Genomic DNA, 202,675 nt, shown 5'->3' with positions numbered 1-202,675 from the left:
CATGTTGCCACCATAAATGATGGTATTTTATTCAGCTATGTGAAAGACTAACAAAACGTTCAGCATAATTGGAAAGTGGAAAATCTGAAAAATAGGGTCTTGTTTTCTATGATGGCGTTCAAAAAAAAAAAGAAAAAGAAAAAAAAAAAAAAAGAGTACATTTCTGCCAGAAGACTCTGACATTTTAAAGAAGGACAAGGACATTTCTGAGTTCGAAAAGTTGAAATGTTGCTAGAAAATAATTCAGAAAGTTTGAGATTAATCTAAACAGTTTTCTAGAGCAAAACTTGGAAATTTCTGAGTTTGAAAAGTCAGAATTTCTCCCATCCTCAAACTGAAAATGTCAAAAAGTCAAACATTTTTGACTTTTCAAACTCAGAAGTTTCCTTTTCTTTCTGGAAAAAGTTTGAGCCCAATCTCAAAAGTTGTTTGGATGGAATTTACAACTCTTTTTTTTTTTTCCTTTCCCTGATATTCCGTCGTAGCTTTGTGCCGGTCTATCACATGAAATCAGTAATCAGATTGATCGGTCACATCTGGTTGAGGTCTAAAGTGCTAAATAACTGCTGCCTTCCCAGTTATGAAACCAGTCAGAATTCCCCTTCAGATGCACAAAGTGGACAAAGAAATGTCAGATGAATGTCTCAATAAAAGAATAAAAACAAGTTTTAAACTATTGGAATGCTTTTCTCTGATTGTGCCGACAGCGATTTGTCACGGAAAACAAGAGAACAAGCGATCCTGTTTCCTCTGAACCGTTATCTGAGCGGCTCCAGGCCAAATCGGCTCAGCTTTTTAGATCAACAGCTAGAAGAGGAAAACTGTGGCTGCTTGCTAACGGGGCGTGATGAGCCCAGCTGCTGGAGCTGAGTCTCACATGATGCTCCTCTGATTCACTAATCAGAGCCTGTGTGTTAGCAAATAAAGTTAGTGGAGAGGCGCTGCAGGCCGAGACAACACAGGCCCGCTTTTATCCCCACCGCTGCCTCAAAGAACAGAGAAGCACGCAAAAGATTTCACATTTTGTAAGACACTACTTTGTGTTCAAATTATTCTAAAGGAAGTGGAGAAGGATGTACGCCGTTCAGCAGGACAGAGAGCTGTACGACGGTACATTAGAGCTGTTGTAGGAAAAAAAACAGGAGTAAATTTCTACCAAGTAACTCGGAAACTGTCTAGAAAACAGACAGGGAAGTTTCGAAGTTTGGAAAGTAGAAAATGTGATTGAAAAAACTCATTTTTTTTAGATGAATCTTAAAAAGAAAACATGGAAATGTCTGAGTTTGAACAGTTACAAATTCAAATGGTTGAAACCAGTAAAATGACAAGAACCTGAAGATTTCACAATGTGTCTTTAATCACAATACTGCAGTATTTTACATTCCACATGGAGACACACTCCTGCAGGGATTGTCATATCGTCCTCCACCTACGAGAGCTCCGAGGAGCGAGGTGGGCGTCTGGGTGCAGAACAGGCAGGAACAGAGAGACAGAGGTCAGGAGGTCAGGAGGACGGTGCCGGACAGACGCAGCTAGAGACAGAGCCGTTTCTCCTGGGTAAGTCAGGAGGAGAACGCCTCAGCTGTTACGGTTTGGTGCAGTGGCAGAGATTAGCAGATTCACAGTTTGGACGACTGTAAACACAAAGGGAGAGAAATCACAATTCTCCCTTTACAAAGTAAAAAAACAAAACAAACAAACACCTGATTTATTCTGCGGCTTCGATTCAAAGGTTGTAAAGTCGTCCTTGGGTTGGAGTGAATTATCTTTTTTTCTGTCAAATTCAAAACGGAGCCGCCAGAACGACTCCAGAGATCCTGGAGCAGATAAACGAGTGCCGCTGTGGTTTTCCTCCGCCGACCGTTTGGCGCTGCCAGCTCACATCTACATCACCGACGGGGAACGCTGACCCTCGACCTCAGCAAAAAGAACAGAAAAAAGAAAAAAACAGAGAGGAGAGAGCTGGCTTAACCTGCAGGCGAGCTCAAAGGCTGGAGGACTGAGAAGGTTGCTTGGTAACCGCCACGAGTCAAACAAGCAGCGTCATGTCAGCCGGAGAGAAACGCCGCTGATTTTCATCCAGATTCTGTCACCTGGTGAAATCATCTGAATGGGCCTGAGTGCACATATATATACTATATATATATATATATTTATATGTAGCTTTAAATATTTACAAATATTTATATGTATACTACATAAAGTCCACAGCAAAAGAATTCATACTTTTTATTTTTTTACTTTGTCCCATGTCGTCATATTGCAACCAAAAACGTCTAATGTACTTTACTGGGAGTTTATTGTCCAGACCAACACAAATGAAATGGTTCCGTGGTAAATAACGGTGGTGGCAGCATCATGCTGTGGGGATGTGTTTGTTTAGCGACAGACTGGCAGGTAATAGTGCATAGTTCATCATTTTTCTATATAATTTCTCTTGTAAATGCTTCTTTGTCTGCATTCCCACAGTATGATGCTACCACCACCATGTTTGTGGTCTGGTGTGAGCAAACTTTTTTTTTGGATCACACACTTCTGGTGTTCTGGACATTATTTAGGGGTGTCAAAGTAATCTTTTGAGTAGGTATGTACGATACATCAGCACTAAAATCAGTATTGGTATCGTATCGGTAGATACTGGTGATTTTTTAAAATCATGTTTTGGATAGATAAACAGATATTAACAACCAATATTTATTTCTATCTTGTTGCCGTTTATCTCTAGAGTGGGAGGGGTCGACGTTGCTGATGTAATGTTTGTCTGGTCCTGTGACAGTGATAGTGATGCAGCAAAGGACTGTGGGTAGTTTGGTGGTGAAGTCAGCTGTGTTTTTTTACGGTGTTGAAGGAGAAGTGAAACATGTAATACAGGTAAATATCAGCTACAACAGCAATATAAATACTGGATATTGGTATTTCCCTAAATTAATTAGGTGCAACTTTTACCTATTTTTCCAAAAAATTTAAAACTTTCACCTCCATCATGTGAAACTTGGTGCTGGTCACATGAAATCCCAGTGAAATAGATGAATGTTTGTGGTTGTAATGCAACAAAATCGTGAAAAAGTTAGATGTATGAATATTTCTGCAAGCACTACGAAGTGTAACGATACACCCATGTGAGGCACATGAACATATCAGAATGAGCGACAGGGCAGCTGTGTGTGTGTCTGTGGGCGTGTGTGTGTGTGTGTGACGGCGCTCACTCACAGTGATACCAAGGCAATGTGGGTCCGTACAACTCCATCATCCTTTATCATCATTTCGCTTTCTGTGTGTGTGTGTTTGTGAGTGCATGTTACATAATCCACATCATAGTTAAGTAACACCAGCTGCATTTCATTAACCGTAAAACTGCGCAAACTGAAATGACGTAAAACAATTAGCTTAATGTCACGACAGTTTTGGGAAAAAAAAGCACAAAAAAAAAACAACAACAAAAAACTCAACAGGGTAAGGTGATTTTTTTGACCGTATCAAACTTTGTGTATTCTGCAAAACTTCAATGGAAACTTTTTAGCAGAGTCGCACAAGTCACGTGATCAACAACCCGATACTACTGGCGAAAACGACGAAGAAGACAGGAAGTGGAAGGAGGATGATAGTTTCTTTTCCGCAAACCGCAGCATAGGTAGCCGCTCCAAAGTAGGCGGGGCTTGTTGCTCCAACGTCTGAATTAAAGATCAAGTCTCAGCGGATAGATGATGAGCGCTATAAATCCCATGTAGCTGTTTACATCCATTCTGACGTGATTTTTAATGATTTGTCACGTTTTAATTCAGTGAGATTTTAATGTCATTCCTTTTTTCATGGAAACACATCAATTTGCAAAATTGTGTTTTTTTCCCCTTTGACGTCAGCTGAATATCGACAATGGAAACGCAGCCAGTGAGTGGCGATCCCTACCGGCCGCGCGCTGAGCTTCACTTTCCGGAATCAACAGATGGAGCGAAAGACGAAAACAGCAGGAGGACGAGAAGGAGAGGAAAAGTGTCCAGACCGGTTCAGAATACAGACAGCGTGGTTTTAGTGCAAAAAAGAGAACCTGATAAGTCTATATTTTTTTTATTTTTATTTTTTTTGCAGTGGATGGCCGCTAGAGACGTGGTTGACAGAGTTTCTCTCTTTTCTGAGGCCCGGGTGTTCGTTTCCCCAGGGAGGAATTCAGTCCATCATGTGCTTTCCAAAACTGCTGAGTCACCCGCCAGAGTCCTGACCCGACCGGGGCCGAAACGGCTCCACCCGCTGGAGAACTGTCACGGTTTTACCGTCACTCCTTCACCCGCCGGCCCGCCGTCAAGCTCTGGTTCTGAAAGAAAAACCTGAACTCAGAGCGACTCTTGGTCCCACGTGGGCAGCTGGGAAAAACAAACCAGGTGAAAATGACAGAAGGAGCAGCGCCGTCAGCAGAACGACGCTGCGGACGTATCCGTTCACAGTGGGGGACGTACAGCTTATCACTGCGTTTTGTGTGTTAGGTTGGCGGTTGTGCTCGTGTTGGGCTCCTAGAAGCGGCTCCATGGAGACGAGAGGTGAGGTAGAGTCTGTTGGTTTCAGGCAGTTACAGGCGGAGGAGTTGGTTGGGGGGATCAGGGGGTTGAAGACGAGAACACTGAGACTGAGAGGCTGCTTCCCACAACTTATAAGAATGGAATAAAAAATAAATAAAAAGAGAAGCCAGTTTGAAAGAGTAAAAGCATCTGAAAAGTGAATGTGTGTCTGTGAGGTAATGACTCAGGAGATATGAGTTGGGTGAGGTATTCTATATGCAGACGCCCTGTGTAGGCTGGAAATGGCTGAAGAGCCTTTAGATGTTTTGAATAAAAAAGTGCTTTCTGTAAGACATTACACTACAAGGTCAAAATAACTATTGGTGTAAAGTAAAGGCTGGAGTTTAGAAGGACAATGAGTTGATGGGGAACAGCGACCCAATCCTCTATGATTTGATCTAGAAGTTTTCCAAAGATGATTAAAGGTTTTCTATCATTTCTGTCTGCCAAAGAAAATATTATTAGCTGACTGCTACATGCTCAGGTCATGTATAAGACTTAAATTTGGGGCTAGTAGAGCTTTAATTTAGGCCACGAGAGTGTCTTTGATAAACAAGAGTGTCTTTAGTCAGAGGCGTCTTCAAATTTGCTGTAATACAGACTGCTACAGGAAATCCTTCCTGCCAGCAACCATCACAATCTACAATAACTCTTTGAAGAATATAAGTTAAAATAACATTTAATTTCCCTTTGGGATCAAAAACGTCTTTTTGAATCGAATGGTGCACAATTCCAGACTCATTTTTTAAAGCAGTTATTTTTTTCCTTCATTTGTTAAAAAAAATGATGCAACTTCACTGTCAGCCTCGAGCCAATTCACCAATTCACCCCTGTTCCGTTCCCACTGCCTCCCTACTTCTGTTTATTAACAGTAAATAAGCAATGTCATAGAAATGTACCTTAAGCCTTGATGTACGAGCTTATGTTTTATTATAATTAAGTATTTTTCATCAATACTGAAGATAACTCATAGATAGATGTGGTCAAATCGTCTATAGTTTTCTTTTTATTTCTTATAATCAAAAAATATTTTATTAATTTGACCTTCCAGGGCATCATTTTACTGATCAGTATAAATCATTGCTGGTTGTTTTGTATCAACATTTGCAAAGCTAACATCTGCAGCAAGGCTAAGATGGTTTTTATTACTGTGTAATAAAACAAATTAAGGCATGTTTTGTGTCTGAACCATTAAAATAGGCAGTATTTGGCATTTTTAAAGGCGGTCTTCAGTATTTTCAGATTTCATCTACTCATGGACAGACGCCCTGTAGACTGAAAAGCTGTGTTTTAACGGCTCGGTGAAATAATTCAGAGCTCCGGTACTTTAAAAGGCTTTAAATTTACAGGCGCAGCTGAAGTATGTTTGTTACAAACGTTCTTGTGGAAACGGAGGAAAAATAAAAAAAAATAAAAATAGCTTGAGCAATCTAGTCAGAGCCGTAAATGATGACCTGAAGACCACACACTGCAGGAAATATTAGCAAAACATTTGCTAATCAGTCACGTTGGAAATCAGCAGACAGTCATTGTAACCATAGCTACTTCACAACCAACTAGTGAAGCTTTAGTAGATTTTTTTATGAAGCCATGTGTTTGTTGTATAAACTGATAAATTCTTGGCGTCTTCTAAAATCAAATAATAATAATGATGGTTATAATAATGTGTTCAAAGCACTGTGCTATGCATTATTGATCATCAAATATTGATCAGATTAATTTTACATATTTTTTTAACTGGAACACGACAGAGAGGCTGACTGTGATAAATAATGGAACGAGACTTTGTGTCAGTAAAATTCGATAAAATCTTAAAAATCAACTAAATTCAGCCAAAGTGAGAAAGTTATCAAAATTACTAACAAAAGTCACAAATAAGCTGTAATTACCACATAAAAATGTGTAGAAAAAAAACAAAAAAACAGAGAAAGTTCTCCATGACTTATTGTGATTGTTTAAATATTTCATCAATGAGAATAAAGGTGATAGAACCTCAAATTTAAGATGAATAGGCTAAACATTTATTCTGATTATTTGCTTGGAGATCATAAATTTTGCCAATTGGGATATGCAGATATAGGCAAATTTGTTCGTACCCCTAAAAATATGTAAATATGATCCGAGAACCTTTGCAAGTAAAAGGCCGAAGAAGCACCAGCCTGGCCGTTGCCTTCTTACTCATTTCCGCTCAATTCTCATCTCCGCTCAGGGATTTCTCCCATTGGCTTTGATTACTCAGGGTGAATTACAACAGGGCCGACCAAAGAACGGAGGAAGGAGTTGTGAACAGCGATGTTGAATTTCTGCACTTTGCAACTGTTCGCTACTCAAAAAGCTTTATTTGCCAAGACTGACTCCATACATACTCACAGTTTAGTGCTTACAGAATGCACTGTGATGTTCAACACATCTAGTGATGCACGGTGATTGCTGTAGTGTCCTCGGCTATAAGACTCGTAGTACAAATAATGCTTCGTAGATTAGTGTTTTACACAAAGTTGTTCTCTCACCAGTTGCCAGTAGCATATGGGTAACTGTGGGGTGCATGGCTCCATATCCTCTAACTGAACTACATCTGGCCCCTCCCTCCCCACCAAATATAAATAAAGAAATACATTTGACAAGAAATGAGGTAACAGTGTTGGGGTATTTGTTTTGTTTTCTGTGCACATACATTCTGTGAGTGTGTTTCTCAGTGTGAAGGTTTGTGTGACGGAGGTAGGACGACGAACACTCTGAGGGCCACAGTGGATTGAAAGTGGAAGCTTTTGCTCTTGGAGGTGTTGGGGAGGTGGGAGTTCAGCGGGATGGTTGTTGGGATTGTCAGAAGTGCCAGTTGTCAGGTCCAGGACAAGAAAAAAAACCCTCGAAGACATGTGCTTGAGATTTCACTAAGGTGTGCCGCTAGCAAAGCCCCTCAGTTTGCATTAGGAGTGGCACCAGTCCAGCCCTCCTCATTGATGCAATTTGGATTTGCATATAGATGCAAGTTTATGGCATAGCGTTGAAAAACTACCAGTTGTAGAACACCTGGGTTTCTGTGTCATGATGCTGATGAGATTTTGCTGGTGGCAGAAGGTCAAGTCTTGTGTTTGACAGAAATGGGCAAACAGACAACTGAACAATGTACAGGGCACGTTCTCACAAATGAAAACAAAATCCAGTCTTTCCTATGATGTTCATCCACGGCCGATACTTCCTTTACTGCCAAACCCGAAGCGTCGGGGCGCGATGTCACACTTCCTGGTCCTCGAAGACTTCCAGGAAGAGTGGGGGGAAGAGTTCGTTTGGACACTCGACCTTCATGTGGAGGAAGCGACTGGCGTGGCAGGCGCCGATCATCCGCAGGTCCGTGACCTTCATCAAGAGCTTTGGCCAGAAGTGCGGAATGTTGTGCTTACGGTAGTTGATGTAGTGCTCGAACGCCAGCAGGTAGGCCTCCTGGCACCGCTCGATCTTCTCCATGCTCATCAGCCCCGACCGATCTGAAGCCAACGCAGAAAGAAGAACGAGTAATGCGACATGTTTTCTGCAGCCAGTTCAAGTAGTTCTTCCTATAAAAGGTGATGCTGCCTCACCTGAGCTCATGAGCAGCACCGCTTGCATCAGTGCCACCTCGGAGTCGTCCAAGTTGAACTGTGCCAGGCTTTTGCCCAGGTCAAATATGGCGTCCGAAACAACCCCAAGCCCGCCGTTTTTCAAGTGCTCACGTTTTACGGCCATCTCGCCGCTGAGCGTCAGCGTTTCGCTTTCGGGGTCGTAGCGCACGGCGGCGCGCAGTGACATGATCTCCATGCAGCAACCCTTCAGCAGGATGATCTGGTCTTCACAAGGCAGCTGGCAGGTGCACAGGAATTCAGGGTTACTGCTTTTAATAGGACAAAACTTTCATAGAAACGTGCAAGAGGACAGTTATGGCAAGGTCAACAATTTTTGTTAGAATTAAAATCAGAAAAGTGTGGTTTAAATTTGTGAGTTTATGTGGGCATGGTGTGTTCGGACCCACCATTTTCTGATTTTTATCTGCTAAAATATTTGAAAAACTTAATTTTTCTTCTTTTACTTTGCAGGTAAAACTTTTGGAAGTTTTTGTATTACATGTACCATGGAGATAAATGCAACTCTTGTTACTGAAATACCTACTTTGGCTAGTTTAGTTCTGATTTAACAACCAGTGTTTACATAACTGAAGTGGCATGTTTGAACACGGGATGGAAACGAGATTTAGCATCCTTTCCTACCAACCTCTGAAAACATGGGCAGTTTCTTGGCAAAGTCAACAACGCGGGTGATGGCAGGGGTCATGATCTTGGTGAACTCACTGAAGACCTCCAGGTCGACCTTATCTCCGTCTGAAGTGAGCGTCAGCTGACCGTTGCCGATGTCGTCGGCCTGCAAACAGCACAATAACGCGGTCAGCAGTCAATGAGGCAGGAGACAGAAGAGAAAACCTTGGACTAAAATGCACTTTGTCCGCTCAATAAGCTGTGGATGTAAAACCCACACAGGATATACGAGTGTATGGTACACATGCCGAGTTTTGCTGACAATAAATGAAGCCGATTTAAGCTCAATTTCGTAAATCGACTAACAAAAATAAATCTGTCATTTGCACAAAACCCCCCCAAAACAGATAAGATATTTCAACATGTGATGGTTGATGTGATATGCAAGAAACTCTTACATGTATAATCATGGACCTTTGCAGTCACTGAAGGGATATTTTAGTAATCACCTAATTCTACAAAATAAGGCAATAAAGCTGTAGTAAATTCTATATGTATTTATTTAAGCTTACTTAATCAAGGTCAATGTTACATGTTAAAAACAATGCAACTATTATTTTGCACGAAGGGTTTCTAGTCAAAAGATATTTTGCAAATTTGTTCAAATTATAAAAGTCCTTGGTTGGACTTTTAAAAAGGACATTTAAAATACTGACTCCTCCTTTAAACTGCTGAATTGCTTTAGAAAATGAATGAATTTTTATTTTTTTTTCCATCTTGTTTGGTGAAAACATATGAAAACTCATGCATGCACCTTTTTGAAAATTCAAACATATTCAATAAGAACTTTTTTTTTCTCCCAAGCACTTTTCCAAAGTTTTGTTTGCAGAGATCAGGGTCGTTCTGAAGTGAAGCAGCAGCAGCAGCAGCAGCCATTGTGTTCAGCTGCTTCTCCCACACACAGTGTGTTCTTCCGACCTAAATGTCCTCCCCTTTTTAAATCGCTGCACACAAACGTATTCAAGTGTAAAACCGTTTGCTTCTGTATTAAATGGTTGCTTGGTAACCATCATTTTCTAAACCCAGTGTATAAAGGTATCCATTGATTACCACGATTTATCCAAAACTTTACAGCTGGGTTTTAATCAGTAGAACCTTTTCTTAGTCTTTCACTTTACCAATTTGGTACAGTAAGAAGGACCTTTGGAAAGTTTTTAAATTTTGATAAAGCATGTTAGTTTGCACTGTGTAATAATGGTTTACTAACACATTTAGCTGCTTAAATTTGGTAAAAACAATCTGACATTGTGAAAAAAGTTTAGTTTCTGTCAACAATTGTTCAAAGTCATTGTGTATGTATAGACTTTATGTGAATATTAAAGAAGTCAATTATTAACTGAAGAATTTTGAATTCTGCTCCTGTGGTTTAACAACACTTGATTGAGCAGAAGTTTCTATCGCCCTTTGATTTGGTAAAACATTGGCAATAATTAAATGAATTTTAAAAATTGGCTTAAATTTCTGTAAATTCATCTTAGCTCTCTTTTTTGCCCGATCCGCTAAAATCGGCGTTGGAAAGTGAAAACTTTACCGAGTTCTGCAGCAGGTTTTCACCACGTGTGGCGACCCGGAAACTCTAAATTGTTTCTCTTCAAAGTGACAAATTACCAGAAATTTGCGCTTCTGTTTCCAGCTGGAGCCCTGGGCGTTGGTGTGCCGGTGCGCCTCAGTCACCATCCTAATCAGCTCCCACTCTGCGCTGTCTGGCTCCGGCCTCATCTGCAGCGTCCGCACCATCTCTTCCCGCTTCCTCCGCTCTCGGTTCTCTTCGATGAGGCGCCTCTTGGCCACGCGCTTGCTGTCGTCCAGCACCACTGGGAGATAGAATGGGTGGAGTTAATGGGTTGGTGGTTTCATATAGAGATGCAGACTTGAGTGTAACAGCATGGTAAACATTCAATAAGTTCTGAGTTTGGCTTTTTACAAACTATCCTGAAATTTTCTTATCAACAGGACCGAAAGGACTGCAACCTAGCTGCTCGGTGAGATAGCTAGCTAACTGTGAGTTAGCTAGCTAGTTGCTTTGTGTGGTAGCTAAATAGCTGCTCAGTGTGGCTGCTCAGTGAGCAAGCTAGCTGGTCAGTGTAGTACCTAGCTAATAGCTCAGTGTGGTAGTTAGCTAGCAGATTGGTTTGATAGCTAGCTAGCTGCTCATCACGCCAACCGCACAGTGTTGATAGTTAGCTAGCAGGTTGATGTGGCAACTGCTCAGTTTTGTAGCTAGCAGCTAACTACTACCCCATTGCACGTCTTCAGTTTTAGAGATACTAAGTCAGAGGTTTGTCATGACTCACAGTCCATGGCCATGCCCACAGAGATGCACTTCTTGAATCTGCACAGCTGGCACTGATTGCGGGTGATCTTGTCAATGATGCAGCAGCCTTCATATTTACAGGAGTAAGAAGGATGGAGATTTTTCTGGATTGTCCTGCGGAAGAAACCCTATAAGGAGGGACAGAATGAGAGACAGTAAACACTTCATCACTCTACAAAATGTTCTAAATCTGGATCTAACGAAGGTAAAGTTGGGATCTGAGTGGTGGCTTCCTGCCGCTCGGCACCCCATGTGAGGAGGCTTTAGCTGTCCTGGTTCAACTCCTGACCTCGGGGTATTTGCTGTTTGTTTCTGCTTCTCTATCAGCTTTCTTTACGCTAAGCAACAAATCAATAAATTCCAAAGCAACAAATCAATAAATTCCAGCAATGGTACAACATTTAAAGGGCTATTTCATAGTCTGCTGTTCATTCTACTTTCTCCAGTTCAAACCTGAGCTGGATAATTCGACACTGAACAGAAAGTCTTTAAAACACAGATTCATAATACCTTTAAGTTGTTTTGTGAAAAAAAAAATGTTTGGAAGCCTTAGGTGTCCTCATAATGTTTGGATCACCTGGTCTCCAGAGTTGGATGGATCATTATATGCATATTGGTTAGAAAACATGTCTGATGGACGATACCTGACTAAATGTAACCACCTTTTGCAAAAATTGCTTGAAATTATTTTCCGTATGAAACAATCTATTGATGCAATTTCACCTACTATCTTTCATGTCACTGACTTTAAAGCAGGACTGAATCATCACTGCTTTATTACCATCGTCAAAAATCTCCAGTTTGGTCAAAGAACCTGGTTTAGAGGGTTTAGGATTCAGCTTCACTAATCTAACCTGACCCCTCAACCAGAACATTTAATTTATCATTTAAGCGTTCTGTTTGCTCCTTGATTTCATCACATGGTGTTTGTGGAGTCAGTGGAGTGATCAAGTTATCAAGCAATGACATTAGTGGACATCTTATATAAGCTTTCGCAAGAAAATCCAGACTGTTTGACCTGAGTTATGTTAGCTTACTGTAACCTCCTGACTTTATAGGCAGAACACAAGGAGTTGAAAGAAAGGAGTTTGCAAAGACCGTTACAGAATAACCCATTATGAAAATAATCGTAAGTTGCAGCCCCACTTGGATAGAAACAAATTTGAGTGCTTGACTGACCCAGTCAAAGTCCGTAAATCCGATTGGGAATCAGTAGTAAGTCTGGAAAATGTAATGCTGGCAGAGACAGATTATTGATTTAGGGGCACTGAACGCATGTCCCATTTTTCCCATTTTTTAATTTCCAAAACAACATACCATTTTTGTCCCCATTTAAAAAAAACACACTACTATGTTATTTTCTGTTAAACAAAGTATCAATATTTAAAATTTGTGGCTGTAACATGACATGTGAGCTGTGCAGCGGTTGAAGAGGCTGAACTCCAGCGGCGTACCTTGCAGCCTTCGCAGGTTATGCAGCGGTAGTGGTAGCCGGTGGCCTTGTCCCCACACACAACGCACGGCTCGTCCTTCTCCAGGTAGCTGGGGATGTACCCTGGAACAGAGACGCTAAGAGCTATAGGAGAGGAAGAGGAGGATGAAGAGTGAGGCAGGACGGGGTGACAAAGAGTGCAAACGAGGGAGGAACCGGTGGATAGTGAAGAGTGAGATTGAGGATGAGGATGGCGGGGAGAAGGAGAGGAGGAGGGAAGGGGCTGAGCGTTATCACAGGGGCCTCTGTGAAGCACCTGTAATGTAAGGGGCCCTAAGAGACTGTGATACAGGGTTGAACATACACAAGAATGGCATTCGTTTTCCCACCGGGGGCCGTTGTCATGCAAGCTCTGGAGGTTCAGGCTTCAAGGATTCCTGAAATATTCTTTTGCTCTCAGTCTTTTCTCTCATAAATGTTTTTCTGCTCTCCTTAAATGATTTAAGGCGATCTGCTCTTTGGATTGTAACCTCTACAGATCTATTGAGGCAGAGAGACTTTAATGATCATTTCCACACAGTGAGACACTGCTTGAAAAATAATAAACGCCACCAACAATCTTAGGGCACACAATGAAACCACCTACACAGGGTTCTTGGGTCAAAAGTGGCTATTTGTAACTCTGTAACTGCTGGTATAATTTGTAATAGAAGACATGTCAATGATTTGAGCTGCTGAGAATGTAGTTTAGATCATCAAAACCCAGAAAGACAAGAATCCAGGGAGAAAAGTTCTAATTTTTAAGTATAAAAGGGGATTTGCCAAAACTACAAAGAACACATGACATATTATACCGTCAGTCAAGAGTAGCAGAGGTCCATAAAGCCTTTTGTTCGGCTGGCAACCGGGTGTTGATTATAAGTTTTATTACTGTTATTGTTTTATTCAAAGCAAGTTTGCAAATAGTCTCAAAGGTTAGCCTGTAGGTGTTTGATGTAGACCATGAGTTAAATCCAGGCAATTCATGTAGATCAATATAAGTCAGATTTATCGTACACTTATGATGGGAGACACACAGTTCATTCACACCAGCTGTTTGCTTTGCTTTAATCAAATCCAAGTTTGATTCCCAAGACAGTCCGGTTGGTTTGTGGAGGTGTGAATGTGTAATCGAACTCTGGTCCGCCTATAAACCCAGGTCTCAGTTTGGTTGAAGTGAACTCTGGGGCGGTTCTTATGTTCCAGTGCCTGCTTTTGGAAGCTGCCCCAAAACCACAAAGCAAACTATATCGCAAGGCATTCTGGGTAAATACAACCACAACAAAACGCCTTAGTACAGCACTGGTGGGAGAAATGACTCGTGATCTTTTACCAAAGCCAAAAGAGAAATCATACAAGTGCTAAAAGCTGAAGCCACTTTATTTTTCTTTACATTTCATTAAGAAGGACGTTGTGCTCAGTGTCTTCTTCAGAGGTTTTTAAGCTGATTCCTGCAGTGGGTCTTGGTGAAGCGCCCCCACAGGTGAGGGAGGGAACAGGTTTTTCAATGAGTTTGGTTTGTTTGACAAAGTGTGAAAGAGAACCACACCGGCTGAAAATGGAACAAATGTTTCCACTTTGGTCTCCACATGAACTGAGTCTAGTCCAGGCTTCTTGGCCCATTACTGTCATCACTATTTAGATGTCGCTTGAATATTTGCTTATTTTCATCTGATGCCTATCATTTTTTGAGTTGTGCCACCCTGAACTGCAGCTACGTTGCAGAGAACAAGATACGCAGATTTTTACCGTTTATACAAGAATTCTGTGGTTACCAATCAGCTAGCTGCTCTAAGCTACAGAGTACACTCTGGTGGAAAGCATTGAGGACGGCCAACCAGAAAGTTCAAACTGAGTTCAGCTGCTGGAGTGCTCAGAAAAAAACAAAACATCCCTGCTGCTGATCAGACTCTACAGGCCTCAGTTAGCATGCTAAATGCTAAAGTTCACCACAGTGCTGTGAGAATAACCCTGAAATGATTTGGGTTACTTGGAAGGGCAGCTTAAAAAAAGGTCTCTGTTTATCAAATCTCTCTCTCTTGGTTGCAAAGTTGACCAAATAACTAAAAGTAAAAGAATATGTGCAGCAAAAACAACAACAAACAGACAGCATGTCAGAAACATCTCTTCATGGTAGATTGGTGGAACTGTGAAGATTATGGCCTGGTTTGTAGCCACATGACTTCGCTAACAAGCAGAAATGGAGATGACAGTGAACTCTTGACACTGGTGTGTTCATGCATTAATGCTGTGATGGCCGAGTCACTATCTGAAAATTGTAGAAAATTAAAGATCGGACCCATTTTTTCCCTTTATAAAAGCGTGAAAGATGATTAAGGTCACCAAAAATATAATGTATATTTTTAAATAATTGCAGCTAAGGTTGTTTCTACAGCGAAGGGTGTGTGTTTTTCAGACACCGTTTCTGTGGTCACCCTAAAGACTGTGTAATAGGTCATGTAGTGTGAAATGTTATTTTCTTAACATGCATGTCCTCATATGTGAGTCAACAGTACATTTCTGATCTAATGCTACAAACAGAGATGCCTCCAGAAACATGACAGGTATGAACTGGGCCAACCCTGAGCAGATTCTTACTCAGCCCTACACGGTTTAGATCGCAACAACACTCTTCAGTGTGATCAGCGTTATTGAGGGAAGCGGACTTAAACTCAGAGCTTTTCAGCTTTTCAGGTGAGGATTTGAAAATGAAATCTGAAAACGAGCTCAGAGATGTCAGGATGTAAATCGACTCAAATCTGGAACAAACTTCCAGAAAACTGAAAAACAGTCGCAACAATAAGTTTCTTTAAATCAATGTTAAAACCCCACCCGTTTAGAGTTGCCTTCTATTAATTATAACTAGAACATTGATCAACATATTTGTTGATTTTGATAATGACATTTGACAAAATGTAATGTTTATTTGCTTGCTTTAGAGTTGGTCACAGTAAGATGTTTCTATCATATAAAGAACTTTGAACTGCGTTGATGCTTTACAAATAAACTCAGCTGCAGGGGGAGAGAGAACAGATAACAGTAAGGCTGAACAGAATACAGGATAGCTGCTCTCAAACTCTTATAAAACATGCTGGATTTAGAAATGTCTGCTGCCTTATGAAACGAGAGTAAGAGTCTATTCTCTGGTAATGCTAGCCATGCTAATCTCTTATATAAGATGCTAAAGGCAGCTTAAAATATCAGTTCTTTAATCATTCTGTCTTTACTTTAAAATGAAAAAAAGCAAATTTTTTTGACAAACTAAAATAGTTTAGTTTTAAACTAAACCATTTTTTTAGTTTAGAAAAATAGCACATTCATTTAAATGAATTATATGTGAATATAAAGCTGAGCTTTCAACAGTTTCAGCTGATTGTTTTAGTCAAAAAACATAAAAATAAACATTTTAAATCGTCTATAACTTTTTTGTTGCTGTTGAGATTGAAATTATTTATTTCTAACATATTCACATTCACAATTCTGCATGCATCTTACTTTTCACACTTTACACAAATAAAATAAACAAAAAAATTGTTATGCTTAATACCATGCAAACAAAAAGCTGATGATTATAGGACATTTTTCAGGTAGGGTTAAACTGCTTTCTGACCTCCTGAGTGGTACGAAAACATGAGACACTGCATGTTCCTGTATTCATTTCTTCTGTTTTAAATGACAATACTTCACTTAGTTGTACACTTAAACTCCAAGCCTTCATATTCCTATCACCAGCTCTGAGCAGGTCCATCACACCTCGGTGGGTGACTCTGTCCAAAAAACCTCAGAGGGGAAATGGAAAGTGGTGAAGAGGGGATTATTATTTTAATGCAAAAGAGGAAACCACTCAGAGCTCAGGAGAGCCAGCTGTGGAGTCACTGACTGGCTAAATCCTCCAGCCTGAGCTTCTCAGCGGGAACCTGTTTTGAATTGTGCTCGGTTTTGCTCGTTCTGCTATTTGGAGGTGACAACATGAGCCGAATGAGGGAGGAAGAGATTAACAATCCTTACCAGACATGCTCTTCAGGGAGCACTGGCTGTTTTTCCTCTTTCTCTTCGGCACATCTGGCCATCTGGAGGAAAACAGCAACATCATAGTGATCAGTGATGATAGCAAAAACAAAATAACATGGCTTTGGAGACGTCTGATAGGTTAATTGAGACATTTGAGTTAATCGGAGGAACCCCTGTGGATGTATTTCACGAACACACTGCTGTCTAGTTGGATGTGACGGGAAAGCCAAAAGAAATCAACCAGGATATCAGGAGGTGAATTGGGAACAATTTCCAGATGCTTGAGGTTGCCTCGTTCATCTGTTCAAAAACATTACACGCCTCTATAGACATGATGGGAATGTCCAACATTGGACATTCGGGGTCTGAGTTCCAGAGTTGAATGGGTTTTGATCCAAAATGTGCAGGTCAATCACAGGACAAAGACCTGGTGAAGATGCTACTGTAGCACAGTGAGACAGCGTCATTATCCGGAGTGAAACGTGTGCTGTACTAATGTGGTCTGAAAGTCACTCAGTAAGGAAAAGTGGCCTTTTAATGTTTCACACAAAACATAATATGCCAGATTGCAGTTTTCAGATGCACACAGAGACAAAAACCTTCACTTCTGGAGACTACGGGTGTCTCGATACAACTTTTTCACTTCTGATACGATAACAATATTGCAACTTTGCGTGTCAACTGATACAGATATTGACCCAATTCAATATCAGCACAAATCAAACATAATTTTAATTCTTATTTTTTTAGTGTGGAATGTTATAAAAGGCTTGATCAAGTGATATTACTCAAACAATAAGTATGAGAACAATTGACCTATTTATTTTTAACCATTGGGTCTGTGTATGGGACTTTAAACGATGGAACGGACTGATTTCTGATATCCATATTGGATTTGGACAACCTTACTGGAGACATGTTCTGTGTTCTGGTGAAACTAAAGTGCAACTGTTTGGCCATAATGAGGAAAAGTGGGATGCTTGTAAGCCTGGGAACTCTATCCCAACCTTGAAGCCCAGGGGTGGCAGAATGATGTTGTGTTGTATTTTGCTGCAGGAGGATCTGGTGCACTTCAGAAAATAGATGTCACCAAGAAGATAGAACAGTATGAAGGAATATTAAAGCTAAAGAAAGAAAGTAAAAGCTCGGGTGTAATTGGACAGAGGACAATGACTCGAAGCAAACAGTCAAAGTGGTTCCAAAGTTTTAAAAAAAAAAGTCAAAAGTTCTGGTGCAACATCACAAAGCTCTGATCTCTGTCTTATAGGGATTTAGTAGGTAGGTCTGAAAAGGCATGTGGTAGCAAGGTGGCCTACAAACCCGACTCAGCAAACTTTAGGGAGAATTTTGTGGAAAGAAACCCAAAACATTTGACCTAATTCATGTAGTTCAAAGGTAATGCTACCAAATACCGAGATGTATGTGAACTTCTAATCTGGAAAACTTTTATGAATAAATCTGGCATAACTCGTCTCCTATTATTGTTTCCTTTAGCAAATAGAAATAATTCAGGTAATTCCAGCTGACCTAAAGCAGGAGAGGTTTGGTCAAATTTATCCTTGTATCTTTTTTATTCAGTATATACAAACGTCTGGTTTCAACTGTACATAAAGAACAGTTCCAGGGCTTGAAAGACCAAATATGAGAGTATGAGGAGAAAAACATCCAAAAAATAAAAAAAACAACTCTCCCTCCTGGAGCTACTGTGGTCTAATAATATCACATTCAGTGAGCTGTTCAGACTCACAGGATGCTGCCGCAGGCCCAACCCTAAATTATCAAGCCAACCAATTTTCATCCCCACCCCAATGTCACTTCAATTCAATCATTCGCAGCTGGAAGCTGGAAATTCCTGCCACTGAAAGAGAGATGAGTGGGCAAAAGGGATTCCACAAAAATAACGGCAAAAGTCAGAAGCGTCTCTTAATCCTCAGCATCTAAATCCTTGAAAGCGCACAGAAAAGGACAGACAATCAGGAAAAAGTGAACGAGGTTTTATTGTTGGGATATTGACTCGTCTGGTACTGGTTTGGACAGTTGGGGGTAAGGGATACGTTAATAACTGGGTCAATTTATCACATGATCCAAAACAATATTGAGTCTAAAAGATTAATTTAGCAACAACAGGAAGTAGTCGCAACTGTCCTCCATCAATAAATTATTACATTCTGCTTAGGCTCTCCATAAACACACTGTAAACATTTGATTTTGCAAAGCTTGACGAACAAGCTCATATTTAGGGAAGCCATTTCAGATGAATAAGATTTAGAAAACAAAACGGTTTTTATATTTACGTGAATGTTATGGGGTTGGCAAAAGTTAGAACCTGTTAGCTAATGGCAATACTTTTGAATATATAATGTATTTATATATAATGTACTGATATTTATTGATGCTCTCATTGGAGAGTGGAGAAAATAGTACACCTGACAATCAGTTTACTACGGTTAAACTGATAGTTTTGTGCAGTTTTAAACATTATTAATTGGAAGTAATAGTTAAAATTATATATCAAAATTATTATCACGATACAAAATCTATCACGATAAATAATAAATGATACAATATGCCTGGTCCTACACCTAAGATTAGGGAAACCTTTTAATTTCCATTTGGCATCAAAAAGGTATTTTTGAATTTGAATTGAATTCATGTAACTCTGATAGTTTTCTAGATTATTCTGTTGGAATCAGGACAGAATAATAAAACTGATCAAATCTCATCCCGTGAGCTGGATGGATCATTTCACCTCTATTAAAGTTATTTTTTTGGTTTGATCTAGTCCTGATACTTTTCCTCTTTACAGCACTTTCTGCTGTGGCTGTGGTTCCCAGAGGATATCAGGGTGTGTATAATATTTACCTGGACTAGAACACAATTTTGTACTTTTTTTAATAAATCCTACATCTCATTCCACTCCACCTCCAGGTATCCTGAGGACACTCTATCATTTCAGTGTTGTTTTTTTTTTTGGGATTACTCAGAACTGAGTAAATCATATCAATGGATGAACACATGCACGGATAGTCGGCACATGCAGATTTTCCAGGATAAAGATAATTCCTTTAGTAATCTCTTTACCGCCTCCTGTCTTGTTCTGCGATTCTCTATGTTTCCTCTTTCCTGGCGCTTCCAGGGAGAGGTCGGCACCAGCCAATCCACACACGGCCGCCTGCTGGACGTACATCTCCTTCCCCATCTCCGCCTCCAAGTCTATGCTTCCACACCAAATCTCACCCTCATTTCATTCTGTTTTCCTATTTTACTGCTGCCCTTGAACCCCTCGCTCCCCTCTCCTAACCTCCATCAGCAGCATTAGATAACACCAGCCTCCCTCTCCCATTGGCTCCTCTCACTCGCTGTCAAATCCCATCTCTTTCTCCAACCAGAAAAAAAACCCCCACTAATTTTCGCTGACATTTTCCTTTTCTTGCTTCTTCACGGTGGAGCGGCTGCATTGTAGGTTTAATTACGACGCAACATTCTCGGCTTGTACCGCGGTGGGAAGACGCCGCAATCGCATTTCTGATGAAAGTGAGCTAAATTACAGAGCTATGGGGAAAAAAAAAAAATCTCTCAGTTAAATTCAATCAGGTCATGTTTTTTGCAACCGGAGCAGGAGTGACAGCAGCAGAGCTCCAGGAGAGCTGGCTGTCCGGTGTGGAACCGGAGGCGACGCCGTGGTTACGAGCTGGAACCGGATGACCGTCCAGAGGCAGTACGAGTCCAGAATCAACAGAGCGCGTTTCAAACATTATTAAAATGCAACTTTAACCAACAGGGGCGCTGCAAGCAAGATAACATGTAGTCAATAACAATAATATTATTATTTGCTCAATAATAAGAACTATGTATTTCAGTCTTATGATTATTTAATAGTTAGTGAATGCGAAGCAATTAAATTAGAATTGAAGGTGCAATATAGTAAGAGTACATACTTAATATTCAAACTGAAATGTGGAAACATTTATAAAACTCGCCAACAAATCCAATAGAGGCGGAACTTGAAAGCAAAGCCTGGAGGCTGAAAGCTGCTCAGAAAGCGTTGTATCCTGGGAATTTTAACAGCAGACTCTTTATTTAGCAAACAGGGTTTAGAGAGTCACATGCCTGCTGCCTGCTGCACGATCATCAAAAGCAAAACAACCCACTGAAGATTCTATGTGTTAGTATTGAACGGCTGTTTAATGTCGCTTCAATTATTAGCTGATCAAAAGTTATTATCTTTGAGAAATTTCTTGACCGATTATCTGGATTTGTAAATTTAACATGGTGACCACTATGATCAAAATAGAAACTACATGCTGAAACTACTGAAGCTACATGAAGTTGCCACCATGAACTATGTCCTCCGAACCAACCTGTTAATGCAGTACGGCTGCAGGATATGCATGTTGCTCCCTGTGCAGGAATTAAAACTACTCAGCTCTTCCTCTGAATCAGTCAGAGTGTGCCATCCGGGCTCTTTCTCAGGAAAGCAAGCCGTAGGTTTAAAATCCCCAACTGGCCGCGCTCCAGAGTGATCCTCAAACAGTTCTGTGAAGTCGGGCTTAAGTCGCCTCTCCGGGCTGAAACATCTGCGGCGGTGGTTGCTCTCTTTCTCAGACTGGCGGCCGGAGCGATAGAGCGCTCTGTTTATTCCCCTCCCTCGCTCTCAGGCTGCTCTGGTCCAGCCTCCCTCTCTGTGATCCAGTCGGCCCTCCCCTTGCTGTGCACCTGAGTGTGTGCTGAGTGTGTGCTGAGTGTGTGCTGAGTGTGTGCTGAGTGCATGTCTGTGTGTTGTCGGTGGCAGTAGTTTGCTCTCTGTCATCATAACACTGTTGTACCTGGTCTATGGTCAACTTTACGTCTCTAACACAAAGTGGAGCATCGTTCTGAAGGGAAAGCCTGTTTACTCTGATATCCAGAAATACAACTAGTGTAACCAATTGTCTATAAATGTCACATAATTAGTACACGGAGTTCTCCAGTGTGTTGTTTTATCTCAGTTGTTTGGTGAAAGGCCTTAGAGAAACACACAGCATCATAAAGACTAAGGAGGAGATCAGGTCAGAGGGAAAGTCCTGCTAACGTTTAAACGTTTAGGATGGATAGTAGAGGTGTGCCAAAAGAATCGATCCACACAGAATCATTCACTACGATTCAGAATCTCCTCAAAATGTTCCAAAAATGAATAAAAGAAAAATAAAAGAATCTGCCATCTGTTGGCCTCCATTTTCTAACTACACAGGATGTTCTGCGGTCCAGATGGTTCTGGGACATCGGCATGAACGGAAAGCACCGGAGGAAGCTACAAAAAGGAAAGACAGAGATTCAACCATCATGTTAAAGATTGTGATGAACCGAGTTAAAAACAGGAGGAGTCACAGGGCATATTAGAAAAATAGGTTTTTTTTTTATTTTAACCCAAAGATTATAAATGACAAAAAGATAAATTGAGCTCATAGAAGAGGGAAAAGAAAAAAAACTGAACTCAGGCAAAAAATGTAAACAAACTGGCTCCACAAACAAACATAACTAACCTGACAAAGAAATGACACACAGGGGTTTAAATACTGGCTGATCAGACCAATTAAGACACAATAGGGATAACTAAACAGAATACAATTACAAATAACATAAAACAAATAACAGTACAGCTAAGATTGGCTAAACTTAAGACCCAAAAATGAAAATCAAAAAATATTAAACTTTAAATACTACTATTTACTTAAATACAAAACTTATCTCAACAAAGAAACTACAAATTCCCCCTGCCAGCAGGAACTAGTGGTTCAGTCCAATCATCATTTAAACCTGCTGAGCCTTGACCCTCATCTTCTGTCTGGCAACTGCAAGGCAGGAAAACAAAAAGAATTAATCTGAAGCAAACAAAATTAACTTTAAGTTGATATAAATACATATGTTAACTAAATGTGCACACTAATAAATAGAACAAATGCATCCAAATCAACTAATAAATGTTTTTATTGAAACTAAAGCGTTGTGTTTGTGTGAAAAAATAAACTGTGTATAGAGAGTTACTGACATAGGAGTGTAGCCATGGATTTGGACATCACAAAGACCAACATTTGGATTTGTTTTCCTTCTTATCGAAAGGCTGAGAGGACAGAGCCTGACACGATCTTCACTGAGTGCAAGGTTCAGGAAATGAAGACTGAGCACTTCACGATCACCGCAAATACGTGGAGTCAGGCTACGGCTGAGCAAACGCCGTTTCCTCCGGTATGGTAATCTGTACGGTGTGCTGTGGGATTGATCAGAAGTTTGTGGTCATGTTTTATGCAGAAATGTTGATATTTCGCTTCAGCACGTCCATTTCCACTATCCAGTTACTGTATCAGCAGGTGATGTGAATATGAAATGCTTATTTCACATTCAGGGAATGACCTGTACTTGTGTAGCACCTTCTCAAGTTCCCAAAGCGCTTCGCACTACTTTCAGTCATTCACCCATTCATGCTGATGGTGGCAAGGCGGATGAAGTGTTTAGCCCAAGGACACAACAGAAGCGGATTTGACCAGGGATCGAACCGGCAACCCACCGATTGTGGGATGAACTCCTACCACTGGAGAACAACCCAGTACAATATAGTAGCTTCAGGGCTCTAGAGTCTTGAAAGCAAAGATGTGACCCGATTTCTCAACAGTAAAACCCAAAGAGACTCATTAGAAAGACTTGGGTGTTTCTTACTTGGAATTCTAAATTTGCTGGTCTTAAATTACCTGGAAAAATATTACTATGAGTAATAATGTCTTTGAGGACATGAGGAGGAAGTATACTATCCACGAAGTAGGAAGATTTTCTTCAATCTCAAGCTGAGATCCTTTCTTAAAATGTCTTTGGGTTCATATATGGTCAAACCTCCTGGAGAAACTTGTTATTAAAGGCACTTTAATAAAGGATATTAACATTTATGTTGCTTGTTATCCTCTCAACTGTTGTATCAAAAGCAAAAGTTTCTCTTTTAAAGGGACAGGATTATATGAAAGCAACTTTTTGGAGCTTTACATCATGCTATAAGGTTATTCCCTCATCAAACATACCTGGAACGCTGCTATGATCCTTCCATGCATGTTTGAGAAATCTTTTAATCTCCATGGCAACCATTCAGCGGCGCGAAAAAGGCGGAGGCCCAACTTCAATATTAAAACATGTAACATTGGCCCGTTAAATTTGATATTTTTCTAAATGAAGGCTGAACTCTAGATCTTCTTCAGCTTGTTTGTTTTGCCCTAATTAAGACACCGAAAATGTTGACAAATTATCAATGGTATCAATTTGAAATGTTAGTATCGTGACAACCCTAATACAGAGGGAGCTGAACCAGCCATTAAGAAGCTCGTCATAGATATCCAACCTTGTTATGTTCGCTTCCGTCAAGTTCTTCGTCGTTCTTCTCTTATCTTTAGCTCTCTTTTCATCTTACCCCCAAGGAAAATAAAACTGGAAACAGAATTTTCCCTCTTTCCCCCCCGAAACTTGCTTAAGCTTTAATGTGAACTCTGTTACATAACAGCTGGGTGATGCAGTCTCTGCAGTACGGCTGACTGAAGTCCTGCGAGGACACAGAGATAGAGCTACATGCCCTAATAATTAAATTAGACCGCTCTTTCATCTTTCTTGGCTGCAAGTGTAAAAACAGTTATTTTGATGGCCAGAACTGCAGCTGGATCCACATTTGCGCGGCTTAATGATCGGTAGCTGGGGTTATCTGAGGCGCTGTGGCAATGCAACAAGGTAAAGCATGTAGGAACGGCGTTCAGAGGCACCTTTACCAAAAGGGTGAACATTTTTCTGACATTCGGTTCTCGCATGCAATTGTTTATGTGCACGTTCTGCTCTGCTGCTTTTAAAAAAGGCATGAGACCTTTTTCCTTTGAAGGCATTAACCAGCAACTTTTGTCTGCAATAAGTCACGCGTTGGGTTTGAGCTCTTCAATCTGAGGACACACTTTAGAAATGACAAGCCAAAATGTATGAAATATGTTCTTTATTACAGAATTAGGGAGTATATTGAAATCGGTTCTGTCTGCAGTTGAGGGGAAATAAGGACAGGCGCACGGGGAATGCATGTACTCGTGTAACTAGACTGCAGAATGGAACATCCTTGATGTTCGACAGGCGAGGGGAAGGCATCACGTTTTCTTCGCTGTTTGCGGTACACGTGTCGCCGGATCTGACACAAACACACTCCGTCTCGGCGTCAATCGTCGGCCGACGTCCCCTGTAGTGTGCATTTGTCTTTGTTGCCGTTTGCCATCATCCGCCGTCGCGCCCTTCTTCCACCTCTCGCCTCTGCTCATGCCGTTTTCATTTCACTGACAATGTCACCCTTTTGTCTCGCCGCCCCCCACCCCCGCTCTAACCGACCGTTTTAGCAACACCTCAAGGTGAATTCCAGAGCCGCAGCGACGAATCAGACGCCGAGCTGCCAAAGACCTAAAAGCAGCATTGGAAAGGTCGTCCGAGGCAAACAGCGGTAGTTTTATGTGCAGTCGTACTGTTGTTTGACCAATCACTTAGTGTCATGCCTGAAATCACATGGCTGCTGAGAGGCGCACTCGGTGGCTGGTTGTATGAGTCACCTCGAGCGCTAATCCCCGCTGTCATGTGTGTTCATGTGTAAAGTTGAAAAGCTTCCGCGGCTGTGACAAGCCTGTGAATGTCATTGTTTAAGCAGCATAAATTAATTTTACGTGGGGAGTGGCGAGGAGGGGTGAGATGGCATAACGAAGTGGGAAAAGACGGAAAATTAGTTTCCCACCGACAGTACACAAACACATGTACCACAAATTGTTTTGGTCATTATGAAGCATGTCACACTCAATGTTCTACATTACAGAAGGGATTTTGAAAACAAAAAGGCTTCTCGCTGATTTCATCCAACACAGCTTTGGTTGTGTTTGTAAAGGAACTCATGAAATTGCAAGATGTGTATCATTCCCTGACCTCTGACCTGAGAATAAAAGGTTTAAATGACCTCATGTCAACAACTGTTCATGGAGGCACAGTGAGGCCAAGGCTTTCTGAATTTGCTGTGCAAATTTACCTGCAAAGTAAACAACCACACAACTACTATTTAAAAAGAGCAGAATGCAAAAACCATGAATTTTGGAAATTAGACTAAGGATAAGTAGTTACTAAGTGCATCACAACTAATGTCTGTAAGTCACCCATAGACCAATCATTCCCTTCCATCGCAACGTCCCTGGATTCTCATTTCCCTTCAGTGAAATATTTTAGATGCTACAGCAGTTTGTTTTGAAGGCATGAGGACAACTACAGTGTTATAGATTGTTGTTGTAGGAAAGGAATGTATGTGAACAAGAACACCTCCGATTCTTTACAAAAATATATATAGTAATAAACTCCTTTTATTTATACTGTAAGCAGCAGCCCTTTATTAAATGTTCAATAATATTCTCTTTCGTTCAGTCTATTGTTTTACTTTGCTTTTCCTTTAAAAAGTTTATGGACGGGGTGCTGTTGTGGCACAGGGGCAACGCGTGACCCACGTATTGAGGCATTAGTCCTCATGGCGGTGGACGCAGGTTTGATTCCCAACATGGTGACATTTCCCCTCTCTCATTTCTTGTTGAATTGCTTTCAAATAAAGGCCACTAGAGTCAACAAAACCTTTTATGAAAAGGTTCTGGACGACTTGCTGACCATTAAATAAAATTTGTTTTGCTGCAGAAAGAATCTTTTTTTTCTCCCTAACAGTTAGGATGTTTAATTGATGCCAATTGCAAACCAATTTGAACACATAAGGTGTAATCATATTGATAAAATGATAATGATGCTTTTAAAGTGTCAGCACACTCTTTTCAGTGATGATGTGAAATTACAGCTTTTGTCCGTCAAATTTGCTCTCAAAGCTTTCTCTTAATTATTTCAGATGTTTTACTGATTCATTTCTATCAAATCAAAGTCACTTATCCATTATCAAACCTCAATAGCCGTGTTTCCATTCACCATAAAATTCTGCAAATTGGAATGAATAAATTTGCTTAATGGAAACACGTCAATTTTGATAAAACATATTTTTCTTGTTTTTTTTTTTTTTCAAAGTAGATGAATTTTGCAAAACTGCGAAACAATTTCCTTGCATCACACGAGGGATGTGATCAACAATTGGACATCGCTACTGGTGGAAATACCAAAGAAAGTGACAGGAGGACGATAGTTTGGGTTTTTTTCAGACTAGGTGCAGCTGCATGGCTCCATGAGAGCCCTCACTGCATCATAGCTCCTAAAAGGTTGTCTGTCATTTCAAAGTGTTGAATCCATAACTCTTCTGTAAAGTCAATGATTAAAAATTCCCCTAAACACTGCTTATGTATTCGCTCGCCCGAGTAGGCGGGGCTTATCTCTCCAACGCCTGAATAAGATGCCAATGTCTCCTGACTGGCTGATGGAAGATGTGTGCTAGCACTGAATGAATTATGAATAAATCTCATGTAACTGTTTACATCTGTTGCTGTCATGATTTTTTAATGACTTATCACGAGAACAAGCTCATTCAGGTGTGATTTTAACTTCATTTCTACAAAGGAAATCGCAAATTTGTGGGGTTTTTTTTTTCGGCATTAGCACTTGTAGTGGAAACGCAGCTAATGAAGACGATTTAGTTCCTGTGAATCAACTCTGCAACAAAACAGTTGCCTTGGTCTGACTCAGCCTCCCTGAGCTGCCAGCTGTCTGAGTTCAGATCCGGTGACGGCTCGTTTTCACTGCGTCCACTCAGGAATTGCACTGCACCAACTTTTCTCCTCTTCCTCTAGGGAGGAAAAGTTCAACCATAATCCGCCACCACCTGATGGGTTTTACTCATGTTAACAGGAGCGAGCTGCTGGCAGGCGCTGGTGGGACAGCTCTCTCTATGTTAGCCCTTTAGGTCCTGCCAAGTTCCAACCGTGTGCCAGGGAGCTTTAGGCCGGTGGCTCATGTTGCAGCTCTGGCGTCCAAAGACAAGACGAGCAGCGTATCAAGGAACATAAAGCCTGATTTACATGGCTCCCTTTAACAGCTGATTGGGTGCAAACAGTCCATGGGATCTCAAGTAATAACCTACTGTCACACTACATTAATGACAGAAATGGCAATATATTTCTGAGAAGAAACCATCCCTGTAGCTCTCACAACGTACTGCTATACAGCTGTCACAAGGCCAGGGATTTATACGATGTGTGGGTGTGCGTGGGCGTGTGTGTGTGTATGTGTGGGTGTGTGGGCGGGGGATGCGGAGGCAGTCATGAGAGGTCATATGGTTACATGTTCACAATGTGAAGGAAAGAGTGGAAAGGGAACTGTGAATCTAAGTTTAAAACAGTATGGTGTACATTTGTATAGAACTTTAAAGGGGCAGTATTATTTGGAATCTACTTTGATTGTGTTACAATGTCATTTCATCATCAAAAACATACCTAGAGTGTTGCTTTGATTCTTTTATGCATATTTGAGAAATAAATTAATCTCCCATGGCAACCATTTAGCTGGGTGGATCTAGCCCCGCCTTCCAGGCGCAACTTTCACCTCACAGAGAAGCCCTCCCCCACTCAGCTCCTTCAGACTAGCCAGCCGCAATTAGCAAACACCTGCTGGAGCTGTACATCTGCTGAGCTCATTAGAAGAGCTACTTCTCAGTGAATCGCTGCTAGAAACCCATGTGGCGATGACTTCCTGAAGGCAACGTGTCAGAAAGAACAGGAATATTTTAAAGAGACAGAGGCCTAATTTCAAGGAGCTAATTTACAATGTCAAATTTCTTTTAAGTTATATTTGAAATACAGTATATATTTTTTTTAACAACTGAAGTAAACATAGTTGACTTTGCTATAAAATTGCATTACGTGCCTATAAAACATCATACTGCCCATTTAAGTCTTTTCAAGTCTGGACATTGAATACATTTTGACTTAAACTAGGGCTGGGACTTTAACAAGTTAATTTTGAGTAACTAGGTAGATTTTAAAACGTTAAAAATATTTGAAGCAATGAATCACATTATTTTTATTACTATTTGTTACATACATTGTGTATTCATGCATTTCCAGTACACCCATAAATCTGACGCACAAGCAACATCCGCAGACAACAAACAATAAGCGACATCTCTTGGTCCAACGTGAGTTCTCACAACAAATTCAGTTTTACATACAAGGTCAATCCATTGAGTGAGATACTTTTTAGAAAAACTTTACAAAAAGTTTTCTTTTTTTTTTCTATCAAACCATGTTCTCCTCCCATTCTCCAAAATTGACCACTGATGTAAAACTTTGTCTTCTTTTAAGCAAAGACAAGGATTTTCCATCAATATTACATTCTGTACACCCCTGATATTACACACACAAAACAGAGGCTATAAAACCCGTTCAGTAGCCCCTCAGGGAGGTGTAGCACTTGGTTCCAGCTACTGTGGATGAAAGCAAAGGAAATTGAAATGGCTGAGAAAAAGCTCCAGCTGTTATTCCTCGTGACCCTCTGTCTGGACTTGTGAACGTCCCAACTTAACCTCGTCAGGAGGCTTTTGTGTTTGGATGCTGAAGTATATTTGCTCTGTTTCCTGAGCAAAAATAATAAAAATCTATACACAGTTGAACCAGGAGTTTATATACACTGAATACAGCGGTTAAATGTCACTGATACCCAATCTAGATTTTTTTTTCCAGTATCAGGAATTAAACGGATTTTACTATCGGGTCAGTGCATCACTACGATTGTCCTGCGGTGTGATGGTATGACTGCGACATTCCACTCAACTTGGAAAAAACATTGCAAAGCAATAAGATGAGATTTTACAAATAGAGAGAGTTCTATATTCCTAGTCTTAGGGACCGAATGGCTGGACCTAAACTCCAATGAGCGCTTTGTTGGGTCAGAACTGGCAGCTCAAGCCGAACCCAGTGCAGTTCCATTGGCTGACCTGTGACACACTGGTTAAAGCCTGGAATTCCATCCCACTGACAAGCTGGTTCTCTCACACACAACATGACGTTCTCACACACAGCTGAAGCCTCGGAACGGCTCGTTAAATTGCCAACACGTCTTGTTTCTTCACACTTCAATCGGCCAATCCAATTAACAAAACCAAACAAGAGTCAATAGCAGAATAAAATGACTGGCACTGAAATAGAAGATTTAATTAGTTGGCATGGGAACAACCAACGTACTCATCACTGCTGCTCAACCCAAAGAACGCATTTTCCTGACAAACGAATAAATAAATAATAAAAAAGAACAATTCAGAATCAGCTTTATTGGCAAAGATTGTGTGCTCAAACAAGAGGTCTGACTTTGGTTTCAAGCACAATACATTCAGTGTTACTTCCTAACTGGAGAGCTTGATTTCACAGAAGTGTGGTAAAACTTGGGAGTTCCAGTTTGAGCAATGTATTTTAGTTCTACGTTCTCCCCATCTTATTAGTTTTGCCCCAAATAAGAAGACTGAAATTATTCATATAATTGAATAATGAACTAGAAAGGAGTACTGTCATCAAAAGTGGTATCACAATTTTACAATTCCACTCATTAACATCTGACGAGAACTGAGCGACTGATCTCCGTCCGTCACCTCATACCTGTAGTTGTTGTTCACCAATTCTTGTGACAATCACAGCTAGAAATGTGTTGCTCTTCTCCTCAGACTTCATGTGATTTGTAGGTATTTGTCTATGATAAAGAAAGTTTTTGCTCATGGTTCCATTTCTAATAAAATGCAACACCTTGGGGTCTGATATTGAAAGATAACGTACTGGATATTCTGCATTTGGATTACGTGATAAATGCCTCTTCGTATTTCTCTTTGTCACAGAGCTCTAGTCCCAGTTTACCTCTAGTTTCTGACAGATTACTCCGTCCATCCTTTTTTCACAAGGGCAACGGTTTTACCAACTGTTCTGGTTTTCAGGAAAAAGTGAAAAGTGATGGTTGAGTGCGATGGGATTTAGTTTGAGGGATTTCCCAGAATGTTTGCCAAACATCATGAGTGTAGGTTTGAGGTTGACTAATTGTGACGCCGCTAATATGTAAACCCTTTTAGCAATTTGTCACATTATAAACATCAAACCTCAATGTGGGATTTTATGTGACAGATCAATGGTAAGTAGAGCATAATTGTGAAGTAGAAAGGAAATAAACAACAGCTGGCAGTGTTTTTTTTTCTTACAAAGAAAGCACTGTGCACTTATATCCAGCCCTCCTTTACTCCGACTCCCCTAAAGGAGGTCATTAAACACCATCCCCACTGTAAAAAATGGCAACATGGGACAGGAAAGGTTGGTGAAGGTAGCGAAAACCAGTGAGAGGTTTTATGTGGGTGGAAAATGTTGACAACTTTAAGGCTCCCACATACTCGGGCGTATTTCCCACCATGGAGGTCCACACACAATGGAAGCATTGGATGTCCGCCAGACACCTCCGCCCAATGCCACATTTTTACGACTAGCATACTCGGTGTCGCACAGCAAGCTGCTCAGCAGGAAACAGCGTTCACGTCGAACTGCTTTGTACGTAACACTGAGGCGATAAAGTTGAGAGTCGACTCAATGTGCATCAACCACACTGCCACTTTGTGCCACACTAATAAGTGAATGTTGACTGCCCGGGTGGAGAAGAGGCAGCCAACTAGCTCTTCAAATTGACTAGCATCCATTCAGTCTGGATCGTCTGAATCAATGTAAAAATCAGCAGCGCTCTGATAGCAGCCATCTTTCCTCCACCGAAGGGCCGAACAGTAACAATAGTCACATATCTGATGCCAGCGCTGCATTATTTGTCGCAGGCTGTAATGCACCGACCTCAAAGTTTCAGGTTTCAACATCCCCACGCAAACAAGGAGAATTCTTAAATCTCCACTTTGGTCGGAGTTTTTCTCATCAATTGTTTTTAGTGAAACTAAATGGAGGCTTGGCCAAATCCCATAAAAATCAGGGTGGAAAAACCACCAAACCACATGGATTAGTGATCAAGATAGGCTCAATGGACATAGTCGAGACCCATTCATTGGATGCAATATTCAAAAATATCTTGCTTATCATAACTTTAGCTCCTTGCTACATTTTTTGGCTCTTGTTTTGCTTAACAAGAACACTGCCTCCATTACTTGTTGAAGAACAACAGTCCTTCACAGGACAGAGCGGAGGGCGTGACTGATTCGCAAAGGGGTCCCGACTGCGCAAATGAACTCTGGCAACCTTCTCATAAATTACGATTTCACAGCCGCGACCCCATTTCAGCAAGTCTGCAGCAGCCATCAGAACCCCAGAGTTAAACTTTCATGTCCTACATCACACATTCATAATTTAAAAACCCCAGGAAGCCTGCACTTACACTATGAGTTTAATAAAAGATTAACAAAGTTGTCCAATATTAGTGTTTTGACTCTAACTAGCCATGAGTAGATTGAAGTGAGAGAAAAAAAAAAGAAGTTTGGTTTTAATACTTGATTGTGAGTGTATTAAGTGACGTTAAAGTTTTCCCGGTAGAAACGAGCCGACACAGTCCTGATTAGTATTTTATCCTCATAAATAAATGTAATCCTTTCATCTGCAATATCAGGTGCAGCATCAAAACTCCAGGTCTTGATAAGATATAATATTACATCAAGGTACAATGAAGTATATCGAGTCAGTAGAAAGCTGAATCATTACGAAGATAATATATGTTATTGTTTTTTGTTATTATTTATATATACACATATTGCCTGTTTTGGGTTTACAGATGTATCTATATGGATGGTTGATTGATGTTTAGTTGCTCGTGGTAGTCTACCTCTTTTGAGAGAGACTTCTCTCCAACAGTCTTGTTTATCTCAACATGCTCCATCTTCATTTTAAGCTGTAATTGGACGAAACAGACGAATAAACAAACAAACAGATGAACACATATCTGAATCCTTCCAGTTGGATCTGAACTATGGAGCGCCACTGAAAGCTAACTAACTCCTGCAATATTCAGACGCCATGTACTGCAGTTAATGTGACACAAACGCGCTCCGGCACACAACAAATTCTATTTCAGCACCCTTACTGCGGGCTATGTCGAGATACACATGGGGAGGCGTGTGTGTGTGTGTACCAAGAAAGCAGTGTACTCTGAAAAAAAAGGGAAGGATTCACAGAAAGGGAGGGGTCAGAGCATGAGGCAGATTTCACCAGGACACGTGCATGTTAAGTGACACTATGTGGGAAACACACATGCGCACAAGCGAACAGCGACAGTGAAATCCCCTGTTGATGTCAGATTCTGAGTTGTCTTCTGCTTTCTGTGGCTCCATCTGCCTCCCGTGGTCCTAATCCAGCTCTCTCCCCGCTCCGCTAATCCACACTCACACTCACACACTCACGCACACACACTCCAGCACACCGGCACAAACTTCTACATATACATATTTGAAAGCCAACATGCAGGGCTTTTGTTTTTTAAAAGCAAGGAGAAGAAAAAAAAAAAACAGAAAGCCAGGAATCTATTGGAGAAAAAAACAAAACAAAACAAAACCAAAACCAAAAAAAACATGGACCTCACCATGCATAGCTATTAAAATAACTGAGAATAAAATAATTAATAGAAAATATTTTTGCAATTTTTGCAATTGCCCTGCGACAGACTGGCGACCTGTCCAGGGTGACCCCGCCTCTCACCCGCAACATTAGCTGGAGAGGAACCAGCACCTCCTGGCCCCATTAGGGAAAAGGGTGTTAGAAAATGGATGGATGGATTTTTGCAATTGTGGAACATCACAGTTTCTTTCTTTGCATCAAATCTGGATGTAAAAGCTTTGCACTCTAATCTCTCAAACAACCCGCCTTACCCTTTCTCATCGCTCTCAGATGAATTGCTCTCCTGCTTGTCGAACATCGTTGCCGTTCAACTCCAGTAGCATCCAGCGACCAATCGCTGAGCCGGGAGGCGTACCTCAGACAGGTCGACCTGCTCAGCATTCGCCGTCAGCCTTCTCAACAGCCAACCAGAGGAATCCGTGAGCGGGAACAGCGGGACGGGAGAACGGCGAGTCGGACGGAGAGCTGCATAACGGAAAGGGATGGAGACAAATCAATCCGTTAGTAATTCATATGCTGGTATCCAGGATGAGCAAACTCTACGACCCTAAAAGTTGAACTCGTTCGATGTTATCTAAGGGCTCCGAATTGGGTCGACCTCTTTTGTAGCTGTGGACTGGCTGGGATCCAAACTGCACACTGCAGTGAGTGTCGTGTTTTAAGTTCAGGGAAGAGAGAGTTCAGTGGTGTAAAGCATTCAGTTTATTACAGTTACAATTAGCTCCTTAAGGCATAATTATTCATCCATGAGTCACTTCCCAGAGGGACTCTCGCTCTTTTTGTCCCAGGACAAAATGTGGTGCCTGGTGCTACTTCTACCAATTCTGCTCACTTCTTACCAGGATACTTAAAAGGCTAATATTTAATCATTTATTTATTTTTTATTGTAAAATGTTTTCTAAAAACATTACTTGTTCTTTGAGATGATTGCCCTAATAAGTAACCACCTGATTCCGGCTGTCTATCAGTTTCATAACCATATCCATCAAAATACACAGAAAGACAGTTTTACATTTCGAGATTCAAGACTGTCTTGTTTTCCAGACCAGCAAATCAAAGAAAAAAGTCAGAGAATCAACCTGAGTTCTGTCTGCACTGACGTTTGCCATTTTACGAACTTTGTTGACCTTTCATGCAAAGTATTTCCCACAAATCTTCGCCTGGTGAAGAACAATGACTACATCCCCAGAGTTTCTCCTTCTCAGCTTCTGACTCCTTCAGCGTAGTCATGGTAACTTGGTGTCCTCTTTTTCTTAGTCACTCAAAAGTTTGTGAGGATGGCCTGATCTGGGTAAATGTTTCTTAGTGATGGATTCAACTGAACTCCAGGGGATGTTCAAGGCTTTAAATAGTTCTTTTTTTATTTCATCTAAAGGTAATGGTAGCCAGGGATACTGGTGAACCAGTGAATGAACCTTTCAGAACCAGGTGTCTTGAGAAACACTGAATGCACTCAGGTAATTTCCGGTAACTCATCTAGAAAGATGGCACCTATTGGCTGGACCTCTGTTGAATTAGGTCAGTTTATGCAAACACTTATTAAATAGAACGCAAATTAAGATAATTTTTCATGACCACTGCTTTTGATTCTCCTCTCCAGTCATTTGCTGTTTTTTTTTTCAACTTTTAACTTGATGTTCTGACCATCTTTGAGAGATCAAGCCCAGAACTGTAAAGCAGCATTTTAATAAAATGCTTTCAGGACCAGGTTGAGACTTCAGTATGGAGACTGAGTGTTGAACAGCTACGCTGCTCTGGTTTATCTGTTAGCCTTCAACCTTGTTCTCATCAGGAACATTTAAAGCCATGTTTTACTGTGATAGCTCACCCACTGATGCCTCCAATCCCGTTATAAATAATTAATGAGCACGAAGCAGCAGTGGAGCTAGAAAGACATCATTTGCATCCCCATTAAGTGCCTAAAGACTTCAGCAAACATGCTGTGATAAAAGCATGGTATTTATTAGCTAGAAAAACATGGAACAATTTCAATAATCATAAACAACCCCGAAATGTACCAGCCAGTCTTGGTTTTTGTACTAACCAGTCACATCCAAATTTCCAACAGAAATGTCAGCAATATCCTCTGCTAATGCTCTTATTATTAAACTAGAGTTGTATACGGAGGAAGAGGGGAGAGAGGATAGGGTTATAGCTGAGAAAGAGCTCAAAGCTTGGAGGAAGGACGATGAAAAAGCGTAGATCACAGCGGCCGTCACAATGAGAGATTATCCATGAGGATGTTTCTAACACTTCTTGATATTTAAGAATATATTCAGTGGGAATAGTGGTGAACTGACGGTGACCCTTTCCCCCTGAATGCCCACAGTCCGCCGATTCACGGCTGGACACATAAACTCGGCTTAAGCCACTGTTATTTCAGTTTGGTCATTCAGAAAGGTCAAGAAGACGCATGGAGCAGAAATATTGAATCAACCAATCCCATGGCAGCAACCGAATTCAATTAGACATCTAGACGTGGTGAAGACAACATACTAATGTTCGAAGTGAGCTCTCGAAAGACACAGAAAGGGAATTTGGGTTACTTTAAACTGGGCATGTCTGGTTTGCAGAGTTGGGGACTCGAGACTTGAAGACTTGGAATCGTGGAGACTTGGAATCAAAGACGAGATCTGAGATCAAAGACTTGACTTTAGATGAAAAACTTGATCTCAGACCCCATAACGTCACAATATGTAAAGATTTAATAAAATCTGTCTTCAACATGCAAAAAAACCTTATTAACACCACATTATGCAGAATTTAATAAAACCCTTGAACATATTTTGTAATACTGCATTATATAATATTATTACACTTTGTGCAGGTTGTGCAGAGGTAGAATAGCATGTTGTAAGATTTCTCTTTTGTTGTTGGTAAAAAAAAAATAATAATTACCCACCAGACACTTCTTCTGTTAGAAACAGATTTGTGTGTTTGTTTTGCTGGTATTTACCCAGAATTCCCTGCGCTACAGTCCACTTCTTGTTTTTGGAGCGGTCTCTGGTCCGCTTGGCGTTTACATATACCAGAATCAACTTCAACCGGCCCAAAACCAGGGCCTTTCTGCGGACCAGCATTCATTTTTTAGGTCTGCATCAGAATTAATTATTCCTCGAAGAAAGCGGATTTTCTGAACGGATTTTTTGAGTTCAATCAAAACGAAAAAAACAGTGGTAGTCTGAGTGAACCCTATAGTTCAAAACTGATTAAAATTCAAATGTTTAGAAGATGAAACCAAATGTTCCTACCTGGTTTGCAGAATGTATGGGTCAGTGTAAGAATGCAAATCAAGCACCCAGTTTTGTTTCTTTGAAAACCCTTTTTTTTTAAACAAGATTCCTGGTATTCATGTAGTTTGAACCATATTAAGAAAGACTCCATGGATGTAGATCTGCTTTTACAATACAACCTCTGTGTTCCTTATTTACTGCTACAGTCCTGTGTCTATTAGAGGAAAGCAACTGCAGCCAAATCTAATTCGCTATAAGCTGCTTACAAGCACACCGAGACAAATTCAGGCTTAATTGCTTTGGGAGTTTTTATCTGTTGTTTTCCATTTTTGAATGCTCCAAATGTCAGCTGAGCTCTTTAAAAGACTCAACCTGTGTAGGTCACTGCTAGAAGTGTTCTCTAGACTCTCAAAGCTCATGCACGAGTTGAGTTTTGAGGGAGTAAATAAAGACTTTGTGTCAGATTTTTTACGTTTTCACACACTAAAGAATGATAATATAAAACTATTTCAAAAAGAAATCAGTACGACACCAAAAATGTTAGGAAAACATGCAACGATTGTCCAATAATTGAACATTTTGGACAATCAAAATCATTTTGGACAACATGTTGTTTGGAAAGTGGCAGGAGAAAAATCAGCTGCAGGTTGGAATCTGAAAAGAGTCCACCATGATTGATGTCTTTCTTCCAGCTTGTGCATATCAAGGAAGCAAAATAGTGACGTTTGTCGAGCTTCAGTGACATTGAGGTCAGAAAAATGTGAGCTGGCAATCGGCCATCGGATATGCAAGTGGCCTGGGACACATTCGAAAAAACTCAGACCTGTATTGTTCAGACTGCCATGAAAAGATCAGATACAGGTCGCATTAATCCATCCATCCATTTTCTGTTCACCCTTGTCCCTAATGGGGTCAGGAGGGTTGTTGGTGTCTATCTCCAGCTATGTTCCGGGTGAGAGGCAGGGTTCACCCTGGACAGGTCGCCAATCTGTCGCAGGGCAACACAGAGACATACAGGACACACAACCATTCACACACACACTCACACCTAGGGAGAATTTAGAGAGACCAATTAACCAGATAGTCACGTTTTTGGACTGTGGGAGGAAGCCGGAGAACCTGGAGAGAACCCACCATGCACAGGGAGAACATGCAAACTCCATGTTGGGGATGGAGTTTGCATGTTCCCGGGCCGGGAATCAAACCCAGGACCTTCTTGCTGCAAGGCAACAGTGCTACCAACTGCGCCACTGAGCAGCCCCCGCATTAATCCAAAAAAATATAAATAAAAAATCTGAATTGGGTCACATCAGGCTGCAGGTATTTTCTGATGTATTCAGAGAATACATCAACAACAACAAACACGCTAGTGAAAGCAATTAACACCTGTCACCAGACGTTAGGTTTGTTTCCTCCAAATAAAACCAGAAGCTTAAACAGTCTCTGGAGAGCTACACTGCTGCTCCTACTTGTTAAACCAGAACAGTTTAATAAGAACAGCACCTTCTTGTTGATACCGTACTTGTAATTGTGTAATTTGTCAGCAATGCCGCGCTCACAGTGGATTATCCTGCCAACATCATGAACTTTTGCCTCAGATCAAAATAGTACTGTCTATTCGCGGTTTTATACCCAACTAATGAAGATTTCACAAACTCATGAGACCTTTTAAACTACTCTGCCTTCAAAACAGTGGCAGTTCTTCAGTGAATGGCATGCTGGGTAATTCTCTATCCCAGCCCCTCCGTTCCCCAAACACAAACAGAACTGATTTATCCTCTTGATGGGGCCCATTCAAAACAGAACAGAGTAGACGTTTAATTTGTGACTTTTCAGGGCTATTAGAGAAATAATGTTTTGATTTGAAAACATTAGGAGAATATTCAGGTATTCAGGCAAATTATTACAATAAGCTTGTGGAAAGAAACCCATCTAAAGTCTGAGTAACAGAGCTCCCAGCTAAGACCAAGGAGATTTAGGAAAACTTGTGATTTTGAAGCAGTTCATAAATAAATGTCTGATATGTGTAAGCCTGTCATAATAATCAACTATTAAATAATCCCAATTAAAATGAGCTGGATAAGTTCCAGTCTGATGATTAATATTTTGTTTACAGAGACATCACAGTCCATTATACTTATGGTTTTGGTTGTAAATGTTTTATTTTGGGTATTTAAAATATCTCCTAGTTCCAATATGAAGAGTTCTTTATAAAATGAAAGTTTAATGGTGTTTGAGAGGGCTAACTTGCATCATAATTACATTATCATTAGATCAGTTTAGAATGGCCTTAAAACACCAATACTATCAATTATTGTCATAATTTGCAGGACAATTTATTGTCCAGAAAACAATTAATTGGTATGATAAATATCAGGACAGGCCTTTTCACATGTATATGGTCTCTTTAGTCATTATGAATAGGGTTGTATTTTGTGTTGTTTGTTTTATGACATCTTTCCATTTTCTGCTGTTCTATATTTTGTTGTTGAAAATCAGAATTTGCTCTCCATCAACCCACCTGTTTAGCAAATGGAAATCTGAAATGTTTGCAAATTTTAGATTTAGAGAAAGAAATAATCCAATGTACTGAGATTTAACTGGGACAAAAATAAATCGATATCAATGTGTACCAAATTGGGTTTTTTTTCTTCATAATTCAATACTACTTTTGGAAGTGCTTTAGTTTAAAAAAAAATAAAAAATGAAGTGACAGAGAGAAGAAGTCTGACATGCAGCAGACAGAGGCTGCTCTCTCAGCTTGCAGCAGGGTGAATAAAGAAAGAATTAGGCATAACTAATTATCACAGTTTATCACAGTGAAAACATCACATGGCGTTGAATGCTAATAAATGTCAAATAATGACTTTTAGAAATTTTCTGGTCTTTCTTTCTCGTTTTGTAAGCGGACTTTGTTACGCTGTCCTGAGATGACCTGTATTCTTTTGGGATTTGTTCCTACTAAAATAAAACTGAATTGAATTAATGTGAATTAGATTTTAGTAATAACATTGATTTAGCCTGAAAGGTGACTCTAGTTCATGTTGTAGGCAGGATAAAAAGTGATATTTTCCAGGAGAAAGTATTTATAACCCTTTAACAGATTGTCTTCACAGTGGTGAAGAAGGGGGTAAATGTCACTTGCTTTCTATTTTTTTTTTCTCACAAAAGTGTTTGTACTGCTGAAAGAAAAAAAAAAGTTTCTTTGATGCGTGTAGCTGGAATGTGACCCAATGTGCAAAGTCAGTTACTATTGTTTTAATGCAAAACACACAGAAATAAAACAACTAAATGAAGAAAATATGGCCATTTGTCAAAAATAAATAAATAAATAAATGAATAAATCAATCAAAATGTAAAAACTACAAAAATGCCATTTAAAGATTGAGGGTTCTCTTCATGACTTTAACTTTTGGAATAAACATGAAAATTTGCACTTTGGCAGAAATTTAAGGTTTAAATTTTTTGTTCCAGCAACTTGTTCCTCTTTTTCCCCGGGCATGCCAAATATCTCTCTACAGAAATGTAAGAAACAGGAAGAAAATGTTAAGGTGTAGAAACTGCCCAGTTCCACACAAACACACACGCACGCCCACACCCACACACACATATATATATGTACACAATATTTTTTGAATCACCATTAAACAATAAGTATTTTGCTGCTCTCTTTTGAATAGTGGATGCACTATTTTAGAGGAGGAAAACTCTCAAAACGAAAGAAAAGATGGCAACTTTTTATTGCCCCATAGATTTTTCCAGAAATTCCATCATCTTAGTTTCTGTCATGACTGAAACAAACGTTCTGTAGCTGCAGGACAGAAAAGTGAAAGTAAAGCTGAGGCGCTGACGCCCACTTTCACTTATGAGACAGCAGATGGCATCAGAGTATGAAACACAACATAATAGATGCTTTGTCTTGTACTCCAGGATACGCAAATCCCCAAATGAACTACAATCAGACAGGTAAACTTGCCTCTAATGCCTAAACTGTTACGTTCTAAAATGAAACTAGAGAGGAACCTTGTTATAATTAATGCCAGTTTGCTTCACTCAATCTTCTTTTTTTATATATATATTTGAAGCTAACATAAAATAATCAAAGAATGAAAAGAAAAAAAAAATCTGACATCAAACAACACCATGATCTGAGAAGACTGAATAAAAAAAAAAAATCATAAGACACGTTTTATGAGCTGGGATTTGTTTTTGAATTCAGTCTCAAGTATGAAAACATTCCACACCAAGCTGGCTTCACAGTCTATTAAAAGCAAAGTACATCTGCACTACAGCAAGGTGAACAGATGAGCACACCCACACACACGTACACATACACACCTTGTATCGACATGCCGTGGATGAGATCCAAGTCTATTAGGCCAAGTGTGGAGCAATCAAAGATAAGTGATTCTCCTTCATCCAACTCTTCTTACCTTCGTCTTTTACTGTCGTCCAACTCATCATCTATTCGCTATGTTGTGTGTAACTTTCGATCCAGTCTTTCATCTTTCCATCATTCTGCCGAGCTTCATTTGACGCCAACAGCACTTAAAGTGCAACAGTTTCTCTGGTCTTATGAAATATGATCAAAAGATGGAGGAAAACAAACTTCCCTTTGATCGAGCTAAGATACAAAAGTTGTGAAAGAAGCTGTTCTGCAGTTCCAGAAATGATCCGATAATGCTCCGACGTTCAAACCACAGCATTGGTGGCTTATAATGCTAAAGGCCAAGTGGCACCAGAGGATAACAAGGCCTGTCAATCATATAGAGTGCAGCTCCGCATTAACTGGCTAGTGATGTCCGTAGTTTAAGACTTGACACTCCCGGGGCGTAGATGTCAAGACTTACAAGGCCAGGACAGGGTAAAACGATTACCAATTCCTGAGCCAAAACCTTTTTAGCTGGAGGGACCTGATGACTGTTTGAGGACGACCGCTAGGTGCTTCACGTAGCCAAGGTGGCTGAAAGTACTTGATAGGTTTCATTGAGATGAAACTCATTCACTGGAGTGCTCGCAACGCCAAGGTTTCAAAATAAACCTACTTGAGAAAAAATGAGCATAATCATGCTGAATTTTCTGAATTAGTGCAATGACAGATGGTTCTGCCTGCTGTCTTTATTCTACATAAACTATTACAGTATGTGAGTTTATGTGAGGTTATGAGCTGGAAGCTCCTTAGCGGTGGTTGAGGTCACTAAGGTGAATGCCTGCCCCAGACTTAGGGTTTTTTTCAGCCTCTAACAGGATTGTCCTATATTTATCTCCATCCATCTCCTCATCAGTCCTGATGCTTCCTCCGTCTGTAAGAGACTCACCTACGTCAGGCTGTTGATGTTACCTTTTTAAATTTTGTAGGGTCATTGAGCACATAGTGCATATGATCTGACAGATGAAACGGCACTAGCTAGATGCTAAATGTCACAGAGACACTAGAAAGTTCTGGGAATGTGTCTTGAAAATAAAATCTCAGATTTTTTCAAATCAAATCAGATTTTTATTGAGTTTTTTTCCTCCCTTTCTATTCTTTAAAAGGGACAAATCACGCAAAAAACTTTATTCAGCCCTTAAATACATTTTGCTGTTTAGTTGGATTCACCAGTGGAGAAAAGTTGAATTCAGGGTCTCTTGGTGCGGCATAGATATTTTATATTCTGTTTGGGTCATATTTTTCAAACAGTTCAGTTTTAGGTTACAGAAACTGCTAATTTTGTGGACTTCCAGGAAGCAGGTTTTGCAAATCCGCCATTTTTATTCCTGATAAAGATTTTGTAGTCCAACTTCAACGATGCCAAAGCTACAAGTGATGGAAGTCAAAATGTTCTGTAGTTGGGTGTATTAACCCACACAAATTATTACGCTTTCCAAGAAATTAAACAGTCATAAACAGTTACTTTTATTAATCACTAAAGTCGATTGATAAGAAGAAAAAAAGGCAGGTAAGCAGGGATTCATCATACTGTTTACAAATATATTCTATTCTAATATTGTGCTATCCTAGTACAGATCCACTAAATAAGAAAATACATACTTTGCTTGTGTGAACATCTTTGACAAGAACAGGAGAATAAAACATCAGGACCTGTGGCAGCCAGTCCAGGTCATTATTTAACTCTCTGAAAAGGACGGACGTCACCTAATCGCTCCAGACACCAAGGAAGGAGTCTTTTGCTTTTCTTCAATGAATAGACAACGTCTGACTTTTTTTTATTCCTTTTTAACACAACAGTCATGAGTGTTCTCAAGAATGTGCCAAAATACAGATCCAACGCTGATCATTTATCAGGGGAAGTCCTGCAAAAATTTCTGTATTTTTAGCACTGTGAGCATGGGGGGCCGAGCATCGGGGGTCGAACGAAGCCAAAACAAGAGTCTGTGCAGTATTACAATGAGGCAAACTATGACGAGGGCATTTGTGGCGAAGAAATATTCAGTAAATTATGGTATATAATATTGGCCCTTTGCTTTGTTGTATGACATATTGGACCTTGTAGGAATAAATGCCCACGTTGTTCCAAAACATCCTGAAACACAAGTTTCAAGAGAGGAGCTTTGCTGTAGCGGCAGACCGAACACAGAATGAGGCCATTCTGATGGCCATCAGTAATCAAAGACATGACCTTAAAAGTGGAAATGAGATAAAATACAATACAAAACCATATGATTATAAGAGGAAAGCTTTTCTGCAGCAGAATAATGTGACATAACTGGTATTTTCATATCTTTAGTTTGTTCAAAGGCAAAACGTTTAGGTGTTCCGTTTGGGTTTAATACCATTTGGTAAAAGAACTATTACAAGGGCAATATTGTATATTTTCCAGCCACATAGAGCCATTTTATAGTGCAACCAAGTAACCATGTTACCTTTAGTTGTTATAAAAAAAAGTTATATGAAACATGACTTAATAGAAAATAAATTTTGTAATTTAACGCACTGATGATGGCTGTTTGTTTCTTTAAAACCTCTTGTTCTTTCACTTTCACTAGATGTTTGCTAATTGCCGCTGGCTAGTCTGAAGGAACTGAGTGGATGAGTCATGGAGGACAGCTGCTCTGTGAGGTACTAGCTCTGAAGTTTGGAAACTGCAGCTCAGAGGAGGAGCTTCATCCAAGAAGGTCGAACCAGGTGTTTTGCATTGCTGACTGGTTGCCATTGGAGATTAAAGGAGTTCTCAAACATACATGACAAAATCTAAGTAACACTCCAGGTATGTTTTTGATGAGGGAATACTATTTTAACATGATGTATAGCATAATACCATCCTTTTAAGACATATGTGTACAGGACTGTGCAGTTTAGAGACATAACTTTACAATTATACAGACACTTCCTCTTTGATGCTGCTTGTGTGAAACTATGGTTTGAAAGTAAAGATTCAATTTTATCCATTCGTTTCTCCATTTAGATGACTTTTAGCATTTAGCTATGAAATAACTACAGTTATGTGACAAGGGATTGAACTGGATTAGCTGGATTGTATCTAAAGGGATCTGAATTGAACTTTGGTCTTCTCTGTCCAGTGTCCTGAGATGGCCTCTGTTGTGAACTAGAGCTAAAAATAATGGAGTGAACTGGACTGAACTCTGAAGAGAATCGAGCTGAACTTTGTCCTCAGTTTGTTAAACCAACGTATTTAAGCATTTGGGTCACAGAGAGGGACCAATTAAAGAGGAGCCAAAACATTCAGCAGGTTGGCCCAGGGATTCACAGTGCTTTGCAAAAGCTTTACAGTTTCTTCTGTTGCAACACAAAACTTGATTTTATTGTATGTGTATGAACAAAAATGATACACGCTCTGCTATGTTTGTCTCTTTACAAATAAAAACAAAAAAGTTGTCAGAGACATGTATTTGACATTTGTCTTCTGTGATGCCCTTTTGCGGATATTACAACTTATATTCAGAAAATGTTTTTTCTTGTTCTCCTTTGCAAGATTCAAAATAACAAGCTAAAAGAGTACATATATAAAAATATATAAGTTTTCCCACATATTCTGGATTTAAGTTAGATCTTGACTTTGAATAGGACATTTTGTTTGTTTTATCTACACCTAGGTCTGGCAAATGGCTCCTGCTCTTTCCGACACTCTGCCTTCAGGAAGTCGTCACATTAACCTTCCTCCATTAAGCGTTTTTGTTATTACTAGTGTTGGACTGAAAAGTAGTTTGTAAGATGAACTTGGTGGATGATGCAGTTCCACCAGGTGTTTGCTGACTGCTGCTGGCTAGTCTGAAGGAGCTGAGGGGGCGGAGGGCTGCTCTGTGAGGCTCTGAGGAGAAGCCGCGTGGAAAAGGCTCGGTGAGAGCAGCCGTTTTTCACAGCTGAATGGTTGCCATGGAGACGAAAGGATTTCTCAAACATGTATGAAAGAAGCAAAGCAACTCTGCAGGTATGTTTTTGATGAGGGAATATATTTATAATATTATGTAAATCTCAAAAAGTCGATTTTACATAATACTGCCTCTTAGGTTTGTGGTTGAAACATGAGAAAGTTAAATACTTTTGTCTAACAGTATATACAGCAGTCATTTAGACCACCTGGGTAATCTGGACATGATTGTAATTGAAAATATTTTCAACTTCTTTAACCTTCTAAATTAGTTTCCTAAGTTTTACTCACTTTTTTCCCCCCAATTCAACTGCATTAGATGTTTTGACTTCTAAATAACTGTTGGTAAAGACAGATATATAAATATATATATATTTAAAAAAATCAGACGCTTTGTTCCAAGTGAACGCTCTTCCATTGTGGAAACAAAGTTCTCCCTTTTCTTCTCTGCCCTGGTTATTTCCATCCCTCCATGTGCCTAAAGGCATGGTGTCCTCCTCTCCTCCCTCACTCCGCTTCCAGCCTTTTATTTACATGGTCTCTATTTTATTTTATTTTCTCTCTGTGTGTTCATTGTTCGCCTGCTCTCATTGACTACGTACGGCTGCCATTTCTTCGCCAGCGCCCATAATTAGCCAGCGAATGAAGCGTGTGGGTGCGTGGGCGCCTCTAGTATCGGAGTTCTGGATGTGAGAGTCAGAGTTAAGGTGTGTGTATGTTGCTGGGGTTGTGTGAGGTCTGTAAATGTTTCACCTCTCTTCATCTGAAGAAGGATGAAATGAAGAAAGAACAATTGCAGAGTTACTTAAAAATAAATGTCCCTTTTCTGAGCAACGCGCAAGGATTATAAAGTATTCAGGTTCCACGTGAAGCCGCAGCGCCATCAGATCAGTTCTTCATGAATGTCTGGAATTGGAACCAGACACTAACAAGGATTTAACTTTCCTTGTTAAATTCTTGACTTTGGAGTCAATGTAGACTCCAAAGTCTACTGTTGGAGACTACACTCTGTGTGTATGCAATGGTTTTGCAAAAGAGGAAGTGAAAGTTTAAAAGAATTCCATGTTTAAGGTAGAGACGCACTGATCTGATATTAATATCTGTATCAGTCCTGATATCGGAAAAAAATCTAGATTGCATATTGATGATAACGTGCCCGATCAATAAAGGCAGATCTATTCAGTCTAATTCTATGCTTTGTGCTCTGAGATATGTCATGTTTTGTCATTTATTTTACATTATATTTAGAATTCCTAATTACACTTCCTGAACCATTTGAAAGAAGGTTTGTTGGGGTTTATTTTTACATGTTTAACCAATGTAGTCAACCTATTGTTTTTATCAATTTCAGTTCCTTTGTTGATTATTTTACATTGGCTGTTCTACTCCTAATTCCACTGATTGAACAAATGAAAGTTGTTTTTATGTTTGACCAACCTTGTGAAGCTATTTGTGTATTTAAATGTGCTGCACTATGGTAAGTTATCACATACTGTACATTTGTAATTCAGTACATTTATGACTGTTTAAAAAAAGAAACGTTTTAAGTCAATGCAGCTGTTTCTGTATTGACTCAGTATCAGTTGATGCTAAACCTCAGATATCGGTATCAGAGGCGCACCGAGTCAAACAAACCAAACACTTTGAAATTGATAAACCTGTTCCCCTCCTCACCTGTGGAGGCGCTGCGCCAAGAACCACTGAAGAGAACAACACAAAAATATCTGAAGAAGACTGCAACTTCCTTCGTCACCAAACGTTAACAAAAATGAAGTGGTGTCAGATTCTAGAGGTTGTATTGATTTCTATTTTGTCTTTGGTAAAAGACCGCAAGCCGTTTCTCCTGCTAGTGCTAAACTCGCACATTTATTTTGATCATATTTACCCAGAAGGCCCTGCATTGTAGTTTACTGCCCTGCTTTTGAAATGGTAGCAGAGAATCAGCAGAAAAACAACAACAAGGAAAATGTACATCTTCCAGGTAAGTGGTTAACAATAATTGAAAGCATTGGAGTGTTCAAGAGCTGCTCTGTTAGAGTCCAGCCCTGAATTCAACAGAGAATCTGTGTTTAGATATAAAGTTGTGTTAATCTACTTATTCTAGTCTAAATAGAGCAGTAGGTAGTTTAGCTGTTGAAGAAAGAAAGAAAATGAAGCTGCAGAAATTAATCGGACTGAAACAAGCCGAACACTGTGCAGCTTTTTCACACGTGGCTCTGACCTTTTCTGCTCCTATCCATCACCTATTCCAGAAGATCTGGACTTGATTCATTTCATTTTGTTACAAGCAACAAAACGGAGCTGGACGATGTTAAACAAAAGCCAAAGGAGCAAGAAGTTGCACTGCTAAGCCAGCACAGAGTACAGTCAGAGATCTGGAGGCAGTCTTTCAAAACTTGTAGCAGTTTAAAGTAAATTATCAGGTTTACTCCAGGTTTGTATCTCTAATTAGAGTTATGAAGCCAGGTTGAAATGGATTTTTTAAGCCCAATCTAAAAACTCTACTAACAGGTTTGCTGTTTACAAGCACATTCCATTCAATCGTGATGTAAATCAAACTAAATATCGGTCTTCATGCAAAGCAAATTCTAACCCATGTCTTATCTTCATTCATGATTCCTTGCTGTTCAATAAAGCTGTATTTTTACAAATCAGTTGCATAACATTCTAGTAGAACATGAAGCTTGTGGTTGTTATGAGAGAAAATGTGGAATGCTTTATAAGGCATTCGACAATTTTAACATATTCTACTATAGTTTGGTCTTAAAACGTTTTAAATCAGCACCAGGTTGAAGTTGAGGCCAGAATTCTCCATTTACATTTGAAGCTTATTTAAAAACACCAATGTTTTATTTTTTATTTTTTTTTGCAAAATGTTGTGCACCTTTTTCTCAAAGAATATTGAAAACAATTTTTAGGTAAAAATACAAAAAATTTTTTTTTTTACTTTCAGCATTAAGTTATATACATATACATATAAAAACAACAACACTTTTTTTAATTTAAACTCAAGCACACATGAAACCCATTCCCTTCCCTGTAGAAGCACAGCATTTTTGAAGACAGAAGAAAACACATATAATATAAAAAATATAATAGAAGAACCTTGTTTGGACAAAATCAATAATTTTTTCTATGGTTCAAGACTTGCTAGGAGATAACTAACAGCTAATCGGTGTACAAAAGCTAAATAAAATCCACCACTGACCTCTGAAATCGGAGCGGTGCAGCTGTATCCGACTCCGACCAGCTTCTCCACGTGCTCCTCCTGTTCCCTCTCCATCCTCCCTCTACTCTCCCCCTTTAACGATCAGCTGCTGTGACGACTGCCAGGAATCTAAGTCTGTGATGGCTGACCTTCGTTTCGCCTCTTCCCTCCATTTACGTGGAAGTGTTGGAGCGACTGTGTTCTCCCCCCCGCCGCTGTGCCCTGTTGGGTTTTATTAATTGAGCGGAGGCCACGGCTCCATCTGTAGCCGCAGAACTGGCCCTGCTGATTCTAACACATAGGAACAATCAGAATGTGACGCCGCTGATCTAACGGGGCCCGAATGCAGGCTTTGTGGGGAACTAAAACAGTCACTCGTTGTGTCGTTCTTTCACTTAGATGAGCCATAGCTCTTTGTTTCAAGCTTTTCATGCCCAATTTATGGGTTTTATAAGGTGGAAGCGGTTTAACCACAGAGATAGAACCGATTAAATAAATGTTTTTAAAACCAGGTTGGATTCATTTTCAAGGCTCCATATTTATCAGCCCAAACAGTGTGCAGTTATGCAGTCAATGACAACAATTTCACATCCAGTCTGTGAAATTCATGTTTTACAAATTTTATGTTTCATGTCACAGTTTTATGTTTTCAAGCTTGATGTTGTTTTGTGACAATTATTAAACGGTCGGGTGAACACAGCGCTGATTGACCAGCTACTCTAAACACCGGCTCTACGCCCTTTTTTTGTCAACTGGACCAAATCAAACCCAATCGTTATTTAATCTTTATTATAAAAACTAAGCTAAAATAACCGAGTGAAATATCATCTTTCTGGTTGACTGCCAGTCAAATTTAAACTCCTTTGCTGGTCAAGCTAACGTGCAAAGCACAAATGAAAGATTTTCTGACAAGAAAGAGTCCAAATGAAACCCTAAAAACTCCCGACCGACTATTTTTTGTACTTGCACCAGCAACATTTACATAGATGTATATATTTATAGTAACATTTATAGTTTTTATGTGTATTTCTGTAGCCAAGCAACAACATTTCGTTGCCAACTTCACTGTTGTGTCTTTGTGCAACGACAATAAAGTGAGTCTGTCACTCCTGTTACTGAGCATCTGTTATGTGCTTTCGGCACATTGTATTTATTTCTATTTTCTTTCTTTTGGATCGTTTTGTATTTACTTTAGTTGTAGGGCGTTTTGTTGTTTAATGTACTTTGGAGTTTAGATAATCATTTATTCTAATTTGGTTTGTTAATTTGTGACGCTGTTGGACCGCCTATAAGTAGGCTGGGTTGCGCCAGGTAACGGCGACGCCCACTTCCAATCACCTCCTAGGATGCACGCGTTGTGACACCTCCAGCCTGCCTCACGGTAGTTTTGTTAGCTCTTTGTTTGGTTGATGTTTTTTTTCGTGTGATTTTTGACCTGGTGGGACCGGTTGTCCTGTTTTCGATTTTTCCTTTTCAGTAGTTGTTTTTTTTTTTGTAGTCCGGTACTAGCAGGGGCTTCGACGGCCCTGTATAGGGTTGGCCCCCTGCTGTATCGTTTTGTTCTTTTTGATCGGCTCATCAGGTCCAACTTTCTGTTTATACTTTGGGATTTTTGTTTTCTTTAATTTTTTTGGGACACGGGGAACACTGAGGATTAATTCTCTCTTCCTTCACAGAAAAAAGAAGATAAAGAAAAGGTCCAGAGAGTTGAGCAATAAAATACGTTTGAATCCTCATTTTCGTCTTCGTGTCCTTAAATATGTTGTGCCCTTTGTGGACGTAACAGCATCCTTAAGCCTGCAGTCCAGACTTCATCTTGTCTGCTCACCTTATATGACCTTCAGATCCCTTCTCACCCACCCAGCATTTCATTTTATCTCTGGAAGTCTTTCTGAAAATGCTTTATTACTGAAAACGAGTAATAAACCTTGAGGTGGCTCAACTTATATCCCACTGCTCAGCTCTTCTCAGCATTCCAAGGATGTGAGATTTATTTGGTTTTAGAAATTCTTCGTGACCTTATAACTCACGCGGAGGAGATAAAAGAAAGCAAATATAAACTGCATATAGACTGTTGCTTTCCAAAAGCCGAGTCCATGTTCTAAAAACTTGGACCAAGAACAACTTTGTGGAAACTTGTTTGTTTAATGAAATGGCAAGAGATCTGAGATCAAATGAGCGTTTAATGACCAATAAGGTACGGTTATTAACACATTTGTCACCACGTTGCAATTTCTTTACAAAATTCACTATTATAAAACCCAGTGTATATTATTCTTTTACCAAAATATATATATATAAAAAAACTGATTCCACATGAACATCCTCTGGGTTATAAAAATAATCCGTCCTTGCACATCTAAAACATTTTTTTAAACATACTCTTTTGCATCAAAATTGATAGAAACTGACCCACTCTTATTTGTACCGGCAACAACGATGCGATAACAGACGACAATTTACGTCTGAAAGCTTTCAATTCTACTAACATAGAAAAAAAAACAAAAACATATGTAGCCTCTTTAACTACCAAGGCAAACACAACAGCACTGCTTGGACGAACTTTCCCTCTGAAGTCAGACAGAGAAATGTTCAGCCCATGCTAGTATGCTAGCTCTACAACACTGATGCTAGAGGGCAACCTGGAAAGGTCAGTAAAGCTCCTGCAACTCCAACAGTGAAGTAGTAAACCCGCCTGGATGACATAAGCTTAACGCTGTCTGTGAAAAATACTAGCTTCATGGACACAAACAGGACCATGACAACCTTTCGTTCTACTGTGGTACGAATTAAGGAATTAAAACTGTATTTAGCTGACAGCTCCGACGGCTACTAAACAGTGACACAACAGCCAAATTAAAAGTTTCTCAGTCCAAACCTCCAGGGCTGAGGGGAGGACCATCAGCCCTGAGTGGCCACCTGGTGGCGCTCTGGGCTGGGGGGGGAGAGCAGTAATAGCTGTCTGTGCCTTACCAGAGCCATGCACCTTGAAAACATTTCCAAGCCTCCAGCTCAGAGGGAAGAACTCTCTTCATTTGTCTGAGATGTGGGCTTCATGCTAGTTTACACCCTCTATAGCTACTTTATTTCAGCCATGGTACTTTTGCTGAATTTCAATAGTTTGTCCTCAATACTAGAATGACAAAGGCATGAAAACACAGCTAGTGGGGTTGCTAGATATTAGGAAGATTTTGCAATGGCAATATTGTGATGATAATATCGGGTTTGATATACGTCTGGTTCCTTCTTTCTTTTTCTTCTAATTTGTGCTTCCTTTGGGCGTGAGCTTTTGCTACTGCAAGACTGTCCTACTGGCTAAATATTGCATCAGTAAGAAAAATACAACTTCACAAGTCATAAAATATATTAATCAACAATTATTGCTCTCCAAACAGTCCTTTGCGATTTGGATATTGCGCACACTGATCTTGCAATAACGATATATTTTCAATATATTGTGCAGAGCTAATAGTAAAATAAAGCAGTCTGCCCTACATTTAGTTGTGAACCACTGGAGGCTAACGTATGAGAATAATTGCAATCAGGAATAAAGCAATCAAAAAGATTGTGGTTTTTGCCACTATTCAACAATGCTACACAGAACCGTTCTTGATTCTGTGTAAATGACCAACTTCAACATACAGAAAACCTGGGCAGAGAAATCGGAGCCGGATTTGACCGGAAACAGGGTTGATTGGAATTTCCCAACGTTTCCTCCCTCCCCCCGTCCCTTCAGGAGCCCTCGCTGTGGATGACGACCTTGAGGAGAGCTGTCATCATTATGAGCTGGCGTTTAAAGGGGCAGCCTAGCCATGGGGTGTGTGGAGGGGGGGTCACACTTGACTTTTACAAGGAGAGAACTTTCATCATCATGGAGATGGAGTTGAAGTACGTTCAGCCTGATGGGGAACATGTGAGCGCCATTTCCCACTAACACTGTGAAATATGTTCATTTTGCATTGTGACTCATGACAGCTTTAGCATCACAGAATTTAATGTGTCATCACAACCATTTGAAACTTTCAAGAAACTTTTTTTTTTTCTTTGTACAACCTAAATCTACGCTCATTTAATGAGGTGCCTCTTGGTTAGGATAAAAACCAAAATCACAACCATCTTAAAAAAACAAAACAAAAAGAAACTACATGATTTTTATATTGATTCAACACTTCAAAAGGAAAAAAATAAATAAACTCATGCTCAGTTAATATTTAATTTACATGAGCCACAGCCGGGTGTTTCTGCAAAACAGAATATTTGATGTTTTAGCTGTTTAAGTAAAAAAATATTTTGTGACATTAAGTCACATCAAATATTGCACCCAATATATAGTGTTTTCTCATATTTTTACACACTGGACATACAGTTGAAACCAGATATTTACATACACAGAATAAAAAGACACAAACTGTTCAAAGTTAAATCAGACCAAATTTTTCTTGTTTTTGTTTGGTTATAATTACTTAAGTTATTTATAAGTACTAAGTGACAGAATGCTTGGTTAGAATATTTAAAAAATAAGTAGATATTTTTTCTAAAATCCTAAAGTTGACACACATAAGTACAATGGGAGATATGTAGCTCAAAACTGGACTTTCATTCATAAATCTGCTGGGAGTTAAGTTTCCCATATACATGTGAAATTTAAAGCATCAAGTAAGATCTTGTGAAAAATCCAGATAAATAACTGAATTATACCACTAGTGCATTATGTTGTCATATTTTGCGATTTATGCACCATTTCACTATGTGAGGAACTTGAGTCAATTTTATTTGCTTTAAATTCACTGTACAATGAAAAACATGACTGAGCAGATTTAGGAAATGATTATCTTTCCTAGGACTCTCTGTTGGGGTTCACTGATACTGCACCAGCACACGGACAGCGACTACAACTCAGCCTGTTCTTATTGCGTGTTCTGATGAACAAATTGTGTGTGTTTGTATCTCTCAGTGTCAATATGTGTACTGGCAGGTGCTTGGCTCTGTATGTGCGAATGCAGCTATAGGCAACGTTAATGTGGCTGAACAACAACGTCAAATCACAGACACTTCTTTTTCATCCGGAGTATTTCCTTGAATTCGCGAAAATAAATATCAACCAATCACAACCGGCAAATCAAAATACTGCAGCAGGGCTGGACCAAGGTTGTACGGGGACTTGGGCAGAATATGACTTAATGGCCCCTCTTCCTGTTTACAGCATCACCACCACTATGTATTTGTGGGCAAAATAACCTCAAACACAAAGATTAAATTCATAGAATGAGAAGTAAACTTGCCAACTACTTAAAATCTTAAATTTAAGTGCTAAACAAATTTAATATTTTTTGTTTATCTGTGCTGAAATCATTAAATCAGATTTAATAGCATTGTCATTCGCAACAACCAAATGCTAAAATTCTACTTCTATGGTCTGTGTTAACATTTCAGCATTTATGGGGCTCCTGATGGTCTTTGAATCTAATAAAGACTTGATCAGTTTTATTATGTGCTGATATCTAAACCACTGTAGCTGGAATAAATTTGGTCTTTTTCGGCATTAGAATATTTTCATTTCAGTTATTGACAGCAGAGTTTGACATCTGTTTCAGCTCTGTATGGTAAAACGTCTCGAATGACATTTAAATGCCAGCTAGAGATAAAAAGTGATGAAATAATAAATGAGAAAAAGGTTGTTTCCACCTGTGAGTATAAAAAGCCAATAGAACCACATACTTTATAGTCATTTCATAGTCTGATGTAGAGGTTTTCCTGTTTCAGGTTTATTAGTTGTTGTTTAAAGTTATAAATCAGATAGAGATATACAAATACTTTATCACAAAACATCAGCACAAAAAAATTTTAAATACAAACCCTACATACAATCCTCCATTCTGAGATGGTTTTTATGTTCCAAACTTCTGTAGAGGAATAAAGTAAAGAGAGACTGTAGAATGAGCCAGATTACACATTCAGGTGCCTGCCAACAGGTGTACTAGAACCACTGGACTTCTTAAAAATCATTGGTTTAAATAACAGGTAATGTTTGTTCAAACAGATACAATAATGTTCATTTTCATGTCAGGTTGGCATCATTAGGGTTCACACACACCAATCCTGTTCGGACATTAATTGAACTCCAGTTTGTTTGCCTAGAAGGTCTGGTTCATTTATGGAGGTCTGAATGCGAAATCGGCCTCTGATGCGGACCAAAAAAGTGAACTCTGACCCCTCCACTTGGAGGAAGTGGACCATAGCACAAAGACAAAAGAGAAATCCTACAACCGCTAAAATCTGATGCCACTCTATTTTTGTTTACATTCTGTGAAGAAGTGATTTGTGCTCAGTGTCTTCAGAGGCTTTTGTGTCATTTTCTTCAGCGGTTCTTGGTACAGCGCCACCACAGGCGAGAGAGTAAATAAATTTTTCAAGGGGTTTGGTTCGTTTCACACAGTGCAGTGTCAAAGCAAAGATTGTCATGGATTTTTTTTGGGATCTCACAGAGATGTTCCCAAGTCAGTTTTTCTCAAATTTAAGTAAAATCTTAAGTTTGAAATGACTAAACAAACATCATTTTTAATATAACACATGGAAACTGCTCTGCCATATCACAAATCTATATTCTGCAACCCCGTTTTTCCAACGCACATGCAACACGTTACAGACTTGACAGGACTTCATTTTCTCATGTTCAAACCCTCACAGCATACACGGCAAGCCAAAATAAGAAAACACAACTCACCATTACATCCTTCTTCACTTGCTCAGTTCTTCTGTGCCTCTTCTGCCACCTATGAAGATTATTTGCATTTGAACTCCCAGGAAGTTTCTTTGGGTCTCAATGGCAGCACAGAAACAGCTGGTGAAGTTTTCAAAACCTTCTTCCGTTGTTAGGAGGCTTTAGGTGTAAAAATAAGCTCACTGAAAGCCCCCTATGTTTTTTGCTGGTGGATTTAGATAGCTTAGGTAGTCTGGCTTATGTGCTGGGAAACATGAAGTTATGTTTTCTCCAAGGCAGTACTCCGCTTTTCTCCCTGGTTATATTTTTTTCTCCCCAAGGCAAATGGAAGACACTAGTGCTGCTTGCATCTTGCTTGGATATTAACTCCTGTCTGTTGGATCAATTCCATCAATGATTGTCGCCTCGCGTTTTCTGCACACAAATGTCTTCCAGAAAATAATAACTGAGGCATATAGCTTTCGGTCAGATTCAACAAGTGGACCATGAGAGGCAGAAGTAGCTATTGTACGTTTTCCAGTTTGAATAATTTCCACTAGCCCAGGCTATCAGTGTGGCTGCTTTGTAGCTTGTAGATGACAGGAAGTTTGAGGTCTTAAGTCAATGCTCTTCATCAGTTTGAAGAGTTTAGAAGGTAAAACAGGTTGTCTCTGAGTACAGTGTTTTAGTGGAGGAGGTAGGCATTGGGAGAAAAGACCTGAGTAAAATAGAGACGACTTCTAGAGTCCAGTGAGATCGAGAGCACAAGAGTTTTCTCTGGGAAAATTGCAGGACGATCGTTGGAGGTAAAAAATAAAAAAGGTGCTACCGTCAGTTTTTAGAGTTTGCAGCTGCATTGGTCTGGGTCCATTGAGGATAAAGACTTGGTACACGGCTCTGCCTTTTGATAAGAACTGATCGGTTGTCTCAGGATGTCCACCTGTGGAACATAAAACAAGGAAATAATCAGAACAGCTTCAAAGAAACAGATGGGTTGTTTATGTAACACTTAAGAACATGGTAAGAGTTTGTAAGAGTTGTAGTGGTTATAGTACTCTAACCCCAATCTGGCACACCCTAACCTAACTTAATGTTAATTTGGTCAATGGGATTCAAGTTAAAAACGTTGGAATACATCCTCTTGTCCAACAAATGGCAATAACATTAACACCACCAAGATTCAAAAGAAGGAAATCCTTGGTATGGACAAAGTTTTGGTAGGCTAAAGAGTCTCCCAACATCTTTTTTTTTCTGACAGCATCTAACTTTTGTTTTCAATCATTTTTGTATTCCTGCACCAGCAGGCAAGTTGCCATATTCAGAAGTCTCAAAACATGGCCTTGTATTAATATGTCTAAATGCCTATGATGATCTGAAACATCTGGTTGTGACAAAGAAGCAAATAGAAATTATTACCATAACATATACTTCCCTTTAGGATAATCTTGTAAAAGGTTCACAGTAATCTCGGTAGTTCAAAGTGAAGCAACGGCAGAACTTTAGAAATTTGATACATAATGAAACAAAACAGAATGCAAATACACATTGAGTCAGATAAAGAGTGTGTACATGTTTGAAATGCCAAACAAATGTGTAGACCTTATTGTGCAATAGAAGGTGTTGGACTTGTTTAGCATGCAAAGTTGCTGTGGTGTAATCCTGTTATCACCCATCTGTACTTGAACACACAGACGTGTGGGAACACACCCAGAGAGTAAAGAGTAGAGTCCATTTCACACAGTGATTACGACTCGCTGCAACTTCACACAAGTTAAAACCAAATGCCAATATATTTAGATCCACCCATCTTCCCTGTCCCTGCTGAAGATAAGCAGTCCCACAGCATGATGCAGCCACCACCATGTAACCCCGTAGATTTGTGCACAAGTAAAAACTAAATTTTGATATCATCCGACCAGAGCAGTCTCTGATTGCCATGACACCTACAAATGTTAACTTGGAGAATATGAACTTTAAAGCAGCTTGTTTCCTCTCACAGTCTCTGTAGCTCAGAAAATACTTTAAAATACTCTTGTGCACATATGTCAGAGTCAAGGCCCGCGGGCCACATCCGGCCCGCGAGAAGATTTTTTACGGCCCCTGGGATGATCTTGATTTATTATTAGAACCGGCCCGCAGACCGCAGCAAGCCGGCACCCCGTCTGAAAAAAAATATCTTCCTTATTTGAACTGTAAGTAGTTCTTTAAATGTTCTGTGAGATGATGTACTTACCCATGTATCCATAACAACCGGAACTTTCAATATCCACCAAGTTATTGCCGAAATATACCGTCTATTAAGCAGAGTGCCCCCGGATTAATTATACTCTCTGCAGCTGCAGCAAAGTTACCGTATTAACCCGATACTTGCTGGAAAGTGCAACGTCTCCCTTTCAGACACCGTTGGAATTTTTCCACTTAGCGCTACGTGTGGCGGAATTACGTACTGCAAATTTAGATGCGTCGGCGTCCGGTCTAGAAGGGTTATTAGCACAGCAGTCGTCAGCATAACTGTAAAATTAACTTTCAGATACCCATCAAAATGGCAAAAGGAAGGTGGACACTGAGAACCGGGGGTTTCAAACAAGGTTTAGAGTTTATATTTAGAGTTTTTACTCAGTTCAAGTTTAAAAGTTAAAGTTTAATATTTGTTTTCACTGCATATTACTTCTCCTTGATGAAAGTGTTGTTTTTGATTAATAGATTTTTGCACTTTATTTTATTGTATTTCAATCCAATTATATTTTAAAAATATTTCAGTTGTGTCTGTTGAAAATTAAAGATTACTGACAGAGCCATAAGAAAATATTGCTTTATTTATCTGATCATATTGGAATATATTTGTTAGGTTTTCAGTAGGTTCAATTAGGTTCACTAGACTATATGCGTCATTTAAAAAAATTTCAATGAACATTCGATCAGTCCGGCCCTCGGCTTGTAGCTAAATTTTTTATTTGGCCCTCCGTCCATTTGACTTTGACACCCCTGCTCTTGTGGGTTATAAACAGTGATGGCATAGTTACTTTAAAAAAGTAACTTTAATCGGATTACGGATTACTTCTTGAAAAAGTAACTTAGTTAGATTGCTTATTACTTGATTTAGAAAGTAACTAAGTTACGTTAAAAGTAACTGTTTAGTTACTTTCAGCAGCTGCTAACAACAACACTCTGCCACCTGTGAAAGTTACATTGATCTTTGCCAAAACTTAATTGCAAGTGATCCGACGTAACGAGTTACTGACATCACTGTTTATAAATCACTGGATGACTTAACGCCACAATACATTAAGGACATGTTGTCATTGTATCAACCTTCCAGACCTCTCAGGTCTTCTGGTTCTGCTCTACATCTCCAGAACCAGAACCAAATATGGAGAAGCAGCATTCAGCTTCTATGCATCACAAATCTGGAACAAACTTCCAGAAAGCTGTAAAACACTCAAAACACCGATCTCCTTTAAGCCTCTGATTCATAATAACTGGAACATTGATCAACAGATTCGATGTGACTTGATGACGGCATTTGACCAAATGTAATGTGTAACATAACTGATGGCTGTATGATGTTTTTTTTCTATGATGTAAAACACTTTGAACTGCCTTGGTGCTAAAATGTGGTAAATTTGACAACACTTTCAGAAATCTCCTCTCACACAAACCAGTGACAGCAGCTCAACATTAGACTCACCCAAACCAAACAGCAGTGGCAGGTCTGTCATCAACTTAAACTGCATCCAATCAAATCTTTAGCTGTTGCTGTTAGTGGAGCTTCTGAGGCACCAGCAGAGGTCCAGTCAACCAGTAAAATGAAAATGACTCAGACTAATGCAATACCGGAAGCCAACTGGAGACACGAGCGTGCACGAGGGAAGAGTCATTCCATGTCATATGCATCAGTCTGGAAGAAGGCGCCAGGACTTCCATTCTCTCCAACTTACACTGACAGAAGCAGTGCAGACTGAAGCTGGAAGATATACGATTAAACTACACTGTTGCTGGGATCTGAATCTGACTGTTCTAAATGTTAGGTAACAAAACACAGCTCTACTGCTCTTAATAGTTTTTAAGGACTTTGATACAACAAAGAACAGAGCAGAGGAAAAAAAAAAACCGTGAAGATATATTAGAGATTACTAGCAGTTGCTGCTACTGGACAGGGCAGACAAGTATTTCAGCCACGAATGATAGTATGTAAAGACGATGACAAAGAATATTTATACAATTTGACATGAAAAGAGAAAAAAAAAATACCAATTGTGATCTCAGACACAACGTATGCAAAAAAAAAAAAAGCAGCTGTCATGTGTTCTCAGTCAGCATTTTGTTTGCAAAATGAGGAACAGAAAGAAAGAAATAGTTCCTTAAGTAAAATGAATGAAGGGTAAAATTATGCTGAAATGAACAAATTAAAAAATAAATAAATAAACCAATGAGTCATGGCCAAACATAAGAGGAATGGTGTCCAAGTAGTTCAGGAAATCAAAGGGGAAATCTTATTTGCACATAAAACCCATCTTCCCCCAAAAAAGACCCAGGTTGGTTTGGATAGATTTTTTGTTTAATAAATAAAATGAATCAAGAATTTATACTGTTGAAAATGCTCAGCAAATAATTTATGAACTTATTCACAGTGTATAATAAGATTAATTGGGAAATTTTTTTTTCTTTTCTTAGATGCAATGTCTGGAACATATGTATATCTAGTACACATTTTGGCAGGATCAGTCCTCCATAACCTGGAAGGCTGTTGCATAATAACCAGCCACTGAACCCAGATAACAAAAGAGAACAGAAAGATGGCCCGATTGTCCAGAGACATAAAAACAGATGCATAACCGTCAGATAAGAATATGAAGGATAGACAGAAAAAAAGATAAATGGTTTAGAAGGGCAATGAAGATTAAAAGTAGGTGGATATTTTGTGTTTACAGATAAGACAAAGACCTGTTGATGGCTGTAAAGCGATTATTTGGATGTCATAAACACTTAACTGTGTGCTGTCAACCACAGTAGACTCTCTGCTTTCTGTTATTTTATTTATTTATTTATTTATTAAATGCAAAACCTCAGTGGAGGAACAAAAGGTGATCAAGGAGGTGAGGTTTCAAATATGGGCGTCTGAATCACGAGTCTCAGTCTTTGGATTTTTTATACCTTCTTTATAAAATCATCTTTTTTAATTCTTAGTTGTATTTAATGCAATATTAGGGGGCTAAATAATCTACAATATAATGTTGAAACCAGATATTTATGTACATTTAAATAAATAAAAAAAACATGTTTTCCTCTTACTGTCATCAATTAAATCTGATAAAACTGTAGATTTCCTTAAAGTTTGATTTAATTTCCTTTTAAATTGTATAACTTGGGTCATATGAGCTTCTCACAATAATTTGGTCTGATGATTGTGGCTAAGAAGACCAATTTTGGCCCAAACTCACTGATGTCACTTCCATATTTCCACATAACTTTTCCCCCTGATGACTCCATTCAGTTAGGTGCACCAGTCCCTCCTGCAGCAAAACTCCCACAAAGCCCGTTGCTTCCACACTGTACTTTGTTCCTGAGCTTCCAGCCTTCAAACTTACAGAGGAATCTTGGGCTCACTTAAAAAAAGGATAGTAAATTTCCATTTCAGATTAAAGTTCAAATATACCAAGAACAAGAAAATAAGATTTCAAGTACATTTTAATGTTGAAGAAAAAAGTTGAAATTCTTTTTTGTGACGGAATTCCAAACATTGAGACTAAAGTTGATATATATATATATATATATATCATGAAGGATTCTGACATTTCACTCATCCTTTCAACACTTCTCTCATCATACAGACACTTTTGTTGATGTACGTTTTTGTTTTTAAATCTTAAAACTGGTGCGCAGCAAAAATGTACTTTTATTCTCTCCAAGTGTCCCTGATACTCTGTCATGCAAAGCAGTGAATAAGCGTGACATATTTTTTTTTGGTAATAGAAATGTGTGTACCATTTGTATTCAGGTCTCTTTATTCTGATTATTCATGAAGACCAATCAATATCACCTTCCTTGAACTACACATTTATGTCCTACTTGGAATCCTGTAGTCAGACATTGTGTGTAGCAGGTCCATTTTCCTTTCAGCACATAATCAAGGAGACAGATTCCACTTCTATCAGGTGCTGACTAAACGGAACGATTGTTATAGAGTTCATTTGTCTCACTGAAGCTCTGGACTTGTTATGAACAATGTATACTTTAACTAACCGATAACAGAAACAGATGTGTAGAAACTGTTTGACAGAATTTACTGCAGGTTCTGCTGCACACTCCCCTGAACTGAAACCAAACTTTGATGGCTCACAGGAGGAAGAGAAACTGCCAACGAGTGTTGAGCCTCTGCAGGAGCTGAAGTAGTCGTGACGTCAGCAGTGGGAACACACATCTGTCAGAGAGCGAATGGCTCAGGAGTGAGTGAGACAGTGAAAAAGCTGCTGGAGGGTCCAATACTGTACAGCAGTCTAATCTTCATAACATCAGATTGAATTTCCGTCTTCATAAATAAACTGGATGACAACAGCTGATTAACACAGAAGTGATAACTTGTTTAAAACATTGAAGGGTCAACTGGGGTCAGCATGAAGGCTGGACAGGCAGTCTTTATAAAGTATTCATAAGTCTTTATCTATGCTTTCTCCCTTTACAAATGAAAACTTCAATATGTTTTGAAGGTTTCTGTCACATAAAACCCCAATTAAGTATCCAGAAATCTGTGGCTGCAACATGAAGAGAGGTAAAAACTTCAAAAGACATGAATGTCATAAAAGTCAAGGATATAAGAGAATATAAGTTGTTTAAAAAAAAAAAAAAACTTATAGCGATCTATTTTCATATTGGTATACTATGTTTAAAGAATTCTAATAAAAAAGTTATTTATTTGAAAAAAACTTGGATAATTAATTTATGGTTATTTTTCATGTTGGCGTTCTTATATAAATATGCCTGTGATGATAAGACATTTTGCCGGATGATAAATTGTTATTGCGATACACAATAATGTTGTTTTGAGATCGTTTTTCAAATATCATGATAGTAATGGCATAATAATGCAACGACACATTCTTAAAGATCAATAAACTTTACATTCTAATGAACAGTTAACACCAAACATTTTAAATACCTAAAATAAATAAACAAAGCAACACATAAAATTAACTAAAGTCTCTGTAAACAAAACGACAGACTGGAGAGCAGTTTTGGTAGAAAGAAAGAGAGAAAAAAATATAATAAATCATGTAAATTTTAATTATCAAATCAACAATTGATTTATAGTTTATTGCAACAAGCCTACTCATAAAGTTACTTCATTCGTCTACGTCAAAAGTCAATAGTAATACTATATAAGTCTCTCTGGTGTTTCTAATACAGACTGCACTAACCCAACCAGGTCAACCTTATTGTTGCATCTATTTTCATCATCACAACTTTTCGCCTTGGCGGCGGCGTGCTTATTTTAGCTCTCAGACTTGTGTAATCACGCTCAGCTTGTCTGGCACACAGAAGGAAGCACTGATAAATAAAGCAGTTTGTGAACACTGAAGGAGACAAAGAGAGTAAACAGCACAGCTACCAACTACTGCTGCTGTAGCAGTAGTTGTTACAACGGCGCTCGATAGTATCTGGAACCATAATCAGGCCACATTACACAGCAACCGCTAATTTAACTAGCCGCTAGCCGGGATGCTACAGCTAATAATGATGCTGATTTGAAAAAAACCAAAAAAAAGCAAAACAAAAACGTCTGTCGGCCTTCTGTGGCGTTTGCTAACGCTACAGACGAAATGAGGACAATTTATCAGATCAGTGAGTCTGTCTGCATGTGGATGAGGGAAGCAGTCAGTGGCACCCGGGGGCCTCAACGCTCTGCTTATGTAACCTCACACACACATATAGAAACATGCAGGGGCAGAGGCAGAGGGCAGCTTTAAGCCTCGGGGCAAAAGAGGGAGGGGGAGGACATGAGAGGAGGTCATGTCTGGCTGCTGGCAGGTCGCAGGTTGGTCTACGTGAGACAACGTCACATGGATGCTGCTTCCACGTGCGTACATCCATCATCGATTCATTCAAGGCTCACTTTTAAATATGTTTCTGGTTAGTTCTGTGTGGTGGAAACATTTATCAGCACTGTTTGGAACTTTTGCTCAAATAATGAAAAAAAAAAAAAAAAACACATTGCCAATGTTTTATTACAGATGCTTTTGTTGTTTGTTTCCACCATTAAAGATTGTCCTCACTTCCTTCTGTGAGTTTTAACATCTCAGACACCAAATTCGTACATCACTATCAGAGTCCATCCAACTGCAGACATATGAATGATGTGCTAATATTCTTCCTATCAATGTGTTGGATATGCGAGTCAGCTCCCTGGGGTGTGCCGCGTTCAGGAGCTGTCCGGTGCTGAAGTGGACATCAGCAGACCACTTAAAGTCACACAGAGAGTTTGATTAATGAAGTCTGAAATAGTGTTCAAAATGAATTATTTTTCTCTGTGTGACTGAAATTAAAAGGAGAATCAGTTGATGGTCTTACTCACTCCACAGCAGTTTGTTTCCTCTTCTAATGTTTTATAGCAGACCCTGGTGAACGAGGGTCTGCTCCCAGAAAACAGCATCCAGACATTGTGAACTCCACTAGAGATGAAGGACATATTTTTGCTTCAAAAGCTGATTTGATTGGATGCTGGAAAAAACTATTGATGTGTTCAAGTTGTGAATGGAGGTGACTGAGGGTAGTCATCTTCTGATTGGAAAAGCGCCATATAAGTTCAGTCCATTTACCATTTAAGAAAGGAAATAGCCTGTCAGTGAAGCCATTCAAGACTCAAATAGCATCTCAATGCTATGCATTAAGAAGCTATCTTCTTTCTACATCACATTAAGAATGCAGAGTTTCACTGATGGACCAGCACCAGTTTTCTTAACTATGAAAAACTGGTGAGTGGTTGATACTTGCATGTGAAACTGATCTTATCTACTTCTGCAGAGGACTGAAAATCAGCCACGGTCTCCTTTTGCTCTGAGAGATGACTGACCCACTGACCAGACTGAACTTGTAACAATAGCTACCAAAATGTTGCAAACTTAGGAACTTTTCAGACCAAAAGAAAACTCGGAATTGCAATCAGTGTACCCTCAGTCACAACATGACGAAATATGAGCAGGTTTAAGAGCTATGAATACTTCCACAAGACACTATATGTGCTCCAAATGAGAATGATGGAAAATGTAAAAACTCTCCCAAGCGGTGTGTAAAAGCACTCGCTTCAAGAGATATTAGCAATGGCACTTCCAGCTTTCCGTAGAGTCTCAGAGACCATCGGCAAGATCTTTGTGTGCAACCTGGCAGCTGACTTTGCTTATCGTGAAAATGACCTGCTCTAGTCAGCTGGAGTGGTCCTTGTTCCAGCGCCATCGCTGTCTTCCTGAGCCTGCTGGGAGACGTGCTGACGGATGAAATGTGCTGTGACAGCAGACCAGGCGAGATGCACGCTAACATCCTGCTAGTGCCCTGCTAACGGCCTGCTAGAGGCGGCTCCAACAAACCACTAGATCCAGGTATTGTGTCGACAGCGTGTGTACATCGTGTGTGTGCAGATTGAAACAGAATCTTTTATGGGTTCCAGCTCAACACTCACTATTAAAACTTCACAACCCAATAAGAGCTACATTACTCTACAGCTCCACAGCCTGAATATAAGCAAATGTGACACTACATCAGCAAAACCTGCAGGTACAATGTCTGCTGTTTCTAAGCAAAGGCATATTTTTTTTACAGTTAATGCTTCTTTGTCACACTTAAATGTATCAGGAGAGACAAAACTTCACATTTCATAGCTCTATTCTTCATCATCCAGGTCCTGAAGAGAAAAGCAGGCCCAGATCATCACACTACCACCACTCAATTTTTATTAATTTTGTATACAGCCTAGAATCTAAAACAAACTTTACAAAAAATAAAAATAAAAATGTGATCAATAACATTTAATTGATGATTTAACAAAGTGAGTTTGTGTGGTAGACATGGAATTTTATTGGGATATTTTGTGGTGCTTTTGTGATATTGATAAGGATTGTGATTACAAATATTTTTTTAGCTAATAAATAGTCTTTCAGGGTAGTGACTGCATGGCACAGCATTCACAGTGCCACAAGCACAAATATTGTTGTTGAAAAACAATCTAATCTGAAATATACGACTACATTTTAGGGGAGTGACAGATAGAAATAAAAGGAGAAGTAGATTTCTGTCAAAAATCTCTGATTAAAATTAATCTCAGACATTTTCTAGAAAGAAAAAGAAACATGGATATTTCTAAGCTTGAAAAGTCAAAAAACATGCTCAGACATTTGAAGATTAATCTCAGATATTTTCTAGAGAAAAAAAAACTTGGAATTTTCAATTGTTAAAAATGTTCCACTTTTGAAACTCTTAAAAAGTCAAAAATTTCTGACTTTTGAAAAGTTTTTTTCCAAAATATTTTTGAGATTAATCTCAAAATCTCCAATTTATTTTAATTTACTCTTCTTCTTTTCCCTCTATTTACAATGGTCCTGATAAGCTCTTATTGAAATAAGCTTCTTTAGGATGCCACGCACTTGAAAAACAAGAGAGATGCATAACATTGAGCTGAACACAATAATGACATTTAATCATATCTTCTAATTAGCTAATGTCTATGTTTCGAGATGCTCTCATTGAACAAAATGTGGAGAAAATAGCAAACACTAATAGGAACAAATTATTACAACTAGCATAGCATGCTGTTTGTCTCTTCACTGTGGTCAGGGACCACAACCACCTGCAGATAGCTGAAAGACACAATTACTTGAGCTCTCAAAACAAATAGATATGCCTATTTCAATAGTTCAAACACCAAATATGCATTAATATGCCTGATAGAATCTGTCTTGACAGTAACAAAGAAGTTAATAATTTACAATGCTCCTCATCTCTGCTCTTGAGGGTAAAGCTAATCAATGATTAGTGATCATGAATGGCACTCCTTGATTGTTTGCTTAGCAAACTCCAGCTAATGGCGCATCTGTTAAGGTTGTAACTAAATAGTCGAGCTTCTCAAACTGCATTGTTACAGATTGGGGGGTGGGTGGAGTTCATAATTAGGAAATGTAATAAATTGGAGTTATGTCCCACAGGCAAGTTTCTTTGTTGTTAAATGTGCTGTCGCAGGTTTGAGTCCCATGTCTTCCCCCTTCTCTCATTACTCTCTTTCCTGTCAAATAAAGGCCACTAGAGACAATAAAACCTTTTTTTAAAAATTCTAATCTCAATCTTTCAAGCATAAAAGATTACAAAATGTACCATGGTTAAATATTTTTTAAGGAATATTAACCACCCAGGCAGCAGTGAGGTGGTCAGCAAACTAATAGAGGTGGATATCCCGCCCCCTGCCATCCCCCGTTGGTATCGCTACTGCTTTGAAACAGAAACGTTCCCTATCGAGTCTCCAGTAGCTTTTCAAGAGCAACCAGTTGGATGTGTTGGAGCTAAACTAAGCGAGCTCTTGCTACATAGAAGAAAGCCCACGAGTGCGAACAGGACACCCAGAAACATCCGCATTCCTCCCGGTCTATATGCTGGCAACGTCACTGCCCTGACCCATTAACGGAGAATGTAGGTTAGCAAGTTTGTGGCTACGGCTGTCAGGTAACGCAGCATAATGACAGCCACAAAAGTCTCGACAGAGGTTAAAGTGAACGTTGACGTTTTACAGAAAGCCGACATAGTCCGCGTTAATCTGCGGGCAGAGTACAGTGAGCAGGCCGGGGGGTTGACGTGAGGACACCACTCACCTTGCACCGCCGTGACTGACTGCGAGGCGCCTCTTTCTCTTTTTCTGTTTCACTTTGTAGCGGTGTAGTCCACTCCAGATAGAAAAGCACCTCAAGCAGAGTAAAACATTTCACCGAGAGCGGCAAATTGAAGAAAAGAGAAACAAATGAACGCTACAGTGTAATTCCGGTCAGCTTCAGCCGGTTCGCCTGAAGCTCCTGGGGGAGACTGCTTCCTCTTTCAACGCGCTGTCAAGAGCGAAAAGAGGCGACAGCAGCGACCTGCCATCCCGGGACTGCCAGAATTTCACGGTCACGGTGTACGTGGGGGAGGAAACTCCACGGTGTTGACTAGTTCGCCGCGCTCGGGTGCTGTCCCGTGTCTGTATAGCGCTGGTGAATGCGGGTCAGCTGGAAGCCGGGATGATACGCCGCTAGGCTCTGCAGCACCCTCTACTGGCAAGACAGGAACACTGCCGCCATGGAGGTTACATAATAAACAGTCCAACCTAACAAGCTCTTACAGATAACTACTCAGATTTCAATCTTTTCTGGGTTTTATAATTGGTACTACCGCAGTCTCTATCCAGCTTTAAGGTAATGCTTCACATTTCCATACTTTATTATACAAATCAAAGAAGCTTAACTTTGAATATTCACTAAGTTCTCTTATCACTATATAACATATTTGACTTTCCTCAAGGAAGGCCTACTCTCTACTATTGGAAAATAAATACTAATGACGTTAGCTTGTTCTTGTTTTATTATTTCCTCATTTTTTAATAAGGTTGCTATTCTACATTTTCTCGACTTTTCACTAATATTATGTTTACTATGTTTACATTGTCGTTTTTCTTCATTACTTACTGCTGTTTCTCCACTACACAATAAAACAGAACAACCAGACTCTCTTCTTCTTCCACTCATTCAGTCTTTCTCTCTAAGCCTCATATTTCTCTCTCTTCTTTCTGCTCAAACACGTCTTCAATCTGAGTGGATCCAACATCTGCTGAAGATGAAAGCTGATTGGCTGCTGCCTCTCTGCTCTGACATGTGACTCACAGCTCAAAGTTCAACCCAGTTTCTGTTTTCAGGAACTGAAACTCACACAGTCACTGTGACCGAGAGCAGAAATGGAGCAGAACCAGCTGGACCCAGAAACTTTCTCCTGTTCCATCTGTCTGGATCTACTGAAGGATCCGGTGACGATTCCCTGTGGACACAGCTACTGTATGAAGTGTATTAAAACCCAGTGGGATGAAGAGGATCAGAAGGGAATCCACAGCTGCCCTCAGTGCAGGGAGACATTCACACCGAGGCCTGTGCTAAAGAAGAACACCATGCTAGCAGCTTTAGTGGAGCAGATGAAGAAGACTGGACTCCAAGCTGCTGCTGCTGACCACTGCTATGCTGGACCTGAAGATGTGGCCTGTGATTTCTGCACTGGAAGAAAACTGAAAGCCATCAAGTCCTGTCTGGTCTGTCTGGTTTCTTATTGTAAGAATCACCTCCAACCTCACCTTGATGTCCCTGCAATGAAGAAACACAAGCTGGTGGAGCCGAACAAGAACCTCCAGGAGAACATCTGCTCTAAGCACGATGAGGTAATGAAGATGTTCTGCCGCACTGATCAGAAGTGTATCTGTTATCTTTGCTCAGTGGAGGAACATAAAGGTCATGACTCAGTGTCAGCTGCAACAGAAAGGACTGAGAGGCAGAGAGAGCTGGAGGAGAGACGAGGAAACATCCAGCAGAGAATCCAGGACAGAGAGGAAGATGTGAAGCTGCTTCAACAGGAGGTGGAGGCCATCAATCACTCTGCTGATAAAACAGTGGAGGACAGTGAGAAGATCTTCACCCAGCTGATCCGTCTCCTCCAGAAAAGAAGCTCTGAGGTGAAGCAGCAGATCAGATCCCAGCAGGAAACTGAAGTGAGTCGAGTCAAAGATGTTCAGGAGAAGCTGGAGCAGGAGATCACTGAGCTGAAGAGGAAAGACGCTGAGCTGGAGCAGCTCTCACACACAGAGGATCACAACCAGTTTCTCCTCAACTACCCCTCACTGCCAGCACTCAGTGAGTCGACACACTCATCCAGCATCAACATCCGTCCTCTGAGACACTTTGAGGACGTGACAGCAGCTGTGTCAGAGCTCAGAGACAAACTACAGGACGTCCTGAGAGACAAATGGACAAACATCTCACTGATGGTCACTGAGGTGGATGTTCTACTGTCAGAACCACAACCAGAACCAAAGACCAGAGCTGAGTTCTTGAAATATTCATGTGAAATTACACTGGATCCAAACACAACAAACAAAATGCTGAAACTATCAGAGGGGAACAGGAAGGTGAGATGGATGAAAAACAGTCAGTCTTATTCTAATCATCCAAACAGATTCACTGATAAATTTCAAGTTCTGAGTAGAGAGAGTCTGACTGGACGTTGTTACTGGGAGGTGGAGTGGAGCGGGGATGTTTATGTATCAGTCGCATACAAGAATATTAGCAGAGCAGGAATTGGCAATGATTGTGTATTTGGATATAATGACAAATCTTGGGCTTTCCATTGTAATGGTTCTGAATTTGGTCACAACAACATCTGGACCTCCATCTCAGGTCCAGTTTCCTCCAGACTAGGAGTGTACCTGGATCACACAGCAGGTCTTCTGTCCTTCTACAGCGTCTCTGAAACCATGACTCTCCTCCACAGAGTCCAGAACACATTCACTCAGCCACTACTGGCTGGAGTTTGGGTTGGGAATTATTTTGGGTCTGGATCCTCTGCAGAGTTCATTAAACCCAACTAGATTTCCTCTCTTCTCTCTGATTACTGATCAGGCTTCATGGTTCTGCTGTTCTGTTCTTCTTCATTTCTCTGGTTTAAATGTAGTTCTTAGTCTCTGTGCTCCAGGAACCATTAATGATCTCTGCTGATGTTTTCTTTCATTCTTATATGAAATATTTCTCCACCAGAAAATCTTGTCTTCTCTGCGGTTCAGTAATTTTTGCTTTAACATGTGTATTGATGTATTTGGATTTTCTGATTTTCTTCCACTGATCTGCAGAACAATCATTCTTCTTGATATCAAAGTGAAATGATATCTGTTGTCTTTATTGTGATCCCATGAAGAAACTGAAACTAACATCAACAGAGAAGTTATGCTGCTTTGAAATGTTTAGATCTAGATTAGAACAACAACTGGCTTCTGTTCTGTTTCTTTAGCTTTACTCCAGAGACATTTGATTTTTTTCCCCCTTCATTATTACAATAAATTGTGAGTTTTGTCATCTAAATTGCTGAAAACATTTCCTTCAGAGGGTCTTGTGATGGAAGAGAGGATCAGATACACACATGATGCTTAAAGGGACAATAGGAGCAAAACTTTAAATTAAATTAAAAGATTTAATTAAATTAAAAGATTTATCAAACATTCACGAAAGAATCAAAGCAACACTCTAGGTATGTTTTCTTTTTTTTTAAATGAGGAAATAACATAACATGACATAAAGCTAAAAAAGTAAATGTTGCCCAATACTGCCCCTTTAATGAGAGGGGAGATTATTTTTCCAAACCTTTTTGTCCCCTAATTAATGAAACAATCAGTTTAAAAATGCATTTTGTATTTCCTCTGGTTATGTTAGTCTGTAAATTAAAAGCAGCTGGTAGTTTTGTGCTATTAGCCCCATTTGAGCTACAACAACTGATAAATTTTTACCCAAAATTGTCCCCTGTGTGAAATTTGAATATTTCAGTGGATTTAAAAATGGGCGTGGCCAACGGCTCTACAGCGCCCCCTAACGTGAGGTAGGCCCACAGATAAATTCTGCATAGCAGAAATTTGGTACATCGGTACCAATCCGTGAAACAAGAAAAAAAGTCTCTTGGAGGTATGCCTTAAACCCAACAGGAAGTCGGCCATTTTGGGTCAAAGTGTTCATTTTTGGGCACTTCTCATACATGTTGAACTTTAAGAAACTCCTCGGCAGCTTTTCAGTGCAGCTTGCAGCTTGTTGTGAGCGCTTGGAGAAGAACATTTGTCAGTCTATCATTGTTTTTTGTTGTTCATCAACAAAAAAAAAGCCAGACACACAACACACCATTGGTCCGTTTTGCTGTGCATATGTGCTTTTTATTGCAATAATACATCTGCACATTAACATTTATTTACACACATACACACTCACCGCCAATGGTCTGAACAGAACAGTAAGTTTGGATTTTTTTTTCTTTTCTCTGTTGAGCACTGAACACACGGCTTAAGCAACAAAAAATACAAAATGATAACCAGCTGTCTTTTTTCGGGGGGCACACAATTATTTCACACACACACACACACACACGATTGCATTTGAATAAACCTTAGTCAACCATTCATACACACACCATACACATGCAGCATGGGGTTCCCCACAATGAACTGAACAGCACTGCGTACAGACGGAGCGGCCGACGATCCGTTACGTGATTTTATTTCTACACTAAAACCAAATCAACATCTCCACAGCAAGGAAGATCATACTGATATACTAGGAAATATCCATCATCTGTTCATATACTGTTTTTTCCTCTCTCTATATATATACTATTTACAGAACAATATCATACTCTGTCTTTAAAGGGATTACATTTACACATGAAACAGCATCTTTGTACAGCCACAGCTATATCACTAAAAGCTCTCATGTATTCACACCTCGGCAGCCAAACGACCTCAGTACTGGAGTCAGAGTTGCGTTTTAAACGGCTCGTGAGGACGCATGACAATAACTACAGTCAGCGGGACGAGAAGGAGGCAACAAATACAACAGAGTAGAGCTTAAAACACCGCCTGCTCCTTTTTTTTTGTAGCTTTTTTTACGCACAATGCACAAAACAACACTTTATTATTTTCTCCACAATCATCTATTGTAAGTTCCTTTACAGAGTACAGATTTTCACATTACAACTTCCAATAGTTGGCTGCAACATGTTGATATAAGTGCCGTTAGTGACGTCGGTGAGCGTGAGGGGAGGAGACAAGGAGACGTCTTTTCGGTTGGACATGCGGAGGGGGAGAGGAGTTAGACCAGGGGTCAGTTTTATCCTGCCACGTTGGTTCGTGTTTATGGTTTTGCAGACAGGGAAAGTCTCCTCAGCTCCACTTGCTCCCTCTGCTCTTACAAGCTGCGATCACTACAGAAAGGAAGACATTAGAAAAAGAAGGCGAGGTTTGTTTCGTTTATTCTGCAAGTTCAGAGAAGCCCACCGACACCTGTCAGCATGTTTAGGTGAAAATACATGCATAAATGAGATGTTGGGAAGAAACGGGAAAGACAATTGGCTCAAAAGAAGAAGAACTTAATCATCAAAATCCAGTGTGTATTACAACATCGTTCTTAAAGGGGCAGCATTATGTGTTTTCCCATCACATACAGCACAAATGCACTGCTCTGTCAGAAACAACCAATCAGAGTCAGCAGGAGGGTCCTAGCGCTGTCAATCACCCTCCAGCACACCTCTGTTCTGAAAGCTATTACATAGGAAGCAGTGCAAACAACAGAAAATGTTTATTTGGTAAAAAATATCCATAGCATTGTGGCTGTCTTAATATAATATTTATGTTAAGTATAAATTAACATATAAATACTTATCACAAAAAACAATGGAATTTTATTTTGGTTGTCAATTAGTTTTTTTTAAAATACAGATTCATTACCAAGATAGATTGTTACAATTGAAAAAAAATTTAACAAACTCAAGTTGCCTTTAAAGTTAAATTTAGTTGAGCAATAAGCTACATCATTACACTCAGTTTTTAAAGACAAGTGTTATGTCATAAACTGCATACATGGCAGAGTCTGACCAAAATGAAGTGATTTTAAGGCAACTTTGTTTTCTACGACGCAAAATCAGCAGCACTTTATAAAGTGTGATGTTAGTAAACTGCAGCTAGAAACGAATGTCCAACTTAAATTATGCTAGCAATGGGCTAATAATTCCCACATCAGCTGTTTTTCTCACTACAGTTACTTTGTGATCAAAGTACAATTCAGTCCTTTAGTAAAAGGTATAACGTCTAAACACTACTCTAACTAGCCAACTACACAATCTACTAGCTCTAGATCTAGCTGTTGGTCTTACCAGGAAAGAGCGACCGACAGCTTAAATTCGGATTTGATCGCCTTCATTCAACCTGGTGATTGCAAAATAAAGTCACTGAGGTTAGTTAGTGTTCAGTCCAAATCACTGACTGCTGGGTTTGTTAGGAAGCAATAAATACTCATTTAGGGTTTAACTGAGCGCAAACTGAGGAAATTAGAAGAGACACGTCAAAGCCGGAGTGTCCGAACGTTTTGACAAAAGTTTGAAAGCACACGAGGCCACAAAAATGTAATATTTTACAGAATTTTAAAAACTTTTCGAGCCTTTTTTCATTTGATCTACTCAATAATAAACCAAAAAAAAATGAACAATTTTATTGATATTAACAGCCTAGTTGGATATTTTTAGAAAACGGGTCAGTAAACCGTTAAAGAAAAAAACTTTTAAAAAAGGGTCTAGTAAAAGACAAGCCCACTGTTTCTATGTTTTCTTCTTTGGGATGTAAGGTTTGATTTTGAACAAAAGCAGGTCAGTAACTGTGATTTCTGTTACTCCCAAATTCAAATTAACACAAAAACTTTGGTAAGAAACAGAAATCTACTTTTTACACCTAGTATTTACAAAATAGCAGTCAGTAAAAAGTGATGCCTTCACAGATGGAAAAGTGTCCATCTGGATCAACCATCTGTGATTTCAGGTCAGATTTACACAATTTTAGAATTGAGGTCGCCCCAAATCCATTAGAGGGCCACAAACGGCCCCCGAGCCGCACCTTAGACACCCCTACTTTAAAGGAAGGAGGATGACGACGACACAGGATGATGGAGGCCGTCTTAAAATAGTGATTATACTTACGCTCCCTCGTCTCTAAGCAGAGTCATGAATTTGATCACTCTGTAATCTGGATCCATCTGCAGATTAAGAGGTAGGCAAAAGGATTACAAGGTATGACTATGATTCCCCACATTATTACCAGAACATTATTCAAAAGTCAATTATTTAATGTTGAAAGGAAGCATTTGGTTGAACATGTAAGATATATCTAAATTTTATTTAATATTTGGTATTAAAAATCTGTTTTTGACATTGAAAAAAAATTTAATTTTTTTAAAGAACTTGTAGAAACATTGCTCTTCCTGACTTCAAACGCTGTTAGATCTTATTCGATTTTCTGCCCAGGACCTGAGGTTTCGTACCTGCAGCGACATCTCTATGAGCACCAGCAGCTTCTTGATCCCGATCCAGACCCGCTTCCCCCGGAGCTGCTGGCCGATGCTGGCTCGCTCTTTATCGGTGAAGCTTCCGAGGAGCTGCGAGAGCCGGAAGGAGATTTATGGAGATGTTCAGTGTCACGCTCCAACCCTCCACCCACAGGGCGAAAGACATGTCATAACAACACTGAAGACATGAAAAAACATTCTTCCAGTAGAAGAATGAGATCCGGGCTAAAAAAATAAGGAAGATGTCAAAACTGGTTTGTCCCTTTGAGCGAAGAAGCTAAAAAAACCCTATTTTTATTCACCGTTGAGAAAGTTTAGACCCTTTAGGATCTTTCTTTCTGTGCTGTACCTCTAAGGCGTCCACCAGCTGCTCCCCAGTGGAGATGTTGGGGACGTGGATGGTGGTGCTGAAGGCGTCCAGCATCTCCATCTCCTGCAGGACGTCCTTCCTGCTGGTGGTGCCGATGATGAGCAGCTTCCGGCCCTGCACAACCAACACATGATGCCGTTTCATCCGTCTCTGATTGCGCCGCAGGATAAAACCCTGGATTCATGTTCCTGGCTGAATGACGCCTGCTCATATTTTCATGCAAAATTGCTCTTGATGGTAATGTTAAGTTAAAAAAATAGAAGTAAAAGAAAAGGTAAGAAAACCACAACAAAGGTACATTTTTCTCGATGTCAGATTCATGCTAAACCGATCCCTGTACTGGGCAACGCCTTTTTTTTTACACTTAGAAAATGAATACGCAGTCATAAACCAAACATTATTTTGAAAATATATGATAATAATTAAAAAATTATAATTTCTGAAAATTAATCCTGACACCCTGTCTAAAAGGCACCCTTTGTAGGGTCCTAAGAGCCCTACGCTTTTAGTGCTGCAATGTACAACTACATCTTAGTGATTATGCTTTAGATTATTCTGATGACTAATAGATTAATCAGATTTTTAAAAATGGTCCATTCTATAGATCTTTTTATTTATTTATGCGCTTATGCTTTTTTTATACAATATTAGAAATACATTTAAAAATACAAGTAAAGAATTAATATCCTTTTTGAAGAAAATTGATTAATTCTAGGCATTTTTATTGCCTAAAATGCAATTGCAGCATTTCTTTAGTGTACATTTGATCACGTGTAGCAAAAAAATACTTCTGACACCAACATGTGAAAATCTCATCCATCTCTGTTTGATATAAGAGCAACAGTTAATAACATCAATGTTGTTGGTATTTTTTGGATTAACCGATTAATTAATGGATAGCAAAAGAAAACAGGTGAAGCCAGAAACGTCACTTGAATAGTTCTGAATAGACAAAGTTTTTTTTTTTTTTTTATCTTTAATACAAACCATATATACTTTTTGTACAGTTTTGTTTTAATTACTGAGTACGTTGTTCTTTAAGCAGTTGACCCCTACTTAATGATTAATCGATAACTAAATTAGTTGACGATTATTTCAATAATCGATTCATCATGATATTAATCGGATTAATTGTTTCAGCTCTGAAATTTTGTCAAACTTCATTTCAACCATAAACCGTCGTTGCACCCTGACGATTGATTAAGACATTATTTATTGATCTACTGGTACAATTTCATTATGTTCTAGAAACAGAATAACAAATAAAATTATGTCTTATGTTTTACTTAATTGTGAACTGGAAGTAAAACAATAGTTTGATTTTATTGTTTAAATAAAAATCTCATTTGCATGATTTAATACGGTGAAGTCAAGTTTTTCTGCTGATAACTGAGGATTATTTTGAGTGTACTTTTCAATGTTCAACATGAATGTCTGCAGGCTTCAGAAGATCTCTCACCTTGGGTGGAGGTTTTTTAAGCAGCACCAGCAGAGCCTGCAGCACAAGGTTAGAGAAACGAGGACCAATAGGCACGTAGTCCAGCAGGCGCTCGATGTCGTCCACCACCACACAGCTGAGCTGGGACTTGTATGCGTCATCGAAGACCTGGGACAGGCAGAGAAGGTGGAAGGTGAATATAAACACATGATTGTTTCAGTATGAAGCCACACACTGTCTGCAGGACCTGCCTTTTTGATAGCCTGGCATTTGGAGATCTCAGAGTTTCCAATCATCTTGTCTGGAGAGCAGAGCTTAATGAAGGGGAACTGGGAGTCCTCTGCGATCTTCGCTGCCAGGGCCGTCTTCCCACTGTGGGATGGACCTGTGAGCATAAACACAAGTGGTTCACTTTACTATCTGAGTATTGTTGCTTTGGAAGGCTTTGGTTGAACAGTTTGTCTACCCTCCAGGAGTACGGCCACCAGAGGAGTGCGGTCGCTGTTCTTGGTCTGCTGGACAAGCAGCTCTCCGTCATCCAGGACGTGGGTAACGGGGTCGCCCCATTTGATGATCCCGTTCATGATGTAGCTGGAGTAATCCTCCTGGTTTGTGCCAAAAGCCTGTAGACAAAACATTCGGGGTGGTGAGAAACTCCATGTTGCCCACTCTTCACATCGTTGGTCCACAGCGATTTTACGCAACAGGGACCTAGAGTGTCACATACGGGCTTGATGTCATTGTTGAGGGATCCCATGAAGTCAGCCCTGGTGACCTGGAGCTTCTCCGCCCGCTCCATGTCCACCTCAACTGTAGTTGTAGCCTGGAAAAGAGCAATAAACCAATGACACATTGATGGAGAGGTATCTTTTTAAACTACTTCGTCATTTCAGATTTACCAATCATCTACGCCTGCTGCTAAGGGTGAGTTGAAATCTCATGTCAGGATATCCTTCATTTCTATGAGGATCTCTTCAATTTCCTACTGACTTGAAGCAAATAGAAAAACTTTGGGTGTTAGGATTTCAGGCCCTCACATTTACCAGGCCTGTGTCCTTGTAGTAACAGCCTATTGACTTTGTTTGAGCCCTGCTGTCGCTCTAAGCTGCTTCCGCCTGCTGACTGTACAATGTGTGCAAGTTTTTGTAGAGCTTCAGTGAAAGCATCGCCTCATTCTATGCTGTTTGATGAGAATTCCTCCCTAACACTAAGTTAGCCTAAAGATGCTAACATGAAAAATTTTCTTCCTGTCAGTGATTGACTTTGTCCTCAAGAGTAACAGATGATGTTGTAACTGAATCCACCTCAAACTAAAGCCCTGAGTGTTAAAGAGAGTCAGATGACCTTGATATGTCGGTTCATGGCGGTGGACTGTGCGGCCCGGACGAGCCCCTCCAGCTCGGCACCGCTGTAGTTCTTTGTCTCTGCGGCCAGCTCTTTGATGTCAACGTCTCCAGCCAGCAGGTTAAAGTTCCGCATCTTAATGGTGTGGATGTTCAGGATCTGGAAGCGACCCTTCTCATCAGGCAGACCTGGAGGACGTGTGCAGCGGCAATGAGAGAAAACTAGACTAAAACTGTTATCACACTACCAACACTGAACCTGGATTGATAGTCTTTCTAAAGGTACCACTGAAAAATTATTGCAAAAATCCTATAGATGAAATCAAAACGCAGCAGGTACAGAAAAAATACCCTTCAAGTCAATTACCTACAGGGTACCAAGGGGAACCGAGGTTTAAAAGATTGATGTAGCCAATTTTTGGGGTCTACACCCATGTTGATGGGAATCTCTGGAACCATATGTGTTTATCTTGCACATGCTCCCCAACAGAAAAACCACAAAGCTCTTCTCTCACGGTGCATAGGGTATGTGCACTGGAAAGATCACTTCATAAACTAAAACAAGAGATCAAAATGGCAGTCAAGCAAAGCCATCAACTCACCGATTTCCATCTTCACCTCAAACCTGCCAGGCCTCATCAGAGCATCATCAATGAGGTCGGGCCTGTTGGTCATTCCTTCACACACAGAAAATCAATGGTCAGGAAATCACAGGAAAAAATAAGAATTTATTGGGAGACCAGGAAACTAATGTAGGATCACAGGCAAAAGCATTGTAAATAGTAAGAACTCTACAACATGGCTTTTGTCTGATTTCATAGTCCTTACCAATAACCAGGATGTTGTTAAGTTGCTCCACGCCATCGATTTTCGACAGCAGCTGGTTGACCACCGTGTCGTGTACACCCGTGCTGCTGGCGCCCGTGCCTCTCTGCTTGCAGATAGCATCCAACTCATCGAAGATGATGATGTGCAGGCCGCTGTTGGCGCCAAGCTGAAAACAGTTTTTAAAAAAAGTTTTATTCTGAAATGTTTTTGCATTTGTACCCTATAGAGCACTATTGAGAATCACTTTGTTTCACTAGAGAAAAGATACAACATCTTGGTCTAGGTAGCCTGGCAACTGTCTCTGACTTGCCTATGTTGGACAAGGGCTCGCTTCAGGTGTTTCCAATGGAAACATGGAAGAAGAAGCAAGATACTGTTGCCAAATTCTTCTCACTAAAAAGCTCTCACTGACCAAACTCTGCCTGTAACTCTCCAACCAGCTCTCTGTTTCCTTTCGATTGGCAGCAGGAGCCAGGAAGATATTCTCTTGGTAACCAGACTAACTCCAGCTATGAGAAGGCTTGGAAGAAAAAGATGACCAGACCGAATTAGTCTGGTCATCGACTCTTCATCGACAAAAAGTAAAAAGGTTCTTTCAAAGAGGATCAGCTTTAAACAGACACCAGACAAACATTTACAGCTCTCTAGAGGAGAAACACCATCCATCCATCCATCCATCCATCCATCCATCCATCCATCCATCCATCCATCCATCCATCCATCCATCCATCCATCCATCCATCCATCCATCCATCCATCCATCATCCATCCATCCATCCATCCATCCATCCATCCATCCATCCATCCATCCATCCATCCATCCATCCATCCATCCAGTTTCTCTGTCAGAATCCAAAGGCATTCCCAGTCCAGCCCAGAAACATAGTTCCTCCAGCATCTCCTTGGTCTTCCTCCAAGTTTCCTCTCTGTGACACACCAGGGAGACATCCAGAAACCATCCTAGTCAGATGTCCGAGTCACCTCAAGCGGCTCCTCTTGACATGGAGAAGCAGCGATTCTACTTTGAGTCCCTCCCAGATTACCAAGTTTTTCACCCTATCTCTGTGGGAGAGCCCCCAGACACCCTGCGGAGGAAACTCATTTCACCTGCTTGTATCCATGACCTTGTTCTTTCAGTAATGACCCAAAGCTCCTGACAACAGATGAAGGTTTGGACATAGTTTGACAGGCAAATCAAGAGCTTCGCCTTTTACCTCAGATCTCTCTTCACCAGGACAGATCGGTACAACACTTACATCTCTGCGGACATAGCACCAATCCAACAATCGACCTCCTGCTTCATTTTCCCCTCATTGGTGAAGGAGAACTCAAGATACTGACGCAGTTGGGGCAGGAAATCTTTCGACAAAGAGAAGGCACTCTACGTTTTCTGACTCAAGACCATGGTCTCACACACCCAAAGAAATGTAAAAGTTTCTCTTCAACCCGAACTTCACTGTCTTCATTCAACATGTCGTCCACCAGATTCGCCATCTTGGAATTTATTGCTTTAAGTCACAGCAGCCATGATGTTTCAAGACCAGAATTTGTTTGTGTTATATTCTGCCTCCCAGCATCATCACAGGCACAACAAGGCATTCATGACAACTCTCTCTATTTGAACTGACACTTGCCGGCCAAACAGACATTTATGACTTGCATTGTTATTATTAGCTTGTCTGAGATCTCGATGAACAACACAGGACAGAAAGGTCTCTCACCCTCTTCTGCTCGTCCTCTGCGTCGGCAAACAGCTTGCGGATGTTGGCCTCAGACTCTCCCACGTACTTGTTGAGGATCTCCGGACCGTTAACCACCTTCGGCTCACGGGCGTTGAGCATCTTGCCTATCTGCCGGGCCATCAGAGTTTTTCCACACCCTGGTGGGCCAAACAGCAGGATTCCCTTCACGTGCTTGCAGCCTGGAGCAAGAAAAAGCACAGTAAACAAAAAGAAAAGACTACAAACAGATTCTAAAAAAAGAAAGGTATGTGGCCAAAAAATCATAATAAATGAAGGAAGAGTCAGGTAGTGTGGATGCAAGAAAGAGAAGAAGGAAGAGGTCATCTACTTTTGCTAAATGTATGATTATTTTTCCAGCATTCCAATATCTAACTAACATTTTTTTTAAAAATCATTTCTATATTACGGATGTGAAAGATGACAGATAAAAGCCAGGTCTTACCCATCTGCTCCACAATATCAGGAGGGAAAACCCTGGATGCGAAGGCTCTGCGGAAAATGTCAGAGAATTCCTTGTCCAAACCTCCAATTCCCATTTTCTCAAAGTTCCAGTCCGGGTTGATGATTGTCTGCCGTGCCTCCTTGGTCTTTGCCTTACCTGTTCAAACATACAGATATCATCAAATATTCTAAAGCCTAAACAAATATAAAGTCAAAATGGATCAACATTTTAATACAGTTTTGTTTTTTGTTTTTTTGTAAATTAAATTCATTTCTAAAGTAAAATATAGCAAGCCTGCTTATTTTTTTAGCGTTTTTCTTTGCAGACAGCTCTGGTCAATTTTTGTTTGTTCTTGCTGCCATCTAGTGGAGAAAACTGTTAACCATCAGTCACAGGTTAACCATGTTGCTCGTGTAGCATTTTGGCTTTACACTTACCAATCAGCTGGTATTCAAACACAGTCAGAGCATATATATGGAAAGAAGTAGAAGAACAACACACCAACTAGTGTGAGTGAAGAATTCTCTGCCTTCTCGAAGATGACCTGGCTGTTGCCCACCATCAGACCGACATCGATCTGGTGGAGAAACCAGAGTTACTCACATTCCTTGTTTAGCTAATTCAAAATGTTTTTATTTGTTCAGCAGTTACTATTTCCGTATTGAAATAAAATCCTGCCTAATATAAACATGAATTCTGTTCATGATATTCACATTTTTTGAGCAGAAGCTGTATTTAAATAAAATTTATGAAACAGATAGTGCTTTTAAAACAAAAAAATTAAACTTCAAATAAAAAATAAAAAAAGTCAAATAAAAATAGGAAAAATGATTCCCGTATAAGGATTTAAAATTTTTAAAACTCCAATTGGAACGCAAATCTAAGGTCTGTGTCATTTTTGTCATATTTCAGGAAACGTAGTCAGACATAAGGTCGGCAAAGACACAGGCTAACCAAACATGATTTTTTGGGTCAATGACCCAAATGCTTCTGATGACAGAAATACAGAAGGATTGATGACACAGAAATGCATTATTATGATTCATTTTTTGCTTTATTTTCCGTTTGACAAATTTAAATACTGGCGCAGCTAAAAAATGTGAATATGATTAGAAAGCAAAAAAAAAAAAGTCACTCATTTAAAAAAGTGCAGCTCATATATTGCATTTATTCATTGCCCAGAATGAAATACATAAGACAATTGAAGCCATGTGTAGAAAACGAGAACTTTTTCCTTCCACTCAACTCTCCATGTTTTAATTTTCCTCAGAATTATACATTTTAAGGAACTGAATTTTGGTTATTTATTATCTGTAAGCTTTGATCTTCAACATATTAAGAAATAAGCACTTGAAAATGTCACTATTTCATCTATAGCACATGCAGAATGTATCAGTTTCATTTTCTGAAATGAGAGACAAAATTATATTTTTGTTACTCTCACTGAGAGCATCTGTAATTAGAACTGTAATAATAATAATAATAATAATAATAATAATAATAATAATAATAATAATAATAATAATAATAATAATAATAATAATAATGGAAGTTGGGTTGCGGTCTAAGAGAGAGATTCAAATGATTGATTTTTAATATTCTCAATATTCTAATGTTTTGAGTTATATAGTCAAAGGGCCTGTGACCTTATGCTGCTGGTCTGTTGTAAACTAATCAGCTGTAGTTTATTATATAATGAAGCCTCATTAGAACCTTTTGACTTAAAAAATATTTTTTTTAATTTCTTGACTTATAATTTGGAGAATTTCTGAGGCAAAAACATAAGGATATTGCAACATTAAATCACTGTTTTCAAAAAAATAATATACATCTTTGTCATTTGAGTTTTACATTTTTTAGAGGGGATTGTATTCTGTATTTTCTAGACACTTAGTGCCATTTTATACCACAATCAAGTATGTTACCTTCAGTTGTTATAAAAATGATACATACAGTACAGACCAAAAGTTTGGACACACCTTCTCATTGAATTCAATTAGAAAGTGTGTCTAAACGTTTGGTCTGTACTGTATATCAAATATGACTTAAATGAAATTGGACTTAACATGGTGCCTTGAAATTGGGCCTCTGTCTCTTTAAAATCTGCTGCTCTTTCTGAAACGTCATCATAACATGGCTCCTCTATTAACCCTTTAACGTTTTTTTTGTTTGTTTTTTTTTATACCAGAGTTGCACTGAGAAGTAGTTTCTATAATGAGCTCAGCAGATCCACTGGTCCACCAGGTGTTTGCTAATTGCTACTGGCTAGTCTGAAGGAGCTGAGGAGGGAGTGGCTGGGAGAGCTGCTCTGTGAGGCGGACGCTCTAAAACCTGGAACTGAAGCTCTGAGGAAGAGCTGCGCCTTGAAGGCAGGCCTAGCTCTACCCATGTATTTTGCACAGCTGAATGGTTGCCATGGGAGATGAAAGAATTTCGCAAACATGAATAAAAATAAAAAAATCAAAAAAAAATCAAAGCAACACTCCAGTATGTTTTGGTCTTTGAAAAGCAAATAACATTATAACATGATGTAAAGCTCAAAATAATTGAATTTACGTACTACTGTCCCTTTAAATGAGTTTTCAATTTCAGAATATTGACATTGGAGCACTTCTATATTTGATAGTGGCACTTTAGTTGTTTGTAGTGAACAATGTTAAGTCTGATGCTACAAATAAAGTTAGCAAGTTACAAGCAAGTAATATTGGTATTATATCATATAAATTCTCTATAAATATTCAGACTTAAGTTCAGGTTTAGTAACTATGTGATAAAGTTTTTTTTTTAAAGTCACTTTGCTGGGTTGGTCCAAAAGTCCCCCAAACTCTAATAAACTAACCTCCCTGGGTGTCCACACCTGATGATGCTGTGAAAACTTTTGATGATATAAATTCCTATAGAATATCAGGGTATGAGGCTAATATGAGGCTCACATCTATTTAGACCTGAATATCTCTGTATGCTCATGTTCTAATTCATTATGAGCCGACTGCAGTCCTATCAGGATCATTCTACGTTCTTGGAAGCAATTTTCCAGCTCGCTCTCTGGAGTTTAATTACTTAAAACTAATGATGTGTCTCTGAACAATCAACAAAATCCCACGAGCGGCAGAACCGAAGCAAAACTAATAGACGCTCCCAGCAGCAGCAGCCCAGACTCCTTCCTCACTCTCAGCTTCGAGGTCTGAACTCCCTCCAGAGGTCACGTACCTTTTGCGACTTCTTCCCAGAAGCTGGTTCTCCTTTCAGGATGCTGGTGTCCATCGCCTCGATGTCCTTCACCACCAGTCCGAACAGCTTGTCACAGAAACTGAACACTAACTGGAAAGTGTGGACACCAAATATTAACAACATGATCTAACGTGAAAAGGAGAAAAAAAAAAAAACTGTGGACAGTCAACCTGCTGGGTGACGGAGAAGGCCTGGTTGTTGAACTGCTGGATGAACTCGCCGGCCATCTTGTCCGAGTCGTAGGGAGAGGAGTCGGTGCTCTTCTTTTGCAGGAAGTCGATTTCGATCGTCATGGCGCCAATGCACTGCTTGGACTTGTCAAAGTTATAGTTGGACACTGAACGGGCGAACGAAATCCGTTATTTTTCACAACGTGACCCTCTGTATATTAACATAAAACAATTACTATGATGGATGAGTCAAAACAAATTCATGTTTACCTTCCACTTCCTGGCCGATGGAGAGACCAGCCCATTTCCTCTACAACAGAAAAAGATAAACGTCTAAGAATGGGTTCTGCAGCTGAGTTTTAGTGTTTGAGTGGAAGCTCTGTGTACCTGCGGCAGGCTGAAGGCGATGCTTCCAGGTGCTACAGTATGATGGGTCTTTACTGTAAACGCGTACTTGTGGTTTGGTGTCGTTTTCACCGTCACATGTCTGCAGATAGAGGCAGGAAACCCAGATTGAGCTTTTGAGACGGGTTTCTATAACTGATTAGTTCAATTCAGAGCGCTGGTTCAACTGAGTCACAATCAGGACATGTGAGTTCCTGGTAGAAGTGGGCGATATGGACTCAAAGGTTTATCATGATATTTTGCGATACTGTTCTGATAAATGGCAATAAGAACTGTTTATGACTCATTTTTGAAATAATTGTTGTGCTTTGACTGAATGGCAGAGCAATAATAACGCCACAAACACAATACTGCTCTTGAAAAACCATTAGCATTTTTAATACACTTCTTTAGGACACAACTCGCATGAAAAAGTGTGATTTATATCACTAAGCAACACAAATTGACTGCATTTAAACATGTATTTCAGTTTATTTATACTTCTTCATACTGATATTGAACAAACAGTGGAGAAAATAGTAAAAATAACAATCCCGACAATAAGCCGGCAGCAACAAGTATAAAGGTTTTGGGGGATTTTAAACATCCTTAATTGGAATTTATCATGACAACAATAAACTGAAAAAGAAAAATGATCATGATAAATGATAACTGATAAACGATATGATAAATGCCAACCCCCAGCTGTTGGCCCTGCTCTTTGTTCAGTTCAATGTTTGTGTTGTTGTTTGACAATCCAAACATGTCAATAACAATATATACAATATGAATTGTTTTGGTCACATGTCAATGGCTGTGAGTTGATGAAGACTTTGGTCTAGTGTCCAAACAGAATCCAGCTCAATACTATTGTTCCAATTAAAAACTAGAAACAAAAAAGACAATGAAATTAGTTGGTCTCTTAGCAACACATAAATCAAAATGATTGGTGAATTGGATCAAAATTCACATTGTGACATACATGAGAGTATTTAATATCCAGTCCTTTTGATATTGTTGAAGTTTATGGGTTTTTTTTTGTTTGTTGTTGTTATTCTTGTTTTGTTTTATATGTTATTTTTTACAGTTGCTCATCAATTTAGTTCTAGAATTTGATTTCAGTAAAACAAACAAATAAAGACAGATGTGTATAGAGATTCCTTGCTCTGTGTTTTCACTGACAAACACCTCGGTGGTTGCTACTCACTGTCCGGACTGCAGATCCTTCTCGCTCACGACGGCACAGTTAGTCAGTGACAGCTCATCTGTCGGGCATCGGGCAGCTTGCATGGTCTGAGAAATGAAAAGAGAAAGCAGAGCTGCATTAATATTTCATGCTCGTGATGTGGTTGTGTCTAGGGATGCAAAAGAGGAAAAGGAATAATTTGAAATGTATTTGGAGCAACAGCACACTTTTTCTGCTGGATTTATTTCAACTTGATTGACGCAACCAGGTCGCCCTGACAACGACGCTGTTCAGAGTGGAAAGGTTTAGTAAAAAAAGTCACAGATAGTTGTTTTTACATCGGAGGGCGATTTAATGAATGGATACTTCATACTTATTGTTTTTCAAAATGCAAAAAGCAAATAAGGAATGTCTTTTTGATGTGATCGCTAAACATTTTTTTCTTAACTAAAAATATGTGGATGGCAGCGGGCAAAAAGACAATCACTAGAAAATGGTTAAAGCCTGAAGCACCTACAGTTGAGGATTGGGTCAATATTGTACAGGACATTTACATTCTGGAGAAGTTATCTTTTTCTGTTCAAGGTCGAAGGGAATCATTCTTCAGGATCTGGTCTAAATGGACAAACTATGTAAAATCAGTCATTCCTGTGGAATAAATCACTATCACTATCACATGCAAATACTGGTGTGCTGTGTACTGTACCCTGGTTAAGGATTATGGCTAAATTATGCTCTTGATTGTGGTTTTCCCCTAACATAAGAAAAATCAGATCAGGCCTTCCTCTACCCCCCACTCACTCTTCTGTTATGGATGTTTGGTTACTGCTAAAAAAAAAAATTAAATCCTGGATTGGCTTTTGTTCCTCCTTCTTATACTTCCACTGTGTTGGAAGTTGAACTGTACAATGTACTTGTAACGTGCCTTTCCAAATAAAAGGTTAAATAAAAATAAAAATATGTGGATGTTTAAAATAGGCTGAACTTAGGCAAAAGAAGCATAAAACTTGAAAAAGTTAGCTAAAATGAAACAGCAAGTTTTTGAAACATATCTGTGGTTCATTCAAGCTGTAAGACAGAAAGGAGTGAGACTTTCAGCAGGTAAACAGAACAGCTGAGAAGAGGAAAGCAAATGTGTTTTATTTAACCTGTCTGTGATGAAACATGTTGGCAGCCACTTAAAAAGCTCAATATTAAGCTAATGTAGCTAACCCTAAGCTAAACTACGTCTGGAAAGCCCCCCACACCCCCAACGGAAATGAAAAACAAAAAAGCTGAGAAGTGATGGTTTTATAAGGAGTGCAATCACTAGAAAGATAGAAATAAGCCGAACTGCATTAATATTTTATGCTCATGATATGGTTAATGCATGCAAAACATCTAAAATCGGTTTTCCATTTCAGCTTTGTCTTCGCTGATGTACTATGAGTTCCATGTGTCTCACTTTCCTTCATAACATTTCTGAAATGAGTCGGGCCGATGCTTCAGGGTTTTCCTTTCTAATTCGATTCTGATTGTGTTACTGATCTATCAAACATCAGGGCGGAGATGAAACCCTGATCTCCCTGATCCAGTTTTCTACTATCTGATAAATATGCTGACATTTCCTCATTTTCACACCAATCAAAAAAAAACAAAAAACTTTGTCTGTCACAAAGATTTACATGGAGACAGAAATGCAACACGCACTACTGCAACCTAGTAACAATACAAAAACAAAGAAGCCAAGCCAGGGATGGTAAATCATGCTCTGCTCTGCCACGATTTGTCCCAGACCTGAATGAAAATCTCAGCAGACGCCATGGCAACAGTGCTTTTGACAGTGCTTTGTACAACATTTATAAAAACGTAGGAAAATTCAGTCATTTCTCATACTGAAGTGTTTAACCTTCATTTGTGAAACTACAGTGAAATATTCTTTGCTGTGTGGTGAAAGGATGAATCTGTGCAGGCCAGAGTGAAGTCTCAGGTCTACGAAGAAAACCTGGAGCAAACTGGAGACCTGGAGAATACTCAGAGGTCCTCCAACAGGGCACACAAAGCAAAATATAAAATCATTCAAGAACAGCTGAGACTATTCACAAAAAAACCGTTCCAGAATCCAGACCAGAGTTGTTGCAGAAATGCTATATATGACTTAAAATACATCTGGCTTGTAGCTCCTGCTCTTTCTGAAATCCCACCTTCAGGAAGTCAACACAACATGACTCCTCTACTGACCCTTTAACAATGTTTTTACCAGCGTTGCTCTGAGAAGCAGCTCCTATAATGAGCTCAGCAGTTCCACCAATCGTTTGCTAATTGCTGTTGGCTAGTCTGAAGGAGTTGAGTGGAGGAACTCGGAAGCTTGGAAACTGCAGATCCAAGGAGGAGCCACGCCTTGGTACAGGCAGGTGTTTTGCACACATGAATGGTTGCCATGGAGACCAAAGGATTTCTTAAACATCCATAAAAAACAAACAAAAACAAAGCAACATTTCTGGTATGTTTTTCATGAGGGAATAACATTATAACACAATGTATGTTCATCAAAGTCAATTTTACATAATAATACAAACCCCCCCAAAAAAGAGACAAGAAAACATAATTCTCTAAAGTTTCTTTTACTTTATATGTTTTACAAGACAAACTGTACATGAGAGGAAGACATTAGTAGATAAAGTGAGACAAACACTGCAGTGCTGGCAGGATTCCAGATCACCTGCACAGCTGTAGTCTGGCCACACGAGGCGCACTGAGGTCTGACAGGAGGACTCTCCCTCGAAGAGAAAACACTTCCTTCCATTCATTTTGGTTTCTCCTTTCATATTCAGTGTCTTTTAGGGCATTCACATCACAAGTACGTTACAGCAAACTGCTGCCTCCATAGTTACACCCATGAAACTACATTTCTGACAAAGGACAGTTTTGAAGCCTCAGAAGTTCCCCCTTTTCATTAGAAAGGAAAAGACGAGACAAGATCAAACGTGCTGATTTTTGTATTCATGCAAATAGGAGATATCCCTTTATCCAGGATGGCAAAATGATGCAGAAATCAATATGGACAGTAAATTAACCAGTAAAAAACCAAAGGAGCTGGAATATCATGTTTTCTCTTCTATCTGGATTTCTGATAGGCTAACCTAGAAAACAAATGTTTAGCCCAGAAAGCTGGGATTTGTGCATCAGAGCAGTTTATTTAAAACCTCAGCCTGTGTGGCATGATCCAGTTCCAGTTTGAAACTTCTCTAAAAAACAAAAAAAAAAAAAAAACAAATCTCAGGACACTAAGAGAGAGGGGCGATCACAGTAAACAGGCTTTCCATTTTAAATATAAATGCATAAATGCATTTAATATTTCAAATAATATAGCAATGTATTTTATGAACGTCAAATAAACAGGCAGAGACATGTAGAAAACATGTCTCTGTTTATGCACACATTAAATTATTGTCAAACGTTGCAGAAATCTAAGAATCTAATGTTTCCAATTGCTGAAGTCTATTTCTTTAAATGAAAAAGTCTTGGATTGCTACTCTTACTCAATCAAGTAAAAGTAGAAATCATTCATAATATTACTCAAAAAAGTAAAAGGTACGCATACAAGGTTTGCATTGCATTGTGGGAAGCAGCAGAGTACACAAACTACTAAGCAAAGGCTTCACGTCTTTTTCATAAAGCAGAAAGCTTGAGGCGTCCTGATACCAATACACATATCGTATCGGCCCAATACTGATACCAACATCAAGTATCACATCAGTACTTCATACCGATACCAGTATGGATACTTGCTTTTGTCTTTTGCAAGATACACACCGATACACTTTCTGCTGGACTTTCCTCCTGCTCTGTGCTGCAGCTAAAAGGCTAAACCATGTTTAACCACGCTTCATAACAGGTGGTCAAAAAATAAATAGAAGGAGGAAGAAGTTAGATCGCAGGAAGGAGCAAAAATATCCATAGTTTGGAGATATTTCAAAGTAAACACAGAGGATAGTAAACAGACTGCTTTCTGTGCTTTGCTAAGCCGTGAAGAGGAAAGACAAATGATTGGTCTTTTAACTTTTAGTCATTTGATAAAGAATCTGAAGACTAAAGCAATCTGTCATACTCTAAGATTTATTAAAACAGTTACAGAGTCTAAATAAAATAATTGTGATTTCTAAAGTTGTGTGAAATATATGTACCAGCTTAACTTCTTTATATCAGTAGTTAATAAGCTACTACTTATTATCTACTAACAGTTGATACAACTGATGTGCTTATACTCTATCTGGAAAAACTACCTATGCAACTTTCAAGATGTATTCTCAAAAACTCAGTATTGAGGAAAAGTCAGATCAGTGAATGTTAAAGATATTTGAGTCTAAAATGTAGTTGTTATTTATACCTGTTCAGACTACTGGGGTAATTATGCTTTTATTAATGTTAAAGTCTCAAATAATAACCTTTGAACATTTTTTTTGTGTCATCCCGGCTGCTGGAGTAAAACGGCAGAGCACCAAGTGGGATTTTGCTGTCAGCTCCAGTGCGACTGGGGAGTTGATTAATGAATGCTAATGAGCCAGTGTTTCCGTTTAGTCAGCAATCGACACCAGTTTGAGTTGCTCGTCTGCAGAAGTGTCGATCCAGCCTTCAGGGAGGACACATGCACACTGTGCAGCTCCTCCTCCAGTCTGGCAGGACATCACAAACATTACAGATAATGATGTGAAAAAGAGCATTTGTCCCTTTAAGGATTGTTTTTGCTTTTTATGTCACACTTGCATGTTTTTTTTTGAAAATCATCAAATAAATGCTATTTTCAGAGAAGGATAACCTGAATAAGTACAAAAGGTTGTTTTTAATTATTGAGGGATAAAATCTATCCAAACCAGCACGACTCTGTGGTGGAGTAATTACCATCTAAAGATAGTCACTGGTTCTGGCGACAGGAACGTCCACCAAACGCTAGCAAAACCTGACAATGGGTGTGTCCAATTTCTAAGGCTGCATCCTTCAAAGGATCCCGACCCACCCGGCTCATACAGGCCGGGAACTTTGTTGATTGGGAAGACAGGAAGTGAGCGACTGCAGAACTGGACGGACTGGCCTTCAGATTAATTCCTGGTCTCAGCTCAGCCTAAGTCATAAGTAAAGTAAAAGAATAATAATCTTTGAACCTTGTGGCAAAATGGAATTGCAAAAACATCCATTGTTGGGCAACAGTTGTGCTGTTGCTAGGCACAATCCTAATTCCCTGCTGTCTGACCGTGACATCTGCTGTGGTGGTGCCGTTGCTAGGCACAAGCTGGTCACAGTAAAGCTTGTTGAATATTTATTTTTATTTAGTTAATCCTTTTTCTGAATTAAATTATTGAATAAAGTAAGTTTTTCCTTTTACAAAATGATATCTAGAACATGTTTACGCAAATGGCAAAAGTTTACCAGCACAATCAGTTTAAGCTTTTTCAATTTAATACGACTAGATTTTAATATTCTTATATTTAAAACTGTACCGTACCAACTGTACTCTCTCTCTCTATCCCCCTCTTCATCCATTGCTACAAGAAAAAAAAAATCCAAACAGGATTGTTTAATTTGAGTCCCAAATCCTTAGTAATGCCTTTTTAATGCTTTCCAAACTGATTAATGCCAATAACTTTCTGTTTTACATGTTCTTTACAATGCATAATGTGTTCCTTTAGAAAGTCTCAGTTCTATAATTCCTCCTTTCTTCTTGCGTTTAACTCTGGCAGATTTGTACTGATCTCGCATGTGCTTTTCCAAGTTTTTTGTTTTGTGTGGTTTCGAGAACTGATGATCTGACGGAACACACCTCTGATTCCTTGCTGTCCAACCGGGACATCTGCTGCGCATCGCAGCAGACATCGTGCTAAGGCGAGGCCTGAACTGAGCTCTGGTGCGGTTTGAATGCATATGAGAATGCCAAGCGGACCGGAGACTACAGCACAGGGCTTTCTGGGTAAATACAACCAAAACAAACGTGCGTGTCTTGCCCTAGTGGGAGAAATGGCTCTTTTATTAAAGACAAAAGAGAAATCTTTCAGCCGCTAAAATGTGACGCCACTTCTGGAGAAGTTTTCATGTTTTTTTTTTTTTTTTTCAGTGGTTCTTGGTACAGCACCACCACAGGCAAAGAGGTAAACAGGTTTTCCAAAAGGTTTGATTAATTTTACACAATGAGGCATGAAAGTGAAACACAGCAGCTGAAAACATAACAAATGCTGCAACTTTGGTCCCATTCAAACCGAGTGTACTGAAATATCAGGTGGGATAAAACCCTAAGAAACTCCTTGACTGTTCTGGTTTAGCAGCAAATCTGCCCGAGTGTTGCTGATAAAAATGAAGTCAGTGTTTCCCAAGAATGTTGATGATTACATTTAATTTATGACAAGTTGAAAACTGTTTTGTATTCACTCAAGTTCTCCTTGTCTAATACCGATGGCCTGAAGCATTTAGGTGTGACAAAAAGAAAACTGCAGGGACAAATGCGTTTTCACACGACGCTGATGATGGCAGCTTGCTTTGACATCACGCATCCATACATACCTTATAAAATATTACGACCTGGTGGGCACCAGCGTAGGCAAGCAGAGGAGAAGGACAGAAGACAGTGTTTGAGACAGAAGGGGACTTGGAGCAGCAAGCTGCAGGAACTGAGGCATGAAGAAACTCTGATGTTTTGCAGACTTGTGAATTCCAGCTGTATTCACACGTAGGAGGGAAGAAGCCCATGCTGCACACGTTGAACTACAGCGCTCGGCATGCGGGCCAGAGTTGGGGTTGGCTTGACTTGGACTCTAAATGGTATTTCTTTCAGTTTTCTAAATGAACTAATGTTCCAGGTATGAATTGAACCCCAAGTCTGGAGGTTTTATACTACTGCATGTTTAGCTCAATCAAAGGGCATCATCTATTCAGCATACAGGAAACACATGGCAACTATCCCATCATGCTTACATGGATAGACATGAATATTTTCCTCTTATATGTGAATAGACGTGTTCAATGAGTGACTATTATAAAGGTGCCCATAGCAGGAAGGAGACTCTGATTCCATATCAGGGAACCAATAATTAACAGAAGAATATTTGAAACACATTCTTATGTAAAAGTAAGTTTAGTTTTCTTTGTTTAGGTGGGAGAGAATTTTTTTTTTGCTGGTCATAATGATATCTAATCTAATGTCTAAGGATTTAGCTGCACCAGTTAGCATTTTCAGTCAAAACACAAGACAGGACATGACATCGTATTATTAAAAAAAATAACGTATAACACTCTTTCTTCAAGACTGACATGAAGTACAGTCAGGGCTCCTTCTATAAACTCAGCAGACAAAAGCATTTATTTATGTATCTTGGCACCTTCAATGAACACAACAGGATAGAAACAGGAAAATACTTAATTTTCTTTCTATTTCTGAGTTGAAATGTAATTAAAAAAACAGATATAGAAAGATGCACTGACAAATTATGAGATGACTGAAATCAGTCAATTTTCAGCTTAAGTGCCTCATACCAGTGATCTGGAAATGAAAAACTTGGACGTTTTTCCGATGAAGGAATGCATCATAACTTAGTGCTTCCAGGTCATTCAGACAGCAACACTCTTCAGAGTGAAAGTTGTGACAGAGAAAGACTTCCTCTGCTGTGCCTTCAGGCTACAACAGAATTCCACTCTTTGGCTGATATTGGTCTCTTCACTCTTTGGCCATTTTGGCTTCTGAAGATCTGATCAATTTTTTGCCAACATGTTGAGGTATGAAAATAAGCCATCAGTCCTGTTAGGACAGATGACATAACTCACATGTCACAGTTCAGCACAGAAAACGATCTGTTATTCAAAATTTTGAGAAAAACTTTCCCTCAGGCATTAGTTTCATATTTTTTCAGAGTGATCTTTCACAATTGTTCAAGACTCAGTTGGACCATCAATGTCCAACATTCTCTCCTCTCACCAGATCCACTCCAGGTACTGATCAGTACACACCCCTAATATTTTTTTTTCCATCTCAGTTTTCAACACATCATACTGTTTTGGCCGTGTGCAGCTTCCTCCAGCCAGTGGTAGTGGTATTGATAATGGCTTGTAGTTGTACAAAAGACCCCAAAATACATTCACACACTGAAGCGACGACGGGGGTAGAAGTTTGTCTCCGGCTCAACTCCTGCTATGTCCACCTCCATCGTTGCTTCCTTAACCCTAACTACAGCGGCAAAGACACTTGCCCAAGGGCACAACCCACTTTGCTTGCTCGTGGTGGACAGAGGGACTAATGGCACTGCTGCTTACTACCATCAGTGAGTGGATGAATGGGTGAATAACTGAATGTAATGTGAAGCACTTTGGTAATCATCAGCAGGCAAAGCGTCTTGCTTAAGGACACAACGACAGGGATGGGCGGAGCGGGGATTGAACCAGCAACCTGCCAGATACAGAATGAACTCCTACCACCATCAACCAGCCAAACCTGCATCCGTAGTACTGGTACTGCTGGTATTTTGAATCCACATTGGAAGCAGCCTGTACTTCAGCTTCTGTAGCACTCAAAGCCAACCTGGCTTCTCTTTCAAACTTTCGTCCATTCTGACGCTAATCTTAGAAATCTACGGTGTGGCTCAGCGATTGATCCCTCCCACTGCACTTTCTTGAATCACAACGTTTTTTGAAAAATGATACTTGTGAAACTTTTCTATTTATTTCACCATCAAGATTTGAGATTTTGCTCAAATTAATTCAATAATGAAATAATACACAGATGAGCACATCAAACATTTGATCAATGTTTACCATTAGATGAACCCAGCAGTCTGAAAGTAGAGATAAACTTGATGTGATGTGAAAAGGGAACTACTTTATGAAAAAATAAATAAAAAAATACTGATAAAACTATTTTAAAAATACTATATGACTAATTTTGTAATTGACAGGGCCCCCAATTTTTTTCTATTTCTATAAGAAAAATAAAACAAATTTTTGTGGGAGGGCCCCCTGTCAGTGTTTCCCCCTGCTTGTATATTTCATCCATCCATCCATTTTCTAATCACCTTTCGTCCCTAATGGGGTCGGGAGGGTTGCTGGTGTCTATCCCCAGCTAACGTTCTGGGCGAGAGGCGGGGTCACCCTGGACAGGTCGCCAGTCTGTCGCAGTGCTTGTATATTTGTTTAAAATATACAATTTTAAACATACTTTTAAACTCTTCAATCCCAACTAAACTATACAGTCACTTCCTGCTGTAGTAATCTATCTGATCTCCTTCTGCACTGTGTGTTTCAGTCTCATGTCCACATCCTGTTTGAATATTAAAAACTCAAGCAGCACTCTGAATAATGAGTCTTGGCTTAATGCGATGCCCCAGTTTAATAGCTTTGCCTTCATTTCAACAAATATTATCCACTTGGAAAATTCCCTGGCGACACACTGACATTTCCTCCACCGCCTCTAAATTATCAGTAATGAGAATAAGAATTTCCACACCCGTTTTTGGTCCCATTAAGCTTTCAGTGAATCGCGTCTAAATCAACCTAACAAGAAAACTGCTGCATCTACCGGCTGCCTTCTCATCCGCCAACGTCGCTGCAGCATCCGCTCACAAAACGTGTTAAACCGCAGCGATAGGGAGTGGCTTTCCCCACTCATTCGAAATATTCTTCTATTTCAAGCTCCCCCCCGTTAAATTATTCATCCCGCGGTGCCTGAGCCGGAGTATTGAATGTGGCGTCTGCACTGGCAACTGATTGGTAACGCTGCAGCGAGTCCTGTGGTTTAAGACACGGACAGAGCGGAGCATCTGCTGTTTCCTGCTGAGTCATTTTTATGTTTCATTGATCGAAAGTAAAGATTTTCCAACAGTTTTAATTTGCACATTATCCATTGGAGCCATCCAATATTAATATCTACTATTACCACAGTTGGTTAGTAGCTGGTTTCTTTTACCTGAGTAAATTTACTCCCAGCTTTAAAATGCACTTTTTACATCTACTCGAGTAACACTGTTCCTGCTGTAACCATTGATTTCTGTAGATTTATGTTGTGAAAATGTAATTTGAAAAAGTGTTGCTTTTTCAACTTTCTTACCTGTTTCTACTCACTTTAGATTTTTATTCTTTGAAATACCAGAACGCATGCACCACTTTGCGATTTTGAAAGTCTGATGACGTCCTTTTCCCCTGATAATTCAGATGTTACAGTCAAACTGCCAGTACTTGAGTAGCCTTTTCACCAAAATAATCTGATAACGTCCAGATTAATACGGTTCATAGCGGAAGAGTAAAGTAAATATTGTTGTCGTCCTGGAAACAATCTTACAATTTAGCTTCCAGTCTCCCATACAGAAGATTCTTTTGTTGAGGAAATCTGCCCTGACACCGCACGGCAACCAGACCCACCATGTATTTTATCTCTCAGGTACACAAAAAGGAACACGTTTACACCATCTTATGGATCAAAAACTTCCATTTGAGAGGCTTTGATCCACAAAAACAAAAGTGTAACTCTACATATTTGCACCATGTTTATACATTTTTGCTAACAATAGTTATCTCATTCTGGTTTGTTCAGTTCTGAATAGAGTCTGCTGAACTCTGTCTTTGTGATCTCACTATATTCAATCAATCAAGTCAGTCACGTTTTTTTTTTGTATAGCACATTTCAGCAACAAGGCCCTTCAAAGTGCTTTACATCATACATTAAATTATTGTTGATAAAACTGGACACTTTTCCATTGTGGTATTTTAAGAGCTTTGCTTGGTCCATTGGTGCATTAGAAAGAAAAATAAGATTCAAACCCAAGTGGCATTGATCATGTTAGAGACATTTGACAGGTTTTAGAATGAGTACATGTGCTATATGAATATTAACAAATAAACAGGTATCTCCTGGTGTCTCAATCTTATATTCACATGGTATCAGCTCCCTCTGAGCTCGTCATTAAAATAATAAGCCGCATGAGAAAACTAAGTGCTCTTCACTTCTAAATAATTCACAAGAGTAATCTCTTGGCAGTTCAAGAGAGCATTCATTTAAACTCACGCTGGTGTCATTTATTTATATATATATATTTTATAATAAATATTTTTCCACCTTACATTTGTCATAATGTAAGGTTCTTTTTAGAGTAAACCACACAAACACCAGGCTGGCGGAAAAGCTTCCAAACATCAGCGATAGATGTCAACAGTCTCCAGCCAACCACACCAATATGTGGTATGGTCAATCAATCAATCAATCAATCAATCAATCAATCAATCAATCAATCAATCAAGTTTATTTGTGTAGCACATATCAGCAACAAGACAGTTCAAAGTGCTTTACACCATAAAAACACACATACGCACAAAAAATACTAAGTTATAGAACACATTCAACAATGATCAACATGACTCTGTTGGTTGCATTTAGGATCCGTGTGGTGATTTAAAAAAATTACTATGTCATAAATCAACTTATTTTCTCCATGTTTCAAAGCTGACTGCTATTTGCTAGCTGTGCTAACTCTCCCGTTAGCACAGATGATGCTTTGTATTCTAGGCATCATCGCAGCTGCTGCTGGCTGCAGCAGAGCAGAGCGCCACCTGCTGTGGAAGTGTTGCTGCGGTGTCATCTGACCACAGCAGAGTGGCGTTCTAAATATATCTGCAGATCAGAGCTCTGGGAGGAAGGCTCTGTGCTGCAGAATCTGGGATTAACCATTTCTCTCTAATTCATGGGCTGACGCTGACACACACACACACACGCACACGCACACACCCACACACACACACACGCAGACGTGCTCCTGACTTCTGATTCACACAGAAAACCTAAAATGTCTCCCACTGGAGCTGTAAGCCAGAGCCAGACCAGATCATGCATTACCGTATTTGTATATACTCATTAATTTTTCAGTTGCTAATAGAGGAATGAGTGGAAGTGTCCCATCTTGTCTATAAACATGCTACCTCCTGTAGCAGTGATGGAAGTGAAAAGTCCAGAGTCGATTAGCCTGTTACATCAAAGTGCCTCAGAATGGTTTGTTTTAGCTGCTTCTTTATTAATTAAAACCAAATGTAATGGAAATGTTTCAGTTCCTATTCTGCTTTTAAACATTTGGAGTAGCGATAATGAGGCGTTTATTTAGGGCTGAGACGATTAATCAGATTCATCGTGTTGAATCGATTATTGAAATAATTGTCAACTAATTTAATAATCAATTAATCATTAACTGAAGGAGAGACACTCAAAATGGTATCCATTTGCTGACAGAACAACACACCCAAAGCAGTGATTATGACAAAACCTCACAAAAAATATAAAAATTTAACATTTAGAATAATAATTTAAAAAATTGTCTGCAAATTTGTTATTGCATTTATACTGCATTTATTATTCATAATTATGTTCCATTCATTATCTCATTTCTGATCCCTGTCTGGGTGTTGTTTTCTACTCTGAGGCCTCTCTCTCTCTCTCTTTCTGATTCCTCTTAAGCTCAGAGTCTAGCTGTAAGGTGGAACTTATCGATTAGATAACAGAAGGGAAAAAAAAAAAATCAAGAATCTTTCCTTCTACCACATTAGCAGCTTAAGTCCTGAAAGACTCCGCCAGCCAGAGTTTGAGTTTAGCTGCAGAGATGTTAGCATGAAGACAGCTAGCAAGCTGACGACAGCACAGCTGAGCTGGTGGGAGATTTCGAGGCGCACTTCATTAAACAGCATAACCAGCGAGACTGCAGAGAAGGAGAGACACAAATTAAACGAGCCTCCAGGTTCTGCAGCCCACTCACTTGTTTTATCAAACAAGATTTTTTTTTTCCTCCTTCGCTAGTAGAGAGAAAAAAAACCCGCCTCCCAATCTCTGGTTATTGATCTTGACACTATCCAATCAATCAGTCTGTCCTTAAAAACACCCACATGCTGCTGTACCAAGCAAGCAATTTGAATAATACACAAAACCATCTGGCAAGGAATAAGTTGATTTTGGTGCTTGAGATGCATCAAAAAACTAAAATAATTGTAGCTGTTTGTAGTTTCAGTTCAGCGTTGCTCTTCAGCACAAATCTGAGATACATGATGCTAATCTGCCATGTTTACGGTTTGAAGCAGACCAGACTGACAACTAATTTATTTGACATGTACATATAATAACAAATGGAAGTTTTAGTCGTTTTAAGAAATAACTGCATTAAATTTCTCCAATTTTGACACTAAAATTGACAGCAGTAAGTTTTTAAATGTTTTTTTCTTGATGTGTGTTTTTTTTTACCCAATTTTCCGTCAATATCAACAGAAGGAAATTTATCCACCCTCTTTTTGCAGAATTTTGTATCTTTATTTAAAAAACTAAAAACAGCAATAAAATGGGACTGTTTAGTAGGTATTCATTAAAAACAACCAGGTTTTTTTTATTCAAAAGTTAAATTGGGATGTGCTGTGGTGGCGCAGGGGTTAAGCACAACCCACATAAGGAGGCCTTAGTCCTCGACGCGGCCGTCGCAGGTTCGATTCCCGGCCTGGCGACCGTTGCCGCATGTCTTCCCCCTTCTCTCATTACCCACTTTCCTGTCAATTAACTATCAAATAAAGGCCACTAGAGCCAATAAAACCTGTAAAAAAAAAAAAAGTTAAATCGGTTTTAATTGGCTGGACTGAGGACAAAGGAGACTCTTTGCACGGTGTCCAATTAGCATGCAAAGTTTAGAAACCTGTTTAAAGATCGGATCAAAAAAATCTTAATTTATTTGAAAGAGCCTCTAAAATCCTAAAGCCCAACACTGTTTCTGTCTCACACCTAACAGTCATTGCACAGAGAACACTGAGATCTGTAACTAAGTGTTTGCTCGTCTAGATGTTGAACTGTTATGAATCTGATCTCTGGTTTATGGGCGTTAACAAGGCCAGACAGCTACACACACTGTATATAGCTGAAAACTGTTATATTGAAACAGTATTTTATAGAATTGTTCATCTCAGCCCAACCAGAATGGGAATGTTACAATGACTTGCTGTAGAAATACAATTAAACTTTAAAAAAAGCAGAAAATGGTTTGATTACTTTATCTAGCAGATGATGATGGAAATCGAGAATAACTGAGTGCTTCACTAAAAGCATTAAAACGCTTTCTGTTTGCAGTTTGTTGTTGAGGTCATCAAGCTGTCCGTCTGCATAGCCAGTTGCTTTCCACTGACTCCTTTTGACACATCCCAGGATGCAACAGTGCTCAGATGACGGAGTGAGTCTGTGGTTTTCTCTGGGATCAGAACGCCAGTGGATAATTCTGACTGATGGTGGATGACCAGAAACGAGAACGTACCATCAAAACAGAAAGAATTGTACAAGCTCCATTTATTTCACTTGAGAGACCCACACAGATTTCGGAGATTTAGTATCTGTCAATAATAATCCAATACAGAAAAACAGAGCCGGTATCAAATTAAAAGATTTCCTTTTTTTTTTAAATCACAAAGATAAATGTACTGAATTACAATTTTTTTGCTAACTCTGAATCAGCATAGCACAGTTAAATACACCAACAGCTTCATAATTTTGGTCAAACATGTTAAAACAACAACTTTCATTTGTTCCATTGGATGCAATTAGGATAACAGTCAGTGAAACTAATGAAAACGATTGGCTGACGTGTAAAATAAACTGCAACAAACCTTTCAAATGGTTCAGAAAGTGCAATTGGGAATTCTAAATATAATGTAAAATAAATAATAAAGCATGACTTCACCCAGAGGACAAAGCATAGAATTAGACTGAATAGATCTGCCCTTATGGATCAAACACATTGTCACCTAATTTTTCTCAATATCGTAACTGATACAGGTATTAATATCGGATCGTTCCATCTCTAGTATCTGGCGACCGCCTTCTAGCTGAAGAATGAAACTCGACTGGCTTATTGGAAATTCTGCAGAAAGAATCCAAATAGTTATAGATTCCCTAAAATCAGATTCTGTCTCTGATGCCGCCAGTGAACCGGCGCCATTATCCTGAGAGAAGAGGAACCGCGGCTCCATACAAACTGACCAGCTAACATGAATCTTCTATAAAGCCTTGTTGTTATTTTCATTTGTTTTTAACACACAAGGCTCTTTTCTTGGGGAAGAAGAGCCTTACGTGTGTGAGTCACTCATCTCCTCTGAGATAAAAGTGAACGTCTCAGCACAAACTGCACGATGCTGTTTTAGAGCTAACAGCTGATAGCTCCGTCTGTAGATTTACAGCTGATCAACCCTTTAAAGGAACTTCCTTCAGAAACATACCATATTTAAGAGGACAAAACTGCAGCATGGGCTCTAAGGGAGAACCCCAAACTGTTAGCAGCTGTTAGCATCATGACCATGCATTCTGTCTGCACTGATGAGGACAGAAACTGGGCATGTTGCTGATTAAAATAGAAAATTAATTAGCCTGATGTGACACGTCCAGTGATTTTTAAGGTAAAATGACAATATGAGCGTCTCCAAGGCAACAACATAAAAGGATGTGTTACAGGATTGCAAAGATTTGTCTTTTCTTATCTCAGCCTCTGACCTCCTTTAGAAATGGCTACTTAGCAAAACCCCCGCAGACAGCTCAGGAGGATAACCAGTCAACGCTGCAGCTGTTAGTCACAAATCTGACCTTCGTGACACAAGAAGCCATTGCTAAGGTTTGCCAAGTCATGTAGGCGTCTCATGTGGAAGGGGCTCTGGTCAAATGAGACCAAAATTATACTTTTCATCCAAAACATTATATGTACTCAAAAACAGACACAGCATATGACCCTGAACGCATCGTCCCACCATAAAACACGGTTGTTGCGACGTCATGATGTGGGCAGGCCTTCTTTTTTCAGCTGAGACATTGGGCAGAGTTGAAATGAAGGGCAAAAACTGGAAGAACAGAGCTAAGCTAATTGAGAATCGGCAGCAGGTCTAGAAAATTGATGATCAGATGGTTATATGTGGTAGAAAACTATCACTGCACATCTCCCTAAAAACGTCAGCCTGGTCATTGCCTTCGTACAGATTCTTGCTTGACTATCATGTCCCTTCAATGGAATTTCTCCCATTGAAGTGGATTTCTCCACTAGAATTTTAACAGGGCCACTCAGAGAACAGAAGAAGTTGTGAACGACGACAACGACAATTTTCTACACTGTTTTATATAGGGTTATGTTTTGGAAAATAACCCATGCTGCCCACACTTACAAATATCGCGTGGTTGATGTAGGAACGTTTAAGATATCTTATTGCTGCAGCTCCATTTATTGGCTAAATAATAAGTGGATCTGGAGTAAACCAGAACTTCAGCACCATCAGCCACGCCTCCAGCAAGCAATGGGTTCTCAACCAACCAGGTTCCAGACCTTCTGTAGGAAGGAAGAGGGAAAACCAGGAGCTGGTTTGGGTTTTTACCAGGCATTAAAATCAGAATTATGACTCTAACATGGTGTTGGCAGAATCCTTACAAGAAAACTTGTTCTGATTGATGGAAAGATCTGATTAAACATGATGTTATGTGAAAAACCCCCCCAAACAATTCCTATGGTGCTTTTTTAGTCTCTTTATTTAGACTCCATTTTTTTAAAGAATATTTTATAGGTTGTAAAACATGAAATTTGAGGTAGTTTGGTTTGTGATCAATGTTATAGAAGATCAGGGCAGAAAGAAAAGTAAAGTAACACAAAGGCAGGTTGATATGTCTAGTCAAACTCATTTTCATTCAAGATGCTGAATGTCCTCAAGAGGCCAGCTGTGGCTGAACGCATTGAAAAAAAAACAAAAAACTGATTTGACTGAAAACATGTAAGCAGACAGTTGTAATCTTGAAGTTTTATTTATTTCGCCAAAAATAAATAGTTATGGTGGACAGAATTTGGCTCACAAGCCTCAATGGTAGTAAGGTCTGGTTAGTTTATAGTAGTAAATATGAGTGGGTGATGTGGATTTAAAGTTTCATCATGGCATTTGGTGGTACCACAAAAAAGTGACCATAAGAACTATTTACTACTTTTTTTTAGGTAATTTTATGACCGAAATCATACCTACTGCTCTTTAAACATTGTTATTTGTAAAACACTTCTTTAGGGTACCAGACACATAAGAAAGTTAACTACACACAGTAACGGCATCTAATCATATTTTCAAATGTTTTCATATTTAAAGAGGTTCTCATTGAACAAACAGTGGAGAAAATAGTAAAACTAGTAATCCCTCCTGTACTGACAGTTTCAGTGGATTTTAAGACCCTCAATTACAATTTATCGTGACAACCTTAAGTCAAAATGCTTCTTAGAAACTGATCACGGTAAATTCTAAACGATATGATAAATGCTCTCTAGTAGTAAATATTCTACTAGGGTACATCCAGTACATTACATGTCAACACATGCGGACAAAAGTCAGGTTTTATCGGTCATGTCACTAAAGCTGCAGCATATCAAATCGATTTATTTGCTGGAATTAGAGGTAATTACACAATCCTTGCTTAAAGATCGCGCTATTCCGAGGCTTTTGAGGCAAAAAAAGAAGAAGAGAGAGTTAGGTTCGCCTTGTTAAATAAAAGCCACCCCGTTCACTGATGAGGGCGGCAAGGAGGGGCTTATAGTGAAAGTGATGGCAGGCCAGCGGGGCAGGTTTAACACCAGCTACCTTCAACACCCTGTTCCCCTGCGCGTCGACAGGTTGAACAAAACCAGTCAGATCAACATGCACCATCCAGCAGCCAGCCATGCACCGCTGTGTGCGGCTTTTTCAGCGCCACAGGGCTGCGGATCGGAGGCGACATTAACGCATTCTGAGCGAAATTGGACGCGCTGGGGGGGTTTTTTATTTTATTTTTCCACTAATTACAATAAAACAAAACCTAACAACAACAAAAAGAAAGAGCCTGCCCCAGCCTCCTTATTTGATGACCACTCGGAGGACTGGCTGCATGTCAGGCAGCCACGGCGGCTCAAGGGCAAAGCGAAGCCTCGGTTTTCTGTTCATCCTGGCAGCTGTTAGCAGGCTGAGACCATGCAGACCTGGCCCAAAATGTTCCCCACACATACAGAGAAAGAGAGGGGTGGGGGGGCTAAATCTGAAACACACTCCCCTGCTCTTCAGTCACGGTGACATTCAGGCGGAAACGAGGCTGCCGTGGGCTCCAGGTTAACGGGAAGATTAGGCTTAACCGACATCTTGTAGCAGTGGGTGAGCCGCATGTTGTTCCATGACAAACACTGGGCCGATTCTGTTTCTTACAGCGGGACAGTAATACATATAGCGCTCTTACCCGGGTCGCCATCTTCGCGGGTTGCGGTAGGTCTGGGGATGCGGCTCGGCTCAGTGGTTTATAGGACGGCGGGGGACGGCGGGGTGAACAGCTCGACGGCAGAAGGCTTTATAAGCTGCAGCGCATCGCGCTCTCATTGGTCGGTTTGAGGCGGAAGCGTGCCAAAGGGGGCGCGAGGGGCGGGATGAGTCTGGAGATATCACGCTAACCATCTCTACGTGATCGGTCCAGCAGCACACGGAGCAGCTCGGACGTCGAGCCAGCGCTGATGGACCACATATCGCTGAAAACCAACGGCGGATTCGGCTGCTGGGTTGGTTTTCCTGCTTCAGCACCTCGGACAGAGCCCTGCTGCTCACCGGTCACGTGGTCTGACGCTAAAGTCTGGAGAACGCCGCTGTCTTTCCAAACCCATTAACTCTAGATATAAACTCGGCAAAAAAAAAAAAAAAAAAAAAAAAAAAGGTAAAGAAACTTATATTTCTTTGATTATTTTATGGTGAGCTTTGTTTTATTATTATTTTATATTCACCATATTGAAGAAAAAGTAGAAACCCTCTATTCTGTTGACAGACAGGAGTCACGACGGAAGAATTGCCAGTTGATAATTCTCTTTAGTTGAACTCGGGTTACCAGGGCCGGTGTCCTGCAACTCTTAGATGTCTCCCTGGTCCAACACACCTGAATCCAATACCTGAATCACCTCCCAAGTGCTGTCAGGTCCTGCAAATGACCTCATTATTTGACTCAGGTGTGTTAAAGTAGAGATACATCTAAAAGTTGCAGGAGACCGGCCCTCGGGGACCAGGAGTGCCCACCCCTGGATTAGTCAGATTTTATTTTTTTCTCAGGAAGAACGTTTAACCTCTAACCTCCCGTCCCTTTCCACACACAACACCCCATGAGATTCCACAGACCGATTCTTGCTACTGCAGTGGTGTAAGGTTTAGTTAACTTACACCAAAATCTGCCTCAGTCAGCACGTAACTTTAATTTTCTTTGTTGTAACACAGCGGTTCCCAAAGTCGGTCCTGGAGGTCCGGCATCCTGCATGTTTTAGTTCTCTCCCTGGTTTAACGCACCTGGATCAAATGATGGCTTGTTAGAAGGCCTAAGAAGAACATTGACATGCTGAAAAGGTTGTTGCTACCACTAGGGAGAGAAATAAAACATGCAGGATGCCGGCCCTCCGGAACCGATTTTGGGCGTCCCTGTTGTAACAGATCATGAGCAAAACTATTATTTTATGCCATCAAAACAATGATCCCGTTTTGCAGTGTAATCAAGAATCCTTCTTTCATATGTCATTAAATGTTGCTGTGATGAATCGAACAGTAAAAAGACAGACTCCTTTTGCTCCGTTTTTTGTTACTCTAGTTTTTTGCGTTTCTTAGTTATTCTTTAGTGTTAGATTTATTTTTCTAGCTCCCCTGTTGTCTACTCTCTGTCTCTCCCTTCACACCTGCAACATGTTAGTCAATCAGCCCAGTCTATTGTTCCAGCTCACACTCCCAGTATTTAATTACTTCTCTCTCATTCCTCGTTGCTGGTTCTTCCTTGTGGTCAGTCCCATAATCTGCCACAGTGGCTGGAGCAGAGAGACATTTCTCAAAGTTGAATCTTACAAAAACATATCTGAGGTCTACCTTGACTCAGGAACACTCCAGTGGCCTTGCAGCCATTGATGTCAACCATACAGTAGCTGAGCAGATTTCCTGTGATGACATCATTATGGACTTTACATCAGTCTCCTATTGGCCAAGCATTACATACACAAATCTTGATTCTTTAAAACCATCGCTGATTTTGTGCAGCGGAATAATTAGTTAAATTTGTTTCATAAGTCTTTATTTTTTGTTAAGTCAAAAAATGTTTTTAAATTGACCTCTTTTTTTGAAAATATGTGAACTTCAATGTACTGCCCTGGATTTTTCTGTTGTATGTACAATTTGCCCTGCTAAGTTTTTGATTCACTTTGGGTCATTTGTTTGTTTTGTTGTGTTTCTTCTTTGTTACTATGCGGTGTGAACACATAATGTATCTGCTATGGTACCTTTTTTTATGGTGATCATATATGTTTATGTTAATAGCAACAATTATAAAAAAAAACTTTCTGTAGTATTGTACATGAGACCAGTAATGACAAAAGTTTCCTCCTTCAAACATCTCCTGTTGCCCTCTTGTGGCCAAACTTTGAAAATGTCTGTTTAAATAAAATAAGAACAAAAAAGAAAACACCTCTATAACCTAGAAATAAACAAAAACACAGTGCTTGGAAATATTTTTATATAAAGTCATTGTAACAGTTGATCAAATAATTCTTATTTCTCACATACATATTCATACATCCACATAGTAACATATTGCAGCATTAGCACTCTAGTAACACTAGTAGCCTTGACTTTTGTTCAACAAAGATTCTTCTTTACACACAAGTCACAAATGAAAAGGGAGTAAAACTGTACCAACTTCATCATATCAGACGCTTCCACAATAGTTTTTGTCTTGTACATGACGCAAGATAAAATATGGCACATTGCGACGAGTTGATCTTCGATGACAATTTGGGCGGGAATTGCCGAGTCACACTTTTCTCTCACAAAAACGTTCATTTATTTGATCATTCTGGCGCCTTAAGCTTGTCAGGTTTCTGTCCCCTAACAGATGGGAGCAGCTTGGTGCAAAAATGTGGATAAATGTTCACGAATCGTTTTTTTTTTTTCAAGGAAAACACATCAACACTCTTGTCTGACCAAAGTCATCGTCTGTCATTCACATCTAATATTTTGAATGCACTGCGATGGTCCATTTATCTCTGAAGTCAAAGCTTAATCTGGAAATGATGTCACCCTGAATTTAATTATATATTCCAGCTGACAGATGCAAAATGAGTAGAAACTGTTCCACTGAGTGAACAGGTTAACTTACACAAGTCTCCATTACATTTTATTGGTGAAAACACTGTAACATGTTCAATATGAGTATCAAGATTAGTGATTGATTTCATGACATACAAACCATCAGAAGTGCAAATAAATATGTTCGTATTAGAATTGTCACCATATTTTGAACATGTGGCAGCTACTGGTAACCTGTTCACATTGATTTTCCCAACATACAACATATTAGTTATGACTTCTGAGCGTAAACTGACTGCCCCGTATGGCTGGGTGCTTATTTATTCTCAGTGACAGGCCCTGTGGAAACTTCAGATTTCAACATGAACTATTTAGCTTCTAGCAAAAAAAAAAAAAAAATCTTTCCAGAGTGATTGTTCAGTCACAGGTTGGCAGCTGGAATTTGGCACAAAATGTTCATCAAGCTTTGGGTTTCTCAAAGTGAAGATATATAAATGGGATTTCATGAATTTGTAGTAAACAGGTAGGCTAGCTAAGCTACAGTCATGTTAGCATTTAGGATTTAATTCAAATGCCTGACAAATTAGTGTGTGGTGCCTCAACTGTTTGTTGAACATACTCTGTGTGTTGATACCGAACATTAGAGCGTTTAGGTGTGAACTACTGGAAAAACATAGCTCCCTTTGAGGAGGTTCATACTTTAGCCAAGCTGCTAGCATAATTTCACATTAAAATTCTGTCATATATCATTAAATGTAAAGCAGTTAGACAGTGCAAATTCATGTGTTATCATAAGACAGTTAATGTGCCAAGATTCACCAACACTACATTCCAAGAACAATATTGTTAAGATATTGACTTTTTGCCAAAGACCAATTTGGTGTAGCTAAAGTCTTCCAGCACAGTTTTACCTTGTTGCCTGTAAAATAGGCCTACATTAGGTCAATTAGAAATAAATTACCTGCCAGCAATGAAAAATTAGCTTCCCGGTGAACTGAAGGCGATAAGATATAGCTATTGCAAAATCACTGCAGGAGAACAGAAAGCTTGTACCGGTTTTGACAAACCTTTAAGACTTTAGCCATTTTTTCCAAGAATCAAAATCAAATAACAGCACATTCATTATCGCTCTTTGAAATGTCGGACCCGCAGAAATCACAGAAATCCAGAAAAACAAGGTATTTGTTTTCACTCTGACTTCTGTGGTTTCATTGGATGGCCTAGTGAAAATTAGCATCTCTACCTTGTGAGCACAACTCTTACCCTCCATTACCCTGCAGAAACAGATGCGTTACCTCCTGGAGTTTGGACCGCTAAAGAGAAAACAGTATGTGGAAAGTCAGGTTGGAAATGCCTTTAACAGAGATGCTACTGGTCTGATTAAGCCATCAGAAACTTCCAGGTAGAGTGACACATAAATGAGCTCTTTTGGCCTAATTTCATCCTTTGTCTGCATATTTGACTTGTGGGGTCTGCTGTAGTAACAGGGCTACATGATTTTCATCATTTTAGCTGCTGCAGCCCAGCTAAGTACCATATACTTCCAAACTGCAAGTAGAGTTTGACAAATATCTGCATCATGGAGACATCTCGTCTGGAATTTGCAAGTCATTCATAGTCATGTATCATGTTTAAAAAGTCATTTCTTTTTGCTTTTAGAACCGCCTACGAATGCCATTCTGATTTTGTTCGGCACTCTGAAACATCAAATAGCCTGTTATTATTCTTCAGAGATCATAAAATCCACATAGATGCATTGAATGCTCTAGTCATGTGATTCCAAAGTCGGCATACATTTAACAAAGGTAATCGTACAATTTCATTGTGTAACAAAATCACAAGCTTCCATGTTTTTGCAATCCACCAAAGAAAGTCCTTCTTCTCCGCTTTACATCTCTGATACAGAATGTATGAAAAAGTTTTTTTCTTTTTTTTTTTTTTTTTACAGTCTCTCTTGTTCAGGACTCAGATACTCTGAGTTGGCTCATTTTTCTTTTTTTGAGTTTTAATTTATTTGTTTGTTTTTAGTTTTATATGAAATAATGAGTCTTCATAATGATATGGCACAAGATCTCTGACCTTTATGAGAAGGCAGAGGTGTTTAATAACTGAAGAGAGTTTATTTGCTACAGTTTGACTTTATGACATAAAATGATCAAGGTAAAGCCTCTGGGATGATAATGTCAAACCCTCATCCTCTGTGGCTCTACTACTGTAACTTTACCTTGACGAGTTGGAATCGAAAGTACCCTTTCATGTGTCTCACAAATTAGATGAAAATTCTGTAGCAAGTTAGACGTTTGTGACCAAAAGCCTGTCCATACAAACCAGATATTTTGCAACAAATATTTTCAGCTCAGTTAAAAAAAATAGCAAAAGAAAAAAACAACTTTCCAAAGACGAGTTTTAAAAACCGTGAAATTTAAAATGTTTGTGGTGCATCCATATGAGCTGATAACACGGAAAATATTAAAAATGACGATGTATCCTCCCGTTTTGTGCACGTCCACACTGTGTTAGAATAGTTTTGGAAGAATATTTTGAATCTTTTCTTGATGGGAAGGCATCACAGAGGCTTCAGTCTGAAGCATCGGAGCCGATATTTTCACTGAAACCGTAAGATTCTGGTTGAAATCCAGCAGCTCGTTTACACGTCTCCAGTGATCAGAGTTTCTGACACTGGCACGTTTTGAAGCCAGGGATCAGAGTTAAACCTTTCTGAAGCCGCCGCCACAGAGGTGTGCAGTATTCCACAGGCGTGACAGCGCACATGTGCAGAACACATGACTGTAGGGTTTAATCAGATAATAACAAAACAGTGGTGGAAAGCATTGTACTGTGCGTGCTTCTTAACCTGATCACTTTAACACAACTTCGGAATTTGTATGTTACTTGATTCATCAGAGACCAGTTACTGTTTTCTAATTGAGCTGGAAGCTGGTGAGTTAAAAGCTAAGGGTCAACATGTTAAAACCCCCTTCGCCCTGGCATGACAATTACATCGGATTTAAGGTGTCTGGATGGTCTCATCTAAAAGTAGAACTTTTCCCCAATCAAATACTGACACTGGTGGAAGCATAGCCTTAGGACCCACCACTCGGAATCCCTCATTCCTTAACGCCTAAACAGAAACTTAAACCTATCCCTAACCCTAAAACATGGTTTCCATTGACCAGGCTTTAAGTAAAATAACTTTTTATTTCAAACATATTTCTGTACCAGTGGAGAATATGGAAAGACTTTTCCATATTCTATACTTTGCAGGAATGAACTAGAAAGGGTTTTGGAATGTGGGGACATTAGAGTGGTGCTGAGGCCCAGTTCAAGTCCAGCTTTTTGTCATAGATGACTACTGAGCACTCTGATGTCATGAACATCACTTTGAAGTAATACTGATTAATAACTGATCAAGTGGCAGATATGCTGCCACTTGATCAGTTATAGCCCCAAAATGAGTTGACAAGTTGGTGCTCATGTAAGGGCATTTCAGTTCTGAGATGCCATTTGCGTATACAGACAGGAAGCCATGAACAAGGCGTTATGAAGGTATATAAGGGTATCTCCTGCTTTTGAATTTTGGTATCATTATTGTTGTCATTATCGCCATCTGCTAGAAACAAAAAGGCATTACAGCATTATGATATGGAATCCTACGCCACCGTGCCAATGCAGATGCAGACGTTTTCCAAACTGAAGAAGAAAAAAAAATCTGCTTCAAAAAATATCTGGAGAGGTGTAGACGAGGCCTATCTATTCTACGGCAAACGTCAGGTACTAGAAATCATGTGGGCTCGTTTTCGCCCCGGTGCTGTGTCACCACATAATAGAAGTTTAAAATGAAGGGCTACTGCCTGCTCTTTCATGAATAAATTCTGAGCCAAGACACTCAGTCTCCCCCATGAGAGAGATGTCAAATTGTTTCCACAACATGGTGTCTTACTTTCAGTAGTTCAGCATGACCACCCCTCAGTCTCTTTGCATTGTTGAGGTGCGGCGTGTCCAACACAAAGCAGCATGCTAGGGAACCTACAGAAGCACACATGCATGTCAAACAGTTTGGTCAGCACATAAAGCCAACCGGGTCACCTGACCTAAAAGTGTGTCTAGTCTCTGGTTTGGTCTAGATTGACTGGTTTGGAGCAAGGTGGGTGAAGGGAAAGAAGTTTTGTCCGTGTTGCTGTTGAAAGCACTGAGCAGTGGAGACAGAGGACGGTACCGGCAGCCCGGGTCTATAGAACCAAACGGTGAAGTCATAGAACTGCCTTGGAAGAGGAAATACATCTATGTACTCTCTGATGTGACTAGATTTTCTTCAGATGTTTCAGTATTTATGCTTTAGGACGTCCTTCATGACACAGGAAGTCATCAAGAATGTAATATTCTTTCTTTCTTTCTTTCTCTCTTTCTCTCCTTCCTTCCATCCTTCCTTCCTTCTTTCCTTCCCTACGATTGTTTTCAGTATTCAGCACCGACATGCAGCAATTAAAACAACTAAATCTGTTCCCCATGTAAGTATGTGCCCTGGAGGGTTGAGTATTGCACTTTGTCATGTTTTCGTAAATGTAAACATCTTAAGGGTGGGTGGATTTGCTTAATGATCAATGATCTGTGCAAGAAGGACTAAGATGTCACTTAACCTTCTATATAAGTAGTTGATTTCTGGAGTTTTCCTGAATACAATGTGAATGCTCCTTTAAAATACAGTACTTTAGATATATTGTTGATGGAATATTTAATTACAATGAGAATTTCAACGGGGAAAAATATTACTGCTCGACTTCCACTCTTCCACATCATGGTGTTAGCTAAGGAGCTTGGGCAAGACAATGAGGGAAAGACTGAGAGGAGGAGGCCAGTTGCTGGTTGTGTGTTTGGGTTTCATGGAGTGATTTCGTGCCAATGCGTGTAAAACACATCATATTTGTCAGAAGTCAAGCCATTGACTCAAAATGTGTACTATTGATTGGTGCTGTAAGTGATTGTGGGTCCATGTCTGGCGTCTCTGAACCAGGTTGGAAGATTTCAGACGGTATCCCCTGAAAAGGTTCCAGGTCAGACTGATGCGGTGCCTGAGGCTAAAGACTGATATATATATCTGAAATACTTCCTGTTAATATCACAGAAAGAACTCTGCTTTCTAGATAAGAGATATTATACAGTGCCTTGCAAATGTATTCCAGTCCTTTAAACTTTTCAACATTTTGTCACATAACTAGAACTCCACAATGTGTCAATATTTCAAAATATATCAGCGTGCCATCTCACAGTTAATATGATAAGAATGCTTTGATGCACTAATTGGAGGAATCTTATATTTTAAGTGCCATGTATGCAGTTTTTGAAAGCCAGAAACCTTTTTGTTCTCTGGTCCCACGCTGGACGGACATTTTGTTGGCCTAGTTGCTCTACCACAGGATTGGTGGAAACATTGTGATGAAAGACGGCCAAAGAGTCTAAGAACATGGGTATGTTGTAGCCAACATTCTCATGGCAATTTTCAAAAATAGCATCTCAATTACTTATTGTACTGATATTGTCCAACTCTAAAGACAGATCTTTATTGCGGTAAGCCATGAATGTCCCAATAAAACTGACTAAAATATGTCAGTTTTTTTGATGCAGCATGACAAAATGAGTAAAAGTTCAAGAGGTATGAATCCTTTTGCAAGGCCCAATAGAGACATTTTTCCCCGTTTGAATGATGTTCAGAGTTTATCTGTAGTTAGAGAAAATGTCTTAAGATTTCTTTTTTCAAGCCAAGTTACTTTAATTATTCAGGCTCAGGTCATATTTTGATCAGGTCCAGTGGACTGTTTGGTATGAAGGTGTAGGAACCACCTCAGGGTCTCACACTGTTTTGACTTTGACATGGTAATTCTGTCCCACAGGCCATCTGTTTGTGTATAAGTGATTCATTAGCTGAATCTGGTGATTTCATTTCTATTTACGAATTGAAATGTTTTGTCCTTGGGGATATAAACAAGAAATTTGGTAAATCGTGGACTAACAGAGACGCCAGACGAATGTATCTCTCTAAGTTAAGACATCTCTGTTTCCCATTTGCCTTCCCTGACTGCAACCTCTCTATCCTCTCTATCCTTCCACCTTTCCTTACTCCCCTTCCAGATCCCTTCTATCGGTCAAGGCCTATGAGAAGCTTAGTCTTCTCTTCCTCTTTCTTGCTCTCATTCTTCAGGTCGGCAAACACCTGGGTGAAGAAGTGTGGGTCGGTGTTGATCTGAAGCATCTTGCCGCTCATCCGGTTGATGATCTCCAGGCAGCGATCCCAGAAGGCTTCCTTCTCTGCTTCAACCAGGAAGGGCTTCAGCGGATACGAGATCTCATTGCCCATGTAGGAGTAGGAAAGGTAGAGGCAGGTGAGGAGCGAGGCCTGGAGCTCCCGCTCCGAGGCCACCTCGGACGAGACCACGTCGCGGCACAGCATGTAGAGGAAAACCACGTTGGCTGGAGTGATGAAGCCCTGATCCTGCCAGCCCTGCAGGAGCAGTGAGCGGTCCACGCTGCGCAGCCACAGCACCGGGTCTGTGGGGGACAAGCGCTTCAGTCTGTAACAACGGCGGCAGAGGAACTCTCCCAGGCTACGCATCAGCTCGCTGGTGGAAGCCTGGGGTTCAGAAAAGACAATACAGGTCAATGGAAAGAGACAGAAAGTGCACGACGGAACAGCTGTTGATTTGATTCATTCATTAATTAACAGTGACACCTAATGTGTCCTTGAAGATGATATGTCACCTGGTTTGTGTAGCGCACTCTGTGGGCTACATGAAACATATTCAGAAGACTCATAAGATTTTCACAAGATTTTTACAAGATTTTTAGCCCAAAATCTTTCTAAGTTAAGGAGATTTCAGTTTGGTCAGCTCTGCCGATCTCGAGAATGAGCTCTTTTAGAGGCTCCTGTCACTTTAAATCCAAATAAACAGCTACTGCTCCTCAGCCCCAACTCAGCATTTACACTTGCACAAGAAAATGGCTGAATGAATGAAAGTACAAAAATGTGCAAAATGGAAATGCATAATAAGTCCCCTTTAAAAACAGTCAACTAAGGTGGTCAAGTCTTGAGCTCTGAACTTAAAGATGGATCAAAGGTCTAGAGGGAGATTGTTCCAGAGTTGGGATGCTGACACTGAAAAGACGCAGTCATCCCAGAGCAATCTTCTAATAAAAGATGATTTGATTACTTCAGGGACCTCCCACATACAGGAGGACTTAAAAGTTCCAATAAGTAAGGTTAGGCAATGCCATTAAGAGCTTTAAAAACAAACTGGAACATTTTAATATCAAATTCTGTAATGAACAGGAAGCTGTTGTAAACAGGCTCAGGTGTTGGTTGAATGACGGGCGGCCGGATTCTGGCCAAGTTGAAGTCGTCTTGGAGAACAACTCCAACTTGTTGTTCCTGTTGGGTTCCGTCAAAAAGATTAAAAACGTGACATTTTGCCTTACCTGAACAATGATCCGTTTTGGCGTTCCAGCGGCGGTGGAAGGCGGGATTCCAGGTCCTGTGAGGGAATTCTTTTTGGCGACTACAGCAGCTACGTTTGCAACGGTTTTGGAGGTGGGCAGGTGGGAGGAGGTAGTGGTGGTGGCAGCCGAGGGGTCCTGACCGGATGAGTATGACGTGAGGTTAGCGCAGGACTGAGACTTTATTAGCTTTAGGCTGTTGGAGGCTGAGTTGGTCGTGGTGGCTGCGTGGCCGTCCGGGGAGCTCCCTTTCCCGCCGTCCCCGACTTCTGATTGCAGCTTCTTGGAACCCTTCCTCTTTGCTGATACAGCAACGATCCGTTTCCATGGCAAAGCACTAATAATGGAGGGGCGCTTGAGGGACTTAGCCGCTGCCGCAGCTTCCTTGGCGTTCTTGCTGTTCTGAACAGCTGTGTAGTGGCCCACTGTGGCCGGGCCATCCTCATAGAGAGCGGCTTTGCGGTAGCTCGGAGAGAGCGACAGCACCGTTCCCATGGTGACTGATCAGACTCTGTAGACGGACCGAGCTCAACGGGGAGAAGCTCTTTGACTGGTGAGGACAAAGAGCTCTGAAGGGGCCAGAGTGACTTACTTGAGGAGGAGTTACAACCTGTAAACAGAAAACAGGACGGCAAAGTTCCTAAAGAAGATGTTTTACAACAAATAGAAGCCTGTCATTGTTGTAGCAGAAATGATGGATTCCACAAATCAGCTGTTATGTGGAACAAAATGTGAAGAAATGAGAGAGATTTTCTGGAACATCAAGTCCCAAAGCATCAGTGAAGTATGTGGGCTGCTTATGAAGAGCTCTTGTGGTCAAACGTTCATGTATCCTGGAGATATAGAAGGTCTTACATTCACAGTGTCCTGCTGCTTTGTAACTAGGTGAGTTACTTTTTGGCCAAAATATGATGACTGTCCCAATTGATGGACAATGAATGCACACAGGCTTTGTTTTGACAGCAGGTTCTACATGTTCTTGCTATATGCTTTGTGTTTTTTCTCTGTCCTCCTCCTGCTCATGCCACAACCCCAAAAAGGGCAAAGGCCAATGTCGTTCTACTTTCATCTCAGCAGAACTCTTCAATAAAGAAATGTTATGAAACTTTTCCATAACATTTGAAAGCAGATGTAAGAGAAGTCTTTATGGAGGCAGCATTGCTAAGACGTCTGGGTCTTGTGTTGTGAGGGAACCTGTGACATCTGTTAGGTCGTGATTGAAAACACCCATCAGTCGTCTCCATCAAGCCAAACAGATGGACGATCCATAAAAACAGTGTTTGTTATTTTTAAAATTTTGGGGGATTTATCACACACTGTTTATAGAAATGTTGTTATATAAGACATTGCTGCAGCTGTTAGACTTTAAAACCCACCACAGCTCCGAACTCAAACTCAGTGTGTTCACATCCCTGTAGTGACATGCAGTGTTTTTCATTTCCTATAAATATTTTTCTTGTTGCTTTCTATCCACATACTCACTGGCACCATTTTGTTTTGTTTGTTTTTTACCTGAGCATGCTGTTTTTAACTACTGTACACTATTACAGTATTCCCTTTACTCTGTAGTCTCTCCTTTTCCTGGATATGCTCCAGAGTGTCAGTGGTAGATCCAGGCTGTTTCTCTATATCAGAGCTGCTCCCTGGTGCAGACTTGCCATGAACACATTGAATGGGATCCAGAGTACCTGCCTGAGACGGTGAGGAAGAAGCTCCAACATGGTTTCCACCAAGGCTGCACCAGGGAGATGTTATTTTATCTCAGATCTACCACTTAACTCTGAAAAATATCCAGATGTACCTTCTCTAATTTTACCACTTTGATCTCAGAGGACTTCTGACATTTTTTTTGTCACAAATGACAAAAAATGACTTTAGAATCGTTCTAAACTTCCAAGATATTTATGATCTTTTTACTATCATTATTATTTCTGACTTTTTAATACCAGAAAACATCTTAGTTTTCATGTCACAAAGTTGTGCCTTCAGAGGAAATTTGGAAAAATTAGAAATTTTGTTTTGCAGATTTATGACTTTATAACATTAGAGAATATGCAAAGTTTTTTTGTCCTCGTAAATATGTGAAATTAGATTTTTGGCTGAAATGTACTCCTCTGTGCCCAATTTTCTTTTCTTTTCATCTAAATTTGGCTCCCATACTCTCTCATAGAGGTCGGTGTAAAGCTTCTCAATATTGAAGTACACTACGATTATATTTTTTAAATGTTCCAATAACGCAGTAAAATATATTAATCAAGTGATCATGGAGGGTTTACACTTAGGCTAAGTGACTGTAGATGTTTTGCATTCTCTTGTGGTGTTTTTCTTCTACTGGCTCTGAAGGGGAAGCATATACCTCCAGCTTTTACATATTTCCTGGAAGATGTTAGGGAACCTTTTACACGAACTTTTCAGTGAATCTTATTGTCTCGAGCTCCTCGCTAAAACATTGATGCCACATTTAAACAATGTTTGTTGGTCAGTCTTGCATCAGCACAGTTTAGAACCGCCTTTTGGTGCCGTTACAGCTGCAAAACATGTAATGTTTTTACCCACTTTTCTTTACACAACAGCTTGAGCTCATTCTGATTGGACGCAGAAAATTTGCAAACAGCTACATTGATGTCACCCATCCTGGATTTTCAGTTCAGGTTTGCTCTGGATTTCGACTGGCTCTGATGGAAACCGATCTGTTGTGTCTCTGGTTGTTGTTCTGCTCAACCACCACGAAGAGCCAAGATGGAAGGTAAGAAGGCAATGAAGCAAGGTTTTTAGGTTTTCACAAGTCAAAGAAATTGATGCATTTTCAGCCTCATTTACTTGGACACCCCGGAAACACGATGTCATAATGAACAAGGAACACTGCAACTTTATCTTTTCAGAGATAAAGTTGCAGAGAAGATTGAAGCGTAGATTCTTAAACAAAATCCAAAGTTTTGATTACATTTTCCTGACTGACGCACCAATCCATCATCTGAAAATAAAAGGAGTATGGCATACTGCGCTCCAGCTGGGCTAGCGAAGCATTAACCAGATATGGAATCAAGACGTCTGAGGTAACATGGGATGGACATGCAGAGAGTCAAATCATCACTTTCCTGTAAAAACAGCCTAAGTCATTTTTTTTTACCAAAAACAACAACAACAACAAACACTTTTTTGGCAAAAAATGACTTAGGCTTTTATTTTAGGAAAGTCCTGACATCTAGATCAGGAGAATCTGTCAACTACTTGTCACCCATCAACTAGTAGCTGAATACCTGAAGCCAACTGTGACTCGAGCGCTAAACAGCTATTATTAATAGAGAAACAAAGTATCTCCATTTGAAGTAGGTAAGTTTTTCTCCTCCATATTCTTTGTTTTAGTCCTTGCTGCCATGCAGCATTGTCTCCTGTCTTCTAAGACCAAATATTCAGACGAGAGATGAATCAATTATTTTACGTTATCTTATCTATCATACTTGCTACTGTAATTGCCATGCCAACAGGTCATTTAACAAACCAATGACGAAATACAAACATGTGCCAGACTTTTAAGATTTCTATGAATTTCTGAAAATGTTTGAAGACCATGTAGAACTTTTCTTCCAGCATCGTGTGTCCATCTCTCCCATTAAACGGCAATAAAATATGTCAGAGTTTGTGGTTGTAACAAGATGTGGACAAATCTTAAGCTTTTGCATATAAAAGTAACTGCAGAAAACGATTTGTAGTTATTTATTAAGAACAGTTAAATATCTGTATTCAACATTAACATTATGGTGCCCAATTTCACATAAACGTGTTGTGCAATCAATGCAGGCCTGTAGATGATGAGGTGATAAATGGTGAAAGTGCACCATTTCGCGGCACAAGGTCACGTCAAGCATGTCCGCGCTGCAGGTTGAAGGCATATTGCTCTTTTCGTTGCCATGGCACAGGCAGCTGGTGATCATCGGCGTTATATAAGGAGCGAGAAAAGGCCACATGCAGAGGCAGTAAAAAGAAATGTGCGCAGGCATCCATCTTAGCTTCAAAATGGAAGCCTTGAATCCACCCCCACCAGCAGACATCAGCAGCAGCCGCTGCGCCCGCCTGCCCGCCTCCACTCATCCGAGAAAAACAGATAATAAACAGGAACATGCTGATTTATCTTCAGGGTTTGTTTTGTTTGGATTAATCAATCAGAGTGATTACAGAGGGGTGACGCTGAAGCAAAATCTGCATTTCATCAGCGTTCTCGTTGGACTGCCTTTCATTTAAAGAGAAGGAAAGAAACATGCCTCTGTCCTTTCTGTGTTCTCCTACCTTCTAATTAATCCTCTCTCCTTCTGGGATCCATGTGTTCCTTCTCGACGGATCGGCGCTCTCAGATTGAAAGAAGAAGAAGGGAAAAACAAAATGTGGACACCATCGGCATCCACCAGCAGCGGCTCAAAACGGCTTCCGTCCCGGATGATAGCCTACATAAACAGAGCCTGACGCGCTTCTCTCTCTCCCCCAGCCGGTGGTCTCTCTGGTCGGTCCCCCCTTTGCCTGGCTCACTGGGGGCCCCTCTTTCGTCGATGGGAACAGGGGCCCGGGATAGATGCGAAAATGCGCCTCGGAGCGCGAGAGAAGATGTCTTCCATTAAGAAGAGATTACGTTGGTCGGTCGAGGCTGTTGCTCACAGCTCGGACGGACCTTCAGACAGAACGGAGACACAACAGGTTCTGATCCCTAAACTGACACAAAAGCTGAAAACGGGGAAGAAGAGGAGAGAGTGTGTGTGTGTGTGTGTGTGTGAGGGGGAATAGATGAAATCCAAAAATAGATGGGAGATATTCTCTCTGTAAAGCTGCCAGAGAGAGAGAGAGAGAATCGTTGCTTGGATGCGGACATCTGCAGTTATTCGGGTTGGATGTGAGAGAGGAAGCGGCGGCCTCTGATTGGCTGCTGCCGGGATGCTGCTGCTGATGCTGCTGCTGGTGTTCAGTGTTCACGCGCGCCGCTGCAGCCATTGGCCCGCCGCTGGCTGCCGGGGCCTATCGGGAGCCCCGCTGTCCGCGGTGCTGAAACTGCGGCGGCGGCGGCTGCTGCGCCGAGGCGGTGGTTGCGGGGGGCTAGCAGCTGACAGGGTTTTATGAATCAGACACACTGAACACCGTGTGGGTGTCGAACCCCACAGAGAATAACTAGACAGCCTCATTCGGGGAATTTTATCGATTTACTCCCCCATTTCTACGTTCACAAACATTACACTATATATATATATATATATATATATATATATATATATATATATATATATATATATATATATATATATATATATATATATATATATATATATATATATATATATATATATATATATATATATATATATATTTTATTTTCAATTGTTTTTTTTCTAATTGCTTCTGACTAAATTGATGATATTTCTGTAACATTATCAGTTCATTTCTATTAATATTTCACATCCAAAACAGGTTTTTGTCTTTTTTTTGGGGGGGGGGGGGAGGGGGGGATTGTTTTCTAACAGAGTGTATTAATTAAATATCACAAACTTGGATTTGTGTAAATTGAATAATAAACACTGATAAGGGTTAGTCCATGTGAATTCAACATTGCATCTTCATTATGTAAAATTCTCCATCTCTTCTCTGTCCTGATAGAATCTCTCCTCCTGCTCGTCACTCATTGATCAGATTATCAGCAAACTGATCCAGATGTGAAAACAAGTCATGAATTTTGATGCTCATGTTGCTCCATAGTTCAGAGAGTTGATCTGATTGAACAAAACCAAAGAGATTTTTGGACTCAGTTAATCAAAATGACTCTAAAACAGTTGAAAAACCCCAGACAACGTTTTGACTGTTGACTAGTGATATACATTATTTTATTCATTTTTTTGTTTTGTTTTGTTAAATTTAGCAGTCATTGACAGATCCAGAATGAGAAGCAAATAAACATAAACATGCTCCTTGGAAACCCTCCAGCCCCCATTATTATTATACTTGTAAAACAAAATTCCCAAGGTAAGGCAGTGTTTATTAGGGCAATTTCATTTTATCTCCAGTTACCTTATGAATACACAGTTGTTTATACTGTTTTAGATATATTCATATGATATACTTATACACTATATTAGCAGGTCAATTTCCCCTCTGTGGGATTATTAAAGGACTGTTCTGTTCCGTTGACCATCGCCCAGCTGAATCCCTTCTCATCCCTGCAGAAAGTTTCAAGGCAACAAGATAATTCCAAGCGGTGTGAATACTTTGGAACAAGTTGTGCAGTTCTATGTTTTTGTGCTAGTTCATGTTATTCCCCTGACAGCTCACGTCATAGGAAAATAACTAAAATTTTACTAAATAGATGATAAAATTCAATTCAGTTTATTTCACAGCACACGTCGTCTCGAGGCAGTTTACAATAAAAGTCATTTTTCAGTTTGATCACACACATTCCAGTTGATCCTGGGGATCAAAAGGTGTATTAAACTCAGTTCATTATTCAGAGCAGTTCAGAAATGTTTCTATGGAAACCCAGAGGAGCATCGACTCGCTGAACTCGCAGTATTCACTCTTCCTGGACGTCCACAGCAACGATTGCTTGCGTCGTGTTGTCGACTTTACAGCAGTCCCTGATACTAAACATGCATGTGACGACAGCGGAGAGGAAAAACTCCTCTTTAGCAGGAAGAAACCTCCAGCAGAACCAGAACCTGGCTCAGTATGACCAGATATCTGCCCAGAGCGACTGGAGGTCTGAGGAGACAGAGCAGAGACACAAAAAGAGACAAAAGGACTGAAAGGGTTAGGACTTTGTACGCTCATCCAAAGTAAGAAGCTAATGGAAGAGGGAGAACGACTCGCTGATGACAGCCTAACGGAACGCCAGACCAGGTGTAGCTTCTATGGAGAGGGGGGCAAAAAACACACAAAGAAAACATGAAAATAGTTGAAATAATAGTAAATAAGCAGAAGAGGAAGTAAGGAAAAGTGGATAGCTTGTCCTCCAGCTGCTTAAGCCTGCAGCAGCAAAACTGAAATAAAAATAAATAAATAGAACTAACTAATATATAAATATAACATACAAAACAAAAATGAAAAACTCCGGCTTCCTCTCACAGTACATGTGAGTGTGTGCGTGCGTGCGTGCGTGTGTGTGTGTGTGTGTGTGGGTGTGTGTGTGTGTGTGTGTGTGTGGGCATGCTTGTTTGCCCTGTGACAGACTGGCGACCTGTCCAGGGTGAACCCCGCCTCTCACCCGAAACGTTCGCTGGAGGTAGCAACCCCCTCCTGACCCCACTAAGGACAAGGGTGTAAAGAAAATGGATGGATTAATGAATCCAGTTTGTGTGCTCTCCCTCGCCCGCTGTGTCACTCTCTCTCTCTCTCTCCTCAGCCTGCTTTCTTGCTCTCTCCCTTCACATCAGCCATCTGTTCCTTGTTCAGTAATCAAGCTCCTCAGTACACAACGTATTCTCAGTTACTCCTTGCTGGTTCTTCTCGTTTCCCCCCGGTACTTCTGCCTGCTGGCTGAGTTTAAGAAAGATCAGGAGGTTTTAAAGAGACAGGGGTGTTACAGATTACAAAGTCACATTTCTTTAATGTCATATGTGATGGTAACAGTTACTTGATTATCCTATAAAATTGCACAATGTGGCTGGAAAACACATAATACTGCCCCTCCCAGTAGCATTGGGGTATTGCACAAGGCTGATGACCTAATGAGGACAGACGGACACGTCCAATTGCTTAAACTGACCCATGGCTACCAAAAGCACCTGGTTATAGCGCAGTTTAATAAGTTATATTCAACCAAGTATTAATGGTGATTTGTGTTCATAGTTCAGCCGGCATTTATAATCTGAATTAGAGAAATTTGACTTTGTGAACATTCTGGAAAGGTTCTGAGCAGCACATACATGAGAGTGATTGACAGTGCCAAGACCCTCCCCTTCTGGCTCTGATTGGTTGTTTCTGACTGCATGTTGTATTTCTGCAGATGGCAGTGAACACAGAGAGGAAGAAGCAGAGGAGCTTAGTATTTTTCACAGATTATCTGTATCATATTTCACTTTCACAACATGGTGACAGTTTTAACAAAAATGTACAAAATATTTTTTCCTTTTTTTTTTTAAATAAAAGTAACACTGCAGCTTCAAGGGAATGTTTTCTATCAAACTGGAAAGTTTTCCTTACATTTAGGTATGTGGGGAATGTTCAAGTAACCTTCATGTTCTTTTATTCACCCTTCATCTGATAATAAACTCCTTTATCAATTTATGGAATTTTTTTCATACACCACAATAGATTCCTTAGAATTCTACCAATGGTGTCCAAACTTTTTGTCCCAAAGGTCAAAACTGAGAAATTTTAACTACAAAATTCATAAAATGAAAATTCCAATCATTATTTATTGTTATTTTTCTTTTCCTCTCTTTTTTTAGTTTTACCTGCTCAACAGTAAATACAACTTTTATTAAACACCTGTATATCACTAAAGATTTAAAACGTAAAAATGGCTTCAGATTGAATGAAGTCCATGAATTATTTTCTATTTTGTTGGCCTCTATTTTTTATTTTTATTTTTTTACTATTCTTGAGACTGAATTTCTGCAAGACGTTAGGAGAACCTTAAACTCATGGAAAACCCACAGCTGCGTGCTTATATGAGAACTGCATGTACTTGTTCAACTTAATTATATTTATCTATTTATTATTTTTCCATAATCCGTCTCATTTTACCTTTCTTTGTTTAAACTTGCAATTGTATCGTTTTCGACATTAAATAAAGTTCTGGATAAAAAAAAAAAGGAAGGAAGCGAAAGAAAGAAAGAAAAGAACTACAAATTCCATCACGTCTTTCGCACTGTTGCACATCTACTTCCGGGATAGGAGGTTAAATAACTGAAATGTGTTTCAGAAGTCTCCCCGTACTTAAAATGTAAGTGTGTGTTATATAAGGTTGTTAATGGACGCTTTAGACCGACATCGCTCGCTTTACAAAGGAACAACTCCGCCATGGAAGGAAACTTACCGGAAGGTTCGCTGGAAAACGTTAACACTAGCTTCAGTTAGCTTGTTGTCACACTGTCTTTAAGTTGTTTTACTCTTGTTCCTGTTGTTGTTTTGTTTTTGTTTGATTTTTTTAAGCGGTGTGTGGACCGGCTGAAGAACAGCCGCTCCAGGCTGCTGGACAGATATCGGCAGATGGGAGACGAACAGTCGCGGAGCAGCTCCAGGCCGTCCATCATCGTCCAGGAGGTGATGGAGGAGGAATGGAGCGCCCTGCAGTCTGATAACCAGAGGCTGCCCTCACTGTGGGGCCCTCACGGCGTGGCACAGGTCGGGCTCCGCCGCAGACAGCTGAACCGTCTCTAACAACGCCTACAGATGTGCTGACGTCTTTACTTTCCTAGCAGATGTTCAGTGTCATGAAAGAGTGTGATGAACTGGCGGTGCTGGAGGAAATCCACCAGGAGCTCATGTCTCAAGGTGATCAGTGCACTGTTTTATTCAGGGGAATTAGAGCAAGTTCAATTCAGAAACACCTCATTGATCCCAAGGGAAATTTCAATTTGTGACTATGTCGTCCAAGTGTTTTAGAAAAGTCATGTTAGCTGACCTACCGAAAAGGTCAGTGTAAAATTTTCGATTTCCACTTTAGGAAATTTGTCATAATTTTCAAAGAAGCACCATTTTATCCTTAATGTTAGGTTTTAAAATAAAGAAAACATAAAAAGGGATCCAACTATGCCACCAGAGAGACTTAAAGAGGAGTGGCAAAAGTAAAGGTGGATTAGCAGCGCTTTGACAAGGGAAGTAAAACACATTCCTGATACTTTAGTGTTTTCTTGTGGATATTAAATGCAATTCTTCCATAAGAAACTGAAACACTGCCTTTATTACTAAGAGCCTTTGTTGAAGGTCTTAGATCCCTGGTCTGGTAACTAATCAGTCTCATGACATGCTAACAGCTCACTGTCCAGCTAGCAGTGAAGATGTTCCACCGCCAGCTGGACATCTTCACCGATGTCATCCATGGCTTGGATGACATCATCACTTGCCAATCCTCCTCATTTGCTTTTGCACCTCCTCTTTAAATATCTGTCTGGCCGAACGGTAAGAAAGCTGAGCAGTAGATGCTGGAGTAGGGGATTCTATGGGGTAAAGGAGGCTGAATAGAAAGATGAATCACACTTCGGATTTTTATCTGGAAAAGATTGACTTCCCCAATCATTATACAAAGATTGGTACTTTGCAGTGTGTGAACCTGATCAGATTTGTGTGTGTGTGTGTGTGTGTGTGTGTGTGCTTTCTGCTGCAGAGATGTCTATAATTGACGAGTACGAGAGGAACCAGCAGTTTGAACAGCAGTACATCTCCTCTGTGGTGGAGGGAATGGATGAGATGTATATCATTTGCCCCATATGTCACATGTAAGTGGGACTATTAAGCAATATGAAGGCAACCAGAGAAAGTTCTATTTGAGCATTTCTTTGTTTTCCACTGGAGCAAAGACAGTTGATGGCATGTTTGTTCGTCTTGCAGGAACAACTTGAGCATCAACAGCTACTTCATCTCCTGCCCTTGTGGACTTTACATCAACACAAAGGTTTGTGTCGCACAGTTACATTTTTTTTTTAATTAAATTTATTTTTCAATTCTGTGGTTGTCATGGGAATTTAGCATTGTGGGCTGAAGGTACACTGACATACTGTAGCCGTTGTTTTGCAAATTCTAAAGCTTAAAGTTTATGCCCTTCACAAAAAGAGGGGAAAAACACACATCAAAGTAAATGACGAAATCTTAAACTAATCAAAGACATTTAAAAACCTTCGTCCTCGTCTGTTTAATGAATTTTGTAGAATTGAACACTACAAGGGATGTGATGTTTAAGCCGGCTCCACTTCTCTCATTTTCCTCTTCTACTTAGAAGCAGAACATCAGTCCGGATGTCCTGCAGCGCCTCCTGGAGGCCAGGGTGTTGGAGCACATGGAGGACTGTCTGCACAGCCCTGTTTTCTCTGTTACTCCCAACACAGACAGCCACGCCTCCCTGATGATCAGCTGCCAGGTGAGCATATTTTGGAGCTCCTGCTGTGCCAGCATTTCTGTTTCTATTGGAGGGAGCGAGGAGAAGTTTGTAGAAGCTTCATGCATACAGTTGGTGTTCATTTCAAATATTAATAGGATATTTTCTCTGTTCTTCCAGGCTTGTGACTACCTGTCTGTCGTCGTGTAGCGGCACTGCTGTCAGGAATGCACATATGAAATTCTATTTTTAATTCCTTTTTCTGCTCTCCAAGTGTTTTATTTAATAAAGAAATTTTATATAAAATGCTACCGTATTGTATGTTTTAAGGGAGGAGTGTTCAAACTTTTTGTCATGTGAGGCAAAATCATCATGTCAGAAGTACTTCCTGGCCAAAAACTAACTTTTTTTTATTTTCTTTTGGATTTTTAAAAACAACACTTTAAAGAAATATTATGCATGCTCAACAACAAACTAAGCAAGCAAACCGAGCATATAGATCGATGTTGAGGCAAAACCTGAAAAGGATTTCTTGATGTTTGCCTCATTAAACATGAAAAAAACATCCTGTTTGAACATTCTTGAGAAAAAAAAAAGATATGTTCTCAGCACAATAACAGGATCTGGGGCACTCTTTCTCTGGAAACACACTGTGTGTTTGGTTGAGTTTAACAAATGAAATGCAGATTTGGGTGAATTAAAGTATTCAGAAAAGTGATTCCGAACTAAAGTCGGCTTTAGAGTAGAAGTCGGTGGATAAATGTGGTCAGATCTACTATGAAATAAAAAAATACAAAAAGCCTGGTTATCAAAATGTGGATATTCTGTATCATATGTAATCATTTTTGTCTCTTAATTAAAGATGAGTATCTCTGTCAAGCACCATTGCAGTTGGAGCCCATAGAAAACAGTTCAGGGGTCCCACTTTGGAGACCCCCAAGGCTTTGACTCGTTTATCTACCACACCTCGCAAATGTATTCATTCTGCTTGAGCCTTTCCATATTTTATCACCTCTACAATAAACAACTTAAAGTGAGGTAGGGTGAAAGATCACAAAATTACAAGATCACATGAAAAGAAATTCACTTCCAGTGGCTCCTGAGGTGCTTTATTTTCCAGTGAGAATGGTAACTACAACTGACATATTAAATCTACGGTGTATAACTTTTATAGTAAAATGTTTTTTTTTTTACATTTGTGTAAAGACTGTCGCCATGTCATGTCAGTTTAATATGAGACAGATTATCTGTGAAAAGATCAACCTCCTGTAGCTGCTGTTGCTGTGTGGGGAAAAAAATGCACAGACCAAAACCAACCAATCAGAGCCTTTAGGAGGGTCTTAAAGTAGTCAATCATGATCGTGTACTCGCTGTTAAATGTCAGAAAAGTTGTTGGAGAAACAACTTACCTGTTTGTCTGCCGTTGGTGGCCATGCTTATAGGGAAGGAGCTGGGAAAGAGGAAGATGGGTGACTCATACACGGCACAACTGACAGTGTCAAGACTTGGTGAATGCATAGAGATGAACCTAACATTTAACCCCTCTCTTGGACCACTAACCCATCCATCCAACCATCCATTTTCTTACACCCTTATCTCAGGATTACCAGGCAGGTAAAGATGGATGAGTTTAACAGCCTTACTGGTGAGATTACAGAGGCTGAAATTTCAGCCAACGCAGTTTATGTGAATTTCAGCTCCATCATTCCCCACATCTGCTTGGCCTGAACTCTGCCACTTGTCTCGAGTTTGAAATACAATGCCTGGGAATAACCTTTCTTTTTATAAGGCCAACATGCAAAACCTTTTTTTTTAATGTTCAATTGTACAGTGAACTTTTTGCTTAATTAAAACAATGATGCTTTGCTTATTGTTGAGTAGGTTAAAAATAACAATAATACTAAATGATTTTAGTTTTTACAATTATTAAATTTGTTTAGGCCTACGTGAACTTCGGATTTGACCATTTTTGGCCCAAGTGACAAAAAGTTTGGAGAGCCCTGGTTTAAAAGATGTGGCCTGGAATGAACCTGTTTTCTTCTCACCATGACAAACAACCTTATATTGCAACCTGCCTCAAGGTGGCAGCAGCGTACCGAACATGTGACCCACCGAACCGGAAGACAACCACCCAGAGAGAGCAGAGGCTGGTAGCGGAGAGATGGCAGCCGCGGCTGTGGCTGAGTTTCAGAGAGCTCGGTCTCTTATCGGAACTGACCGGAACGCTTCCATCGATATCTTACACTCTATAGGTAAATGGAACGGACTCTCCCGGACAGTAGGGATACATTCATTGAACGATTCGATTCGAACTCTATACTTTTGTCCATCAGTCGTACGCTGTTTAGTTAGCAGCAAAGCTACGCTACACGAGTTAGCCTAGTGCAGACCGTCACCCTTTCTGTACTGTTTGGACAGTGAGTCAGCAGCAGCCTGGCTAGCCGGTTAGCAGGATACCGGGTAGCATTGTGCTTAAGCTAAAGCTAGCTAGCCGGTCTCATTGATTTGGCTGGAAGTTCGCTGACAGCCGGCTAGTTTTGTTAGCTGACAGCTAATGTTGTTAGCAGCTACTTCTCCCGAGTCTGTCAGATGGCAGGGCCGTCAGGGAAATTACAAATACTCCTTGTCAGCCCTGTAGAATTACACAATTAAGTTCCTTTCAGGTTTTATTGGTTTATAACTAGCTAATGTGTGTTGTTTATTTTCTCATGGTGGATTATATGCATATTTTTTCTGTGGCATTTCGCAGCTTTGTTAGCCGCTTGGCTCTTTGCCATATATCCCAGTCAGTCCGGGATAGAATACTTTCATTTCGTACCGGTGCCTTACAGAATCTGACCCCAGCGCTCGGACATACTGGTGTTTCATGTTGAAACCAAACACATTATAAAATTGCTGTGTAAACGTGTGTGTGTGTGTGTTTCAGTAAAACGGGACATCCAGGACAGCGATGAGGAGGCGGTGCGGGTTAAGGAACAGAGCATCTTGGAGTTGGGTGGGCTGCTGGCGAAGACTGGACAAGCAGCAGGTAACCAGAGCCTGGGGTCGTATTCCTGAACACTTTCTTATTTAGGCACACCGAGGAGGGAAACAGCTTTGTTTGGCTGTTTTGACCACAATTCAACCAGAACACAAAGTGTTTTGTTTCAGTTTGCCTCCAAAAGTTTGACTCAGTTTTTTTTTGTTAGTTTCGTTAATGCAATGAAACACCATGAAAAGAAAGGTCAGGTTGGTGTAGAAGTTTTTCATACATGATTCTAAGAACTTCAGCATTTCAGACGCTTTCCAGGTGAAGGGTAAGGGGCCTGCAGCCTGCAGCTCCGGAACCACAAGTGGCTCTTAGGATGTTTAACATGGCTTTTAATAACTTTAGCTAATATTTCTAATGTTTTTCTTTAGAATGGGTATAATAACAAATGCATGTTTTAGCAGTTTGTCTCTTTTGTCATGGAATATTTGGACTCCGTTTTTCCTCCAGATGCTAAAATTAACAGCTGAATTTCTTTTTAGAAACAGTTTTCTAAAAAGTTTGCAACATTTGAGTTATTTCCTAGCATAATTTTCTTACTTCATAAGATAATGATAAAAAAATTTTATATTTATTTTAAAATCTAAAAATAGAAATAACAAAGCTCTGCTTTAAAACGACAACAGAGTTTCTACAGTAGATATCTAGCAAAAATTCTAAGTTGTCCTTCTGTTAAAATAAAAAGCAAACACTGACTTTGCACACAGGCTAGAAAAAATCTAGAATTAGATTTTACCTGGTGTGGAAAGAGAAAAATGATTTTGAATTTTTTTTTTTGTTTCAAATCCTATTGTCGAAAATGGGATAGCATCTGTTATGCTGTCCCATTTGTCAGTCTGTTTGAAATCTGTTTTTCCGACCATTCATACAAATATTCGTTCATCCATTCAATTATTTGTCAGTTTACTCATTCCACCAGATAGCTAGCCATCCATCTGTTCACTCTGCATCCATCCTCCATAAGATTGTTTTAAGATTTTCTGAAAAAGAAATGAGAACCTGTGAAAACTGGAGGAATCCTGTTAACAGTAACCTCGTCTTCCCAGAGCTCGGAGGCCTCCTGAAGTATGTGCGCCCTTTCCTCAACTCCATCTCCAAGGCCAAAGCAGCCCGGCTGGTCCGCTCCCTGCTGGACTTGTTCCTGGACATGGAGGCAGCCACAGGTCAGGAGGTGGAGCTCTGTCTGGAGTGCATCGAGTGGGCCAAGGCTGAGAAGAGGACGTTCCTCCGACAGGCGCTCGAGGTGAGTCCCGGTGCAGCCCGCTGTTCGGCTCCGGCTCGTTTTTTTTTCACATGCTACTTTCCAGGTCTTGTTAAGATGGGAAAATAAATCAGTTTGAAGATTTAAGTTTTCAAAAATCTGGATCTCCTTGAATTTTCGTAGTTCAGAGTGATGTGAGTATGTCCAAGGCCGCCATTTTGTTTGACGAGCATGTTTTACAGCTTCTGCTTATTGTTGAATTCAGATTCAGTACCCTATGATGGAGTATCAGGACCAGGTCAAGAATATTATTTAACTTAGGCTGCAGTGTTTCATGCTTAATTAATAGAGGTGTAACAAGTTCTCACTACATTAAAACGAAAGTAGGTAAAAGTAGGAATGATAAATGGCAGCAAGAGGCAGAAAGCATCGCTATAGTAACCAATAGCGGGACATCTAGGAGTCGTTGACCTACATCACCATCATTACTCGCATAACTGGGAAATGTTGATCTATAAACCATGCGTAGTGGTAATGTGTAGAGATGAAAAGAAATCAGAAAAAGAGACACGTCAAGTTTGTGGCAGAAATCTATAAAAATGCAGAATAAAGGTATTTTTGTTGCGCAAATTTGTTTGCTGAAGTTTTTTTGAAAGTTAAAATAAAATCCCATCTTGTTGTGAACTTGATATAACTCATTTTGTCTAGTGAGCTTTAGGTACACTGCTATTAATTTGCTTATGTGAACAAACTATACGTCTTCACCTCACCACTTACTGTCAGAATACAGTCGAAAGTGCAGTGGCTTTTTGTTTGCTTTTTTTAACTTTGCCTACTGAAAACATGTGCAACCACATAATCTTTACATTAACTATGTTTCCGAATCCAGGATGTTCCGTAACAAACATGTCAAAAGCTAAAAACGAATAAAGAGCTGTGTTTCTGTAATGCCTTCAGCGTTCCGGTTTTCTGGTGAAAGTCTGCCATTGAGTGAACCCTGAATATGTGTAATTGAAAGTAGCTAAGTTTTGTTTCCCTCTGTAATGATGTCCACTCTGAAGAGTGTTGTCAGTGTGACCTGGTGCAGTCAGTGTCTGAGTAGAAATAGGATTTTTTTTTATCACCAGCTACATGTCAGAATGTAGCTGGATTCATCATAAACTTCCTGTTCATATCTGTGAATTAGGGCTGATCAATAAATCAATAACGATATATATTGATGTAGACATATGACCAATATCAATTGACAATATGTCTGATAGGGTGTTCAATAATTTCATTGAACTCCGATCCAAAATTGCACAGCATTCTGGGAAATGTAGGCAGAGAAATAGCATTAGCTGCTCAACCTCTCAAAGCAAGGTTGACATCAACTAACTCACTAGCTCTTTGGTTACCTAGCAACAAGCTGCTATTTTGCGTAGCATCAGTTTCATGTTTTACCACAGTCACTCATAGCTGCTTAAAACCAAAAAATCAGGAGAGAAAATCATGGATACATCCGGAAAGGTCACATTCAGTTCAGTTTTATTTCAGATATTGAAAACTGAAAACTAGTCAATAATTATCCTTCATATGGTGATTCATGTTTCAGCCATGTCGTTCAGCCCTACTGTGAATTCCACTCTGCTGTCTGGTTTTAAACAGAAGGCAGAGCTGAGTATGGACCTTACCAAGCTCCGCCCACAACTGGCCCACGTGACCGCAAGTCTCACAAGCAAAGCCTCGTAGCGCATTGTTTCTATGTAAACATGACTCCATTAGTGCATAATTTCTACCGGATTTTCACAATATATCAGCTACTACAATGGACAGAGGAAATAACAAGTTAATGTCATCATCTGGGAGGAGGTTACTGGTTTTTGCAACTGAGGCCAGCAGGTGTCAGTCGGTCAGTTATGGTAGATCTGAAATTTGGTTTGATGACCTCAATATGAGAAGCTACAGACTGATAAGAGGAACCAAAGAGCTCTGTTACGGTAAAGAAGCCATTTGTTTGTTAAAATTTTATGAAATCTATTTGTTCTATTTGATGTTTGTTATGAATGACGTATAGTCACAAACAAACAGGGTAATTGGTCCAACGTTTAGAAACTACAGCGGCTGTAATGAGCCACAGCAAATGTAAACAAAGGTAAAATAACCCGAACAGGTGATCAACTCAAAACCACTAATTATTTTTAGTCTGTCTTGTTACCAAAGACGAGCAAAGATTACGTTAAAAACATAACATCCAGTCCGTTCGATATCAAGTTTCCAGGCTTGATATTTATTTCTATTATTAATCAGCGCTTCCCTGAACACAGCGATGGTTGATTGACCAGCTGTACTTTGTGCTAGAGCTTTAACTAGACCTTTTTTTTTGTCTTGTTCCAGGGACTTCATAATTCATTTTATTTGTTCTGTTGTTTGTAGTTTTTTTCCTGTTCCAGTGTTAAATGTTCATTAGAATTTAAAGTTGATTTGTCTATGAGAATGTGTTCTTAGAGAGCAAGACATTATGAGAACGGCTTAATAATTACATCATTAATTATTAAGCCATTAATAATTACATTATTAAACCATTATCATTATATGTATTGAAAAGGGTCTCAAAACTACAATATCATCACAATAACTTTTGGGACAATTTATCCTCCAGCTAAATTTGTTACCTTAACGGGCCCAGCAATAACCTGATGTGTGTGTGTGTGTGTGTGTGTGTGTGTGTTTCCAGGGATCATTCACGCAGCAGAGGAGAAAGACTGGAAGACGGCGTACTCATACTTTTACGAGGCCTTTGAGGGCTACGACTCCATCGACAGTCCCAGAGCCATCACCGCACTCAAATACATGCTGCTCTGCAAAATCATGCTCAATGCGTGAGTGGTGCATTCACAGCAGAGGGGATCTAGCTCCTTCAACTGAACTCTTCATGAGCCGTACAAATCAAACATGGCTTTCTGTGAAGTTGTCCGAAGGACTTGAGAGTAAGTTTTAGTGTAAAAGAAAATGTCATTTTTCTTCTGTTTCTGTAGCCCAGAAGACGTCCAGGCCCTCATCAGTGGAAAACTTGCTCTGCGATACGCAGGCAGACAGGTACGACTCGCTTCAGCTTTTAGAAAAACCTTTTTCCCAGTTCTCCTTATGTTTTGCGGAAGTATCCATACTGCCAGGACTTTCTTCACATTTCATCACATTACATCTCTATTGTGCTAGTCTGTCAATCTGAACCAATATGTAACTTGATGTGGAAAAAGTTCTGCAGAGTTTGAGGATTCCTGGTTTTATGAACTTCCTCCCAATGAATAAATAAAACTTGTCATGATAATACGACCTGGTTTCCTCTGTAAAATCTTATTATTTTTACATCAAACAAGTCCAACACGTGAAAACAGCCCAATAAAAAGTTTTATTTTAGCACCACTTTATAGTCCTGGTTCTGTATTACATTTATCATTGTAGCATTTCAGTCATTGTATTTTGATTCCTATTAATAGCACTCAGTCTCTTTGTCACCTTTAAGTATCATCATGGTGGCAAAATACAGTTGTTGTGTGTGGGAGTATATGCACAAGAGCAATTTAAAAATATATTCCAGAGATTGTGGCGTCTTTATAGATTTTCTTGTACAGTATTTGTCATGAGTTGAATTGCTTCAGTTATAATCAGCACACATTTGTGTTACACATGTAGATTGTTCCACCCCACTGCTTATAAGAATATTATAGACATTCAAAATATTCTGTTGGGGTACATTAAGAAGATTTAAAAAAAAAAAATAAAAAATCAGTATTTACTTTGCGATTAATTTCAAGTAAATATTTTAATCAGCTTCTCGTAGCTCTGGGCTTGTGTTGGTCCATCACAAAATCTCAATAAGTCAACAAACAGCACAAATATGTTCAGAGTATGAATATGTCTACAGAAGAATTTAACACACCTTCATTACCACGATCTGCCATTTTCCTGTGACTCGTATTTGGACTCGCTTTTTTTCCTGAGTTCATCTTGGTGAATAAACTACGTTCCTTCTGTAGACTTTGATTCATTCCTTTTCTCCTCCCAACAGACAGACTCCCTGAAATGTGTGGCACAAGCCAGTAAGAACCGGTCGCTCGCAGACTTTGAACAGGTTGGCCTCTCTGCTGTGTCTTCCTTGTTTTTCTTGTTCTTTCACTGTGAAAATGTTTACGACTCCCCTCGTTTGTGACGACGACGTTCTTCCCGCTCGACTTTAAGGCGCTAACGGAGTACAAAGCGGAGCTGAGGAATGACCCCATCATCAGCATCCACCTGACCAAGCTGTACGACAACCTGCTGGAGCAGAACCTCATCCGCGTCATCGAGCCCTTCTCCAGGGTGCAGGTAGACGCTTTTCCACCGAAGGCAAACAATTTTCCAGCTTCTGATACGTTTACTGCTGCCGAGCATGTTGAAACTTTGTGGGTTTGTTTTTTTTTTTTTTGACAGATTACACACATCTCCTCGCTCATCAAGCTCCCTAAGGTAAGCCTTGCTGCCAGTCTTTGGGTTTTCCGTCTCCCAGGGTTTCCCCTAGAAGACCCGCCAAGCTCGTTGGCAGGGCAATCACCACCATGTTTTTGTGTAAAAAAATGTTAAAAGTTACAAAAATTCAGATGTGAATGAGCTGGCATCATAATTTAGAAAAAGAAAAAAAAAACACCAATGTACAGGTTCAGGGACGGCTCAAGTTTTGCACAATCCCTCGCCCAGTTCAAAGAGTCAACCATATACCTCGCTTAATTTGTCTTTAAAAAAAAAAAACAACCCTGTTTAGAATAAACTACGCTTAGCCTGGTGGCCCGCCAGGCTAATGACACACCGGGAGAAACCTTGAGCTCCTTTATATCTCTTTTACGTTGTTATTTTGTTTTTGTTTTTTCTGATGAATGGCTACTGTGTGTGTGTTGCAGAGAGACGTAGAGAGGAAACTATCTCAGATGATTCTGGATCAAAAGTTTCATGGTAGGAGTTTTGTTTTTTGTTTTTTTTTGCTTTGCTTGCGGTTTCTCTCTGCTTTGCTGGACCTTCTCCCATGGTTTCCACTCGTGCTGTGTCTCCCTCTCCAGGTATTCTGGACCAAGGCGAAGGCGTGCTGATCGTGTTCAACGAGCCGGTGGTGGACAAGACGTACGAAGCGGCTCTGGAGACCATTCAGAACATGAGCAAAGTGGTCGACTCGCTCTACAACAAAGCAAAGAAACTCACATAAGGTCAGCACATATTTACAACTCCCCCCCTAAAAAACGTGTTTTTATTTCAATCGTTAAATGAAAATAAACACTGGTTACTAATATCGGCCCCGTTTCACTTACCAGACTGATACCGATATTTTAGTGCCGATATATTGCGTGTGCTTAGTATCAATGCTCAACCCTGTTATGCAACCATCATTCTTCTTAAACCGTCTACACAGGACGTTAGAGCAGGAACTGTTTAAAATAGTTACAGCACAATGCTTCCAGGAAATGAAATAATCGATATTTAAAAGCAGCAACTGGTAGAGAGGATTATCAGACTCAGCTTGAAGACATCCGAATACAAAACAAATGACTTTCCCTTTATTGACAACATAAACATTGACAAAGTTTATTATTGGACAGTTTGCCCGGTAATGTTTACTGTGTTAGTGGAGCCTCCAGCAGCCTCCTGACTCTTAAGTTGCAATGTCACAACAAATTTTACTGGATTATAAATAATCCCAGAAATCATTGTAAGACTCGATAATATAAATGCGTGCCTTGTTCTTCAGATATTAACTGAAACATTGTCGAAAGCCATATGTCATTTCCTTCAACTTTCTCATAATAATTGCTAATAATCCAATAAAACACAGTTCCACAAGCATACCTTGTGGATGTAACAGTGAAAATATGGATAATTAAAGAAGAGCTTAAGAAACACTTCCCATATTTGTTTCCAAATTTTTAGTTTTCTTTTCTGAATAATATGCCTTTTGCACCATTACCATTCTGCTTTTTGTAAAGCTATTTTGACAGCCTGACAATTGTTGCTAGCTTTTTCAATAGTCATGTTAGCAAGCCTGCAGATGTTTATTCTACCAGCAGACACTTTCAAAACATCCATCATCTGTCATCCATAAAATATTACAACTTAAAGCAATAAAGTTGATGCTGCTATTATGAAAAACATTTTGGTAAAAGTTTCACCACTGCAGCTTTTAACTCTGCACACAGGTGTCAGCCTGGTGCCATAAATGAGAACGTTGTTGCATTTGATTGGCCAACTTTCACCGGCGTTAATCGGGATGTCTTTGTCTCCTCAGAGAGAGTGAGAGCGTCTGTCCTCCTGTCGGAAGGGATTTGGGCCAGTCAGATCTCCTTCGTTCTCCCACCTCGATCTGGAAGGGACGGAGGAGGGGGGACAGGGAGATTACTAACATTCAACCCAGTGAGCAAACCAACCTGTTGTCCAGATAAAGACGAACCACCCCCACCCCAACACAGAAGAAGAATGGAACGGGGTCACTCCTCTATCAGCCCTCTGTTCTCCCTGCTTCTTCTCTCTGTCTCTTCCTCCTTTGGGGTTGATCAGGGCACACAGTGCTCCTCCTAGTGGACCAATCGCAGCACTGCGTTTTTTTTGTTGTTTTTTTTTTTCTCCTCTCCTCCCATGGCTGGTTTCTACTCAATGTAAAATTGGACAAACTTCACTTTTCCTTTTTTGTTTTTTTGTTTTGTTTTGTTTTTTTTCCCTTCCAGTTTCTGTCTGTGCTGGCCATCAGGGAATCTTGTAAAATAACAGTAGAGGATAAATATACAGTACTTATACATACATCTATGATAAACAATGCTAAAAGTAAAAAAAAAAAAAAAAAGGTGTTCCGTTTGTTCTGAGAGCGGGAGAAATGGCGCTTGGTTTGTCTGTATGTCTTTATTTGCCAGCCGGCGCTGAAACTGAATGTTTGCATTTTTCTATAGTTGTGGAACACCAACTACAGGCCAACAGATAAATCTCTGAATCTGCAGGGCATCAGACCCCCACCACCTCTTCCGCTGTCACTCGTTCTTTCACATGGAATAGTGGGATTGTGGGAAACACGGGGAACTTCTCTCCTGTCCACTCAAGACCACGGAACTTCCTCCCCCTCCCCATGTACTACCACTACCTGTTTGTATATAAAATTTCCAATTTCCAAGCGCGTCTGTTCATTCAAGGCTGGATATGTCCACTCCGCCCACCCTTACCTTTTTGTTTTTTTTTTTATATATAATGTGTAAGAACAGAATAAACCTTGCCTCTGAAACCTTGGATGCTCCCTCAAAGAACTTTTCTGGTTCTGAGGGGTAAGTTGGCTTTGCTGGAGAAAATTGAGCTGTAAATTTTTTGGGAACTGAATTTTGCAAAGACTTATGGGTTCACCTTGTATGAATTAGAGAAAGACAAATGCTAATAAAAAAAAAAAAAGAAACCGACAAGTTGTCAATTTTAGATACTACAAACATACTGGGTTTTGTTTTTGGGTTTTTTTAACTGATCTCTAGCTACACTTGTTTATCTCATTCTGAAGCTGCTTATTTTGTTTTCTTTTGCCAGGACTCTGACTCATTAGCTGCGTTTCCATTGATATAATTGAGCAATTTAACATTTTGAAATAAATTAGCTTAATGGAAACACACCAATTTTGAAAACTTTCTTTTTCGATGACTTTTGGCAGCAGAACGAGGTGTGTTGTTTCTTTTTTGTTTTGTTTTAGTGTATCAAATGGATTTCTTTTGCAACAGAAACATTTTTCACAGAAGTCATATGATCAACACTGTTGCCACTCGCTCAAACCACGAAGAAGAAGGTGACAGGAAGTAGCTGGAGGATAACAGCGCGATGTGTTTTTTTTTTATGGTTTTATACCATTAACAGACTTTTTCACGTGTGATTTTACTTGCGTTTATTTAATGGAAACAGCAGTTGCACAATTGTGGTTGGAATCTAAGTTGGTTTTTTTTTCATATTTGTAATGGAAACGCAGCTGGTGATAACTCAAGCACAGGTAATCTAAAAAAGCTATTTCCAAAGTTGGATGATGTTGCAAAATTGCTTTGGAATAGTCCTGAATGTGTTCCACTGTCCCTAAATTGATAAAGGAAAAAAAAGCACCTCCTATTAGTAGTTAAGGGTTTTAACTTCATGGTTGAAGGATTTCAGATTAGCACATGCTGAGTTGTAAATGGCATGGTTACTATGGTAACTGTATGAAATGGAGAATCATGGGAGATGTGATTAAAAACCGAAACAAGACAACGGATAAGCATGTAGTGGAGGAAAAACATATATAATGTAAGTCCTACAAAATATTTTCAGTTGGTCAAATGTACAAAACCAATAAATGAGAGGAAGACTTAAAAATAGAGCATAATCTGCTAAAGGAAAAATATTCTATAAAAATGTCCGTTTGTGGAACCTTGAACTTACAAGAAGAAAAAAAAAACAATAACAAACACTCACCACATTTATCTATAATCTTCAACTGCTATAATATATGACGATGCATAACAAGCATTCTTGATTTTAGAAGAGATCTGAATTTGAACATTTGATGAAGTACTTTCTTTAGGCATGAAGAAAGTACTTCTTCATTTAAAGAACGTAAAACTGTGACGGGTGACGGCTTCTTCTTTTGGCTTTTCCCTTCAGGGGTTGCCACAGCAAATCATCCGTCTTCTCTTATTCCTTCCTACTCTTGGTGTCTTCTATTCTCACACTGGTTGAGCATCATTCTGCTGATACAATCAATGTTTATCCTCTGAACATGTCCAGACTTCAGCCAGCCCCCTGCATTTATCTCTAACATCTAACATCCATCTTATGTACTAATTTGACCATCATCACCCCCAATGAGTACCTCCACATTTTGAGCTCTGCAGCCTCCAGTTCTGCCTCCTGTCTGTTTCTCATTGGCATCATCTCTAAATCATACAACATGGTCTCTCTATTGCCTTGAACGTCTTTCTTTTGATTGTTTATCACAGTAGACACTTTTCTCCGCCCATTCCAACCTGCCTGCCGACTCTTCTTCACCTCTTTTTCACTCTTACCATTGCCCTGGACTGTTGACCGTTTACTTCTACTCCCTGTAACGTCACCATTCCACTGGTGCCCCTCTCGTTCACCGAAATGTCTTCTGTCTTCCTGCAACTACTCATCACCTGCGCCCTGCTCTCACTGCAGATCAGTGTCATCTGTAAACATCATAATCCACTGAGACTTCTGTCCTTCACCAAAGCAAACAAGAACGGGCTTAGAACCCATCCTTGATGCCATCCCACCTCTTTCTTGAACTTCTGTCTCATGGCTCTCGTAGATGTCGTGCTCCACTCAAACATACTTCTCTGCCACTCCAGACCTTCTGTAATGCCACAGCTCCTCTCTCGGCAAACAACCTCCTCAAACTCTAGAAGGACACAATGCGGCTCACTCTGGTCTTCTCTGTGCTTTGCCATCAACATCCTTAAAGCAAAAACTGCATCTGTAGTACTCTTGACATGTTATATACATGTCAGGGAATTCATGTGGCCCTAAACGTAAGATATGAGTATAGGTTGGCCGTAAAATGCCAGAGTCCAAACCTTTTTGAGGATCGCTGATGTGGTGCACACTTTAAAGAAAGAAGAGATCGAGTTGGTTACAGTGCGAGGCAAAATCACATTGGGAAATGAATTAGTTACTAGAAGAAATTGGAAGTGTGCTTATACAGTAGTTGTGAGCAAAATAGTGTATTTGGAAAAACTAAGTTCAAATCCTTATAGCAGCTTTTGCTTAGACAAAATGTCTTAAGAACACTGCTAGTTCAGTTTCGAACTAATTCATGAAATAAAATGTATCACGGTTGTTTTTAGTATAGAATGAAAGGAGGGAGAAATGTTTGGCTTAAAGCGATGTCTTCAATTTTCTTTACAAATTCCAATATTTGCTGTATGTTGTACTTTCTGATAAAAGCTTCATGTCTGTGTTACCAGCTTCAGGCACCTGTGCACAGCTCAGAATGATTCCACATTTGAAACTCTTGTTTTTTTATCCCCCCCCCCCCTAGAAACAACAGGTGTGACGTTGTTTCACAGATTTCTGGTCCAGACTGGTCCAGTCTCTCTATATCGTTGATCTTGCTTGCCTGAGACCAAGATTCTGCTCATTTTCATTTGTTTATGGGTCATTGTCTTGATGAAACACTCATTTCAGTGTGTTTCATTTTCGTCATAAACTCATACGACCTCTTCAAGTGTTTTGATGCATTCAAACTGATCCATAACTCCTGGTTACGTGAGAAGTAGGCCCAACACTATCTAAGAAAGACCCCAGAACTCTATGGCATGAGTACTGAGGCAAGTAGCTTAAAGTTTGTTAGCAATCGCAAGAAAAGTGGGCAGATTGGTTCAAGAAAGACATCAACGACGAATTAACACCTTGGAAAAAGAACACTCAAGGAGAGAAGAAGACGAGTAAAGCTATTTTCTTCCCATTTGCTTGTGGGATTTGGAAAAGCACTCATCTGCAGAAGAAAGTGGGAAACCTTCCTGCCTGTGAACACGGCCATAAACAACTTCTTCATACAACCCACAAACAATCTATCAGTTGTTTGTGGGTTTAACAGAAAACTAGAGCACTATCTCACCAAGAACAACAAAGCAGCTGAACAGACCCGAACCTTCACATCTGACACTTCGTTCCATGAAACATCCTAAACAGCAACAGTGACACCTAGAGGCGACTTTGCCTCACTGAGCTGACATACACTTTAAGAAGATTACACTGAAGAAATTCCAGTTATGTCATACATACATCATACATTTCAAAGTTCACAATAAACTGAAAACATTTCTCCAAAGATTTCTTCAGATTTTAAATATAGAACCTGCTAAGTACTTAGTCACCCAGTACTTTGGATAGGACATGAAGCAAGATGGGAATTACATTGGATTGGATACTTGCAGTGGAAAATCCTTGGTTGTAATTCCCACAGACTTTAACTTGTTTTTTTGTTTGTTTAAGAACAGAACATGATGGGGATAAAGTCTGTAGTTATTAGTTTTCCAGTCTTTCTTTTTCCTTTAACACTTTATCCAGACCTGGAAAATCCTGCGGTTCCACACTGTTCCAGAGCGCAGAGGAACCCTCAGCGCTCAGGAAAGGTTTCCTCTCACTTCCAGTTTATGTTTTGGATAATTTCTCAAAGTCCTATTAAGGTTTTGTGTTCCTATTTTGGCCCATTGGGACAACATACAGCAGATCCTCTGGGATGAACTGTTGACTTCCCTCAGGCTCCATGAATCCACTCATAAAGAAGAAAAGCCCAACAAAGAGTCTCGATTAACCAAGTAGCTATCGGAAGCATGCGGTGCTGGAGGTGAATGAGAGGCAGCACCTTCAGGCCGGAGTGCAAACACTCATCAGAACGTCACCATGCATGTAAAAAACCTTCACCTGCCTCACTTATGTTCTGCAAGGCACGATTTTAATCGCAAAAGTATTCACACCGAGTAACTTGCGAAAGCAGCAGTAACTTTGGCGAGTTACTGTCACAAACTTCAGTTTGTTTTATTTGGATGAAGGCGAGAGATGAACACAAAGGAAGAGCAGAATGGCTAGGTGGCAGGAAAATCTTTTTCCAAATAAAAATCTGAACATACTTGCAATTGTCCTCACCCCCCACTGAGTCGTTCCCTGCAGTAGCTGCTGCAATTATTTTCAGGGATGTTTCCACCACATTTGCACATAGACACAAAGCTTTTATATATATTTTTTCCCCAAATACTTTACATTTTGTTAGATTGGATGGAAAATGTTTAATTTCAAGTTTCAAGTCTTTCCACAAATAATGTTAATAGAAATTTGACTTGAAATTGGCCCTCCGTCTCTTCAAAAAGTCCTGCTCTTTCAAACAACATGGCTATTAACCCTTCAGCAACATTTTTGAGAAGTAGCTGCTGTAATGAGCTGAGCAGATGTACAGTTCCACTAAGTGCTAATTGCTGCTGGCTAGTCTGAAGGAGCCGAGTGAAAACGCCTTGGGGGCGTCGTTGTCTGAGAGGCAGAAACTCCACAGCTTGCAAACTTGCAGCTCTGAAGAGGAGCTTTGCCCTCAAAGGCGGAGCTAGATCCGCCCAGGCGTTTTGGTTGCCATGGGAGATTAAGGGATTTCTCAACCATGCATTAAAATTTCAAGGCAACCCTACAGGTACGTTTTTGACAAATAACTTTAGAGCATGATGTAAAGCTCAAAACAATGGTTTTTATATAATACTGACTTGGTCTCGGTGGTTTCTGTCTCCAGTTTCAGATGATGGATTTGAACAGAACTCTGTGAAATGTTCAAAGCTTCATGATCTGATCCTGCTCTCAACTTTCTCCCGGTCCAGCCTGCTGTTTGTTAACCAGTCCTCACGCAGACGGCACTTCTGGAGGTTTCATTTATAGGGCTGCAATTGAAGAAAACAAAAAACACTCAAGTCTTTTTTTTTTTATGCATTAAAAGATGCTGAGTATCAAATGCAGAAAGGTTCGAGTCTCGGTGATTTTGCATGACGCCGTGTGTTTCAAACCGGTCCGAAAAGTCTCTGCAAGTCTTGCCAACGCTTCATGCGCGCGCGGCTCCCGGCTCATGAAGAGGCTTATGTGCGTTTCTGCGGGGAGGAGAAGGGAGCCAGACAGGCGACAGTGAACACGGTCTTGGCTTTAGGGCACAGGCTCGGGAGCCAATGAGAAGCAGACATCCACTCCTCTCTGTCCTGCCTGGCTTGGCTCAGCTCGGCGCGCCCTGTAATTAGGAGCTCTTGCTGGGTTGGGCGCCGCCCGCCACGGTGGACAGCCTGGCTGGCTGCTGCGTCAAGGGAGTTTGGGAACGCCAGCTCCACACTGACTGAGGGCAGCAGGAGTTTAGAGCGAACGGGGCCAAATCCAAAAGCGGCCGACAAGATCGCTTTTAAAATGAACGGTCAATCGTCACCTGTCTTTGAGGAGAAGAAACCGTCTCTGCCCGGCGTGACGGGGAGCTCCATCTCCGCCAAGGACTCCCCCCCGACCCTGCCGGAGTCCTCCTCCGCCGACGCGGGCTTCTACGGCGGGCAGAGCGCGCTGCACGACTCGCAGGACTTTTACGCGGCGCAGCAGCCGTACGGAGCTCCGCACATGAACCCGTACACCTACCACCACCACCACCACTACAACCTGAACGGCATGGCGCCCAGCGGCGCGTACTCGGTGGGCAAGGCGGAATACCCGTACCCGCATGCGGCGTACAGAGATCACGGAGCCTTCGGTAGGGAGGTGCAGACGGCGCTGCAAGAAGGTGGTGAGACTAAACTTCTGCTTCATTCAACTAAATGTGCTTCAGCGAGTTTCACATAATGTTTCCCCAATCAGCTCTAGACGCGACTAAATCAAATCCATTCTTCCAAGTTGTTTCAAACGGAATATTTTTGATTAATTTCTTTAAAGATTGTTGACGGGGACTGTCATTTAACTTGTTAAATTCTTAAGTAAGAAAAAAACAAAACAAAACTTATTTTACATATTACATTAACAATGCAAAAATCAAGTTAATTTAAAAAAATGTAAATAAGTTAGTGTATAATTTTGAAAAACAAACAAAAAAAATAGTTAAATTGAACTTTTCAGTAAGTCATGTATTTTCTCCTGAGTGTCTATTACAGATTACGCTTAGTTTTTTTTTCATAGAAGCTCCAAAGTGCGCAGAGTCAGGAGTTATTTTGTTGTAGATATTTATTACTGAAGCAAAGTTAACTCTTTTTGTCTCTAAACGGAAGTGGTTTGTGATCTGCTGCTCTGTTGGCCTTGAGGTCTTCAGGAAACATTATAACCCTCTCTTAAAAAAAATAAAATAAAATCTTAATTTTTAGGTTGAATTTATCTCCGGTTTAAATCAGTGAGGTTTTATGAGATAACATGTTGTGAGGTAGCAGTACAGTTTTCACAAGGCAGGATTATTGGGTTTGACGAGAACGACCTGAAACAAGAGTTTAGCAAAATCCAGAGGAAAACGAAGAATCCACAGAGGTTTTTTGTTTTAACATATAGGTCATAAAAAGTGTTTTAAATATTCCGTAGTCAGTCTGAAATGTTTCAGTCCAGGTGTAATGAGTCTGTGTTGTTGTTTTCATGCTTGTCTTATTCTGAAAGTGGTTTTTATACCAAAAAAACTAAACTCAAACTGTGCTTTTTTCTGTTTTTCCAAATAAAATAATAGTTAAAAAAAAATCATCAATCTCAGTCACATAAAGAATCTCTAACCAATCTAGACCTTTACACATAAATCGGGCCACTGCAAGTATTTTAGATGCGGAACTAAAACAATTGGAAAACCAGTGAGATTTGCTATTTCCAGTGATCAGGCTGCTAATAGCAGTGAGACAGTTTGTTTATCACATCGTGGATTTACAGTTTGCAGCAACATATTTGCTAAGAGAAGTGGATGTGGATAACTATCAGAAACATAACTAAGCGTTTTATAAGTGCAGCAGCCATTTTGGATTTTGAACTTGAGGATGTGAGGAGACGGTCGAACTCTTCAGCATGAAATCTGACTTTTAGGGAGCATTCCTAAAACTCCATAATGTTGACTTCTGAAAATGTGTTCCAGTCATATGCAGAAGTTTTCATTCCTTTGTGCTGTGAATTAGGACAAAGGAAACTTTCTGCTCTGACTGGGTCTAAACATATAATCCAGGGATCTCCTGTGTTTAAATGTAACGCATTAACAATAAAATGCATAATAATAATCAACATGCTGTTGGAGACTCTGCCTAATTAAAATGTCACAGCAGTAGTTATCAAAGGAAATTATTTCCCATGGAGATCTGTTAAGTTTTCGGGTTTTTGTGCTGAAGTAGGTTTATAATATCACCGCGGTGACGCATTTCAACTGAAACAAGAAAGGAAGAAGCTGTTGGATTGCTACGCATTATTTAGAGTCTGCTCACAAACTGCTCATCAGATTATCTAAAAGTACAATTAAAAAAAAAAAAAACAGAAAAGAACGCCTTCACCTCTTTCAAACTGGTCATTTGGCAGCGCTTTGGAGAAATAATGAGTGACTGACTGAAAAGATACAAGGGATTTCTAAGTGTTGCAACAAAACAACTTCTGGCTAACTGTTAGCATCAAAGTTGTCGTCTGCTTACTAAGCCCTCCTGAAGGGCTATTTCCCAGTTTGTCATGGAGTTTGATCTTCTACACCGAACAGAGATCTTTTAAAAACAAAGTCTGAGAGTTATTCTATTTAATGAAAGTCATCTTGTTTCCTAAGTGTTTTCAGTTCCGTCGTGGCGTTAAGGCCATGTTAAACATGGACATTCACACAGCAGGGAAATACGACCAGAATCTTATTTTTTGTATTTTGCCCCCATATTCACAGTTTGACATTTCAAAAATAAATGTGCTTATTGGAAATGCCAATTTTGTAATTTAATAAATTTTTTTCTTTTCTAAGAACTTTTGGCTCTGGGATGAAAAGGTTTTCGGACGTATCAAAACTGGTTTATGTCACAAAACTGCAATGGGAACATCACATGCATTTTTCACATCACATAAGCCAGATGATCAACAGCCAGATGCTGCCACTGGCAGAAACTACGAAGAAGACGACGACAGGAAGTAGTAGGAGGATGACAGCGCAGCATGTTTCGTAGTTATTTATCTCATGAACAAACTCATTCATGTGTGATTTTAATCATGTTTCTGACTAGATGAAATTGCTGCAATTGCAAAATTGTGTTTTTTAACATTAGCGGAATACAAAGGTTTTTTTTTTTATATAGATTTGTAATGGAAATGCAGCTACTGATGAGACACATGCATCATAATTCTGCACCGGTAGCCAGACGACGACATCCACATGTAAACAACGGTTGAAAACTATAATTATAAAATGATGAAGTGCATCACATCCCAGTCCCACCACTCATGGCTCTGACTACGCACCAGACTTCTCTTCAGAAGTTGCAGTCAACTGCTATTAGTCCTGATATCTTTCTTTCTTCTGGTTAGAATTTTGTTGCGTTGCTGAACAACTTTTAGATCCGTCCATTAGTGATCTGTAAACAGTGTTATTTGTTTTTAATTCAGCATGCACGTTGCTTTGGGATCGTAAACCGTTCTCACGTGAGTCTGATTGTGTCGTTCAGTAGCACAAAAATGAATTTTCTTTTACTTTTGCTTTTGTCTCTGCATTTCTGGATAAAAATATCTGGATTAAGCAACGAAATCCAGAGATTAAAACTAAAACAAGCATTAATCTGTAATATCTGGTTGAGTCAGACACAAACTGTATTTTTGTTTTGGTTGCTGTGATTTATGAAACCTCTACATCATAAAAACTTCTTTGTTTTTCTCAAAGGTGCGGTTAAACTCTCATCTCACATACCAAAGTGAGCTGTCTTGTCTGTTGAGGTGAACGTTATCCAACATGGAAAAGTTTGATTGACAGCCCACCGTCCCTCTCATTGTCCACTCCATCCACATGTACAACATCTAAATAAGCCAAATTAGAGCTGCGTCGTCTGCTTGTTAGCTAATTGAGGGTTAGTAGTTGCTTGTAGTTCATTGTTGATGCTGAGAGATCCAATAATTGGAGAGAAGATGACAGGCCAAGGCTAAGACTGTTAGGTGATGTATTATATTAATTACACCATTTTATATCATTTAGTTTGTAGCCTGAGGGTTGAGGCAGAGGATGCCACAAAACTAGTTCATGTCAACCAAAGACAGACTCAACGACTTAAGCTGTAGCATTGTACAAAAATCCAAGTGTTCCTCTGAGCTGCTCCGCAGAGCATAAACTCAACTTTCCCTCCAAAAGCTGTTGTTTTTTTTTTTGTCTCTTCCTCAAGGTTTACTGGGCACCTCGGCTCACAGGAGAAAGGAAAACAAACTAGATGAACTGGTGTTGTGTTTTTGGCATTCCAGTTGGGAGTTGACTCCTGGAACTGGCCCTGGGGGACTTTGGCCCACTGCCACGGCACATCAGGTGTCATGGCATGTCAGCCAGCCTTGGCCTTTGAGTCATCCACCGTCGAAGAGTTCCTTATCACGCGAGGCTCGGGCGTCCCGCCCAAACAAATAAATAAACAAGCAACGATGCCAACGAGAAAGCCCTTCTGTGTCTCATGCCGTGTATGTTTATGCACATGGAAATCCAACGTTAGCTCGAGGTCCAACATTTTAAACTTCATTTTGACTTGACAGCATGTCGTAAAAAAAAGAAAAATAATGTTGCAGAATATTGCTGAGCATTCTGAGGTATTGTGTCATACAAAACGTTGCAGTCATAAAAGCCAAACCTCTGTCAGGATCTCTTGCTTCAAAGCGTTCGGACTGGTTTGACGTTCAGGTTTTCCTGAAGGTCTCATCTTTCACACCGGTGGTTTTTCGTTTTTTTTCCGTTTTTTTTATTTCTCTTTTAAGCGACTTTTATAGATCACATTTGAGTTTAATAAGACTATAAACTCAACTGGATCTACAAACATTCCAAAGCTTCTAATACGTGAAATACAATTTAGCAAACCACTAATTTTGACTTTAGAGAAAAGCTAAAACCCGCCTTTCAAAAAATGTTCCTGAAATGAATCTAAAGCTGAGATTTGCTCTGATTTTAGCTCACAGGATTACTTCCAGTAATCTCAGCGATTTATTACTCTACTGCCACTTTAAGGATTTCTGGAAAGTCTGCAGCAGGGGTGGGCGATATGGACTTTGAATTTTATCGCTACATTTTTGTTGTAACAATTAAGATTATGATTAAAAACTATATAATACTCCTTTTTTTCAGGTAACATTATGACTGTGAATGCGTGGCACAGAGCCACAACCATAAATACTGTTCTGGAAAAATATTCCCATTTGGAATACGCTTCAGAACGCAGCGTGATTTATAGCTGCGCAACAGAACCCAGATTTAATAATATGTTAGAGTTAAGATAATTATTGGAATGAACAGTGGAGATTATTGTGAAACTAGCATTGTTGCTAACATTTTTAGTTAACATTAATGATTGTGATTTACTAAGACAACGATAAATCAAAATCCTTCTTATGATTAGAAATTTTTTCCGATAAATGATACCCGATACGATAACTGCCCACCCTTACTCTGAAGTGTAGTATTCTTCATACATGCGGGACACTTTTCTCAATAGTTACTCTTAATATTTATATATTTCTATTTTTCAGTTGTGTGCCAATGTTTCTTTCCCTCCTGAGCCTTCAGAACATTTTTCACAAGAAAAACAAAGACGCATCATTTCACCTAGCTGCTTTTATTAGAAAGTGGAAAAAAGCAAGCATTTCTAAAATATTGCAATGTGAGTAATAATACAGGTGTAAAGGTGTTATTTATTTGCTATTATTTTAGTTCTGATGGGCAGACTCAGGAATATAGTTTTCAAGATTCAATGGCACCAGATGTTATCATGTTTGATTGCTCTGATCACCCAGAGGAAGCAGCTTTATTAGTCAGGCCGTCTGCTCAGGTAGCTTGTCAGCAGTGTTTTTAAACAGCGTTACCTCAGGGAGAGTGATGACTGTTGCTGCTGCAGTTCCCGCACCACGAACGTCTACAAGTCAGGACCAAAAGTACCTAGAAACGGCCCAAATTATCCCTCAGATCATCTTTTCTCCGACTCTAAACCGTAGCAGCGGTGTTTTGGAAAGTTTCAACATTCAGTTTGAAATCAGAAACCGTCTCATGGTGTCACGTGTGAGGGAACAGGAAGTGACGATGAGTAAAAAAAAAGCCTCTGTTCTAAGAGTGTGGCACAGGCTTGACTTGTCTTTTACTGTCTCTTGTGTAAACTTCAATTCATGAGAATATAATTATAATCTTATAAATGTCATTAACCTGACATATTAGGGATTGAGATCAGCTTCCATCAGCATATTGAAATGCTGACTTTGAGCAGGGACTTGATGCTGTCGTCTCCCGGTGAAGAGATTCTTCCCGATCAAGCAGATTGATCGTTTTAAATCGGCAGGAATTTACTGAAGAATTTGTTTTTCATGGAACATTTGCTGCTGGAATACCAGAACAAATTGGGAGTGTTCTACTCAGGCAGGCCTTCGGGCTGCTGCAAAAGTACCTATAAATCTCTGTCTCCTTCCCCCAGTTGTGGGAAACTCTGAGACCAAATTATAAGTTCACAGTGCGGGAGGAATTTCTTTGAAAGTTCTGTGCTACAGAAGCCGTGGCTATTTCTGTGCCGCAACTTCTCAACTCGGAGTCTTTGCTCCTGAGCGCTCTTATGAAAACGTTGTGTGACAAAGCAGGAGACGTAGGACTATGGTTTATATGTATTTTTTTTGTCTTTCTCCTTCTCCCCCTCACCGGTGCAGTGAAAGAGGAACCGGACCTGGAAGTCCGGATGGTCAACGGGAAACCCAAGAAGGTCCGCAAACCACGGACCATCTACTCCAGCTACCAGCTGGCCGTGCTGCAGAGGAGATTCCAGTCGGCCCAGTACCTGGCCCTGCCGGAGCGGGCCGAACTGGCTGCTCAACTGGGCCTCACCCAAACGCAGGTAAACGCTGCGAGTCAGCCGCCGTGTTCTATTCAGTTCTGTGTGGAAACAAAAGAGGCTTCCGGGGAAAACGATGCAACGACCAAACTGAAACTGCCTGGGAAGAAGTGAAGGAGTTTGATCTTTTCACAGATTATTTGTCTCATGATGTCCTGTCACAACATGGTGACAGTTTAAAAAAAATAAAAATAGCATGTATATTTTTAATACAAATATATATAAAAATCATATTTCACAGGGAGCCAGTGGAGGGACTTTAAAACTGGTGTTATGTGCTCTATCTTCCTGGTTTTAGTCAGAATGCGAGCAGCAGCATTCTGGATCAGCAGCAGCTGTTTGATTGATTTGTTGGACAGACCTGTGAAGACTCCGTTACAATAATCAATGTGACAATAATCATGGATGAGTTTCTCTAGATCTGGCTGAGACATTAGTCCTTTAATCCTGGAAATGTTCTTCAGGTGATAGAAGGCCGACTTTGTAACTGTCTTTATGTGGCTCTGAAAGTTAAGGTCAGAGTCCATCACTACTCCCAGGTTTCAGGCCTGATGGCTGGTTTTTAGTTGTAATAACTGAAGCTGTGCATTGAATCTAGATCTATAACTCTAGATCTATAACTCTAGATTGCTCTTCTTTAGGTCCAGAAATAATAACTTCAGTTTTGTTTATGTTCAACTGGAGATAGTTTTGGCACATCCACACATTTATCTGAACTGTCTAAGCATCTGTTCAGTGATTGGATGGGGTCAAAGGTCACCTGGTAACGTCGTAATGTAGAGCTGCGTGCAACACTAACGGTTTGGTCGTTTTTCACAGTGTCAGAGGATAGGAAAATATATTTAATTCATGTCATGTGTGTATAATGCTGATACATATTGGTTATTGGCTATAACAGAAGTAGTAATATCGGTTATCGTTATCGGCCCAAACTTTAATAGCATCCCTTATAAATATGAATTAAAAAAGGCACTAAACACAACTTACTTTGAGTTTTCCTATAGACTAGACTAGAGTGAAGTGTATTGGAAATATCCTTCTGATGTGTTTTGAAATATTTTCTGTCTCAGGTTAAGATCTGGTTCCAGAATCGACGCTCCAAATTCAAGAAGCTCTACAAGAACGGCGAGTTTCCGCTCGGCGACATGCCCTGTGAACATAGCCCAGACGCCAGCGACTCCATGGCCTGCAACTCTCCCCCGTCCCCGGCCGTGTGGGACAACGCCTCTGGCAACAGCAGCAACAACAACAACAACAGCAGCAACACAAACGGCAGCATCAGCGGCATAAGCAGCATCAATGACACAAACGGCGGCGGCCTCAAGAACAGCGCAATACTGGATCCCGCCAGCAGGGGTCCGTATCAGCCCCCGATCAGCTCCTCTCCTGCGTACATGGAGGACTTTACGCAGCACAACTGGTACCAGCAGCAGGGGGAGCACTTAGGCCTGGCGCAGTCAGGCCAGATACACCACACGCCGCCAACAGCGCCATCAGATGCACAGAGCATGCGAGCCATCTACTGAGCCACCAGTCTGGACGCTCAGCAGCATTGGTGCTGAAAAACCAGACCTTTTGTGTGTTTTTCTCCTCTTGAGAGGAATTTCAGCATTGCTGTAACCCCAAATAACCTGACAGAGAACAGACTCAAGCAATGACTGGTAGAAACTACAAATATATGAATCTTTCCTCCATTTCTCCCAAGTCGGACTGATATTTTTTGGGGAGATCACGTGGATTGAAGTGTTTTTGCACTGCTTAGTCTGATAATATTTTGTGAATTAGTTCTTTTTTTTTTCTATTTGAAATTTCTCCGTATTTAACGTAAAAAAACTTTTAATTATTTGGTCATTCCAACAAATTATGTTCTGGATTCGTCCTCTGTCTGTTCCCTACTGAAACAACGTGCTACTGAAACTCACTGCTGGACTTTACCAAACATAAAGACTATCAAGGTAAACCTTTTTTTTTCTATCGGTTTGAAAAAAAAAAAAGAACTCAGTACAGATTGATGGACTCGTCTTTGTGTTCAACTGACTCAAACTAAGATTTCCTTATTTATTTCTCATATATATCCTCCTGTATAGAAACACTGCAATCAAATGTAAGTACTGTCACAATGTTGAAACCTTGTGTGTTTAGGGAAAAGAGTCTCAGCTTCCAACTGAGACGGTAGCTCGGTTTCTAAATGTCAAGCAAGTTTCGAGCAAACCTTTAAAACAAAGATGAAGAAGGAAGAAACAAGTGTTTCCATTTACTGGTTTGGTGCGAATCAAAGTGTGACGTCGTCAGGCGTCGATGCTACGTATGGCTGCAGACCAGCATGGACCGGACAGCTCAGAAAAACAGGGAGAGAGTCCTCCCGTCTGCGCTGGAGGTTTGGACTGGCAGAGTTTGTTACGCTGGAACCTATTCTGCAAACGTGTCTCCATCTCCCTCTGAGTGAATTAACTCTTTTTGCCTGAAAAAACGCGAGGAAGTTATTTTGAGTTTGCTGTTTCCATCCACCGTTTCTAGAGTGATACTTCAAAAAGTGGCATTAAAAATTGTTAATGGAAAACCAACTAATTACTCAATTACTTGTATTTGCTACAAAGTAGAATAAGAGGTGGACAGTGAAACAACAACAACAAAAAAACCCCCACCAGCAACAGGTTGGGGAGGGGTTTCTGTACTCATGGTTCCTCTGTTGTTTTGTGCTTGAACATTGAACAGCACTGATCAACCCAGTCTATTTGTATTGGTGAACATCCACAACAGCAGCTTACTTTAGCATTGAAGCTCATTTTTAGCATCAGAACTCTGGGTTCCAATCGATGGGCAGACTTTGGCCGGCCCTGTTAATATCTTTTCTAACAATGATTTTGGGTATAAAGCTAAATATGTCCTCCAACTCAGTTGAGGACAAGTCCTGCTGGTGGTGACGGCCAAACGGCAGGGACTAAGTGATAACACCAAAACTGTGTTTCTAAGGGACGAATTGTTAATCAAAGGCTCATTATAACAGAATATGAGTCATTCATTCTGCCTGTCAGAAATGTCCTTTTCTGAGTCAAATTTAATTTCTTCTCGAAGCCGTCATGATATTTGGAATTTGTCCTTATCTGTCGTGCTGCCCTTCAGGGGAACTTTAAAATCTCTCACCTGACGCCTCGCCTGGTGCTCCTCGTGTCACCATCTCTCTTTCTCTGCCTCTCCATTCACTTCTCTCACCGAGAGCACATCTTAACACAAGCGGTTTGATGTTCAAACAAAAGGGGCTGGAAAGTTTTCCAACAATCGCCCAGACTTCCCCCTTCAGAGAAAAACACGAATTGGCTGGAGAAAATTATTCACAAACAGGAGAAGAGTTCTCCTGAAGGATGAGGCAAACTCTTTGCATGTAATATGGACCCGCCTGGAGCTGTGGAGACGCTCCTGTTAGCATGAGGAGAATAAATATGTTTGAGTCTTTATTATTTAAACAGACTTAAGAACAACTTGTCTTTAATTAAGTCACCTTGACTGAATTTCTAGACAAAAAAGGGAACATGAAGACAACTGCTTTCTGTGGTCACATTTAACAGTAATTTGTCCCAAAGATGCTACGCTAGCCAGTCTTTTAGCCTGTACCAAACATACTGTAAAGCATTTCATGTAAATATTATGTGAATAAATTAAACAAGGAACACATTTGCACATTGATTCATTTCCTTTAAGCCCAGAATTAAAGTTTACATATATTTACTATTTTTTGTTTTTTTGACAACACATTTCATAGTAATTCCAACTGAGGGAAAAATTCTTGAATATAGGAGTCATGTAATGGAGCTAGTAAAAATGTAACCTGTTTTGTGCTTATTCCACTTTTGACAATTCTAATTTTCTGTCAGATGCAACTTGTTTCAGCTTTCTTTAATCTCACCAATTAACAACACATTTCAGATGTCAAAGTGAAACTTCTGGTGGTTCCTGGCAATGACAACCACCAGTGAACGCAGATTAAATGGAAAATAGACAATGCAATGACAACTGAACGGTGAAAAATAAATAAATAGAGAAGCTTAAAGCTTTAGAAACAGTAGAAGTCAGAGAAAAAAAATATCTAGTGAAAAATATCTACTGCTGATCAACTTTACACTGAAAAAAAACAAACAACCAAATTCACATTTTTATATTTAAAGTGAGCAAAAACTAAAGCACTAATCCTAAAGCAAGTGGATGATTCCTTTTCATGGTGCTGCGTTAGCCGTTAGCATCTCCCCTTGACTGTTGCCACGTCTTCTCCAGTGTTTTCTTACATTTTTTAGTCTTCTTCTGTTTGGTTTCAGAGTCTTTGTGCTAGTCGTCGTCGTCGTCTTTCATCTCCCACATAAAGAAGACGACTTTTACATTATATTATTTTTTTATATTATTTTATATTATTCGACGTCGATGTTTCTTTTGTGTGGAGTATAATTTGTAGTTTTCTGGCACGAGCTCTGATTTCAGATCTCCCTTGCTGCTAAACCGGTTGTCGAAGTGCCATATTTCAATAAAAAAAAAATCTAAATCATTTTGTAGATGAAATTTTAAATAACCTTTGAGCATGCATTAATTATATTTTTCATAAAGTCCACATTAGCAATTTTGTTTAAGGACATTTCACTTTGGGATTTTTCAGTATAAGGATCATGTTGCTCACTAATAACTGATCAATCTAAAGTTTTAACCTGAATTATGACGGTCTAGAGGATTAGAGGCAGTCAATCACGAATCTGCCCAGATAATTTTAATATATTAAAATATTTTGGAATTTATATAATGGGACAAAGAGTAAAGTCTGGAAAGGCCAACGTTTTTCAGTTCTCAGTATTATATGTCCCATACTTATCCACTATTGGATATTGGCCAAATGAAATTTCAGAATTTTCTAGAATCTTCTTTAAAGTTGGTCAGCAATGATTCATCAATTGTTTAAAAACCTCTTGGACAGATAAAATAAAAATCCAGGTCAGGTTTTTTTCAACCTAAATAGAAAATTTCCGAGACACAATTTTAGGTTCACAAAGCCACCATTTCATTTATGAATAACACAGAAAGATATTTTAGTCTGTTTTTGGCACTTGGACAGGCTTAAACTAATCACTCTTTTTTGTGTGAAAACTTTATGCTATTTGTAAAAATAATAAAGACAATTCTTATTAAGGCAAGAGTTTCCCTAGAACATTGTTAAAATCCTAGTTTTTCCTTTATTATGAAAGCTGGGTCTATCAGTCACTTCTCTCAGAACAGCAATAAAATTGAGCATATTTACAAATGTCGTTTTTTTTTATTTATTGCTTTGCTTCTCTGCCCAGATATAAATCATTTTCAGCCTAAAGCAGTAATGTTTGAAAATTTACAGGAAAGCATCAACATGAGTCATGACATTTATAGAGCAGAGTTATTTTAGGACAGCAGCAGAGCTGGGAGAAGTACGCAAAAACTGTACTCAAGTAAAAGAAGAACTACTTCAATATATTTTTACTCAAGTAAAAAGAAAAAAAAAGTAGTCGTCCAAGAAATCCCTCAGGTAAGGGTGAAAATAAGTATTTGGTAAAATGTCCACTCAAGTATCTAATCAAATTAGCAATAATTTAATACTTAAAAGTTACATAACTTACAGATACATAATCAGATCACTTAATAAAATTAAGTGGAAATTTTGGTATTTCAAGAACCAAACTGACAATAGTTCATATAAGTAAAAAGAAAAGGCAAAAGGAAACTTTTCCCTTTAGTTTCTTTCAATATAAAACTTCTGAAACTTTAACAAAAACAGCAGATGTGTGTCTTTGGTGGATTTCTTTGGTTAAAACATGTTTGTCTTTCATTCAGTGGGAAGAGAATCCAGAAACTTTACTGAAGAAGGAGTAGAGATACTTCATAATAAAATTACTCCATAGTCAAAAGAAAGTTACTCAAGTAAATGTAATTAGTTACTGCCCAACTCTAGCGATTCGACACGAAAGCGCCACAACTCCAGCTGAATGTTGAAGCGTCTGGATGTGATGCAGAGCAAACAGAACCTGAGTCACATCCTGAGGAGCTTCTGCATGAGAGCGGACGTCCTGCTGTCGGTCCTGGTCCCTCATCAACTCATTTCACAGTAGAAGAACTTCAGAGGTTTTCACGAATGCAATACTGAATACCAAGACACGCATGTGAGGCGTTTACGATGTTGCAGCTCTGGTAGAACGTTTGCGTGGCGTTAGTGTGAGCAGCAGATGAACAGAGCTGGTTACGACATGCAAAACGACTGGAAGGAAAAACAAGACAAGCGACTCAGGAATATTTTTGCAGAACTTTAAAACCATCTGGTGAAATATTAGTATGTTAATTTCCAATTTTCGACTTCTGAACTGAGACATAACAGTTACCAGGGTGACATCACAATGATTTTTTTTTTTCTTACTTAACTTTGATTAACAATCCGAAATCAGTCACTTATTACGATGTATTTTATCACTAAAACACCCCATTTATTCATAACAGTGAAAATAGGCCCAGGCGACTAAAAAAGGAAATAAAAGCTGGAACCTGGCTCTAGGAGATTTCTGAAAAAATTCTGATCTGTGCTCAAGTTTATTTAAGTTGTAGATATAAAGAAATAAAATTCTAAATTCTTTTAAGTATTTTTTTTTCTGATAATTTTTTATTTAATAAAAAAAAAAGTCATGTTCTTCCTGTACTTCTGTATTTATTTCTGGATGCAGCACACACACACGCGCGCGCACGCGGACACATTCATTTACATTGACTTCTACTCATTTTCTACAGTCTTTTCGCAACCCTAACCTTCATATACCTAACCTCTAACCCAAAAACAGCTTTTCCTCTCATGGGGGCCAAGAAATGTCCCCACACAAAGCAACGGTCCCCACAATCCAACAGTGCAGACAGAAATAGGTCCCCACAAGGATATAAAAACCAGGTTCACACACACGTGCACACACACCGCAGTGTTGTGCTGACGGTGCTTTCCCGGTAAACCTGTTGGAGTGAGTCAGACAACAGAGGCAGGTTGCACCCAGCTATATATTTTACATTCACATGCAGCGTTCGTGTAAAGCAGGCTGTGGGAGGTGACGATGCTGCAGACACGCCGGAGTCAGGAGATGCTAATAACACACCGTCGACACCGACAGAGATGGGAGCCGAGCGCTTTCATGTGGGATCCAGTTGGAGAGGAGAGGAGCTTCTGTCTAGAGAAACTTGCAAACACTTGACAGGAAGAGGGTGTGACGAGGTAACATGCAGACAGACTATCTGAAATATTTCTATGCAGCTTCTTAGTCCTGATTCTTTTTCTTCTCTTTCTTGTTTTCAGAGTGAAATTGTGAAAGTGCAAATATTCGTCATTAGCCTGACTAACAAATGGAGCTAGATAATAAATATCGGTCCCTTTTTTCAAATTTTGTTTAAATTTACGTGATGGACAACATGAAGTAGTTGATGACTGGAAGAAGTCATTATAAATCATTTCTGCATAAAAAGAAGAAAGAAAGAGGAAACAACGGAACCCGTCTGGTGACTCCACTTAATATCTCCTGGCCATGACTTGTTATAATTAAATAGTTCCCATGAAATTAATAGTTCGATTTATTTTCTTCTCTTGTCACCAGACGTAAAACAAAACTTTTCTTTGAGATCCCTAAATAAAGTCCACTTCAACTTGGGATTTATCAATATTCAAATTTGGGTCAATATTGATATCCAACATTCCTGCTTTGGCCAATAACTCATATTTACTGATATTGTATGTTTTACTTACAGGGTTTCCACGTGTCCTTAAAAGGTCTCAAAAGACAAGATCTCAAAATGTTTTGAATCCATTTTTAGAATTGGTCTTAAGGTTGATCTTAAACGTTGTCATGACAAAACTATTTCATCTCATACATCCTACATGGTGTTTTGTTTTTTCTTTCAGGGGTTTTTCCAACATAAAGATTTGAGTCGAGCGACAGACATCTTCAGTGCTTGTGACTAAAGGTGGTTGAAGTACTTCTAACAAGTACTTCTAACAGCCAGCTGGTGTGCTAATGCACACCAGCTGGCTTTTTTGCATCTGTCTATCATGGGTAAGAGTAAATTTGTTGATTTTTAAACATGGTGAACGGGCACCAGTCTTAGCTATTAAAAAACTTTATTTCAGCAAAGTTGTTACTGTGGAGAGAATGGAGAACATCTGTAGATAATCTCACAAGAAGAGTCATTTCTTAGAGGACCACAGCGTTGTTGGTAGCATCTGTTGACACCAATGCCGTTGCGTCAGTAACGCGTCACTGAGCCAGGATGAAGTTGCTTTTCAGACGAAATTAGCGTATTTCACAAAACTGCAATGGCAACACCATTTTCACATCATGAGTCATGTGATGAACAGCTGGATTCCTGCTTTTAAATGACTTAATATGTGAACAAACTTATTCACATTTTCAAATTGCGTTTCTTATGCGAAGGACACACTGCATTTGCGCAATTGTACGTTTTTGGGGAGTATTAGTGGAATATTGACAAAGTTTTGAGCACAGTTGTAATGGAAACGCAGTTGGTGAAAAGTTTCTAAGACAACGCAGAGCCCTGTGCACATCATTATGTAATCATGGTTTACTGGAGCCTCTGACTGGGGAACCTGCAGCAATGTGTGCTGAGGCTCTGGGCTTCCTGTGCTGATCCCCTCAGCTTCCAGGTGTCACAGAGGAATGCATCTGAACATCACAGGAAGGCAGACAGGGAGGGCAAACAAGGACTTGTAGCAACCTGTGACTGATACTTCACAGAGAAGACAAGACATTGTGAGTTTCTACTCGTCAGCTAACACTTTTCATCGGTAGATTATATTCTCATAGCCAAAAAAAACAAATACACCAGGTGGAGTGTGAAGTTCAGGCGCTTTCACGTTTACTCTCATACGATGTGAATCAAATGTGTTTTCCTTCCTCCGGATGATGATGAAAATCATCTCGGATTCACGACGAGTGAGCCGAAGATGGACAGACAAGGTGATGACATCAGCCTCCGCAAGCAGAGCTGACAGGAAAACTCGGCAGATGGAAGAAAACCTCTGGAAGTGTCACAAAAAAACCGAGAGCTGACTTGGGTTTCCATTCCCTGCATGATCTGCATCTGTTCAGCCATGAAGGAAAAGAGACAAGAGAGACTCCAGGGCACGATGTGCCACCTAACAAGATTTAAGTAAAAATATTAAATAAAAGAAAGACCTGAGATAAGGACCTGCAAATAAATTGGTTTCATTATCGGGATGTGAGAAGAACTTAAAAAAGTAAAACAAACAAACAAGAAATACACACAAACAATCAACAAATAAAGAATGAAAATTCAAGCTTAATTTAAATTTAAACTAGTTGTTAAAAATTTAATTTTGTCATGAGGCGTCACAAAGATCAACTTTGCTAACTAAAGATGTAAAAATGAAAGTGTTTGGCCTCTTTTTATTTTTATCTGCTCAATACTAAACAAAACATGTAATATTTTATTGAACTGAACAACAAATATTAAAAACAAAGATCTTTTAACGTTGAAAATATAAGAAGAGTCTAGATGTTATTATTATTATTAGAATACAAAGTGTACAATTTCAGAAATTTTGGGGGTGATTATTTTCTTTTTTTGGTCCAGAATTATTTTGTCTCTTGTAAACATAATCTGTTTCTTTTTCTTTTTTAGCTTTTCCAAAACTGATACTGCTTCATCTGGAGGGTTTTTTTGTGTGTTTGTACGGATGGAAATGAGCATTTTGCTTAATCAGGTAAGTTAAAGTTAATGTTGTACTGTTCCTTTTGGATGAATGTGTAAACCTGATTAATAAATGAGAAATAATTTGTTTTGTACTTAATGTTATGTGAGCGCAGATTCGCTCCATTCTAGATTTTGCTGTTTCCTCCAGGTCAGCTGACAGCTCTGCCTGGGCCTGGGGCAGGATAACACCAGATGGGCCCCACACACACACACGACCTTCTGGAACTAGCAGAAAACGATTGAACAGTTACCATTTAAAGACATGATTCATCTACGTCATCACTCTCTTCTCTTCCATTATCCCATTGCCTTCCTGCTATTGTCATCCAACAGTGATATGTGTGATAGTCTGAATAAAATTGGAAATCTACATGTATTTCAAAAATAAATATTCTTTTTAATATATTTCGTAGTTCCTCATTCAATTCATTATTCAATTTATTGGTTAAAATGGTGACTCAAATTAAAATTTGGCATTTTTAAAAATTAGTTTTCCCTTCCTGCACTAAAGTGTATGAAGAAATGATGAAATGATGAAGCACATATTGTGTTATTGTGTTATTTGTAGTTACTACAGATTTAAATATTTTAAAAATCGAATGTAGTTCAGGGAAACTTGGCCTGCATGCTGCTTGTTTTATATTTTGTTTTTGTCTATTTGTGTTCACCCCCCCCCGAGTCAATACGTTGAAGAACCACATTTTATTACAGTTACAGCTGTGAAAGTCTTGTAGGGTTTGTTTCTACCAGCTTTGCATTGTCTGAAAACTCACATCTAATAGTTCAAACTGAGTCTGACTGGATTGGAGTGTCAGTGAACAGCAGTAATTAATTAAATTTTATTAAAATACTTGGAAAGTTGTGGCTGAAAGATGAGAGAATGTAAAACATTCAGAGGGACGGGAGTTCTTTAAGCACTAAATATTATATGGTTGAAGATATCTCCATCAAAACCGTATGTAAGTATTTTTTAATTTTTTTTTTTTCGCCAAGACTTGCCTCATTGATCTGTTGGGAAAAAAAAGTGTTGATGTATTTATTTATTTTTTCTGCCAAAATCGCTTTTGCCACAAAATGAAGGTGAGGATTTGATTTATTTTTCCTCTGTCTTGTTTTTTTTTTTGCTGCTTCTGCCCCTTTAGGTGGACGTTACATGGTTGCCATGGTTACCGAGCCTCTGTCAGGGTTTCATCAGTTCATTAGGACTCCAAGTTTTCCATAAAACTCTGGCGTGAACTCTCCCTGAAGCAACAGGAAGCAGCTCCTGGTGGTGGAACGAAAGAGCTTTAAACATTCCGCTGTCTGGCCCCTCTTTCTTTATTCCGTTTTTAGAAAAGTGCTTTGATCCTTAATAAAAAAAAACAAACAAAAAACATAAGTAAAACTGAAGCGATGAGCCACTAACATGATTCTTTCTTTATTAGCGTTGTGTTAGCCAGTTTATGTTGCAGTTCCTCACTGGAGAAGCAACAGCCAACTGTTGGCTTGAGAGGAAGAGGAACTTAATAAAGGCATTAAGGGATTTATCACTGAAGATACATTTCTTCATATTTACTACTGTTGCTCACGCTATAACAAGCTCGACAGAGCGCTGCTGGAACGAGCAATCGGCAGGGAAATTTCTGTTCCCTGTTGAATTTAAATGTAGGGGGATGTTCTGAACACACATGAACATGTGAGGTTAAGATGAACATGTTGGTCCAGAGCGCATGAAGAAAATCAGTATTTTGGACAAAATCACACTTCAATTTTATGTAAACTATATGTTGTAGGAGGTGGTGGGTGGGTGCCCTGCGTCTCTATGCTTCTGTTTGGCCTGGGGTCTGCTGCTCCTGCTCTGTGCAGGCCCCGGCATGTGGGCCCCAGCATGTGGGCCCCGGCAGACACCGGGGCGGCGCCTGGTGGCTGCCTGCTGTTTTTGAGGCCTTCAGGAGCCACTGCAAAAACACAAAATACTACCAAGTAGTTTTGTCTGGTTTCTATCGCAAATATCAGACAAAACGTGAAATAAGACAAAACTAACTTAAAAGTAACTTTTTAGTAAGATACAGAGGCTTATTTTAAGTAAATAATTCCTTAATATTGATTAAAAAGTACTTGTTCTGTTGGCAGATTATTTCATTTATAACAAGACCTTTTGCCCATGTTATAAGTGAATTAATCTGCCAATGGAGCTAATACTTTTTCATCAATATTGAGGAAATATTTACTTAAGACAAACTCCTATAGCTTGCTGAAAACATACTTTTAATGGTAGCTCTTTATTTGAAGGTATTTGCATAAGGCTGACATAAAACTGTCATGAACATGAAGGAGTCTTCATGAATGTTTATGACTGTTTTCATGAACTATCATTTGGTAAGTAATGACACATTTAATGCAAAGTTGACTCTATTAATGAACTTTTAATGTCAGTTTAATTGCAACTTTTCATTAAAATGCAGTTATTTGCCAACTAATGCTAAGTTGATACTTTTAATACACTTTAAATGCATTTTTAACGTATATTTACTTGAAACGTGTCGTTATTTACCGACTGACACTTCATGGCAACAGTCATAAACATTCATAAAAACTCCTTCATGTTCACAGATGTTATGTCAGTCTCATGTACACCCCTTCAAATAAAGTGCTCAAATAAAATGAAGACATGAATTTTGTCTTAATTCATGTGTATGAAGATATTTGCAACTAGTCAAAAACTAATTGGTAAGACTGAATGTTTTTGCAGTGCAGTTCTTTGCCCTTGACCGTTCTTCCCACTGCTGTTCTCCCTCACTCTCTCACTGGCTGCGTTTCCATCACAAATTTGTGCAAAATTAGACATTTGGCAATTGTGGCGACTCCCTTAAATACGAAACCCAATGAACATCACAACGAGTGTAAAATATGTTTGTTCTCACAATGAGTCGTTGATCATCATCCTCCGACGACTTCCTGTTGCCTTCTTGGTGTCATCGTCTGGTTGTTTATCACGTGACTCGTGTGATGCGATGGTTTTGTGAAATAAGACAATTTCAATGAGCCTGACGACAAAAAAAAAAACACACACCTCATCCTCGCGGCAAAATGAGTTTTACTTTGTTTTTATTTTATTTTTTTTTTAATTGCCACGTTTCCTTTCAGTTAGTTTTATTTTCGAGAATATCAAATTGGTCAATGGAGCCAATTCATATTTTCATTTTCGTCTAGATTGTAATTCCTTATGTAATTTGTGCTGTCCTGTCATCATGCAGCAGTCCAGCCTTTTGAAACTTGCCGTTTAGGCCGCGGTGTTCAAAGCATGTTAACAAAGTGACTTATTGTCTGGAAGTTACAGCAACCTTTTCCCCAGGATAAATGAAATCGTCTTTTTAAGATGGCAGATTGCAATACTTCAGTGACTTTTGCGTGGTAGCCTAATAAGCTGAATAATAAAAATAAGTGTGATTAAAAAAATAATAATAATAAAAACACAGTATATGTGTAGTAAAAACAAACAGCTCCCATAAGGGAGCCTTGAGGAACTCTGCTAGTGAGCAGTGTTTTAGATTTTGCACTTGGTGAAATGCAATGTTTCAATTGTTGACTGTGTGTTCTGTTGTATTTTTGTGTTTTTATGATGTAAAGCACTTTGAACTGCCTTGTTGCTGAAATGTGTAATGAAACAAACTCGACTGATTGATTTATTGCTAGTTTTAGTTTATTATGAATTGTGGCATTCAGTTGATTCTGTTTCTGAAGAACAGTCTGGAGATAGATCTGTCTCAGATAGAAGATCTCTGTCTTCCACAGAAATATCAAAAGGGATTAATGTGGCAGAATAATTATCTATTTTCTTGTTCATAAACAAAATAACTAAATAAAATCTTTCCAGTTTTGAAATAATTCATGTTTTTTGTTTATGCTCTCTGAGGACACTAAAATGTTTTTGCATTTATTTTTTTCTGTTATTAGTTATCGGCACCGGAGAAAAGTGACTTTCTGCTGTTTGCTGAACCAACTGGGATTTGAACACGTGACGTCTTTTCCTAATAAATTTTTAAAGATATTTGCATATTTCACTTTTGCTGGGCTCAAAGTACCTTAGAAGAAAACGATCAGTCGTAACTTCATACTCCCTGTATGACGAGCGCTGGATCCGATTTTATGATCGCGTCGGCCTTATGAAGACGTTGTTATTGTTTCCTGATCAGGTGTTGGATGTCGCTCTGAGGAAGGAGATCCAACAGGAAGCAAACATTAAAAATCCATCAAGGAAGACAACGGTGTATTTATCACTTGTGCATGTGGAGCACAACTGTTAGAGGAATCTGAACAAGCAGCCAGCAGTCGCTAACCTCGCCCTGGTGAGGAGGTTGGTTTTGTCAGATGACAGACTTCCTTGTTCTTTTCAGCAAAAGGCCTCGAGTACATTAGTGGGTTGTCTTGCTCGAACCAATCAAGAACCTCAACCCTCAGACCTCAGCTGAACCTCAACCCAGAAGAAAAACTCTCAATTTACTGAGATCTCCTCAGAATGTCTTGATGGTGTTGAAGTTAGGAAAGGGATTTTTGGCCCTTCCAAATCCAATACCTGCGCTCCACTGATCAATTCACCCGCACAAGTTGGAATTATGAAATTTTGCTCAATGGAAACATGGCCATTTTGTAAAAACTCCAGTTTTATGCTTAAATGTTTTTGTGCTAGGATAAAGTGTGTTTTGCAAAACTGCAACAGAAACCGTTTCCTTCAAACTAAAGGGTGATTTATCGTATTTCAGTCGGTGTGCCCTATTTTTTTTTTTTTAAACAATACTTTAGAGAAAATCGAAAAATGAAAAAACAAGAAAATTTTTAAATAAAAAGTAAAAGTTTGTGATATATATCTTCAGGGGGGAAACTCACCCTTCAACACATCACTGTGGAAATCTCTGATCTTCATTGAAGACAAGAAGTGATTAAAGTGAGTGAGTTAACATGTTCACATAACTAAGATAAGATAACTAAGACAACTGGAGAAGATTTTAATCAAGATATTCAGCTGAAACTCAGGAATACATCTGGACCCAAAGTGGAGCCCTGAGGAACTCCACTGGATGTTTGGATCCACAGCTGCTGTGAAGGCTTTCTATCAGCAAGGTACCTTGAATAACTCATTACACGTCCATCTAGGGTTCGTACAGATGTGATCAGTGTCAAAGGTCGTTGGTTTTATCAATCATAATCCTGCATTCATTTTCTGTGTTGTTTTTGGTTGTCCTGGGAAAGGACTAAAAACTAAGGTTGAAACGATTAGTCAGAGAAAATACGACGGTCAAAAATAATCGTTAACTAATTTAGTATGCAGTGAAAAAAAGGACAGTTACTGAAAGAACAAATTCAGAATGTAGCTCAAAACAGAACAAGATATACAAATTTTACATTTAAGATAAAAAGCAACTTCAATTTGTAAATATGAGCAAAGGAGTAACTTTTATTCATATGACGTTAAATTGCTCACAGCACCGTTGGTCGGTTTAGCCACTGCTGCATTATTCTACACTCACTTAAATATGTAAAAAATAAAAAAATAAAAATATCCGAATAGTTACATGTTTTTTTTTTTCCTCTACAAAATATTACAAAAATTAGAATGACAAAAAAAAAAACCCTGATAACCTATTTGTCTCTGCAGTAATAATTGAGCAGAGCGGTAAGCAGTGAAAGGATTACCCTTCAGTAATCCAGATGGATGCAGGAGCTTCCAGGGCTTCTTCCCAAGGAGGGAAGATATTCCACTAACTCCACTAACAATTACAGATAATTAGGCCGTCAGAGCGAAAGCTTTATTTAACAAGCTGTATCCTAAATTACCTTTAATTGAGGCGGTCATTTAAAAAAAAGAAAAAAAAGAAAAAAAAATCATTGGTGGTGTCTGACGAGTCTTTTTGCGTTTCCAGATGTTTGCCTGGGTGCAGAGACGTGACCTCCGTCTCCTGATTTATGGCTTCAGACAAAAGTGCCTCAGGCCACCGGAGAACCAACAGAGCTAACTAACACTGAGGAACCAAATGTTTTTAATATCTGCATCAAATGCTTCTATGTGTAAAAGAGGATTTGTGTCCACTGTTTGAAATAAGTTAATAATAAGTTAAACTGGAGCAGATCACAAATTTCGGCTACTTTACTGTCATCTGATTGAACATTGTCGGATTTCTATTGAGGTTTAAACTTTTCACCTTTACCTTTTGTGTAAACAAAACGTGCTTTATTTGAGTTTTTTTTTTTATTTGTTTATTTTTGCAAAATTTGAACCAGGTGAAACTTAAAATGCCTCTGGAGGAGGGCTGGGTGGAACAGATTTACAGAGAAAACTGTTTTTATCTCGTTTTCAAAATGCATAAATAGTTTTGCGGCACTTTGACTTAATTACTGCGCTGAATGTGTTGCTCTTTCAGCAAATGACTTTTTCTTTTTTTTAGCCGGTTGTACACCACAGTTTACCATTAATCGATCGCAATAATCAGTTCAGCATGATTAATACGATTAATGGATAATAAAAACCTCACATTTTCATTCATAACTCAATATATCATTCAGTTTTCCAACATGTGTAAGCAATCATGCATTTTTTCAAAGGATTTCAAATGTTTCATCTTCATTATCTCATAATGTAATGCAGCTTTCAGATGATTTTACTGTAAACAGCGGCACAATAATTGAAAGAGTAACAAAACATTATTTTGAGAAAATGCCTTTACATTTTGGACACAAACCTCAGTCTGACTGAACTATGATGAAATGTTCTTTGACTGGTGGAAGTAGGCAGCAGGGCAAACAAGTTCAGGTTAGAATTCAAGGTTGGTTGAAGCTACAGGAGCGATTTTTTATTATTATTTCAAAGGCTGGAGAACGACTTCCACTGAACGTCACAAACATATGACTGGAAACACGGAGAGAGAATCTGTGTCTGATAGGACATTGTTAAAGTTCCATGCAGGATGAAAGGGAAAAACAAAGATTCTTCCCAAACAAAACAGTAAATTGTCATTAAATAGTCTATTTTCCAGCTGGATACTCTCCATAAAACATTAGAATACAGAGTCAGAATGTTGGATGTTAGGAGATCACAGTAATGTTCAGTAAATTAGAATATATAGAATGTTTTATTGTAAGTTTTATAATCTATTTTCGTCTCTGTAGCACTTTGAGATTTCTTTGAAATATAAGGTGCGTTACAAATAAAATGTATTATTATTATTATTATTAATATACTTTCTGCTGAGACTTTTTTGTCATCTCAAATGCACCTTTTATTTCTGTAATATAAAATGCTTTCTTGATTGGTTTTACTGTAATGTTTTAATTTTAAATGTCACGTCTTCATTAACTGCAAGCAGTAAACAGTCTGTATGTAACTAGTCTATATAATATGTTACATTTAATGATGAAGTTTCTGAAATAAATTGTCTTTTCAGTGACATTTTTCATTTATTGAATGGGTCAGTATTCAATACATGCCAGATTTTTAAGCAAACAAAAATAGATGCTCAAACTTCAGCTCCCCATGAACTCTTTATTTCATTCAGCTCTTCAAACTGTCCACATCCGCAAACAAGTAGGTTAACTGAATTATTACAGTTCTTAAAAAAAAATATTAGAAAGCCCTAAAAAAACCAATTATTTTTAATATACGTTTTTGTGGAAAAACACACATTACATGTCCATAAGTTTATTTCAGCAACAGCTATAAAGAGACACTTCAGCAGTTCCTGCACTCCTTTAATCGTCCTGCGTTGGCAGGGCTGCAGTGTTCAGTAAGAAGTTGCTCAATATGTCTTCTTAGGCACAGCAGGATGTGCCACTCAATACTATTTTTACCTCCAAAGTGGCTCAGACTGTAAGCAATGTAACGCACATGTAGCCATGTACTTTCCAGTTCAGCATGCTGGTATAATATCCACAACTGATCCAAAAGGTCTGGAATCCATCTGTTCCGTCAGTCACATCATCTGAGTCCTTGGCATGGTGTCCTGTTGATGTCCAGAGTACCAGTGTCCAAAATTGTTCATGTATCCTCCAGAGTGGACAGGCGGGCCTTTGGCAGCCATACTGATGTCCCACAGAGAGCATGGAGAGGAGGAGGCTGGCGGCGGCGGGGCGAGGTGATCTACCTCGGCTCCACAAGGACCGTTCTTCATGATCTTCTTGTACTTTGACCGTTTGTTTTGGAACCATATTTTGACCTGGGGACAAAGGAAAAGGGAAAAAGAAATGGGCTGAGAACGAAGGTTTAAAATGTAAGCTCTGAGAAGACCTATGTTTTCCCTTTTCACAGTTTATTGGCTGTTACTCCACGAGGCATTTAGTATTACGCTTTCTTTCTCGTTCAGCGTTCATTTTCCAGCCTGTGTTTTTATGTTCATATTTTATGACACTCTGCCTTTACATAACTCTGCAAAAAATCAAAAAGGAAATAAAAGTGAAGCAAAAGTAAAATGTTTTCACTTCAACATGGAGCCTAATTGGGAAAATCATTTTCTTCCAAAATTCCCATGTCCACGGAAATTACACAGTGAGCTGAAAAATCACCATGAGGTACCAAAAAATCAGGCTGATAAAAATTTATCATAATTATGGAAATCATAAAAAAATACACATTTAAATCAAAAATGTGCAAAGCATCCTCTACATGTAAAAAAAAATTACAACTTTCTGTAATTTTTCTGTGAGAAATTGCACAAAAGTAGAATATTTATTTGAGAAAAACATGACTTTCCTGCTTAGCCCTACCTCCAATCTCCTCTGTATTTCTCTTCCTCCTCAGCAGCGGCAGAGAAGGAGAGAAGCAGAATGTTTCACTAAAATGATTTTACTGCTATAGACAAAAAACTTTTACCAAAGCACCATTTTACATGCAGTTACTCACTACTGAAGCAAAACTAAACTGCTAACTAAAAATGCTAACTACAAAAGCAAAGACATGAAAAATGACCGTAGGCCCAGCCTGTTACATCTATCCTGCTTCAAACAAAATTCACTTTGAATGGCAGAGCTAAACTACTAATCTAAAAAAAATATGTAACTTAATGGGAATAATTTCTGCAGACTGAGGATTCTTGGTTTTCAAAAGCTCCCCCTAATTAACGTCACTTGGGACAACAAAACTTATCATGAATAAATGAGTCAGTTTCCTTTGTAAAGTTAGACCTTTTTGTTGTTTTAGGGGTTGACATCAAACAAATACAACATGTCGAAATAGCACTGAAATATCTTTGTGTGCCTCAACTTTCCACCACCAAATAAAGAGAAATGCACTGACTAATACTTAATTAGTTTTTCTTTTCTGGGGGTTTGTGGGTGGCGGACACCACAAAACCTTTGAGTTAAGGACACCCAAACGGCTAGCGCTGGCCCTGCAACAGCCTTTATCTGTATAATTGTAGTGGTATAGAAATACATGTATTGCTATACAAATAGCTTTCAGGTGCGAGGTTCCGGTTGGGCAAAGTGGGCGTGATATATAAGAAGCCGCTGCGCCCAATCGGACACACATGTCTTCCTCAAGCTTGACTGTGACTCGCGTCTCAGGGACTGACAGCCAAAAGGCATAACATCAGGTGCATGCTGCTCTGATCTTGTGGTGGTAGGTCTCCCCTCTCTTTGCACTATTGCTGTTTATTCACAGAAAATCTAAATCCAGGTGTGATCATAGGCAAAACGCTACTCTGCGGCTCTCCTCCTCCTCGTCGTCGGTTTGTGTGTGTGTGCGCGCGTACATGAGTTTGTCTGGATTGGGAGGTAAGAAGTAACGCTCATTGTTAGCGCCAATTTGTTGCAGTTCTGTTAAATAGTGACTAATTAACTTTTACAGATCTCCCCCATATTACCATTGCTGCTCTGTTGATATCCCGGATTCTGCGCATTATCAACCTCGGATCGTGGTGGCGGCTACACGCCCTTATTGAAGTGGTGTTTGGCGTGCGGCATTGGCGTGCGGCACCGGCGCGCTCAATTCACCTCCTGTTGCGGCGTGGCCAGAGGGTCGCACCAGATTCGGACATTTTAATTTGTTTTTCTTTATTTTTGTTCCAGCCTTTTTGGTGTGATCTAACTATTTATACATTTAGGCTGATATTGTTTTCTTTTCGTTGTATATTTTGGATTGTTGTCATTATTAATTGTTCTTTTCTCTCTTTGTTGGCAGTGCTGAGGCCCGGCGGCGGTGTTGGTGTAGTGATGGTGTCTTCTTTTTTTGTGTGCCGTGATTCCTGAGTTTGGGTTGTCTCACTGCGTCTGGTGTTTTACAGGGGTTTTGTTTGCTGTGTTTGGATGGATACCGTCTTATAGTGGCCCCTTCCGCCGGTAACCTCAGCTACTGTAGTTACTTTTCTTTTTTTTTCCCTTTAGTATTATAAAGAATTGGTTTTAAAAAGAATATTTTAAGAAGAATCTAATAAAAAGCTGTTTGTACATTTTAAACTTGTCTCAGATGTCTTAATCCATGCATGAGTGAACTTGTGTGTCCTATCAAAAAGGGGAGTAATATTCCTTGGGTGAAATTCCCAAGGTGGCGCTGTGGAGCAATTTTATTTGGGTTTAGAACTTTACAATTTCCCGATTTCAATCTAGTCTCGCCACATTTTTGGCGCTGTGAGCAGGATTCATGCTTTTTATGAACATCTGAGACAAGTAGTTTTTTAAATATTTGTATTTTTTTGTGTGTTCTTCTCTTCTTTTTTGTTTGTGCAGATTGGCTAATCCGTCAACAGAGCAGCAGTGGTTTCGTGCAGAGCATCAAAGCGGTGGGTGAGGTGTTAACAGTTAACCTTAGGTTGTAATTCTGCACTGTAGTAATCACAAGAAGCAGAATAAGCTGGTGATAATTATGGAAGAAGAAATTCAGGAACTTAAAGATCTGGTAGCAAGCTTAAGAGCTGACAATGAGCAGTTGCGACAAGGACAGGCTAGTTTAAGTGCTCAGCCATCCACTTCATCAGCATTGCCTAATGCCCCTTCCACACCTAGTCTCCCTGTAGCAGAGAGACTGATTTTTGTGCCTAGAGATAGGAAATGTCCCATCTTTAGAGGAAGGACAGGTATAGGTTTGAGTGAGTGGACTGAGGAAGCGAGGGTGTGTATGAGAGCCCGACATCTGTCTGTAGCTGACCAAGCGTTTTTCCTGTTTGACCACCTGGAGGGAGAAGCTAGAAATGAAATAAAGTATCGCTCTAGTGCAGAGAGAGAGGACCCTGCTAGAATATTTGAGATCCTACAAGAGTTGTATGGTTGTTCTGAGTCCTATGTGGCTCTTCAAGAGGCCTTCTTTTCTAGAAGACAACAAGAGGGAGAGAGTCTTCAGGAGTTCTCCCTCGCATTAATGGGCCTTATGGAGAGGGTAAAGCAACGTGCACCTACTGGTATGTTGAATTCTGAGACGCTGTTAAGAGATCAGTTTGTTGAACAGGTGTTGGACAGTTCCCTGAGACGCGAGCTGAAGCAGCTGGTACGCACGAGGCCTGACAGCACTTTACTTGAGGTTAGGGCCGCAGCAATCCAGTGGGAACGCGAAGGGGTACCTCATGGTGGGAGGAGCCGTAGCCAGTCGTTTCCTTCAGTTTGTGGCGTCCAGTATGGGGTACATGGTGGTCCTCAGGTAGCTTCCTTAACATCAGCAACGGAAATGAGTCAGATAAGAGAAATGCTTAAGTGTCAGCAAAAGCAGCTCCAGCAGCTTAGTGAGAGCATTTCTCATTTGCAGAATCTCCACCGCCCTAATCATCCACGCACCACTGGTCCAGTAATCTGCAGGCGGTGCAACCAGCCAGGTCATTTTGCACGAGAGTGTGATGGGGTGCGTGTCCCCCGTCGAACCCAATGTCCGCCAAATTCAGCTGCCCAGTCCCGTGCTGCTTCTGTGGCGGAAAACTAGTTCCCACCGAACTGCTGAGCCACAGTTTGGGTGGGGATGCTATTGGCTCACTAGCCACTATTGGAAGTTTGGGTGCTTCTAAGTTGATTTCAGATTGCCCTCATGCAGATGTAGTCATGGGTGGGGTGACAGTCCCATGTTTGGTGGATACTGGTTCGATGGTGTCCACAGTTTCTGAAAGCTTTTTTCGTCAGCATATGGAGTCTTGGGGTTCAGAGCACCTCCAGTCGTGTCATTGGTTGGAGCTTAGAGCTGCCAATGGTCTTAAGATTCCTTATATTGGCTATTTGGAACTTGATGTGCACCTCTGTGGTAAATTGATTCCCCACTGTGGTGTTTTGGTTGTGCAGGACCCTGGTGGTGAGGTCCCAGCTAAAGTCCCAGGTGTTTTGGGGATGAATGTGATCAGGAAGTGTTACCAAGAACTGTTTGGGCAACATGGTGTAGCTTGGTCTTCTGTGTCTGGTGTTTCAGAGGCCCCTCAGTCAGTCATGCAGGCACTGCAGCAGTGCCAGTCTGCCAACTCACGAGAGCCTCGAGGTAGTCCTGGAAGGGTTAAGGTCAGGGGTAAAAAGGGTTGTCGGATCCCTGGTGGAGTCATGAAGATTGTGGCTGCCACATGTTCTGATGTGTACTCAGGTTCTACTGTTTTGTTTGAGCCTTTAGAGTCCGGATTGCCTTCTGGTTTGCTTGCTTCCCCTGCCTTGGTTCAGGTAATCAGGGGTACAGCTTACGTGCCCATTATCAATGTTGGTACAACAGAGGTGGTGGTATATCCCCGCACTATTGTTGGCACCTTAAATGTTGTCAATGTTGTTAGTCTCCCTGCAGGAATTACAGAAGTCCCAGCAAAGGTAGCTACGATGGTGTGCCAGACAGCCTCAGTTAATGTGCAACAGCAGGTGGAGGACCTGGATTTGTCCTCTTTGTCTGTGGAAGGACAGGGTCAGGTAAGGTCATTGCTCAATCAGTATATGACAGTTTTCTCCTCCCATGATGGTGACCTGGGCTGTACTAATGTGATAGCCCACGACATTCCTCTGGTTGATGATGTTCCAGTTAAACAACGCTATCGGCGTATTCCGCCTTCAGATTATGAGGTGGTGAAGGACCATATAAATCAATTGCTTGCTTCACAGATCATTAGAGAAAGTAGCAGCCCATATGCATCTCCCATAGTCTTAGTGAGGAAGAAAGATGGGAGTATTCGTATGTGTGTTGACTATAGAAGACTAAATAGTAAGACCCGGAAAGATTCTTTTCCCCTTCCACGAATAGAAGAATCGTTGGATGCCTTGTCTGGTGCATGCTGGTTTTCTACCCTCGATCTCGCTAGCGGGTATAATCAGGTTCCAGTTGTGGAGGCAGACCGTCCAAAAACTGCCTTTTGTACTCCCTTTGGGCTGTTTGAATGGAACCGAATGCCTTTTGGGCTCTGTAATGCGCCTAGCACTTTCCAACGGCTAATGCAGCGGATTTTTGGGGACCAACAGTACCAGTCTGTCCTGTTATATCTTGATGACATTGTTGTTTTCTCTTCAAGTGTGGATCAACATCTGGAGCGCTTGAAAGTGGTGCTGGGCCGACTTCAACAACAAGGGCTTAAAGCAAAGCTCAGTAAATGTTCCTTCTTTCAAAAAGAGGTACGTTATTTAGGACATGTGATCTCTGGTGAGGGGGTTGCTACAGATCCTAGTAAAACTGAAGTTGTAGCCAATTGGCCAACTCCCACTAAGGCTTCAGAACTTCGGTCATTCCTTGGTTTTGCCAGTTATTACCGTCGCTTTGTGGAAGGTTTTGCAAAATTGGCAGCTCCATTGCATAAAGCGGTGGCTCAGTGTGGTGGTACCGGTAAGAAACCTGATCGTGGACTTGTTGCATGCTGGACTGATGAATGTCAAAAGAGCTTTGAAGCATTAAAGGCTAAGCTAACAACAACGCCAGTGCTAGCCTATGCAGATTTCACTCAACCATTTATCTTGGAGGTTGATGCCAGCCATGGTGGCCTGGGAGCAGTCCTCTCGCAAATGCAGGCAGGGAAAGTGAGACCGATTGCTTATGCTAGTCGAGGCTTGAGACCCACAGAGCGAAACATGGCAAATTACAGCTCCATGAAGCTTGAGTTTCTGGCCCTCAAGTGGGCCATGACCGACAAGTTTAGAGAGTATCTGTTGGGAAACAAATGTATTGTATATACTGATAACAACCCTCTCAGCCATTTGTCCACTGCTAAATTGGCTGCCACTGAACAGCGGTGGGCTGCTCAGCTAGCCTCTTTTGATTTTGAGATCAAGTATCGGTCAGGGCGGTGTAATACCAATGCTGATGCACTTTCTCGTCAGCATCCACCTGATCCGCCAGATGTGAAAGCAATGCTCCCAGGTACAGTTTTGCCTAAAGCATTGCAGGACGCTTTGGGGTTTGAAAAGGTTGAGGCAACCCAGGCGGTTGTTGCAGTTTTGCCGCAGCATACTACGGCTGAACTTTGTGCTTTGCAGCAGGCTGATCCTTTTTTACAGGACGTGTTGGTGTTCTGGAGGAAAGGACAGCATCCCAGTCGAGAGGAGCGAGCCCAGCTGTCCCCGTCCACTTTGGTTCTGCTGCGGCAGTGGGACCGGTTTGTCGAGAGAGATGGAGTTCTCTATCGAAAGGTATTTAGATCAGATGGTGGTGATGCTGTGTTCCAGCTGGTGTTGCCAAGTGTGCTAATTAAGGATGTTCTGACTAAAGTCCATGAAGAGCATGGTCACCAGGGAGTGGAGCGAACATTGGCGCTCTTACGGTCCCGGTGTTATTGGCCTCATATGGCCTCTGATGTGGCTCAATGGTGCCAGGCTTGTGAGAGATGCCAAGTGGCAAAGGATGTTCACCCTAAAGCTTATGGCTATATGGGACATTTACTGGCATCACGTCCTAATGAAATTTTGGCCATTGATTATACCACCTTAGAGCCCACCCATAATGGTTTGGAAAATGTTTTGGTCTTGACGGATGTTTTTAGTAAATATACTGTTGCTGTCCCTACACGGGATCAGCGAGCGGCCACTGTGGCTAAGGTTTTGGTGTCTGAATGGTTTTACAAGTTTGGTGTTCCTGCTCGGTTGCACTCCGATCAGGGTCGTAACTTTGAGAGCTTGCTTATCCAGCAGCTGTGTAACTTGTATGGCATTGTAAAATCACGCACCACTCCTTACCATCCAGAAGGAAATGGCCAATGTGAGCGCTTCAATCGGACACTGCACAACCTGTTAAGAACACTGCCTGTGTCCCGAAAAAGAGATTGGCATGCCTGTTTGCCCCAGGTTCTTTATTGTTATAATACTACTCCTCACCAGTCTACTGGCGAGTCACCATTTCTCTTAATGTTTGGGCAGGAACCTAGATTGCCCCTGGATTTTCTTTTGGGTAGAGTTGAGAGTCCAGTTGGTGGTTCTGTCCATGAGTGGGTTCAAGAACATCAAGCTCGGTTGCAGGTAGCCTTTGATGGGGCCAGAGAGCACCTGAAACATGCTGCAGATCGCCGAAGGCAGACTCATGATACTCAGGTGAAACATCGTCCATTAAAAGAAGGGCAACTTGTGTTTTTGCGTGACTTTACTGCTAGGGGGCCTTATAAGACAAGGGACCGATGGAGCTCTGTGAAGTACAAGGTATTGAGAGCACCAAAGGAGGGCGGCTCTGTTTACACCATTGTGCCTCTGGATGACCAAACTAAAGTAAGACAGGTGCACCGTACCATGTTAAAACCTGTGGTTGGTGTTGTTCCTCCTGATCACATTTCTCCCCATAACTTGCCTCCTGTAGAAAAGGGACTGTCTGAAGATAGTGGCCCCTTTGATTATGATCTGTTTGTTTGTGAAGAGCAACCCCTAGTGGTTGCTTCTGCCTTACCTTCTGGTAGGTTGCTGCCTCAAACTCCATCCCAGGAACTTGGGTCACCTACTGAACCCTCTACATCTTTGGCTGTTCCATCTACCAGCTATGCTGACCCAGTGGCCCTACGTCGCTCCAAACGTCCAACTGCCGGTCAACATACTAATGTGCACCATCTCCCACGGCCAGCAGGAGACATTCATCCTGGGAGCTCTTCTGCATCTTTGTCAACTGTGTCAGCGTTGTTTAGACCTTGGAACTGATTTTATTAGTTCTGAATCAGCCATCGTCGGGTCGACGATGCAAGAAGGGGGGGTAGAATGTAGTGGTATAGAAATACATATATTGCTATACAAATAGCTTTCAGGTGCGAGGTTCCGGTTGGGCAAAGTGGGCGTGATATATAAGAAGCCGCTGCGCCCAATCGGACACACATGTCTTCCTCAAGCTTGGCTGTGACTCGCGTCTCAGGGACTGACAGCCAAAAGGCATAACATCAGGTGCTTGCTGCTCTGATCTTGTGGTGGTAGGTCTCCCCTCTCTTTGCACTATTGCTGTTTATTCACAGAAAATCTAAATCCAGGTGTGATCATAGGCAAAACGCTACTCTGCGGCTCTCCTCCTCCTCGTCGTCTGTGTGTGTGTGCGCGCGTACATGAGTTTGTCTGGATTGGGAGGTAAATGGCAGCTCATTGTTAGCGCCAATTTGTTGCAGTTCTGTTAAATAGTGACTAATTAACTTTACAGATCTCCCCATATTACCATTGCTGCTCTGTTGACATCCCAGTTCTGCGCATTATCAACCTCGGATCGTGGTGGCGGCTACACGCCCTTATTGAAGTGGTGTTTGGCGTGCGGCATTGGCGTGCGGCACCGGCGCGCTCAATTCACCTCCTGTTGCGGCGTGGCCAGAGGGTCGCACCAGATTCGGACATTTTAATTTGTTTTTCTTTATTTTTGTTCCAGCCTTTTTGGTGTGATCTAACTATTTATACATTTAGGCTGATATTGTTTTCTTTTCGTTGTATATTTTGGATTGTTGTCATTATTAATTGTTCTTTTCTCTCTTTGTTGGCAGTGCTGAGGCCCGGCGGCGGTGTTGGTGTAGTGATGGTGTCTTCTTTTTTTGTGTGCCGTGATTCCTGAGTTTGGGTTGTCTCACTGCGTCTGGTGTTTTACAGGGGTTTTGTTTGCTGTGTTTGGATGGATACCGTCTTATAGTGGCCCCTTCCGCCGGTAACCTCAGCTACTGTAGTTACTTTTCTTTTTTTCCCTTTAGTGTTATAAAGAATTGGTTTTAAAAAGAATATTTTAAGAAGAATCTAATAAAAAGCTGTTTGTACATTTTAAACTTGTCTCAGATGTCTTAATCCATGCATGAGTGAACTTGTGTGTCCTATCAAAAAGGGGAGTAATATTCCTTGGGTGAAATTCCCAAGGTGGCGCTGTGGAGCAATTTTATTTGGGTTTAGAACTTTACAATTTCCCGATTTCAATCTAGTCTCGCCACATAATATAAAAATTCCTCTTGCAGTTTTTGAAAACCCTTTTCTAAAATGAGCCTTACATTTGTGCATTGGCCATCTTCAGCCAGATTAGCCAGACTGCCGTTTTGAAACACACACAGAGACGATCACCCTCAATTGTAGAAAAATGTCCTTGTTATCTGATGAAACTAAAAGTCAAGTGTCATAATGAGCACCACAGTGACACTGGAGACAAAACATAAGCCATCATGAGGACAGAAGATTAGATATAAATATTGAAACAATATCTCAAGACATCAGCTAGGAAGTTAAAGTTTGGCCCTAATTGTGCCACAAATTAGTAACAAAGTGGCTTATGGTTGACAAAGTCAGCATTTTAGAGTGGTCTTTACAGAGCAGAAAAGAAAGTGTCTGACCTACAAGCCTGACTCAGTAACACCAGTTCTGTGAGGAGGAAAGGAATAAAGGGAACTATTTTGAGAAGCTAGTGGAAGAATAATTCAAAATATAGAAACCAGGTAAAGATTTTACCCCTGACTAACAGGTGTATTACTAAGCAATAGTATTAAACACTTGCATTTACAAATTATGAAACATTTACCACTTAGGTTTAATGTATGCTAGCACTGAAGTTTGTGAAATACGCTGGTTCTAACTCAAAGAAGGAAAAGCATGGCTAGACATAGAATATCAACCTTCAGACAATGAAGCTGATTATCACTCTATTCATTTCACTGTGGTCAAAGATTATTCAGTCATGCTGTTGTTAACATAATTGCCACGGTCTTGTTCCAGTATGCCTGCCAGTGAAGCCTCAAATTACAATAGCCTCTTATGGCAAATAAACAAATCGCCAACTATAGCACAGTTCAAACATTTGTCTGCAATTGATTCCGACATTCATAAGTGAAACTTTCTTCATGCAGAACATTTTCTGGCAAGAGAAAAAGAGGAAAAGAGCAAAAAGTGCAAAGGAATAAAGTAGACAACAGTGATGGCAGCGGGCTTGTTTGGTATTGTTACAGTGGGAGTTTATGGATATTTATATTGATGTCTGAAGTGCTTTTATAGCAGATATTTAATCCTATGAAATAAAAATCCAATCCAACCTCTGACTTCTTAAATTGACTTAAATATGTGGAAAAAATGATCCCTTTATTTGATGATCAAAACATCAAATAAGAAAAATTCTTACACACCCAGCATTTGAGCTAATTAGCCACAAAATCATGGACAGTAAAACTTTGACAGATCCCTGTTCTTCAAGAGTATCTGCTGACCACACTGTCCTTTTGAAGTTAAACTTCACGTGGCGAACACATGAAGTACAATAACCACTCCATAAAAATAGAGAGCCAACTTGATTTAAGCATGTTGAAAAACAACCTCTGCTTTTTAAAAATAATCTTCAAAATTATTCAGATTCTACATTTTGCGTATTGAAGTGGATCTAACATATCGTGACCTGCTTTTAAAGCTCATTGTGTGTTTGCATAAGAACTAGAATATTGCAATTATAAAGAGATACTAATCAGTGTCAATTAAATATCTTAACTGCAGTGAGTGAACACCTAAAGCAAGTGAAGAAAGTCTATTGAGCCAAATGTCAATCAACAGCCTGTGATGGGAAAACAGCTCAGGTGAGAGGATTTCTACAGTGATTGTGGTTCTCCTATTCACAAAGCAACAGACAACTGACAGCATTCAGGAGAGGTTAACTACTAAATACTACCAACACCACATTGCAAAATCATAACATCTTACCAAGTATTTTTGTCTAGTTTCTGATGAGGATATCTGATTGTGCTTGAAATTAGATCAATAAATCAATCAGGTTCATCTCTAGCAACAAGGCAGTTCGAAGTGCTTTACATCATAAAAACACCCACAAAAAATACAAGGTTGCAGAGCACAAATACAATTGTCAAGTGCCATCATTACACATCAAAATGTTGATTAATGTTTCATTGATTATGTTTCAAAAGCAACTCCAAACAGTTGGGTTTTTAGTTGAGAGGGTTTTTAGGGAAAACTAACTTACAAGTCACTTTTCAGAAAGATAAAGGAGCTTATTTTAAGTAAATAATTTTGTAATATTGATAAATAGTACTTGTTCCACTGTCAAATCAACATCAAGGAGTCGTTTAATTCAAACAAGCTCCTTTGTCTTGCTGAAAACTTACTTGTAACAGTTAGTTTTGTTGACCTAGAAACTAGACCAAAATACATTAAAAGTTTTTTGTGTTTTTGCAGTGCACAACTTTAATGAGGGAGTGCAGCTCAGAGGCATTCCAGGTATCTTTGAGTGTGTATGAGATCCATCAGTGAATCACACTAAATCCAAAATATTCCACAATATTCAGCGACCACTAAATTTGCTTGCTTTTGTGTGTGTGTGTGTGTGGGGGGGATGGGTGTGTGTGTGTGTGACAGAAAGAGAGAGAGAGATACAGGGAGAGAGACAAAGAGAGAGAGGTCTGTCCCCATAAACACCCCAAAAGTCATAATGGTGTCATAAACCACAATTACATGAATGCGTGTTTGAGTGTGTGCGTGCATGGGTGTCTGCGTGCGCCTGTGTGTGCATATGTGCATGATGAATATATTTTTGAGGAGAAAAAAAAAAAACAAGTAAAAAAAATCTGAAATGTGCTACGTGCCATTTCTCAGCAGCGTCTGGGAACAGTTGCGATTTCAGTGGAAAGTGGTCAGTGTTTGGCAGGCAGCCTAATGGCATGGAGGAGGGATGGCGATGGGGTGTATGATCACTATCTCCAAGTGTGTGTGTTTCTTTATACGTGTATGAAAGCATCCACTCGGGCTAAATGTATTTAAGTAGATGCATATGTTTGTATTGGTGTGTTATTGTGTGGGCTCCAGGGTACTGAGAAGAATGTGGCCGGTACATAACACACAGACAGTATTAACATTCGCAGACTGAGCTAATTGCAGTTGACCATGTGACCACAAGGGGAGGAACGAGTTTGTACAAAGGCTTGTTAAGATTGACTGATTCGTGGATGTGCACATGTAAGGTTCAAGTGCACAGGTGGAACAGCTGTGCTTTTTTAAATTGTAATGTGTTTGTTTATCATGTCTAAGCATCTCTAAAACTCAATTTGTTTAAATAATGACATAACATGTGTGTCACAAACAACAACAAGGAGGTAAAGAGAGAAGAGAATAAACTTAAATTTTGTAGAGAACACTTAACACTGGGAAAGAAGGATATTTTCAATATTCAAATTAAACTACAGCAACCAAAAATATTGAATGAAACAGAAATAAATAAACACACAAACAATTGAAACCATAAATAAAATGGATCATAAAGTCTCAAAATCAGTTTTAAGGCTGCTTTTAATTGCTCTTTAAAAAATACAAATCATCAGAATAGAAAATATAAAAATTGCAAAATTCAAAATTGAAGCTCATTTTTATTTAATGTGAGATTAATTAAGATCAGTCTTATTCAATGGTGGTTTATTGCTATGGTGCTGGCCAAACACCAGATATGCTCAAAGCTAGTTGTGCATCTATTATGGCAAGTAAGGACAGTTTGGTTGAATGCAACTTTCTTGCATCTGTGTTGCTCCAACAAAGGGTAAAATTAAGTGTGCTGGAGTTGAGCTTCCTCTGAAATCCCTTGGTGACCCACTGGTGGCAGCACAACCGGCCCTCATACTGAAACTCTGCTCCTTTTTTGATCTGTAAGTGTACCATCAATAGGAATTACCAGGTGAGATTAACCACAATACTCTTTTTGGTGGAAGTTGTTACTGAGAGAAGAAGAATAAAAATGCATTTTGCTCTTTCCAGTGTCAGGGAGGTGAGAGGAAACACAAGGTGTAGTAAGTTATTTTAAAAGGAACTGTATTTCCTACAACAAGTTGAGCCGTGTGAGGAAGACTAAACCAAGCCCAGAAAAGTCGAGCGGTGTTGTCGTTTGAGATTGGTGTTTTATGGAACACACTGGGTTTGGAAACGTAAACAGCCAGTGAGAAATTAACTGTACCAATTTCTGTTGCATAATGCTAAAAACAGTTGGAAAACATTATATTAATAATGAATTATTTAGTTTTAAAAATATAGCCAAACCCTATTCCCTGCTCTTTAACACAATAGCGACATTGCTAATGTGATAGCGAATACTGGAATGAATAACTAATTACCGTTCATGCAGGGTAGCTAAAAATAATATTTTTAACTGCTCTTGTATTTTCTTATAATACAGTTTGTAAAACATAATTAGACGTAGATCAAGTAGAACGTCCACAAAAACCCCACCACATGATCTTTGTAGAAAGAAACATGAAAAACAAGCAACAAAAACGTTGGATAAAAGGCAATCTCATCTTTCAAAATAAAGTAAGCCTCTAAACACAAACTTAATTTTATCCAGATTGTGATTTGATATAGTAAAAATTATCATGGACGCAAATGACAACCATGCAGTTCATTGAAATGGAATCGGCTTCACACCAATCAGCAAACTGCTCTGTGAGTTTCTAATTCCACCTCCAGCCTTACACAACACACACTGGGGCATTCTGAACCCATCAAGACTCAAGGAAAAGAGTTCATGTTTAATACTCCTATTAAAGAAGTTTTAACTGCCTATTTTAATCAGTCAAACACCAACTGTACCTAGATATGTGTTAATACGCATCATGGAAAGAGTCTTAGCACCACAACTTTCCTTATCGCTGCTTTTATAGGGACAGTCTGTTACAGCAAAGAAGAATGAATGGCACTACTGGATTGGTTGCTTTGGAAACACCTCCTAATAGCATGTCAGCTAGCATTGAAGCTCTGTTCTTCAGTTTCTAAGTCTTATTTTCCTTTTTAATATTTTAGAAAAGGCAGAAAAAAGAAGGCAAGAAAGAATGAAGTAATAAGAAAGAAGAATCGACAGAAAAATCTGCCAATGGGTGAATTAGCAAATACTGAACTGCAAATAGACAAAGGTTAAAAACAAGACAGTGATGTCAATGCTGACACTGCAAATTTTACTCTGCACAATTGTCCCTTTTTAGTCGTTTTGAAAGACTTGATTTTTAACTAAAAAGATTAATTTTTTTCATATTTAGGTGTCTGAGGCAAGATAAGTAACTTGAATTAATTTGGTTGGAAAACAAAACTATAACTGAAGTTGAACTGTTTGTCTTCTTCTGTCTTAAAGAAGAGATATCGCAAAAGAGAGGACGCAAGTTAACAATTCGGCAAGCTATCTTACACACATCTGCATAAGGGAAACATTAGCTTGTCAAAAATGTAGCCCGATTAGCTAGTCGCCACAAATTGAGGTTCAGTTCTCCCAGTTTTACCCTCTGGGTGATCATAATCGATTTAGTTCTTTGTTGCAAGGCGTCGCTGTCAAAGTGACAGGGGAGCAGATTTGGTTTGTCTGCCTGTTGCTGAGCAGAGTGAAGATTTTAGTGGGAAACATTTTTCTTCTGTAAATGTGAACAACACAGAGTAAGAAACTAGTACAAAGAATGCCTCACCCTCCTCCTTTCATGGTGTTTTATTCATATTTCAGAAATTCTGCTCGCCGATAATATCTTACACTGCATTCTTATGTCATGATGTAAAAAAAAACGTGGCAAAAATAATTGCATGATTGCCAGTTTAAAAAAAAAAACTTTCTAGAGAAACTGGGCTTGTATTCTCAATAATCCCCATAACTCCTTTTAATAGCATGGCGGTTAAACTCCTATCAAACCTTTGCCAATGTCAGTTACAGTCCACTTTCTACGACTACTTCCTCAGTAAACGTGTAAATTACAGGCGAACTGCTGCCTCCCCTACAACAGGCAGAGGCAAATCGATGGATCATTGGGGATTATAACCATTCAACTGATGACACAGGGTGCAATGTGTAGCCAGTACCTTAACACACACACACACACACACGCACACACACACGCATAGCAGCTGAAGTACTTCCACTTAGTCCGAGTTAATGTTACACCTGCTCTCAGCTCAGAACCAGATTTTTCACTTTTACTGACAAATCTGGTGCAACTATAGATAGAAATGCTAGCCTAACCATGTGTCAAAAAATATCCAGCATGTATAATAACTGATGATTTTTTTTGACTATATAATAACATATAATATGCTATTTCATGTTAATAATACAGCTCTGTTACTGTTTGTTTCCATTGGAGTTAATATTCAAATGAAGTTACTCTTCAAAGAACCGAGTCACACCCATAAACTGTCAACGCTTCCACAGCTGGATTTTTCAACCTGAGAGTTTAGTTTGTGGCTGTTGCCATTTTGCCTGTTAAAGCCAAAGCAAGGGCCCGCAAACTGTGGCTCCACAGCCGCAGGCGGCTCTCGTAATAATTTAATCCAAAAAAAGTGAAGAACCAGCATGTTTTGTTTAAAAAAAAAAAAATACAGATATAACAATCGCAGATTTAGCAATTTTTTTCCCCCTTTTTTTTAATTTTGCATGGAACAAATCTAGCATTAGATTTCCATAACAAACTGACACAAGTACTGTTATGGATAATACTTACTTTTTTTCCCATCATTACTTTGGAGACTGATTGTTTTTTTTTTTTAAATCATTTTCCACAAACATCAACATTCCATAGAAGAAAATGCATCAATCCTCTTTTTGTAAATGTTTTACGCTTTTCTTAGTTTTAAAACCTCAAAGCAAATTTAAACATTGGTTCTTTAAAAAAAAAAAATGACCACAACTTTTCAACTATAGATATTCAAAGGAAATATTTTTATATTATTATTTTCTTTTGTGTTATTTTTTCACAAAAGGTTATGTGAGATCTGTGGCTCTAAAGGGCATTTATTCAGCCGCACTGAAGGCAAGAAAGCGGCTCTTTGGTTTGTGGTCGCAGAGCCCTGAGCTACAGGAACTCTTAATTACAAAGAGCTGCAGATATAAAGTCTCCTCACTACTTGAGGAATTATCATGCATTTTAAAGACTGAGAATATTCAGGAGATGAATGCTAAATTTGCAGCCTTTTGAATTTGTGTGTGTTAAATACATTTTGGAGGCCTTTTCAATGTAGACTCTTCCTAGTTTGACAGGAAACGAAAGGGAATATTTAGGCTGTCATTTACTAGCAATGCACTAGTTTCAAGTGCGTTACTAAGTTTATTATTATTATTATTATTTACCACATAAAATTCAGCATTAAAAAAAACCAACAAGTTGCCTGGTCTGTGACAAGACGGAGCTCACAATTAAGAGGTTGTTTTATTTACGCTAAAAATCGTCTTTAGCTTCTCATTAAAGCTGTGAGACGATATTGACAAAATCTCTGCCTGGCAGTTCCTTTTAAATCTTTTAACAATTAAATGCAATTGTGGCCAAATCTAGTCATAGTAAAAAAAAAAAGTGACCTCTAGATAATCTACATTCACACTAACTTTAATCTCCTCTTTTGATCGTTTGGAGCTGCTTTTGGAGGGATAAGCTGGCTGTAAACGGCCTCAACTGCATCAAGACAGAGAATCACTCAACACTGAATTTAAATAAACTCTAAGATGTTGGAGTTTTGCAAATACTGATAAATACGAGACTGATAAGCAACAAGTGTTGTTATTATTTTTTTACAACCGTAATCAGTAAGTAGTAACAGAAAAAAGTAATTTCTCGAATAATATCTTAAAAATAAGCAGCAAAGACCGTCCCAAACAAACAGCAACTTCTTTAAACTATTTTAACAATTTTTTACTTGTTTTTTTTTCATTATTATTCTTTTTATTATTATTTTAATTTTCTTTTATTATTGGTTTCTAAACTACCAAAAGAAATTCTTCAAAACTGTTCCTGTGGTTTAAAGACCTTGTCATGTTATGAAAGAGAAGCTCTGGGGAGCTCAGAGTCACCCAGTGACCCATAACAGAAAGGTAGCAGCAATTTTGCTTCAGCGCTTCCAAGAAGGACAAAGCAGCGAGTTCAGAAATATTCTCCCTCTTGTAAACACCAACAGTCGTGCCACAGAAAGGTGACGCCATTTTAAAGCTACAGAGGACAAGTAAACCATGAAGCAGCCGGATGCAGACAGATCGACGTATTAACTCCCAGTGCTGCTCTAGAAAATTACTGCACAATTTAGCAGGTGTTTAATCTCTATTTTAGCCCATAAAAAAAATACATGTTTTAATAAATGTTATATTATAACAATATATTCTTTTTAAATAGAGGTTTTTCAGTCTGCTTTACAGTTTTGTTAGTAACGACTGCATCAGGCAGTCAGAGTCTGACGCTGGCCACGCCTACAGCAGGTAATCCAGGATAAATGGTAGCACGAAGGTTTATATGGCAAATGTCCACTAGCTTAAATTACAGTTGTCAATTTATACCTGGGTGTGGGGAATGTTCAGGGGAACCATGTAAACTTTTTTCTAGGGTAGAGAGAAGGGGAAGAAAGGAACTGAGGATGGGATTCGAACCCGAGACGGCCGAGTTGACGTCGGTAGCCTTCGAGTACGGGGCGCCCGCTCTAACCGCTGCACCACAGGACGGTCTGAATTGCCCTAGCATACTAAAATATCAAATTTTAAAAAAATTAAATAAAATAACCTGAAGAAGGCATGGTTCAGTGGCTTACTGACTTTTTAACAGAAACAAATATGCGAGTGTGAGTTCATATGTTGAGAAAAAGCATAAACAAAAGAAAACATGACTTTAAGAGGAAAATAATCTGCTTCAAATCCTATCTTAAAATTTGACTTGGCTTTTTCTCAATGTGGCCAAATAAGTAAAAAAATAAAAATAAGGAAATACATTTTTTTCTTCATTGTAAATATGTATATGTGCAGTGTTTTCACAAAAGCAGAAGGTTTAATTAGCGCCAGTTTGCGTGGAACCCTGAGTTCATCACAGAGACAGCCTGGGGGAACAAACTGCCTCCATAGTGGCTAGCTTTTGCTAGCTCTGTAGCGCTGGCCTGAACATGAAAACAGCTTGTGTCCAGCATGTGTGGGGTCTGCAGAGATGTTGACTGCCTCTTTTTCTGACTCTAGACCTATTCAAGTCCTGCCTGACGATCCTCTCTGCAGATCTGCTGTAGTTTTGAGCCAAACCACACAGTGACCACAAAATCAACTGAAATCAAACCAATGACTAATAAACCTGCTTGGAGATAAGCTCAAGGTTTGTTTACGTTGGAATATGAACGCCCCATGACATGTTACATTTATGTAAGTAAAAGAACCAGTATCTATTTCCAGCTAGAGGAATATGCCGCCGCCTATTTAGGCGTTTGATTCGCTTCAGTGTGAACAAAAGAAACAATTAAAGGAGTGATTGATATAAGCTCATACAGGAAATTCCGTTTCATTTTTTTTACTTTTTATTTTCATTTTTTAATTTGAGGGAGAGTGTTAAAATGCTTCAGTGCACTGGAAACAATCTTACCAAGTATTTTTTTTGTCTAGCTGCTAGTGCATTTATATTAATGCAGATGAATCGAGACAAAAGTAACTTATCAGCAAGATATAGAAGCTTCTTTAAAAAAAAAATCCTCAAAATTGATGAGAAAGTACTAGATCCATCGGAAGGTTATTTCACTTATAACATGGGAAAATTGTCTTGTCATAAGTCAATTTATCTGCTGATAGAACTGGAACTTTTTCATCACTATTAAGGAATTATGTTTTTAAAAACAACCTGCTATATCTTGCTGAAAAGATACATGTAATGTAGCTTCATCTTGTTTCAAGTGTAATAAGACATTTGCACTAGAAACGGGACTAAAACCACTTGGTAAGAGTGTGTGTTTTTGCAGTGTGTGAGCAGCTTCACAACATAAATGATGTAGAACTGTCAGAGGCGTCAGAGCTGTTCTAAAAAAAAAAAACGTGTTTGGGAACGCTTTCGCGTTCATTTTCTGTGCTTTAAGAAGGCAAGCAAACGATAAAACAGCGGATATAAATTATTTTGCCCGTGTTTCCAGGTACCTGGGTCTGTGTGAGGCCCAGTTTGGCTGCGAGGTCGGCCCTTTCAGGCAGGGCGAGGTACTGAGTCTGCTGGAAGCGCTGGTTGAGCGCCTGGAGCTGCAGGCTGGAGTAGATGGTCCGGGGCTTCCGTATCTTCTTCCCCTTCCCGTTCAGCCTCACCTCGCCGTTCTCTATCACCGCTGTGGGCTTCTCGTGTTCTGCAAGGCGAAAGGGAAGAGAGCAATTTGCTTAATATGCCTCACTTCAAAGGAGAGCTGAAACTAGCTTTAGCTTTACGACGCAAAGCAAATACAAAAAGAAAAAAAAAGAAAGAAATGTTGACTAAAGCACAATGACAGAATACAGAAATGTTTCACAATTTGGAGAGGTAGAAAAATACATTTTTATTTATTTTTTAATTAGAAAGTCTCCAAACTAAAATGAATGGAGCTTCTTAAACAGTCTAGCAATCTTTGAGATAGACTGAACCATTATTTATTTGTTTATTTATTTTACGTACAGTTTGAATCACATGCCGACATAAGCAACATTTTGAATGAAACGGAGTAGTTGGAAGAAAAAAAACCTCTTCTCTCAAAAGTCAATTCACTGCCACAAGCAACTCAACATCAACCGTCCACAGAGATACGGTTACTAATATATTATTATTATTATTGTTAATCATGATTCTTAAACACAAAGCAGGCAATGTGTGTATATATAAAAATAATAATATGGTGCAATCTGATGGGTTTCCTTAGAAACGTTTTAATTGACTTTGAGTAATTAATTCAGCACACTGCACTGTTTGAGAACTGAGATCAATTGGAATGTTTGGAATCAAAATGATTTATTTTTTGTAAAGTGCCTGAAGATGACATTTGTTGTAAGGTTGCGCTATTATCAATAAACTAAATAGCAATAATAAAAAAACAACATACATTATCACTACTGAATCAGAATACTTCATTATACCGTGATAGAATATTATACTTTAACCATTATCAGCTATGCTTTCACACATTTAGGAAACATTAAGGATTACCAGTTTAAAAAATGTAACTATATAAATCCCTGCCTACAAGTTTACACAAATGTATTTAAGTTTAAATTCAAACTCTTAAATTGCTGGTGAAAACGTCTCAGGCTTGATGATGTCGCGTGTCCTTCTGATCCTGCAGATCTTTCCCTAGAGCCCGACACACACAGAGTGTGTCTGCTGCACGCCGCCACTTCTCACCCTGAGCACGTCTCTGTTCTGAAACCGGTTCTGGCTCGGCCCGTTTGCCTCAGAACCGTTTCCACGCATGCTGGCGTTAGAACGATCATTCACGCTGGTTTTTACTCCTTTTCAAACAACATTTCTGCTGTTATTACACATCTGCTTTCCTGCTCTGCGCTGACATCTTGTCTAGTAAACAGCCTGTTGTGTTTTTTTTATTGTTCGATACACATGTGCATTTTGCACATGTAAAATGTCATCCTACTCGGTTGCACATTTCTGGGATCGTGAGTAAGATACTTCTGTGTCTAAGTGGTAAAGAAATTTACCACTTTTTTGATATTTTGTCTGAACTTTTATATCTTGATTTTCCTCTTACACCTGAATTTCTCCACTGTTGAACAAAAGGGATATTTCTGTTCTATTTTATTTGTTTTATTACATAAAATTTTAACATATTTAAGTTTTTTTTGACATATTTAGGACATGTGTGAAGTGAATAGCCTTATAAAAACAAAATGTATTCCTTTTATTATCATGTCTTGTGCCTGTCCAGTTATTAATGAGTAACGGCCTCTAGTATTTTTGCAAGAGTTCTATTTACTAAACATCAATGACGTGGCAGAGAAAGAGCTGGACTCACTTGTGCGTGTGTGTGTGTGTTTTTGTTTGTTTTTTTTTGGTATATGAAGGATTAAGTAAAGTTGTGCTGCCCCTCCCCCACGTGTTTCTGCACTCCTCCAGATAATACCTTGGAAGAAGGCTGCAACAGTCTGCTGGGTTTTCTGCGATAGAGACTTTTTTTTAAGCAACTTTGAATAATGTGTTGACCATGGTGCACTCTTTGACAACTGGGATCAGTGGGAATCTACGTGGGACTGAATCGAAATGATTTACCCTTGTTTCCGTGGAGACAAATTTAGCCAATGTGTGCGCATATTTGCGAACGCAGCATGACTGTCAAGCCGTCGCCAGCAGGCTCTGATACTAACTAAGACCCTGCATTAACCAGAGAACAGCTGGTGGGGCGTTTAAGTGTTCCTCTCACAGTACGAATAGGGATTCATCATCGTCATGAAACGTTTCTTATGGTGTCAGGAACTTGGATTTAATGTAAAAAATAATATAATCCAATTAGCGGTGGCAGAGAGCTCTAAAAGGGAATATATATTTTACTGTTTTGTCCCCTTTGTTCCATGAGAGTCAATGAATATCAATAAACTCCAAATATGATTAAATACAGTCATTAAATACAGTCCTTGTACTTAAGTGATACTAACCACACTTCTTTATGTCGGGAGAAGCATTACTGCAGTCAGTTCCAATTGTCACTTTTGTTGTATTAATAAATAGCACAAAACATCATAAGAACTTTTTAAGTCATGATTATGACAAACAGTTATAATCCTCTTCAGAACTGTGTAACCCCTGACAGATTTCATGCATACTCACTATTTGTCTCAACAGATAGAACAATAAATATACGCTAACGTAATCACAGCTGTAATAGTCAGAACATTATTTTATCCACAGTAGCAGTTTCACTTATATCATGAGATAAATCTGTTTTATGTTTTGGATATTTTTACTCGAGGTTATATCATAGACGTCTCAACCATCACGCATTACGTTATTATATTTTAATAAACATCCATCCTACTTTACGTATCACATTCTTACATGGATTTTAACTATATTTGTCATTTTATTCCAAACGTTAAACAGAAAATAATTCTACGTTATCTTGTGTTTGCCCAGACGGTAGCTCAGCCCTCAATACAGTCACTCTGATTTAAACTCTGCTCTTTAAATGACCTAATGCAGGTTTAAAGAGTGTAAAGAAGGTAGATTTCGGAGAGCATACACACGACAAATCCTGCTGATCCTCTTAAAATCGGTGTGCCAAACAAACACCGAGAACACACACGGCTCAGCTGGACGGGCTTTCCTTCTTTTCTTTGTGTGAAAGCCACTCTGAGCATGTTTTTCCCAGGATCGTTTACATGACGTGAACTGTACGCCCGCAGTGGGAGGAGAGGACAGTTGCATTGGAGCCGAGGCCCCAAAAAGAGGTCAGACTGGGTGACTGAGCTGCTGCAGCGATGGGCAGAAAACCGGGAGACAAACAGCGGCCTGGCCAGATCCTCGACTCCATTTCTCATTTAGAGGAAAACCTTAAAGCTGATCATTTTCAGTTCGATTTAAACTTGTTTGTTTTTTTGTTGGTTTTTTTTAGTATGCTTATGGATTTTGTTCAGGATTCCCCAGACCTGATGATCACATATGAAAGGAAAGGTTAAAGGTGAGCGTTGATTTGGAGCTGTGAACCTCAAACCAAGAGAGGAAGATACACAAAGAAACAATTATATCAGGATGTAGGTCATTTATAGACATCAAGTCTATAATTTCTTTTTTTTTTCTCTCTTTTAGAAAATCGTTGGTTTAATTTATTTTACGCTGGGCCTAAGGATCACAGAGATCAATGAAAAATGTTTTGTTCACAAAAACGTCAAATGACTCTTGGTCAGGCATTTTACTTAGTGCCTTACAAATTTATGAAATCCTGGTAAACTCTGACGTTTTCACATCAGGAGGAAATATTTCCATTCTATTTAATACTTCTGTCAAATTACCTCATATCATTATTTAGAAATTTGGATTTCAAGTGATTATATATTTTTTAAATTTACAAAATAATATGTTGATGAGTCTAAAATGTAAATTAAATGAACATAAATACATTTTTAAATACAGTATCACTATTATTAATACTATTATTATTATTGTTGTTGTTGTTCTTTTTCACTGTAATATGTCGAAATGTGAAATAAATAAATGTCACATTTTATTTAACTTTGAATTTCAACTTCAGCTACAAGGCTCATGAGATTTTATCAGAAGCAGAATTACTCATGTTTAGTTTTTATTTTTTTCACTACATTTCCAGGACTTCCATGGGCTTCTCTTTTATAACTTTTGCAGATTGACCAGTTTTAGTTCTTCTTTAGTCCAGAAAACATGTTGCCCACATGACATGCTGGACACCTTGGTCCAAATTTGACCAAAACAACATGAAGGATTTGGTTGATTTCGGTGAGACCCTCTGATCCCCCAAAGATTAAAATGGATGTATTTATAAACCCCCAGAATTTTACTTTTCATTGTTCAATTTAATTTGATTATTCAGCTGAATTTCCTGCAGGGTGTAGCCTACTTATTATACAGGCTAAGGCACATTCATAAACATGTCAGGCTACTAGCTCTTCATGGGACTGCGGAAGAACTACAAAGAAAAATAATGATAAAAATAAAAATCACAATATTAATGTTTTCCATTTTTTCGTCGGCGTTAATTTAAATCGAATGAAGGCAGCCGGCCACGTCACTCAGCGGGCAGAAGATGAAGGACTGGATGATGACAAGAGGAATATGAGGGCCGCTGCGGGAGACCGCAAGCCCGGTGTGGAGAGCTTCTACCCGCCTTAAAGCCCCCTAAACACGGCGCTGTGGCCGACCTGTGTGTGGATCCAATTACCGGGCTCCACTGCGGCCTGCTGTCATGGTATACAGACTGGAGACCCGCAAGCCTTTTGTTTGTTCATTTACCCTACCACCATTATAATAATAATAATAATAATAATTAGGCTACTACTACTATTATTATTATTATTATTATTATTATTATTATTATTATTATTATTATTATTATTATTATTATGTCCTATCATGGCATCATGCTTAACGTCAACATGCTAGAGCGCCAGACTTTTATGAGGTGGCCTTTATGCAGCGCAGAATAATAATAATAATAATAATAATAATAATAATAATAATTATTATTATTATTATTATTATTATTATTATTATTATTATTATTATTATTATTATTATTATTTTTATTATATATAGTGTATTTAATTTATTATTTATACATTTTTACCCACTACGTCTGCAATAAATCCTATTTTTACTTGTTCAATGTTCCATCCAACTTTATGTTTATAAGGAAGAATTTAGTTGTCTAATAAATGTGTGCGCGTGGGTGTGTGTATGTCAAAAATGTTGATAAAGACACATAAAGCCACACACAGGACTCACCAGTGTCTTCTAGCCTCGTGTGTCCCAGCGCGCCGCCGTGGCCGCCGTGCTGGTAGGGCAGGTAAGTCCCGGGATGATGCGAGCTCACCGGAGCGTGGTAAGGCGGGTAACCCAGCGAGCGGCCGTACGAGGATGCTCCGGCCGCGAAGGGCCCGTCGTGCTGACCGTGGGCCCCGACAGCGTGCAGACTGTGGACCGGGTAATGGTTGTGGGCCAGGCCCGAGGGGGGCTGCTGGTGTCCCGGGTAGCCGTGGCCGCCGAACTCCAAAAACGCCGACTTTGAAGGATCAGCCGAGACTAACGCGTCCGATATAGAGCTCATAGTCATCGCTGGTGTGAGGGGCTGTGATGCGGTGCGAAAAAAAGAAAAAGAAAAAAAAGGAAGAAAGAAAGAAAGAAAGAAAAGAGCTACCTCCAGGCGGGAGGCATCATAAATGGTCCACCGACGCTCAGATGTTCAGCAGAGTTTCATCAACACGAACTGTTTAACGACGAGCCGAGCTGCTGAGGGAAGGACGCGGTTACAGCTGCGGCTTTGAGCGGCTCCCACCTCCGCTACATCCCCGCTGAAGGCTTCTGCAACCTTCTGCCTGGAAAAGCCATTACGTCCAGTCAAGTAGTGAAAGTTGGATCAAAACAACCACCAGCAGCAGCAGCAGCAGGCAGTCAGACGAGGAGCTCCAAGCAATCCTTCTTAAGTTTCCTTCTGCTGGTGAGAAAAAAATAATAAAATAAAATAGATCAACTTTTACTGCACTGACGTTCGTTTCGTCCGGTGTTGTAAACAGGACTGAAGCCGCGCGTAGGACTGGCGCGTGTGATCCTCTTCTTCATCACAGACTAGCCCGCCACACAAACACGCGCTCGCGCGCGCGCATGTTTGCACACATTTAATTCAGTCTCCACGCGCAGAGATGCACTGCACTGATTGGCTGCAGCGCGTCACCGGAGCGAACAAATCAGACGCAGCACCGAACCGGCTGGATGCGGCGCTGAGACTCGCTTATTGTCGACTAAATTATTTCAGGGCTCAGTGCTGCACAATCTGCAACAGATTGACTGAGGTTATAAATAAATAAGTAGGTAAATAATTACATTCGGCGCATTAAAACAGAAGTTTTTCTTTTTCTTTTTCTGTCTGTATCTGCATATCTTAGGATATTTCTTCTCTCGCATTTTTGTATTTTAAAGATTTAAAGAATTAGAAGTGAAAGGAGAAAATAAAATAAAAAAAAAAAACATGATCAGCAAAGCCTAAAGAGAATATAAAAATATTTTGTAAGAGAATATCTCCTTCATGATTTAGCACATTTATTTTCAATTTCAGAGCAAAACGAGGCTATATGTAACATCGCACACATGTTAAGCGCGTCGCCTGTGGTTCTGCATCGATGTTCTGTATAGAAACTCAGTTTTTTTTGTTCTTTTTTTTTTAAAAAAAACATTGAAAGCCGAAATCTGCAATTTCTCTGAAGTCACAGAGGAATCCCAGGACTGTAGGCCTTTTCTGAAATTCAACTTTTTTTTTTTTTTTTAAAGAAAGAAAATAAATAAATAAATCTAAATCTCCCTTTGCATTATTCTGAAGGGGCATGCAGATTTCCACAAAGTACTTAGGAAATTTCTCAAATTGATCATAAATGTCTAATCCTGTGTTTCCTTTAGGTCTTAATCCAATTCTTTCCAATAACGGAGCTGCAGTAACGAGCCACCAGGGCCCATTATGGAGGCCTGAGAGCAAACTGCTGGCATTTAACCAATTAAAAGTAGAGCAGCAATCTGTCGAACAGCTGAAGGGCACATAAATAAATAAGTAAGTAAATTCAAACCGATGGTTAAACATATACAATATGTGCATAACTATTTTTGTATGCTATCTGAAAATGCATAAAGAAATGTTGCCCCCAGTTTTCTTCCTATGAGTTCTGATCCATTCAGGGCCTTTGTGTTGTGAAGAAACACTAAGAGGACTTTTAAATTGAAATGAAAAGGTTTTTTTTTAATAATCTATAATGGTCCATTGTGTGACATGGAAAAATAAGAAATGTTTTCCTTCCCAGCCCTCGCCTTGACCCTCTGTTACTTTGCTTGGGATGATTTTAGCAGGAAAAGCTGAAAATAAATGAAACAGAACCAAGTGTTGGTCGCTGTTCTGAGCATCTGAGACAAAAGACTTGTCTGGAGATTATGAACAAATGCTTCAATAAAAGACAATTCAAGCCTACAAATGACCAAATAAAAGGATTTTCTTCAGAACTTTTTTTTTTTTACTTCAAAGAAAAAGACAAAAAGAAAATTAAAATAAAAGAGTGTCCCAACATAAAATGGCAAAAAGTAAACTTTGAAAAATGCAAATGCATAACAGAGAAATTTGCAGTGGGAGATAGTTGTGTCCTTAAGTTCTGCTGAACTCACCAGTTAGAACTTTGCTCTAGAGTAAAATAACAAATGTGTGTGTTTTTGCAGAGTGTGTGAAGGCCTAGAAAAATCCTGGAGAGAGAGAGAGAGAAAAAAAACTAAAGGAGGTGATGTTAGTGATTTAAAAAAACAACAACACAAATTATTTAAAAAAGCTGATGATTTCCAGTCAGAAAGATGCAGTTCTGGAAACAGACATTTCGACGCAGAGAGTGAAAAACGTCTTGCATTGTTTTAGAAGTAAAGTTAAAATCTCAGTCGCGTTCGGTCAGCAGTGAGAAGCCTAAAGGAGACAAGGGTCACTTTTGACAATTCAGACAAAATTCCACTGAAAGACCTTGTATTCAGGGGTGTTAGAGTGAAGGGGGAGACATTTTTACACAGATGTATAAGTGTATCCTTCACTGCATTTTCAACACATCCGACCAGATAACTTCAACTATGCTTTTAACACTCCAGAAACAGACTTCTAATGTGTTTTTCTTCATTTACATTGTAATTATAATTTTTCACTGGTGTGATTTAAAATTTTAGGTTCTTTTTTTATTTCTTTACTTGCGTCCCTTCACTGTTTTAGAAGAATTTTTCTTCTTCTGCTTTTTCAGTTGGTTTTTAAAGCAACACATTTTGTGAAGTTAACGAAATGAGCTGAGCTTATTTATTATATCTAATTTAATAGGTTTTGTAATCAAATCCTAATTTTTTTCTTACATAAGTGAGAAAAAAAATTACCATTAAATGTAATACTGTAAGGAAGAAACGTTCAAACAGTCATATTTACAGCAAATACTGCAATTGTCCTAACAGATTATTACAATTTAGACACTGTTATTGTTTTTTTTTTCAGTTGTTTTGCAGCAGACATTTTATGTTTTGATTTTGCAGCACATTTTCACATTTTATTGTAAATACTGTACTCGCACCAAAATGCCTCAAGCTATTAAGAACAGATCCCATTGGGATTGATATCGATGCACAGTACTGCTGATCTGACCCAAAACAGTCTGAGAGAAAATCCTGTTAGTTTGTTCTGGATGTTTCAGAGCAAACAGACTTGAAAACTTAAACATATAACCAAGATCAAAGGAGAGAAAAAAACAACATATTTATAAGAGAGATTCCAGTTTGTACATAAATGACCCCATGTCATTTAATGATGGTGTTCCACAGGGACCTGTACTTGGAATGTTGCCATTTTAAAGGATTCTCAGTCAATTTATCAACATTAAGTCAGAGGATGACATAAAATCAGATAACATCAGGGCCTCCTTCTTTTCTTGAGCAGCATCCAAGATTTGTCTCCCAGTTACTCTGGATCAAACAATAATCAGCGATTATTGCCTTATAAATCATAAACTGAACATTTCTCCATGTACCTTTTCTTCATTCTAATTGTCAGATCCATCTGTCTGATGACTGGAAATCTCTTGAAGACTCAAATTTCTTCACCAGAGCTGATGATTACTGCTGACAGAAGTTCTCTTCTGTGGCTTCTTGCGAGATTTTGAGGAGATTTAAAAGTTCCTGTTAAGTCTGGAGGCCGTGTTAACTGAGCTCTGACTTACGTGAAAATGTCATTATTTCACTTTGATTCCAAGAAGTCGTCAGAGGAAACGTCAGCCTGTTGTTTCTGTAGAGATCCCAGGATCAATAACCACACAGAACCCAAGAATCCTCTCTGTGTTTGACTAACAACGTTTTCAGATTACAGCCAGGTCATCAAAAGTATTGCTAAAAAATAGAATGACCACAAACTTAAAATATATATATATATTTTTCGACACAAACGCAGGACAATACTGTGAGGTGAAAGAAAAACACATGAAATATTTTTACAGATAAAAATCTGAAATGTTTGACAAATAGCTGGATCAGCTGTAATGTCATGTAACCACAGAAGAAGAACATAAAGACATACACTCAACACTTTCCACTTTAGATTTTTTCACTGTTATGTTATTTAATGTCGCTCTGTCACATAAAAATCCAATAAAATATATTGTGGGTGTGGTTGTAAATGCAGAAAAACGTAAACTTATTTCTTTTGGAAAGAAATGTGTTTCTCTTATTTGGATAAATTGTAATTTTGTCTGCGTTTACTATTTAAATTGCAAATCATTTTCTGCTTCCACATACTTGTGTTGTTTTCTTTTATTTTGAAATTATAAATTGTTTGTTTGCCACTATTATTTTCACTATTTCAGTTCGATTAAAGCAGCAGTATGTAACTTTTATTTGAAAAATATATGTATGTTTTTTTACATATTTGTTAAAGACATCACTATGTTATGACAATAATATGACACAGATAATCTGCGGAAAACTTGATCTCTTCTACCCTCTCCCAGTGCTCCCAGTGCTCCCAGTACTAAGTGAAGAAATACACTAATCAGAGCCAGGAGGAGGGTCTTAGTGCTGCCAATCATCCTTGTGTACCCATGGGTCAGTGTGCTAATGGTGGAGAAGCACTTTACAGTTGCAGGAAAACTGTTTGTCCATCATCGTTGGTGGCCATGTTGACTGGTCTTAGCATTCATGACGGGCTCAGAGGTATGAGTGGCACATGCACGAGGATGATTAACAGCACTAATGCCCTCCTCCTGACTCTCATTGGTTGTTTCTGACTGAGTTGTGCATTTCTGCAGTTAAAACCAGGAGAAAGCAGGGGAGCTCCATTTTATAACAGATTATTTGTCTCATACTTCCACCACATAGAGACAGCTCTAACAAATATATCTATTTTTCACAACAATTCCATACTGCAGCTTTAAACAGCCTGCCTTATAGTTGGTACTGAATGCAAAGTTTCTGGTGGATTAATAAAAGATTAAACCAGACAGTGACTTAGCTTGCTATGAAATGCATTTAAAAAAAGAAAATTCCTTTATTGGTAAAAAAAAATAATAATTTGGAAAATCACAGAGGTAGTTGTTGTGCTGAACGACAAAGCAAATTTATTACTGTAGCGTGTCTCGCGCTAGCTGGAAAATAACAGTTGCTGCGTGGAGCCTGAAGGCGCCACCGACAAAAGCAGCAACACAAATGGAGGAGAGCGAGCAGGTCTGACACACTGTGCAGTGTTACGGCATGTTTCTCCTGCTTTCTCTTCCAGCTTCTAGATCCACCTTATTATACCAACATGCTGATGTGTGGAGACTTATTACACATCCCAGCGGGCTCCCCGGCTTTTATCTGATGCCAGCGTTCCTCCCCCTCCCTGCCTTCACCTCTGAGTGCGCCGGGCGAAACCCTGGCTTACTGTACCACCACTGTTATTTACTGCTAATTTTCTACTTGGTTTTTTTTTGGGGGGGGAAATTTCTTCGAAGGGAGAGCCAGAGACAGTCAGTGTGAGTGCAAATTATACGTCTCTTGAAACTAAATTGTGCGAGTCTATTAGCCAATACTGCAGCTACAGAATCCAAGATTAAAAAGACTCTAAGCACAAAAAAAAAATCATTCCTGTCAAATGCTTTTTTTTTTTTGTCTTCTTGTGGTTAAAGCAGTTACATCGCAGGAAGAGCAATCTATGCTTTGATATCTGCAACCCTTACTTGTCACCCTGAAGGCAGGTCATTTGTCATCTGCTGTCAGTCTGGGGAGATGAGATACTGTGGAACAGCTGAAGGTCGGTTTACACCTTAAGGAAAAGATGGTGCAGAAAAACTGTAATCTGGAGAAACTGGCCTCCTAATATGTGGATATGTTGATGCTTAAACAGAAAGGTGCTTTAAAAAAAAACAACCAAAAAACCAAAACAATAAATCTTTTCAGGTTTTATCAGCCTCCAGCCATAAAGCTCGGTATATTTTAGGATTTTATGTGACAGACCGACATAAAGTAGAGCTCAATTATTAAGTGCAATGAAAATTGCAGGTTTCTAAGTGCAGCTTTTTTGTATTGAAATCCAGAAAGTGTGTTGTGCTTTTCCCTTCACTCATCTCCCACTCTGGTACTCCTAAATAAAGTGTAATGCCACCAGTTGGCCTCTAAGTGGTTGACTCTGGGAGAGCTGCAGAAATCCGCAGCTCAGCTGAGGGAAACTGTTGACAGGAGAGATTTTAGTCCATTTATGTGTCAAGTTTTCAAGTCCAGTATTCAGTTTTCAGCCACAAGATAAGAAGGAAGAAGGTGTTCAGGACACATGAGACCAAAACTGAACTTTTTGGCTTACAGATAAAATATTATGTGCACTAGAAAACTGACAGTGAATCACCTGAAAAAAAAAAAAAGACATTTACCAAAACATGATGGTGCATCATGCCATGGGGATGATTTAACTAGAGACATGGAAGCTGGAAAAGAAAAGCTGTTGACTACACATTTCAGCTGCACAATGACCAAACAAATACTTCACAATGATACGCTACTTTTTAGTTGTACAATAACAAAATGCAAAAAAAAAAAAGAGTTTTCTTGTGTAAAAGAAATTAAATGTGTAAAGTTGTAGCCTTAAACGTCTTAGAGAAGACCTGACCCGTTTGCTGGTAGTGTTTTCGGATATCGATTGGAGTAAAGTTCCAACTTTAGATGAAACCACAGAGGCTGTAGTTGTCATGCTGGGCCACTGGGTGGCACTGTGATTTTAGCAGGTGGTCAAAAGGCTCATTCGCTTTTGACATGTAACTTCCTCCCAACTCATAGAAAACAGTAATGTGTCATAACCAAAGTTCTCATGTAGCATATACTCCTCATGCTGACCAGGTTAAGTACCACAGCAGTACAACGTCGTCCGCCAGAGGTTTTCTTTTTACCTACGTAGGCTAGCGCAGAACAAATCCTGCAGCCTTGCGCTCTGCATTCTGTAGGTGTATGGGCTCATACACCTGCAGAGTGCCTCACATGTGCCTGAAATGTTTTCCTGGGCCCACAGTGCTCTGCTGTCAGAGACTCTGATAAGGGTCTCTGCATCGCAACAAAACACGGCTTCGCTGAGAAGCAGCTCTGTGTAACAACAGGTGATCATATCGTGTGCTCTGTGTCACAAGTGTACGTGGGGCGGATGTCCTCTGTGACATCGGTGCTGTTCTTTCACAAACTGTTTGAATGGCTCAGTGAGAGTCATGTGCTCAACAGAGACTGACAAGGAAAAAATACATAAATCACATGTAAAAACCAAAGTGCTGCACCTCTCCTGCCCCTGTGAGGTGAGGTCAACGCTGCCTGTGTGCCTTTGCTGCTAAGACTGTAATTATGGCGTGCAGAAGAAAGACGAGCCCTGCAGCCCTGCAGCAGCCAGAGAGCGGAGGGATGTGCTGCCGCGTCTATTCACACTGCAGTTAATAACAATACTCCTCGACGCGCTGCAGACAGCGTGGCGTCAACCCGCCCACGTGTGTCTCCTTCGATATGTTTGTGTGTGAGAGGTTGACTGGAGGGAGCAGGGTGTGTGAGAGAGAGAGAGACAGGCTGGGATGGCTTCACGTAGGGAAGTTGGAGGGTGAGTCAAAGTCTTAGTTGACCTCAATAAAGGTTACAGTTTGGCCTGTTGAGCTCAGGTTCCTCCTAGAAACAAGGCCTTTCCTAAAATAAAGGCAACATGACATGACTGGTGTGATAACCCTGGGTGTGTCCATGCTGTGTTTAGATTTGCATCAGATTAGAAATTCTTCCCTTTCGTCGAGTGACGTCCTTTAGTTAGCTCCATCCTTCATACTACCGGTTCTGACCAGCTTCTCTGTTCCTGCTAAAGAAAGCCCAGGTCATGATTCTGCCACCACCTTGTTTCATGGTTTGGAGGTTTAGTTTTCCTCCACACACCACCTGTTGGTGTCAAACTGCAAACAGAACAATGTCTTTCTCCTTGTTGCTATACTCTAAATCCCATATTTAGAGTATAGCAATACTGCTTGTGCTGTCAAGAGTTTTTTTCTTTTTAATATTTGCAGCTCCTCCAGAGGAGGCTGATGCTCTGACCTTCAGATTGCTGCCATTGGTTTAGTAGTTTTTCTGCTGTGACATATCTGGCTTGGTCACACTACTGCAGCAGGTGTTCCCCAAGGCTCAGGACTGATAACTTTTTTTTTTGCCATATACACTCCACATAATTTTTTTAAGACCTGCTGGAAAATGACAATAATTAACATTTTGTATTGTAGAGCTTCCAGTTGCAAAAAGAAGAAATTTGAGTAAGACAAAAAAGAAAAAATCTGAGTCTTCATTTTATTGCAAACAACATTGCATATCGGATATCAACTACAAAAATCTTATGTTGTGTATCCCTACTTAAAACCTTTCTCTCACAGATGTTGTCTGATGGTTATGGGACTGCAGTTTGGACCAGAGAGGATCTTTGGGTTGGGGATCGTCCTGTGTGCTGACAGAGAGCTGATTAGATCCTCCGGCTTCAGGAAATGTTTTGCGGAAACATCAAAACTGGTTTTGTAATGGATGAGGCTGAACTCATGGAACGTTGATCGCAGAGCCCAGACCTCAGAGTTGTTGAGTAATTGTGTTTTTAGTTTAAAAACTTTTTTTTTGTTTAGGAACACTGAATCATGAACTCTACCAAATCAAATTTTTGCAGGTAAAATACCCACTGAGAGTTCTGCCAGGACTTGCTGATGGCGGCACAAAACGTGTAGTCAAGCTTCAACTTGCTCAAAAAGACTTAACCAGATATCGGTGAGCATGGATGCAAATTTTTTAGGAGGTATGTATATTTTTGACCCAATGCACAGATCAGAGAAAACTAGATTAAAACTTGCACACCTACTTTTTCATAATTGAAAATGATCGCAGTTTTCTGCGGTATAAACATGCCACCCACAAAAAACACACACACACACACACACTAGATCGTCAAAACAAATTAATGCCATTCATGCACAGATTGGTGTATTTAAACTTCAGACTAAAACTGCAGCTCATGGAGGTTTTTACCTTCCCAAAGGTTGCACAACCAACCCTCCTGTTGATGTCATCTCTTGAGAAGCTTGCCAACCGTCTGGGCCGACGACGTCAAACCAGCAATGCTTTTGCTCGCCGTAACCCTTAGTTACTGGAGGACATTTGATTGGCATTTCCTGGTTGTTTCCTATACCTACAGTTAGAATCAGTAAGAGTCGTCCACCAAGAAAGTTTGTTCTCCTCTCACTGATTTTGTGCTTTGGCTTTTACTTTATATAATAATGTTATAAGTCCAAATGAAATTTTACTTATCTAATTTTAAAACTTTGAGAAGGACCAGATTATGTTATTGCTGCCTACTGGGTAAAAGTTGGAATTTAAAAAGCCCTTCCTTTTATTTTTGACGATTGCGTGTAGAAGAGTGTTTCTTGGCAACCGTTGCAAACAGTTCCTTCTCTGCAGTGGAAAACATTACGCAAATGAAAACATGACATGGGGAACTCTGCTGAAACGCATTAAAGTGAAGGTAAGGCGGGAGCTGTCGGACTCAGAACCTGTTGTGTTTACGTTGATGCTTGCGTCAGTGATAGTACTTATTACGCTCAGGGATCAAAGTCAACATTAGGGCGAACATGCCCCGAGGCCAAAATGCTAACTATGTGGTAATCAGGGTTGTTCAACAGGAAACATTATTATTATTCCTTCTATATACAAGAGATTATTTCATGCCGTGTTGACCTTGAGGAATGTGTGTACATGCCGGTTGCTACGGGCAACGTTGAAGCTTGAACATGTTCTGATGAGCAGGAGCATGCCGCTGACATGACGGGGTTCTAATAATGACAACCTGTTGTTTCTGCCTGGGATCCATAAAGTACTTTTGAATTGAATTTGAATTGAGCTGAACTGAACGAACTGTAATATCTGACTCTGGTAATAGTATAGAAATAGTTTTTCCCTATTTATAGCAAGGTTTAAAATGGTCAAATAGCCCAGTTTTGAGTAGGGCTTAAATGACTGGACTGAAGAACAAATAAAACAAACAGAAAATTAATTGTAAAAACTAATAATAAGACAGTTTTATTCTTAATCTTTTGCTTTGAATTTTAAATTTGACTGTCTCATTTCAACAGCATTTCCAGAAACCGTTTTGCATTTTAACACATTACATGACAAAACTATTCATTGCTTTTTTATGTGACCAACCAACACAATGTAGAATAACTGTGCATTTAGATTCAGCCCACTCTACTCTGCTCACCTAAATAGAATTCATTCTAACCAATTAGCTGGGTCGCTTCAAAATCACGTTTTTGTTCTTGTTTTTGCAAACCAGAGTTTGATTTGCTGGTGTACTTTAGATCAATCTCCTGTTATGTCGTCACAGAGCATTTAAGCGTTACGTTATGAACTGCTGCCCATTTATTCTCAGTTAGCAGGAGGCTAAGAATCTGTGGTTCTGTTAAACAGAGTGAAACATGCCAATGTCAGCGGCGGCTTTATTGTCGATTTTTCATATGCTTCAGACGTACAAAAGAATCAATAAAAGGTTTCGCACCATCCACTGGTGACGACAAGTCAAAACATTCCTGACACTAAATGACACTAAAAACACAACAATAAAACCAACAAGTCATCACACTAACTCTCTTTCTAAATGACAATAAAGCTTATTAAGTGACCAGAACTTAATTAGCTCAAATAAACAATAAAAACTAAATTGAACATAGGAAATAAAATGACAGGTAAATGTCAGATGTAAAGATGTAAAAAAGTTGAATGTTTAATAACTCGTCTCACATCACAACCAGTTAATTAACCTAAAACACCAGAATCTGTAAATGTTTTCTCAGTTTGGGTCAGCAGGACACCATCCTGGGGACGACCGCTGACTGGACAGACGTCCAGAAGACAGACATGTTGCCAAGCTGCTTGTTCCCAGAATGCTTTGTGCCACCATAATCACAGAAAACTGAACAGGGAAAAACAAGAAACCAGATGAGAATAATTTGATGAATTTAAAACAGAATGTACCATAACATGCTGATGCTGTATGATACAACAACCTGACCTGTAGGATCCAGGGTCATCACCACCCTGGGAAAATAATCTATTCTAAACCAGAATGTACTTTGAGTACATTCTATGAAATTCTCGATTAATAAAAGAATTAATGAATGATTTATGTAAAAGCTGATAAACCTTCAAGCTGAACTTTCTTAGTAAAAAAAATAAAAATAAAACTTACATTACATTTATTTTCCCCTTCTCTTTACACACTGACCATGTGTTTGTCCTCACCACATCATCTGTCCTTTTACAAAAATATTCTCTTCACCTAATGTTGCATCAAAGCAGGTTACTTTGATGAATCTACCAGGAAGGTCACACTAAAAAGATCTTCATATACCTGAGTAAGCAGAGAGTGCTTAAATCAAGTACACCCAGAAATACTCCTTATATTACAATGTAATTAAGTATTATATACGCTCATCAAAATTGGACAAAAAATGCTTTAGAAACTTTTTTTAACTACTTCCTTTACTAAACAAACTACAACTTCTTCCTAATGTCAAAGTGGTGAAGGCAGCTCAATGACGTTTTCATGTTGTTTAAGCAGTTCAGTGAAATCTGTAATGATTCGTTTGATAGCATTTATAAGCACAGATAGATTCATTTATCATCTGCATAACAGTGAGCTATGGAACCCTTTGTGGTTGTAACCTTACACACAAAAAGGTTCAAAATACAAGAATTCCTGTGTGAGGCAAGGACAAGGTAAGGTGATGTAAAAAACTCACAGAAAGACAAAAGCATCAGACTGCTTTTGGATTTATGTGGACAGGAAGAAGAACAGGAAGTTTTGTTTATCCTTCTTTCTCCGTGTTGTTCTGCC

The 202,675-nt window shown here is 39.6% G+C and overlaps 8 protein-coding genes across 14 annotated transcripts; 4 read left to right on the top strand and 4 right to left on the bottom strand.

The window, feature by feature from the left end:
* Positions 1-1,344: 1,344 nt before the first annotated feature.
* Positions 1,345-66,887, bottom strand: LOC122821350 (thyroid hormone receptor alpha). 5 transcript variants are annotated; one of them, XM_044099180.1, is made up of 10 exons: positions 66,512-66,887; positions 54,690-55,605; positions 33,446-33,659; positions 16,630-16,691; positions 12,605-12,705; positions 11,131-11,278; positions 10,445-10,650; positions 8,796-8,942; positions 8,129-8,387; positions 1,345-8,035 (listed from the first exon to the last, which is right to left on the bottom strand). In XM_044099180.1, exons 3-10 carry the CDS (start codon positions 33,490-33,492, stop codon positions 7,785-7,787), a joined length of 1,221 nt encoding a protein of 406 aa, XP_043955115.1. In that variant the 5' UTR covers positions 33,493-33,659; positions 54,690-55,605; positions 66,512-66,887; the 3' UTR covers positions 1,345-7,784. The 5 variants fall into 5 exon arrangements, with proteins under 5 accessions (XP_043955115.1, XP_043955112.1, XP_043955113.1 ...); XM_044099177.1 differs by having other exon boundaries at positions 12,605-12,726; positions 66,512-66,874; XM_044099178.1 differs by lacking the exons at positions 33,446-33,659; positions 54,690-55,605; positions 66,512-66,887 and adding an exon at positions 20,994-21,236 and having other exon boundaries at positions 12,605-12,726.
* On the top strand, positions 65,844-69,775 carry LOC122821349 (tripartite motif-containing protein 16-like). 2 transcript variants are annotated; one of them, XM_044099176.1, is made up of 2 exons: positions 65,844-65,858; positions 67,633-69,771. In XM_044099176.1, exons 1-2 carry the CDS (start codon positions 65,844-65,846, stop codon positions 69,295-69,297), a joined length of 1,680 nt encoding a protein of 559 aa, XP_043955111.1. In that variant the 3' UTR covers positions 69,298-69,771. The 2 variants fall into 2 exon arrangements, with proteins under 2 accessions (XP_043955111.1, XP_043955110.1); XM_044099175.1 differs by lacking the exon at positions 65,844-65,858 and adding an exon at positions 66,987-67,087 and having other exon boundaries at positions 67,585-69,775.
* Positions 69,776-70,818: 1,043 nt separating this feature from the next.
* Positions 70,819-103,568, bottom strand: LOC122821348 (vesicle-fusing ATPase). The gene is made up of 20 exons (XM_044099173.1): positions 103,156-103,568; positions 84,948-85,033; positions 83,744-83,843; positions 83,627-83,666; positions 83,357-83,523; positions 83,166-83,276; positions 80,457-80,532; positions 79,956-80,111; positions 79,493-79,692; positions 77,772-77,937; positions 77,546-77,620; positions 76,945-77,132; positions 76,328-76,423; positions 76,067-76,223; positions 75,852-75,985; positions 75,622-75,768; positions 74,142-74,276; positions 73,769-73,882; positions 73,428-73,483; positions 70,819-71,663 (listed from the first exon to the last, which is right to left on the bottom strand). Exons 1-20 carry the CDS (start codon positions 103,165-103,167, stop codon positions 71,648-71,650), a joined length of 2,232 nt encoding a protein of 743 aa, XP_043955108.1. The 5' UTR covers positions 103,168-103,568; the 3' UTR covers positions 70,819-71,647.
* An 8,162-nt stretch (positions 103,569-111,730) lies between these two features.
* LOC122821351 (cyclin-dependent kinase 5 activator 1-like) lies at positions 111,731-118,701 on the bottom strand. The gene is made up of 3 exons (XM_044099183.1): positions 117,786-118,701; positions 113,481-114,108; positions 111,731-112,638 (listed from the first exon to the last, which is right to left on the bottom strand). Exons 2-3 carry the CDS (start codon positions 113,991-113,993, stop codon positions 112,147-112,149), a joined length of 1,005 nt encoding a protein of 334 aa, XP_043955118.1. The 5' UTR covers positions 113,994-114,108; positions 117,786-118,701; the 3' UTR covers positions 111,731-112,146.
* A 3,631-nt stretch (positions 118,702-122,332) lies between these two features.
* Positions 122,333-124,817, top strand: rpain (RPA interacting protein). The gene is made up of 7 exons (XM_044099172.1): positions 122,333-122,514; positions 122,625-122,816; positions 122,894-122,966; positions 123,799-123,910; positions 124,023-124,086; positions 124,408-124,548; positions 124,687-124,817. The coding sequence occupies exons 1-7, from the start codon at positions 122,443-122,445 to the stop codon at positions 124,714-124,716; spliced, it is 684 nt and encodes a 227-aa protein (XP_043955107.1). The 5' UTR covers positions 122,333-122,442; the 3' UTR covers positions 124,717-124,817.
* Positions 124,818-126,593: 1,776 nt separating this feature from the next.
* On the top strand, positions 126,594-136,174 carry LOC122821930 (26S proteasome non-ATPase regulatory subunit 11A-like). The gene is made up of 11 exons (XM_044100253.1): positions 126,594-126,758; positions 127,433-127,534; positions 128,581-128,777; positions 131,448-131,596; positions 131,753-131,813; positions 132,787-132,849; positions 132,957-133,082; positions 133,188-133,223; positions 133,652-133,703; positions 133,808-133,951; positions 135,025-136,174. Exons 1-10 carry the CDS (start codon positions 126,668-126,670, stop codon positions 133,948-133,950), a joined length of 1,020 nt encoding a protein of 339 aa, XP_043956188.1. The 5' UTR covers positions 126,594-126,667; the 3' UTR covers position 133,951; positions 135,025-136,174.
* Positions 136,175-141,331: 5,157 nt separating this feature from the next.
* Positions 141,332-151,965, top strand: LOC122821346 (homeobox protein Dlx3b-like). 2 transcript variants are annotated; one of them, XM_044099171.1, is made up of 3 exons: positions 141,332-142,038; positions 148,095-148,279; positions 149,347-151,965. In XM_044099171.1, exons 1-3 carry the CDS (start codon positions 141,678-141,680, stop codon positions 149,800-149,802), a joined length of 1,002 nt encoding a protein of 333 aa, XP_043955106.1. In that variant the 5' UTR covers positions 141,332-141,677; the 3' UTR covers positions 149,803-151,965. The 2 variants fall into 2 exon arrangements, with proteins under 2 accessions (XP_043955106.1, XP_043955105.1); XM_044099170.1 differs by having other exon boundaries at positions 141,332-142,041.
* Positions 151,966-165,537: 13,572 nt separating this feature from the next.
* Positions 165,538-191,835, bottom strand: LOC122821345 (homeobox protein Dlx4a-like). Its single transcript, XM_044099169.1, has 3 exons — positions 190,513-191,835; positions 185,214-185,410; positions 165,538-166,221 (listed from the first exon to the last, which is right to left on the bottom strand). The coding sequence occupies exons 1-3, from the start codon at positions 190,838-190,840 to the stop codon at positions 165,979-165,981; spliced, it is 768 nt and encodes a 255-aa protein (XP_043955104.1). The 5' UTR covers positions 190,841-191,835; the 3' UTR covers positions 165,538-165,978.
* Between the last annotated feature and the right edge of the window lie 10,840 nt (positions 191,836-202,675).

This window comes from Gambusia affinis, linkage group LG19 (genome assembly GCF_019740435.1).
Source record: "Gambusia affinis linkage group LG19, SWU_Gaff_1.0, whole genome shotgun sequence".
Lineage (NCBI taxonomy): Eukaryota > Metazoa > Chordata > Actinopteri > Cyprinodontiformes > Poeciliidae > Gambusia > Gambusia affinis.
Note: the sequence above shows the minus strand (reverse complement) of the source record. Positions and strands in the feature narration are given on the sequence as shown.

Bases quoted from the DNA above. Each gene is read 5' to 3' on its own strand.
- LOC122821930 (XM_044100253.1), top strand. From the start codon at position 126,668: ATGGCAGCCGCGGCTGTGGCTGAGTTTCAGAGAGCTCGGTCTCTTATC. The intron at 131,597-131,752 runs GTGAGTGGTGCA...CTGTTTCTGTAG, and splicing joins TGCAAAATCATGCTCAATGC to CCCAGAAGACGTCCAGGCCC. The intron at 133,224-133,651 runs GTAAGCCTTGCT...TGTGTGTTGCAG, and splicing joins CGCTCATCAAGCTCCCTAAG to AGAGACGTAGAGAGGAAACT.
- LOC122821350 (XM_044099177.1), bottom strand. From the start codon at position 33,492: ATGTTCGACAAGCAGGAGAGCAATTCATCTGAGAGCGATGAGAAAGG. The intron at 12,727-16,629 runs GTAAGGATTGTT...CCTCTCCTATAG, and splicing joins CTCCCTGAAGAGCATGTCTG to CTCTTAGCGTCTCTGTTCCA. The intron at 8,036-8,128 runs GTGAGGCAGCAT...CGTTGGCTTCAG, and splicing joins GGTGCTGCTCATGAGCTCAG to ATCGGTCGGGGCTGATGAGC.
- rpain (XM_044099172.1), top strand. From the start codon at position 122,443: ATGGACGCTTTAGACCGACATCGCTCGCTTTACAAAGGAACAACTCCG. The intron at 122,967-123,798 runs GTGATCAGTGCA...TTTCTGCTGCAG, and splicing joins CCAGGAGCTCATGTCTCAAG to AGATGTCTATAATTGACGAG. The intron at 124,549-124,686 runs GTGAGCATATTT...CTGTTCTTCCAG, and splicing joins CCCTGATGATCAGCTGCCAG to GCTTGTGACTACCTGTCTGT.
- LOC122821345 (XM_044099169.1), bottom strand. From the start codon at position 190,840: ATGACTATGAGCTCTATATCGGACGCGTTAGTCTCGGCTGATCCTTCA. The intron at 185,411-190,512 runs GTGAGTCCTGTG...TTCGCCTTGCAG, and splicing joins CACGAGGCTAGAAGACACTG to AACACGAGAAGCCCACAGCG. The intron at 166,222-185,213 runs GTACCTGGAAAC...CTTTGTCCCCAG, and splicing joins TGGGCCTCACACAGACCCAG to GTCAAAATATGGTTCCAAAA.
- LOC122821351 (XM_044099183.1), bottom strand. From the start codon at position 113,993: ATGGGAACGGTGCTGTCGCTCTCTCCGAGCTACCGCAAAGCCGCTCTC. The intron at 112,639-113,480 runs GTAAGGCAAAAT...TCTGAACCCCAG, and splicing joins CAAAACGGATCATTGTTCAG to GCTTCCACCAGCGAGCTGAT.
- LOC122821346 (XM_044099170.1), top strand. From the start codon at position 141,678: ATGAACGGTCAATCGTCACCTGTCTTTGAGGAGAAGAAACCGTCTCTG. The intron at 142,042-148,094 runs GTGAGACTAAAC...TCACCGGTGCAG, and splicing joins GACGGCGCTGCAAGAAGGTG to TGAAAGAGGAACCGGACCTG. The intron at 148,280-149,346 runs GTAAACGCTGCG...TTTCTGTCTCAG, and splicing joins TGGGCCTCACCCAAACGCAG to GTTAAGATCTGGTTCCAGAA.
- LOC122821348 (XM_044099173.1), bottom strand. The intron at 80,112-80,456 runs GTGTGTTGTTCT...ATGTTTGAACAG, and splicing joins TTCTTCACTCACACTAGTTG to GTAAGGCAAAGACCAAGGAG. The intron at 79,693-79,955 runs GTAAGACCTGGC...TTCTTGCTCCAG, and splicing joins TGATATTGTGGAGCAGATGG to GCTGCAAGCACGTGAAGGGA.